The sequence below is a fragment of the Calonectris borealis genome, chromosome 1 (assembly GCF_964195595.1).
Source record: "Calonectris borealis chromosome 1, bCalBor7.hap1.2, whole genome shotgun sequence".
In the NCBI taxonomy this organism is placed as follows: Eukaryota; Metazoa; Chordata; class Aves; order Procellariiformes; family Procellariidae; genus Calonectris; species Calonectris borealis.
Genome location: NC_134312.1, coordinates 7,743,807 through 7,964,387, shown reverse-complemented (window position 1 = coordinate 7,964,387; position 220,581 = coordinate 7,743,807). Strand labels below are relative to the sequence as shown.

At 45.2% G+C, this 220,581-nt stretch overlaps 5 protein-coding genes and 1 long non-coding RNA gene across 24 annotated transcripts; 5 read left to right on the top strand and 1 right to left on the bottom strand.

Annotated features, from left to right (window-relative positions):
* Positions 1-17,691: 17,691 nt before the first annotated feature.
* FRMD4A (FERM domain containing 4A) lies at positions 17,692-75,377 on the top strand. Its single transcript, XM_075143932.1, has 15 exons — positions 17,692-17,743; positions 19,538-19,624; positions 34,889-34,965; positions 39,040-39,178; positions 44,580-44,721; positions 53,277-53,410; positions 56,784-56,906; positions 60,070-60,298; positions 61,514-61,570; positions 62,056-62,293; positions 62,720-62,884; positions 64,695-65,554; positions 68,051-68,147; positions 69,522-69,593; positions 71,668-75,377. The coding sequence occupies exons 4-14, from the start codon at positions 39,131-39,133 to the stop codon at positions 69,589-69,591; spliced, it is 2,163 nt and encodes a 720-aa protein (XP_075000033.1). The 5' UTR covers positions 17,692-17,743; positions 19,538-19,624; positions 34,889-34,965; positions 39,040-39,130; the 3' UTR covers positions 69,592-69,593; positions 71,668-75,377.
* A 3,439-nt stretch (positions 75,378-78,816) lies between these two features.
* PRPF18 (pre-mRNA processing factor 18) lies at positions 78,817-97,231 on the bottom strand. Of its 7 annotated transcripts, XM_075143981.1 has the most exons (11): positions 97,098-97,170; positions 95,947-96,024; positions 95,797-95,874; positions 92,772-92,876; positions 90,112-90,225; positions 88,256-88,402; positions 86,480-86,548; positions 85,241-85,381; positions 84,673-84,744; positions 82,137-82,292; positions 78,817-79,785 (listed from the first exon to the last, which is right to left on the bottom strand). In XM_075143981.1, the coding sequence occupies exons 4-11, from the start codon at positions 92,790-92,792 to the stop codon at positions 79,705-79,707; spliced, it is 801 nt and encodes a 266-aa protein (XP_075000082.1). In that variant the 5' UTR covers positions 92,793-92,876; positions 95,797-95,874; positions 95,947-96,024; positions 97,098-97,170; the 3' UTR covers positions 78,817-79,704. The 7 variants fall into 7 exon arrangements, with proteins under 7 accessions (XP_075000082.1, XP_075000045.1, XP_075000090.1 ...); XM_075143944.1 differs by lacking the exon at positions 95,947-96,024 and having other exon boundaries at positions 97,098-97,231; XM_075143989.1 differs by lacking the exon at positions 95,947-96,024 and having other exon boundaries at positions 95,797-95,890; positions 97,098-97,201.
* A 4,216-nt stretch (positions 97,232-101,447) lies between these two features.
* LOC142079546 (uncharacterized) lies at positions 101,448-103,116 on the top strand. Its single transcript, XR_012672712.1, has 3 exons — positions 101,448-101,525; positions 101,633-101,777; positions 102,994-103,116. It is a non-coding gene; the product is annotated as an uncharacterized LOC142079546 (long non-coding RNA).
* A 6,070-nt stretch (positions 103,117-109,186) lies between these two features.
* BEND7 (BEN domain containing 7) lies at positions 109,187-156,039 on the top strand. 11 transcript variants are annotated; one of them, XM_075143893.1, is made up of 10 exons: positions 109,260-109,593; positions 112,959-113,016; positions 113,418-113,501; positions 123,069-123,368; positions 129,305-129,427; positions 131,775-132,040; positions 136,221-136,446; positions 141,488-141,607; positions 149,224-149,274; positions 154,078-156,039. In XM_075143893.1, the coding sequence occupies exons 4-10, from the start codon at positions 123,107-123,109 to the stop codon at positions 154,137-154,139; spliced, it is 1,110 nt and encodes a 369-aa protein (XP_074999994.1). In that variant the 5' UTR covers positions 109,260-109,593; positions 112,959-113,016; positions 113,418-113,501; positions 123,069-123,106; the 3' UTR covers positions 154,140-156,039. The 11 variants fall into 11 exon arrangements, with proteins under 11 accessions (XP_074999925.1, XP_074999962.1, XP_074999943.1 ...); XM_075143878.1 differs by having other exon boundaries at positions 112,920-113,016; XM_075143884.1 differs by having other exon boundaries at positions 112,920-113,041.
* A 14,219-nt stretch (positions 156,040-170,258) lies between these two features.
* On the top strand, positions 170,259-195,666 carry SEPHS1 (selenophosphate synthetase 1). Of its 3 annotated transcripts, none has more exons than XM_075143792.1 (9): positions 170,259-170,375; positions 173,465-173,726; positions 176,961-177,064; positions 181,825-181,932; positions 182,816-182,970; positions 183,785-183,875; positions 187,228-187,327; positions 188,849-189,061; positions 194,352-195,666. In XM_075143792.1, exons 2-9 carry the CDS (start codon positions 173,534-173,536, stop codon positions 194,564-194,566), a joined length of 1,179 nt encoding a protein of 392 aa, XP_074999893.1. In that variant the 5' UTR covers positions 170,259-170,375; positions 173,465-173,533; the 3' UTR covers positions 194,567-195,666. The 3 variants fall into 3 exon arrangements, with proteins under 3 accessions (XP_074999893.1, XP_074999911.1, XP_074999904.1); XM_075143803.1 differs by lacking the exon at positions 170,259-170,375 and adding an exon at positions 170,728-171,268; XM_075143810.1 differs by lacking the exons at positions 182,816-182,970; positions 183,785-183,875 and having other exon boundaries at positions 170,312-170,375; positions 194,352-194,650.
* An 8,713-nt stretch (positions 195,667-204,379) lies between these two features.
* On the top strand, positions 204,380-216,533 carry LOC142079491 (phytanoyl-CoA dioxygenase, peroxisomal-like). The gene is made up of 9 exons (XM_075143779.1): positions 204,380-204,573; positions 208,450-208,505; positions 209,078-209,188; positions 209,300-209,465; positions 210,147-210,228; positions 212,022-212,203; positions 212,972-213,121; positions 214,536-214,667; positions 216,024-216,533. The coding sequence occupies exons 1-9, from the start codon at positions 204,481-204,483 to the stop codon at positions 216,075-216,077; spliced, it is 1,026 nt and encodes a 341-aa protein (XP_074999880.1). The 5' UTR covers positions 204,380-204,480; the 3' UTR covers positions 216,078-216,533.
* Positions 216,534-220,581: the final 4,048 nt, after the last annotated feature.

Below are 220,581 nucleotides of genomic sequence, written 5' to 3'. Positions count from 1 at the left end.
GAGGAGATGCATGTTCTTCTTGCAGGAGCTCAAACTGACTCAAGTCTCTTTTTCTTTCTTGTTTTCTTCACCTTTCAAGGAACTCATTGAGGTTGACAGTGAAGTGGTGTTTGAACTGGCTGCATACATCTTGCAGGTAAGCACCCGCCTTCTCTCGCTTTGTGCTTCCTCGTGTTGCATTAAATCTCTTGACTTGCCAAATCCAAAATAGCTGTACAGAAGTGCAGGGGTTCACCCACTTGCAGGAGAAAGATGTCTTTACACAGTTTTCATCATTTATACCAAAGCCAAATAGATATAGAAGGCTCTCAAACAAGACCTCTTCACGCATGGAGCGGATTCGACTGCAACATTTTGCACACATAAATGCATATTATGTTTGGACCCACACAGCTCTCCAAGACCCTGGGGTATGATGTAAAGCCAGAGAAAATCTAAGTGATGAATGCAATTTCCTAGGTGAAATCCATATATACTGGGTTCTTCTCCAGTGACTTTACTTGCATTTGTTTTCCCAATGGAGCTTGGCCCTCTGATGATCTCCATAAGCTTCTGTATATGCAAGTGTCTGTATTCTCCAAGGTGGGCAGAAAGGCTTAAAGACTTCCAAAAAACCTTTCCAGAAAAAAAATTGTCTTTTAAAGTTCTGCTCCTCAGGAAGAGGGAAAGGGTCAGAGAGCAAATTACCAGCAGTGTTTGGTAAATCTCTGGTTCTCAAAGAGGAACCTTTTCAGGGTAGTAGAGGTGTTTTTTGTGAAAAATCTCTTTTTAGCAGCATGACTGCGGGAGCAGATCAGAGATAATTGTCAAATGATTCTTGTTCACCTTTCGTACAGTGTAGTCTTCATTTTTTTTCCCCATCAGCCATGAAGCTATGAGGAGCCATGTGAGCGGAGAAGCCATCTCATTGGACTGCCCTAATAAATAACAATGCATTGCACTTTATAGCACTTTCCCTGTTAAAGAAGCAATTAATGCGTAGGGATTTGAATCTTCATTAAACTCGTTTTATGTAACAAAAATGGAGCGACAGAGTGAGGATGGGGGACTCAATTAAAAGCACATTATAGAAATTGCATATTGGCTGTTGGGGGAATACACATCAAACAACAGGCTCATTCTGAGAAGCAGCAACAGGGTTATGAATCTATTGTCTGCTCATCCTAATGAATAACTTGAGCACTTAGTAATTGTACAGCCAGATCCAGATCTGCCACTCTAACCCTCGTTGCTGTGGTTGTTTCTCATCACAGACAAACACAGGATGTTACGTGCATTCCTGTAGTAGTTTGATGTGTAAATTAATGAAAACAGTCAAAACAAGCCACACCTCTGGTGTCTGTAACCAGAAATTACTACAACCCATGTTTGTGACAGGATCCAAGCAAAACAAGAGGGATCATACTGCATTTTGTTTTACTTTTCACTGCAACATGCAGGTCAAAGAACTGAAGTATGGAGAATCTACCCTACAAAATTGTTTTTTAAATTCAGTATGCTCATCCCATATGCTTTGGGTTTTGCTTTGTGTTGAACTATAATCATGATATGCTCTAGGCCTCCTTCCTGTGAACCAGAGGAGAGCTTGTCTGCCCTTCAGTTCATCCAGAGGGATGAAGTCCCAGAGGAAGATAGTCAGAACTCCAATGATTTAGTCTGCAGCCATATTTCAAATTGTTGTGTTACCAGAACAAATTAAAGTACCACCAAAGCTCTGAACTTTACCCCAGCCTCAGGACTGAAGCACCACTGGACGTGGGCTGACAGGTTTTGCGGGTGGATGGACGGATGTAAAGACAAAAGACCTGAATGCAAAACCCGGTCCTCTTGGCAGCGGAAATTCCCTCACTGCACAAATTACATTATTGCACTGTGCTTTCTGTGTAGCTGACGGCAAATGAGGTGCGTTAGCATGCATCATATGAAATGCATATTGCCTATGGAAAATGCAAAATGCGTATTACATCTACTGAGGAGGGGACTCGCCAGATTTTGAGGGTTCACCAGATATGCAGTTAGACTCAGGTACTAATCTAACTACTGGAGTGGAACGTTTCCCAGCCCTTTAACATCAGGCTGTGATGGTAATAAATAGAAATATCTAGATATCTAAGTAAGGGAGCTAAATACTCCCACAAACACCCAGCAAGGAGTTAGAGAAGCCTGTGTCTTGCACCCCCTTGAAAGCTGACAGTGAGCTAGTTTTTGAAAGTCTAGTTACCAGGAAATAACGAGAATACTTGTAAAAAGTGTCAGGAGAGTTGCAGTCTCAGAGGCTACTCAAAGTCACTGAGACTTCAGAGATCTTCTAGTAATGTAGCATCCACATTGACCCAAAAAATTACTTATTTACTAGCATTATTTCTTGCAGCTTCTTGGGTATCCACTAGCAGAATGAGGAATCATCTGGCCCTTTTGCCAGATGGCAAACCTTTTGTTTGTTACTCTGCCCAGCTCACTGCATGTATCATGGCACTTGACATTAGATACTGGTTCCAAAAAAAACATGAGGAATCAATTACAACAGGAAATTGCTGCTAAATGAATTTTGCAAATGGAAAACCTTGAACAGTTGTTTTCTTAATTTTTTTTCTATTTCTAATGATATATTTTTAATTTTTCTCCCTCATTTTACAGGAGGCAAAGGGAGATTTTTCAAGGTAGGTGATCTTAAAAGTTTTTGTCATTGTGTGCTGTGAGAATGAATCTGGTAAAATCACTGTGTGAGCGGTGTGACTCACTCGTAGCTGTGTAGCAACAGAAATGCACTGCTAACATAGATATCGTGTCTCCTGAAATCATTTCTTCACAAAACACAGCCTTTGACCAGAGCATGCCTTGCAAACAGCGTTATTTGTGACTTTGTTGTTGACAAAGTCTTTTTATGTGCCCATGAAGTTCAGGAAATAGACTAGTCTTCGGAAGGAAATTACTAAGGAAGTGACTCTACTATCACTGTTATATCACAGATCCAGCCAGAGGCAACATTGAAATTCCATCACTAATTGATATTTCAGCTTGAATTTGGAACAGAGTTCTCAAAATCACGATTTAGATAATTGGTTTTGTTGAACTTCCGCTATCCCTTGAGCCAAATCTTCAGACATGCTGTAAGAAATTCAAAGACGTGACTGTGCTTGGTGTTTCAGAAGACTGTTAATGAAATGCCCAAGAATTTTCATTTTCTTCTGTCAGTTACACATTAGTAGCAACGAAAAGTCAGATGGATGTTTGATGCCTCATATGAGAAACATGAAAGTTCTTCATCTGAAGCTCAGGAGATCTGTCTATGCTAAAAAATTCACATACTCCATGTATTACTTTTACTGAGTTCAGCTGGAGGACCACAATATTCATTGAAGTTAGTTTCAGAGAAGAAAACAAGGTGTGAATGGGCAGTGAGGTTGAATTGCCAGATGAGCCTAAAGAGGTGTCTTAATTTTGTCAGCATTGAGATACACTGAGAGAAGACTGTAATGATACTCTGTGCACCCATAGGAGGCTGTGAATAACAGGCAGGTTCCGCCTTCTGGTGGACTGGGACTTCTAGCCAACTAAAATTGAGACAAATCAGTGAAAAGGAACAATACTTTGCAAATATTGCCTGCCCGTCGTGGAATCTGAGATGACATAAGGTAACCCTTGCTAAAAGGAAGTTTAAGTTCTGCCTTATCATTTCTCAAAACCTTAATCAACTTGCAAAATCCTGACATGCATCTGACCACAGAAACACAAGCCCAGTCTTGCTTCATTTTTCAGTTCCACCCGATTTGGAGTAACTCAGCTATCAGCAGTTTCTTTAGAGAGTACCGGAGTGCATGTGGCTCTTTCACTTTTCAGTCTGGTTTTCAGTGCACTAAGTGCTTAGCCCAGAAGAGCTGGACCAAGCAGAGTTTTGCTATTCAAACCTGTGATAAACCACATCTTCCACTGGTTTTGCTATGAAGAACAATATTTAATGTTTCTCAGAATATCCTGGACATGACAAAAACACACCCAGAAAGTGTACATTCAGACTATGAAACACAGAATAGAAAGGAATCAGATGGCTCGGGGTAATAGGACTGAAAGCATTTTATCTTCAAGTATCTGTTTCCAGACCAGAAGTGGAAACAGCCGGTGGAAAGCATCCATCTGCTAAAAGCTGTTTGATGTCCCTTGTAAAAGGAATGGTTGAGTTTATCACAGTGCATTTCTCTAGGCCACAGAGAAATGAGGAATCTACTCTGAGAGCACAGAAGATACCTCAACACATGGTATTAACTGCTTCCTCCACATCGGTGTGGCAGTCATCACCATCCCCATTAACACAGTTAGCTCTTAGTCCTTTCCACCTGTGGATCACAATGATTTGAAGTGGAAGGGGGAATCCTTACATCCAAGTCAGGCAGAGAAGTGGTGTCATAATAACAACTTGCTGACACTGCCAGGGATCTTAATTTATAAATGAGCTTTGGTGGCAAAGCAATCTGCCATATTAGTGGAGTTTAAAGCCTATTCTTGGAGGAAGGTAGAAGAATCCTACCCTGACCCTCTATGGTCTAGGAGAAGACTTCGCATCTCCAGGGATGTCAGTCCAGCGGCTCCCCTCTAATGCGCACTGACATGGGTCTATGTGCTGGGTGGGATCCAGGTGCTACTGAAATCATTGTGGTCAAGATTTTGCCTGCTGAGATTTGTGGGTTTTTGTATCAGCAGTGTAAAATCTGGGAGGCAAACCAAGCCTGGGGCCAGCCAGAGGAACTGCAGATGGAGACAAATGTTCTGACTTCTCTTAGGGCTGAAGTGAGCTTCAGTGTTTGAAGTTAGTTGATGTTGAAATGCTGTTTAAAATAGAAGTGGCTACTCTTTGAAACAGAGAAGCTCTGCAGTTGTGAATGTCTTGCTGCTGAGATTTAAAGATAATATGTTGTGCATGACAGCATACATTGTATGAAGGCTGAACTCTTGAACTCCTGCTTTGTTTTTGAAGAAAAAAAGTTAATTCTAAAGGGTTGCATGCTTGGAACGCAGACTGCAGATTTCCCACACCTGTCCTGTCTACTGCCACCATCAGATTTATAGCCTGTGAGGCTACAAGTTTCTCTTTGGCTCTGATCCAGAAAAGTGCATAAGCACTGGCTCATTTGTAGCAATGGGAGAATAGCTGTTCCCCATGGGAGCCTTCCTATGAGTCACCTCAGGTGCAGGGATAGCCAATGTCAAATTGTCGCAATTTCAGCTGTGAGTTGGCACCAGCCCATGGTGGCCAGAGCGTGATTACCTCCAAAGCCTACTGCACCCAGGTGGTGGATCACAAGGGGCTGGTTCAGGACTCCTGAATGCAGTTGCAAGTCTGCTTTTTGAGCCTCATGGGAGCTCAAAACACAGAACTGATCTCATAAACTCTAGCAGTCAGTTTTCTACCTCTGTGAACTGCTGCATATACAATGACAGCAGCTCTCACTGCTGCTTTTGAGGCAATAATCCTATGCCTCAGAATAATAACTGTGCTCATAGTACTACTCTTTCCTTTCCCCAAAAGGGGCTTATGTGCCGTTTCAAGCACATGTCCTACGTCCTTTGGTAGGGCATCATCATGTATGAGTCTCTTAACGCTGATTCTTGCCACCTTGGAGTACTGCCTAACTCAGGCATCGCAGTGACTGCCCAGTGTTTGGTAAGCCTGGAGAGCACATAGTCTGAGTCACCCTCATCTGTCTTGAACTAAGATGCCACAATAGCCCTGACAGATCAGTTTGGCATCTATAGCGAACAATTTGACTAAGGCCTTTTCCATTTCTAACGTGTGTTTCATTTCAAAAACAAGCCCATCAGAAACCCTGAGCTCCTGAACCCATTTAGATCAACTAAGAAAAGCATTTCTCAGTGTTTGCTCTAAGTGGCCTGGTCCAACAAGTGTTTTGCAAGCAGAGTTGTACAAAGGGCACATCTCTTAGCTGATACAGATCCAGGCAGAGCGAGGTTTAAAATAAAAAGTTATTCTCCTTAAGAAGTTCCTAGTCGTCTGCATTAAAGTAGCATGGTTTTCACGTTATCTAAAAGAATCCCCAAATGCTTCAGCTGACAAGACTGAAAAAAGTTTGCATTTAGGCTGGGACATACCACTGAATTTAGGACAATTGAGTATCCCTGTTCAGCTGATTCTCAGGTTGAATAGGACACTTAAGATTTGATCTGTGCTTTTTCATATTAGTTACAAAAGTTTTGACTTCAAAGGCACAGAATCATATGTATAAAGCTCCTAAACCAGTGTCCTGCAAATGGAGGTAAAGGTTATTAACTTAAGCTAATCTTGTTACTAGTGGGGAGCTGAGTCACACGTGGTTGGCAGAGCGTGGGCAGGACAAATTTCAATTCCTTAGATGAACACAAGACCCTCTTTAGGCCTACATAGAGGAAGGAACCAGGGTGCCCTGACTAATTTTGGGGGGAGCATCACATAATGTTAAAATAGTTGAGATTTTCCCTGTAAATTAATCCTACTGGATTTAGAGTCCAGTCTGACGTTGACCAAAATCTTTGGGAAACTCACACCGACTTCGGTTTTAAATGTTCAGAATCCATCTCTTCAAAATCAAACAGCATCTGTGTCAGCTGGAAATAACATATACTGATCATTTGTCCCTCAGTTTGGGGAGGGGAAAGAAAAAACCCTAAGGAAAACAAAATCCTGAACCGTTGCAGCTAGTCCCTCAGACAGGCTCATTGCTAGATTTCTTCCAGTTAAGCAATATGAGACATTTCGAGTGAACTCCAAGTATCTCCCAGCAACATATGAAAGAATAACAAGGGAGGAAAGCAAAAGGCCAGTTTCCTGTTAAGCAGAATTTCACAATAATTTCAACGTTTGCGCAGATGGTAATCTAACATAGTTTCAGGCTTACTTTTCTTTCTGTGTAACCAAGTGACATTTAACCAATTAGAATTTATTAAGGGGTTACAAAACACAGGCTGCATTCTTGCAACCTTATGGAGGAGATGGTAAGCACTGTATTTCAAACAGTACCGTTTAATCCGAGAATCTCAGACTCTGCGTTTCCTTTTGTATTCGACAGAATGAATTACCATGCTGAGGAGTTGATAACTTTTATGAGCAGTTTAGTTTTGTTACTGATCATTGTTATTACACATGCTGGAAAATGTATGGACTTCCTGAGACAACTGCATATGTAACCTTGCTCAAAATTATTGCAGCCAGTTTGCAAAAACTTGTTTTTCACAAAATGCTTATGAAGTGGCTAGGTAGGCCTTTTACCCCCATGTATAGACAGAAATACTGAGATGTGGTGACTACTCTATTTGGCCAAGACTCATTAAACAGGCAGTACCAGAACGAAGACCAGAACTCAGGAGTTCTGTTTTCTAGGTCCATTCTCCAGTCAGTCGACTCTATTTCTGGTTATCTAACCAGCTCTCAGGATCACACATAAATGGCTTTTCCAGTTCAGTTTTCATATCGTTATTCAGTCTTTTAAATATTATCATTTCCACCATAGTGCAGGAATGAAGTGGTCTGGAGGACACAGAGAAAGTATGGAGCCTTCCCCCTGTATATTAATAAATCTATACCAAAAGCATCCTTCCATATATTACAAGCCTGCAGGTTGGACACTTTTGAATATAAAATAAATGCAGCACAAGTGACCAGATTAAACAAACACTTTCTAAACACAGTAATAAAATAAACACACTGACATATTTCACTAGAAAGAGTAGGAAAGGCAGTAAGTACAAAACCACTTGTGATCGTGTTGGAAACATTTTAAAAATTAAGGGGTTTGGTGTTTTAACAGGAGCCAAGAGGAAAGTGACCTCATGGCCACTAGTTCAAATGCAACCCGAGTTGTTATTTTTTTCCTTTTTCTTGATCTGATATCCTTTTGGGAGTCTAAATTCATTTGTCTTGAGACGAGTCTTGCCAGAAGACTTAGTGAATATATGGACCATGGAATGAAATACCTTTTAGTTCCTGGAAGTGATTACCTGAAATACACTTGGCGCTTTGAAGCTGTGAGGCACTACCTTTACGGTATTTTCTAGGTACTGAGCAGAAATGCTAATCCCATCCAACAACATCACTAAGAATGTCTTTTTCTCTGATTCTTAAGAAACTTTTTATCACAGTGCAAGCAAGCTTTGCTCCTTACCGACAGAAAAGATGGAGCTGACTGGTGTTAGTCCTTTCTTTTATGGGAGCCATTACTGGTTCAGGCTTTTTCCCAGACTCTCAAAGATAGTTAGTCACCACTAATCTTGCCCTATTCAACAATTTTCTGGGCTCAGAAAGTCCCTGTTTGGAAATTACTCCCTGTCTTCCCAGAAAAGTTTTGGAAATTTCTCAACTTCCTTCTATGAGCAGCCAGCCTCAAAAAATCTTCACTTGAGGGCAGTGACTGCTGCTTGTGCTCCGATTGTGCTGGGTTCTATTTTTTTTTCCCCAGTTTCTTTCAAAATGTCAAAAAAATCAGTAAGAGCTGAGTATGCACATGCTGTGGAGGAGACATCTCTGGGCAGATCCAGTAAACTCTGTAAACAGCAACAGTTTTCTAGGCTGTCAGTCATAGAGCAGAGCGGCCAGATCAGCAGATAATACAGAACAGAGCAGCTTCTTGTTCAGACTTGTGCAGATATTTACCTGCTATGGAAGGAAACATGTGAATTGTTTCTGAGCATTTGCACTCACAAAGGAGGATCTATCTGATGGTCAAATGTCCACGAGATTTAGGCAGGAGTGGGCGTTCAAACACTGTTTGTCAAGAGTCATTTGACTTGGCCTATGAGGTGCTACTGAGTGGTTTTCTATGTGCTTACCATGGAAGTGGAAGTGCCTTAGTCATTTCTTGTAAGTGCTGTTCTACACATCTTCACTCTGCAACATTGGAACCTAACTGAGACTTGGGCATCTCTCTCACAGATTTGTCTTTACTAGAAGTTGTGGTCCTGTTTTAAAACTATTTAATTGATTGTCAGGGAACTACCATGATAATAAATGCCTGTAGACATACCCAAAATGCCTGCTCCAGGATTTATGTTAGTGGTTTACCCTATGGCCCAACCTAGCAATTAACCTGCAAACTCCAATTAAGACAAACCCACCTAGGTCTCAGGAAGAGCCTGCTGCTGGGATGTGCAAATGGAGAAATGCTGTGGGAAGATTTTTACAACAACTGAAGCAGTACCAGTCTACTCTACAGACTGTCCCAGAGACAAGAACAAAGCTCAGGGTGACCTGGCATGTCCAAGGGCTCCTTGGGCCTTCAGCAGATGTTAGGATGGCTGGTCTACAGCTGGGGACGTCAAGACAACCTGTCTGCCTGGTTAATGGCCCTGGTGCCCTACAGGAGAAGCCAGCGGGCTGGGAAATCTGCAGCTCTGGAAGAGGTATCTCTCTCCACAGCTCCAGGACAGCCACACTTTTTGGCAGGATAAAGGGCAGGGTACAAGAAGGCAGAAAAAGCCTGCTATTACGAAGTAAGCCAATAAACATTAATTCTCTGGCACTCCTCAGTGTCCTGTCTGGCCCTCTTGACTGTGTATTTCTACGATTTTAAAAGTAACAGCAACACTGTATTCCTTCCCAAGCCTTTGAGGGATTTTTTTTCATGTGCACACAATTTCTTGTGTGTTTAAAAGCAGAAAGGGAGACATTTTGGCTTTGTAGGAGAAAATCCCGTGGTATCACTTCATCTGCAAGAATTTGTCTCCCGTTTCATGAGCTCTCCTTGCTCTCTGGTGTGCAGTGATGCTGCACCAGCTGGCCAGTGTGGCCACTAGAGGTTGCAGGGAGGAGAATGTTAGCGAAGTGGTTGGGCCTGGTCCCACGGAGAGTTTTGTGCAGCAGGACATAAATTCAAGCTGGAGTCTTATCAGTAAAGATGTTGTGCAAAGGCCAGGTCACTGGGGCAAGAGGCTAAGAACAACCTGTGATGCTAAGAAAGCAAATCATTGGTTTTTGCAGCAGGTTGTAAGGTGTTAAATAAAGGTTCTTTATTGCAGCTGAAAGCATCACTTTTTCTTCTCTTCCCCTTGTTTTTCTCTCTGTATGAACATGTCCATGGGACCCTGCTCAATGAAATGTGACATGGTGGTTTTTGTCTCCAGTCACTGGTAGGAAGTGCTTCAACATAACCATCTGGGAGAGCTTCTCTCCAATTTTGATAATAGAGGGAAAAGTTAACTGAGCTGCCATAAAACAAATAAAGAGAGAAGAAAAAGGAAACCCCAGTGCCTTTTGTTAAGGAGGAACAGATGTAGAGCTGTAGCAGCCTGCCAGCTAGGTCAGGTCATATCAAATATTGTGGTTGTTTTCTTGTAGCCTGATCCTCCTTTTGAACTCTCTTTCAGCAATGAAGTTGTAAGGAATGAATTAAAGAAGTTGCCAGCCCTTCCAACACCAGCGCTGAAGGAGCATCCTTCCCTCGCTTACTGGTAACGTATCATTCTGCTGAGCAGCTTTGCAGTGTCTTATGCGGGACCCGGCTCTGGCAATAAGTGATCTGAGAATGGAACTGGGATGCAGGGATTCCTGCCTTCCAGCTCTGGGTCTGCCACTGGCTCATTGCATGATCCAATGCAAGTAGAGCAAGTAGAGCTACCACCCTAGGCCTCAGTTTCCCCATCTGCCAAATGGCTGCAGCAATATCTGGCCAGAAAATTTACTGTAAATGTGCAAGTGTCCTGATGAAATCAAGATGCCTAATGTTCCATTTCCTTTCCCAGCACTTTGCATCTGTGCAAAGAGTTTTCCCAGTTTGAAATGTCAATGTTTTGCACTGCTGTGTGTTATTTTTGAGTGATTGAGCTTCATCTTGCAAGTCCTCTTTGTATGGCTTAGCTGAACTAAAAGGGACGTATTTCTCCTTTTATACAAACTAGGTGATGTTCGGAGGTGGAAGATTGTGAGCTCTGTCTTTATTGCACTGAAAATTAAATCCAGGGTAGGAGCAGGGTCACAATTAAATTTTCTATGCCCCACACATAGATTCTTTGTGCCACCCTGCCTATCCCTTTTATCTGTGCAAATAGGAAAGAATTTGGGGAAAGATTGTTCATTAATGAGGAGATGCTTTCACTTGATTTTCTGTTTGTTCCTCTTTCATGTTTGCCTTTAAAGCATTAGGCTATAAGCCTGGGTGTGGGAGTGAACTTATTTATCTGCTACTCTCTTAATTTCAGCATCTTCGTAATCTGAGGATGGCAGGGGGAAACAAATCAGTTTGTAGTTTATGAACTCAGTTCTTCCCTTTGCCAGGAAGGCAATCCACTTTTCCTAGCATGGCTACAATACCAGAATTAGCTGTACCTAGTGTCAAGCCATTGGCAAGCTAGTCTGTGAGTCCTAAGCACTTTCTGAGCACATCAGGCGAGACTCGGAGTCCCTGGCTGAGGTTAGGAACACTGACAAAAGCTGTGGATCATCAGAGTCTCCTGGTGCTTCTGTCTAGGAAGCAAACCAAATCTTTATGAAAAATTGATAAATGTAGGCTGCCATTTCACTGGAAGCAGCATGGTCTCCCTCTTTGGAGCATCTCTTTCCTTTTTCCACAAACTAATCCACACATTAAAAAGCAGTGCATTTCCAGCCGTGCCAGTGGCCTGGTCTGACTGACAGACTGATAGCTCAAGCTAAAAGCCACCACAAGAGAAGCGGTGGGAACAAGTAGCCATGGACAGGGAAGGCAAATCTGACCCTTCAGCAGGGACTGAGGTCTTATTAAAGTGCCCACATAGCCTTTGCTTCAGTTGCCTGTGATGGTATCCGTACGCAGGAAAGCAGTGACAACCCAGGCTGCCTGTCAGGCCCTGTCTGCCCATCAGGATCTGTCTGCCCCCACTGTCGACAAGTGTTGGTCAACACAGCTATGTTAAGGACTTCTGCTGGGAAATCTCAATGAGGTCTGGGACTTCCCTCTGTCCGTAAGACACTCTCCTTGGTTTTGGGCTATGTTGAGTCACCTGAAACAAGAAGAGCCATGTAAAAACCTCACGCTCAGAATACGAGTATTTACAGTTATACACAAGGTACAGCACTTCTTCCAGCTGTACTTAATTTTGCAGGAGTTCTGATGTGACTGAGAACAGGTCACAGGTTGGAAATCTGGTTGTTTCCAATGGGGTGATAAAAACAGTGGCTACAGTCCTGTGACTCCCTTGTGATTTCACTTCAATAACCAGGTCTCAGAGACTTCTTATACATCAGTAGTTCATTATTTTTTAATGGTGGCTTTTTCATAAACACCCTCTGAAACGCTGAATGCTCTCAAGAAGAGGCTGCTGGTGAATCGAGCGAAAAGCCTCTGAAGTACAGATCAAACTTCAGGGATCTAAGAGGGCAGATTTTTAAAACTGTGTTTTCTGACACTTCTGCATCTCATGCAGATTACACACTGGATACAAATGCCATCCTGCTCTTTTCTGTGTGCAATCAGTTTTATGCTGCAGTTCTTCAGCATTAGCACAAAGCAGTAACAAGTGAATTTCCAACTCCGGAAAGAAACATTTAAAATATTAGGGGTGGGATGGGTAATTGCTCTAGTTAGTTTAAAACAAACAAATATAGCTGTGCTATATTTGTATCAGCTGAAATGGACTAAGAGGTGATAAAATGGATAATCAAGTAAATACTATGACAGCAAGACACTATGATAGATCTGCATGAAATAATACAAGATTTCCATCACACACCATAAAAAAGCATGACCTGTTGCTCCTATCAAACATAGTAAGACCAGTGGGATGACTTCTGGATTCTTAGATGCAGCAAGGGCTGAATCAGCACAGTTTGGTGCCTCCAGCTCTACTTTCATGGAGCCTCCTGGTTGCATACCCTTGCTGCAGGCCTTTCCCTTCACTGTAACCTCTTCTTGGAGGTCTGTACACATCACAACAAAGTTGAAGGTTGTAATTTTTATATCATCAAGTTGCTGTTTCCAGCTCTCTACAGATTAAGAAGAATCAGTTGCACATCTTGTTCTCAAACATCTCTTAGCGTCACTGATTACTGGTGAAGCAAGAAGGGGCTTTTTGGTGGTGTTTTTTTTTTTTCTTTTAAATGAAAGCTGAGTTTCTGGTCCTCCCACACAGTCCAGGAGCTGAGGCCCTGAGTTTTTATTTCTCTTGCCCATGCACGGAAACAACTGACAGTATTTATTATTTTAGATGCAAAACTAATCACAGAGACTGGAGAGAACTTTAGAAAATGTGTTAATTCACAGTGCTCCTTTCCAGCCACTGTCATTGCATTTTATCTCAATTCAGGTCCTCCCCAGCAAGTCAGCCCAGTACTAGGTTGCCAGTAAGAAGGCAAAGAGGAGATGCAACAGCACAAAAGTGGGTGCTAGATGGGATTTTCTACAGACCAGGGGGAAGATAGACTTCTCCCAGGTTCCAACAAACTTTGAATGCACACTTGTTTTTAGCAACCTAAAGCATCAGCATTGTCAGAAAATCCGCCTCTGAAAATATCAGCTGAAAATCACTATTTAGTTTCTCAAATACAACACAGACCTGAAGCTCTGATCCTGCTCTTGGTCCCTTTGGCCCAAAAGATACTCTGCTGGCTTCAGTGAGACAGTGTATGACTGCAAATAAAGACGTTATTAAGTTTGAGAATATAATCAAAATGGACAAATCAGGTTAGAAACAGAACAACAGTGAGGAACAGCAATGAGTGGACAGCTATTTAAAACAGTTCAGTGTGCTGGGAAGAGAGAGGGGAAACAATTACCTTGAAAATCTGGATCTCATGATGAGAAACTGGCCCTGCATTTCCTTGCAAGTTGTCTGTCGTCCAGTTCTGTAAGCTGCTGGGACAAGAGGGATTTCTTGGTAGTTCTAAAGATCTTTATCAGAGTTGTCTGCTGCAGGATATCATCCATGTACTAATTTTTGCAGCTTTGGGGGAATGTTTTATGAGCTGGCAAACAGACAGTAGTGCTTCATCAGCCTCTGTGTCTCCACATTAGTTAAGCGTCCTCTGTCAGCCTGCGTTATGAATGAGTTTCTGTGTCACTGACACAGCAACAAGCCAGAGCAGGGGGAGAGGAGATGTCAGCTGGTGGTCCAGGCACCCTCCCAGCTGTCAATAGCAGTATGGCAGCCGCTCGGAGATGAACAGCTGAAATGATAGGGGAGAATGTTTATAAGCTCTGCTAATGCTCCTTCTGACCCGTGAATGATTTTGCTTGTTTCCCTGGCACATGCTGCGCTTACCACTGTCCCAGAGGTGGAGGCAGAAAGTGACCTCTGTGTTGGATGATCCTTCTTGCACAGGGAATGAAAAGCAAGTTCAAAGAACTGTTAGAGGAGCGACTGTCATGCAGCTGGGGTGGGATTCATCTGACCATGAACACTTCTTCAGTGTAGACCTCTTCATCTGACCTAGGTGCCCTCAGCTCCCTTCGCTGTCAGGGTGAATTGTGCTCTGGAGTATCTCTTTCTTTCCCCAAAATGTGACTAGCTCAGTGTTGTAGAAAGGTGAAAGGCAGCAAATCCCACTCTTAAATTTTCATGGTTCAATTGATAATTCAGGCTTTATTTTTTTTGTCCAAAAGTAGAAACAAGGATGATACTTATCTGGCACTTAACATCTGTAGACATCAAAATATTGTACAATGGAAAGGAAGATCGTCAGTATCCTAACGAGGCAATGGACGTATAGAGAGTGTTGCCTGCATTTGTTTAGGAGAACTGGGTAGAGCCTGGACTATCCCACATCTTTTAGCGTGGGTTGAGAACATAACTTTATTCATCCCACTGTTCAGGAAGGCTCCCTGACATCTAATCTGTCCTTTTGAAGGAAATGGGCCATTGATTGGCTTCCCTACCAAGGGATATAGTCTGGGAACATATCCATTATTTTATAATACTCATTTGTAAGAAAGCAAAGCACATCCAGAATCACATTAGATAATCATCCTGTAGGTACATCTATCCTTTCCTTGAATGGCATCAATATGAAAGCTTGATCTGTACAATGAACTGCACGGAGCGGAAACCAAAGCTAAGAGCGTTTTCCACAGGAGAAACTCCATTGTTTTCTGGGAAGTCACTCCTGGTTTGTTCTTGTCTGAGACAGAGAGGAATTGCATCCACATGTAATCGTGGTTTTAAGAGGTAATTTCAAAGGGCTGTAAGCCCTCTCTGTCTATCTTTTTTATTAAGAATGATGGTTTTTGGAGATCTTCCAGTACTGAACACTCATGTAATTCAGTTATTGCTCCAAAAGTAATCCTGTTTATGATAATTATGGCAGGAGACCCAGGCTCTGCCTTCATGTGCACGCCCATAACATCTGTGGTACTTGCTTGAATCAGTGGGCTGAATATGGTTTCATAACTGTTGAATTTACAGCTTACAGATCATTTTCTAAGCATTAGAAGTATTCTAAGGGATTTGATGGGAAAGCTGGACCATTCCTTTACCCATGTAATTTGTCACTGACTCAGTCAGCACCCTGTACCCGCTGTGGCGTGCTGGTGGGACATTGCCTCACCTTGCCCCAAAAAGTGCCCTTTGATTTTTGCAGGATGAGTGGGGGAAGTCACTTGGTGAGTGAGTAAGGAAAGCAGTTACTCTCAGACAAATGACAGGCTTAGGGGGGAACAGCTGGCCCTGCTGACAATCTCACAGACCGTCTACTTTGAGTTTCTCTGTGCTGTCTACACTGGTGTTTCTGGTCCTCTCCCTTCCTCCCTGCATTACCCTGCATTAATGCATTACCCTGCATTAAAAGTCCCCGTGGGCATCTCTGAGCAGTTGCGGTGAGGTCATCTACCAGACCATCCCACACTGCTGCGATCCTTCACACAGTCTACCAACAAAATAGCTTCAGTCCTGCCTGGGGAAGGATTACCGCATGGTGGACTGCCTTTAAAGGCCCCATTAGAGGCCCCAGCTGGACCTAGGAAATGCAGGGAGGGAGGAATGCCAGTTCATTTATTGGCCTAAACCGCACGCAGCGTGATGGTGTTAGACAGACGCTTGGTACTACTGGAAGCTTATGCAGTGCCAGGTGGGGAGGGCACAAATGTGGTATAAAAGTGGTTCAGGTTTCCCTCCTCTTGGACTGGCAAGGTCTGTACAGTATCTCGAGGGGACTCAACAGATTCCTTATCCTTGGTGTCACAACACAGAGAGCGAGAGAATGGGTTTAAACCTGAGGACTTGAGTATTCTGTAATGCCAATGTAACAGAGCTGGTCCTGTGGGCATTACATTGCTGGAAGTTAGAGAAGAACCAAAGTCAGACCAGTCTGAAAGTACCAGGCTTGGAGGCTGTGATGACTTGCATGGCCATAGATTGAGAGGAATGCTGTTGAAATCAAAGGAGAGCGCCGTGAACCTTCGAAAGGAGATCATTGGCTTATACTTTGCCATGCTGCGACCTTGCTAGCACAGCTGATTGTATACATCAAATAGCTCTGGTTCTGTGCTCTCCTGCTACCCATTCACTGGAGAAGAAGGAATGAGATTCTTTAAAAGTGAACTTACAGATGTCTCTCAGTCTGTCGTTTGGGTCATACTGATCTGCTCTTGGATGCTACATCTCTACCGTGTATAGGTGAATGTCTCAACATGCATTTATCAAACACGCCCAGAACTGTTCTGTGACACAGAGGCCCACTGGTATGGAATCCATCGATACCATGAAACTGTCTTAGTCTCCAAAGCAGTTTTGGGAATGGGCCCTGGCCCATGCCAACTCCCAGTGCATAGCCAGAAGTTGCCTGGGGGAATGCAAGCTAGTATAACCCAAAAGTATGCGAAGGCACATCAGTACTTCAACAGTAAAGGGACCCAAGTTTGAGTGCCTTGGAAACATTCCCTGCCACTGTTTAACCTGCTGTATAGACATTGCCTCTGTGTACACTAGGAATTTAACTAACTCCTTTCTGAGAGAGATTTCTCCAGAGTACTTCCAGTAGTGCTCCTGTACATGGTTTTGTGCAGTTGCAGTGAGGATTAATCTGTGAGGCTTAGGGCTATTACTGGCCACCAATTTCTGAAAGCTTTGCTAGCTTTCAGAGAACTTGGTGGGCTTGGAAAGAAGTTGCACCAGCTAGGGCAAAGCAGAGCTTGAGCAGCTCCAACAGACATCTGTTTGCCACACAATGTAATATCATGGGCATCATTTGTAGATAAGGAAAGTAATGCAGAGAGAGAAAAGTCTGTACACGTAGATCCCGTGTTTGTGAGTAAAAAAGGTTCTTCCAGAAAGCCAACCATTTTTATCCTGTCTGTGAGTCCCCTTTTTTACCCTGGTCTGCATCAAATCCCCTCATCTAACACTTTTGCTTGGCATCTTTTGATTCCCTCAGTCGGTAGCTGTGTTAACAGAAGTATCTTTTGGCAAGACTCTTAGTCATGGTACTGCCATTATATAAAACATCTCATTTCTTCCTTTCCAGTGAGGATCGAGTCATTGAACATTACAAGAAACTAAATGGTCAGACAAGAGGTCAAGCAATTGTGAAGTAAGTGAAATAAGAGTGATTTCTTGTGACCTTTGTTTTATCAGGAAATATTTATGCTGTAAATACAATATGTAACTATGTCTCCCATCTCATCTAATGCTTTTTTTAAAGTATTTCTGTACTTAATTATTTATTTATTTAAGCATTTTTTCCTCAGATCATCCTCTCAGCTTCTCAGACATGTTATTCTCTTATGTGTTCTTTTGCAGTTACATGAGCATTGTAGAATCCCTCCCAACATATGGAGTGCATTATTACGCAGTAAAGGTACGTGCGACAAAAAAGGGTCATTTATTGAATTAAACTGTTGTTGGAGAGGGAGGGAGAGAGGTACAAATAACCATCCTGCTTTCAGAATACAATACACTGCTACTGAAGTCTTGTTTCACTTCCTGTGTTAGGATAAACTTATTTTAACTGTGTAGTGAATGTTTGGTAAATACAGCTCCAAAGAGGAAAATCCTGTTCTTGGAGATAAAACTCTTGGAGTCCTATTGTGCTGGAGACCTTCAGCCCACAAGCAGCAGCAAGCTCTGGTGATGCCAGTGAACCAGCACCAAAGGGACAAGCCAGCCACATCGCTGGCAGATGCTTCACTCTTTTTTGTAGTTCCAGGAAGTCAGACTTTTCCCAGCTGGCAGATCCATGAGCAGCTAACTAGGGCCAGCCATGACCTGCAGACTGCAGCTCCCTCCGCTTGAGATATAGGTAGATGGATACAGATATAGTACATCTTTTTAATGCCAAATCATTGTCCCATATCCTAGAGATAACACATCCCCTCCCCAAACAGCTCTCCGCTTCTAAATACGTGGATTTCATTCAGGTATTCATGAAATCCCTCATTTCTTTTGTCTAATGATTTATCACCAGATCTTCCAGTCTCATATTATTATTATTACTTCCCTGCCTGACCAGCTGTGTAGGGTTGGTTTTTTTTTAAGTAAAGAAATCAATAAACATATAAAGAAAGCTAGATCCGCACTCCCCAGAGCATATTCCCTCATTTATCACCCTTGAAGTTTTGATGTGTTTCATCATTATCTCTCTGCACAGATCATATGGTTTTTCATACATCTGTAATGTCTTGCACACATGGGGTACCATAAAAACACAAATATCTGACTGTACCTGTCTCAGGGAGATGTGTTTCTAGTCTATTCCTGCTAATGTGCATGGCATTTTGCAAAAAGCATTAGCCTCATCTTTTGCCAGAGGGCAGGATCCCTCCAGCACCCTTTGCATCCAGATCTCTTGGACTACTCTAGACCAAAAAAGACCTGGTGGATTGGGGCTGGGTGTTCAAGCCTGCAAACACTTGAGAGCTATTCCAGGGAACTCCCCATGATCAGTAAGTACCAGTGAGCAGCAGTGAGGCAGCAAACATTGCACATAATAGGTTTTGCTTCTGCCTGATGTGGGGGTTTTGGTTTTGCTGCGTTTTACCCTGCCATTCTCTATCACATTAACAGAACAGATGTAATTTCACTGAGGACTCCAGTTCAGTAAATTGCAAAGAGGCTGGTATCAGATATCAGCCATTACTCCATAAGGCCATTTTATTGCACACTCAGACACAAAGCAGTTGGGTCCGAGCCTGTCAGACCTTATCACTTGGTAGCTCTCAGATCCCATTACTGCTGCATTTTCAAGATTAATGCTAAAATCCCTCCACATAATTCAAGTCAGCTGGGTGATTCGCTTTCCTCCCTCTCCAATCTCTGAGTGCTCAGACTGAATAATTTGCAGGGAAGAGAAAGAGGATGCACTACTGCAAAAGGGACCCATGTCAAACCTCCCCACCTCACCTGGCAGCATTTTGAGTAACTTGATCACAGGTGATGCATTTTAAACGGTTTTATATGTCATAGCTAAAAGTGAAACAGATCTCTCCTAAATACCATGTGGCTTTGTGACTTGAGGAAATTCAGCAGGGGTACATTTAAGCACCCACGACATTTAAAGATATTGCTTAGAAACAAATCTTCACCTTGAATAACAAGCTAGGAAATCTTCAGCATTTCCCCATCCCATTCAATATAACTCTCTTTTTTCTTCCAGGACAAGCAGGGAATTCCTTGGTGGTTAGGACTTAGCTACAAGGGGATTTTTCAATATGACTACCATGACAAAGTGAAACCAAGAAAGGTAAGTGTTTACTTTTCTATCAAGGTCTGGGCTTGCAACACATGTTATAGCTTGATTTGAGGGTGTGATGTATGCCAAATGCTGGCATTGATTCATGTGATTTTGAAGGATGTTGTTTCTCCCAAACTTGTCTGAATGTCTGCAAAGAATTAATGGACAAAAGTAGCTCTGAAGTTATTTAATGTTGTGGTATGGGGCGGAAATAAGTGTCACTTAATCTTGCAGCTTACGCTTCTTTTTTGTGTGGTAAGTGGGAACTGAAGGGCTGATCTTCTCATGTGCTGGAGACCTTCCATCCCCACTGGCTATGGCGGGATTGAGGGTGCTCAGCCAATCCTTGATAGTGTATTGTCAAGCCATAAATGATCCGAGAGGAAGAGGGAAGACGGGATAGGAAAGCTTCTTCCATTTATTACAAAAAGAAAAAATTGCATGGTTTTCCCAGGAGCAGCATTACTTTTGATAAGCAGCAATTTTACTAACTGAAGAGTTAATGTCAAGCTAACAAGAAAAGATTTTCATTGCATGCCTTAAAAAAAAAAAGGCATTAAAAATTTTGTGCCCAGTATCTGATTTGCTAAGGAACTTTACTTTGAAACAGTTCACAAATCAAGGCATGGCATGCATAGATCTGATCACAAAACTAGAGCTTGGTCAGTGGTGACTAGCCATTCTGGTCTCTTTATCACTATTTTTAGTGATGTTTTCAGTGCATCTGAAAATCAGGATTTGTCTCAGTCCTTCCAAATTGCCTTTGAGAAATCCAGCTAAGGAACATCCTGTTCACTTGGGAGGAGGAAGGTTCTGATCCCCTGAGCTCATCCTACTAGGCAGACCCATGTGTTCTGATCTTCGTACCTAGGATGCCATCTAATACAAAAAAGCTCATCTCTGAGCACATGCCCTGCAGGTGAGCATGCACAGTCTGTTAGCAACAGTATTTGTTCTCCTGCAAACCCATGGAGACATCAGGAGGCAAGGTTTCAGACTTGCTTGCAGGAGGCTGCAGAACTGGATGATTTGGAGCAACTAGACAGCTCTTCTATGGATTCAAATGCTTCCACGCTGCATTAACGTACTACATTTCTCTTTGCATTTTCTCTTTCTGATTTTGTTTCTGTGCCAAGGTCCCCCCTCCCTTCCTTTCACCTCCTTTGATCACATTCAAGTTGGACGCTGTCTGGTGCTCACAGATAGCATCTTCTATTAAAATAAACTAGAATCAAGGTTTTGGTAGAAAACAGAACTGATAAGGAAGCAGCAGGAGATAATAGGTGCATCGATTAGCCTTTTATTCACTGAAGGCTATTAAAGGGGCTTTTTATTCATTAAAGAAAAGGGTGAGGGGTGTAAGTGGGTCTTCACAGAGCATCTGTGCTCTAAAAGACCTATCTGTTTGGGATCAATCATTACCCGCAAGGCAAGCCATACTCACACGTGATAGTTTAAAACATGCCTAGGCTAGGTGTTTGCACCCACATACCTCCATTAGTGCCAACCCCCCAGGGAAGACATGTCCTTAAAACATGCCTTCAGAGTCAACGTTAGTGATAGAAACATTTCTTTGGAGGAAAACAGAGCCCTGCCATGACAAGGACTCAGTCATTCACAAGCTGTAGCAATTTTTATCAACCCTGATGGGATAAGAGTGTTGGTGGAGAGCATCAGAAGAAATAAAAAAAGAGGTCAGGTACTCTGACTGCATGAGAGGAAACAGCCGTTTCCACTAGAAGAGTCAAGCCTCCTTTCCTAGCTTCTCTACTTTCTCTTCTTCTCAGCCACTCAGGGTGATCCGGTCTGTAGCATTCGTTTTAGAGCTTGATAACGTCTTGGCCAGCTTCTCTGTGTCCCCACTAATCTACCTCTAGCTCTCATGTTGCCCCTAGAATCAGCGACTGTAGGCATATTCTGCCCTTTTTCTGCAAGTGTAACCCTAAAAAATAGGGTGCCAGTTTTCTCTTTATTGGGAATTACTTTTTTTTTTTCTCTCAGCAAATTACGTACAAAATCCAGGAGACCCAAAACAATGGTGCTGCCTTATGTATAAACCATTGAGGACTTCTGTGGCTTAGCAGAAGTGGTCATAAATCTGGGAGGGAAGGTTGGGTGGGAAGGGAGAGCAGGAATTTCCGGGCTAGAATTTGTCCATTGCCGTAATCCAGAGACCACAGCAGTGAAAAGAAGCCTAGATGAGCATTTCTCTGTTACATGATGCTTGCAAACCCCATCTGTTGGCAGGGCTCTTCCAAAATGCACAACCTAAATCAGGGATAGGACTTGGATAGAGTGGCTGAGGCTTCATTATTTCACCATTGTGTGCTTTCACCCTCTGTAGAGCAAGTAAAAAGACTTCTTACCCTACACAGGTGGTAAAACCCCTCTGGCAAGAGCAGCCCAACTCCCTCAGCGAGGTGCAATGTTTAATCCTCTGCTAATTAGATTGTAAAATTGCACTTGATAACCCTGGTAGCTGGGAGCTTACCATAGTATCTGATTCATTTCATTATACCAGCATGGGCTGGTTCAAGTCTTTGCTGTGCAAAGGGAAGGGGTAAACCTTACTGAACTTTCTGCAAGGTAAAATTAGGGGAGGAAGGGGAAAGAGATTATGTCTTTTCTGATCTTCATTATTTTGTTCCTGCACATTACCAAAGCCAGAAACAAATTGAAAAATTACAATGGAAAAATAAATCTCCCTGGAAGAAACACAAGCAGAAAATTGTAGCAAGAAAGCAGTTGAAACCAAGACATTTATATCAAATGCATATAAAAACCTTGCTTGTCTTATAAGGGAGATTGTAATGTTTTCCTATTATGTCATCCTAGATAGATTTCCATGCTTATTGTGTTTGCAAGTAAAACTGTAACCCACACTATGCAGCTGAGCCTATCTTAGGCAATCCCATTAGCAGTCAGTCAAAACCACGTTTTTATTAAATTGCTGGAGTAAATCAGCCATGTGTCTCTAGAAAACTAACTAGGTTTGTCAGCAAGTTAGATGAGTCCGGAGAGGAGAATTGAGGCTGACGCAGGGCCAGAACTTGATCTTGCTTGCGCTATTCTCACTCAGGCATAAGTCCTCCAGCATTACTGGGGATGCAGCTGAGATGGGTATCTGGCACCTTGTCCGAGGTGGTTCAGGCGGGAATGCAGGGCTATTAAACTGGAATGCAGCTTGCGCTGGGCTGCAGAGCCTAATGTGACTCTGTGCTTCTATTTTATGTTCCCTCCTGCCTATGCTTGAATTCTGTGGAAGCCCTGAAGCTACCCAAAGCCATCACTTTGAGGCTTATCATTCTCCCTTCTGCTTTTCTCCTATATGTTCAGGGGCTAGCTCACAGACTCAGCAAGCCCTGCCAAAGGCTTCCTCTTGAATGTTGCCTGTTCGAACCCAGATTTGATCCGTGTCAGTTATGATCTGAAAGCCGTTCATTCTTAGGTATTAAATACATGCAAAAGTTTTGGTATGCTTCACAAAATCCATCACTGCAACTGAACAAGAAGAAGGGAGTATCAAGTGTGGAAAGATGGCTGCTGTCCTGCTAACCGTATGCTGAGGCATTCTGGAAGTTTAGTAGTGGCTTGCAGAACCAGTGTCATTTTTGTAGCAGCAGTGCACAGCATCCAGGATAGGCAGAATTCATCTTCCTCTATGTTAGTTAAGACTTAGCTTCTACAAACTCTTCTCTGTGAAGCGAAAAGGCCTTTCAAGGCTCAGTGTGCCTTGAAAAATCACATCAAAAAGGAGTCACTGTCCTGCTGGGCTCTACCCATTCATGATAAACCACAGCAAATTCTTTGGAGCCAGGTCTTCAGATAGGACGTGCCAGTACCACTCTCCCACAAGCCGCGGAGGCTGTACTGACCAAAACCACATTAGGGTTTTTTTTCTTGCATTGCAGAGCAATTGGAAAGAAAGAGCAAGGCACTGCAGCCCCCCTATGTGACTGTATTGTCTGAGAGTGGTGTTTGTTCATTTTAACCAGCAGGTAGGGATGTAACTCCACTCCAACCCAAGAGACCCGTGCATGAAGCAGAAGCGGCGTAGCCTGCAGCTGTGAGACCTGCATGCTCAGGCAGTTGTAGTAGCACTAGGCATGTCTCTGGTGGTCTAGTGAGATATTCCCACTGATTTAAGAGCCCAAAGGCATCTTTTAGTGCACACAGCTTAACAGTTAGTAAACAATTAACTCCAAGCTGAAGAGTGAATGATTAACAAAGTCAGCCAAAGGACTTCCATATGGCCAATAAACAGACAGAGAAATTGTTTAACTTATCACCAAAAATAAAATGACCTTAAAGGAGAGTCTGGTAGTGTTTGGTTGCTTTGCAAGAAATACCTTTATACAGTGTTACACCATTTTCTTCCACAGAAGGCTAGTGGCAATGAAACTTAAGATGAGCCTTTTTTCTCAGATTCATAAACATTATCAGTGTTTGCATTCTCTGGTTGACTGAAGAGAACCCAAGGGGAATAAAGAGTTTTGGAAACAAGATAAAATGTGAGGCATCCCAAAATTCAGCTGTGAACATAGCTTGACAAAGATTTTCCCTGTGACAGCCAAACATCAGCTTCTGCCATTTCTTCCCAGTGCTAGCCTTTTTCTGAGATGAAATGAAGCATGCTATGAAAATATTCTGTCCCTTGCCATAAGGTCTCCACAACGCTCTATGGATTCTCATTACAGAAGAATTTAATTTGTAGTACTGTTGTAAATCCAAAGCATCAGTAGCGGATTGACTTCCCATTTAAACATGTAAAAACAAGAGCTGAGTTGGACCCACCCTACCAAGCAATACAAAGCACAAGTAACATCAGTAGCTTTAAGTGTCTGATCAGAGAGAAATCACCTGCTTGTCGACAGCATGAGCAAAGTAATCAGCACATTAATTGTGTCCAGAAAGTGAAAGATTGTTGTGTGATGTCACTTGGCCTTTTCCAAACAGCAAGAGATAGAGTGAACTTTCCCAATTCCAGAGGCAGTATGAGATATTTACACAGGAGAAGCAATAGCCTAATTAAGGGCTGCTTTATTGCAGAACAAATAGAGATCCTCTCTGCTTTAGGGCATAATGAAGCATTGTCAAGTCAGTAATTGCATTGATGGAGTGGTTAAACTTGTGCTTCCTGTGGTGAAGGAATGACAGACCAGTAACTTAAAAAAAACATAAAGTAGGGATTGATGTAAAATGTACAGAAACTAGTAAACAATGGGGAGGAGGAAGCTGACAAATTGGTCTCTATCCTGACTGATCATAAAACGTCAGGACAGTCAAAAGGCAAAAGAAACATTAAATTCAGATCAGCTAAAGGGAGTCTGATTCACTTGCGTAACTCCTTGCTGCATGATACAATAGAGGTCAAGAGCTTAGAAGGATTTAAGATAGGACTAAAAGTGTGTACGGGTGACCCCTCCATCCGGAGTTATAACATTGAATTGGTTGTTTTCGAACAGGATTTTGAGACGGGTTACAAACCCTCATGTTTGAGGAAGGTGTTTGATTTGGCAGCAAGTTGGTTTCTCCTGTCAGAGGTATGGAGCATATGTAACGCTCCTCTCACTAGCATGCCACTGAGCCACAGGGTGTATTCAGAAAGGGCTGGCCCTTCTCTAGAGCATCCTGAATCAAGTGGGATCAGAGACATTGTATTGGACTCGTGTTGAATGGGGCTCTTCTTGGAACGGCATCATTTCCTAAGACCTTTGCAAACATCTTTGCATTGCAGACAGGGATAAAAGATTTCAAATTTACAAATCATACAAGAGGAGCAGAAAACATTTCCAGGAAATACTGGTTTAAAAGCTAGTGGAGACTCAGTGGCATTGCTATAATAAATTATTCACTGTGATTAGCTGACTGTTAAGGACTACCTGCTGACTCCTTCTGCTCAGTGCTTTTATTTCTCTTCCCGTTGCTGATCCTTCATGCTTTTTGGATTATGGACTTGGCTGTAAACTGAACCAGTCTTCAGGTCATGGCGGGTTCAACTCGTTTTATAGTGCAGTAATTCAGTCTTGATTTAGTATTTGGAAATGTGGAACACTGGAGGAGGGAGACATATACAAAGTGAGGTTCCTGACCGTGCTGTTTCTTCTCATGGAGAGAGGTTGCTCACCCCATTTCCTTCCATATCAAAATGTAAGACCCAGACCTGTGACTGTTGAAAAGCAGCCATAGTTTAAGACCTTCCCCTGCTGAAATGTCTTATTCCATCCCTGTTACACAGGAGACCATGTTCTCACTAGCACCTTTTTTGCTGCTGCTTGCCCTTGATTTGGGTTGTCTACCATCCAGCACCAGGCTCTTCCCCTTTCAACACCCACTACTCCATGCCTTACCACTGCACTTCATTGTGCCAAAAAGCTGCCAAGAGCACTGGGAGATGAATTAATCAGATCAGAGCACATTGGGCTGTAAAGCAGGATTTTATCCCTGACACTGAGGATTTCCACAGGATTTGGCCGGACATGCCACTGGGCTGTCATTCAGTGAACATTTCTTTTGGCAGCTGTACCAGCTGGAGTGGCCTTCACCACCCTCCTCCCCCATCGCAATCCTGCCACCGCCGCTCATTTCCTCCCCCGGGCCCCTTCCTCAGTCATGCTGGTATAATTGTGTGGCCGGGAAGGAAACTGCTCCAGCAAAGGGATCAGAGCTCAGCACAACCCAGCCAAAAAAAGTGGTCACTTTTAACCTTCACCAGTTCCCAATCCCATTCACTACCTGGCCCACAATCAGTATCCTACAGCACAGCTGCAGCAGCTGGGTATGGGTGCAGGCTGCATAAATCACGGCAGCCAGAGAAAGAAACTGCCATTAACCTACAAGATAACTTTGTGGAGTGAGACAAGGGCTCCACAGTTTGGCACAAGATGGAAGAAGTTTGGCTGTATGGACTTTGCCATGGTTGAACGAGGATGAATTAACAGTTAGGTATGGATCATCATCACCACTTTTTCTCCGATAAGCTGGTAAAAGTTTGCTTCAGTGTCTCTCCCAAACAGGGCTGATCTCAGACCACTAAGTAGATTGTCTAGGTAAAGCAACTTCTTAAAATCATAGAACAGTCATGCTCAGTTTCCATCATCTAGGTAAACAAGTAGCTTGATCAACTATAATGCTTGTAAACACTAATACATAGTCTAAGGCACTGCTGTTTTAGAAGGAAACCAGCACTGTTTTGGTGGTTTAGTGTATGTGTACTGTGGTGGTACTGTCAGGCATACAGTCCCCAGGGTTTTCTGTAAGAATTTACATTCACAAAGGCTACAGCATGACGTCCCATCCCCTGATCCAGCCAAGTCAAGCCCATGGCTACCATTAAACATAGGAGTAGTCCCATCAAAGTAAAACTCCCTTGCTCTAAGTGCTTTGTCATATTCAGGTCTTAAAGGGTAATTCTCTATAAAAGCAGCAGCCAAGTCTTAAATAATTCTGCAGCGCACAGCAGGAACTTCAACAAGATGCAAAGACAAATCACTCCAACAGCACAAAGTGAAACAAATTGGACCTCAGCGCCCTGGAGTTAGGGTGGAGATCTGGAGCAAGATTGAAACCTCCTCAAGCACTTGTGCTTGGCTCTGAAGTGGTAGCAGGCTCCTCGCATGGCCCCACCCTTCTCAAATGCTGTCTCTTAGTTCACCGGGACTCACTACTCCAAAGGCCTGGGCATTTTTATCACCAGATGAAGCCAGGCAGGGGCCCAGTTATTCAGTGGCTATGAACATGAGGCATCTTTAAGTCAGTAGCCTGGGCAGGAGGCTCAGAAGGTCAGGCATTGCTGCCCATTACCATGTACGTGGGATTGCTGCTGCTGTGGCACCCCATATGCAGACACCCTGCATCACAGGAATATTCGTAGTCACACAACCTAATATGTATATGCATCATCATAGCAGTGTGGGATGGGGATGGCGGTTCCTGTATTTTGGTTCCAAGATAGATGTACTTTAGTCATGCCACTATAGAAGACAAAAGGATCCTTAGGAAAGAGTGTAGCAGGAATGGTTTGTGGGTGGCATAAATCATTCTGGGGTGCCACAGCTGATTCATAGGCTATAGGCTGGGCATCCTTTATCTAACACATAGTATATTATGTCAGAAAGGAGAGATCTTCAATGCAGGAAGTTCTAGTCACTTTGATTTGCCTGCAGAGGATAAAAGGGAGAAAATTTAACTTAGAAGAATCAGGAAAAAAAAGTTCTCTGTAGACGTATTGATTTAGACACACCCAGCATGGTGACAGCAATGCAATATCTAACAGCATCTACCGGATATATATGTGCAGCGAAGGTGGATTTGGTTGTATATAAAGTCAAAGTCTGATCTCCCAGTCTGTATACAGTTATAGACAAAAATATCAAGTTGCATTATGCAAATAATGCTTTGTCCAAATAGCGGCTCTTCCCTTTGTGATCTGATGCTTCGCTGTCTCTCTGAGCCAATAAACCACTTTGAAATTTAATAGGGAATTGTCTCTCCATAATGGAAATGAATGCAGAGTGGTGATTATATAGATTTAGATGCAATTTCTGTTTGGTCAAGCCAGAAATGTTTGTTGGGGTGGTGTGGTCCCATGAGAACAGCACACAGCAAAAAGGATCTCAAATTGGACCAGAAATTGTTTGTCTGTTTGGCAAAAAAAGAGTCCTGAAGCCTGAGGGGAAGAAGTAATTAGATAGTGAGCTGGGATTGCTGACAGACCACTGAAAGTTCCACTTAGCCAAGCCACGCTCTTATTCCGTGGGGGAAGGGACGATGGCAAGCCTCTGGGAAGATCATTGGTGGGGTTGTTTCCCACATCAAATCACACAGGAAACCTTTTATTTTTTTGTTTTGGGAAGTGAAAGAAAAAAAATTACCCCAAACTAATAGAAATACAGGAATGAATGAAAGTGTGGCAGGATGGAGGGATAAGTTATGGTTGCAGCAGCATCCCCATCTCATGACGGGGGGCACCCTCAGCAGTGGGTCACACTAATTCACAGGTGACAGCCCACGGAAATCTCTTGGTAAACCTGCCCCAGAAACAAGAGTCCATTTGTTTGAGTTGAGATGGTGCTGTTCTGCCTGGACCAAATCCTTCCTTATTCACCCTAACTAGCTTGACAGAGGTATGATTGATGAGAGCAGGGTTGGCTTGACGCAGAACACAAATCCATGCCCGGAAACCACGGCCCCACCGAAATCACTGGGACAAAACTGCCATTGACTTCGCTGGAGCTGTGATTTTCATAGAGTTTTAGGCCAAAAAGGGACCGCTCATAACCTCCACCCTGACCTCCTGCATAACTCAACCCCTAGAGTTTTGCTCGCTGGTTTGTTCAGTGTAGGGAATTACAGTTCCAAGGAGGAATTTTTTTGTTATGTTTATTTTGTCTTTAAACTGCAAAACAAAAGACTTGGGAGTTTGTAGCTGCACTCATGCAAGCTGTGTGAAAATACTGTCATTGTTTAGTTCCATTGTTTAGTGCCAGTTTTAGTATCGGGATGTCATCCAGGGTTAGCTCTTGCCCATAGCATAAGCGAGGGAAGGGGTTGCATGTGGGCTGTTAGAAATGTGCCATGTTATTTCCCTGCCTTTCCTAGAAGCCTCTCAGAGCATCCAGTCTGGGTGGTAGTGCATGCACTTGGAGGGATGATTGTTCCTTCTGTATAGTATGACTTAACAAGGCATTAATCATCTAAGAAGCTGCAAGACTTGAAGGACTGGGAGATGCCATATAGGTCAGTAAGTCCAACAGCAATTACAGTTGGTCATTCATTAGATGCTTAGAATCAAAGGAAAATATAGGTCAAAAAGGCCTCTGGAGGTCTCTAGCCCAACCTCTGCTCAAAGGCCGGCCAACTTCAGAGTTCGATCAGGTTACTCACAGCCCTATTGTCTGACCACCTTCACTGATTGTTTTGGTTTGGGGTTTTTTTTAATATATCTAGTCAGAATTTCCCTTGCTGCAGCCCTGCAACCTGTGTCCATTGCCTCTTCTACTTTCCCTGGGCACCTCTGAGAAAAGTCTGTCTCCATCTCCTTTGTAAATCCCCTTTAGGTCACCAAAGAGAGCAGACAAACAGCGGGTAGATCCTCTGTAGACTTCTGCAAACAGTTTGATTCTGAAGAGCCACCAAACGTGATATCTGAAACCCCTGAGAGCATATGCACCACTGAGTAACCCCATTCTGCCTGTGCCCTATCTCAGGTGCTTCAGGGGAAGACATACACACAGAAAAGGGTAAGAAAACAAGGCACCAAATACCTGGGCATTTATATCTGGTTCTTAATTGACCCAATGCAACAGTTCACACTGTGTCCCCACAGGGTCATCCAGCCACAGTGCACACTGCCCAGTTCGGTGCCAGGTCCAGCTCTTCTGGGCACAGCAGGCAGAAGACACTATCAGGGACCCACTAGCCCAACTCCAGGATAGAGAAGCCTGAGAATTGCTCCAAATGGTACTATTTGGGCATGTTTCTCTAGAAACCATAATACAGAGAGCACTGTGCACCAACCACCAGTGCTGCCCTTCAGCAACCTTTTCTGTCCTGTCCCTGAGCTGCACACCAACACAGGAGCCAGAAACAGCCTCGTTACTGCCAGGGGTTCCCAAATGTATGGCATGGTCCCTCTGCTGGGTGCTCAGACCAGGCTTCCCGAGCACAAAGGTACAGAGTGCCTAGCATAGATTAACTCAGCTCCCCACAGCTCAGCGAAGTCCAGGTCAGCCAGGACAGGAGTGACCAAGCCAGAAACACTCCTCTGTGTTTCATTCACAAAACACCCTCCCTTCTTTATCAGGAACCTCCAGCATTTTTCAAATGCTCTCACGCTGACCCTACCTCCTGCTGTGTGCAAACTCCACGGCACTGGCCCCACGCTCAATAAAAATGGTAAAAACCTTCTTCAGGCTCACATGGCTGAAATGGATGCAGATCCCTGGGCCTCCTCTCCTCCAGGCTCAGCTTAATTAGGGAGCAGCCAGCAAACCACAAGTGTGCTCACAAAAGAAGTTTGCGTTTGAAGGGCTTTGACTGCAGCTCTTTGTAACTAGTCACAAACATCTGGTGCCTGGCAAGCTTGCCTGCCTCTTGGAAGGGGTTTCCAATGAGAAAATTCCTGTAGCTTGCACCTGAATTCTCCACAGCATACCATGCAGCACTCGGATCTCCCCCCTGGCTCCTCTTCTACGCTGCCAGCTTTGCAGAAAAGCCATTTCTGGCACTGGCTTCCCCACCATACCTTCCCCACCCACCCCAACGCATTTGAAACAGTACACATGGTCCGATAGGGAACAATTATTCCCTTGAACGTTTATGGGTTGATAAGCAGTTTTGCAGATTCAAGTGATAGTGTTGGTTCCAGTTTTATTGGCACGATGAAACAGAGCCCACGATGGCAACAGTCCCCCCAGAGGAGGAAGGAATAAGGGTAATTCTTTTCTCCTCCTTTAGTAGCCCCTTTTCCTTTCACGTGCATGCGTGAGTGTGCAGTTGTGCTCAGAAGCCAGTCTCGGAGAGACTTCCTTAAGTATCTATTGAAGATTAAATGATCTCGTGTGCAGCCTGTAATGATGGCCACTACCAAAAATTGTTCCCGTCTGAAAGCTGCCCAGTGCTGCATGATCTGAAATGGACTGCTGACCTCAGAAGAGATCCCAGCAGGCAAACCACCACATCACAGAAACATCAGCCCACCACAAGCACCACTAATTGTCCCCTTGTCTGCGGGCTCCGAGTGAAGGCAGCTACTAAAGGGCAGGGGAACTGTGCTCTCAGCTTGTATTACCAAGTGACTTTCTCCTAAGACTCATTTCCAGCGTGTTTGGGGAGATGCTGTCCCAGTCCCTGCTGTGAGGTACCTTTTGTCTGGCAAAAGTCATTACGCCCCTAACATAACTCCAGAAAAAGCCAATACGAATTGTCCCACCCACAAGGGCAGGCATTGGATTCAGCCCTGGAAATCAACCAAAGACAATCATAAGCCAAATAACCCAAAACCAGACCGAGACTCGGTGTAGGAAGAGGCAAACCTGCCATGTACATGGATGCTTTGACTCAAACTAGCCCCAAAACCAGCACGCATCTGTTGTCGCTGCATTTCTGCAAGACTGTTGAAATTACGACCAGCTCCCTGCTGTGGCTCATATTCCCCAGCGAAGGTTGCAAGCACCAGCGTGGTAAAAGGATCTTGATGGGTAAAAATTATGCTTCCATTTAAGAAGACCCACTAATGACACCTTGTGCATCTGTCACTGAATTAACAACATCAATTTGAAACTGTACATAAGCTGGGCAACTGGTGAAGGGAACAGCTTGCTTACATTAGGAGGTCTGGCTGAAGGGAGACCTTAGGCTTTGTTTCTCCTGAGGGGTTTTGATCGGCTAACAGGAAAGCGGATACTTTCTTGTGGGTATTCACATTTTTGCAGATTGGATTCCGTATGTATAGGAAGGGTGAGACCTCTCAGATCAATGTGGGCAAAAGGAATGGGAGGCTGCAGAATAATATTTGGGGAGCAAAGGGAGAGCAGTTACAGCAACAGTAAAACTCATATGTATGTTCTGGAGAGCAGGGCTATGGAAAAAAAGACACAAACTCAGGTTGTGGGGTCACTTTCACCCCCTCCCTCCCAAGAGTCTGGATTTGCCTCCTTCCACACCCTGCCAAGAAAAACAAAGAAACTAAATATAAAAACGCAGCGATCTGGGGAGCTGCTCGGGTGCCCAAAACGTAGGTGTCTAATGTCATTTTAGGCACTGCTGGGGATCCAAGACATCTGTGTGGGACTGGCAGATATGGCACCGGGCCTACGGCAGGCTCCCTCCCTCCTGGGGCAGCAGCCGGGGGCCAGGCAGGGTACCCCGGGGCATGGAAAATGGCACTTGACGCCTACGTTTGGGCGTCTGAACAGCTCCCCCAGAGCCCTGTGTGTTTGGACAGTTGGAGTTAATCATCGAAGGGAAACGTAGCTGCAGTTAACGAACTGAGCACTGTGAGGTTTGGTAGCAGAGAGGATGAAATAGGAAAGGATTGGAGTGCAGGGGACAGTCCGGCAGAGTCGGGAGGAGGAGGATGGGGAGGAGAGTGTCCAAGGAGAGCAGCTGCCAACAGCTCGGAAAAGGGTTTCAAATTCCTTCTGCGCCATGCTGAAGTTGAGTCATAAATGACAACGGGGGACCCGGGGACAGAGGGATATTTTCTGAAGGGTGTGATCTGCTGGTTTTTTAGACTCTTATGTGTTCCACATGTCTGAGCGCCTCCCAAACACGTCCTCTGCACATGCCGTGCAGCACGGCCACGTTATCCTCCCCGCCTTGTGGACGGGCATCTGGAAGCATGGAGGGATGTTTTCGGCAGCCCACATGGCAGTCTCAGGCTTGACCCCGGTTGTTGTCAGTGGGAGTTTAGGCCCCAAACTTCCTTTTCATGCCTTTGAAACTTGGCTGCAGTGCTGGGCGCTTGCAGGGGAGAGAGACTTCATGTTCAGACCTCAGCTCCTTGCTTAACCCTTTCACCCCTCATCTGTCCTCCCTTGGTGGGTAAAATAATGGGTATTACTTTTATGCAGCAATTAATTTTTCCAGTGGAGGAATAAAATAATCCTCTAAGGACAGTGTAACCCAGCCCTTCAAGCTTCCCATCCCTCCTGGCCCCCTTCCTCCCCTAGCCTCCTGCGATGCGGACAGCCCCAGAGTACGGGGCAGCTCAGTGTCCTCCTTACCCCACCCTTGCTTGCAAATACCCTGTTACAGAAAGAAAAAAAGAAAAGGAAAAAAAAAAAACCCCACAACTCTTGGTTGGAAACTTTTACAAACACAGATATTTTCAATTTTGCTGCCCCTGAAGTATTAGTGAGGAGAAAATGTTTGGGTCCTCACTGTGGCTTGTTCTATTTGCTAGATTTCACCTCCACCAGCAGCTTAATCAGTGCAAATCAAATTACACCTCCTGTTTACTTATCTCCAGAGCGCTGACACTGGCAAGCGGCTTATCTCGGTGTGGCAGGAGCCAGCGCCTTCCTTGGGGGTAGGACAGGAACTACACAGGAGCTGCTTGTAGTGGGAGAGGGAGTATAAATCAGGGAAAGCTCTGCTGGCTCTGCTCCCCAGCAGTGAGGTTACTTGCTAGGGGCAGCGCGGGGAAGCCGAAGTGCGAGATGCCCAGGGGGTGGCGGCTGCCTCCTCCCTGTGGATTAGCAGCCTGCAAGCCGGGGTTTGGATTTTGGCTTACTCATTTGTAAAGAGGAGGCGGTGGTGGACCTGTCTGCGGCGGTGACGGTGCGGTGGTTTGCAGAGCTGACACGGTGTTCTGCAGTCACCGCGTCCTTCGCGCTGCTTCTGCGGTCAGTCCTCCCCCCTGCCTGGGAGACGGGGCTTCCTTCACGGCAGAGGTGTGGGTACAGGGACCCCGCGTGAGCGCGTCCCACCGCCCAGGAGCACCTACACTCAGCAGGCAGGCAGAGACCCCCTGGCCCGTGCTGACTGAGGGGCGGGGGCACGCAGCCAGCACCCGGGAGACCTGCATTTTACTCCCATGCTTCATGCCTCAGTTTCCCCCCTTGGTGATAGCGTTGGCTTTGTCTGTGTGCTGCTTTGAGATCTGCCCCAGTGGGGCAGGCTGTAAAACGGAGACAGGAATGACTTGCTTATCGCTGCCTTTCGCACCGCCGGGAGCACGCTGGAGCCCTGGGCATCGCCAACACGCCAGCACCTGGGATAGATAAGCTGACTCCGCTCGGCTTATGCTCATGCGAGTTTCACGTTGGTTCCGGGGGTAAAAGCAGAGCTGGGTATCGCCGCTCAGCGGGGCGGTGCAAGTCGCCTCCGTGGGGGTCCCACCTACCCCGCCAGGCCACCTCCGCCCCTCCGAGGACTGCGCTGCACGCCTTGCCCGAGGGAAAGGCTGTTGTGCCAGGGGCCAACACAAGCCAGCTGCCCGCCCGCGAAGGAAAAAGTAGCCGAATCCCGGTTTTCCCGTGGCTGGCGTGTTTAAACCCTATTTCGCCCTGCAAAGTGAAACCGGCTCCCTTCCCCGCCTCCCCCCAGCACCGAGCCCGCCGCAGGCAGCGGCGGCCGGGCGGGAGGGCGCCGCCCGCCCCCGGGGCTGCCCCGAGGCTCCTGGGCGGGGGGCGCGGGCGGGACGCGGGGCCGAGCCGGGGCGGAGCGGAGCGGGGCAGCCCCGGCGCAGCGCCGGGAGGAAGCGGCGCGGCGGGAAGGGCTGGGTGAGGGTTTGCGCGGAGGCGCCTCACCCCCTTCTTCTCCTCGCAGATCTTCCAATGGAGGCAGCTGGAGAACCTCTATTTCCGCGAGAAGAAGTTCTCAGTGGAGGTGCACGACCCGCGCAGGTGAGAGTCGAGCCGAGCCGCGCTTTGCAGCGCCAAGCCGGGTCGCGGCGAGCCGCGCTCCCGCCGCCGCCGTGCGGAGCTTGCTGCGCTTGGTAACTGGGAAGCACATAAGCAAGGGGCAGCGGGTACCGCGTCGGGGGCTGCTGCTTCCTTCCAGCGGGAGATGTTGGGTTCGGGTGGGTGTTTTTGAGGATGTCTTTCCCCTCGGCTCCTAGCGGTATTTTTTTTTCCTTCCCTCTGTTTTGCCACCTTCTGACCCCGGGGCTGTGCAGCTCCGGTGCCCCAGCTGCGGTGCCGGCAACCCCCGTGCGTGGAAGGGGGGTTGCCTTGTCCCCGTCTTGCACTTGGAGCCTGGAGATGGGCGCCAGATTTTGTACTCACATGCTTCCTTGTAAATAAATATTCAGTAGTGCAACTGAAAGGAATGGCACGGTACCAGAGGTTTACCGGCAGTCTGGATGAAAGCCCATCAGTCTTTTTGGCACGGGAGTCTTTTTTTCTTACTTTAGAGACCTAACGTGGGAGGGAGTGAGTTCAGGTGACCGTGCTGCATCTAATCCGTGCGTTCTGCACCCCTTGCTCGTTTGCATTAGTGGATGGTTACTGCAGACAGTGACCAGTGTGTATATTGCCCTGTAAGTTGTTCTCGCTAAAAGCAGTGTCCCGCTTGCAAAGTAAGTATGAATACGGCTGATGGAAGCCAGCTCTCTTCCCAGACTGATTTGACGTGCTGCTGGTAGTAGCGTGTTTTGCTGATCGCCTCAGCTGTGATCCTGTTTCACCTGTTCCTGTGCCTATCTGTGTACTAATAGATGTATTTTTATTAGGGGAATTTTGCATGCAGTTTCTGGGCTTATTTGCCCTGATATGAACATGGTCACACCAATACAATGGTGCCTGTCTCCATAGGTGCATTTTGTTAGAGCAAAAACTGAGTAGAGCGGCTCGTACCATTCTGCAGCTCCAGGTCAGCAGAGCCTTGAAGCATCTGCTTAATATTAAGCATGTAAATAGTCGCATGAAATCTAGCAGACCAAATTCCCAAAGTTGCGAATACGCTGGGACATCTTCCAGCAGCGGGAGCTGGGGGTGGTGTACTCCTTCCCTCACTGAGCCTCCAGCAGGGTGTGAGGCGTCAGAAACGCGTGCTGCAAGCGACCAGCAGCAAGAAGCCCCTAAATGCCCAGGCTGGCCGTCTCCTGTAAGCAGCGAATGCAAGGAAAAGAAAGGAAATAGCTCTGGGACGTTAAAATCATGATGATATTTGCTATTCGATGTCGTGCATAAAATGTAAACACGCAGAGGAACCTCTTCTGTCTCATTTGTATTTAGATGATAGGAATTACTGACACAGAAGAGCTTCCGTTTTTTGTTCCATTGCGCTGTTTCTCTGAATCAACACCAGGAGGACAAAACCCTGTCCCAGGTTGTCAGCCTGGTACTTTCTCACTACAGGGGAATTCAGCTGGTTGATTTTCATATCCAGAGGGTACCACCGTCCAGGTCAAAATGGTATGCTGGCTGTAAAGCAGCAAGGCATGTTGCAGTGGTGTGGTGGGAACACAGCTCTGGTTGTAGCCTCCCAGCCAAGTGGGATGGACTCCTGCGAGGAGTTGTTCGGTGTGTGGAGGCGGAGGAGTAGCCAACACAGTGCTCTCTCCGCATTCCTCACCGTGTAGCCAAACCAGAGCCTGAGTCAGCAAAGCCACACTCGCAGGAGATCAAGCACGGCTCCCTGGTTGTGGCCAGGGCTGGGCAGCACAATATATGTTTTTAAGCCCTGCCTCTGCCCGTGGCTTCCTGTCCCGAAGAAGCCATTTAACCTCTCTTCATCGTGGCTACTTATCCCATAAAGGAGGGAAACGATACGTTTTAGGGGGTATTGACAGGGTTAATTCCATTGCGCATGTGGCATGCATGGAGGGAAGTCATAGAAAAAACACCCATGGGTATCTTTCACAGGTCCCCAAAAGACAGCTGTGAAAAGCAAGTCCACAGCTCTGACTAGCTAAGTCTGCAGACTTTCTAATGGGGTCTGCAATTTTGATGGGAAACATGTACAAATCCCAAAAAGAAAAAGATGAGAAGATGAATGGCTTGCAGAGTATGTTTCTGAGAGTTCAAAACAAGTAACTGCGTTTGAACTGAATAGGATGAAACCAGAATTAAGGCTTTAACCCATGTTTGAGTGCCTTAGAGCCTTATATGCCAATGTGCTGCAGTGGCTTGTGTCCCTTAAACCAACATAAAGTGTCCAGAGTTGGATCCACCCCCAACTTCAAGAGCACCTCCCAGCACAGCCTTCATTCCCTGTCCAGTGACAGGGATGAGGCAGCCCAGCACCCATCCTCATTAGGACCACCAGCCACCGTCCTGTTGCATCCGTGGGGAGTTTTCTCACAAGAACGATACTCGTAATAGGACAAGGTCTTCTGCTGTAGTCGCATGGAAAGGACTCAGCACAGGGTAACGCTGAAACACAAGATCCCAGTTGCCTCAGACCTTGTTTTCATTGGCTGCGGCTGTTTTCTCAGAGAAATTTCACTCCGATTTGTAGCGTCGCATTTTGACTTTAAAACATTTTGCAGCACTGAAAAGGCCCTGACACAAGAGCTGTCAGCCGTCTCCCAAGCTGAACCTGGCCAGCAGTTCCCATTTCACTGCAGAGTTTTGCTTTTCTTTCATTCTTGGCTCTATCACAACTTTCTTTGACCATGTGCCTCTCCTCCCCACGTTCACCTCCAGTTTTGGACAGGGCGGTAGCCCACAGGCACCAGAGGAGAGGTGGCCAGTGCAGATGCAGGAGGGGAACCACAGCCTCAGCAGGCTTGAGGACTTCTGAGTGCTGGGAAAAGAGTCGACCATCCCTTGCACGGCACACTAGAGCTCCTAGGCTGTCCTGCAGTGTCACTTCCACATCTGCCTCGCACAGAGTGCCTGCTGGCTATGGACTGTGGCAGCCCCTCTGTAGCACACCCTGCTCCCGAGGCTGTCTCTTGCACCGGCCCCTCTTCACCATCCATGTCGCTACGTGAAAGGCTGTAACAAAAGTGTCTTGTTTCTGAGCTAGCCTGTGTACCAGTGCTCACATTCATTTCATAATCGGACTCCACCACAAGACTCTTCTTAACAGATGGGAAAGGAGGACCTCATTTATTTGGGGCTCTGTAGATCAGTGGCTTGGTTTACTCTAGCCAGTGCTGCATCCCTGCAGTGGGAGGGGTTCTGCAGACCAGGAGATTGCGAGCCTGTGTGTGCTGGTGTGCCAGTGTCGGGGGCTCTGCTGGTGGGGTTAGAGTTGAGGGGTGGGGAGGAATAATCAAGCAGTTTTCTACAGCTGTGAAAGCATGGGGAAACCTAACCTGTGTTTTTTGCTAATATTTGAGGACAATTGGGAGTCCCAGAGAGGAAACATTTAGCTCTTATTTTTCCTGTTTTTATATTCACTCAGCTAATCGCTGAGTAACATTCTTCTCTCCGGGGCACTAGGCAGCCCTCTCCGAACCTCACAGCTCCCCTTTCCCGTACCATGTGGTAAGTCCTACTGCATCTGTTTACAAGTGAGGCAATCAAGAAGAGGAAGAGTTTCTCCCACATTTTCTAAAGCAGCCATTGATCCTGTGGATCTTTAGTTGTTACCTGGGTCCTAATATTTGAAAGCCACCATCCAAAGCCAGAGGTAGTGGAGGGTGTGAGGCCTTGGCCTCGGGTGTCCCAGCATGTGATGAGACACAGAGGATTCACACACGCTTTGGCATTAGTGACTGCCCTGGGACACGTAGCAGGTCAGCATCAGCTCAGCCAAACCCAGAAATACAGTTTGAACTGGACAAACTGGATGATCTTTACTGTTAGTCCTCTGGAGCTTGCTCACTGAGGAGTTATTTAAAGTAAATGCTCTCCTGGCTTGAGTAGCTATTTATTGCTGTTCTCTAAGCATTTTTTCCCATTAGCACAAGTGTGTGCGCAGTCAAGACAGCAGCTTTTACTATGAGGTGTGTGATAGGTTCTGCCACAGAAAACTACCTGAGGAAACCTTGATGTAACCCCAGTTCATTCTTTTCTCCTCTCCAGGGCATCTGTGACCAGGAGGACTTTTGGGCATAGTGGCATCGCTGTGCATACGTGGTACGCCTGTCCAGCACTAATAAAGTCTATCTGGGCTATGGCCATTAGTCAACATCAGTTCTACCTGGACAGAAAGCAAAGCAAGGTAAGCATGTTGGAGGTGGGAAGTGCATGTTGCGGTGGGTGAGTCCTTCTCACTCCCCACGGTCCCAGCATAGCTCTCTCTGTTTTGCTCTCAACAAAAACAACTCAGCAAACAAACAGAAGTTTATTTTTTTTTACTTTTAGCCAGATGGATTTGCTGATCTAGCTGCAAGGTATTTAGGTCACAAGCAACCAACTAACAAAAGGAGATTCCCTCCTCCTCCCATTTCTTTGGTAAGAAACTGGGTCTCTTAAATGCCCAGGACTTCCCTTCAGTGACTTCTTTTGTTGTTGGCAGATTGTGTTTCAATCTGATCTCCCCTCTCTCACACTCCTACAGACAGCACCACCCACCAGCCCTCATTTGTCAGCCTGTCACGTCTGTGACCATGTCAGTGTGCTTTGTCACAATAATCCCGGTAGTCATGCTGAGGCTTTGAAGTTAAGGCATACAAATATTTTTGTCCCATTCTCTTAAGGGAGCTGGTATTTTAGTCTGTTTTCCTAGTCTTTGACGTGACGCTGTCAAGATTGATAGATCCATCAACTTTAATTGATCTGTTCAATTCATCCTGCTGGTCACTTCAGGACACTGTACCCATGTGCGCTTTGCTTTTGAAAACCAGTAAAACATACTCCACAGTGGGGTGATGTGAAATGCCTTCGTTTCAGCTCTCAAGGGCTTAGACAAACATTTATTTGAGTTTCAGGTCGCATGGGTTCGCATCCCCTTAAATCTGAGTCCCCACTTCAGTTGAATCCCCAACTTCAAAGCAAAATTTAGATATTCCCTCCTTTCATGTTCAAACTTGGCATTTCATATCGTTTTGACAAAAGAAAGAAAAATAAAAACAAAGTGAGAAGAAAAAGCCTGCTGGAGCTCACTGCAACTGAGCCTTCACTCCAGTGGTGTAAATAAGATGGCAGGAGATATGACATAGTGATAAAGCAAGCTTGAACCCCGTGCTCCTCACATAACTGGGCACCAGTTGGATCTGGACCTTCTGCACAACTCCACTGGAATAGCCCCTTCACTTGATTTTGAAAAGAAATAAAATCAGCTTTGCCTGGATTTTGACCCTTTTGCAAGGAAGTGAGGTCCCAGCCTTCTTTGTGGCCTCACTCTGCGTTGAACTCCTGCCAGCTCGCCGAGTTCCCAGCATCTCACTCCCCACTGATCTGTCTCTCTCTCCCTGCAATCGAAGCGTAACGTGAAGACTGAAAAGATCGCCAGCTTTCCAAGTGAACATGTCAGTATGCAGAACTCCTGTCAGCTTCCCTTTTTTTCAGGAGACAGATGCAGCAGGACTTCAAGGCATGTCTTTGCTCTGTTGACTGCACCGAGTCAATCAAATGTTTGGCCTAGAAGCCTTGAGAAGTCTCTTTTTGTGGGAATTCCCAACAGCACTTTCCTCCAAGCGCAAGGCTTTTTGGATGAATGAACCGGTAGAAAATAGGCCAAGGATTTCAAAAAATCACCTGCAGCAAAGCCCCGTCACTGCAAGCAAGAGGCATAAATTCATCCCTAGTGTCCATCTACTCTTGCATTTCACTGATGGATTTTTCTTCACCCTCTGACCCTGTCAGAACAACACTGGGGATCAGTTTGGCCCCATGCGTTGAAATGACTCATGAATGAGCCAGTCTCCCTCCATGTAAATGAGACTTGGCAGGTCTGCGCTAAGTGCTTTAAAATTTTTGAGCCTGGAGGGACTGCAGGGCCCAAGGGAGCGCTAATGGGATGTAATCTAGCTTTCCACTATTGTGCTGTCAGTACAAAGTCTAGCCCAGGCCTCACGCTGGCTCCTGCTCAGTGGCCTGTATGAAATGAGCTGTTGGTCTGATTCCTGCTGCTGGTGAGTGGCTGTCCAAAGCACAAGACCACCCGACGCTGATTGGCATTGCTGTAGGCAGCAGAGGCAGCAGGGATTGAGCAGCATGGAAAATTAACCCCATTCCTTTCAGGAGATGCTCCATCCCAACTGTTTAGTGCAGGGCACCATTAGCACAACTGCGGTCGGATCTAAAACCTTCACCACCAGCTTCAGCAGGTTTGGATTGCACCCTCTGTGGAGGAAGATGGCTCTGCCCTGCTGATCCCCTATCTGCTCTCTTCTGGTTTGCTTTTCCTCTCTTCTGGTTCCAGGGATGCCAGGCTTCGGTCTCACACTATTTGCCCTATGTAGGGCACGCTTCCAGCTGCTGCTGGCTTGGCGTGCTGGCCGGGACCACAGCCTCCAGTTGCATTGCCTTCACTCAGCGTTTTAGTTAGTGCCTAGTCAAACAGGTAGGGCCAGAGTGTGTTCTAATTTGCAGTCTGAATATGAGTGGAAATAAACTACAGGGCTTCTCGCTGTAACTATCGTACAAATACAGGAAAACCACTGCCTCACAGAGCGGGAGGGCGGGATCTGTCTGTGCAGACTTGGGGTTTGTACCTTTCCTAGACATCTGCTGCAAGGACTCAGTGTGTTGGGTTAGCCAGATACTGGTTTTGATCAGTATGGCTGTTCTTGGGGTTATACAAGGTATACATAACCTTACATATATGTAGGGTCATACAGCGTGTATGCACCTGCAGCGAATAAATCACCAGGGTAGCATCAGCGTGAAGACTTGTTACCTCCAAAGATCTGTCATTGCAGCAAGACAGCAGTTTGTGCTCAGGCTCCTTATCGAAACTCAAGTAGCAGGAAATCTCGTTAGATAAAAGCAGGGACCTTCCTCTTCACCTAGAACTAACCTTCCAGAGCTATTTGGAGAACATCTTTCACAAACCTTGTTTCTGACCTGGAACCTCAGATCCAAGAAGTTAAAAGAGTGCTATCCTTCTGCCGGAGCTGAGTTTGGGGAGGAGCTGCTGGAAATGAGGGGTGTCTAACGGGTTGTATCATTAGTTTAAGAGGGTCAGTACTAGTTGCCTGATCTGCTCTGACATTTGGCAGGTAGTTCAGCCTCTGCACTCAAATAAGTGAGTGCACACGCCCTGTTCTTGGGGTTGTTGTGGAAATAAGCTTGTGAGGCGTTTGGGTACCTCTGAATGGTAATGATAGAGGCTATAAATACCCAAGAATATTGAATTATGATAATACTTCTGAGAGTGTTTTCAGTATGAAGCTCTCCCAGTGCTGTCTTCATTTGAAGTCTTAAATTAATCTTAAAAATATAGTGTGCAACAGGGAGACATTTTACTTCCCTTATTATTTCATTGATGTGCAAACAGGCAGGGGATCACTAAGATTTAACCTTAAGTGTCTTACCCAGAGCCCCACAGCAAATCAGTAACAGAGCTAAGAGTGAAGCTCAGTGTGGTGAGCACTCAGCCATCAGTTCAGCCTTAGTTCTTGTTAAAACGATTTCTGCTTCCTGAGGATGTGAAATAACACTGAAAATCCCATCATGGCAAGCGTTCCTTGTAATCCCATCTCGTGTTGGTTCCAGTGGGAACAGATCACACCCTGGTACGTGGGCGTCAATCAGCTTCTGATTTGTTAGCACTCTAATGATGTGCCTGTCTCCTGAACGGTATGACTGGGGCTGAGATTCTCTTCTGGCCTTGAGGAGGTGCAGAGGTGAATGCTCAGGTGAACTGGGGCTTCACCATCCTGTTGAACAAAAGCCTTTGTGCAGCTGGAGAGCCTCGGCACAATGTCCCAACAACTTTCTGGGTTCTGGGAAATAGAAATTGCAGGTCAGTGGCCTTGCGAGGCCTGGCTAATAGAAGCTCAGCAGCACAGGACTTGCGAGATTTGGGCGATGGGCTGAGCTCCAAGCTCCCTTCATCCATGACTGAGGAGCTCACATGAGGGTCAGTGAGCAAGAAGCTGATTTCCAGGTCGGAGATGAAACAGCAGTCATCTTTGTGTGCCATGTTACAGACAGCGAGCTTCTTCCTGGTTGTCAGTTTCCTCCCTGTTAGCATGGCTTGTTACCTGAAGTGAATTCGACAACCAATACATTAAACAGAGCTCAGAGCGTAAGCATTAGTTCAGAAGAGGCAGGAGGAAATTTTCCACGTGGACAGATTATTCCACAACGGCTTAATGAAAAGTTTCCATATATTTTTTTCTGAAGTGCTTGGAGATGTCCCCAGTCAGAAATGAGATAGAGGACTAGAGAGGCTTTGGGGTTGTTCTGATGTGGCAGTTGCTATTTTAAGGTGATCGTAAGGCTGTACTGGTCACAAAAGGACTGAAAAATTCTTGTGGCTACCCAAGACACCCTTATATGTAGGGTTCTTCTTCCCGGTAGTGCTTAGGGATATAACTGAAGGGCCATCCCCAGCAACTTTGATCAATGTTCTTGATCCTTTTGTTCATGTTAAGCCCCTGCTAGAGGCTGCCAGGAGAATGGACTGGAGATAGACGGTGAGCTACTAACAGTGGGGTTTGTATTGCAGAGGCAGGGCAGCCACTAGGACTGAGTGAGCCCAACCCTGCAAGCAGCTACCATGCTCATTTCATTGCACAGTGCCGCTAACCCTCTTGCCCTGAACGTTTTCTGCCTTTGTTGGCTCTGTGGGCATAACCACAACTGAGCTCACTGCTCAATGAAGAGAGAGTTCCAGAGTTGTCTCACCTGAACTTTCTGGGCATTTTGTTGTCTCAAGTCCTTCCATAACCAATGGAGAAAGGATGACATCTTAGGAAGTCAATTCATTCCCTCCTGAGATTGGAAGAGGACTGGATGATCGTTGGAGGTCCCTTCCAACTGAAATATAATACAATATTCTATTCTATTCTGTTCTGTTCTGTTCTGTTCTGTTCTATAGGTTTATGCAATATGCATGTTTACTTTCCCCTGGAGGTGCCTAGATTGTTAACATTTGGTAGTGGCCAGTTACTAAGCTGGGGCCGGCTGTTGTTTCTTACTGGAGTAATGTTAACGCTTTGAAGAGGTCCCTCACAGTAGGGGCATTGCATGCAGCTTGTTAGTCTGGACCATAACCTGAACGTGTTTCCCTGCCAGTATTTTCTTCCAGCTTGTGATGACAGCCCATTTAAGCCATGTCCTCACTGTGTCTTGGTCCAAAGCTCATTGCAGATTTGGAAAGGCCCCTCCTGGCTTCCTTTAGATGCTAGAGATGGTCTTTAGCCTTGCATTTCTGAAGGTTTCTTATTGTATGTGGTAACACAGTGACTCCATACGTAGTTTGTTTAAGAGGGAAAAATGTGCATGGCAAAGCAGAGAAAATAACAAACAACAGGAAGCAATGCCAGAATTGTACCCGCTTAAGAATGTAAAAAGTGCAGCAATGAATACCGTGCCAGATTGCTTCTATTCTTGTAAAATAATCCAAGTTTGCTGTGGAGGTCTGCTTCCTGCCACAGCAAAAGGACTTTTTCCTTCTGTGAACTTTAAAGAAGCACTAGATCATTACTAACTCCTGTGTTCATGTCCAGTCCAAGATTCATGCTGCAAGAAGCCTGAGTGAGATTGCGATTGACCTGACCGAAACTGGAACGCTCAAGACCTCAAAGCTGGCCAACATGGGGAGTAAAGGCAAAATTATCAGCGGCAGCAGCGGGAGTCTTCTGTCATCAGGTAGGTGCTTTATCCTGTAACTGGAGAGAATATGGTGGGAAGGGCCATGGCCGTGGTATAATGGGGAGCGGCCAGAAGCTGCACTGCAGAAATGAAAGTCACTTCCCTTTAGCCTTTCGGTCTGTCCAGGTGTCAGTCCGTCTCTCAGCACATTGCCCCACAAACAGCTCAGGCAGCAGCCTCCCCCTCTCTCATTACCGCTGCTTGTTTCCTCTTTGGCCCCAGGATGCCATCTCCAACCTCTCACTTTCCAGCTGAGACCTGGTCTCTCTTCACAGTTTCTACCATAATCACCCCTTGGCACCCAGCTCATCCCTAGGCAGATGCGTTTGTGAAGGAGCCCTCAGCCAGCAGTGAGGAAGCAGTCACTAGGGAACCTGAGGCTGGGAATTGGTGACGTCCTTCAGCAGTGTTGAGGCAGGGTGGCTTTTTCACAGAGTGCACATCTGCTTTGCCTCTCTGTTGCTGGAATTTGCCTGGTGTCTCAGGCTTTGAAGAGCTATTGCCTAGCACTTTCCACCATACTAGTATGGGGACCTAGAGGTTTCTTTTTGTGGCTTAGAGTCCCTTCCTGTTATGAGGAAGACATAATCTGTGAAAGAAATCCAAGAGAAGTTGATACGGAGGAGAGCTAGAGCATCAGAGGAGAAGGACCAGGGAAGAGGAGTCAGGAACTGTCTGTATTTCTTTGAAACTCTTCCGTCAGTCTGAATGGGGCAAGCTGTGTGTATAACAGTGCTAAATGTCACTCCAGGAGTGAAGCGAGGATTAATAGTTTGTGAGGAGCTTGAAGCTGCTCAGGTAAGAAGCTCTTCAGGAGGGCAAAGTTGCTGGTATCACTACAATTAACAGTTCCAGTCAATTAAATGCCCTCTGTTAACTGTCATGTGATCGAAATCCATTGTTTTGAGATGTGTCACACCAGAGAATAACCTTCTCCTGCTTGACAAGGGAAGAGTCCACCTAAGAACAACATGCTTTAAAACAGAACCTACACTGGTGTAATAGACCAGCTTTGCATCACTGTATCCTTCATGTCTCTTAAAAGCCACCCTCTCCTGCCTGGAAAATGTCCAGCGAGGGGTTAAAATGTGCAGTGCTTACAGAGCTCCAGAGCAGCCTGCTGTGCAGTTCCTTGCCTTTCCTGCAAACAGAGATGCCTTTCTGCTCCTTAGATCCTCCTGAGGAAGTATACAATCCACCATCTGTGCTTGCCATCGCTTAGGGAGTTGCAGTAGCTGAGCAGCTCCCGGACTGGTGTCGGGTTGTTGGAGCTCTTTGGCATTTTTTCCAGCTCTCCTGTTGGAAAGTAAATAACATTAAGTACCCCAAGGAAGTTCTTAAGGTCTTTCCAAGATCTTGGCCTCCTGGGCACCATTCCCAAGTTTGTGAGAGCTACTTGGTAGTAATCCTGTCTTCATGTTAATACGCTGACTTTTTCCCTTCCTGGAAAAAAACATGGGGGGTCTGCTTCTGCTGTCACACTGGGAGAGCGGTAGCCAGGTGAAAGCCAGCAGGAAATCAGGCCCAGAAAAGCTCCTGTAGGACCAGCACCTATCAGGGTTATGTGAATGGAAATACCAAACTGGGAGCTGCTCATGCTTTTATTTCTGTATTTTTTTTCGCTCCCTGCTCAAGTTCCTTCTGGCTGAGCATGGGGTTTGCAGACTCAGCAGAATTGCATAGTGACTAGACCCATGCAAAATTCATTGACAAGGTGAGTCATTTCTTCAGGCCAGGGTAGGTGGATCGGTCTACCTGGATGCCTAAGGAGGACTGTGTGAACCTCTGTTTCAGTCGAGGTGCTGCTGGTGGGCCAGGCGAGCATGGCTCCCTCCAGGTTCCTGTGTTCAGAGCTGCCTGTGTTCAGATGCCTACCAGCTGTGAGGACAGGGCCCTCCCCAAAATGTTAAAGCAAGCTGTGGGGTTTGCTGCTGCTGTGTGCCTTCCAGCAGCTACGAGCAGCTGCAAGGAACTATAGAGTGAAGATGTCTGGCAGAGGAGGACACATACCAGGGAACTGGAGACCCTGGATTGCTTCCACGCAGTCACCAAGACCCCTCTGCTCCAAGAGCCCCTTCTCTCGAGCCCGGCTGGCAGAGGTGACCCAGCCCTGTCCCACTGGACGGGAGGGGGCATTCGCTGCCTGTCCCGCCGGGCACAGTCACCGGCTCCATCCCAGCCTTTGCGTTTCCTCCCATTGTGCCGAAGATCGGCCCACAATCACAACAATGATGGGTTATCGCGGTACACCCTGCGCGCTGCAGAGAATAAGTGCAAATGATTAAGTGGCCACAGTAGATTTCCAGGCTATAAATACCCCGAGTGACTCGAAATCACAAGGGCAGGACTGAATCTCTGTTTGCCCCCGCTCCCCCGCTCTTCTTAGACCTTTTTTCCTGGAAACTACTTGTAGCCACTTCCTCTCTCCATCTCACTCCTCCTCACTGAAGGGGCTGTCAGTGCCACGAGGAGCACGCTGAAGCTGGCATGTCTCCCCTGGGATTGCAGCAAGGCTGCAAGGAAATATTTGTTGTTGCTTTCAACAGCTGTCTGGCCAAGATCCTGCTGTGCAGTGCGAGACAATCGCTGCCCCCCATCACTTACGGTCTCAAGACACAGGAGAGGGGAGATGGAGTCTTATACTGGGGCAGTGACTTCCCCATGGTCACAGCAATTCAGGGCCAAAGCCTAAGCTCCTCTGTGCTTCCCAGGCCCTCAATCTCAGTCTGTGTCCACTGCAGAGTTGTAAGTTTGATACTTGATGCTCCCAAGTCCGTTTCCGATAAGCTCGCTCTTTTAACTTTTGTCCTCATTTTGGCTCTGAAGGGGGCCCCCAAAACAGTGGGTTGCTGGCCCTTCTGGCTCTTCTGCTCAGGATCTCTGGGCCATCCCTGGACATCTGGGGCAAGATTTGCCCAGGAGTAAAAGCTCTGCTTTCACACTGGCATGAACCCTAATCAAAGCCAGCAGAGATAATTACCGGAGTGAAATCAGGTTAGGTCTAAGGTGGATTTTTTCTTCAGTCTGTGCCCTAAGAGCGCTGCAGGGCTCCTAGCTAGTGAGGAGCCCTGTTATTGCTGGGTTATTGTTGGACTGAACCCCAGACCGCCTTCTTCATCTCAGTGGGTAGAGGAGGGACCACAGAGGAGCACCTCTGCTTTAGCTTCACTGACATGTTCGAGGAGCCTCCGGCCCCCTGAGCCCCGTTCCTTCATCAGCGGTGGAGGTTTCCTGTGCAGGGGCCTGTTTACGTTTGAAAATGCCACGAGAGAGCCCAGCCAGCCGGTTCCCCGGCCCCCGCCGCTCCATCTGGCGGGGCCGCCTCCCAGCTGGACCGCCCCGGCAGGCGATGGAGCGGATAAACAGCACCCGCGCGGCCTCCGGCACGGCCCGCGAGCGCGGGGGCTCGCGAAGACAGGTCGCCCACAGGATGTCTGAGCGCATCCTGCGTGGAGCAGCTCCAGCTGGGCTCCCGCGCGCCACGGAGGATATCCTATTTGTCTGGCAGAGACAAGAGATAGCGGCTGTCTGAGGTTGCTGGCTGCTGTGCGCTGACATCCTGGTGCAGTGAGTCAGCCCGGGCTCTGGCACGGAGCGAGCGTGGGGGGACCTCCCCTCCCTGCTTGGGGGACAGCCTTCCACGGGGACCTCAACCAAACGCCAGCGAGCTGGAGCCAGCAGCCGGATGTAGCATGAAGGGTTTGCCATATTTAGATGTGTTTTTCCTGGAGCAAGAGACTCACAAAATGAGAAAGAGGAGAGATGCCTGGGTGCTCTTGCCTCACCAGCTGCCTTGTTGCATCTCCTTTCCCCTCTCAGATGCTAGCACTAAGCCTTGGCTCCCTCTGCTCTTCAGCATCCCATCTATCCTCCCTGCTTATTTTCGTCTTTCTCATTTAGCCCTTTTCCAAGCTGACTCCACTCTGCTAAATAGGTGGAGGAAATGGGGACAAACAGTGAGTCACTGGTAGGGCTTTCCTTTTCAAAACAGTGGCTCACATTGCTGGTGTCGTCTCTTTGACAAGCTTTAAAACAAAGCCTGGTAGCCAGGAGCCCCTGCAGATCTGCACAGGCACAGCACATTGCCTTGTTCAGATCCTTTGGGGGTGTGACTCACTTGCTTCATGTCCCCATCAACATGACCAAGACTGTCCTGACATCACCGGTGTTGGAGCGATCAGAAATGAGCCTGTTAGCACTGGTGAAGAAGCTCAGCCATGAATTCTGCTGGAGGAGTGAGTTGGGCAGGGAGGACCATGTTTTCCCCCCGTTTCACAGCTCGTGTTCTCGTGAATGTCAGTGGATGGAGAAATTGCCCAGAGAGGCCAAGTAGGTATCAGAAGATGAGTAGCGTATCCACACGATAATAGGGTATTAAGTGGATGTTCAGATCACCAGGACCTGCGTCCCATCCTGTATGCTAAGGAGGAAAGGGCATGTACGATTGCCTTGGTTTTGAAATTAAAGCAGCAGCAGCAGCTATAAAAACAGGCCCCAATTCAGCAGGTTCCTGGTGCCCACCAAAGAGATGGCCCTGTGCTTGCTACCCCGTCTGTTTTCACAACCTTTTTTCTTTTAGGGACATCAAATGGTTCTGCAGAAGTGTGTGTTAAAATGCAGAGTTTGGTAAATCTTTGCACAGAAAATGGGAAGGAGGCTGAATAATAATTTTCACAGAAAGGTTCAAAAGCTATACAGGGAAATTACATATTTCAGCAACATTTCTCTGGTTTACTGCATTAGGAATTAGCCCTAATTGTGGGGGATAAAATACCTGAGAAAGCCTCCCAGTCAACCATTTCTGTTGCAGTAGGAGTCTCTCATGTTAGGACTGATCTTTCAGGACTGATTTTTCTCTGTTGATGATCCCCTTTGGAAGACACTGGGCAGCCGTGACTCAGTGAGCATCATATTTAATAAGGCTGATTTAAGGTAGTATCTGCTTGATTGATTGGGTTTGTGCTGGTCTTTGATCATTTCTTTGGTTGTTTTTGTGGTCTTTTGATTTGTTCTGACATTTTTGGGTCAATTGCCACTGGGTTTAGAAGTGGGTCTGTGGTCACAGCCTTGCTCGAGGCTGGATTAATACATATATGTAAATAAAGAGTCTCCAATGGAAGCTATAGGCACCCCAGCAATACAAAGCACTGTTCTCTGCTCCTTTACAAGCATCTCACACAGGTGTAATTCTCTTGACTGATCAACTTTCCATTTGCTTTTCACCTGTGAGAACAAGCAGAGAATCCAACCCATAAAAATCTAATAATACACTCCAAAATAGTTCAGCTTTTAAATTAAAAAAAAACAAACAAAACCAAACCAGCTAGAACAGAACAGTTTCTGAAGGAGAAATTTCAGGAAGATCTGAAGAAATAAGTAAGTCCTGCAGTATGCCCAAGTCAGGTATGGTCAAACTAAAAAGATTCAGCATCACAAGCCATGAACTGAGTACCCTGTCCCCTGGCCTTTGAACCCTCGCTGTGCTAGAAGAGTTTGTTATACGAAGACACGCTGGGAAAAAGTTAATTTGAACTCGTTCATTAGTGCCGAGGAGTAGTTGACTTTGGTTTCAGCAGTAATCCCATTGCTTAACTCAGATGTGAAAATGCTCTTCCAGATCTCCCCCAATTCCTTTGCTTTCTGGGAAGGGTGAAAAAGATGGCAAAATGTGCATTCAGTGGACATTGCCACCGACCGCGTCAGGGTTGAGACAGCATGGTTCTCACACAGGGTGAGCACAGCTGGAGCAAATGCTGTGAACTGTCTGTGCTTGATTTGGGTCCGTACCAGCTCAGCCAGAAGCCGTTCGTTTCCTTCTTGTCGGCACACCCGGAATCTGCTCAGGCGTCTGGCCAGGGTTTAGGCTATTCGTATGCTTTTAAATGTTTCGGCATCTATGTAGCTGCTGTGGCAACCTGCAGTGCAAAAATGAATAGCTTTTAAAAATAACTCTGAGGCTGGTGTGGAGGTAGGGAGCAGAGGGAGGAAGGAAAGGGGAAGAGCAATTGAAAGGAAAACATAGGTCATTAAAGTTGTCCTAAAAGAAAAAAAAAAAGAGTTGAAATATCTGCTAGAATCATGAGCAACTTTTTACCGAGACTCAGCAGTTTGTTGGCAATTCAGTGAAGAAATTCAGCAATTCAGTTTTTGCTAGTAACTGCTCACCAGGGTTACTATTAAGAATTAGAAAATTCTAGAGAGGGCTTTCCCTGCCAGTGCAAATACAAGGCTCCTCTAGAAGATCCCGTCAAGTTCCTGCAGCACAGATGTGTTTGCAGAATTGAGTTTTGTTGCTCTGTGAGGGCAAATCCAAATGAAATGAGGATGACTACACACACACATCTTACCATGAGGTTGTCCTCCTTTATCTGATGATGCTCAACCTGGCTGACTTTTAGAGAGCCCTTTTTCCACCTCCCGCACTCCAGGACAGCCCAATAAAAGATGTAACAAAGCGGGGTGGTGCTTCACAGAATAAATGCCAGCTGTCTTCCTGTATGAAAACTCCAGAAAATAGTGGAGGAAGAGATCTGTGAGGTTCTCTGCTCCCCCTGGGCCAATGCAGAACTGTTTCGTGGCATGGGTTGCCTCAATCCTCTTTCAGTTTAGCTTTAATGGTCTGCTGCAATAGTAGCAATGAAAGATGAAGCTGAAAGCACAAATTCCACTCTGTTTTGCTGCCAAAACAAAGAGTTGTTCCCAGGTTCCTTTCAGAGCTCTGTGAAAGGGCAGCAACATTTTCAATGGGCTGAGTGTCTTCACTGTACACTTGGAGGCCGAGGTGCAAATGTATCTAGAAGCCCCCTCTCACCCCCATCCTACAGGTGCACAGAAAACTCCATGTAGTATCCTGTTGTATCTGACTCCTGCAGATAATAAAGGTCTGCTTTCTCTGTGCCGTTGCTCTAGAGGGGTGGGGGAGCCCCCCAGAGTCACCGTGGGACAGCGGGTGCTGAGACCACTGAGGAACCACTGAGAACTAGGAGGAACCCCCTTGAAAGCATTGCTGAGTCAAAGGCTTTTCTGCAGGCATAAACCTACAGTACCCCACAAGAAGTCCCTACAAAGCACTGGGCACAATCCAGCTGTCTAAATGTAGGTGTCTGGTGCCATTTTAGGTGGGTAGAGTATACCACTACCGATCCAAAAGAGTGTGGGTCTCACGGGGTCCTGGATCCTATCTGCCACCCCATGGAAGACATCTCGGATACTTAGATCACCTAGACACTTCTGTTGAGGCAACAGCAACCCCTTAGCCACAGCAGCCCTGTTTGTTCAGCCTGGCTTAAGACCCGCTATGGAGTTTACTAAAAAGGGATCAGATGTAGACTTAGGCTGAGCTCCAGAGCTGTGTGTGGGCAGAGCTTTAGAGTGTGTGGAGCTGTAGCTGTCCGTGTTGTCTGTGGACAAACATGGGACGCTCCTGCTGAATCCACCACAGATACCAGAACTCAGCTTTCCGTAAACCTAAGGTGGATGCTTTGAACTACAGCTGTAGCTAAACAGCAGCCAGTAATATGAGTGAAAAGCGTGTGGAGATGGCATTTACCCCTTCCTGAGCTTGCTTTTCTTCTCACAGTATGGCCATAACCTTTGTGTCCTTACTCTGTGATGAAAGGATGCACTCGGCTTATGCAAACAAGGGGTTCGGTGGGAAGTGGTGACTTCACTATAAACTCATCCCTGAGCCCAGACATGCATTAAAGAGGGTGAAAGCTAAGCACATCCTGAAAAATGAGCTGCTCAAGTTGGGGACCCAAAAATGGATGCAATATTGCCCCTTCTTTGACATGCTAGATCTTGGATAGCAATTGATGCACATCCGAAACCAAAATAAAACCAGAAACCCCATCAATAAGTTCCCCTAAAGAGCTGAAGTTACAAATGCTGTCACGACATCTGAGCAACTTAATGCATGGACTTACTTCAGTGGAAGTTGCTGGGTAATTGCCACTTGAAAAGTCAAGCCATTTGGACATGCAGTTTAAATATCTTGACCTACATCTTCACAAGAAACAGCTACTATCCCAGAAGGACCTATGGGTTATTGTTGTTTTGGTGTGTTTTGCAGGAATCTTGCTAGGTAATTTTGTTCCATTACATTTTTTCATAAAATAGGCACTGTAAGTGGATTGAATTAAATGTTGGCTACTAGGATAATTGCAGTTCTTAAGAAGTAGGCTGTATCGTCAAATGGTTTCTCCTAGGCTTAATTTCACAAAAATGCATCTCCAGGGCTTTGTAAAATGTACTGTTATTTGCCATTGGGAACTTTCATGGGAACGGTATGTCTGTTTTTTTCTAGGATCTTTACATGAATAATTTTGTTGCTTTTATTTTTCTGGATGATGTGTGCCCCACTATCCGATCTCTGTCTGTTAGCTTAAACATTAAGAATTTGCTGTAAACAAACATGACTGGGTAACACCTGCTTCATGTCATAGTCTGATTTCTTTTTGGAAGGACTGCATCCAGGCTTTGGTAAAATTACAAGCACTCCAGATGTGTATTCTTCTGTCAGCTGGCCTAGTGAAATCATTGTTTATTGATAGGTTCCCAAGAGTCAGATAGTTCTCAGTCTGCCAAGAAAGACATGCTGGCTGCACTGAAATCCAGGCAAGAAGCTTTGGAAGAGACACTGCGCCAACGCTTGGAAGAGCTAAAGAAACTGTGTCTCCGAGAAGCGGTAGGCAATGGACATTTTGAAACGTTAACATGTTGTTGCTTGCATTGTTATAAGCATGCTCGTTGTTTGGAGGTGGTGTGGAGTCAGGAGAAGAGATTCCTTCCATAGTCGCCTCTTGCAAAGCCCATTGTACAAAGGCCTCAGGAACGTCTAGCTGTTTCAGCTCCAGATTGCAATATCACAGGACATTTCCCCCCCAGAGAAGGGCACCCCGTGTCAGCTGGGTACCCGGTTGGCTTGGGACTAGGAGGCTGCTCAGCATCCATGTCTGCTGTTTGAAATTGTGTTTAAGATGCATTCAGCCAGGCTTCTTATTGACTTTGGTGGGAATATGCAGCTACCTAAATGGCATAGGAAGACTGTCCTGTGTACTGGTAATCACTTCTCAAATGCTTTTGACTTCATTAGCAAAAAAAAACCCCAGCTGATAGACTTTCTTCTTGGAGCAGGCCTGACCTTATGTGCTTTTCTTCTCCCAGCGTATTCTTACGTACAGCGCACAAGGTTTCATCTGCTCCATGTAGACTCCCTTCATCCAATAAGCTCTGGCACTGCTGGAGAGGAATGGCAGTGTGGTGGCAGACCTTGCGAAGAGGAATCACTGTGGTCATCCCAGGACATTCAGGACAGCTCAGGAACTTACCTTCCCACTCCCCTGCCTGTTCATTCTTGGAGTACACAGGAGGCCAGTTTAGAGATCAGTTTAATGTTTGGGGAAATCACAACCCCCCTGCAGATGTGTGTGGAGGTTAGCAGCAGCGTACACTTGGGTCATTCAGCAATCCTCCTTTGTTTACCAGGCCCGAAAATCTGAACTTAACAACAAATCATAATGTGTAACACAACAGGAAGCTGGCTGCAGACAGCGGGAGATCTTCCAATTGTTGCGTAATATTTGATGTGTGTCTCGCCTTTGACAAAAATGGGGGAAATAGGTCACTGATTCACCCCTCATTGTGCTGTTTCAATTAGTCTATAGTTTTAACGCCAACAGGAGTAAGTTGTGGAAAATACCTCTCAACAAAGAAAGTCAGCAGAAATCTCTGCTGCCCCAGTTCCTGTCCTTTACTCCACACAAGCAGTCCTTTCCTACCTGAGAAGTACTGGTTGACTTCAGCAAAAAACTTGTGCTGGTAAAGGTCGCAGGACCACATCCAGTCTCGTAAGTCCGTCGAGTACAGAGCTAAGATCTCCGCAGGAAGCAGTCACATGCTCTTCAGGGCTGATGGGACAAGGTCTGGAGGGCTCTACTTGCCTTGGAGGAATTTACCACGCTAAGCTGACACTGCCTGACTGCTGAGGGCTAATGCTTTGCAGCAGCACACATGCAGGGGAAGATGTGCCTGTGCCACAGTTGCAGGAGCTCACAGCCCAGTGCCTTTGCTTTAAATCCAGCCCCATCTGCGGTGCAGCCTCAGGCACTTTGCGAGTAACCTGGATGCAGGCAAAAGCTCCTGCTGAGGCACGGAGCCAGTAGTAAGGAGCAATATCTCCTTAATGTGCTGCAGCGAGGCTGGCCAGAGCCCATCTGTCAGCACCTTAAGACGTGGTAGAAAGTGTTCATGCTTTCTGTACATGATCCGAGAGAGGCAGTTGATGGACACTTGGAATCTGACCCTGTCTTGCAACCCTACAGCTCATCCATCAGCAGCCTCCAGTTGGAAGTATTTCCTCTCAGGCGGCCCTTCGTCCTTTCTGCTTTGGTATGGGAATGGCCAAAACAGAGGGAGAAGGCGGCAAACCGGGAGATAAAAAAGGGTTAAAAGTGGGGGCATAATCAAATAAGCATGGCCAGAGCCATTCTGTAACAGTGGCATCAGGTTACTTCGGGCCATCACTACTCCAGTTACTTATTAATTTAGATTACATTTCAGGACCGTGCCTGTGAATACTTTTCAGTTTATGGAGGCAGCATGGTAGCCCACATTAATTTTGTTCTGCTCCAATCTTGGGCATTTTACAGAAGATATTAACTCTTTCCCCACTGCCCTGCTTCATATTAAGTTAAGGATTATAAAGAAAATATCCTAGTTTACCTCAGGAAAGGATATAGGAGTCTGTGTCTTGATGCAGTGCTTAGAGCCACATCACACTAGAAAGAACGCGTTACAGAAGAAAAGCTGAAATAACCCCACGGGGCTGGAGGGGCAACACGGAATGGGACTCATGAGATACTGCAACAGTGCCTCTCGCAAAAGGGCGTTGTGCACGTCGGCACAGAGCTGCAAACCCATTTTTCTGGGAGCTGCTTAAAGAAAGGATTTGAAAAGGCCAAGTCCTTGTTTCCTACTGACCTGAAAAGAGTAGAAAGAAAAACCCCATTAGGGAGCGGGGGAGAGGCCAGGGCAGGCAGGGGCCTGAACTGCACACTCGCATTAAGGTCAGCTGCTGTTCTTTGGGATTCAGATGATTTAGGTTACTCTGCCAGCTGGATCCTCTCAAGGCTGATGCTAAGGAGCACAAAAGCCTTTTGTCCTTCATGGGGAGACTTTTGAGTACAAGGAGTCTGGGCTGTGCTCGCAGTGAGGCTCCTGCCTTTTTCTGTAGGCATTTGAATGCCTTCAATTCAGATATGTGTGGCTGCATTGTGTAGTCCAGGGAGAAAAAAAAAACCCACAGCATTAACATCAATATTGGCGCTTGCTGCTTCCTGTGTTCCAGATATTCCTCAGTTCTGTGGGGTTTGCTTCAGATTTTGAACAAATCTTTGCAAATGACCCCATCGCTCTGACAAAGCATCATCTACTATTGCTCCAAACCTGCCATGACATCACCGGGGTTTGGAAGGGGCTCTGATACATGAAGTGTTATCAGACAGGTAATGAGGTACCAGGCACCGCTTTTAGTGACCATTTTCACTGCATTCCTCTCAGACACATCATGAATCAGGTGGGAATGTTTTTCTGTGCGGGTCATAACCTGCACGGCTGTTGCCAGTGGGGCTTTCTGACTCAGCAGACCTGCATCCTGCGTGAAGGCTCTTGGATCTGCTCACCCCCTTCTGAGAAGTAGCTCAGCAGATAGAAGCTCTTCTTTCCTGCTCACCCTGCAGCAGAGATGAAAGCGTGTGTGCTGCAGCCTGTTCAGCCTTAGGCTCCAACGCCCTAGGGATGGGCAACACCTATAGACCTGCCCTGGGCAGGCCACAAAATTCTGTATTCATGCACAGGTTAAAGAACAGTTCCCCACCCTCAATGTCAGGTCCTGGGACGAGTTTGCAGGGCTGGGTGCTCACCTGTATGTTTATCAGCTGGCTGAACTGGAGATGTCGTTAATGAACGCCTGTCATTTTACAGCCACAGTTCAAGAGCGGTGGTGTGCTTTGCTCTGCTGCAGGATTTCCCAGATCACTAACAGCATTTTCTGCTTACAGGAGCTCACAGGAAAGCTGCCACGAGAATACCCCCTAGATCCTGGGGAGGAGCCGCCTATTGTAAGGAGAAGAATAGGAACTGCCTTTAAACTGGATGAGCAGAAAATCTTGCCTAAGGGAGAGGTGAGGCTGTGCCCTTCCCTTCCAGCCCCGTGTCCCCACTTCGGGTCTCTAAGACGTCCAGCATGCATCATGTAGGAACCATCAGTCTTACAGTCATTTTTCTTTTAAATAACTGTAATTGGTCATGGTGCCTTTTTTTTTCTAATATCCATCAGAACAGGGAAACAATGAGAGAGTTGGTGCCCTTAGTTCAGACTCGGCGTAAAGGTTAAACCCTCAAAGTTCAGCCCTGGCTTTGCTAGAGGTAACAAAAGTAGCTTGGGTGACCAACTGGACCATGACAGTCCAAGCGCTCCGGTGACCAAGTGCAGTGACTCGTCTGAGTAGGGAGCGCATCAGGAGCGCCTTGAGCCATCTGAGCCCTGCTGCTGCCCGGTGTTGTTACTGCAAACAGCCACTTGCTTTCTGCTTCAGTAGCAATCCGAATTCAGATCTCCTCTAACGGGGAGAAAAGCATCACAATTATCCATCTTAGCCCTGCAATAGCAAGATGAAAGCGTTTTGCTCCCCAGTCCTTAAACAAAAGAGCCTTCGTCCCTACCTATGGGGAGTTGGAATTATGTTTTTCTAAGTTTGCCAGGGAGTGTTTGTTCTCTTCCCTTGCTCCCACAATGTGCTGGGTCAGTGCCCTGAACCGTGGCTGTGAAAACAGGCCTGCAGCAGCTGTAAGGCGGGACCGGATTCACAGAAAAGCTATTGTCTGCAGAGACGCATTTGTCTCAAGACACTTGTGTATATTCCAATCTTGAGTTTCTTTTTTATTTTTGTAAGAGGAGAGACTGAAGCTGGTGTGACTGTGCGGTATAAGGCTCCATTCAGCCAGGGAATTAACTGTTTGTCGTTTTGTTGGCATTTTCCTCCTGCTGAAAAAATAAACAGCTGGAGCTCTTTAGTTTTGTTCTCAATGGAGCCTGGGAGAGGAATTCCACCGAAGTCAAATATTCATGAACTAGCACATTTAATTAAGCTTTTCAAAGGGAAGCACGGCTTAGCTGAGTTACTCCTAAAACCCCTGCAGTCTGTTGGCTGCTCAGTTATAACCTGATCTCCAGCTTTCCAGATCTCACTGCTACAAGGCAGCTTTTGGGGCCAGCGGGTGAGGAATCTCCTTACTCCAGTGGCAGGCTTAGGTGGGGAGAGCATGAAAGTAAAGCAGCTCCTCCCCATCGCAGGGACTCTGCCTTTTGGCATCAGCAATCCAAACATGATGACTCAGCTTTTCTCCACCTCCCTTTTCACATGTCAAACTTTAAGACTGTGTTGAAAACCATAAATTTCTGTTCTTGAAGAATGATATTGAGCTGTGTTTATTTGGCTGCCAGTTTGAGAGCATTTAGAGAGGCCAGCAATGATTTTCATGCGCTTTTCAGCAAGTGCAAGCACTAGAAACTCAATTTAAAACAAAAGGTGAAATACTCCCAGTCACGTAAATCCATGACTGATATTACCAATTGTGACAAGGACCTGAAGCAAGGCACTTCCATCTGAAGACAGATGATAGTCCTCATTTTCTGAGGCTTTATTTATTGTGTCCTCGCTGGAAGAAAATAGACAATTATGGCCAGAAGGAAAATTAGTATGTTTTTTCTAAGATGTACTGAATTATTTAGAACTGAATCTGTGAAGGTCTGAAATGACAGCTCACATCAAACTCTCCGTACCTTTAGTAAGAGCTTTGTCAGAGCAAGATTTGCAGGGAAGAGTCCTATTGTATTTTTTGGTAATCACCTCTACCTGGTCTGTAATTCCTGACTCTGGGAAGGATTTTGCCAGAAGGTGGTAACCAGGTTCCAGGCCTTAAAAACTCCATGGTGTCAAATTCACTTTTAATAAGTTTGGCGCTGATAGAGCTTATACTCTTCAAAGCAAAAAGGGATCTGTTAAAAAGATGGGGGGTGGGTTCAGTCTTCAGTAAAATGAGGGAAATGATAATTACAGATTTAAGGCAATGCGGACTCACCACTGACAGCAAAGGGATTTTTTTTAAGTCAGAAGCCCAGAATAAAAACTTCAGAGAACGACTTCAGTCTGATTAATTCCCACAGCATCAGCTCTTGCAGCATACGCCGCCGCTAAACAAAGAGAAAGGATTTGAATTTGCGTAACGGGGATCTCCATGCATATATGGCTGTCAGTGCTTGCGATCTGAACTCCCACCATTCACTAGAAGTAAAAAAGTTTGTCATTTTTTCCCTAATTTGCAGCGTAATGTGTTCTCTTTCTAGCAGACTAACACCAAAAACTCCATCGAGCTGGGGAAGGTAGCCAGATCCATTGCAGATTAGCAAGTACCTCACAGCTTGGGGTCCCAGTGCAGACCAGGAAGCTCTATATCAGCTTCTGCATAAATTGGCCTAAATCCCTTGACTTTGGAGGATAACTAAAAATCAGTAGGTAGCTTCCAGGGTACACCTGGTTGCATTTAAAAACTCAGCTGAGACCCTGCAAAGGCTAATGTTCGAGACACTAGTCCTTTTTGGCATACAGAAAGCTTGCTGTTAACACTGCTCGCTCTGAAATCACCCTCCTGGCTTGTAACTCAAGGAGATAATTTTGTGGTGCAATCATCAGTTGCAGCAGCCCATAATTACTTCAGCACATACTCTCCCCTGGATTTTGGCCACCCTACACCAAGGAGGAATTAGCCCATCTTTGGCTTTTTTACCCCAAAGAGTTTGGTGGGTGCCAAGCAAACCTGTCAAGAGGGTTAAAGCCGTAGCTTGGCATCAATACGTAGCACTGATATCAAATGGGGCTCAAATACGGAGATGGGAAACAGGGAGAAGGAGCGGGTGGGAGGCAGGTGTCACCCATAAGACGGTGTAAAAGGATGAATGTGTCAGCAGTAGGGCACTGTTGAACTAGGCCATATTGAACTGCATGAAAAGCTAAACAGCACAGCAGGTTTAGGGCTGGAGCACACATGTCCTCCTTGTGTGGGTCATCCCTTCCACCAGTTGTGCTCCCAGGCACTTGTGTGAGCAGATGAAGGTGAGATGGGTATGCTCAGGGAGGCCCTGAGATGGGGGGGAGCGTCGTGATCGTGGATGCTTTGCTGGTGGAGGGCCTTGGTTGGAGGCCACTGGCCAGGTTCAGGGGGAGCTTCCCCATAGCTGGGCCAGGAGGGTTTGGTGGTAGCCAGAATCCACTTGCCTTTCCTCAGGAGGCAGAGCTGGAGCGCCTGGAGAGGGAGTTTGCCATTCAGTCCCAGATCACGGAGGCTGCCCGGCGCTTGGCGAGCGACCCGAACGTCAGCAAAAAGCTGAAGAAACAAAGGAAGACATCCTACCTGAACGCCCTGAAGAAACTGCAGGAAATCGAAAACGCCATCAATGAGTATCGCATCAAATCTGGAAAGAAGCCAACCCAGAGAGCCTCCCTGATCATAGAGGGTAAGCGGGGCTCAGTGCCCACGGCATTGCTGAAGGGTCTGTGGAGGGCAGGGAGAAAAATTCTTGCCTTGGACTCATGGCTTGAGGCACAGATTTCTCCTCCCTCCTCTTCCTGCTCCTGACTCCAGGGGTGCTGGCAGTTGGGTTGTCCTCTCCCGTACCAGCGTGCTGTCAGATGGGTGTCTGGGCTGCGTGCCATGCATTAGGGATGTGCTGATTCACAGCACAAGAAGCAGTGTCAGGCTGTAGATTATAAGTGTGTCAGGAAAGCAGACTGTGACTCCTTTGTTCACCTATAAAATCGCTCTGTTAATGTCTCCTCCAGAGTGGTGCTGTACAAATGTAATTAATGTTAGCAGATTGGGGTGAGCTCTCTAGCTGAAAGGCATCTGTAAAATCAAAGTAGCAGCAGTGCCATTGCTGTGTTCAAATGCTTTTTTTCTTTTTCTTTTTTTTACAATGTAATTCTCAGGGCACTTACGGTTTACTGGGTTGTTGATTGGTTTTTCATGAAATCCATTAACTTTCTGCTGTGGTTCTTTCTCCCTTGCTGATTTTGCCCTTTCCCTTTGGCTTGCAGAGCTTTTCTCTGTGCCTTTGTAGCAGGAACTGAGATTAGAGCTGCTGTATTTGTGACCTGGGTACCAAGTTGCACCACAGTCAGGGATAACAGACAGCCGTGAGGACGTGGGATGGGGGAGGCAGCTCAGACTTGTGCACGCCAAGGACGTGAGAGCTTCTCCTGATGCTACAGAGGATGCTCAGAAAGCATTTCCCTGAATTACACAAAACTGGTACCTAGTGTGGGCCTTTAGTTAGCAATAGGATGATCATTTTAAGAAGGCAGAGATCAACCCAGAGTCCTTAAGGCCCAAGAAATAAATCTCACTAATGGCACCATGCCATTTTGCATCCTCTGAGGATCTCAGCTCTCTGTTGTGACCCAGTCGTAATCCCCGTTAAATGAAAAGAGTTAGGAACTCCTTGAGAGGCAGCCTGCTAGTGAGAGACCTGGCCTGCAGCTCTGCCCTCAGAGGCTGAGAGTGGGCTGAGTCAGTTGTTTATAGGAATCTTGCCTCTCGGCTATGTGAGGAGGAAGACGTGGGTGACTGCTTAACGGTAAGATTCGGTGGATGAAGATCACGGTGCACTTCAGCACTCAGTCACTGTGATTCTCAGGACCATCTGACCACATTTCCATTTTCTTCCCCTCAGAAGGAAACATTGCCAGTGAAGACAGCTCCCTCTCAGATGCCCTTGTTCTCGAGGATGGTATGTTGGCTGCTATATGTTCTAGAGGGCAGGAAGGAAACGGGGAAGGATGTGTGAACTCCTGATTGACACAGGAACTGTTCTGTGTAATAACCCACCCAAAATTCCCAGTACCAAAAACGCTCTGGACTGAGAGCGGTTTCCTCTGACTCTGACTTGTAGTCAGACATCAGGCCAGGAGCAGTGAGTATTGCCATGGTTACTGCTCTGAATTCTTTCAAAAGACAGTCCCAGAATGCCCCCTTATTTTCTCTTAAGGTTTCAGTTGTTTTAATGCATCACAGGCTCTTGCTGGCCATTCCCTCCCAAAATGGGAATGTCAGCCAGTGCACTTCTGAAAGTCGGGTCTTCAGGTTGCTCCTGAACGCAACCAGGGGAAGCGGGGTAAGGAAGCAGGCTCTGGAGGTGTGATGGTGTCCCCCGGGGTTGTGCTGCCATTGGAGGTACCACACAGCCATCACCTCTCTCCCTTCTTCTCTTCACAGAGGATTCTCAGGTCACCAGCACAATATCCCCTCTCCAGTCCCCACACAAAGGACTCCCTCCCCGGCCACCCTTGCACAACAGGCCTCCTCCTCCGCAGTCACTGGAAGGCCTCCGCCAAATGCATTACCACCGCAATGACTATGACAAGTCCCCCATCAAACCCAAGATGTGGAGCGAGTCATCCTTGGATGAACCCTACGAGAAGGTCAAGAAACGCTCCTCACACAGTCATTCCAGGTGAGCCAGCTATCTTGAAGCTCCATCACACAGGTATCTCCTGCTTTCAGGAGGGACAGGTGTGAGCCCTTCCAAAATTTACAAAGCTGTCCCTTATCAAAAGGAGACTTTTGGGTGTTTTGGCCAATAGGCATGTCATAAAAATAGGCTGCAGCCACATGACTGCTGCTTGGTATCTCAATATTATTTTAAAAAACATTTAGAAAGGAAGGATGGTGGATCATCTGAGGGCTTTGACAGGGCTTGGCCTTGACCTCTGGCTACTGCAGAAGCACAAGCTCTGGGACGCAGCTCAGAGCAGCAGCTGACCCAACTCCCACTCACCCCCATGAGATCACAGGCACATGCCTGAGATCTGGAAAGAGGCATGGGAGCCCCTTCCCCAAATGCGCGCTGGGGAACTGAAGCGGGGTGTTTGCTCTGCAGCAGTCACAAGCGGTTCCCCAGCACCGGGAGCTGTGCCGAGGCGGGAGGGAGCAGCTCGCTGCAGAACAGCCCCATTCGGAGCCTTCCCCACTGGAACTCCCAGTCCAGCATGCCATCGACGCCAGATCTACGGGTACGCAGTCCACACTACGTCCACTCCACGCGGTAAGTGTTGCCGGCTCCGGTTTCACCTTGCTTACCCTGAAATAAATATTCTTTGCTTTATCCTTCCCCCAGGATATTGATTAGTTCCCAGTTCAGAAGATGATACAAACCAGTCCTGTTCACGTCAGAGGCTCAAGTACTGTTGCCAGTAGGGACTCTCTCCTGAACTGAAATCCTGATAAATATCTTTCAGATAAATGTGATCCTGCCCCTCATCTCATTCTCAAAGTAATCAAGCTTTTCTTCCACTGGGACCTTTCATCTCAGGGACCGCTTATAGGTGCTACAAACCCCACGCCGCTTTTAAAAGGGATGTGGTGCCACTACTAAATTCTGCAGTAAATTCCTCTATGGATCCAGCTGGAGATAACATGTTGTTTCCTGTCTGATACAAAATGTTGGGTAGTGTTGATTCTTTCTCATAGATAAAATGTTTGCACATGTGTGATCTTACGTGGAGAGAGAGCCTGTATAAAGCAATCCACCCGAGGATCCAGGTGGCAGTGGAATAAGCCCAGGGTTGACAGAGGAAAGAGCTGAAGCGTGTAAGGGAAGTGATTTGATGTGGCCCAATCTGACTCCAATTTTCAGCAGGATTTCTACAAACTGTTCAGCTTCACTGCTATTTTGCTCTCGTGGCAAACTCCATGGACACTGCGGGAAGCAGAGCTGAGCCAAAGCTGTGTGCTGTTAGGTATCCTGCCCTAAGGGGTAGTGCTAACATCATTTAGCTCGGCATAAATCAAAGAGTCATGCCAACACATCAGTCTCAGGCAGAGACGATACAAGGCGTTAAGGCCCTGGGTTAAATTTGTTACAAGTTTTTGGCTGAGAGCACCTTTAAAGAGTGCAATGTTTGTTACACTGGAGCCAAGCTGCGTGAGAAATGAGCCTGGCACAGGGCTTGAGAAGTGGCCTTGACCGCGTAAGGGCCATTTGGGTGTCTGAAACAACCGTTGCTCAGTCTGTGGCTCATTCATGAGCTGCATGCCCTGGCCTTGGCCATCCGTCACGCGGGTGTGTGACTCGTTGCGGGGCGTTCCTGCTCCTTGAACGGATGGCTGAAGCTCTCCAAACAACCGGGGTGAATAGAGACCACCCAGACTTGGCTGTAAATTGAGCTTTGAAAACTTGCGATTCGGGGTGGTTGCCTGAAGGGCTGTCACCTGCTGACAGTCCTACGCGTGCTACCCACGGCTGGGCCCTGCTAAAACCTAGCTGCTTGACAGAGGTGACTTTTTCAAAGGCCAGTGAAGAAATCACTACATTCTGGGCTAAGTATGGGCAGTCTGTCTGTCTGTCTGACACCAGGTGGATTGTACCTGTGCAGGGCATTCATAGGCCACTTGCAAGGGGATCCCACCACCTTTGAGGTTAAGGTCTCGGGAGCTGCAGATCTGGAGTGAGGTGAACGTGGTAGCAGAGGGATGGTGCTGATTCAAACAGCTCTGCCACAGGGCTGCAACCAGCAAAGCCGGGGCTTGAGGTCTCCAGACCCAGACTGGGTCTTTCCCAGGGTGGGCAGCCACAGAGGAACCGGGCTGGGCAAGGGTTTATGTCCCACGTGGTGGCTGAATGCCACCATCAGGGAGACTGGAGAGGAACAGGAGTAGGACCTAATCATCCCGAATCCTGCAGCGGGGAAGCAGGTTGCTTTGCAGCCAGCAGCCCCACGGAGTGCTGGAGGGGTCCAGGTTTTCAGTGCCCTCATAGTCCCTTGCCTGTGAAGCTGGCCTTGTGTGCAGAAGGGGATGGGGAGTGCTTCGTCCTGTTGATTTACCAGCCTGAATTTTTTTCCTGGTACCTGCAGGTCAGTAGACATCAGCCCGACCAGACTGCACAGCTTAGCTCAGCACTTTAGACACCGGAGCTCCAGTTTGGAGTCACAAGGCAAGCTCCTCGGCTCAGAAAATGAGACAGGGAGCCCCGATTTCTACACCCCAAGGACTCGTAGCAGTAACGGCTCTGACCCCATGGACGACTGCTCTTCCTGCACCAGCCATTCCAGCTCTGAGCACTACTACCCCGCTCAGATGAACCCCAACTACTCCACCCTGGCAGAGGACTCCCCGTCGAAAGCCAGAGAGCGGCAGAGGCAAAGGCACAAATCGGCGGGCAACCTGGTCTCTTCCAATTCAGGGAGTATGCCCAACCTGGCTGCGAGGAACGGGACGGGGCACCACCGCGTCTACCTGCACAGCCAGAGCCAACCCTCCTCCCAGTACAGGATCAAAGAGTATCCCCTGTACATCGAGGGCAGCTCCACACCCGTGGTGGTGCGGAGCCTGGAGAACGACCAGGAGGGACACTACAGCGTGAAAGCACAATTCAAAACCTCCAACTCCTACACGGCGGGGGGGATGTTTAAGGAGAACTGGCACGGGGACGAAGTGGACTCCGTCAGGCTCACCCCCTCCCGCTCCCAAATCATAAGGACTCCATCGCTGGGCAGGGAGGGCCACGAGAAAGGCTCGGGTAGGACTGCCGTGTCGGACGAGCTGCGGCTCTGGTACCAGCGGTCCACGGCCTCCCACAAGGAGCACAGCCGCCTCTCGCACACGAGCTCCACTTCCTCGGACAGCAGCTCCCAGTACAGCACATCTTCGCAAAGCACCTTTGTGGCGCACAGCCGGGTCACGAGAATGCCTCAGATGTGTAAAGCAACGTCAGGTGAGAGACGGTCCCGGGCAAAGGGTCGGGAGGGACGGGGGCCTCACGCAGCCCGGATTCGTGCCAGGCGTTGCACCCCAGCTGGAGAGCAATGCCAGACCGTAGCACGTTATCTGGCCTTCACGTGCTGCTCGCCAAGCCTGTAGGCATAACACCGGGGGGCAAGCCTTGTCCCAGACACTCATCGGGTGAGAATTTTTTTCCATAGAAATCATCACTTTGCAATGATGGGTTCAAAAGACAAGGAGGGACCAAAGCCCTGTTGTTGCCAGGTCTTTCCTCAGAGTGCAGTTGGGTTTTGGGTGACGGCACTGGGGGCCAAACGTGGAGAAACCGCAGGGGGGGTCACTCTTAGTAATCACAGCAGGGGAAGTGATGAAGCAAGCGGGGGCTCAGCACAGACTAGGAGAATGCGTGTCCTCAGTGACACACCAAAAGCATGAGAAAGGTTAAATGGGGAGCATCCCAGCCCCTCCACCCCCCGTGAAAATGTTTGAGCGATGACATCTTTGTGCACTGCTGAGACTTGGTTTTCCCATGCAGCTCCAGTAGCTGTGCTGATAATTCCCTGAAATTCAGAGCACTTAAGTTTGTGCAGTATTATGCCTCTCTGTCATGTACAGAGCTTTGCACTCCTCTGTGCTGTTAATATTAAATGGTAAGAAAACAGCCAAATTCATTAAACTGAGGAGGCCACTATGTTATGAAACAGTCCAAGGTTAAATATTTACTGGCCATCAGTCACCGCTGGACAAGCCAGTTTGGATAGATCAAGGACTTGCTAAAAACCTGAATCCAGCCCCACGTGGACGGGATTGCTGGTTAATCAGAGTTTGCACCGTGCCCATCCCCACCCTTCCACGTGCCTCAGGCTTGGCACGGTAGACACCATTGCTCCGGCCTCACTTGCCACAGGTCCTCGCAGCCTCCCTGAGCAGACCATGCTGGCTGTTGGCCTTCTGACATCCCAGCATTGCGCCCGGTCCTCAATGACCACCACGCTGACACCAGTGGGGCTTTGTATTCACTCCTGACCAGCGTGGAGTCAGAGAGGTAGTTTGACACCAGGCTCCTCATGGGCCACCAACAGCTGCCCGAGAAGAGGCCGATTTATGTGTGATGCCAACACTCGCAGGAGGCCCAGATGTGGACCAAGACACAATCAAGTAGCTGCTGGAACCGTCCTGTGTTCCCCGCTTTGATTAAGCAGCATTTCTGTTCCACCCAGCAACACAAAATGCTTGAACACTGGAAAGCTTTGCCTTGCTTAGCTTTGGAAACCACACCAGTTCAGTGAGGTAATCTAGAAAGGAAAATGGTGGGGTTGGGGGAGAGCACGTAAAAACTGCTGTCAATCAGTCCGGTCCCCCACCCAGCTGGGTCTTTACATCTACATGTGATATCTGGGCAGCACAGTGGCGAGTGTGCTCAGCAATCACAGCTTGTCGTGACCAGTTGGCAGTGTAGATTGGTTTTACTTTCAGAGTCAGCTCCCAATTACAGCTGGAGGATACCGACCTCAGGGGCTGTCGGCTCCAAGGAGCAGATTAAAATTCGTTTCTCTCTTGAAGTGTCATTTGGCAGCAGCTAAAGCATTTAACAGCACAGAAGGGGATACCACGTAGAAACATCCATCATTTTAGCTGATTAGCCCTAGCTGATAGGTCTACTGGACTTCACGTTGTCCTCCAAAGAGGATCATACTTCTAGGCATATATTAAATTCAGAGGGTCAACACTGTACGGACTTGAGGAGTCAGGTGTATTTCTTAGCTAGACTCTCACCGGGGAAACTACCCCGAGAACCACTGCCAATGGTACATTTTTAGTTCAGCTTGCTTCTGTCTTCATTGAAGTAAGATAAGCCTTCCTCTGGTCCCACAGTAGTAGCGTCAGCAAAGCCCAACTTCAGTTTATTACAGATGCACAGTGAAAGGTAGTTGTAGCTTTTGAAATCTTCAGAGCTGTCTTCCTCCTTTGCACCTGAAGCAGTGTACTTGTCCAGACTCTCGCCAGTGCCAGCTCTGGCTCCTAGGGACACAGAGCATCTCCCACCACCCCTGGAAGCAGGAGGCTGAGCCTGACGGGCTGGGCTCCTCCAGGTCCCATGGAGATGCCCAGCCAGGCCATGGCAGTCCAGGCAGCAGCAAAACCGATTAGCTGTCATGATGGGAGAGGTGCGGTGTTTCCTAGGCAGGGCTCAGGAGAGTCCGGGTTGTTGTATTCAGCTGGAGGCCGGGCTGAAACAAAGCATTCCTGCAGAACTGAGGACGGATCCAGCCCGTGACACGCAGCAGTGTCAGCACCAGGCTGGCTGCTCCCGTGCTGCGTTCGGGCACAGCCATCCAGGAACAGGATGAGGTCTGACTCCCAGGCTGTGTTTACTCACAGCAGGACACGTTTCTGCTGGTCTGACCAGCTGATGCTTCTGAACCACCCTGACCCTTGTGCCCTCGCCTCACCGGTTATTTTTCTCCGCCCTTTGGTTATTTTTCAGCTGCCTTACCTCACAGCCAGAGGAGTTCAACACCGTCGAGTGAACTAGCAGCCACGCCGCCGGGCAGTCCCCATCACATTCTCGCATGGCAGACTGGGTGAGTGTCTGTGGGAGCGGGTTAGAGAATTCACCTCGCTCAGTGCCAGTGAGAAAAACCTCCCTGCACACAAGCAAAGGGAGAGCACAGGTACAGGGAACATTTTCCAGGTGCTCAACAGCCTCCACCATTTCCAGCCTCCCACCCGTGCTCTCGTAGCGGTGGAGCTCTAGTTCAGGCTGACCAAGACGTGGCAGTGCCACCCGCACCCAGCAGCACTGCTCCGAGCAGTGCCGGATCCACAGGGAAAGAAGCCTTGCAGGTTCTTCCTGCTTGGACAGTCTCCTTCCTCCAATTTTCCATATGTCAAAATAGCTGATCTTTTTTTTAGCAACCCTCACACTGGCTGTCCAGACCGAGGAGATCTTTGTTGTAAAGGCAAGGTTAGATGTCTACCATATTTGTGTGTGCAGCAACCGCATTTTTCTGCTAGGTTTTCCCTAGCAATGTGTCTTAATGACTATTAAGTGCATCTTTTTTCAGCTACCACTAACTTAATGTGCTTCGCCAAAGCGTGAGTGAGTCATTACATGCAGGTAGCCATTACTCATGTAAATATAGTAATTGGGTTCCTTGGCACCTCTTTGTGAGGCAGGGAGTTCCAGGAGTAAACAGAAAGCCTTTTGCAAGCTCCCATGGGTATTGTCTAGCAATCTCCTGTAATTCTGTCCTGCCTCATGAAATAAAGATCATTTCCAGATCCCATCTAACTCAGCATGTCCTAGATTTTTGCGTCTAAATTGAGTTTGGTGAGATCAGCTAGAAAGTTTCAGACTATAGTCCTCAAAATACCTTAGGCCCTAGAGTAGGAAAACAGATATGATCCCCTGAGTTGTGAATTGGGACCAGGAACTTTGCAAACATTTCACTGTGCAGCCACTGGAAAATCTCATGCTCTTTAATTTCTTCTGGTCCAATTTTTCTTATTTTTCCATTCAAGAAAACTCCTGCACCCTGTCTCTCATAGCAAAAATGTATCAAGCCAAATTCTCAGCTGGTGAAAGTGAAGTTATCTAGATTTATAGCTTAGGCCCTGCACCAACCGCCAGTGCAAAAAGAATTGGAGACAAATCAGCACTTAGTTCATGCCTGAGCATAACACCCGAGGCGTATGTATAAATACAGTAGGAGCAGACAGAGTTTGCCATTAGATGCACAACACAAACTCCCCCACTGCAGGAGCAGCCCTCCCAGCACGACTCAAAAGACTGACAGTTCTCCCCAACATGTTCTTGTGTCACTAACTTTTTCTAAAGATGATTCATCAACTTGTTTCCCCACTGGATTAATAAGCTCGTAACAATGTCTGTGTCACTTCTTTTCTTTAACATTTCCTCTCTCCTCTTTCCTCCTTTTTTGCTCTCCTTTGTTCAGAGAAGCAACAGACAACTCACCCACTATGGATGAGTCTCAGTCTCCAACCCACCAAAGTACTGATGAATAGAGGTATAGTAAGGGAACGTTTTGTTCTTTCATCCTTCTGCCTTGTAGTCCGTGAACACAGTGTGAATAACCGGCATCCCGCTGTCCCAGAGGAGCGGCCCTTTTAATTGTGTGCCTGTTTGTCTGGCAACAAGACTTCCTTCAGCTCTTGGAAGAACAACTTGAAAGCATCTCGAAGGCCTCTCTGTGCCTTTTCAGCAAGTTTGCGGCTGTGGCGCTTTCCCCTGTGAAAGAGGACTTCGGGCCAGCCCGCTCTGCATTTGTGCAGAGGTTGAACGGGCACAGAGAGCAGGCGGTAGCGACAAATTTGTGGCTGGGGGCATCTCAAAGCAGCGTGGGCAGAGTGCTGCGGGGACAGTCTGGGAGCAGCGTGGCGGGGAGACGAGCTCGGGTAAATGGGGGCTTCAGGGGACCTGGGCGGAGCTCCCGGCAGTGCTCCAGCCGTGGCACCAGCACCCCTTTCTCCTCCTTCCCTACCGCAGAGCAGAGCTGTGAAGCAGAGGCTGTTAGCAGCAGCGAGGTTTCGTGGAACGGGGAGCAACCCTGGCCCTGTTCCTGTGGGAAGACAGAGGGGGAAGGGTGGAGGGAACAAAAAAACCCTTGGAGTATTTCTATTTTAATTAAACTGCCGTCGCTGTCTGACACTCTCATTTGAATCTACAACCATTCACAGCTGGCATCTGTCAAGTATTTCAAGCCCAGCTTTCTAGAAATAACCCATAAACCTCCATACTCCAGCACAGAGCTGGGAAACAAAAGGCTTTTTAACATGCAGATGGTGATGCCCTTGCTCAGGTTCCTCCCAGACACCGGTCCCAGGGAAACCAGATGGAAAACAGGACAAAGGAAGCAGGAACTGCTGGACTGCATCAGATGTGAGATCAGTCCTGCAAGGCAGGGAGGGAGCTGAGGAAGGAGTGAGAATCCCACGATAAACAGATAGAAAATGCATCTCCCACTTCTGGCCTCAAAACAATCTCTAGTTTGGAAGTGGGGTAAAATCAAAGTGTGAGGGAGAGACATCAGTTCTGACTATGACTACGTAGAGTCACTCTTCAAAATATCAACAAGGTTTTGATCTGGCAAGGAGCTCCGCAGACTAAGCCAGGAGCCTGATCGGAACTTTAAGATAAAAGCAAAGAAAATTCTTATAAGCTATCATCTCATCTGCTCTGTGCAAGCAAACAAAAAGCCATGCAGCAGAAGAAGCAATAGCTTGTCAAGAGAGGTGCCACAAGATGAGGACTATGCTACCTATGACAAAACACGCTACCTATGACAAAACACATGTCCTTTCCACATTGGCCCTGGCACCCTCTCACTAGCCACCTCCTAGCTCATCCCTGGAAAGCCACGTAACTCTGGGATTGCCAGGTGACACACGAGCCTCTGCCCAGAGCAGCAGTGCTACAGGAAAGCACCACCACCCTCCTCCTTCCGTGTTCCCACTAGGTACAGTCTATGGCCAGGAGGGCGGCTCTGCCGTCTTGCTCCCTGGAGAGCATCCTGCTAAAAGTCTCTTTACCGCAGCTTACTGCCGGGTAGGAAAGCAAGACAGAGCGCTTTAGGCAAGGCAGAGCGCTGCTGCTGTACCCCGGAGGGAAGAGGCCACGTACGGAGAAAGCGGAGGCAGGTGTGGTACCATGGGTGGTGGGATGGACACAGCTGGTGGGGTCGGCCACAAGCTCTCGCCCTCCAGCAGCCGCTCTGCTCTCTTGTAGCGCATCGCCTTCACGAAGCCCCTGCCACTGGCCAGCAGCGGGCTGAAAACACAACAGCTCTGCCTGTTGCCATTCAGGCATCATCCAAAACTCTGGAGAGGCTGCCGGAGCTCGGCTTTCTCCTGCCTCCTTGCAGCAGGCGGGTTGCTGGGGGGAATGGGACTGATGGGCAAGAGCAAACTGGGTCAAGGCAGGGCCCTGCATGCTGAGCCCACCCCAAACGTCAGCTCTGGGGGTACCTGCGGAGTGCAAATGTGAATATCCTGCATTCCTCCCCACCCGTAATACATTTTATGCCCATGGCTGAACCTCCCAGGAGCCCTCGTTGTCCTAATGAAGTTTCCTTTCTCCTGCAGGAGCTACAACGATAGCTGTTTCCTGGATTCTCCCCTCTATCCAGAATTAGCAGATGTCCAGTGGTATGGGCAGGAAAAAGCCAAGCCTGGGACTCTAGTGTGAACCCCTGACCTCAAGTTAATCACATCAACGCCATTCTGAGATCACCTCACTGCCTCTCATTTGCCTTACCCAGATGCACTGTCACCCAGCACCAGCTTCAACTCTAAGCACTTTTCTCACGATGCAATTCAAGACGACACTTACAGAACACTGGCCCTGAGACATCCACCACGACAGCGACGGACCGCAGCGCGTCCCATTGCCAGGCTGCTGCACGTCCCTCCCGCGGCCCGCAGGGCAGCGGGTGCAGATGAGCAGCCATCTTGATAGTCAGTCGGCAATTTAAAAATTGATTTTCCTTTGAAACGATGGAAGCCTTTCAAAGCTTACATCAAATCATATTGTTCTGCGGCATGTAACAGCAGTAAGATTTCCATGACCTGCGACCTGAAGCCAACAGAGCATTAGTTTAAAGGGGAGGAGGGGGGGGAAATGGGACAGAGGCTGAGAAATGGGTATCATAGTCCTCAAAGTGCATCTATTATGAAACAGTAAAATCCCGTCACTTCAAAGATGTGCCAGAGTCTCGCAATCAGATCTGCACTGCCAAAGATCGCCACACCAACACGGGCAGGATGAGTTTGCTCAGCAAGTTCTTGTGACAAGAACATCCCTCTCATTTAACTCAATGGCAGACACAACCACCTCCTCTAAAACGGCATTTCCTTCTTCGCTTTGAGCCCACCTACGTGCAAGTACAATAACCCAACGTGCTGAAGACACACTGGAGGTCTGGGCTGGCATCACAGCATCACTGTCTACAAGCGACTACGAAACTGGACAAACGAGGTTTACAAAGGCATTATCTGAAGCAGAGGCAAGTACTGCTACTCGCAGCATCTCTGTGGCTGGCACAGGCTGCACACCAATACAGGGAGAGGTTGGGGTTGTGCTGGTTTGGTTTCTTTTAATACTCTGATGAAGATAAAAATTGCCAAAAAACCTTTCTACAAACAGACACAGCCAATAAATTCTAATCTATTTCTGCACAAAGCGTTAACGTGAAATCAAAAGGGAAAGCACATCGCAATCTAATTGACACGGTAAAGCTGCATTAACATATCTGTTCCACTCATCTTCCCTTCGTTAGCACCAGTGTAGCAAAGGGCTCGTCACCCGGTGTAGTGCTGTGTGGGAGAACCGGTCTGTCGGGAAACGGAAAGGCTCCGCAGCGGGGTTAACAACCAGCAGAGTAGGCAAATTTTCCCATTGCGAGAAGCGACCGCAAGAAAGAGAAGCAACTAAATTAGGTGTTGGGCACAAGCGAGAGCTGCCTACTGATACCAAAAGGAATCGTACGAGCGCGTCATGGAAGGAGCTGCAAGTTTACACATACTTTTGAGCAATGCTTTATACATGTCAAGCCATGGAACTTTAAAAGGCCTCAAAGACACTTTTGTAACGAACAAGTGCACAATCTAGGTGGATGTTGAAGCTGGCACATCTAGTCTTCACTGCGGTGCTATGCTGTTTTTATTGCCACTAGATGGGGGGAGGCACCCCGCCTTCCCCCGTTTGTGCGTGCAAACGATGATTTCCTATGGGAAAGGCATTAAAAGAAACGGCTGGAGGGGGTTACTTTGTGAAAAGCAGAAACTGAAGTTAGCTTTAGTTTAAGGAAAAAAGAAAAAAAAAGTGCAAGCGTGTGTGCGTGTGTGTGTTCCAAGAATAACAATAGCGTCTACCAGACAAAGTAGGGCGAAACGTTGAAAATTAAACACCACGACTTGGGGGGCTGCCACACCTTTTGGTATTAAGATTGCTGGAAAACTGCATTCCGGGCTTTAAAAGAGAATGGGTTCTTCGTAATTAGGCTTGGAAAGATGATGGGGTTTCTAAAATTTAATGCAAGCGGCTCATGTGAATACCTTTCTGCAATACATACTAGAAATGTTTGCTTCGGGCCTCTGCGCTTGCCTGCCGTGCCGCTGTCTCGCATCACTGGTAAGGCAGGGGAGGCGGCCTTGCAGGGATGAGGACAGCGACGGGCAGCCAAGACTGTTTCTTGTCCAGGGAAATCCACGGCAGGGCCAGGAAGGAAACTCTTTCGTGTTCACACATGAAGCATAAATGAATTATCTCTCTGGAAAAAAAAAAAAAAGAGCATACTTTTTTATACTGGCAAGGGGCTTTTAAAGCTAGCCATGCAAGCCTCGTGCTTCTGGACCCCCGCGAAGAATCACCGCAGGAGCACGACCCCCTTCGACAATAATTGAAGCCTCGTAACCGCTTGCTGGAAGAACAAACAGCGGTGAGATTGCACCCTTTATCTGGACGTGCAAAATGCTGTTTTCACCATCTCTCTGTGCTTTGGGGTCTTTAACATGGGAATTATTTCAAGCTTCTAATTGGATTTTTAGCTGGATAAGAGAGAGTACCAATTAGTGACATTTACTGATAAGATTCGGTAGCTAAAGTGAAAGGATTAAATAAGGACCAAATTAAGCAGCAGCAAGTAATTTAGCCCACGGAATTTTAGGGGCTCTGAGCAACTGTCTGTTTTCTTTTTAATTTCCTTGATAAGTGGTTTTGGGTTGTTTTTTTTTTTTTTCTGTGTACCTTCTTTTAATTAAAAAGAATTCAACAACAGCGGCACTATGAGGCCTCTGGGCACTACAGGAAGAAACATTAATTCCTCCAAGACCAGATCTGCAGTTTTGCAGCAAAGGTTAAAAGGTGGCAGCCCTGAAATTAGGAAAAAAAAAAATGGTTAGCCTGAATTGCAAACAGGCTCGAGTAGAGAAAAAGCTTTCTAGAAACGGATTGAGTTTTGCTTTGTGTTCTGCTTTTCTGTTTTGCAATCAAGGCACACGTGAGCAGCCAGTCTGGTAGTAAAGACAGATTAAGTAAAACAGGTTTTACTGTTTAGCTCAATTCAATTAAACACAAATGTACATAAAATGTTAATCATATGAGATTAACATATTTAAGTATAACACGGAGGGGTATATACATAGCTATTATATACAAGCACTTGACTACCAACTTAACCCCTCCTTTACTTTTTTATTTTTCAAGGCTCCATCTGACATAAAGCCACAATTGCGTTCTTAGTCTACATGTCTGACGCTCCCTCTGTTTAGCCGGGAGCCGGGTGTACGCTCCACGCACCGGGCCGCGCTGGGAGGCAGGGTTTATTTTTAAATGATATTATATGCAGTCGAGTGTTGAAAATGTTGAAACAGTCCAATTTGTTTTCACTCTGTATTAGTTTTAGTTTCAGGCATAGCCGATCCCCATTCAGGTGCTATCAGATGACCAGTTACTGCTTAGTTAACTAGATGTAAAGTTTTACATATATATTAATGTCAATAGTTTTATTACAAGTTGTGTAAAATGGACTCTCTAGTTTAAAAAAAGAAAAAAAAAAAAGAAGAAAAAAATTAGGTCTCTCCTGAAATTGACTTTAGAGCATGGAAAATGATTTTACTGGATTCTGTTCAACTGTAATCAAGGAAAAAATATGTATGTTGTAGAAAAAGTTGCAGAATTAAAAAAGATCTGCTTTTAATTTATTCTTTTTGTATTAAGAATTTGTATAGTTACCTTTACATTTTGCAAAACGGTGTTGTCAACACTTCCTTATTAAAGCATTTTCAAAATGAAACCTTGCAGTGATCTTTTCAGGAGGGCACAGTGCCTGGGGAATCCTCACCCTGGCGACCGCACCGCCGCCTCTGCGGAATGCTGGGTCCAGATGTGCGCACAGCTGGCCCGCGTTTCCGGGAGGGACCCACTCGTTTGCTGTCAGGGGGCCCGACTGCAGGAAACGCTGGGCATTCCCCCTGAAAAGCCCGTCCTTCAGAGATCCCTTGGGACTCAGCGCGTGCCGTCAGCAGACCCCTGCCCGCTCCGTCGCGTGTTCTCTCGAGCACTGGTCTCGGGGCGCTCAGGAGGTGACTTGGGCAGTAAGAAGCCGCGTGACTGACGTCCCACCACAGTAGGAAACAAAGTCGTGAAAATAATACTTGCTTGTAACACACCTAACTTGAAATAACTAAAATTAACATTCGCTTATACAAATGGGGTGCTAAGGAGCAGCCATGCCACGGTCCGTCGGACGCTCACCCACCGCCTGCTCCTTGGGTTAACCTCCTGAAGAAACGCCTGGTTTAATCTCTGCTGCCGAGGCAGCAGCATCGAGAACCCACCCGACAGATCCTGCTCTCGCCCAGGAGGGGCTTGCCCGGCCCCTGCACGGGGCTCGGGGTGCCGCTAGACACCAGTTTTCCCCTCCGTGGGCAGCGGTGACCCCTGCGGCCGCCCAGCACCCCTTCCGAAATGGGCCGCAATTTCAAACAGCCACAGGCTCTCCACACGGGACCCGTCCGCACCCAGCGCCCAGCGCAGTTGCTTCCCATTCTTTCCATTTATTCCCACTGTCCGGGGAGCTCCTTTCCACCCAAGCATCTCTTCTGTCATCCACCCGATCCACCCCCACGCCACAGGGAGCCACCAGTGGCACCAACCCCGAGCCAGGAGGCCACCCCGACCATCACCTGGCATCGCCGCGTGGGGCACAATCTTGCGTAGTAAATCCCCAAAGGGGATGGGATGGGACAAAATGGCAATGACAAAATTTTTCAGACACCCCCCTAACTCTGGGACTTAGCTCAGACTTATTGCCAGCGGCTCCGATGCTGCTGCAGGCACCCCTTCAAGCCCTACAGCGCATCAGGAGCGGCCTTCCCGACAGCCTGCTCCAGATCGGATACCTCTTGGAGGGCACCGCGCCGTGTACTCATCCCCCGGGTCCGGGAGCCAGCACGCTCTCCTCCCCCCGAGAAGAGAAGCCATTTACATCTCAGCCAGGTCCATTCTTTGGGCAAGACCGGATCTATCATGGAGATCATATGGCAGCCAGGCGGAGAGGAACCCAGTTCCTCAATCAAAATAAATTGATCCCGCAAACACCTACCCCAAGAGCCTTTCCAGCAACACAGACAGACAGCAAGCAAGGAATTAAAGGCATTTAACTACCATGGGGCATGACAACACCGATATAAGCAGGTATCGTGTACTGTGAGAGCGCGGGGTATCGCACCACCTCGCGCAGCCCCTTCCGCCGGGCTAGGGAAGGGGTGGGGGGCTGCAACAACCAACCAGGGGCACTAAAGGCCGAAAAACACTCCAGACATCGCTACGGTGAATGCATGACTTCATGCTAAGGCTACGAGTCTTTGGATTTAGAGCAGTTATTTCCGCCTAATGCAAGAATTATCAGAAATAAACATCTGGAGAAGCCCAGAGGGAAAAGTCGAAATCGCTAAACTGAAACATACCCTCCCCACAAAAACTGTCAAGCAGTGTGACAGCTGCGCCACACCCACTCATCCCTAAACTAGACTTGGGTGGGTTTTGGATTTTTTTTGGCTAAAAGGCATTATTAACTATTTGATCATGGTCTGGTAGCTGTAATTTGGGGCCATCCAGCTGCAAAGAGCCTCCAACCGATGATGAAAAGCAGCTGCCGTAACAGTGTCCCCCCCGTGCGATCCCCCGAGGACCGAAGCTGGCTCTCACGTGCAGGACAGCTGGAAACTCTTACATAGATATGCCGTGAGAAAGTACTTCTCAGTTCCTCGGTTCCCCGTGCAGCGCCATTCCACGAATTGCAAGGGGATAAAGTTCTTCCGTCATGGGATTCATTCAAGCAAGGCGGCTGTATTTCAGGGACTGTCAGCAAGGAGACACATTGCTTAAATTACATTCTTTAAAACCTGATCAGACTAAAACATTCCAACCCCAAATTCACATCCCTACAGGAGGCGCATCCCCGTTCAAACTGGTGCTCAGGTACCATTAAAACTCTCCTCAATAATTAGCCCTAAAGCAGGAGGGAAAAATCTGTCTATTACTATTACAGATGCCCTAGGGAATCCAGTTCCCTCTAAAGCAGACGCTACAGTGCTCCTTAAACCATCCCGTCACTACTCACTTGCTGCACTTGCCAGGGAAATGACAGCTCTTCTAATGAGGGACAATAATGTCCCTCAATTACTTGAAAAGTTCAAGACTAAGGTCAGGACGAAGATTTAGGAAATCATCTGGGTGGGGAGAGGGATAAAGTTGTGGTGTTATAAATGTTTCCTGTTGTAATAACGCCTCCAAAGAGCACTGCAAAAAAATCACCAGACACCACTGTTAATGAAACTCTTCCACGCTCTTGACATCTGCCCAGCTTCTCCCCACAAATCCCCGTCTATTCCCTGAAGGCCCCTCCCCAAGCGCCAGTTAGGTCTCGTCAGCCTCATTTTTATTACTTCTAAACTGTTTAAGCTCTTGACATTTTCTCCGGGGTCAGACACTCCAGGCTGAAAAACTCCTGTGTCCAAAGAGGCACTTCAGAATACAGGGAGTCTCCAGAAGAACCTCAAGTTCCTCAAGATACTCCTCCAAACTCACTGCCAGCACAAATCCCCCAGCATCACGTCTCACAGTGCCACGGGACACTGTAAATACCCACGAGAGACAGGTAACTCCTGCAGAATAGGGCACCGGTTCCTGCCCCACGCTTCCAGTCGAGGTGAGGACCCAGACAAACCAATACACTGAATACTAACACGTTTCTTCAGGAACTGGTTCTGCCCACATTGCGCCAGGCCTACCGCTGCGGCAGCAAAACCCTTACAAGTCCACAGCCCACGAGTGCCAGACGTACCAGAAAACCTGCTGCCGCACAGCAGGGGTAGCAGGATACCAGATGCAAATACCTGCCTGAATCCAACCCTGGGCAGCCAGGACCAGAGCCTCCCCTCTCCACCGACAAGGCTTCTCCAGCGGCAGAGGAGTGGGCTCTGTACGGGCAATACTGGATCTGCGGGGCCAGGCAGATGTGAGGTCTGGGTTCTCTCAAACGTGGGCAGTGGCAGTTATTAGCAGCCACTGCAATGATCAACCATTTGTTTGGAGCTTCACTGCAGGTCCTAGAAAGGCCTCCTTAAAAGAAGGACACGTTAATACTGCTGCAGAGGTACTGCTATTCTTGTAATTAAAAAAAGCACATGATTTCAGCCTAAGATTTTAAACCAGCACCACTAAAAAAGTTTCAATATTTCACTGTTTATGCAGAATTAGACATCATCATTTCTGTGAGTTTCTTCGCCATTCCCAGTCAAGATGCACAATGGTAAAGATTTGTGGCTGCTAGAAATACTGTACGTGGTCATGGGAGGTCCTAATTATTTTCTCTGCAATGCCCAGCAGACTGAAATTTTCTCCAGATGTATAAAAATGGGATTTGAAAGCCTCAAGAGCCGTAAGATTACTTCCCCCAAGCCCAGAAGGTTTATATTAAAAATGTCGTTACCAAAAAAAAAAAAAGCCAAATCCGATGTATTCAAGATCAAAAACTCTTTGCACCAAGACTGGCTGTATTTTTCAGCTGAGAAATATATAAACTTTTTCTTTTTTTTTCTCCTGATAAATACCACATGAAAGATTAGCCATTAAAGTCTTCATATTTACAGAAATAACCAAGATTCAGATTTGACTGCTTCACTCTAATCATCTCCCCACATCAGTCTCCAAAGGGAAAGCAGCCAAAAAACTCCACATATGCTCCTTGCAGGGCTGAGTCTTACCTAAAGCTCTAAGATATGGGAAACAGTTCCGTCTGGTTCCCTGAATAACAAATTGAAATAAAAACAAGGATCATGTTCATTGTCCCCTGGTCATTGTCCTGGTCATACACCCTCCAAAAAAACGCCCTTCTTCTGTATATTGGATGTGTTACCGTAAAAGCATAGATTTAAAAAGAAATCTAAATAAATGGGGCTCGTAAAAAGGAAGCTGTAGAGAAATTCGCTGCTTTATGCTTTTTCGCAAAGCCCACCCTAGGTTCCTGGTGGTGTTAAAGCACAAACTCTGTCTCTTCAATCCTCTCTGGGTCTCGGAGATCAAAATATGAGTCACGCCTTGGACACCGCAGAGCCTCATAAAGCATTGTACTCCACACATTTCGATGGGTCTGTTGGGAAGTGCTTCTGGCAAATGGTCATGAGCCTCTTCAGCCCCTAGGAATTAACAAAACAAGGACAATTCTGTAATAAAACTGCAGCTGTCAAACAAACTTAACAGTCTATAGTACTTTTAAGCTTAACAAAAAGAATTCAAAACAAACTGCTGCTATTTTGGGGTTGTTTTTTTTTATTTGGTTGTTTTTCCAGTTTTTAAGTTTTATGAACCTTTCTGCCTGCAAACTGCCAAGTTATCTCCAACGTTAGAGGAGTCTGTGGCATAACCGAAGAGACTACAGATTCAGTCCCTCGTGACAGATTCATAGTGAAGGATCACAGTAATGCTTTAATCCCTCTTCCCCACCAAGGGAGAAAACAATACTATCACAATAAAAGATATTTAAAAGAAACCTGAATATTAAAAGTAATTCTACAGAGACAAAAACAATTTCTGACACCAAAACAAGCTGCACAACTACGAAAAGAACCGCACAATTTCTCTGGAGGAGAGGTGTCATTCCTTCCCATAGCGGCACCACACCTGACCTACACCGTGGAGGCAAACTGAAGAAGTAATCAAGAAGAAAGGCAGAATGTCAACTTTTCTCTTCAGTTCTCTCAAGGCACTGATTGCCAAAAACCAACGTGACAGAAACCCTGTGATTATTTTCTTTCAAGACACGCATAAAAGTCTAACAAACAAGAAAGAAAACTGCTGTGGCAGTAACGTAGTTTAGCAGTGACATTGCATTCCAAGATGGCCAAATCATGTGCCTGTCATTAGACACTCACGACAGAAGATGGCTCCTCACTGAAGTGAAAAATGATTCAACAGAGGATGCTTTGGCCTTTTCAATGCAGGCAAGTCTGGAAAACACGTCCTACCACCATAACGACTCCTTGTTTGGGATGTTATGATCCCAGGTTCGTTGTAAATCCGAAACACGTTAGCTTCATGTAACTGCTGGAAGCACAGATAATATTCCACGCTCCAGTTTGAACCAGACTAGCTAAAACAAGACCTGGTATTTAAAACCAACACGGAGAACGTAAATGTTTAAAGCCAACTCTGTCTTGGCGCTTCAGTAAGTTGTGTAATTGAGAAGCACAGATATGAAATCCACAGAGGGAAGACGAACACGAAGATTTCCTTGACCAACAGATGTAACCCCAAAAGCAGATAAAGGACAAACTGAGGAATTCATATACATTGTATCTTCCACAGGGCACGCTAAGAGAGACCAAGCAACACTACGGAGTAGAGATCTTTCCGCTGGAAGAGTGGCAGATGGACACAGATGGCCAATTATTCACCAAAGTTGGAGAAGAAGCATTATGGCCATGTTCAGGCCCGCAACAATCTTCCATCAGAGTCCAAACTCCTTTTTTAACACAGACTAACAACAAAACTGTTTGGTTTAACATAAGCTGTTTCATCCATTAAATACTTCCAAGCAAGTATTACACTGGAGCCTGTCTCTGAAGATGTGTAATCCACATGCCCATTTTCACCTTACAAAAGAATTGGTCAAATTTAATTTGTTGGCTCTGTAAGTGTCTGGAGCTTCCTCTGACTTCACAATGATATTTTCACAGGTTATGATATTAAAAACTACAGTTGAAGAGAAACCAAAGGTTACACTTGTAGCCCCAATACAAAGAGACTCTAGGCAGGAGAAGTTGCATTTTACAAGCAATTCACTTGCAGACATCTGCAGAAGTTGAAAAGCAATGGGAGTCCTTCTGCTGCAGCAGGCAGAAGCTCTGAGCTCCACGATGCTGCTCTGGAGGCTTCAGAGTTAAGCCAGAAGGTCTTTATCTCAATGAAACTGAAACTGGCAAGAGGCAAATACATTTAACAATACAAGGAGAGAAGACTTCTTTCCTCAGATCCGTCCACCCATTACACTGAAACATCAGAGAAGAAAAACACCACTGCTATTAATTCGACAAACAACGGAAGCTCATTACATGAGTATGAATATGCATAGGAGGAATTGAACCTGGAATTTTGAGCCCATGCTGTTAAAGAAACATGTTTGAAAAATGAATGCGTTTATCTAGTTGCAGAAATAGTCAGAAGGACTGTATTCCACCGTATTAAATTCCACACATGATGTTAAAACCATGACTTAAGCAGTGAAGGAACTCAGGAGAATAAAGCATGTCTTCACAGCTACTTTGGTACAGGATGACAATAGTTAAGACTTAGAAGAATCCATTAGCCCAGCACTAAGAGCCTTCAGGATGAGCTACCTGTTAAATGGATGTTATGCTTGACCCAAACTAAGGCAACTGTCCATTTCTAGGACCTTTTTACCACATCACCTGTCACTATGAAACCAGTGTTTCTCAAAGATCCCCTAACTTCAAAAGCAGATCTGTTCGATTTCCAAAGCTAACGTTACCTGAATATACTTCCTTTGAGTTTCATCGTTGAGAACGTGGGCTACATGCTTGGAGAAAATCTTTTCACGACCCGTTCGAGCATGGATGCCAACCATAGTGACACCAATAGGCCAGGGAGCATTTCCAATAGCCATCTGAAGATAGGCATCGTTTGCCTGAAGGAATACAGTGCATGCACACTTAGCAAAAGGACATTTGCATTGCCAGATACAACACCACCACATATTCCAGTCTCTCTGAATCAGGTTTCATTGCACAGTATTAACCAATTTTACAACACACCTTCCTAGCACAATTCATGTTTATGCTGAACTCTGAGGGAAACAAGGACTATGGACTTCACCTATAGAGCGATGAAAGAAAGCACTGGATAAGGCAGTCTAATATTGATTAAAACTAAAGTTTACTGGGACTATTTTCAGCTCAGCCTTCTCAGGTTCCCACGAGCTTTTCTGCTGTAATCACCTTTACAACCCTTGCCGTTTCGGTTGCAGACTGGACCAGGGAGCCTGGCTGTAAGCGCAACCCACTGCAGGCGCACGTTGCGTACGCAGAACTGAGGTCACCCGGTACGCAGGAGCGCACTGGGGCCTGACAGCTCTCGGGGAGAGAAGCAAGCTTCCAATGAGGCTGAGAACCAGCTCTCTACAAAACTGGGTTAAATAAGCACATTTGTAACAATGTTTATGAACAGAGCAGTAGCAGCAGTAAATGAACATGAAATTTCCCAATCAAGATAGCAGCTCCTGTTTCTTAACATAAAGCTGTAGCAAACAACATCCCTGGGGAAGAACAGTGACAAAACTTGAAGGGAAAATGAATAGAAAGAAAGAGAGAAAGGAAGAGAAGTACAGAGCTTAAAAAAACCACGACAGCTGAGAACCAGGAAGTGAGAGGGACAGACACATATATGCAATTACAGAAACAGAGCTTCAAGAAGGACTTGGAGCAGGACATTCCTCCACTGTTAGTGAGCAGCTACAAGACTCACTGATAAAGAGTTCATTTATCACCTCCCATTTAGTGGCTAATCAACAAGAAGTAGCCATCATGACCCGTGGGTGCAGTTTCTTCCCATTTGGCAGTGAGCAAACTGGGAGGTGAATAATGAACAAGGCAGGGGGTTGCAGACAGAGCTGAAAGTAAACCTGAAGAAAGGACATGACTTCACCTACATGAGGCAGGATCTGACCCACTACTTACTGTCTTAAATATGGTTTTGTGATGAAACATAGTATGTGAGCATGCAATTAAAGACCCTTCCAGGACTGTCACAACAGGATTAATTAAGATTGAGCAGACAACTTCCATTCTGGCATTTGCCTACTGTCACATGTTGATTTCAAAATTTAAATCTTTCAAGCATTTCATCTAACAAACAGTAAGAATTTGTGGCTGACAATATTCACTAGGCTGCACAAACCAAAAAAGCACAGAAGACAACAGCAGGCAAGAAGAGAAAAGTCTCTTAGGAAGCAAAATGGAAAAGGATACGAGTACCTTTAAAGGTACAAGGCTCATTAGCCTAATTAAAAAAAAACAAACAGAATTTCCAAATGTGTACTCAACTCCTCCAAAATCAGTCTGTGAAGTTTACATAAAGCCAAGCACCTCCAGGAGAGAGGAGTACAGGGGATTAACCCACAATATAGACCACATTCCCGCATACTCACTACTTTGAGAAGGTATTGGAAAGGGAATTTCAACATAATGATGACAATCAAAAGAAAAAAAAATACCCCAAAACAAAACCCCACTACCATACATCCCACACTTTCAGTTCTACTTTCAAATTATTTGGATTAAACTTGCCCTAGGCCATCTAAAGTTTTTTCAATAACAAAAGCAGGTTTGCTTGCTTATTTGACAAATTATTCCAAGTCCTCACAAGAATAATAAGAAATACTAGAAATTTAAAGGCAAAACATGGCTCAATTTCCTCTGCATACACAAGCTGCTTAAGCAAATGCTATTGGTATTTGAGTTCCACTTCTGCAGGCAGCTATAAACAAAACCTAACACTGCCTTTGATCTTGTGTGCCAAAGTACTACTGTCTGCTCCAGCAAGCACACTTTGTCCAAAAAACTTTTCATTAACTTACCTCAACCTTACCAGGCCAGCTAATGTAAGCATAGCCAAAGAAAGGGACAGTGTCTCATATTCAATAACTCGGTTAATCTCAATTAATTCCTAATTAATTAGTCAACACCCTATTCATTTAACCTTACAATATCAGGTTTCCCATACAGGATTCCTCTGCAACTTAATATAGCCATCTCTGAGAAAAATTGTATTCGTGCTCGCAAAGCTCTGCAGTTTCACCAGCCTCAAAAGATCTTCTGACAGGCTGTGGATCAAACACTGCCTGGAGCCTAACCTTTAATAGCCATTTTTCATTTTGTTTGAATATATGTTGTGTGTATTTCCAGCTATGTATCTTCAAAATGCAGAAAAATGGGAAATGTTGAAGTAATAAACTCAATCTATTAGAATCAGACAGCCCGAACATGCCGGAAGAGTACAAACAAACATACCTTCACATATTCTCTTTGCAACATGAATTTAATAATATCTGTTATTGATTCTTTGATGTCTGCAGGAAGTGTCTACAGGAGAAGAAGAAAAGAAAAAAAAAAAAAAAGACATCTTTACTTCATAATAGCAGCTTAGGAATATCACCCTACTCAGCATTTATACAAAGTCTAGCACCTACCCTAGCTTGAGGACTTTAACAAAGGAAAACATCTTCATTATTTAGATAAAAGATCTGAAGCAAGAGAGGTTAAGTGGTTACACCTAGTAGCTTGCAGCAAAGTGCAAAACACATCCCAATTCTCTATCACGTTTGCAACCCAATGAACAGGTGATACATAAAGCAACACCTGGAAAAGCAGTGGGCAGGCAGAAGAATTCACTGATCAAGATAAAAAGGTCAGAACTGGGAGTCAAGGGCTCTAGACACAGAAACCCTGACCAACTCATTCATCCTCTCTTCTTCAGTGAAGACAACATTACCTTAGGAAAGGGCACTAACCACTGGGTACTCTGAAAGCAGAAGTTAAAGTAAGTCTTACAGGATAGCGACATTTAAAAGTGATTCACCCTTTTCCGAAGTTTTCTGAACAGCGGCCTCAGGTACGATTCTGTCTGCTTTTGAGTGGCACTGTTCAGCTTCCCCTGTACTCCCCGTTTCACGTAGTCTTCTCTGGCATTCAGCTCCTTAGCCCAAACTCCAAGAAGAAACTGTATGAGGAACAAGCAAATTTATGTCATAGTGCCACCTAGTGACCTCCTCGGCAAAAAAGGTGGGAACAGTGGTTTAAGCCACCATGGTAAAATGAGTTTTTTTGTAGAAATCTGAATTAAAAAGGCAAGAAGCCTCTTTCAGAAGCATAGGCAAAGAGGGATAGGAGCAACCCTTCTAACATAAAAACATGTGGGTGAGGGCAGAGCATGTATAAAAAGGCATGTACAAAAAAAACCCAGGAAACAACAGTGTAGGTATCAGTGCTGGGGGGGAGGAGGAGTACATAAAAAGAGCAGAAATCTAAGTAGAAGACGCTGATGTTTCAGGGCAATTCATGAAGGAGCCTAAGGAATGGTGAAGAACAGTGAAAATTCAACACACCAGAAGGCAAATATGTCAAATGTACCTTCTCTCCACCTGGAAAACAATATTTGAGTTTTCTTTGTCTGACTGCCCAGCCCAAACTATATTAAAATCCCGATTTATCTTATATACACAAATAAAAGCTTCGGCTCTTGCTGTGACTTCTGATCATCACAACAGTTACACAGGGACCGGCTGACTCAAATGAAAGGCAATACAGGCTTCTTGCCAGGAAACAAGGAAACAATTTTCTCTTATCCACTTGAACCTGTTTCCTTAACAAAGCCAGTGGACTTCCTTCAAAATTCTCTTATTTCACATAACAGTATCAGGTGACATTTCATTTCAGCTTGCACTGTTCCTGGGGAAGAGAGGCAGGGACTCCTCGGAAGTTTTTAATGCCACAGTAGTACACAGAAGCAACTACATACTACTGCCTCAATTATCATACGGAAATCAAAACCATATTTATTTTGTCTCGAAAAATAGGACCAGATTTTGAAGAATGCTGCTCTCCCAACAGCTCTTTCCCAGGTCTAGCAGAAGTCACTACTGTGACTAACCAAGGCTGTGGAGTGCCAAGCATTTAAAAAAACCCACACCTTAAGCACAATATGTGAGTTTTTCCCTCCAAGCAGCTGAAACCGTCCCTTCTATTCACAAAATGTATCTGCATCATAGTAAAAAATATGACACAGCTACAGAATAATTAATCTATTAGAGTTTGTTACCTTCAAGAACTTCGTTATGATGTCCATATCATAGTGATCATCACCTCGTCCTAAGGATTCTCCCAAAGCCTAGAACAGGAGAAAAAAGGCAATTATTTTCACATTGTCTAGAAGTTTGCCACCACCACCACCACAGCAGAGCATGATTCACTGCATCGTCAACTGTAATAAACTCCACCAGTAATCCAAAACACTAGTTAGGAAACAGAATAAAACAGCTATATATGCTACTGCAATTCATTAATCTATTAAAAACATTTAAGTCAAAAAGCCAGTATGATTATTTCTGAAAAGTCAATGCAACAGTAATTTTTCATTCATTAACTACTAAATTATTGGCATAATTAGCTGCTGACTGACAGCACTGTATTAAGGGAAACTGTGGGTGCACTGCATTTTTTGAGATCCCCAGAGCCATCAATTAACCCAATTATTTTGTTAAGCTATTTCAATTCTCTGATGTACTGGGGCTTTTTACCATTTCATTTAATAACTGTGAAACTGAGGGAACAAATCTTAAAAAAAAAAAAACAAACACCAAAAAAACCCAGTAGTACGCTCCAATACTCTAGCTTCCTGCCAAAACCTCGAAACTGTTAATACTAACAGCAATTTTTAGAAATATTTTCCAGTAGGTATAGTTGGATTTGTAACGTATTTCCATTGTCCTCACAGTTCCAAAGTGAGTTTTACTTAAAAAATTTCCTAGTTTTGGAACCTAATTCAGTGTAAGCCTTTACGCTCAAGGGAATGCAGCTAAAATAGCATAAAATTAAGACTGCAGTGTTTTCAAACTTTTCAGAAAAAGATTACTTTCATGGCTCAAACCAGGCCTGCCCTACTACCCCAAAAAGGAGGTATTTTGAGAACTAACAGATCGATAAAATGCAGCCCCATTACAACTGGTGTCCATTCTCGTACTACAGTTATTTTAAACCAGAACCCCAGTAGCCTAACAAAAAAGCCAAAGACTATCTCCTAATAATAATGTATTCGTCTAAGCTTTCAGTTATAAATCAGATTATTTCTTAAACATGCTTGTGGAGGGAGGTTACAAAGATTAACTCCTGCAAAAAGTTTTGAAGATTAAGGGTAAAAGTCTTCAGCTCAAGTTAATGTGCTTTTCAAAACATTAGCCTAAAATACCAGAGGCTGAATGCATTTCACGGCACTCATTCTCTGCTCGCTTACACAAATACCATGGTATTCTTTCAGAACATAGTAACCATTTGCACTGAAGTTTCTGGGACACATCGTCTCTGCACTTCTCATATTTTCTGTGATCTGCCTACTTCTGATGTCCACTTCTTTTTTTGTCCTGGATGTTTTTATATCAAACATTCTTTCTGTATGTCTGTTTTTCAGAGTCCGTCTTCCTCGTATAGGGAAAATTCACCAGTACTAAGCTTATTACCCTCTCAAATACTCATTGGAAAGGCTTTGGAATCTATGACCAGGCAATGTATTTTTATTAAATTCTTTACTTCCAAACTCCCTGCACAGGGAATCTGTATCATTCTCCTTGCAGGCAACTCCCACCCCCTTTCTGATGAGGTGTTGTAAACAAAGACCACTTGAGTTTTCACGTCTACTGTACCTGTGGTGCAACTCAAGGCGTAGAAACCTGAATTTCCTAACACAGCACATTTAAGGATACTTCAGAACGCCTAAGCTAGATGTTGAAAACAAGATAACTTTGTCTAAACAATCCTGAAGCTTTCTCACAACAATATACTACATCTAAAATCCCCTAATTAAAATCTACCCATCACGTACTTCTAGTTCTTCAATAGTAGTATTCTCCTCATGGACTTTCAAGTCATTCTGTGAGTCATCGTCTCCTGCTTCTTGGCCGCCTACAATTTCGTTCAGATACTGCTGGTCAATCTTATCCAAAGCAGCCTTCAGGTCATTTCTCAGGCCCTGGAGAAGATAAGAAATGACTAATTTACAAAAAAAAATCAAGTAAATAAAGGCAGTTCAGTACTGTTACTGTGAACATCCAACTTCTGTTTAAGAAAAGCCAAATTCTGTAAAAACATGATTAATGGTTTAGTTTTGTTGTCCAAATTTAAACTGAATTCAAAGAACAGTTTCTGGATTGCTTCAGCACTTAACAAAAAACAGGTGCCTGAACTTCTGCAATGTTCATATCTATGAAAAAGACTTTTTACCCTATTTTCACCAGAAAAGCATGGAGGACTGAATCAACTTCTAGGATTTTCTTGAAGACATTTTCTCCAAGGAATGCCCTCAATCACCCCAAAACAAACAGAAAACAGACCATAACCATCATCAGCTCTACAAGTCTTCATATCTCCCCTGACAAAAGCTGTAAATAAGGTAACACTCCTTCAGTACTATCACATAGAACATTTATGTAGTTTCCCTTTATTACCAATGATTTAAACATAGCAGAATGTTTTATATAAAGTGTTTAAAATCCCCTATTTTAGAATAGGTGATTAAAAAAAATTAGAATCGGTTTGAAACTATATATATCAAGTTAAGAGCTGCCTTTAAGTAGAACAAGAAACTCGGCTTAGTCATAGTTAGAGGACTTGCATTCTTACCCTAAGACATAAAACATAAAGCTCTACACAGGAGTATGACAATTCCTACCCTAAGATAAATTCAGCCACTCCACTGGGAATAGATATGCAGAGCTAGTTCCCCTCTTCCATCATCATACTTGACTGTCTGGAGCGTTTCTATTAATCATTTAGTAGTCTAAAAATGTCTGAACCACAAACTGGTTATAGTGACTATCTACACAACACGTAGCAACAGGAGTGACTGAAAAATGTAACACAAAAATCCAACACAATCCTATTTATGAGCTCGCTATTTCCTAATACTCCTACTACTGTCATTGATGTCACTGGAGGGGAAGCTTTCATTAGCAGAATTTTTTTTGTTTTAAGTGTTTAGATCTGTTTATCTTTTTTTAAAAAACTTGAACAGAAAAAGGCTTTCGTTTTTTGGGCAGCCCCAGCAAAGACATTCCAAAAAATTCAGTTTGCCACAAATTAGGAAAGAAAATCCAAATCTGCATTCCATCTTCTCACTTAACTGATCAATTCTTAAGACAAAAGGAATAAATCAATAAACTACGGTTTTAGTCTTTTAGTCATTTTTTGAATCAATGGCTACTTTAAAGGTAAGGGGGGAAAATCAAGCTTCCCTAATAAGTTATAACTCTGGAATCAAATTATTTGAAAAATCATTTACATACCAGAAAGGATGCAATCCTCCTCTCTCTTACCCATACCTTCTCAGAGATGCATATAATTGCAAACACAGGATAGTTTTAACAGTAAAATAACTGTCTTCTCTGCTGGTTAAAAAGCAGGTAACAGCACAGGCTGGAGGCCCCTTTTCCAACTGAAAAGGCCTAGAAGGTTTCTAGGGTTGAGCTGTCTAACATAAGGAATTGTAACGTGCACAAAACTATGGCATTTAACATATTCTCTCAGGCAATAAATGAGACGGAGCAGATCTTCCTCACTGCTCTGTACTTCCCCTCCCTCCTAAAAATTAACAGTTACTGAAATTGATTTTCTGTGACTTTTATAGGGTTCCTCACTGGTTATCCCACTACAAATAAGTAACTAGTAACTATCCAGTCTTACCTTGTTCACTTCAGGTGCAAGAATTTCTATCTTCCTCAAACGTTGAAACGCATCATAATCTGTTTCTCCAAACAGCCTGATCGGCTCACCTCTCTCTCGTAACCTCCTGATAACCTGAAAAGAATTAAAGCATTCCCTTATGCAAACTCGTAAAGGAAGCAAAATAAAATCCAGAACGACAGATTTATTTACTTTGCTTAGAATAACAAGCTGAGCTGGACTGGAGAGGAAATGGCAATATTTTAAGCAGTAGAAAAATGTTCCAGACACTTTACAATCTAAATATAAAATTCCCACGGTATTTCAGTGAAAGGTCATTCCAAATATTACCAATCTAAATTTTGCATAAAACCCCAAGCCGCTTGGTACAGCCTAACTTTTTCCTGCTCTGACTTGTTTAAACAAATACACAAAAATCATCCCTCTGGCAGAGCTTAAAAACTATTCTCAAAATCACAAAGGAACTTGACGATAATCTCGCTCACCTACTTGTCCAGGGCAATAAAAATACGCCATAACTAGGCTGCAGGTTGTCCCAGCACATCTGCAAGACTGATTTCCTGAAAACTGTCATCCTTCAGCATTTGGCAAATATTAAGTCCCATAATCTAATGCGATAGTTACTTTAAAACTAGATATAAGAGAGGTATAACGTCCTCCCTCGGCTGATTTGCAAAGCCATGTGCAGAGCCAAAAACTGAACTTTATTATCCCGATTCCTTATCTCATGCATTGCTTCTAAATCTCTCTATACTTACCATTGTTCACTTAGTGTATCAAGCAATAGGCTTACTGACGTATGAATCACCACGCAATACTTTGGTGATCAGGAGAAGGGCTTACACTTCATTTCAGGCCACCACTTCATTATACCAATAGACTGGTTGGACAACAAGGAACTAAATGAATTGAGACATTAATTCGTTTATTCAGTTCAAGTGTCTTGCTGTATGTTGGCAAGCATTTGACTTGCAAATGTATCACAAAACCAGGGGTGGATAGAATGCTGGCACAGTCACACCTAAGCCTCGACCAAAACATGCACCCAAGTAGATCAATAGCTGTGAGACACTGCGCAATACAGAGGACGTACAGACCAAACCTCAAATCAAACATGAAACCAAAGCCCACATTACAAGTCCTCTGACATACTCCTGTAAAAAACAGTATGTATCTTGCAAATTAAGGGGACATGTGACATCCTTGGATGATCTTAGCTGTGAATTTAGAATTTATTCTGTACTTCTGAACCTCCTGTTTCTCTTTTGCTTTAGGGTATAGATCTGTTGGTGAACTCACATTCACATAGGTATTTTTATGCTTAGAAAGGACAAAGAACACACCAGCTGCTCTGGCTTCAGGACTTTTTCTTCTAGAAATCAAGGTGAACATCCAAAACTTCGTTTCTAAATTTGGGTTCAGACCAATGAGCTACAAAGAAAAGAAGCTGGGAGAAAAATCTTGGAAAAAGTCAGCCTGCCATCTTCAGTATTATCCAAGGATAATACTGATATTCAGGGTACTATTCTAGAAGTCATCTGAAAGAGCTGGAAAATGCTGAAAATCTGCTCGAGGGTAGGAAGGCTCTGCAGAGGGACCTGGACAGCCTGGATCGATGGGCTGAGGCCAACTGTATGAGGTTCAACAAGGCCAAGTGCTGGGTCCTCCACTTGGGTCACAACAACCCCAGGCAACGCTACAGGCTTGGGGAAGAGTGGCTGGAAAGCTGCCCAGAGGAAAAGGACCTGGGGGTGCTGGTTGACAGCCAGCTGAACATGAGCAGGCAGCGTGCCCAGGTGGCCAAGAAGGCCAATGGCATCCTGGCCTGTATCAGAAATAGTGTGGCCAGCAGGAGCAGGGAGGTGATCATGCCCCTGTACTCGGCACTGGTGAGGCCGCACCTCGAATCCTGTGTTCAGTTTTGGGCCCCTCACTACAAGAAGGACATGGAGGTGCTGGAGCGTGTCCAGAGGAGGGCAACGAAGCTGGTGAAGGGCCTGGAGCACAAGTCTGATGAGGAGCGGCTGAGGGAACTGGGGTTGTTTAGCCTGGAGAAGAGGAGGCTGAGGGGAGACCTCATCGCGCTCTACAACTACCTGAAAGGAGGTTGTAGCGAGGTGGTGTTGGTCTCTTCTCCCAAGTAACCAGCGATAGGACGAGAGGAAATGGCCTCAAGTTGCGCCAAGGGAGGTTTAGACTGGGCATTAGGAGAAATTTCTTTACTGAAAGAGTGGTCAGGCCTTGGAACAGGCTGCCCAGGGAAGTGGTGGAGTCACCATCCCTGGAAGTATTTAAAAGACGTGTAGATGAGGCGCTTAGGGACATGGTGTAGTGGGCATGGTGGTGTTGGGTTGACGGTTGGACTCGATGATCTTAGAGGTCTTTCCAACCTTAATGGTTCTATGATTCTATAGCACATCTGTGCAAACACATATGACAAAGAAGCTCTACCCATCTGTACCTCCCTACACATTCAACTGGACAGCAGATCCTTGATGAGCGAAGATGATCATTAATTGTTGACTGTAAAAATGGAGGCTTATTATTTCATACAAACTGCTATAAAAAGTACAGCTCACTAGAAAAAAACAGCCCTTACAAGAAATTTCAGATGCATTTGCTGTAAACTCAGGTAGTCTGTTTATGATGATTGATTTTACCTCCTGTCTGGAAAGGGTCATCGGTAACTTTTCTTCTGCCAGTTCGAGTTCCAGGACTGGATTTGATGAAGTCAGTGGTTTCTCTTCCTCTTCCTCCTGCTGTACCTACATTCAACAGACAGTTACTAATGTGCCAATGGAAATAACCCCATATATTGACAGAAATGTGAAGATACAGAACTCTGGAACACAGATTTTAATATGACAATATAAACCTTCAGTTTCATAGTTTTTATTGTCTATAATTGAATGTCACAGAACAATAAAAGCTTTTAAAAGTATCAGTAATTAACTGACACTTCTGCAGGTTGCAGGAAGCAGTCTCTATAGCAAATGGAAAGGACAATTGCTAAAGTTTGGCAAACACTTTAGCAGGCAGACGTCAGCACTGGTGCCAAAAATAGCAAATCCAACCTCTGCCTGTTGATTCCTGCCCCTGCTCTATCCTCCTTACCCATGCAAAAGCATTTGCATCGCTATGTGATGAACCAGATGGGGGAAATGATTCAAACAGAAAATAATCTGGCAAACACAAAGAAAGGTACCCTTCCCAGCCCACTTAACCTCCTCATCCAGCTCACCAGGCGTAGCACATGCATGGACACAAGGGCAGAAATGAAAACCCAAGGGCAGGGAGAGAGTGGGGCTGCTTCTTTCGGTGGCAGTGTCAGCTTAAAATGTGTATTACCTACGGTATCAGTGAGCTGAGTACAATTAGCAGTGATCCACGGTTTCTACTGGGTTTTGAGAGGTGCTTGTTTAAGGTAACACATCTTTCTCAAAAGCTTGCCATAGTTTCTTGCAGGTTGAAAAAAACCTAGAAAAACCTACAACTCCTTATAGGGATAGGATCTCATTAACAACTCATCTTAATCTAAAAAAGGTCCCTGAACCAAATAGAGCTTTCCTTCTTCATTACCTAATATTTTAATAATGCACAACAACTCTTTGATCAAAGTAACTTTGAGACAGCAGTCATGTAACTACAGTTCCCTTTATAAGCTCAAATTTGACACTTCTGACAGCATGAGCAGATTGCTGTTGGTAATACTCCTCTAATAAGGAAATATTTCCAGTACTTACTCACATCTTGTTTTGTCCTAGATTCCTTATTAGAATTTATTTCCTTTCCATTCTTGCTAAAAGGGAAATGCTCCACTTAATCCTACAGCACCCTGTAGTATTCTCTGTGTGGGGGCAGTACATTGTCATTTCCAGTCTGTATTTGGATTGATCAGTTTGATGACTGTACTAGACAGATTTTTTTAAAGAAGCTTTTCTATTCTTTCAGGCCAATGTGCCAGTCTTGCACTCCGGTGTCAGTATGACTCCATGTGGATGTAAGGATCCACCCCTGTGGCTCCAGCCACAAATCTATATTCAATGCTATACAAGCAAACACAGAAATCAATCCTATAACCACAGGTGTTTGGAACGAGCAAGGGAAGGACAATCAAATCAATGCTTAACACATAAAGGGAGGGGAAAAATAAAACTTCCATCAATGCAGGAAAGGGAGAATTGACAGGGGACAGAAAAAATGGAAGAACTGCGCAAAAATATATATATATGAAGAAATACACTCCCATGGCAGAAGGATACGTACAAATTTTAACTTACAAACATTCTTGAAATCATAAAGAGACAGCAGCATTGGGGGAAAAGATTTGATCCGTTCTGTCAGCTGGACTCCAAGTTACAAGCAATATCTTTACCACAGTTATTTTGGTTTCAGTGCTTTCTTTTTCAAGCAAGTCAAATTATTACAACTTATTAAGTCTAAGCAAAGCAAAAACGCACCTGAATTTAAAAAGAAATCAGTCTATATTCTACATCTTATTAATGTAGCAAAGATCAAATGCAGAAATCTGGGAGGCTCTAAGAAGGTACTAAATGTAAAGAAGCAACTTATTTTAAAACCGTTTTCAGGGTTACATTTCAAATCAAAACCAGTGCCGTAGCAGCACAGATAATGTCACTTTAACAGCCATGTAAGGTTCTGAAGAATTCAAGCTAATGCTCAAAAAGCATCACGTAGTCATTTCCACTTGGAAGAGCGACCGGATTCACAGAACACTTTCTCATGACTTTATGCTGCATGTGCCGAGAATCGTTTTGGCATTGATGTTCAAATATTCTACAAATAGATCAAGAGGTTCAGAGGTTTCAGAATAAGTCACTAACTGGGTAAAGTTCAATTGAAAACAAAGCTCCTATTTGTGCCCAGTAACAGCAAACAAGATTACGAGCCTCTGTCTTCCACAAGGGAATGCACACCCCCTCCCATACACGTACCATCAGGCAGGCAGGCAGACGCACACACTTGTAAAAGAAAACAACATTCTTTCCATTTCAGTAAACTATTTCCCTGACACCGTTACAAGGCAGATAAAGCCCTCCAGATCACTCATTTGTTTCAAAATGCGCCCTAGGTTACCAATTGTTTTCTAATATTTTGCCAGCAAGAAAACACATGCTGTTGTTGCACTCTTTCAGTGCTGGATGGCTGATGGCCAAAAACCCAATACAAATACATAGAGTATGAAAGTGGGCAGATCTTTTTAATATGCGCCCACGCTATACTGATTTCTTTTGGGCATTTTGACAAGACCGTGAAAGTTATCCGAATGGATGAAGTTATCCGAATGTATCCATTTTTTTCCAATAAGGGAGGGGTCTATACCAGATCCAGTGTTCATGCCTAACAGCACAATTTAAAAAGAAAGGAAGACAAGCTTTGATCCCAAGCCACTTCATGCTTTCCACAAAAAAATAAATAAAATAAACAAAAGCCAAATCATAACACAAACTTAAGTAGCTGTATATCATGCATATCTTTTCCTGCATTGAAAATGGTTTTGGAAACTCATACCTCTCCAGGTGGCTTCTCATTTACAGGCTAATGTATAACATTAACAGATTGAACAAAGAACAACAATTATCATTAACAACGTTTATACTGTTGATAAATAAAATGTAGACTTCAAAGTAAACATACAAATTCCTGGAAGAACAACTACCATACCTTGTAGCCACATCTCTGAAAGTAGGCCTCCTCTTCTTTTTTAGCTAACTCACTGCGTTTGAAATATTTCTTATTTCCCTAAAAGAGAGGAAAACTGTTAACAGTTTACAGTTTCGCATACTTGGGCAAAAATGGCTCAAACTTCCTTACTTGATTTGGTGAATTCAGCTACATCCTTTCATGGAGATGGCTACACTGTCATGCAAAGGGGACAAGTTGGAAGCACCTCTGAAAATCAGCAATATAGAGTGACTTCACAGCACGTATGTATAAGCAGGCTTGAAAGTACAATGTGTTCACCAGCACTTAAAAAAAAACACGTTCTTTGTCATGTAAGGCCGTGGTACTCGCTAGCGTAAAGCTTCACTTCAGAAGTGCACAACAAGGCCCAAGTTGGAGTACAGGAAAGTCGTTTACATAAACCATACAAAACATGTCATTTCACACTAAATCAAGGAGGTGGGAGAAAGCACCTTTGTACAGAGTATTTTGTAAGCTTGTTTGGGACACCTATGTGGAACTGTGTTTGATAAGACCTTCCAGACACACATCAGCTGGCAACTGTGATCACCCTGAAGCATTTCCCTTGATTAATATGAAATATTACTTCTTTCTTCATACTTTGTCTGCCTGACTTACCACAGTCCCCGATCACAGCTCCCTACTTCAACCACTAACGCTGAAACCTCAACTCAGACATCCACAAAAGCGCTCTGCCTTACTGTGGGCGTCGTTAAGCTAACACACTCGGCACACACGCACACCTCTGCGACCCCACTATTGCTATGAAGGTTCTGCAGCAGTGGTGAGGAAAGGGATCCACACATCGTTTACCGAAGGTGGCACAAATTTTTCTCATCTCTCAGTGCCTGAAAAAAACAACTAAACCAGCTCCAAAAGGCAAAGGCACACGGCGAGGCCCTGAAGCCAGGCTGCTTCTGCGCCCCCAATTCTCCGGTGCCACCAACCCTAAACACCTCCTCACTCCTTCCCCTGATCCCATCCGCGGCCACTCCTGCTCCTCTTCCCCAACCCCCGAATCCCTCCCGGGCCGCACGTCGCCCTCCCAAACCTCATCCTGGGCCGCCCCCGACACTCCCAAACCCCACCCTGCGCAGCTCCGGCCCCCCTCACCCCAGTCCCTCTCCCGGGCCGCTTCCTCTCCCCTTCCCCGGCCCCGGCCCCAGCCCGGGCCGCTCCCGCCTCACCCCCACCCGAACCTCCACCTTAGGCCGTTCCCGCCGCCCTCCCCCGATCCCCCACCCCGGGGGGCTCCCGGGCCCCGTCCCGACCGCCCTCACCCCCACGAGCTCCTTCTCCTCCAGCTGCTGCCGCTTCCGGCTGATCTCCCGCTTCAGGATGTCCATGGCGACCCCGACCGCCGCCGCCCCCTCCGCCGCCGCCGGAAGTGGCGGAGCAAAACAACACCGTCACTTCCGGACGGCCGCGCCGGGAGACGGGCCGCAAGGCGGCGCACACGCACAGCTCCCCCTGGTGGCTGGGAGGAGCGCTGGGGGAGTGGTGACAGCGTGTGATAGTGCGCGACAGTGCGACAGTGCGACCGTGCACAGGGGCAGCTGTGAGGGCTCAGCTGCCCCGGGGAGGGCGTGGGGCTGGTCGCTGGGCCCAGGGATGGCACGGTGGGGTCGGTCTCTTCTGCCAAGTGACAAGCGATAGGACGAGAGGAAATGGCCTCAGGTTGTGCCAGGGGAGGTTTAGGTTGGGTATTAGGAAAATTTTTCTTCACCGGAAGGGTTGCCAGGCCTTGGCGCAGGCTGCCCAGGGAAGTGGTGGGAGCTCCCATCCCGGGAGGTATTTACAGACGTGTAGATGTGGCCCTCAGGGACGTGGTTTAGTGGTGGGGTTGGCAGTGCTAGGTTAATGGTTGGACTCGATGATCTTAAGAGTCTTTTCCAACCTTCATGATTCTGTGATTCTGTGAGGCTGGTCACTGGCCCCAAGAAGCACAGGCAGGGCCGGCCATGCACGGGTGCGGCTGCCGCGCAGGAGGGCGGGATGCCGTCGTGGCTGCTCCCGGCACGGGTGTGCCCCTGCCACCCGCCAGCTCGCTGCGGGAGGCTTAACAACACCCCAAGGGAAATCAACTGTTTCACTGACTCCGGGGTGCCCTCAGGTGAAACTACAGCGTAGGGTTTAATTGCAGGGCGCTAGCTCCTTCCCCAGGTGCTGGCATTAAAAATCACCCAAGAGATGGGAACGGTTTGTGCTCCCTGTCCCCTGTGCTGTCTGTGCACCTGAGACAGCGTGCTGGGGTTTAAGTGTGATGCCTTGTTGCTTCTTTCTTCAGGCCTAGAGGACTGAGGTAGCTGCTAGGGACTGAGCTCCAAAGTGTGGGCTTAATGCATGTAGTCTGGAAGTAAAAACTAGTGCCTTCGTCAGCTTGATGTCACCGGGCCCACAGCATTTGCGACACAGATTAACACAAAGAGAGGCTGAACTCTGAATTTCATCTCTTGTTTTGTTTATTTACCTGCTTTTTTCCAGCAATTTCTATCCTGTGGCTTGTAAAGTCCAAGAGGTCCAGAAAAAGCTTTCAAGACTGGGTAAGAACAGCCAATTCTCACTATGCTTAAATTCATCAGGGCTACACCTTCACTGGAAATGAAGGCCACCAAACAGTGAAGGGTGGAAGTCACTGTAACTTTAACTCCTCTGTTTTGCTTAGAAGCAGCATGGCTGGTGGCAGCACCTCTGTCTCCTCCAGCCTCATGCTATGGCACGTGGCAGCTTCTGCCTCCCGAGCTCTGCCAGGCTTTTTTCACCTTTAGGTCCTCCCAGATTTTTTCTTTGCCTTTCCCCATTGTAAGCTCCATTGCTGTGGTAGCTATTTTGGAGGGCTGTAACAGCAACCGGCTTTTCACCTAGGTTAGATAATCTGAGCCGTGCGCCATCGCTCTTTCTTGCAGAAAATAACCCATGAGTGTTGTTTAAACCCAGGCTGGAGGGATATGGATTTGGAAATCATGCCCTGCTTTACCTCAGGCTTGAAAGCAATTGCTTTGCAATGAGGAAGCAGGAACAGTCCTCCTACGCTTTTTCTTCTAAAAGGAAATTATTTCACATCTGACGGTGAAAGGATCCAAGAAGGTCTCAGTAGAGGGGGCTGGGGGGATGTGCCCACACTTGGATAAGAGCGTAAATCGGGAGGTTGTAGAAATACTCTGTAGTGGACTTTATGGCAAATGAATCCGGATGTTCGTGTCTGAGTGCCAGCTGCCCCCCTCAATTAACTGTAGCGTAGACATAACCTTAGACTTTGCTTCATTTCCTGCTCTGGTTTGACATTATATCTCAATTAGAAACAGTACAAAATGAAGGAGGAAAGCCAACTCACACACAGTGTTCACAAGAATGATGCAGTTACTGTGAGGTGGCACCTAGACCAAAGATCTCCCGGTTTATAAAAATCAAAACAAACCAACAAGGTGGCAGGGAGGGGTATAATGGACAAGGAAAGCAGCTGAACACTTTACGTTGGTAAAACAACTTTGGCTAGGTTTGAAATTAATGCTGTACCTCTAAAAGGTGTCTAAAAATTCACTAACGATGACACAACCTTTCACGATTTATTTGGTCCCGTTCTTTCAGTAGTCCTGGTTCTGTGCTTTCTTGCCTCCAAATCAAAGCATCCTTTAATATAAATACCCTCTGTGATCAAGACAGTTGTCCTGTGGAAAAGAAGTGGCAATCTACGAAGTACAGTATCTCCCCAAAGAGTTGCTGTATGTGTGCAAATATGTGTATATGTTGGCTCTGTTTTTCTCAGGGCATTCAGGGCATATCTCCCTGAAGAAGGAAAGGGGGGAAGAAATATTTGGTGTCATCCATCTCCTCAAGATTTCTCTTTTTGAGAGATTAGAAAATCTTCTGATGTATAAGAAGTTGTGGTACCTTCTTTTTCTTTCACTGACAACTCATGAGGAGATTACTCCGGCTTGCTGTCCGATTTCCAGGATGGCAAATCTGTTTGACTGCTTCGGCTCAGGGCAACATTTTCTGAGGGACGTGAATTGTTGAGATGGTTGGGTTACATCTCAGCTGGACTCTGTTCTTCAGAAGCTTCTCTGTTCTTCAGAACGTATTCCCAAGGGTGCATCTATGCTGGCAATTTGTTATTGTCCCTGCCTGCTTCGTTATGGATCTCTGGTCCTTTGACTGTCTCCATTCACACATGCTGGTTGGTTGTAGGGAGAATATCTGGAGCACCCCTTGCCAGACAAACTCATGGTGCACGTGAAAGCTCACACCGTGAGCTCTGCTCCTTGCCCCATGCAATGGAAACTGTTCCTCCGCACCGCAGGAGGGTTTCTCCGAATCTCCCTTGCTCCGAGGAGCCCTTAGACTGTGGAAACTGCTTAGCAGTGTGTTATAAAAGCAGACAATTCCTTCCCTGTGCCGGTCCCTCATCCATGCAATGATCCTTTTGATGACTTCAGTGCATAAGATATTTTTAACATGTGAAATGAGTGCTTTTCTAAGCTGTATTTCAAACTATCTATTTATTATATATGGCATTACTTTACTCATTAGAGTCAATTAGATCACTGCTATAAATCCTTAGCTTGACTATTTGTTTTCTACTGCTCCTGTTTTGCTTTTCAGGGCAATACTGCTGGTTCGGTACCATGATGGCTGCGTATTTCTGTCTCACATGTGATTAATAAGTGTTATTTTTGCTGTCAGGGCTCTAGCCAGGCCGTTAAGCTCTCCCAAAACCACTTGCAGAGTCTTGAGAGCTCACTGAAACTGAGCTTGGGTCTGGAAGCAATAGTGTTACCCGTGTTTTTCCTAGATCCAGGTTTCCGCAGACCTCTGGAACAACCCCACAGAGTTAACCGCAAAGCTACTTTGAAGTAATTCGCTTCATAACATTCCATATGAAGTCAAGACTGAAAAGGGAAATCTAGAAGTTACTCAAAATCTTCGAACATTCATAAGAGCCTTGTAAGTAATAGAAATACAAGCTTAAAACATACACGAGGTGTTTCATTCCAATTTCTTGATGATTAAGTGATTGCTCAGCTTTAGCTGCTGCAAGCCAACTGTCAACTTACAGGAAGATTATTGAAGGCAGCTCAGAAATACATCGTTTCACTCAAACAACCCAGATGTCATCTATTTGCCGGAGTGGTAAAGCTGATCAGAATGATTTTGGTTGCACTCAAGTTGTTTTATTCAGTTTATATTTAGCTGTTTTCAGGTTGTATTCAATACTTCATGAGTATCCAGTTTCACTTTTCTATTTGATATTAAAACAGGGGAAAACCCCAGCTCAGCCAGTGTATGCTTTCACTTGCACACAGGAGGCAGAACTGATGCCTTACAGCTGACCGAGATTGCAGAAGAACTCATTTCAAGTAACACAGGGCAGAGATCACTCTTGGAAACCTTTTTCAGATAGGTACACGGTTCCTTTTATTCATCTTCAAAATACTTTACCAAAAAAGACATTTGATAAAATTGCCTTTATACCATGACTAAATATGTCCACTTCTGGCAAAGGGAGCTCCACATCCAGTCTCACTCTTTTCTTCATGTATTAAAGCAGTCCTTAACTTTTTGGAAGGGATTAACCCACCCAGTTTCCCATTCTCTGCCCCCATGTTTACTTACTTTGTTTACAGGTATCTTCAGCTTGTCACATCCACAGGTCACCTCTGTATGCGTGACAGTTTGTACTAAGCAGCCCTGGTAGCACCTCCGCTAAGGTTTGCAAATTGCCCTTCCCTACAATTCTTGCATTGGGGTGCATCCCCTCCATTTAATGAATTTAAGCCACTTATACTAGGCTTGCTATTTCTTATTTACCTTCCAGAACTGTCTAAACAGTAGCGCACAATCTCCAGGAGGTCACAGACTGAGAAACACTCAGCCAGAAGGAAGATCGAGGAAGAAGTTGGGGGGTAGCGCTCCACCACGGGTGTCCAAAAGCCACTGGCAAAGACAAGAAAAGCTCACAGGTGAGGCAATAGCAGAAAAAAGTTCCCGGCATTTCTAACATACAGAAGTCTTCAAAAGAGTATGACATCCCTGCATTGTTAGAGGTAAAAGAAGCAGGTGGTATTTTAATTCGGTTTGTTTTGCTTTTTAAAGTATCACTTGATTAGTTCTCGTGGTAAGTCAACCCCTACAGTTCCTGTCTGCCAGGACAGACCTCTGTAATGCACTGTTAAAATGCTTAGGAAAGCAGTGGCTCCATATGGATGTTACTGGTTACTAGGGCTAGTGTGGCTTTTAGAAACATGCTTCAAATAACTGTTTGAATGATAATTATCCTCTGGTTTTGATAAAGGAATATTTAGGTGAATTATGCAGGTTGTGTAAAGGATGCGTAGGTCAATTCCTATCCCAGCAGCTTTATGATCTATAAAATTGAGGTGGTGTAAAAACTCATTATTGTTTCTAAAAAGCTTTACATTTAAGAACAGCTAATTATTGCCAAACTGGCTGGTACGGGAGATATCTGAGGAAAATTTTGTTGTTTTGGGAAACAGTATTGGTAATTCAGCTTATGGCCCTGTGTCATCAGAGCCCCTAATGAATCAGTCCTAAGATGTCACTAGGGAGACGGTGCTCTTTTGACAGCAGTGGCCATTTGTGAGTGTTAAAGAATTCAGAACACCTTGCAGGAAAACGATCATGCCTTTGTTGTTGTTGTTGTTGATATTTCTGTAGATGTTCTTTCTAGCACTTCAGCAGTAGGGGTAAACCACGTTAAGCGGGAAACATACTTACTCTCAGCATCAGTCTGCACTACAGATATCCAAGCAGCAAACTCTTCCAGGAAAGATGCAGTAACAGGACTAATCCCTGCAAATGCAGACTGGTTTGTCAAATTCCATGCACTGAGTTTTAGATCCATACAATTGTCTCTCTCCTCAACCTTCCCCAAAGCAATGTCTATACTTCACAACCCTCATTTTTGAGACATTTTAGCTGTATTTAAATTGTAGGTGAATAAACATAACAGAGACCCTCCCAAACGCCAAATAGATCTTGCTGGATGGTAGAAAAGCTCATAAAAACATCTATTTTCCTCTGGTTTTATGTGTACAGAAGATAAGTGGTTGAGCGTAAAGTATTGTACTTCTAAGTATGAGCTCATGAGCTTCTACGCAACCCAGGCAAGAAATGTCTCAAAGTTGTTACTAAATGATCATACTTCTGTGTGGTCAGTTTGATCCCTGCAGGATGTGTCCATCTCAGAGAAAATACCCATTCAGGTGCACTGGCTGCCTCAGCAGAGAGGTCAAGGATTGAACGGGTGATGGAGTCTTCAATATCTACACATCTCTGAAGGTAAATCCGGGGAGGGCCGCATTAATGAAAATGCTGCTGCATATTCTTACTGCTGAATAAAAGCATCATTTTCAGATATTGTCAGTCTCCAGCCTGACACAGATATCAAATTCACATAATCTGTCTTTAAAAAGTGCATGTGTGAGTAGATTTTGAACCGCATTGTACTTTGCAATGAAATTTCATTTTTTAGAACTGAAAAGCAGGCAGGTGGTTATGAACGCGTCTTAAGCTATTTCTCCAGTCTGAAATGTAAGTACTGTTTGGAAACATTTAGGGAAATAGAACATCTTAGTAGGAGCTGCAGCAACTTTTCATGAATTTATTTTAGCTTGCATCAGTATTCTGAGCTATAAGGACTGTAATTTATTAGAGAGACTCATTGGGAGAGGGGATTGAAGGCGCCGAGGCAGCAGCCCTGTGAGTTGACAGGGATTCTAATACAGCCACAGCAGAAGTTTAGAGAGCAGATCAGAGCAGCTGGGTGGGCTGATAGAGAGGATCAGGGCAGCCCAGAGGAGCAGTAAGAGGATCCAAATAAGTGGATTAGTAGCATACCAAAGCATACATTACTTTTAGTTTTCAAACTCCCATTGATTTTCGTGCAAGTGCATTTACTAATGTGTGGCAGGAGGAACGGAAGAGGATCAAGGCAGAATCGAGACACAGAGAGCGGCTCCCTGTGGCAAGCTGGAAACGGTGAGAAGGCGGGGCTGGGGAGGCAGAGCATAATGTCCCCACATCAGTCTCCGTCAGGACTTAAAGGAGGATGGCTGTTGTCTGGGCTTCTTCATCCTGCAGCCTCAAGGAGCTGTGTAACGTTGCTAAATGGCATTGTTCCTGCAGCTGATTCTGCATTCATTTTCCATCCGTAGCTCCAGTGATTGACTCTTTCCATGGCTGCACTCTCACATCTGCCCTCAGCTGCTGTGACTGAGGCAAACCGGCACAAAAATGTAGGTATGATTAGTAGCATAACCCTCTTCGAACTCTTCCTAGCAGGGGACTCGCGGGGCTGCTGGACCCTGAGCTGAGCTTGCTGCAATTTGTGCCTGTAGTGTTCATCAGAAATGGGACTACTTACCCTAGCTGTGCTCAGGCTACCACGATTAACATCGACTCCTGAACTACCCAAACCTCAAACATGCCCTTTCCTAGAATGCCAGCCTGGCTTTACACTTCGTCTTGTTAGATAGAGGTGGTAGTGATGTAAAGACCCATCCAGACTAAGATTTCTAAGGACTATTACTCTTTATATAGCACAAAAAACAGAGTTCTAGGCAAAATAACGTTCCCTACTCACATTGCCCACAGTTCCCTTGAAGCATCTTGGGTTGTAAGTGGGAGGCAGGACAAAATTTGCGCAGCTCATAATTTCTCCATGTTGCAGAGAAGCACAGGACTTGCATGTATGTAGGCAGACTTTTTTGTACTCCTCCACATTAGCTTTCATAAAAGCATTGTTGGGACCTTTTCTTCTTTATCCTCCAACCACATCTGTTGCTTAGACACCTCGGTCTCCCCACCCACTCCTCCCAATTCAAATCTGAAAACTGGTTTGTCCTAGGGAAGAGATAATACCTTAACATCCAATTATCCTGCAAGTATTCGATCAGAGTGGATAACCATCAAACTTTGACTTTTAGACTATACTGCCCTTTCTTGCAGTTTTCGTCCAAGCTACACATAAAATGACAGGAGGGAGGAAAAGCCCAGCCTTACAGTCAAAATTGTTTTGTGTTCTGATACAGAAATATACACAGGGTTTGTAACCGCACACACAAAGAACACTTTGTACATAGACTCAGTTATATTCTTTATTGTTGAAACAGTTCTGGAATGTTTTGGTCTCCCTGAGCTGGCAAACAGATGAAAACATTGGTCCGTCATATAGTTTTTTCTTTTAAATTTATATGAGAAAGATTAACAAGCAGCAGAACGGACAAGAAGCCATTTCAAAATAGTGTCCCAAAGTAAGAAGAGAATAAGGATAGACGTCAAGTACTGTGACTAAAATGATACAGGAAGAACTTAAGGTGGAATCAGAAAACAAGTTAAACTGCACTCCTATGCTTCGGAATTCTTCAGGACATCCAGAAACCGACCTCTGTAATGACCCGGTTCTCAGATATGCCAACATGAAAGCCCCCTGAAAGGGAAGGTTTGTAGTAAGACAGCACGGCATCAACGTGACCTACTGTCAAGTTGGGAGCTGATCAAAAGTACTGCCTACATATTTTGTATGACCACAAAAACATCACTGGAAACCCGCAAGGGAAAAAACGCTTCCACAGTTTATAAAATTCTCAACGACATTCACTACACATAACTAACCAAAATAGCTAACCTATTAACCTGTCATCTGCACAGCTCCTGATCTTCAATTTACCTCTTCACCCTTCTCCTGCTTCCTAATACCACACCGAACTTCTTCAGGCTCCAAGACGAGTAGTAATCATGGCGCTATTAATGACAGTCGGCAGCCTCTTCCTACTTCAGCCGGCCTCACATGGATTCCTTGACATTAGGCTTAAAGCCTCAGATCAAATCATCGAGTTTGTGAGACTTTTTCCAGTAAAATTTTTCCAACTGAAAAGCTGAAGGAGCTCTTAGTACACCCATATAATTCTCCTCAGGTCTAGGATTCTTCAGTCTTCTTTGTCCTACACCATCCTACTTTCTGAATAATAATCAAAATACTGTAATTAACTGGACACATCTGTGAGCCTGGAAGCAAAGAGAAAGTCTGGGACATCCTGATGTGAAGAGCACTGCTGCTGTTAATACTGAAGTATTACTAGATTAATTATATTTAATTGATTAGCTCATGACCTAGCATCCGAAATGAAAGAAACATTTTACACACCAGAAAATTGTTGGGAAAATTAGTATCAGTTAGAATGGGGAGGGGATGTTTTGAAAGTAAATTGCAGCATTATAAAATGGTAACTAGGAAGTGGTCAGGGATGATCATACTGACTCTGAAAATGTTGCAAGATAAAGCCCTTATTTAGTTGGCTAATTTCATGGCATTTTGAAAAACACATTACTCAATTAATGGTTCGATTGAGGAAATACTTTGTGACTATTCATGAATATATACAAAATGCTCTAAATTGTTCATGTTTTCACCAGAAAAAAGGAACTATGGGTTCTTAATGTGTAATAATAACAATCCCATACTGAGACATTAACTGAAATAAATAAAAGATGAAATTAAAAGCTGACTGCCCCTCGGAGCCAGTGCACGTTATCCTAACGCACTTGGCTGCCACAGCGATGCAGCCGGCGACTATCTAGGGTGACACAAGGCAGCCATTCTAATGGAATAAAGACGACTTTCAGCTCCGGGTTTCTCCAGCTAGAATAATGCGATGGTGGCCCGTGACAAATGAGCAGATAGTCCGAGTCCAGTTGTAGGATGCCCACCCCAAAATGCCCCACAACGGACTCACAACTTACTGTACACGGGAGCCTTTGAGTCCTTGAAGTATTTTTTTCTAAGTCATGGCTGAGAAACATTAGCAGTACAGGGCAGAAAACTTGGTTTTCAGCTACCGGATCTGCGTACATGTTGTGTGGATAACTAGAAGACTTTGACCTAAAGTCACCTTGTCCTAGTTTCTAATTCACTTTTATGCAGATGAAATGACAACATATCCGAACTTTCATAAATGAAAATCGCAAGGTTTACTCAACTGAGTAACCATAATTAGGTTTGCTTGCAGGATCAGCTTATTTTGCATGTAGAAAAGAGTGAAACAAGAAGCAAAATGAGAAATACTAATAAAAAGGGGATGTGCTAACTCTCATAAAACATTACTTGAAACTGCAGCGTGCAGCGTTCAGACTGAAATGTCATTTCGAATCCTGAGCGTCCCTTTAAAAAAAAAAAATCCAAAACAGAGAAGGAAGAACTAAAAGGAGCAAATGAGCAGCTGATAAAACATTGCCATTACTTTTTCATAAATTATATCCCAAAATGTTTCACAAAATTGAATAACGGAGGAAAACAGAAAAGACCTTTTTATTTCTGTAGCACATTCCTTTGGCAAATGCAGGATAAAGCCTATCATGTGAGTTGAACAGTAAATAAAGGCCTTATGCTTTATAAAAGTTCTCCTATTGTCCCATGAAGGATGAGAGTCAAACACAACAGTTTCAGCAGCGCTCTAAGTCTTGTGAATAAAGTTAGCAGACAGGAATCTGCAGACTGGGGAGGGAAAAAAAAAGCGAAAATACTCTTTTTGTACACAAAATTTAGGCACGCTGCTGCTGCATTTCAGACCTGACTTCACTGCGCTGGACCAGAGATTAATTGGACCCACACAATTTAGCAAACAGCATATGACATCCATCTACCTTTGCTGCTTCAGCATCCTCCCAAAAATATATAATGCAGGATTTTAAATAGTACGTTAGCCCAGTTTCCTTTCACAAAGTCTTACAGCGAAGTTTAGGAAAATTCCAAAAGTAGCATATTGATTGCCTCTGGGATTTTCCACTTAGCAATTTAATAGAAAATTACACCCTTACCCAATCTGTGAGGTTTCCATAACCTCCCTCATGAATTTAATTTTCCAGAGTCTAATAAATTTTACCATTAGGCATATTTTCTGATATTGCTTCACCATTAAGCCTATTTCCTGATTTTGCTTTTTTGGAACCGGGTATACTGTCTGCACAATGTTTGGACAGCACCTTGCATGAAAGAATTCAGCTCTGACTTTGTCTACGCTCACAGTTAGGATACAAATCACTATTGTTAATATTCAATTTGCTTTCCTCTTACTAATTTTATTTCATTATTCCAAGGGATAGGGTCAGTCAGTATTACTGGAACCAATGGGGTTCTCCCGGGTACTCTGACGAGACCAAGGGAAGATGCGCATTTGCATCTGTTCGAGTAGGCGTATGTAAGTATCACATACTCTTCTCCTTGTCATAACACAGCCTGACTACACTTAAAACACAAGATGATGATCGGGAGCTGTGTTTTCAGTTATCGGTAGTCATAACTGTAAAAGCCTGCGTCCTTCCTCTACAGGCAATAGGCAAAAGCACTCTTGACTGTAAAAAAAGGTACACAAACTAATTTTGGCAAAAGCACTCTTGACTGTAAAAAAAACTCGCTACACCAGAAATGAATTTAGCACAGTAAGTGAACTGGAAGTATGGCTGAAGGCGTCAAGTGGTGACTAAAAGCACTAATTTCAGCTGCGTTCGGGCCATCTGCATGGCTACGGTGACCTCCTGGTGACCATCGGAGGGTTGCCACACGCGCTCAACCTCACTCCTCCGGAGGACCCAGACTCTTCCTCTTGCTACGGCGATCCACGTTCAACGGAGGCGGCTGAAACTCAGCGTCCTCCGGCCCGGCCGGCGGTTCAGCGCGCTCCTCCAGGCCGTGGTCCACGACGCAAGCGGGCACATCGTTGCGGTAATTACCGTGAAACACGGTCATAAGCAGCTGTTCGCGTCAGCCAAGCCCCCTTTCTGGGTTTTGCCTACTTTCCGCACGCCGCGGCCCCACCAGCGCCAAGTTCAACCCCATCCCCGCCGGACCTTGGCCCGGGGACGTCGCCCGTCCCGCTAAACACGACGAGTTCCCCCCCCAGCCCCTCAGGGAGCCCACCGCCGCCGACGGGGCCCGCGGGCAGCGGAGCGGCCCCGAGCGCCCGGCGGCGGCGCAAGGCCGCGCCGAGAGGCCGCCGCTCCCTGACGGCCGGGCACCCCCTGCCCGCCGGAGAGCCGCGGGGCCGCAGCGCCTTCCCGGGGGCGGGAAGGGGAGGCTGTGGCGGCGGCGGCGGGGCACGGCAGGGGGAGCACGCAAGTGCCCGTGAGGGGGGGGAGCGGAGGCGGCGGGAGGGGGGACACAAAATGGCGCTGCCCTCCCAGCCCCTCTCCCTCCAGCCCCCCTCTCCGCCGCCCCCGCGGCGGGGCCCGGCGGCGCCGGCCGCCTTCCCCGGCGTGTCGTGTGGCGACGGGCCGGCCTCGGGGTGGCGGCTTACGGCCGGGGCTGGCGGAACCGCCGCGGGGCGCGCCGGGCTGCGCGCCGCCTTCCCCCAGCAGGTGGCACCGGGGTCCCGGAGCCGGCGGCGAGCCATTGCGGGCCGCCCTTCGCCGCCGGGCCGCGGCCGCGCAGCCGGCGGGGGGGAAGGCGGCGGCGGCGCTGCCCGGCATCGCCCCCGCGGGCTCCCCCCGCCGCACCCCGCTTTCCCTCAAAGTTTGGGGCGGGAGGTACGGGGAGGGGGGGGGGAAGACCGGAGCCAACTTGTCCCGGATCCCTTTATTCACCGCCGGAGCCGCCGTCTCCCAACCCCCGCGTGTTTTGCTGATTAAAGAGACGGACCTTGGTCCTGCCACCACCACCGGCGGGTGGCCGCCCGGCCGCCCCGCTCCTTCCTGCCCGCACCATGGAGTTCACCCAGAGGAAGAGAAGCAGGAAATCCCAAAGCTTTAAACTGATCAACGAAGGTAAGGCGGCGGCGGCCGGGGGCGGCGGGGGCGGCCCGGGCTTTGTTCCCTCGCCGGGGGCAGCCCGGACTTTTGCACCGGCGGGGCCGGGGGGAGCGGGGCGTTACGAAACGCCTGTGCTCCCGCTCCCCGAAACGCCTCTCCCTCCCCGCGCCTGTTATTTAACTCCGCAATCCTGTGGTTGAACTCCCCGAAACCATTGCACGCTTTTTTTTTTTTTTTAAACCCCCCTTTCCTCTTTTTGTTATTTTTTTTTTTTTTTGCATGTGTGTTACGTGTTGTTTCCAAAACAAACCCCCCCCCCAAACCACCCCAGAAAGGTGGACGTGGTTTTTTTTACCAGGCAGATCTTGCACAAAATAAAGTTGGATCGTGTTTCGTGGTAAATCCTGCTTTGGGGGGGGGAGAAAAGGTAAAATCGGGAAGCGAGCAAAAAATAATGACACTTGAGCAGCAACGGACCTTCTTAGTATTCAACTCCTGTGGATTTATTGTGTTTTGGGTGGTTTTTTTCCTCCCCTTAACTGCGTACATCCACGTATTTCAAAGAAAAGCCGAATAGAGGTTGCTTTATTAAAAATCCACGTAGCTAATTAATTGTACGTGGACAGGGGAGAGCCGCTGGCGTGTAACTTGTTCGCTCGGGGTGTGTTTGCTTTTGGATAAGAGGGTATTTTAAAAGAGATCGTGGGGGGAAATATTTGGATTCATGTCGGGGAAGAAGCACAGCTCTGTGTTTCAGTCTTGTTGTTTTTTTTTAATAATCAGTAATAAAAAGATGCAGGCGCTGGTAGGCGTTTTAACAGGTGGACTTCCCAGCCCTAGGGATTTATTTTGGTTGGGGCTTTATCCCTTCCCCGGCCGATGAGATCTTTTTGCCCTGATGGATTTGACTTGAGATCTTTTTTCCCTTTGTGTTTCCAAGTATTGCACGGGAATATCTCCATGAAACGCCGTGTGTGTGTCCTGCATGCCAAGTTCAAGGCAGGTGACTGCTTGGGTGTAATGTCACACTTGGGAACGGGGGGACACACACGCGAGTATCAAGACTTGCTGGCTGAAGAGCGATGTCTTTGCAGGCGCTCGGCAAAATCACATTTGATGCGAAGAAATTTAAAGATGGAAATAAACTGTCTTGGCAGGAATAGTAAATAATGACTGCTGTAGTGTCGTAGGGGGGTCTGGAGCCCCACACATACTCCCTGTTAAAAACTAGAGGAGCAGTGACCCATCAGACTTGTCTGAAACGTATTGGAGGTCTGTATGCATTAGCAAGCCTATCGAGGGGTTTAATTTCTATGGAGAACAGGTTTGGTTGGTGGGGTTTTGGTATCGAACATGCTCCCGACTCGGAGGCAGAGTTAGTGCAGGAGTGGGCTGGAGCTTGGGGGGGTGAAAGTGAAACGTGGAAAAGCAAAACTGAAATTGAAGACTCGGTTTTATTTCTGTCCTAATGGAGCCGTAAAAAGAATATGTGTGCTATCAGAAATAGATTACTATTTTGCAAATTCTCAGTTGCCACTCGTTACAGGTTTAGATACGCCTCAGTGTATAAGACGGTCTATTTAACCTTGTTTTAATAGGTAAATTCAGTTATGATGGTACATTGTTAGCAATTCTTATTTTATCTGGGGTCTCTTTTTGGACATAGAAAGTCAAATAGAAAGCTGTACTAAAAACACATCCTAGAGAGAAAATAATGTCTTTGTACTTTGAGAATGGAGGAGATAAAAATCACATTTTGCATGTGAGTCTGCACTCGCATAGTCTTTTTCTATCACAGTTGATTAGAAAGATAATTATGTATAAATAGTTGTCTCTTGTAATTGGCCTTTGCCTCTTGCTGGAGTCATTCTGTAATGTCACAGTTTAGTGTTTACTGTTGTGAAATTGATATGGATTTCGCAGCGCCCGGACTGTGACATCCGAGGCAGAAGGAGGAAACCAAAGAGAAAAGGGTATGCTGTGTCGATTCGTTGGTAACACACCATCTGTTAACGATGTGTGCCTGGAGACTGCTTATTCTGTCCCAAAAAAAACTTCAGAGCACCTTATCGAGATGATCAATAATGACCAGATCGAGAGGAAATCCATTCCTGCACTGAAATGCAGCCGCCTCTGGGGTGAAATGTGGTGACTTTAAGGCAGCAGCTGTAGATCAGAAGAATATTGTGACCAGCTGGATGTACGGAGGGAAGTGCTAGAGAAGAAACCACGTGTAATCTATATATCTAAGGACCGTGAGTCTGTAAGTCGTTTAATTCCTAGTTTCCACGTACTCACTCCTAGCAGATCTTGGACACCCTTGAGAGGATGAAGGTGCAGAGTGTGGTGGGTTGACCTTGGCTGGCCACCAGGTGCCCGCCAGGCCGCTCCATCACTCCCCCTCCTCAACAGGACAGCTAATGACCATGGAAGGCAGTCAGCATAAATCCCATAGTTTTAGCCTTATGAAAGGAGCCTTTACTTCCTTGACATCGTATCTCAAACTTCACCTTTACCCGTTTCATTCGCTGGGCGTGCTCGATAGGCAGAGGAACCTTTTGCATAGCACCTCGTTGCTGACCTCTCCAACTCCCTGTTTTGTTCTTTTTCCCCTCATTTGCTTTCCAGGCCCTTTTCTTTCTTTTGCATCGCTGTGTTGGGCTCGATTCTAGTTTACTTATTGGGTTGTTCCTCCTCTTGTGCCCTCAAGACAGTTGTGCTGTACAAATAAACAGCACATAACAAAAAAGTTTGGCTTCTAGGAGACCTTTCCGATCCTGTCGCTGTTTTGTCAGAGGTGCAGGTGTGCTGCTCGTGGGAGGAGGAGCTGCTTATGCCGCCCTCCGTTTCTGTTGTGCCTTTTAAGTGAATCCCCCAAAGTGCTCTTCCATGAGTTAATCTCTACCTTGTTTTTTGTGAAGCAGGTAAACAGAAAAATTAGTTTACGGAGTGAGTAGCTGAGATCGTGGGGAACTGGGAGGGTGTTAAAGGCGTTAGGTGGGGAGGTGGCTGTTTCAAGACACTGATTATATTGTTCAGTCTAGAGCGATTTGCCGAAGGACAAAGTGTGTGCCAGTAGCAGAGTCAGAAATAGCATCCAGGAGAGCTGCCTTTAGACATTTTTTTTTTCTTGGACTTACTATTCCCTCTGTACACATGTAAACAAAGCTCTGGTTTTACTGAACACCTGCCTGGGATTACAGCAGAGACCTTCACAGCAAAATGTTCTTTTATTTAAAGTAGAAATTCAATGGTGATTTTTTTTTTTTATCCTGTAACATCTCTGAATATGAGATGCTAATGTTTATTCTTAGGATCATCACAGACATTCGTTTCTATAGGTGAATATCCTAAGGCGTCCCTGATCCTCCTTTCTCCAGGATTCAGAGGCCAGTGACACCAAGATGAGTCAGTATAGCTGAACATTGCAGCCCTAATGTATGTTCCTGATTTTCTGATCGAGGTGAAGTTTGAAAGTTTCACTTGGTCTCTGGGAAGGTGAAGTTTACGTTATAAATCTGCTTTCCATCTGTAAAACAAGAAGCCAGATAATTGGCATCTGGTGGGATAATTTGCTGTGAAAATGAACACAGTAATTTAGGGCAGGCGTAGCTATTCCCTAAAATCTGTGAAATATTTGAGCTGAGTCTCTCCAGTGTGAGCAAAGTTTTTTTTAGGAGGTGCTGATACAGAGCACATTTTCTGTGGTTAATTTGATGTACATGAAATAAACTGCAGATATATTGATAAATTATGTAGTAAAACTGTAGCAATGTGTTCAGTGTTCATTTTTTCCAGATCACTTGAGTTCTAATTTTTTTTATCGTTTTTCATTCCAGATTACCATCATGAGATATATAAGATCTCTGACTACAGCAATGATGTTAATGGGGAGACCAAAGAAACACAACCAGTTTTTTTAGGTATGTGCTTGTGTTGATTAATTTCCGAGCAACATAGCGTGGCCATTTGCAATTAGGGAGGAAAAAAATCTCTGTGCAAGCACAGGAAGCGCCTGCCATTGTTTAATATGACATTCTTTTCAAGACCCTTTTATTCCACGAATTGCCAATATATCCTTTATTAACACTGCTAAAAGTTGTAATTTCAGACATAAATGTTTATTAGTGTCTACACACAGTGCTAATTATCACTCACTCAGAGAGCCAGATGCTGACTCTGCAGTTTTGCAGCTCTGTGCTCACCCCATTTACATTGCATATTTGCTGGCATGCTTCACTGGCAATAGTTTGTGTAATTGGGGTATTACATCTTTGACATCTGGATAACAGAAATTCAATTTCCAGGAAGCTGCTATTTGTTTGGTTTTGCTTCTGCCTTGGGTGGGATAGAGGATTAATGTGCTGTCTTAATGTAATGTCCTTTCACCTCTGTAGCCTGCCTGCTAATCCTGCCACGGCAAAATTAAATTAAATCAACAGTTAAAAATGTGTAAAGAAAACAGAGAAGTAATATAGAGTCTGCAGCATGATATATACTACAGCATGATAGGACTGGTTATCAGCGAACCTTTATCTTTCCTGTCTGTGCTTTTTGTCCCATATAACTCCTCAGCTGCAGAGTGCTTCTTCCTTTCCTGCTTCCTCCCGTCGTATCTAGGACCTCACCTCTTGGCAAAAATTTGGCCGGCCAAATTCAGAGGAGTAAGGGCCAGATTTTTGAGCTACAATAATGACTCTTGCTGTATAAAGCAAGCTCTTGGACACCTTGCTCAGGCTTTAGAGAAAGCAGGTGCCTCTGCAGCAACATATTTGGAGGTGTCTGCCTCTTCTTAACTGCACCAGGAGCCTAAACATTTTTGTAGGGTGATTTAAGGTTTCCGTAGTCTGTGTGTGTTGCCCCCTCGAGCCAGCAAGAAGCATTGGTCCCGAGTGTGTGAATCGGCACCTGAAGTCAATCTGCACGCAAAATGCCTTTGTTTCCTTAGTTCATAGTGCCACTCCTCTTCTAGAGGTCAGCAGCAAATGGGAGAGAAAAGGAGGACCTCTCAGGCAGTGTGGAATCTTCTGATGGTTGGAATATTTACACGGGGGTGAGAGCTGTGTTAAATTCCCTTCTCAGCTTCTCGCCATGAGGATTTTGAGCAAATATTTCTTCCCTACACCCATTTCCAGGGAGAAGCGAAGGTGGCTGCTGTGCTTTGTATTTGGATTTTGTGTTCTGTAAGCACTTTTGGTGAATTCTGATAAACCTGATGGAATGAGCTCCACCAGAGGTTTACTTTGAATGCTTTCTCTTCCAACCCCAAATCATGATAAAGCTTTGGCAGGAGTTAGGCATCTAGTTGCTTAAGCCAGGATGCTTCTAAGAACGTGCAGGAGTCTGTGCTTTGACATCTGTGCTGTGAGTCAGACCAATTGATTTGATTTTAGTTTGGCTGTGTTGTCTTTGGGTTTGTTTTGGGAGGCTTTTTGAGTATGCCCAGCTTTTCATTGTGACTGAATGTGCTCTGGCGTTTAAGTGCCTAAAGTTCACCTCTTTCAAGAGCCGGTCAGAATTTAATCTTTAAGAATGTGAGCCCTATCAAGGATCTTCCTTATCAGGTACTGAAGCACAGAGTGGCAGTCCTGGGAGCCCACCTTCAGATGCTATGAAAAGAAAAAGGTGCTATTTCCTTGTGATGTCCTGTGTGTCCAACTTTCAGATTTCCTCAGAGCGTGTTGGTTTTGACAAGAGTGAATGACCTATGACCATGCAAGATTTGTAGACGAGGCTTTTTTTTTTCCCTTGGGGGTTGGGTTCAGTTCAGGAAGTTACTCAGAGCTCACATAACCTTCTCCACTTTATTTTCAATAGGTTACTTTGGTGTCCGCTTCTATACAGATTCCTAGTGACAAAGGCACTGATCTGAGATGTAGGGAAAGCAGTGTCAGGGACTGAACTCAACTGAAAGCACTCGAAATCTGAGCTCCCACCTTTTGGCAGGGATCTGGGACGAGTGGCATTTGGTATTCCAGCTTTCCTTTAAAAATTTCACATTGCTTGGAGTAATTTTTCGTTGTGCTTCAGGGATGGTGGGATCACACCACTTTCCCCAGCTCGGTGTCTTGTCCACTCATAAGGAGTCTCAGGGTATAATTGCTGCTTCACTCGATTTCACCGTTTTATGCCAAAATTCATCCCAGAAGGATGTTCACTCCAACTTGTTGGTTTAGAGTTATGTTTGTTCTCCAGTTCAGGTGTTTCAAGTGATCCATGGGACCAGCGGTTGAACCTCAATGTGATGCAGCCTTTAGTATGTGAATGGATGCTAAGATACATTATTGAAACTATTACCTTTAGAAAAGGTGAAATGTTAATGCCATTTTATGAACAAGTGACGCTTTGTCTGGAATGGCGTATGTTTTGGTTGCACAGTTGAGAACGATGAACTCAAACTGAAGAGATGCACTGTCGAGAAGAGGCGAGCTTCTAGGGTAAATGAGTAAATCAGAAGAATAGTTTGTTTAACAAGCAGATGAATTAAGGATCAAATGTCTGGAAAGAGCTGTTGAACCTAGATGGTCTTTTTTGCACAGATAGGCAAAACGTGGCTTTGTGTAAATGCAGGCTGCAAATTGGAGGAAGCTTCAGCACAATTAGAGGAACATGGTACTGGACGTGACCTCTGATGGTTGCGATGGTATAAAGACCAACTGCTTTTTGAACCGATCTTGGTAAGCTTAGGAAGAAGGTTGTTTATGTGATGCAGTGGGGGAGTTTGCAAAATTCGGGGGGGAAATATCGCTGCTGAATTTTGCAGGTAAGGACTGGCATCTCTTTTGTTTTGAAGGAAAGGGCTTAGTTATCTGATCCCTTAGAGACTGCTCGACCTGGAAAGGAGGAGGCAGCCCGAAGTGAAGTGCTTAAACCTTGAATATGGACAAGATTTAAGACAGACGTGACTTCAGCTTTTACCAGTTATCAGCATAGACCTTCTGTCACAGGGCTTTTAGCCCAGACTTGGACAAGCCCATGAGGGGACTGTACAACCATATCTTGTGGATAACGCTGGTTAAACCTAGCTTGTCTATAAAAAAAATCTTTTGCATACATCACATTGGTTTTTTTCAGTCTTAATATTTTATTATCATCACAAAAAAGCAGAAATATAATATACCTCCAGACTGAGTGTTTTTACAATGCTTTCAACTTGAAATTCAGCTCTATGTTTGAAAGGTTAATGTAGAAAACTAATTATATTATCCTGGTAACCAAATGTGTGATGAGACATTTGTCTGTGTAATTAACAGTGAAGAACTTTTATAGTTTCATAAAATCGAATGCTATGCACAGTGTGCTTGGAGCATTTGTTTTGAAGAGATGTCCAAAACAGAGATGTTTATGACTGATATAAAGTGGAACTGAAATGTACTGTAATGCAGGTGTCTGTGCATTTTACAGCATTTCGCATTGTTGAAATGGAAGGCAGCAGATTAATAACTTCACTATGTCATGGCAAAAATAAATAACGTGTTCTTGGAGCAGGGGAGCGATGCATAAGTTACTCACTAATTTCAAGAATTTATTCTGTCCCAGAAATAATATCCTTTGCAATTTATTCACAGAGGAAAAGTTGACTTAACACAAGTCTGTGAAGTTACTTGTTACTTTTAATAGAATTATATTGATTGTTGGAATAGTAGCTTCTATTATTTAGACTGCATAAAAGTTTATTTTATATATTTGTGTTCTCCAACAATCTGACTTCGTAAAGCATTTCCCTTTGGGGCTGAAGCATGATCTTGACCTGGGATATTTCCAAGAATGGGGGGAAGTTGCTACATATCTATTATTTTTTTAATAATATGACCCCATTAATATATGCATTTATTGAACAGTTGCTCACTTGTCCTTTTCTGAGTGATTTAGCTGTTGCAGTGTGGCATGAAAGTGTGTAACTTGCGCTTCTGTACCTGCTCCTGTTGGGTGTTTTGAAACTGTTTCACCAAGCTCTTCAAAAGAGTTATTTTGTGGTGGTTGTGGCTGGGCTACCTAGGCTGATCCAGCTTCCAGAGGAATAACCCCCCAAATCCTGAATCGTCCCAGGGTCTGATGCTGGTTTTGATTCTGCAAATTGCTTTGCTTACATTAGTGTTTGTGATGCTTATTAACTTTCTGTGGCTCATCATAGGCAGGGGTGTCAATCAACCCATGTACTTCCGTGCTTGGTTTGGGAGTAGGGGGTCTAATTTGAGGGCGTTCCAGTTTTCCTGCAGGTATAATCTTAGTCCTTTGTGTGGTGACATGAAGATAGGTAAGTGCTTTTAAATGACGTTTTAGAGCACTGCTAAGGTGCCTCAACTAAGACAGCTTAAATGTCCCTTTATGTTAGCTTAGGGTAGTCAAAGTCCCCGGCTCATAACTCATGTTGCGTGCGTGACCCTCTGACATTGTTCGTGACCACTGCTCTCCCTGCTGACTTGGGGTTTAGGTTTTTAATTTGCAAAGCGTGTTGTTGCCTGTGTTACTTGTTCAATATAGGTTCTGATATGCCAGCAAAGACTGGGGATCACTTACTTGAGAAATGCGTGCTTACCCCATCAATTTAGCTACACAGATGCCCCATTCAAATTATCCGGAGAGCAGTCACAACAACTTTCCATGTGATTTAGGAAACCTTTGATCCGATAAGGAATCATGCAGATGGGTCCTTTATTTTCCCCATGCTGACCTTCACAATTTTCTATTTCGGGACCATTTGCGGTACAAGATGACAGTGGCAAAAATACCTTGAGTTTTGAAAGTTACGGTTTGATGTGGGTATAGTTTTTGCTGAGAAGGGATGCTTACCTCCCTTCTAGGATAACTGTCCTTTAAGGAAATACTTGAATACCATGTAACATTCAAAAAGGTGTTTTGGTGAGTTCAGCCTGGCTGTGCGCTGGAAACATGTGCCGCGCATGCTTGTGCCTCCCAATTCCTTGAGCTGCTCTGAATTCACCCTTGCAAAATCTTCAAACACGGCAGCCGAGTTTTGCTGGCCCTCTTCCAGGAAGGGCAGCATTCAAGTGGTGTCTAATAAACTGGCATTTAATATGTTTGATTATATAACCTGTTGCAATTATTTATTATTATTGAGCTTTCAAGCTGTATGCATTGACTTCCACTTTTTCTCACCTCTGAAGACTTGTTTCCTTACAAACCAGGCTAATGTTGTCAGCTCACATGTGCTTGTCTAGCTGTCTATCGCTGCCATTCCTGCCCTCTCGAAAGCTTCTGAACTCATCCACCAATTTCAGCCTAGTTTGACACAAAGGTGGAAATCTGTGAGATACAAAATACCTTCAGCAGGCAGCCTGATGGAGGAAAAAGCCCTATTTGTATAGCCAAGAAAGGAAAGGTTTCTGTAGGAGTTTAATCTGCCAAGACACAACACAACATAAAATTAAACACTAATTCATAGAAAATCAAACTGTATTAAAAAAGTCAACTACTCATGAATATTTCCCAAAGCATACGAGAAACATAAATATTAAAAATAAAGAAATTAATTGCAAAATACTCAGCCAAGAGAACATTATGGTTATTTGTTTGTATAGGTCGAAGGAAGAAAACATCAAATACAGACGATTGTCCAACATTTATTCGCTCATTTATACACTTTAAAAAACATACATTAATTACAGATGTGGTTACCACTTCTCTAAATCTAGAATAAAATTAATATTTTAACATACAGGTTTGGTGGCATATCATTTTATCATTCTTTGTAGCACTGTGATAGTATTTGACAAATTATTCAGAAAAGTGTACTAACTTGTTTGTAGGCAGTGTGCTATATTTATGTTAAGTTTAATAAGCATAATAGTGAAGAGATGGTCAGGCATATGGGGCAAAGAATGGAATTAATGAATTATCAATAATGTTTTGTTAACTGGAGTTGTTTACAGGTCTGTTGCTTCAGACAGGTGCCCACTTAGCATGTGGATGCTACTTCATCCTAGGACAGTTCTGGTTTACGTTTGTGCATTTGTAAGTTTTAACAGTTTTACAAGTTTCAAAGTAGGAGGTTTTTATACTGTGCACACTTTCAGTAAGGAAAGGTTGAAATGACTTTGCGGGAAATTACTTTTTATGAATATTTGATGTAGTATTTATGAAAGGGCTTTGTTTTGCCTTTTTTTGTTTTATAAGATTACAGTCAGGCCATATGGAAAAAATAGGTTCTATATAAGGGGCCATCATAGAAACAACTATAATAGTAATTCTAAAAAATTGTTAATAAGTTTTTGTTATGACTATTATCATCTTTCCGTATAAGTTCCTAAACAGCACTGTAATTTGCCATGCTTATCTATTTTGAGTAGTGTTTTGTAAGCATTTTAGTGTTTTGCAAGTAAATTAATTGGTTTCAGATAAAACCAAAGGGATTACATGAGGAATCCAAATGGCAAAACCTGTAGCCTGCCGGTTGGGGGCATCCCCATCTCCTCAGGAGAGGTGGGGACTGCTGGTACGTGTACGGGGTACAGGGAGAGGCTGAGATACGCACCACTCCTCTCAGGCCTCAACACCGATCTCAGGAGGCTTTTCACAGATAGGTAATGCAGATTTTTATGTAATAAACTATTTTTTTTCGGTGCTTGATTATCCCATTCAGCATTTAAAAAGGAAGGCTGGCTCTTCCATAGGACATAGTAGCTTGAGCTGTTTGGTTTTCTGTCTGTGCCCCATCTTCCTTTTTTTTTTTTTTTTTTCATTTTTAAATTACGTGGTTATTATCTGTGAAAATCATCAGCAGTGGAATAGCCAATAACAAAACACTATCATTGGCTCTAGAGCTAATAGCCAAATGTGATAACCAGGGAGCAAGAAGTTAAATCTCTTACTGTTCCTGCGCCTGCCTGCAGATTCAGACGGTGTAACATCAGCTACTCTCTGCTTGTGTCAGGAGGGATGCTGCTGTCACTGGCCAGTTACAAATTAAAAGCTGTAAAAAGTCGTAATTGGGAGAGAGGGATGTAAACTTGCACTGAAGACTAAGTCAAGCTTATAGCCTGTATGTTTTTAATGCCATTTCTTACAAAACAGAGGACATATTTTGAAAACAAAACAACACAAAAAACCCCCAAAGAAAAACCCAACAACAACAAAAAACCCAAATAACCCCCCTGCTAAAACCCAAAAAAATCCCCCAACAAACAAGTTCACAAAGGGGGAATCTCCCACTTTTAAATAGGGAGCTACCTAAACGCAAAGACATCCCTTATGTAGGATGCAAGTTCAGGGTTTGCTGTAACATAAATACAGGTTTTTTTTCTGTTTGGAGGTAAGTGTGCTCATGTCACTGTATAGGAAGGCCTTTATATGAAGGAACAAGGGACCAGAATCAAGGCTGAATAAGCTCAATTAACATTAATATTTTATGTAGTTGGGTAAGGGAAATTTAATCTTTCCAACAATGTGTCACCTGACAAGCATGCAGTCACTACACCCAACAGGAGGAGGTGGGTGGGAAGCTTTTTTTTGATATTCAGATACATTTTGCTATTGAATACAAATCCAAATTGCCAACATAAAACCCTTGAGAGCCCAGTGTACTGCTAAACGGTACGACGGTAAGGGATTGTTTCATGCTCCGGTGTCGTGGGAGCGTTTGGAGCTTGGATATGGGCAGATAGAGCCACGTACAGGAGAAAGGCAATCTTCAGTGTACGGGTCTGAGTGTCTCGATAATTGGAGCCCAGTGGTACTCTGCGGCCTCTCGAGGTTGGGAACTGCAAACAGTCAACCCCTGGTTGGGTTGGGGCCAAAAAGTCATTTTAAAGGAATTGGTGCTGTGATTTGTTAATTAAATCACACCCACACGCATAAATCCGCAGGCGAACCAACAAAATAAATACAAAGCAAAACTTCCTTGCAAAGGGCTTTTCTCGCCGCGTTAGCTGGAGTGGAAACGGTGCTGGAGTATTGCTGTACGGGGTTGACAAATATTTTTCTAAGTTTGGACTAGGAGCTTTCTTGCAAACCGCCCACTCTCCTCGCTGGATCGGGGTGGGCTGGAGCCAGCTGGCGCCGGCCCAGGGAACCGGTGCACCAGGTCAAGCGGGAGATGCTCTGATTCAGCAGAGGCTGGAGCAGATCGTACAGCTCGTCTCCCCTTCTGCTTATTCACCTCCTGGAGCAAAAACTCCCTCTTTCGGGTACCACGCGTCCCCGGGTATGCCGGGCTTGCAGCGTGTCCCAGCCACGTTGAGCTTGGCCCGTGTTGGGGAGGGGGTTGCTGCTCTCCTAGCTCTCTGGTTTAGCCAGCTATCTAAGCATGCGCCTAAGTTTAGGCGACTGAATAGTGCTGTTGAGTTGATAAAATTGTTCACACGCCTGGCACTAGCACATTTTCAAATACCTTGTTGAACCAGAGATGATGCACATTGCATCTTGGGTTTTGGAGCGTTGTTTTTTTTTCTTCTGAAGTTTCCTTCACTTTGGCACTATCATTTTGCCAAAAACAGGTTTCTTCTGGGATTATTATTTGGTTTATTATTCAATTATAAAATGAATAGAGGATACGAAGTATTACTGTATTAAGTATACTATAAAGGAAGGTTGATTCATCAATTTCTTGATCTTCGTTACTCCATTTGCTTAGGATGTTTGATTTTTCTATTACTTCTTATTTCAGAAGAGGCTATGAACACTTCCTTATTACTAGTGAAATGTAATGTATGCTTTAACGAGCAAAATAGCTACTATCTGCCCAAAACACATATATTCATTGTGCAATCAGCAGTTTCATACGTAAATTTAATACTTAAATGGTGCCAGGAGTATTAAAGTATGTAATTGTTGTTATTTAAATGCCTTGAATTTATTTGGAACAGTCACATTTTTCTTGTATATATTTTCATTTTGTTTTCATAATCTACATTTTTAAGACATCCAGCAGTTACACGATATACGGTTACACACATATTAGCTGCTTTTTAATTTATTCCAGTATAATCCAGTATTATTAAATTCTGTGGTCTAAGGAACTGATCCTGTTCATTAAAATCAATAGATTCAGTGTTGCTCTGTGTGTGTGTGGTGTGGTGCTTTTTGTGGTTTATTTTTTGTTTGTAGGCTCTATCCTTCAGCATATAGCAACTGATATATAAAGGGTCTGATCCTTTAGGCTTTACTTGGGGAAAATATCCACTGATATCAATGCCTAAATAGGATCAGTCTCTTTAAAGGATAGTTTATTTGAAACTGCTGTAGCTATTATTATTTCCTCCTGGAGAAAAATAATCTTACTCATCAAAGCTTTAGAAACGGCATCAAGAAAGCCAAGTTCAGCAGGTCTTTCAACCATGAGAGATGTCAACCATCGCTGTGTTAAAGCGTAGCCCGGCACATACCAGCGACTGCTCAACCATCTCTTTTCTTTCTTGTCTTTATTTATTTATTTTTGTATTCCAACTCTTATTGGCATCTAAAATCACTAATCTCTACCCATTACCGTTTTTGCTAATTTACAGTGATAACTGTGGCTCTGTTTTCATTAGGAGATGAAAGCCGGGAAATTAAAAAACAAATTACAGGGATGAGAAGATTACTGAATGACAGCACTGGAAGAATCTATCAACGAGTTGGCAAAGAAGGAGAAAAACTGAAGGAGGAGCCTCAAGATTTAGACTTAACCTGGGCCCAGCGCCTGAATGCCCCTGCAGAGTCCCAGGCGAGCCTTCATCCTTCACAGAGCGGTGCATGGAATGAATTATCACCCCAAGCTAGCCATTTTTCAGGGCAATATGGAACTCGATCCAAAACGTTCCAAAATCAAACGCGAACCGTGGCATCCAATGGTATGATTTGCATTAGATACTTAGAATAGTACTTTTTATTTTTCTCTCCTTGTACTGTACTAAATTTCAGCCTTTGTTGTGATGATTTATTGTACCGCTGCACTGAAATCAGTTATAGTTCAGAGTCTACAAAATGAGCACATAGTTATCACTTTGAAAAGGTGCAAAAGTGGGCATGGTGCATTCTGCTACCATCTGTCTTAGCTTTTCAAATGGATTCCTGGTGATAGGACAGACTTACTCAATGCTGTTAGGGGCTTAATTTCTATACAGTACTTATTGAAACAGCTTTTGCCATTGTTATTAAATTCATAGCTAATTAAATGTCAACCTCTACCACTCCTCTTTGCAATGAGTAATGTAGCACTGTTGTGACACCACTTGCGGAGCAGGATTCTACTGACTTTCATAAGGGGATGGCATCAGCCTTATAACTGGCTGCTGAACTTCAGGTACAAAATCCCAACACAGCCTTAGGCTTTTATTCCGATGGGACCATTGGAGGAAAGAGATGATGGAGTCTACCTATGAACAGCATGTACTAGACCGTGGTCCATCTTGTACTGGCAGAGAATTCTGCCCTAAAGTAGATGGCAGTGTGCCCTTAAAATGCTTTTCTCTTGTTTTAAGTCCCAGGGAATGGAGGTTTTACTGCCAGATTCCTGAAGGTCGTCTTTAATGATCTAAATTCGATTTAGAAAGTTTTTCTCCTGACATTCAACCCTAAATTTAGAGGGGGGGGTTATATTAAAGGGGTACCTCAGTTCTAAATTCTGGAAAATAAAAAATTGTGAGACCGCATCTGAAAACATTATCAGTTTCCAGTTGATTCTGAAGGTGTTCATACTTCCTAATAGGAGCATCTACTGTGTATCCTTCTCTAAAAGCATACAAGTTCTTATTGCTTGTAACAGTTAAAAGAAAAATACTATTATTATTCTCAGTACTGTCCTTTAGGAAGTACTGTCACTGCACTAAAAAACAGTGGTTTCACCAGATTGACTGTTTCTCTGTAGAGACAATGATTCACACAGAGGTACTGGTTGACCTGGAGAAAGGTGTTGCAGTAAGTCATGCTAGTTTTATTTATTTTATAATACAAAAAAAAAAAAAAGTTGTGTTTTTTTTAAAGGTGCAGATCCAGTGGGCAGGGGAAAACACTTGATGGGGTTTAGCATCCGACTCTAAAACTCTGCTCTCAAAATCCAACCATAACAACCTTCTAAATGTGGAAGGACCCAAAATTCATCACACATCTCCCTCTTTGCCCTGAGAGTCCCTGGGCACAGGGATAGTTCTCTGCATGCACAGAAGTGCCCAAGCCTGCAGAGCTTAGGTGCCTAGTTCCTGGATCCGGCAAGTAGGTGGAGCAGCACCTCTGTCCCCTCAGGGGCCTGAGTCAGCATGTGAGCTGAAATGTGTTGACAGGATTTGGCCCCATATGCAAGAAAATGTCAGCGTTTTAATTTTTCATGCGAGGAGGAAGGGTTCAGCTGATTTATGATCTCCTACAGGTTAGAACGGTCTGTGAGACAGTAGAAGGGTTGGGTTGAGCGACCTCTGGGCTGGTCAGGAGGAATGTCCGAGCTCCCAGCTCTCGGGGAAGTGCACCAGGAGGCACCTTCCACCCCTCCCTCTGCAGCTATCCTGCTGCAGAAAGGAATGCAATCTTTTAGGTTATTACGTAAAGATGGGTGTGGGCCCTCTCCTCTGGCCACCTTTGAAAAGACGACATGCGTAGCTCTTTGAGAGCAAGATTTCAGGTGTCTACCTCCAGTGGGGTGTTGTGATCCTGCCGGGCAGTTTTGCTGCTTTGGCTCTGAAGCCCGGTCTCTAGGAAAGGAAAACTTTTGATGCATTTTTGGGCTGTGAGCAAGCTCTGAAACTGCTCCTCACCCAGCACACAGCTCTTCTGGGCGCTGTCCTAACGTGTCCAGTTCCCTCCATCCCTTGCATTCGGAGCCTGAGTATCTAACTCAGTAACTTAGATGTTATTTGGAGGATGGACAAAGTCCTTAAAAGCTGGGTGTAGAAATGCAATCAAATATCAAAAGAGATACTACTTGGTACTTACCATGGTGTTTAAATTCATCTGAGTAAAACTGTTCAGGTAGATCATAAGCTTATTACCTGGGGCTGGCAGGCCTAGGTCATTACTGGGGAGATGTCCAGCATCTATAGCAGGCGGTCTGAGTCCAGAAACTCTTTCTGTCCATTGGGTAGGTTTTGTATAGGAAGCCAAAATATATGTTGTAGGCTGTGTGAATTACTCAAATTTGACTGTAATAGGGATCCAAGTCCATCTAACTAGCGTAGTCATCTACTCGCATGGTAAAGGTGGTTCAAGGAAAAGCTGGAATGGATGTTTAATAGGTGCTGGGATAGAAGGCAGTCGTGAAAAAGGTATTTGCAAAAATAGATGAAGAGAGAAAAGGAGGAATGGGGGGAGCCTAGGCATCGCTGCAACAGAGGGAAGAGTAGGAACATTCTTGAAAGCAAAGTGATTTATTCCAAACCAGATTTAAGGTGACAGTTCCACAAGTCAGGGTGTTAGGTAGATGTCTGTGACCCACTGCGTTTAGTGGAAGCCCCTTGGGGCTACAAACAGCGAGTAGCATGTCTGTCTATTAGAGACAACAAACTCATAGAGTCCGTCTAAAACATTTTAGTTTCGTTTCTTGTGTTGTGTAGCAAATCCGGCAGTGATGCAGCAGCTGAATTGCTTTTCGGTTATGTCAAGATAGTTTTCAATGGATTGCACTTGCATGCTTTTCAAATACCAAGTTGTGGTAGCATCGTTACACCAGGTGAATTCACTCTCAGCACATCCAGCTGCAAGAACCACTGGCCTGGGCTACTTGCTGCTCACATGGGGGAAGCAACTAATGTATTTGTGTCATCTCCTTCTCTCAATCATACAAGCCGGTATCAAATTTGCCTGCTGGCTAGCTTCCAAAAGAAAGGGAGATGGCTCTTTAAAGACTCCTTCATAAAAATAAAAAGTCTGTTCTCCTTTTAAAATTAAAAATTGATTTATAACAAGTTGAAAAGGGTTGCTTTTGTCCTCTAAAAATGATAAAGATAGTGCTTGGAACAATGACTGAGAACACTCTACAAGATGTTTCTTACAACACAGTAACTGATCAGAGGAGGGAGGATAGAAAGAAAATAAAAAACCCTCATGAATATGTATGAAGTCAGTAGAACCCTGCTTTGATTTGAAATATTGGTGGTCTCTTTTCCCATTTCCAGTACCTATGGTAGATTTACATGGGTAATTTCTATCAATGCTAATGGGGATTATAATGTAAATTCCCCATGCCTTAATGGGAAAATAGACCCTTTGGTTTTCCATCAGGAGCTTGCGTGCCTGCGTGCTTTCATTAGGAACGTGTTCTATTGCAACAGGAAAGATGTACAGGTATTTACTGATACAGTTTGTCCAAGTTTTCACATGCAATTCACCACCATGTAGAGTCTTTGTTAAGAAGGAAACAGAAGCCGCCAGCCCTGTCTCCCACCGTAGTCCTTCAGATACTATTTCCAGAGGCCCACTAGAATATTGGATCAAGAGAGAGGATGGGCCTTTTCCCGAGGAGCTTATTAGTCTAAAACAACTGAGAAAGCACTGGAGGAAGGATATTCTTACTATGTATTTGTCTTTTATTAATAAAACTCTCCTAATTTCCTGGGACTCCATTTCTGGGGTACCTGCTTGTCTTACTGAAAGGTACGAGTTATGCTGATGCTATTCAGTTATAAGCAGCCTTGAACCTCATCTACTTAAAAGTCTACCTTTAACAAATAGTTAAAAGGGTATTGGTGGAACCAGGTTGAGGGATTCTGAGTAATCTGCTGCAAAGCTAAAGATAACATTTTTTTTTTTTCCCTTCTGTACCTGTAACAATGGGCTAAACAATTTATGGACCATTGAAAAGATAAAATCCCATCCATGCCCCAAGGAACTTTCAGTCTGAATAGACAGCGTACAAAGGAAGGGTGAGATCAAACTAGGCAGAGTCCTGCTGAGTCAGTAACCTGTTTTTTGTTTTAATTTGAGACACTAAGCCTGTTTTTCAGATCGCTTTTGACTTTTAAAAAGTTGTTGTAGTTACAGCTGAAGAAGCCAATGGAACGATCGCATTCATATTTGCTAGATTTGCAGAGATTCTTAAATTACTCCATTTATCTTAATGCAGTATTACCAGTTTCTGTCCATGGATGATATTTTAAAATACCAACATTTGTGATTGCAGTAGTGTGGACAGTCTAAATATCTGAGGAAAGGAGGAGAGCGACACCCAGAAGATGTCAGCAATCTTTAAGTGACACATGAGTTTAGTTTCAGAAGTAACTCACTGCTGGGAGAACGACCACCAGTTTGCTCAAGTCTGATAGATGTTACATCAGAGCTGAAGGACTCAATGGAAGGAGGTAGAGAACAAGTACCTGGGAAGGGAGATTTGAGGATGGAGGGACACACTGGAAGCACTAGGAAAGGGTGGGAGTGATCTAGCGCTGGCCAGATTTTCAGCCATTGCAAATGAGGATTGAAGTCAGGGGATCTGTGTGGGTCTGACAGCAGGGGAGCTCTGATGAAAGAACCTAAAAAGGTATTAATAAACTGGTTTGGCTTCAGAGGAAAGCAAAAGTAATAATGAAAAATGGGAGGATTTATGAGCGAAGATTAAATGAGTTGCTTATGTTCACTTTAGCTAGGTAATGATTAAAGGGCACCTGATAACTGTCAGGCTATGGAAGAAAAAGGGAAATATACTCTCTGAAGTCCACCACATGTGACACCAAGCGAGGTGATTTTTGTTAGATCCATTTGTACCTATCTTCATAAAATGATCATCCCTCCTCTTGCATGCTTTGATGAGCAGTAAAATAGCCATCAATTTAAATGACTGTAAGCGCATTTTGAAATGAAGGGGGGTGCATCCCATCTGGCCTCAGTTTCAAGCAGATACTGGTAGGTGTTTTGTTGAATTTTGGAATTTTTATTTGTAGTGTTAAAGCATTTTAAACTAAAGCGCAGGATACAACTATTCAGGTAAAGCTTGAAATCTCTGAACTGTTAACAGCCTGTCCTAATTCCGGACCTACGATGCAAAACTTCTGGAAAGCAAGGCAGTAATAAAAGCACTGCTAAGGGCTAGAACTAGAAGTGTGTAAATTCAGTTAGAGACTGGTAAGAATTACTAGAAAAGAAGAGTCTGTTGAACTACTGTATTAATTTTCAAAGGGAAACTATGGAAAGCCCATCTCGTAGATCACAGTGCTGGAAAAAATGCCATAGAAAACAATCGCACCCTAACAAACAGAAGAGCAGATTTGAAAGCTTTCCTTGCTGGTGGTTCTTTTCCATCCTGTTTGTTTTTTTTTTTTCCACTGAATAGGGGATTTTATTTTCATTCTCAATTCTTCACATGGTAAAGAATCACATGTAACATTCAAGCAGTTTAAAAATTCTTAGGCCCTCATTTAATGTGCAGTGTAAACCTTTATTATGCAGACTGTCTTCATTCTTTGTAAGCTGTTCCGGGAGATGGGCTTTTTTTTTGTGTGTGTGATAAAGTGAGTATGTTTATAATGAGGTTTGGTGCTATTGTTATTCAAGGTGAACTAGCCTGACAACAGAGAGCCCTGCTGTTGAAGAGTGCATTGTATTCACGCTCTGAGCAGTCTTCTCCAGCCCATGTAACATTGCATCCCCTACTTATATAATTGCACATACTAGTAATTGGATAAAACCTAGTGGCCCCTTCCTCTTAAAAGGGACCATGTTGAAAATTATTCACTTTTTTGTTTTGGATCTGATTTCACAATCGGGTATATTGATAATAGTTTCAAACACCTGCTGGTAATTGTTATTTGGGTGGTTTTGTGTGGGTTACATCGTCTCTCCCCCATTTTGTTCCTCTCTCTTTCAGGAGAAATCCCAATGGTGAATTCATCAGTTGGACCAAACTGCTGTACATGTAATTGCCAGTCAACCCTACAGGCTATTCTTCAAGAGCTCAAGACCATGCGAAAATTGATGCAGATTCAAGCAGGTACAATGACCGGTCCCATACATGCGTACCCATGATGAGCATCTTCTTGTTAGGAGGAATGGTCTAGTAAGAGAGAAATCTATCTGGAGACTCAGGAAAACCTGGACTGTTTCCTGCTCACTTGACACGTCGTTCATGTCAAATTTTCACAGGCTTCTTCGAAATGTAATTTTTACTTCTCAGATCCTTACCTGTAACATGGGATGTTATCTTGTAGGAATCTTTTAAGGCTAAATTAAAAAAAAATCTGATGTGTTTAGATACTCTAGTAATGGGAGCTGAGTGGGTAGGTCAATATGCCATAACCACTTTGTTTTCATGGTGTATTCATTCAGAGGTGCAAAATGCTACTTTTCCTGTTACCTGTTTACCAGTTCACTAATCTTAGGAGGCAAAAAAAATTGGAAGGCCACTTAAAGTTATTGTATAACACTTCATTCAAAGATCTTTCAAGTTACAGCTCCGTGGTAGCCGCTGCATGTTGTGGTCTCCACCTTTCTTCAGGCTGGTTTACCAGTTCTTTCTACTGGCTGAACCAGCAATAATCTGTTCATTGGGGAAAACTACTGAGTGCAGTTTTCTGCTAGGTTAGGAGCTGAAACACAGCAGCGCAGAGCCAGAAGAGCACTAGAGCCAGCAAGATAACGAGACCGTGGCAGCTAGGAGTTAGGTAGGTCATCGTAGGTGCTGTGAAGCTGCGGCCCCTGTGCTTCCTAAGAATTAGTGTTAATACTAATGAGGAGTTGGAGGCATTTTGTCGGTTGAGTTGCCTATCCATTGTGAGTGATGGAGAGTGGAGCCATGGAGGTTTTTCTCTTACAGAAGCTGGATAAGACCTCTGTAAGAAAAGGGAGTGTTGAGTAATTAACCGAAATATGGGTGGAGTGAAGGGCTGACTAAACTCCTTGTCTCCATGGCGTATAATGCTTGAGTGAGGACAGGAAGGATCAGACAGGTTTTGTAATATCAGTTCATACACATAAAAATGCTTTTCAAAAAGTCGTGGATTTATAAAGAAGCACGTGAAGGCCCAGTTTTACAATCTTTACTGGGGCAGGGAATTCTTTACGCAGTTGCACCGATTTCATTGAAATTACATGCATGATTAAAAATGGCTTGTGGGTGAGAGGTACAGAACTGGGGTTTATGCCAGAAGAACTGGCTGCTCAATAGCAGGAATATTTCCTATTTATTATGTATCTACGGTATAAGTACCTTGTTAATTAGCAAATCTCTTCATGAAAAGGCCTGGGAATAGTTCATATTTTCTGGTAGTCATGAAATGATGGTTTTGCAGAGAAAAAAAAAATCATTTGGCATTTTTGCTGCTAAAAGAAAAAAACCTAAAATGCAAACATATAAGTGAAAGTGTAATAACTTATCTTAGTATTCAAACACCCTTCTGTCTAAATGATAAACTACAAATTACAGTCTTGTAAACCCTTGCCAGGAAAGAAATATCCCAGAAATCTTTTAATAAACGGTATTCCGAGGTTCGTTTTTTTCCTCAAGCTTTGTAGATGAGGACTATTTGTAGTTCCCTCATAGCTCAAATGAGTTTGATTTGCATGTGTAGCACTTTTGGCTTTTTTTGTTTTGACCTTGATCTTACTGATTCATCCAGACATATAATTGTATCTGCATAGCATTCTACTGGAGGACTCACTCACATTGATACAGGTTCAGGATTGGTGCCTTAATTTATACAAATGATTGTGGATACTGGAAAATGCAAAATATTGATAAATATAAAATATGGTCTCTTAGATTTCAGAGGTAACACATGAACTGTCAGTTCTGTGTATGAGCAAAACAAACTGATGCAACTTCGGGTTACTTTTTTCCCAGAAATTAAACTATTGGATAGTGTTTTCACTCATTCTTGACATAATAGTACTTGAAATGTTCTTGCTGAGCTAATTAACTTGGTGACTACATTCATAAAAATAACTGTAATTGCACTAGCACTTATTTTATCTTACTTTATCAGGAAAAGATGCTCAAAGACAATGAGATTCTCAGTCATTCAAGAGGGTATACAAATTAATCATTGCTTAAGTCCTTCGTGTCAGTGGTCACTAGGAAAAAGAACCACATATTCCTAATTTTCCTAAAATGCTTTTCATCAGCGTGTCTTGCAAAACCTCATATTGGAGCTCAGTGTCATTATCCCCATTGTACAGATTGGAAAATTATGCGAAGGTGATAAAACGTAACTGTTTCACATGCACAAACAGCCCTGAAATCCGGAAGATAAGTTCAGTATGTGAGTAGTTTAATGGTGCGTCTGTGTGGTTATACATGTGCTTTTTTCTGTAAGTTTAATTCATTACTTTCTTTTATTCAGTTGGGACTCAAAACAGACAACAGCCTCCTGTTCCTCTGATTTGCACGCAAAAGTCAACAATATCAAGAAAGAGAAACAAAAAGAAAAAACTGCCCCTCAAAACTGTTGAACCAATTACCATGAATAAGAAACCCAATGCTGCAGAGAACGAAAAGAAGCTATCAGCCAACTCAGAACGATCGAGTCTGCAAGCAGTTGAACCCCCCCTAAAACCAGAAACCCCTGTTTCAGGATTTGGAATTATCCTTGAATCGGCTTCATCAGATGTAAGTTAATATTTTAATACACGGGCTCACAGGATTTTAAAGCACTAACTAGTTCAGGAGTTCAATACTCAAGTCAGCTTGAGTGTGTTCCCTCTTCTTGTCGGAATAAACAAGCAAATCTTGGGTAGGGTTGAATGGAGACAGTAGGATTAGACATGGGGAGTGCTGATTACAAAGTTTTGGGGTTTTTTTTTGCAACTTTCATGAGCATGTAGTTCTCCCTTGAGTTCAAGGCTGCCTGTTGTTTGAGCTTGCAGTGGAAACTTGTTCTTCATCTCTCCTGTTGCCAAGAGCCACCGTGAGATTAGGAGCCGTGAAAAGTGTTGCGTGTACAAACCATTCACAACCCTCATTTGCTGATGAGCGCACGTAATCCACACGTACGCCCTTATCCTGCCAAGATGTATTTATGTGCGGTGTTTCATGCCTGGCTGGTCCCACTGGCTTGAGGGGACTCCCCACCTCTATAAAGTTCATACCTCAGTCTTTGCTGAATTGGGTCATTCAGTCTTCATCACTGTGGTTGCTGGTTGAGGGCCTTGATGCTGTTGATGATGTCAGTGTGACTAAAGGGGCCAAAATTTGCCATACTAAAAATACGTACTTTTCACATGTGAAATTGCAATAAGCGTATTTTCTTGATTCATGTAACACGTACGCATTGATAGAAATTTCATGTATCTGGTGGCTGATTGGCTTTGTTTAATGACCAAATAGATGTCATCTGAACCAGTTCACTGATGAGTAAACTGATCATTAATTTCTCTAATATATTTTTAATTTTGAGCAGGCAGTTTCCAATTTCCTAAGTACCATGAGCTAGAAAAACATAATTAAATTCAGTATCAATAAGCGTAAATGAAAACAATGCAGCAGATAATATTCTACCTTTCTGGAAGTGGGAACTAGTAATAAAAAAGAGCAGTCATGATAATTCAGTTATATAGATGCAAGCGACACCACTAATTAGATTGCAGTCTCATGCCACAGAGTTGGTATAGTGATACAGAGTAACTAGTTTGATGCTTTTTCAAAGGTTTTCCTTTTGTAGTATTATGCTTAATAATGTTTGAGGGAATGGTTTGGAGAAGGACTGGTAATTTATCTCCAGTACGCAATTTGTGCTTATAATTTTTCTTTGCTTGTGGCACTCTTTTCAGCTTGAAACACGGTTTTGAAGACAGTTTTGTACTTGCAATGGAATTTAATTTGGCTTTATGAATGTGTTCCATCGCTGGACACAATTCTTTGTAGGTGCCAATTTGACCTAAGAAAAAAAAGCAGAGAAAACATGTGGCTTATAAATCAGGTCCTCGTCCGCCCTCCGATGCTGTGGCCCCTGCTTGCCACAGTAGTTGTTTGACTAAATTTACAGAGCCAGAATCCCAAGACAAACAAATTGATTTTGTTTTGTCTTTGGAAAGAAACCAGCTGAGTTCTGAAAATAGGTATATTTAACAGTGAAAATAAAATGTGACCTTAAACATTTTGAGAAGGCTAAAGAAAGTCACTTCTTTCAGCATGAATGGCAGTATTACCTTTTTCTATTTACTCACAAGCATCTCTAGTATGCTCACGACCAGCATGTCTGAGTGCCTGAAAAAACTGAAAGACATTTTACGCAGCACCATAAATAAATGCTCCGTTGAGAATATTGCACGGCTTGTCTATAGTGTGTGCTGTGTCATACGCCAGGACTGCCGCCGCTATTATTTTGCCAACATTTATTGAACTTCAAGAAAAATCTCAGTTTAATGTGTATAAAATTGGGGCTACCAAAACCAGTGCAATTAGTTCAGATTTGCTGAGATGAAATACTGCTACTTATGGAGGTGGAAAAAGTCTTTTTGAGACCAACTCTTAATCTGGCCCATGAATCAGAGAACCTGCTTTTTAAATGTAATGATCTGTTACTCTTAGTTAAACTTTCTTGTGTTTGTTTTGCTGTTATAATATTTCATTTATAATCTAATCATTTCTAATCTACGTAGTACAACCTACTAAAATTTCTAGGATTAAATCTAATTCTCTGCCTGTTAATTTTAGCACAGCAAAAGCCTTTGGCATTCAGGTCTTACTTATTTTATTGTACACAAATAGTTTACCCACCAGTTCCTTATGCCATGATCATTATCTACTAACAAATGCTTTTCCTTTTGAGAAATCACATTCAAAGTGATCATAAAGTTCAATTAGGTACTGATTGTCTTTGATTGAAGAATAGTTTACTACTAAAGGAAAGCAAGAATAAATCAGCGTTTTGCCTTCAAATTATTTCGCTGATACACAAATTGATTCCTATATTAAGAATAAAATAGCCAAAACTAAAATAATATTGACTCCTCCATGCTGGTGCGCTGGTAAGCTTTGAAATGTATTTTACAGCTGTATTAGTGAAGATGATTTGTCTGCCCTAGCTGTCTTGTGTCATTGAGGTCATCTTAGATTGCTATCATAAGGCCCAAGACCCAAGTAACAAAATACGACAGGATACCTTCATCACCATGACAACTACATTCTGATTTTTGATTAACATGAAGTAGAATTTTTCCCAAGTTGTAAACTTGGCCCACGTTTATTTACTCTTGAAAATCTTTTCTGTCACCAGAAAGTTTAGAAGTAACATATTAAAATCCCACCTACATCAGAAGATTGTCAAATGTCAAATAGAGTAACTCTGACTGTTTTGCTGGATCCAGCATTTTGAAAGTTCTCAAGGTAAAAAACAACTTTTCATCCAGAACAAGCTGAGAAACTTATGTGCTTTTTAGATTTTTTTTTTTTTTTATTACTCTCTGCATATTTTAAGATTTTTCATCCTGGCTTCCCAAAGCATTGTAATCCTCAGTTTTATCGCACAATACACATGCATATCCAATGATAGTATATGCTTTGAAAATATTCTGCTTGCTGCTCTCTTGATACTGATTTTTAAAAATCCATAGGAAAAGAGTTACACAGCCAAATCCTTCTGAGATTGGCAGCCCTTCCTTCTGTCTAGACTCAAGACGTTTACAGGTGATTTGATGGGAGATGGCACTTGCTCTTGCTCTGTAAACGTCTTTGAAAACGCACCATCACTGGTGGATATATTTTCATGTAGGGGAAAAAAAGAGCAAGTTATTAGGAGCAAGGCTGTAACGTTAGCTTATTTTCTCACATCAGGACCACTGATTTTTACCCCCCTTGCCAACTTCCAGATAATATCTTAAAAATTTTAGTTTATTCATGATGTATCTTCATTCTAGATATATAATTATTCCGTACAGACGTCTTGTGTAAGCACTGTGGTAGTCACAGAAGAAAATACTGCAAATATTGTGCGTGTAATTTCTGATATGTACAGACAGGGGCAGCAAAAAGACTCTTAGTTAAGGGAACTTCCTTGAAGGCCTTTGACTGCTTTGGCCCAGAATGCACTTGAGATGAAATAGTTGTGAAATACAGGATGATTTTGTTTCCTGTTCTTCCCTTCCATCTCACTTTCTACCAGTCGCGTAAATCCCTGTGATTTACCACTGAGGTTTTTTGTGCTGAAATAAGCTGTCTATCTAACATCATCCTGTTCTAAGGATGCATTTTGGGAATATGAAAAGGAGGGAGAAACGGATGATCAGCAAGTGCTGGCTCCAAGGACAACCTTAAACTCATCATCTACTTGTACTCACACGGGCTGTATCTGCGCTGGAAGCCTTCTTGGGAAAACCACGTGGAACGGGCAGGTAGCCCTGCAGTTGTCCTTCTTGGAAATGCCTGGCTGCCCCACAGCCCGCTTGTTCACATCATTTGGCAGTGAAACGAGTCCATAAAACGGTTAGATAAATGTCCAAAAAGCTTCGCATAGGAGTATTGCTCTGGGATGATCCTCTGGTTTGTCATTATTATCCAATATTGAAAGGTACTTCTTTTCTTTTTGTTAGCTGTACGTCTAGAAATAATGTCGGTAATTGTTAACTATTACAGCAGCTAGACATGAGTATGATTATTTGATTTGCCTTTTAAGGTGCTTATTCACTGATGGGGTTTGATTTCAATGAAGTAGGCTGCTGTGGTACTGTATAGCTGGGAAAAGATTTCGTGGTTTGATTAAGTGATTGTAAAGTCTCACCAGATGCATGATTGAAGTAAAATAATGTATTTGAATGCTCTTTTAATGAAAACATTTGTATTCTTTTGGTAGCCAGAAGTGCAACTTGCAGAAGGCTTTGACGTCTTCATGCCGAAATCTCAGCTGGACTCTATATTATCAAACTATACTCGCTCAGGAAGTCTGCTCTTTAGGAAGCTGGTCTGTGCATTTTTTGATGACAAGACTTTGGCTAACTCTTTACCAAATGGCAAAAGGAAAAGAGGGCTCAATGACAACCGGAAAGGACTAGACCAAAATATTGTGGGTGCAATAAAAGGTATGTTTTTTGCTTTCTTTCATATGTGTAATTAGAACATATTCTCAGCTAAGGAGAGTGTAAGGGGATTAGAATTTCTGACGTCTGTTAGGTCTATTAAAATATGCAGTCTTATTTTTATTCCCTTTCATTCACTTGTTAAAAATAGCTTCTACGGGGACAGCTTGTGTTAATTTTAAGCCAATGATCCCGGTTTCTGAAGTCAGGCTCTAAGGTTAGAATCTCAATGTTCGTGTAAGATAATTATTTTTTTTTCTGGATATCAGAGATGCAAAGAAATCTTGAAAACATAATGACAGTGTAACTGATCCTCTTCAGTCAAAATTCTGAGGCTTGCACTGCATCTGACTGTGTCTGCTCTGTAAATAGTTTGGTAGCTGGATTGGGGAGAGATGGAAGAAGATAGTACTGGGACTGAGATGAGTTTGATGTTCATAAGAACTGTGGTGGTCCTCCTCTTGTGGGAGCAATTTCTCAGTCGGGGTGAAGATCCTGTGCTAGGTGTTTTTTCTTAGCAATCACTGCTTTCTTGCTTCCAGAAGAACATGTGTACCTTCAAACTCTGTGATCATGACATATAAAGAGCTAATATTAGGCCAGAGATTCTGAACGGGATTCTATTATTTTGAAATTTGATATAGTAGGGGAAATACCCAGGTTACCAAAAGACAGGCTCTAAGCAAAGTAGAGCTTATTTTAGAGGCTGTGACTCATCCTGAGGTATAGATTGCTAACCTAGGAGACATAAGGCAATGAGAAGAACTTCTATAAGTACATTGGCAGCAGAAGGAGGCAGGGGAACCTTTTGCAACCACCTCTGTGTCCACTTTTGGCCCCCTCTCCCCATGCAAGAAAGACATTGACATACTGGAGTGAGTCAGGTGTAGGGCCACCAAGACTCGTGGTACTGAAGCAGGTAAGTGGTGAAGTACGTATGTGAAGTGACATATGAGGAGAGGCTGAGAGAACTGGAGAGAAGATGATTCAGGAGAAACCTTATTGCTGTCCACAACTACCTAATGGGATGGTGTAGAGAAGATGGAGTCAGACTCTTCTCAGAGGCCCAAGAGGCATTGGAAACATGGAAAATTTCAACGTGATATAAGGAAAAGCTTTTTCAACATAAGGGTGGTTGAACGGTGGAATAGGGGCTCAGAGGGGCAGCAGGATCTCCATCCCTGGAAATATTCAAAACTTGACTGGTCGCAGTCCAGCGCATCATGATCTAGTTGGCCATGCTTTTAGCAGCAGGCTGGACATGGAGACCTCCAGAGGACCCTTTCAACCTGTGTGATTCTGCGATAAAATATACGTTGTGGCTATGTCATAGTCCTAATACATCTTACAGAGTTTCTGGCAGACTTTCTTACAGTTATGCTTATAATTAGGTTTCAATAACAAACACTTTTTTATACCTTTGTTTCCTGAGCTCAATAATCTGCAAAAATCCAAAGTTGAATTCACTCCATCTGTATCTCATTCTTCTTTAAAAGCTTTAATAAACAAGTTAAATGGAAGAAAAAAGGAGTTCAAAATGACTTTTTTTTAAAAAAACCCTCTAATCTGAGCAGCAGTGTGATAAAAGAAATGTTTTTCAGTAGATGCAGGAGCGCTATTAAAATAGCAATCGTTACCCACTGCAGAGAGCAATGTTTCTCAGTAGCTAAGCTCATAGTACTGGAGCAAATTCTGAAGCTTGGTTTAACCTCTTCCCTTGAGCCCGGGGGGAAGAAAGGAAGGACTTGTAGTTCCAACAGATAAATTTAATCCTTACTAGGTACCGCTGAAATAACAATGATCTTTTTTGGCATTTACAGTATTGCCCAAATGCTAGTGCCTGATTCCTGATAGGGGAGCCCATCCCTAAGAGCTGTGATGGAATAAGATGCCAAGGGCTGACGTCCTGTGGATCTTCACTCAGCCTGGCTCCAATAGCACCCTTCTTCCCTCCAAAGAGCTGGGCTATCGGGCACTGTGGTTCCATTTATTCCGAGAAATAACTGAGCCAGTATGAAATCTCCACAAGAACAACATCATGTTGTTTGCGTTATTATCGTTAGGACATTCCTCTACCACGTGCCCAGATATCCTTTAGTGGCACTTTTAGTCCTTTTCCATGACAGAGATACAAAAGTGGAGAAAAGGCTACATTCATGACAAAAAAGAGCAGAGAACTTAAAGGAGGGACTGTTTGCTTGAAAATCACTCTTCCTGTCTGAAAACATTTTAACGCCGTCCTTACAAGTAATTTAATGCTTCTGCAACAGGATGATTAGCCGGGGAGAAATTCTCTCTCTTGACTTTGGGTATTCAGTGGCACTTGTTGAATCAATTGCAGTGTTTCTCCTGGGCAGTCAGTTTCCCTTATGAATCGCATCAATCTTTCACTCAGAACTGGGGGAAAAAAGAAAAAAAGAGATCAGAAGTGGTTATTTTTCCTTTATGTCGTTGACTAGAAATCCAGCCAGAGAAGTCCTTCCCTGCAGAAGGCAATGACCTGTATTCAGATGTATGTGTGATGTGTCCCTCAAAGGTCCGTACTGGGACCAATGCTATTTGAAATCTTCATTAATGACATAGTGGGATCGAGTGCACCCTCAACAAATTTGTGGATGACACCAAGCTGAGTGGTGCAGTTGATTCACTAGAGGGAAGGGATGCCATCCAGGGGGACCTTGACAGGCTTGAGAAGTGGGCCCATGTGAACCTCATGAGGTTCAACAAGGCCAAGTGCAAGGACCTGCACCTGGGTCGGGGCAATCTTCAATATCAATGCAGACTGGGGGATGAAGGGACTGAGAGCAGCCCTGCCAAGAAGGACTTGGGGGTACTGGTGGATGAAAAGCTGGACATGAGCCGGCAATGTGTGCTTGCAGCCCAGAAGGCCAACCATATCCTGGGCTGCATCACAAGAAGCGTGGCCAGCAGGTCAAGGGAGGTGATTCTGCCCCTCTGCTCCGCTCTGGTGAGACCCCACCTGCAGTCCTGCGTCCAGCTCTGGGCCCCCTCGGCACAAGAAAGACATGGACCTGTTGGAGCAGGCCCCTGTTAGAGGGCCGTGAAAGTGGTCAGGGGCTGGAACACCTCTCCTGTGAAGAAAGGCTGAGAGAGTTGGGATTGTTCAGCCTGGAGAAGGGAAAGCTCTGGGGAGATCTTATTTCGGCTTTTCAAAACTTAAAGGGGTTTTATAAGAAAGATGGAGAGAGACTTTTTACCAGGGCCTGTAGTGACAGGACAAGGGGCAACGGTTTTAAACTGAAATAGGGTAGATTTAGATTGGACATAAGGAAGACTTTTTTTCACAATGAGCGTGGTGAGACACTGGAACAAGTTGTCCAGAGGACCCGTGGATGCCCTGTCACTGGAAGAGTTCAAGGTCAGGTTGGATGGGGCTTTGAGCAACCTGACCTAGTTGAAGATGTCCCTGCCCATGCTAGGGGAGTTAGACTAGATGATCCTCAAAGGTCCCTTCCAACCAAACCATTCTGTGATTCTATGATACAGGGGGTTGTTAGCACCGTACAGCTCAGGCGGACCAGAAAGGGGAGGTCTCACTTCTCCTGCCTCCTTCCTATTGCATTCCCATTCTTTTTTGCCCATGTTGGTGTTTCCCTAACCACACATTGAGCGATCAAAGCTATTTTGACTATCATCCAAGAGAAGAACAAGAAAGTTAGAGAAGAGAAGCAAGTTAACGTATTGACTCTCCAAGGCTGCCGGACTCTGGCTTGCTGTGCAGGCAACAGCGGGCAGTAGTCGTAATTCCCACCGTAGGCGCCTGCGGTGGGTGGGCTGGGTACAGCCTGGTGTCACAGATTGTCCCCATGTCCTGGTCACAAGCAGGAACTGCAGTTTGTGTTTGAAGTAAGCAGCAGTCTTACGTCATTGATCAGGTTCCCGTTGTGTCAGGTACTGTAAGGATTCAGAAGGGAAAGATTATTTCTGCCTTCAGAGAGACCGGAATTGTTGCAAATCGGACACTGGCAATGTGTGGGGCTGTATTGACTTCTCTGGGAAGCCCTCAGAGTTGGTCTGACGTCCTTGCTGATCAGACAGCAGAGGAAAGTACTGCTAATGCCCTTCATGCGATGCTTTTGTGAAGTTGTTAACATGGAAAGAGTTTGGAGGGTGTGATTACTTTCGGTCCCTTTATACTTATCAGCTAGCGCTGTTTCAAAAGCGTGTGTATAAAAATGCTGAGATCGTCATTATTTGTTGCATGCTTCCCCATCCTGTTCATATGACATTTACTCTCAAGGATTACAAATTCCTTGAGCTGGGACCAGTTTTCTTTCTTTGTTTGCCGGTCATAATTGGACGCAGAGCTCTCAGACCTCTGACCAAGACTACAATAGCAATACTAACAGTAATAATATTTTTTCTATTTCTGCTCTTGTTTATTTTTTGCACTCCTCTCAGTTGCGTGATAAAAATCAGTTTCACTCCATTTATAATTTTGTATTTTTGGTATAACATTGCTAGGTTTGCTGTAAATATGGTACCATTTTTATAAAATTTAAAATTGGACCTGTAGGATACTTCTTTTTTCTGGTTTGGCAGTATGAGAACTGTAGAGATTTCCGCAGTGGTAGGACTTCTGTCTTTCATCAGTTTGCCTGCAGCCTTAGGAACCTGACCAAGAGGCCACCAAATGACCAGATCTTCAGCTCTCTACTTGTACCATAAGGAAGGCAGCATTTAGGAGTGCCTGCCACATTTGGAGACTCAAAGTACACTATTATTTTTCTGTGATGTTTTTGTGTGAAATTAATGAATGGAAGACATCAGGTGTAGGCCGTTTCTGTGGGATAGGCTTTTATAAGTAGTATGATATTACTGTGATATTTATACACACGAATGACTTCTGAATGATAAACTTGTGAAACGCTGAGTTGGACTCTGTTCTCACAATTTTAGATTTGGCCATTTAAATGCTTTTTGATAAGTGGATAATTTGATATATTTTGTTTATAATCCTCTCCAGTCTCCTTTTCTCCATTCTGGTGGCACATTTCAAAAAGACGGTATCTTTTTATTTCAGTCTTTACAGAAAAATACTGCACTGCTAACCATGTGGATAAACTTCCTGGTCCTAGGGACTGGGTCCAGATTCTTCAGGATCAAATTAAACTTGCAAGACGACGGTTAAAAAGAGGCTCAGGTATGTATAAAAATACAAGGAACAACACGTGAGTGTAAGATTAAAAGCTTAGAGCCTTTGTATCCACAGAAGTGTTTTTCCTGTTGACTATGGAGTTGTACATGTTCACTCTATGAAAATTAGACCTCTAAGATTTTAGCAGGTTTCTGTGTAAAATACAGTGTTTCCTTATGTTTGGTAAGGTAGCAAGTTTAGGAGCTGTCTTTGCAGCCAAGTTAACTTTGAGTCTTTCTCAAATGTTGTCTCTAACGCCTTTCCATTAGCAGCCAAACTCTTCTTCCCAGTGTTTGATGAAATCTGAGTCCTAAACTAGCTGATCCATCCAGGGTTGCAGGTAGAAGTTTTTTAATTCTGTGTTATTTGGTCTGACAAGCCACTCACTGTACTGTTAAGACATAACCCAAATGACCTTTCTCTCTAAACTGTATGTGTCTGGAAGAATAGTTTTCTCACATTCCTTGTGAAAGAATCAGCATCACCATAGCAAAAAACACCACCCACCCTGGTTGTGCCAGCAAGGTTCTGCAGTGCATGGGAGAGAGCTTGCCAGCAGTGGGTGACAGCTAGTCTAGGTAGGGTTTTGCAGCAAAGCTGCTCAACTTGGGCTGGGATAACCTGCATGCCTGGGGCTGGGACCAGCCTGCGGTGAAGGCTCAGCGCTAAGCTTTCACCCCGACAGCACGCAGCTGGTGAGCTTTCCAGCTCTCTCCAGCAACGAACCACAACGCGCAGTCTCGAAATCCCCGGTAGAATTCATGGGAAAGCAATATGACTGATTAAGAGACGTGTAATTACTTTATAAACCTTAACTAGTGTCCTTCCCATCTTCATGCCTGCTATCCTACAAGGGGCTTTCTTCATACAAGGCTTCACTTTTCCTCATCCTCGTGTTTTCTTAAGGCTCTCTCGTGGTCGTATTTCTTGCCCATCTCTCCCTCGGAGCATCTGACACCGTTGTCCGAGGCACATCACTTGTGCCAAGGTCCTTAAACACGGTCATTCACTGTTACCGTATTTAGCTGCCTGCCCTTTCCCCTCTTCCCTTCTGCCCATCACCACAATTAAGCGCCTGTTTGCGCCCACGGGTTGACGGGATGGGAAACCTGATGGCTCCGCAGGGGATGCTGGTGGTCCCGTGGCTCCGGGGGGGTGAGCGAGACCACAGGAAAAGTCCTCTCCAGCTCCATCTCGGAGACCCAGCGTTTTCTGTCCAAAACTGTGTCTCTGAAACACACACTTAGACTGGCATCTGAAATCATTCTCCACAACGTTATTAATGCCAGGAGGGAAAAGTGTAAGACTGAGGAAAATGAGAAACACCCAGAGACAGAAATAACACGGGAGAAAAAAAGTGCAGATTATTCAGTAGCATAAGCTTCCCTGAGTAGAGAAGCAAACCAGCACTAGCCTTAAAAAGGGTTTCTTGTGCGTGTTGGGGGAGGGAGGAGAGAGGGATACAAGATAATCTTGTTAAAGACAGTGTCAGATTACTGGTGTCGTACAACAGGACTGCTTTCTGCCCCTTCCAAGGCTGCCTGTCCCCCCAGGACAGGAGGGTGGAAGCGGGATGCAAGGCTTCAATAAGGTGAAGAGTGCAGTGTGGGATGTGGGGAGCGGAGGGTCCTTGGGCTCTGTGCAGAAGATCCCTCGGGAAAGAGGATTGACCTAATTTTGTTTTGATTTTTATTTTCTTTCATCCTTTCTTATTTGCTTTTATTCGTGCCTCTGCAGGATATTAATTAAAATGACAATGACGTTCAGTTTTTGCCTTTCAAATGGGGCCACCTCCATCTCTGGTCCTTTCTCAGGATGGGAGAATCTAAGCAGAGGATATTGTCTCTAAGCTAGCAAGACTATGAAGAAAAATAAATGAAGCTGAGTATAGCGTGACTGAATAAGATAGGCTCCAGTATCTATCTCTGCCTGCAGAGGGAAGGTAACTGGTTAACCGGTATGTGGATGAGTAGTGAGCAGCAATGTACCTAGCAGCCCCTCAGGTTTATTTGCTGAAAAAAATTACACAGTACCTAGATTGGTAGAAAAGCTCTTTTTTGTGTTGTTTAGTTTACTGGTCATTCCCTGGGGTACACTGGTTTCTCTCTGACATGAGACCACGGGCAGACATGCTCTTTTCGATCTAGCAGGAGTGATTGAACACACCACCGTGGCCATCTGCACCTTACCATCCACTACCATCTTCACTGGTGGCTTAAGCTAACCCAACCTGACCTTCCACTGAAGCAAATGAGAGGTTTCCACAGCCTTTGTGACAGCAAAACAGTAGATAGATGCAGAGAGGTGGGAGCAGACGGCCGGTCGCATTATCATCTTCATCTTGTTGAAACGAGATTTGTTAGTACTTGTGCATTACAACTGCGAGCTTCTGATACGAGAGATATAGAGCTGATCAGGCGACAGATCCTTTCGTCCCGTATTTTGTTTCCAACGATGGACAGATGCCTGGGAAGGTCTATAGGACCAAGGGAAGGTTGTTGCGATGCTTGCTAGCATAGTCTCACAGCCCTCAGCAGCTTTATCCTGATATAAAACTGGTGGTGTGGGAACTGTGCACATTTTAACTATTCATTGTGAAGCCATACCAAAATTGTTAAAGCTGTGTGTAACTTACAGAGACCAAAACAGGAGGGGAGGGCAGGCATGGAGGGAGGTTTGATCTGCTATGGGGGGAAGGTGTCCCAGAACTCCATGTTGCAAAACTTAGCTTTTAAGAATCTGAAAACTACGGGGGTCGCAGCCACTGAGACATGGGACTCATCACTCTGCCAGCTGAGCTCTTGGGCTCTTCCAGTCCATGTGTGGCCGGTGGAGCAGAGGCTGAGCCCTCCCGAGCGAGTGTCCTCATGTCCATACTCCCAGGTCATTCTCTTTTGGTTTTGTCTCCGCTTGCTCACTGAAACATGCTGGCTAAGTTTGTGGGTATAGACTAAGGTGCCCAAAGAACAAAACTGAGCCAGCGTTAAGTTAAATTCACCCGAGACTTTCCGAGAAAATGCGTCTCCCTTCTGCCTGATCTCACTGATTTATCTACATCGGTTTCTCGTTTGTGTAATGTACAGGCTTTATATGGAAAAAGCTTAAGACAACGTTTTAGTCACCACTGAGTTCAGCTAATTTTTAACAGCAGAAGTATTTAAGAGAGGAGGGGCAGGCTTTCCATCCTGCTTGCCTTCCCCTGAGCCATTTAGTACACCTCTGATTAGTTTTTCACTTCAAGCCAGGCAGTAAGACACTGCATTCACGAGCAGCCCTGTCTGCTTTATTCTGTGAAACATTATTTCAGTCTGATAACGTAAATCCTGCTCTAGCTGTCAATGATACTAATAATGTCAGAGAATTCTAGCAAATGAGTGGGGTGGATCTGCTTTTCGTACCTCTTTCTATAGGGCGTACTCTCCTGAGTGTTCCCAAATTAAATGAAATTGTGATCACTGGATCATAGATGCTGCCCAGCTTCAACTTTATTTATCACGTTTGGCTCATCTCCTAGAATTAAGGACAGAAAAACTCCCTACTTGGAAAGCTAATCAAAAAAACACTTAAAAATTCTGCTTTCTAGAAAATAGTTCCCCTGTGTAGATTTTGAAAGGTTGTTATCCTAAGCCAAATAAAAATACATTTAAGTTCTGAATCAGTGACAATATTTTTCATAGCTGGAAATACTCTTTTTTTAATTTATTTATTTTGCTTTGGCTTTTTCTTACTTTTTTTAGAGTGTTGCCTGAGATCTGAGACTTGGGTAGGGTTTTTTTTATTTGTTAGATCTGAGAATAAAGCTGTCACTACCATTAAATTTTTATTGGCCTTGTTCAGTCTTTTCAAAATTTCACAAGTCGGCTGTCACAAAGGGGAGAAAAGACTGCGAGGTTAATGTTACAAACAGATGTTATAACTAAAATTAAAGAGTATGATAATATTCTTCAGCCTTGACTACTGGTCCCATTTCATGCCAACAGCACAGCGTACTGGGGCATGGCTTCATAGTGCCAGATCTGTCTTCTCCCAGCAGAGAAGCTGAACCTTTTTGGCTACTGGGATGGCATGCAAAGTGGCCCTGGAAGGGAAGAAGTGAAAGGAAAAGGCATGTGCATGGGTTTCCTCTCTTAAAGCAGCGTGAATTACAATGCAAATTGCCTTGTAATTTACAGCGGCGGGTTTCCCACAGCGTGGTCTTTTCACCGTGCGAAAGAGAATATGGGTAGGTGGCTGGTGGCCTTGCCACTGGCAGCACAGAGGGAACCAGTCGACCATTAGCATAGAGATCTTAAAACGCGTAAAATCAGAAGGAACTGACTCGCTGTTCGTGTCACCTCTGTGCCAGACATAGCATCCAAGCCTTTTGATTACTAAACTCTCCATCCATTCATAAGCAGTAGGTCAGGGGCCACACATCTCTCGCAGTAAGTTCTTCCTCCCTTTTTATGTTTTGAAGAGCCTGTGAGCCATTATTCTGTAGCGGCTGTCCATTGCATAGACAGGAAAGCTGATACCGTATGAGTAATACTCCCGAAGTACACAGAGTAAGAGCTGTTCATGCAAACTGATTACCTTGTGCGTAACCTGGAAGCTTTTGGTTGCCCTACTCCATAAAGGAAAATACGGCAATGTTAGAAAACATGCTGAAATTTTTCAGGCAGGATTAATTTAAATAGATACATGCCATGACGCTTCGTCCTTGAATTGTTGTTTTAAATTAACATCACCTTGTTGCAGTGTAAAATAGTGGGAACGAAGGAAGAAAAAATGCGTACCTTTTTTCTGGAAATACACCTTTTCTCCCACATCCTTGTTCAAACTGCTGTTTCCATTGTTTTGTTTCATACGAGGTTTTTTTTTTGCTTTCTATTTCTCTTCATCCTTCTCATTTCCCTGGTTTGTGTTTTTGATACAACATCTACGTGTTGCAAGAGATAAGGTTGATTTTTTGCTTAGCAATACGCACAGGGCCAGAAAGGATGTAGGATGCAAGTCCGACATGTGGTACGGTGCTTTTGTGGCCAGTATCTTAGATAAAGACGACAATATTGAAATGAGTAACTGCTGCATTCATCTTCCCAGCCCTGAGCATACGTGTACTTCTGCCAAGGAACAAACCAGCAGGTGTACACTTAACAGACAAACATGTACATCAGAAGCTAAACAATTTTTTTGAGGGAAAAAAAAATTCTAAGGAAACGACTACCAGGATTGTTTTGCAAGAGCTACTGAGCTCTATTTAAGCAAAAGACAGAAAAGAGGCTCCAAATTCCCACAGTAGGATCTATTCCTGCTTGCCTTGTCTTGCAAGCTGGCTCAAGACAAGTCAAGTTTGGCTGACGGTCTCTGGGTGCGGTTGTCAAAGGCAAACCTTCTTTCCTGCTTGGAATGACGTGTGGTTTATGTATATGTTAGGAGGTCGAGGTGTTTGTCATGCCTTGGTGTCGTACTTCACCTGGAGCTGCGGTTATGCATCCAGTTTCATAAAACAAATTCAAGCAGCTACTGATAAGGGTGAGTAGGCTCTCCGGGCATCTGCCGTGCTCCCACTCCCTTTCTGGCACCGGCACAAGCATTCGTGTGGTGATGTTGTCAGTTTTTAACTAGATCTGATCTTGGTGACCGTATAAACGTTTGTGCTGGCATGAGGAACGGGACTGGAAGAATTGGTGGAGAGCTGGACTTCATCTATCAGTCTTGTGCCAGATTAAAATGGCCAAGTAACTTTGTTACCAACAAAGCTGGTTCTGCAAAGTTGGAGACTCAAGTCCTTATCTTCTGAAAGCGAGGTACTTCCTAGCTTCCATTTGTTTCTTTCTGTATTACTGCCTTTCTCTGAGTTTTAGCCAGGTATAGAAGAGCAATTAGGCAGAAAGGGAACCACATCTCCTGAGCTACTTCAAGAGTTGCTGCTGAGATTTCCAGAAAACCTGTGACTTGAGTGGACAGCCTAGTTGGCACCAACCTTGGTACTGCTAGAGGGAAGACTTTCCAGCCTATTGCCAGCACTCATGTCTGGCTTCCCCCATTTTCACAGATCTGTGAAATGAGTAACTGCTGCATTCATCTTCCCAGCCCTGAGCATACGTGTACTTCTGCCAAGGAACAAACCAGCAGGTGTACACTTAACAGACAAACGTGTACATCAGAAGCTAAACAATTTTTTTGAGGGAAAAAAAAATTCTAAGGAAACGACTACCTTAGTAGTCACTAAGTAGAAACTCACACTTGCAGATCTGTGCCGTGTACTTGTCAGGGCTCTCCATTTAAACCTTTCATGGGAGGAAAGCTGCTTAGTACTAGGGCTTTTCATTTGTTTCTGTTTTCTTTAGCTCAATTAATTTTGCAGAACTGAGTAGAGAGCGTATAGCTAAAAACTAATCTGACATCCATGCACGTGGGGGAGAGAGCAACCTCTTGGTCCAGGGTTGGGTAGCCAGGTGTTGCTGGAGGAAGGAAACTAATGTAGATCAGCAGCTGGGTTAGTTCTTCTTAGGATATCCTCATAAAGGCAGCAACTCAACATCCTCATTTGTAGAGCTATGACCAGGACAGTTAGCTTAGTTTCAAGTGGGAGCTGAACTAAGTTGCTCAATGCGTCTGTAGCCTTGGTCAGATTTGATCCCTATGGGTATCGTGCAATGAATGGGTGTGAGTAGACGTATATCCACCACACTGACCATGTACAATGTAATGGGCTGGGCCTTTAGGACCACACCTAGTTTGCTTAAGCGCTCTGAAAGATCTCGTTGTGTTTTAAAGGCCTTAAATATCACGCTGAAGTGCCAAAAGACAAAGGCAACAGGATTTTGAATAGGGCTTGTGTAGGTTAGGCACCGATTTCCTGTTACACGCCTGTAACTTACTCGAGGTTCACATGCACACTCCAGGGTACTACAGTCTAACAAGTCACTGCACATCTGCTGAGCCAAATTAACTATCTTTATGCATACCCTTGGCCTGTGGCAAATACGAGATGAACAAATTAGGCTTTTAGCCTTCCTTCACCGTGGGCTAAATTAAGTCAAATGATCTTGCATAAGCTGTGGGTTGAAAGCACGTGTGTATACACACACGGTAATTGCCTGCGTACCTGCGTGGTTACGTGCTTTTTTAATTATGCCGGGTGCCTACCTGCATCTTTGAAGACATTTTGCCTTAGTCAATCTGTCCCCCACAAAATGAGCTTGCCTGTGGTTACGGGAAGTTTGGGTGCAGAAATGGGGGGTATTCACCCTTTCCCCGAAGGCGTCTGATGATGGCAGCTCTCAGAGGGTGGAGTACCAGCCTGAGAGGCTTTTCCTCCAAGGACCGCTGGGGACTTTTCTTATGTGATTTTATCAAATGATTGCAACTCCTTTTATCATCTGGATATCCTGAAACCTTAAAAAGAGCAAGTGTTCCATTGCGGGCGCAACTGCTTCTTAAGACCCAAGTCCTAAGTTTGCATTTTTATTATATGACCTTTTCCTCCAAGCAGTGAGTTTTTAACTGAGCAATAGCAAGTTGCAGCTGAGGAAAGTAGATAGAAAATGCAAAATCACTCTACAGTATGTAGCTTTTTAATCGCATTCCCGTATTCAGTAAAAGTAATGAGATTTCTTGTTTATATTTGTAATCAGCAGAGGCAACTGACTGTGATGAGAAGCCGGACATTTCTCTTCTACAAACAGGTAAAATGCATTAAAATTTTTATCAGCTTCCAATGTGTGTGTTTGTTTATTTATGGCACAGAAGCAGTTTTCAATAATCCTGGCGTGCCATATGCAGTCGGGTAATTGCACACAGGACCCAGCTATCTTAAGTTTTGAATGGCCTGTATTAAAAAATAAATGCATCGGAATCTTACCATTTCTCCCTCTATTTCATATTCATAAAACCTCAAGGTTCATGGTAGCAGCTAAGCTAATAAGGCCAGTAAGTTACCCTTCTTATGCCGGATAGGGACTTGCGCTCATCCCTGGTATTTCTGGGAGTTTTTTTGAATTCTTAACGGAGTTATTGGTAGGGATAAACACAATAATTTGTATTGTAGCATCTGTTCAGTTGTCCAAGGTATTAGCAATAATATCTTGGGTTCACAGAAGGATTGCAAAGATATTTATACGCTCGTTAAGTGTTGATTTACTTTTTCTTGAAGTGCAGCCACCCTGCCTTAAAAGCCTGACAGTTGCTAAACAGCAGCTTAGCTATGCAGCTGTGTGGACTAGGAAATAAGATTTTTGCACGCTGTTGCATATGGTGTTGAAATGAAGACAGGCTGAGGCTGAAATTTGAAGCACCTTCTCGATAAGAGTCAGTCCATCAATAGGTGCCCTGATGGTAGGAGCTGAGCTACCATCCTCTAAAAATCCAGCGGGGCCAGAGTCTGAGGAGATGGTCATTTCCCTGCGTTACAGAGTCATTTCCCTATAATTTCACCAAGATGCTGCCTGTCATCCCGAAAGCCAAATTAAAAGGAGGGAGGATCTTGGGCAGACAAATAGGGTCATGGATTATGATGCGTTTTTATCATATTCCTAAGGTGTAACAACAAAGGGTGGCTGGGGATCAGCGATGCTATTGCTGTGAAGAACAGGACAGCGGTGATACTGGGTTGCTGAGCACATGGCACGGTACCTGGAGGCTATGGGGTGGACGGGAGAGTAGTAGTACCATCACAGCATCTGTCTCTTGTGCAAAGGCTTCCTAATCTCTCTTGCATAAGGGCTGGAGAAGGAGCTTTCACAGACCCGTTGCTGTGTGCCGGAGCAGCAGCTGCCAGCTGTGGAGCGCTGTCGGTTGAAATCCCACTGTCGGAGCACGTGCAGTTACTAAGGAATAGGACCAGCGGAGCAGTTGGGAGGACAAGCAGCTATAGTCTTGTTCTGGCATGGACCCAGTGGGGGCTGGGAGCACGCGCTGACTGTGAGCCGCCGTGCTGCTTTCTTGGCCAGCCGCTGAATATTTCAGGGTACGGTTGTGATAATAGATGCAGGAAGCTCTGGTTTGAAAGGTCCCTTCCAAGTGACATCCTGTTCGTTTCTTTTATCAGGGAGGGAAGCAATTCCGTTGCAAGAGGACCCTCATAAAGCTTGCTAATGTGATGTAGTGTTATCTTTTCATTGCTCTGGTAATCACATTAAGGACCAGAATTATCGGATTGCTGTGCTTTTCTTTGAGCGCAGTTTCTGTAGTTACTACTTGCGTCGTACGTCATTGATGGAAATGAGTGTGCTGAGATGGTTGTGGTAGAGAAGACGACTCCCTTTCCACTCCACAGCAGATCACCATTGCAGTCTGCTTCCTCCTACACCTTTGAGCATCCACGCGTGCAGTTTTTGAGCTGAAATGTTTCCTTTGCGATGTATACCTCTCCGCACTATCAGTGGAAGGACGCCTAAATAAACCACGCTGCAATTTGCATCGGTGGGGGAGATGATGCTCAGAGGCTGTAAGCCAAGCGTTTGACACACCCATTATTATATGTGTGCAAGTGCCTCTTTATAGTATGTATCCATGTAATATCATACTGTTCTTGGAAGCAAATGATTTAAAGTGATATACAGACAGTATAATGACAGTAATTATAATAGAGAGCCAATAGATGCTTTCTATCATGGAGTGTAGCAAAAGAGGTGGAGTATAACTTCTAGAGGTCTTTCCCTGTCTTAGTACAGCTGGTTTTATAAAGGGGTGTTACTGACAGGTTCTTTAAAGAGAGCCTTCATGCAATTTATTCAGCTGTCTTTTCTGTTTAGCTTGAAAAATCTTTGGGGAAGAGTCTCCCTGACTGTGTGTTTATACAGTGCCTGGCGCAATGGGCGTTAGTTGCAGATGACAGCTAATATCAGATAAATCACGGCCTGAAGTTGTGCCGGGCAAGGTTTAGATATTAGGAAAAATTTCTTCACCAAGAGGGTTATCAGGCACCGGAACAGGCTGCCCAGGGAAGTGGTTGGGTCACCATCCCTGGAGGTGTTTAAAAGACGTGTAGACGTGGTGCTTAGGGACATGGTTTAGTGGTGGAGTTGGCAGTGCTAGGTTTGTGGTTGGACTCGATGATCTTAAGGGTCTTTTCCAACGTAAATGATTCTGTGGTTCTATGACCAGTGGTTAACCTGGTGTGTTGGTAGAATAAAATCAGACTGAATTGGATTGCTTGAGGGGGGTCTTGCTGGAGACTGGATGGGGAGAAAAGGTGGTGTAGGGAAGCTGTTTATGACAGACATCAGGTGGTTGCTCTCCTGGTCTTCAAGAATTGAACAAACTTGTGAAGCAAAAGCAACCAGAGTAAATTATTTGAATCAGCAGTAAGCGTTGGTGCAAAAAAAAGGGAAAACTCAGATGCCTTTAATCTGCCTTTTCTGCTCAGTCAGTCCTGCCTGTGATACCGGCAACATTATGAACAAGATCTGGGTATATATGGACTATCAATGCTGAAATGCCTCAACCTACGCATTTTCGGATCACAGCCTATGGCTGACACTTCATTTGAGACACCTCGGTTAGAAGTGTGGTTGCTCTCAGCTCTCTTCATCGTTGGTGGGAAGAGGGCTGCTTCCAGAGAGAAGGTCAGATCAGCTAAGGTCGTGTTTGGAGGTGTCTCTCCTTTGGTGCCGGCAGGACTGGGCTCTGAGTGCAGTTAATTGGTGTAGGTGCCTACAGCCGGGTTTGAACCTGCTCCCTCTGTGTGCACCATTAGCAAAGTCCTGGACTTTGAGGAGAGCGGGTGTTTTGTTTTCAAAACCCTCTTTTGGAACTCAAAAGCCTTGTAAAAAAATGGAGCTGGTACATCTTCATAAAAGTAAGGAAGACATTTTTGCCCAATTATATTTTAACACTTTTGAGCAGAAATCATGTTCCCATTTTAAAATCACCCTCAACGCTAAGGGGGCCTTTGCTTTAAAAGCTGTTGATTGAAGGGTGTTTAAAGTAAATTGGAAGAACTGTGGCAGTTAAACTTGCTGGGAACTTTGGTGCATTGACAGATACATGTCAAGAAAATACTAGAAGAATTGTCTCTAAGAAATGTTATCAAAGCTCAGGTCTTCCACAGTTCCAGCTTTTGCACCTACCAAAAGCTGAAGGCTGTGTCCAGACCTGAGCTGAGACAGATCAGACAGCTCCAGAGGTAATTACCGTGGACTAAGTAGAAAGACTGATTAGTTTCTCGGTGATACAGGAACCTGGAAGGTGTGAGATAGATTTTTATCAGGATGAAGATGTGGCAGCTTTTAGAGTCTTTCTGCATGAGCTGGTATTGCAAAAAGGCTCGTCTTATTTTGATCTACAATTTACACAAAGCATCTGGATTTTGTGTTTTAAAAAAAAGAAAAAAAAGGAAGGCATACCCCATAAGTTCTGCACGTGGAAACAAATGTAAGCCAGCTGCAACACCCTTTTCTTGAATCCTCATCTTGAAAATTGCATTTGAAAGATATATGCAGCCCAGGACCATGAGAGAGCCCTCCTTATAGCTGTGCTTTGGACCACAGCTGTGCTGAGAGTTTGTACAGTTTCTCCACACTGGGGTTAACTTCAAGGTGAGAAAGATTTCTGATATCCCTAAAAGAAGCCGAAGCACTAACGTCCCAATCCTCAGGTCCAGGGGTGATAGAGCTTTGTGAAAAGATGAGAGCAATCTCGTGGTAAAGAAACAGATTATAAGAAAACAGCAATGATCCAATTCTATATAAGTTGTCTCCTTTTCTCTTGAAATACAATATCAAGAAAACGAAACTTCAAAAAAAAAAAAACCTTTTCGAAACCTTAAATATAAATCCTTTATTGTAATATAGATCTTTATCCTTTCAGTGCATGGTTGTATGAGTCTTCCCTTTTCATTGGGTTGTATTTGCCTCTCAGGCTGATTGATGTCTGTCTCCTATTTGCCCTGTGTTCTTAGCGCTCTAGTTGCAATTTTTCTGTCCATCTTTCATTGTTCTGTTTAGAAAAAGCACGTTCTTAAAGTACTTTAAAAAAGATGGGATATAATCATACCGTGCACCTTTTTTTTTTTTATATGTATATTCTCCCATATGCATTTAGACTGCTGTGGAGTGGTGAGGGTTTTTTTCCAAAGAAGATCCCAAAGTACGTACTCTAGGTTTAAAATTCATGTGGTGCTTTTTGCGCTTCTTCAGAACCGTAACTTCAAAGGGGGTGAGTATCGCAGCACACTTTGTGCCGAAGTCTAATGCAGCGCTTTACATCTGAAGTGGGGTGCATATATGTTGTGTGAAAAACTTTGCTGGCAAATTCTGTATTCAGAAAAAGCTATTTAATTTGCTTTCTTTAGCCAGTTGAGCTCTACTCTAAATGGAATTCAGCAACCACTGCCTGTGTACACACCAGCAGTTCAGTCCCATCACAAATTAAAGTTAGAACTCAAATATGTAATTCCCATCATTTTAAGTTTTTTTTTTTTTTGCAAATTACTGATTTCTTAATTTTTTTTTTTTTAACTGATTTCTTCAAACTCTCTCTTCCTTCAGGTAACCTTTTTGACACCACAACAGATCATCTGATAGACGCAAACCCAGATTTTTCAGCTTGAATTTCACATCCTGCATCAGTGTTCTTAGCGGATAGAAACATCCTCTCCTTTGAATAATGTTCCCGCAAGATCGGCGCGAGAACTTCAGCGTACCGCAAGACGTGGACATCCATACCGTTTTCCCTTCAAGTTTGTGTTGTTTCATGCATTTTCCGTGTAACCTCAAATAACGAAACCGCCAGATTGCTTCACTGTTCTTCATCTTAATTAAAGATGATTTCCCTCTGTATCCAATGCATTATTTAATTAGCGGGGTATCCACTCTGAAGACATTCTCTTGCCTTTGTTTTTCCTCCACGATTGTATTTTTCCACGTGATTGTATGCTTGCCAGCAGTGTTTCGTCTTAAGCCACGCAGAGGTGAATACACACAGTCGGGTGACTCTTCCCGTCCCCGGGGACCAGGGTGGCATCTCTCTCCATCACGAACCCCGGGGCTCGATGAGCATCTGACTCGGCAAAGCTCGTTGCTTCTGCAGACCCACTTTTCCTTTCCTGGCTGCTGTGGTACCAATGACCAGACGCGCGCAGCTGTGATTAAAATGTCCTCGCTGGATTTAGCAGGAAATAAAGCAGGATTCCTCCCAGCAGTGCCCGGTTTCCTAATTATAGCAAGGAGAAGCTATTCCTCAAACAATTTCCCCTACGTGGTCCTAGGGGGATGGCTCTCGAGCATCTTTGTAGTGCAGATCGCTGGAGGTGGTTGTTCTCCCCTCACTTTCCCCCCCAGCTTGCCCTACCACCTCAATCTCAAAACGTATTAGTTTGCCGATTTCCAGGAAGAGGGTCTGCACACTGTGATTTTTCAACCACTGCCCTTGGCGACAATATTCACCTATTTTTAAAAATAAAAGTCACCTTTTGACTGGCGCTCTATTGATATCTCAGCAGTTGAGTGAATCGATCAAGAAATTGCACTACCCTCGTAGACACTGAAAGGGTCGGTCCTTTCAGGTCAGGGCTAAGGTAAAATCGTACGCGGCCCTCCATGCAAACCTTCACTTCTGCACCTTTCATCAGCACTAAATTCACTTTAAAAATGTCGGGAAAAAGTCTAGAAGGTCTTACCTGCAACATCTATCGATCACCAGGCAGTTTGAGCGTGTTTCCTGCAATTGGAGGGAGAGCTTGCTAGAGCCTTTACCGTTGTGTTTCCTTTCCCTGTGTATGTGTTAGGTGCATCTTTTGTTTTCTTTGGAAACTATTTGGCCTTTGAGTGTCTCAACAGAAGTGCTATTACAGAGTGGGATGGTTTTCAAAATATTTAATCTCTTTTTTTAACAATCCTAAAGCCTGTTTTCTCAGACGTCGCCGAATGCCCAGAATTAAGGCTGAAGCCAATGGGGAGCGGTTTGTTCTCTCGGCACCTGAGAAACCAGGCTCCCAGCCCTTCCCCACGGACCTACCGTGGACTTTTAGGAATGACCGTGTTCTCTCTGAAACTGTGGAATAGATCGAATGTGCACTGCAAACCTTAAAATTTGAGTCTTTCCTTCCTTCGTGGCTTGGAGTTGCCTGCATTGGGCAGGGGGCACCGGTCCGTCGTGTCCGTATCGTAACCCTTCAGCAATGGAATCAGCGTTTTGTAAATTTGGAAGATTGCATTTGTGTTTACTTACTGTGACTACTGTTCAGACTTTCTTCAGAAATCTTTTTATAGGGTTTATTAGAGAGAAGAAAAAAAAATCATTCCATATTTAGGTAAAAATGTCTCAATCTTCTGTATATATGTTTTATTAATATGTAAATATTTAGATATTTTTAAATTACTATGTTCTTAATAAAGCGACAAGGGACTAGTTGTGAAATGGTGTATAACATTGTGTCGTGTTACCGATCTCTGGGAAACCCTCTTTGTCAGTCCAGAAAAGAAAACCTACAATAAATAACTTCAATTGCACGTGCGTTCCTGTGTTCTGTGCTGGATTCCCATATTTCAGAGGAATTACCTAGCAATTAGTGGACTACATAGGGAAATGTATAGGAAAACCCTAAAAGTTACCACCACAATACTATTTTGCCAGCTGGCTCAGACGGAAACCATGCTGCCTGCCAATCACAACGACATCTATATCCAATCGCGTAATAACTCTTGAGTATTAAGTGCTTGAAGTCTAATTTTAATTGAATTAGGTGCCTTTATAATCTGCACTTAAAAGGTTAAGCTCTGCTTCTATGGAAACAACACATAGGAAGGACAAACCAATACTCATAATTTGGAGTAGCTGCAAAGATGTATGCTTGGTAATTTATTATCACACCCTCATCAAATGTTTAGCCTTAGAAAATACTTCCTGCAAAAACATGTTCCTGGTAATCTTCCATCAATTACGAGGAGCCAGTGAAGTGAAAGAGTGGCTCGCCACACCTTTTCTGCTTTATATAAGGAGCGCTAGGGGTAACTTGCTGGTAAAAAGTCTAGCGAGAGTTTCCCTTACACGTCGGTGGCTGCACGGATGGGCTGAAGCCTGGTGCACGTCTTGCACCCGTGTGACGTGGTGTCAGTCAGCTCGGTCCCGCTCCGTTGGGGAGCACTGGAAGAGCAAGTAAATTGTAGAATCACAGAATGGTTTGGGTAGGAAGGGATCTCTCAAGATCATCTAGTCCAACCCCTTGCTGTGGGCAGGGACATCTTGCACTAGACCAGGTTGCTCAGAGCCCCGTTTAACCTGACCTTGAACACTTCCAAGGATGGGGCATCCACAGCTTCTCTGGGCAACCTGTTCCTGTGTCCCACCAGCCTTGTCGTAAAGAATTTCTTCCTTATATCCAAACTAAACCTACCCTCTTTCAGTTTAAAACCATTGCTCCTTGTCCTGTCACTACAGGCCCTGGTAAAAAGTCTGTCCCCATCTTTCTTATAAGCCCCCTTTAAGTACTGAAAGGCTGCAATAAGGTCTCCCTGGAGCCTTTTCTTCTCCAGGCTGAACAACCCCAACTCTCTCAGCCTTTCCTCATAGCAGAGGTGTTCCATCCCCCCGATCATGTTCATGGCCCTCCTCTGGACCCGCTCCAACAGGTCCATGTCTTTCTTGTGCCGAGGGCTCCAGAGCTGGACGCAGGACTGCAGGTGGGGTCTCACCAGAGCAGAGCCGAGGGGCAGAATCACCTCCCTCGACCTGCTGGCCACGCTTCTTGGGATGCAGCCCAGGATATGGTTGGTCTTCTGGGCTGCGAGCGCACATTGCTGGCTCATGTCCAACTTTTCATCCACCAGCACCCCCAAGTCCTTCTCGGCAGGGCTGCTCTCAGTCCCTTCATCCCCCAGCCTGTATTGATACCAGGGGTTGCCCTGACCCAGGTGCAGGACCCTGCACTTGCCCTTGTTGAACCTCATGAAGTTCACACGGGCCCGCTCCTTCAGCCTGCCAAGGTCATCAGCAATTGCGGGCGCCCTCCACGTGTCCACAAATTGGCTTCAGATCTGAATGCAACTCATCATTCACACAATTAGGGATCTTCCAGCTTGATGGAACAAATCCATCCTTCGCTAAACAAGAAGGATTTTCACTCACCTGCTCTGCCCTGCAAGTCATCCCCAAAAGCGTGGCTTGGTTTTTTTTAAACAGGGGGCAGGTTAATACGCCGTTATTTGTAACGTTAAGTGGAATGCCCATCTTTAAGATACAATTAGGAGCGAGAAATGCTGCTGCGCGCCAGGATCCGCAAAGCGCTAAAGCTCATCTGTGCTGCAAAGCCACCGGCAAGTTCTGCTGCAAGGCTGCGGTTTCACCTGTTGAAATGGCTTCGGGGTGGAGTAAGTGCCGTTGCCAGCATCCATGCGTGGGTTCCAGCCGAGCTCCAGCATCCTCGCTGGGCCGTCCTGTGTACAGGACACTAGAGATTAATACTTTGGGTGAAAAAAATCCTTCTGAAGCTTAAGAGGAAAAAGGATATCCTCCTGGTAACATGAAAGGAAACTGGAGCCTGGGCTTTATAAAAAATGCATTAATTGCGAGATAAGAAGAAAGTCATCTCAAGTGCCTGTGACATGTTGGTTTAGAAATGGCTGGCTGAGTCTTTCAGGGGAAACACACGCCATCACATTGGAGTGGTTTGGGGATGGGTGGTCCTGACGTGGCCAACCTTCTTGGAGAGAAATGTTCTCCCCCAAATACCTACCTCTGCTGAGGTTGCGATGCCTCGCTGGGAAACGCATCTGTCCTTCATTGGGGAAGAGAGGGGGCACGCTCCCAGGAAAAACCCACGATGCCGACACCAGACAGCTCCGCTGCTGCCTCGTCCTCCTAGAGAGACAGACGTAGCCAGGATTTTGCAAGACTTTGCAAAAATAAACCCCTGGTGCACGTTCTCCCCCAAATCTAAAGTAGCAAAATGCCTTGTAGGAGGTGCCGAGACATCCCTTCTCTCTCCACTGGCTCTCCCGCTGCTCGAGCATCCCCACAGCCGGGCTGGGGTGAGCGCCTTCACCCCTTCCCACCACACTGCCATCGCGGAGAGGTGCGAGAGGGGTTTGTACAAGTAGGTCAGGTATGATTTCTCATCCACTGAATGCTAATAAAAGCCACCGATGTGAAACCTATAACATTATGTGTATAAATAATTTAGCTCCGGTGTGTAAGCATTGATTCTGGGCTTTAAAAAAAGTGAAATAATTCCATCAGGTTTTTGCCCTCCATGCATATGTCGTTACGCCTGACTGCTAACAGGGGCAGAAAATAGCTAATACTTGGGGAATTTGGAAATTGGGGAGACACACCCCTTGTGTTTCTGTGCTGGCTCCTTCTTCCACCCAGATCCTCAGAGGTATAGAGGAATCAGGATGAGTAAGGCAGCTAATTAGAAACGAAGATGTAATTCTGGCTTGTAATTGCAATTAATCGTTGACCAGAGGGATGGTGGTAAGAGGAGAAGAGGCTGCGTTTCATGACCCACGTTCTCCCCTTCGCTCCTCTCGCTCCCTCGGGCGGATGCAGGCACCGGGTTCTCCCCATGAAGCATCCGTCTGACCTTTCTAGTAGCTGCCTTCAGATGAGCCTTGAACACTCGCAGTGATGGGACATCCACAGCTTCTCTGGGCAACCTGCTCCAGTGTCCCACCAGCCTCATCGTAAAAAATTCCTTCCTTATTCCAATCTGAACCTGCTCTATTTCAGTTTAAAACCATTAGCCCTTGTCTTGTCACAACAAACCCTGGTAAAAAGACCCTCTCCATCTTTCTTGTAAGCCCTGTTTCAGTACTGATAGGCTGCAATAAGGTCTCTCCAAGTGTTCTCTTCTCCAGGCTGAACAACCCCAACTCTCTCAGCCTTTCCTTATAGGAGAAGAAAGAGCAGCTCTTCTGGACCCGCTCCAGCAGGTCCATGTCTTGTCTGGTGTTGAGGGCTCCAGAGCTGGATGCAGGACTGCAGGTGGGGTCTCACCAGAGCAGAGCCGAGGGGCAGAATCACCTCCCTCGACCTGCTGGCCACGCTTCGTGTGATGCAGCCCAGGATACGGTTGGCCTTCTGGGCTGCAAGCGCACATTGTCGGCTCATGTCCAGCTTTTCGCCCACCAGTACCCCCTCCTCCGTAGGGCTGCTCTGAATCCATTCATCCCCCAGTCTGCATTGATACTGGGGATTCCCCCGGCTCAGGTGCAGGACCTTGTATTTGGCCTTGTTGAACTTCATGAGGTTCACATGGCTCCGCTCCTTCAGCCTGCCTCTGGAGGGCATCCCTTCCCTCTAGCATCCCTTCCCTCTGACACCACTCAGCTTGGTGTCATCTGCAAACTTGCTGAGGGTGCACTAGAAACCACTGCCTATGACATTGATGAAGATATTAAATAGTACTGGTCCCAGTAGAAACCCTTGAGGGACACCACTCATTACTGGTTTCCACTTGGACATTGAGAAGTTGACTGCAACTCTTTGGACGCAGCCATCCAGCCAATTTCTTATCCATCTAACAGTCCAACCATCAAACGTATCTCTCCAACTTAGAGGCAGGAGTGTTGTGGGGGACCTTACAGAATCCCTGAACTCCATTGCTGCAGTTTGTAGGTCATATAGGATCTAACACTGAAGAGTAATGGGGTGGCAGCCTGTCTTGCCCAAGGTCTTAGCCTTGTCATAGAGTCAGGGACGCGCCCATCCACTGTAACCCCCTCTGTGTTGGGTCTAGGGGTGCTGTGGGGCTGAGACCTCTTCGCCTGACCCTGCAAATCAGGTGTTAGCAGATGCATGCAGGATGTTGGCACAGCGACGCGCCCGGCTGCCACCCTCCCGTCAGGCTCAGACCCAGGAAAACCCAACCTTTGTCCCCACAGCCAGGACGCAGAAGCTCCAACTCCGGGCGTGCAAACCGCCTGTGTTTCACGCTGCAAGTTTTGCTCTGCGAAACCGGGAGGCAGGACACTGCTGGGCCGACCTTGAGCAACTCTCGCATCATCTCCGTCCTCCTCCACCCCTGTCTCCGGGGGTGGGGGGGGAGATGAACCCACCCACCCTGCGCACAAACGGCTTTGCTTTCACCCGACGCAAACCCCTCTGCAAGGGTGGAGGTTAATGCCCAGGCAGCGCCGTGCCCTTCGAGAGAGGGTTTGCTGGAGAACCCCAGATCTCTTCCTCCAGAAACAAATTGCTCTTCAACTATTGCCATCTTGTGGCGTCTGTGACCTGTTACTTGTTCCTTTTATCTGCTAATGGTGTTGGTGAGAATCAGAAATGTACACAGGCAATTTTAAAATGAAATGTAAATGAATCAGAAATGCCTACGGAGGAGCCATTAGCATAAATCCAATCAAAGGGCTTTGTTTAACTTGTTAAATATGACTAAATATTTAGTGAGTGTGGGTGGGCGAGGTGATTCTTGCTCAGACTTGGGAAGTTTTAGAAGCAAAACTAACGCTGATATCTTAAACGGCTGAACTTAAAAGCAATTTTCTACCCTGAACTCTGCCTCCTTGCTCTATAACTCATTGGAATATCGTTGCTTGTTCAAGGAGATCACCTCTAAAATATTGCCTTTGCTTCTAAAAGTGGTCAACTCACTCAACAAGGATATTTGGACTCTATGTTGTGAGCATTGCAGGGGTCTCCTGGCAGTGGGGAGTCCCTTGGAGCAAACCCTGCCCATCCCAGTCATGCCAATGGTCCCCCCAGGTGGGATGCTGGGGGTGCAACGCAAGACGACACCACCAGCTGGACAGGACCACCCTGACCTGCCCGTGTTATGCACCACCAAGATCACCTTGGGCATGATAGACTAGATATAAGGAAGAAATTCTTTATGATGAGAGTGGTGAAACACTGGCACAGGTTGCCCAGAGAGGTGGTAGATGCCCCATCCCTGGAAACATTCAAGGTCAGGTTGGACGGGGCAACCTGATCTAGTTGAAGATGTCCCTGCTTATTGCAGGGGAGTTGGACTAGATGGCCTTCAAATGTCCTTTCCAACCCAAACCATTTTACAATTCTATGAGCAAGAGCCATTCCAGTGCCTACAGTCTTTGTCCAAACTGGTGAGACTGGGTTGGGTTCAGTGCTCTGTCCCTGGAGCTATCTGCTGAGTGTCAGGAGGTGCACGTGAGGCTGATGTTTGTGGCACAAGTGGCACAAGCAGACCTGCCAGCAGCCCCCTGTGTTTCTCCGCTGCAGTCCACCCATCCCACGTCCGCTCCTCACCCTCCGACGTTCACAGCAGCTTTTGCAGAGCCACCCGGATTAAACCAACCCCCCCAAAAAGGGGAGAAAACCCATTTTTTTGGAGCCCACATCTATTCCCTGACCCATCAGCTACACTGTAGACATATGGATAGTGCTAAGAATATTAGTCATAGCAAGGTTTGGCTCTACAGCTTGGATTAAATCAAATAACTGAGCTAAAAACAACGCTCAGACTTGGCTCTGCAGTGAGTCCTTGGACTCCACAGGCATCACTCGAGCAAGCGGCGGACGGGGCTCGGGGCAACGCTTTGCATTTGGGAACAGCGGTTCTTTCCTGCTGGTTCACTCTCCGGCACGGAGTTGCATCAGGGCGGGTGTTAATTGCATTTCTGGAAATCAAAGCAGCCGGCGCTGGAGCTGTTTGCTGATTTTCACTTTGCTGCTTTCCCCCAAGCACTGCCCGTCAGCTGGCTTTGCTTTCCCATCTGCATGGGAAAAATACTTCACCCGGGGGGATGTCTCTCCTCAGGGACCCCCAAGCTGCCCAGAGTATTCGCCCCTTTCCATGGGCTTATCCCACTGTCCGAGCGTGAGGGCCTGCAAAGGCAGATGCTCCTGTGGAGAGTTTACTTAATGCCAATCCTGGGCACAAATCCTGGGAAAATACATTCGGAATTGGCTGCAGCGGGGGGGGGGGAGGGGGGGAGTAGCAGGATGCAGGGAATGGGAGAGAAATGGAGAAATGGGAAGATTTAACAGCGTGTTCATTGCTCTCCCTGTGTGTTTTGGTGGTTTTTTTTCTTTTAAACACTGGAAAAAAGCCCTTTAGGAGGGCACAGACCACCATGTTGCAGCACTTCCCACCAGCACCGGGCATGCCTGCTGAGTGCAGGGCTGCATTTGGGGGTGCAGAGGCTGCGGGGAGCCCTGACACCCTCCTCCATCCACCCCCACATCCCGGCATGGTGGGAAGTCCAGCCTCACCGGAGGGATCTCACCTCCTGGCAGCTCCACCAATCGTCCCTATGAAACAGCCTTTGTGTCTCTCACTGCGTGTAAATCAGGGGCTTTCCAGGAGTTTCTCGGGGGAGTCGCTACCTGCAGGCTCGGCTCAGCAAACCTCGCTTCCCCCCAGCTAGCTGGACTGGATGCAAGAGAGATGTTTAGGTTCCTCCTCTGCTGTGAGACTGTTATGGCAACACGCTCACATTCAGCCCCTCAAGGAGAGCAAACCACCAAACCCCTGCTTAGGGGTTTGGGTTTGGTTTATTTTTGCTTTTCCGAAGGGAAAAATACGCCATTGCAGAGCGGCGATCCCTGCGGAGACAAGCAGTTGCATTGAGCACACGTGGCCTGGGAGCGCTTTGCTGACGTTACACCTATTTCCCAGCCGAGGAATTGGGTGTATAAACCGCTTTTTCCCATTGCTTACGTTTTGGGTGCCCGGTTGGCGTGATCCCAGGGTGGGATTCAGCTCTGCTTCGGTGGCCAACATTTCAGGTGTGTTTAATGGATCCTAATTAGATGCTCATCTAATGGATACTGCTGGGGCAGAAGAAGGAGCAGAGGCAGGGACAGACCTGGAAGGCTGTGTGTCACTCTACGGAGGAGAAAGGGGAGCTGAGGGCAGCAGAACCCACAACCACCACCACCACCTGGTTTCCAGCAGGCAAAGCAGGCAGGGCTGCTGATGTCATTTTGCTCCTCGCAACAGCCGCCTGTTTGCCCTGGGAGCTGCTTGCTTCTTTGCTTGTGCATCCGACTAGCCTCGGTTCAGCATCGACAAGTGCCTGGCACCTCAAAAACTGATGCACCCAAAGCAAGACAGAGTCCAAGCTGAGGCCATTCAAGCTGTCGGTGGCGGAGGAGAGGAGCACGTCCCACCTCCATCTTGATGGGACTTGGGCAAACTCCTCTGGATGAAGCCCCAGCCCCTCTGCATCAGTCCTGCTGGGAAGTCTGAGAGGTCTTTTAAGCTGAAAGAGGGTAGATTTAGATTGGACATAAGGAAAAAGTTTTTTAGGATGAGGGTGGTGGGACACTGGAACAGGTTGCCCAGAGAAGTTGTGGCTGCCCCATCATTGGAAGTGTTCAAGGCCAGGTTGGACAGGGCTCTGAGCAACCTGGTCTAGTGCAAGATGTCCCTGCCCATGGCAGGGGGGTTGGACTAGATGAACTTTAAAGGTCCCTTCCAACCCAAACCAGTCTGTGATTATATGGTTTAAACGGTACATTTGCCTTCCGGCAGCAGGACGGCATTTCCCCCACGGATCCATCTAAACTCCCACCCATCTGTACCAACACCCCCCAGCTACTGGGTAGGGCTGGCAGTGGTGGGAGGCAGAAAAATCCTGGATGGAGAGTAAGTAAGAAGTCTCCTTGCCAAAGAAATTATCTGAAGCAGGTGGTTCCAGCTCAGAGGAACTCAATTTATATTCCCAAACGACGTGCCGGGAGCTGCTCACAGCTCCATCAACAAGCACGACGCAGGCGAGGCAGATGTTTCAGCGAGTGCCAGCAACTGGAATAGGATCGCTGGCTCAGCTCGGCTGCACCCATCACTCCAGACGGTAATTCGGGAAGTCGGTGTTGGAGGCTCATCCCAAGGGAGCCTGTATCGGGTGGCTGCAGGTCTGGCTGGCAGGATCGCACAGCCCTTTCTGAAACAAAGCGGGGTAGTGGTGCGCGAAGCCGGGCGGGAGGCGAGGCTCCTGGATTATTTATAGGCTCAAGCCTTGGAAAGGATCTCGGCGCAGAAAAGCCCAGGGTGTGTGGGCTGTGCATGGGGCTGAAGCAGCCCCGTGATGGTGATAACGGGGTCGTGCCGGTGCCATCCACGCTGCAGGAGCAGCTCTCCCCAGGGTACGTCCCTGCCAAAGCTTTTTTGGCATGGGGGAATGGCTAATTTTGGGGGATCCTCAGGCTCAGTGTGGTGGGACATGGCTTGGGGAAACGAAGCCCTGCAAAGGGTGAAGCCACAAGGAGCGTGCTAGCAGGCAACGCAAGGCACGAGGCTCGCCCACCAAAGCAGACATCGTTGGCATGGGTGAACTTTCGGGGCCGGAGGGGGAAGGAGGTGGCTCATGTTGGGCAGCAGCAGTGCAGGGAGCGTGGCAGAGGCTGCTGCATCGCCCAGCCCCATGCGCTTGTTTTATTTTCCATGTGGTGACCAAATGGCCAATAACGAAGAGCAGCTCTGCGGCGTCTGCTGGCCCAGCCTCGCAGAAGTAGGGGGGCTTGATGAAATGTTCTCCGGATGTGACACAGGTCGAGACAGCAAAGGCAGGGGTGGGAATACCCACATCTCTCCAAAATTGCAATAGATTTGGTAGGCCAAGGGGGATTCAGCAGAAGCCACCCCTAACGCTGCAAGCGGCTCTTGCAAGAGGCCGTGGGAGAGCACACAGGCACGTCTCAGCCGCAAAGTGCCACCTTCCCAAATTGCCCCCGAGACTTTCTGGAGCCAGGCACGCTTCCACCCGAGTTGCAACTCAGCCCGCGCGCCCGGGGGACAGCCCTCACCACGCCAGCCCAGGGCTGATGGCTGTTCATACAAGCCACATAGATACCCAGGCAAATAAATCGGTAGAAATCGGGAGGTGGACTTTCCCTCGGGGCTTTTGGGGTGGCCGAGTGCAGAGGCAAGGTAAGAAATCTGCAAAAGGGATGAGGAAGAGATGGGCGTTGCGAGGGTGCCTCTTTATAGGAAGGGTTAGAGCAGCTTTAAAGCACAATAGCGTTTAACTGCTGGTGCAAAAGCAGCCAGCGGCCCCTGGCCGGGCACACAGCAGGAGGAGAGCGAGCACCGCGACCCCAGCAGCATTCGTGTACACGCTGCCCGCCCCATCTCGCATCAGCAGTCGTTGGAAAATGAGGCCCAGGCGAGACTAGCCAGACCCCATCGACCGTTTGTAGGCAGCATCACCCCGTTTGACCGGTACGCGGTGGAGGTTGGTTAGGGGCTGGGGCTGGAGCAGCACCTAGGACTGCAGAGCCCCGGTCGGGACCCCCGCCCATGGGTGCTCCCTCCATGGCGGGTGCTCACCTGGGTGCAGGGGCAGGGGGGCTCAGCCCAGCCTGAGCCCACCGGGGCTGGGGAGGGGGCAGCTGGGCGAAGGGAGCACCAGATAAATACAGCCTGCAAAAACACAGAGGAAACGGCACTTCATTAAACTGCTGTAAAAAACGATGGAAACATTTAATAAAAGCTGCTAGGCAGGTATCATTTATTTAGCTTTTGCCAAGGCTTCTGATAAAATCTCACGTCAAAGACTATTAAAGCACCTTATCAAAGGTTAAAGGGAAAAAGTTCCCGTTTGGCGGCAGAAAACAGACAGGGAACATCTGCTCCTCGAAGCAAAAAGGAGCAAACACCGAGGCACAGCAGAGGCCACTACTGGCATCATTATTATTTAATACCGCTTGTGTATTAACGAGACGCAGGAAGAAGAGAAAAAGAAGGCAAGGAAAGCCGACAATAGCACAAACTTACTTTCCTTTGTCAAAACAGAGAGAGGCGGGGGAAAAGATATGCTGTGAGATGTGTTTTACAACACAAGAAATTAAATTATCACACGAAAGTTCAAGTTTTCCTATCAAAAGCATATGACCAGCCCCACATGCCAGTGGAAGTAGTTTCAGTGCATTAAACCTAGTATTCAGCACAAGTGGGGCTGAACCAGCTGGTCCCATTTTACCAGCCACTTCATTGTGAATTCTGCAATGAGAAAAAAAAAAAAAAAAATTCACTTTCGCTGTCATTTCTTACCCTGGTTTTAATCAGCAATATTTTCTCATGCTCTTGTGATGCCGCAGTTTCTTGGTTACAAACATCGCAGGAGGAGGCTGCATTGTTTTATTTAAAAAAAAAGTTTCTGCTGACATTTAAGAAAAACAACAGGGAGAGTTCAAACGCTGATCACTTTGTAAAAGCCAAAGATGCAGAACCAAGTCAGAAGCCTACATGGATCAGAAATATTGCTTAGATTTAACCTGGATGTATACGCAACAAAGCACTTTGGCCAAAGAAATCTGAGCTGCTAATAATCCATGCTCCGAGTCATCCGAGGAAAAGAGACTGGAGAAATGCAGGCCCTGCACCTGTAAAGGTTAAGGACATCTGTCACGTCCTCACGTTGGCACAGGAGGCAGCCGGCTTTGATGTGACTGAGCGATCGGGCAGCACCCAGCGGCCGCAGCACGGAGGGCTCTATCTTTTTTTCTTTTTCCTTTTTGCACTTCCTAAGGTGCGCAGAGCAGACCGTTCTCGTGGCATCGGACCAAATTGCTCCAGATCATGGAATTTCTGCTGGAGATTTTGCATGCAGACGGCAAAAAAGCCTTGCGGAGGGAGGGGGAAGCCATTTGATAATTTTTTAACTCTAGAAAACCATTATTTAACTCTAGGAAAATGTTACATGAAGCAGGTGGTTCCAGCAGTGCGGGCTCTCCCCAGGGCTGCTGGATCCATCACTACTCTTTTAGGGTTTTGCTTACGATCCTGCACCAAAAGGATGTTCCCCTGGATGCACAGGATTCCCTTTTGGATCCCCACGACCTCCAGCAGCAGTTTCAACCGTGGGGCCACAGCAGAAGTATGGGGTACATGCCTGCTGGGTGCAGCAACAGCGACCTGAAGCTGCAGCGGAGATGTGGCTCGCTGCTCCCTCTTGGCTTGTTTTGCTGGCAAAGCCGCTTCCCTGCCCGCTGCTTGCCCACGCAAAGACTCACCCCAGCGCAGGCAGGAGGAACCGGTGCACATGTCCACTGGGACACGTGCAGATCCACCGGAGGGTGCTCCACCATCGCCCATGCCAAGAAGCATGCTTTTAATTAATCGGTGCAGTCAATTATGCACAGTGCCCGCCTCCGTACCCTGGTCCTGTTTACTTTCAGCTCTAGAGGGTCACATCCGTACAGTACTGAAGGGGTGCATGGATACCCCTGCATGCGTTTTCCTTCCTGGGGACCCTTTCCCACATCTCTGTCTTCAGATGTGACCATCCCATCCCCAGAAACCATGGGAAGGGACAGGGGCAGCCCCTGGCACGGCACCCGCGAGGCAGGTACCTCTCTTCCACTCCTGCACGTAACATAGGGCACAAGGCAGCGTCACCAGACCTCACCACTTCAGCATGAATTTCCATGTATTTGGGTTTTCTTTCGGTCATGCTACCGCCTGGAAATCTCAATTTGTTATTTTTTTCCCCTGTATTAAAGAAATAAGTGTCTAGCCCTCATGGATGTGGAAAAAAAAGGTGAAAATATGACTCAGTTCCTTCTCCCTTCCAAAAAAATCAGAAAGGAAAAAACTGTAAGTCAGGGCTTAAAAATCAGCAACATTCATTTTTTCTTTTATCTCATGGTTTTCCTTATGTTTCATGATTATTTTTTTTTTAAATGAGGTGCTGGTGGTAGATGCGATGGCTAAATGCTGGAGAAATGTTAGATCAGAGCATCCGATTACCACCTCTCAAGACACTTACGGGGCTTTTTTCAGATTGAAGTCATCTATCAGGGAGCACGCAGACATGATACGAAGCCAATGCTCAGCAAATCAGCTCGGATCGATGGCAATCAGAAGATCCCGAGATCTTCTGCCCCTCTGAGAGGAGGGAGAGGCACCGAAGAAGAGTTCAAATTCCAGGTCAGGACTGTGGGTGCTGCATCCTTGATTCATGTCTACTGTCAAAACCATCAGTCAAACGCCCCACGGCTTCTCACGGAGAAACAACTTCTGTGTGTCGAGCTTGAAATGCTTTAGGAGAGCAACACGGAGGAGCCTGAAAATCAATTAATTATACAAATATTAGTGGCTTCCTAAAGGTGCTCGGTGCCGGGAGCTCCCGTGCACCTCTGGTCCTCTGCACCGCAGTCCAGGGGCGCTACGTTCTCTTGGAGATAAAAAGTGTAATTAAAATCAGGCAAGAAAAGCGACATTTTAATTTCTTCTCTTTCTGCTTGTTTTTAAGCAGGACTTTTTCAAAGACGGTTGCACAAAAGGCAGTCTTTGAATTAACAGGCAATTACTTGATTAGGTACTTAATTGCAAATTACAAGAAGCGAAGTGCCTTTTTTATCTATTTAGCAATGTAAAACTGGGTCCTATGCTATCCGTAACACCGAAATCCCCTCCCTTCTGCGGAAAACTTGTCTCGCGTGTAAAGCAAGATGAGTTTTAAGTGAGAATCATTTGACTTTCGGCTTTAATCGGTTGGGAAAAGGGTCTTCAGAAGCATGCAAACCACTTTCAGGTAGAAAAATTAACAGAGAAGACGCTAGAAATCAGATTTGTCAAAGATATGTCAGATTCCAGGGATTTACATATTAAATGCGTAAGAAAAAATGGGATGCTTTGCAAATCAGTGATGGAAAAGGTTTGACTTAGGCAAATACTCTCGGACAAGAAGGGATGTCCTGGCTGTACGGGTACTTAAACACAGCGCGCAGCTTTCTAGGGTTGTCCTGAATTAATCACCACCCGCTTCAAAACAAGATTACGTTTTTTCTGAAGCAAGCTCCAACCCGGATTTTGGGTAAAAAAAGTCACCAGCTGACGCACCCCGCCAGGTTGCGGCACTCCTGCTGTGGCAACTGCAGCCCTCCATGGGCCACACACCGATGGAGACCCTTGGAGATGACACCTGAGGGCTCCTCGCCTCCCCGGGCCCACGGTCTTGGCTCTGCATCCAGAAAAATTTAATGTTGGCCAAATTTTGCCCATTGTCAAGTCCACCTGACCTCCCCGCTTTCCTTCTTGCCCAGCTTTTGGGTGCAACATGGATCAAGTGTGACTTTTTGTCCAGTTTCTGGGCAAAATTCAGCACAGGTGGAGGACAGTGAGGAACGCAGGGTCTTTTCAGCTCCGCCTAAATTTCCCACCCGAAATGCTCCCAAACCCAACATTTTTGTTATTCAAGAACAACATCCCGGAGCAATGAATTTCACAGAGAGACTTGCGCTTTACAGAGGAAATATTAAAATTTGGGCAGCGGGGTTTCTCCACCCCAGCAGCTAACGCCGCACACCTGCCGGGTGGGATGCAAGAAGGGCTCGAGGAAACGAACCCCTTCATCCGTCCTCGCCCCCACCGCACCAAGACTGCTTCTGAACCCCGCTTAAAAACCCGCTCTGCACCTCGGTGTTGCGCCTCCTCCCGCGGGCGAGCCCCCGCAAGCAGGATGCGTCCCTCCCCTCCCGTGCCCAGCCACACACGCCCGCGGCGCGGTGCAACACTTGCAACCCCGGGGGTTGCGTGGCCCCACCGGGGTGCAATGCAACCTGCCCCTGCAGCCCACGCGTGCACGGCCACGGAGTGGGGGGGGGGGGGGGGGGGCAGTTGCAACAAGTCGCGCGCCACCGCCGCGCGCGCGGGAACGCGCGGGGGGGGGGGGAGGGGGAGAGCGCTGCGCGCGCGCGGCCGCCGAGGGGGAGGGGGGCGGGGAGCGAAGCGCGGAGCGGGGAGGCGGGAGGGGGGGGAGGTTTAACCCCCCCGTGCCCGGCGGCGGCCGCGGCGGTGGCATTTCTATTCAGGCGGCGCTGAGGGAGCCCGGCGCGCCCGGTGCATTGTGGGACTGGGCTGGGAGTCCCGTTCGCGGGAGGAGGCGGAGGGCGAGGAGGCGAGCCGGTAAGAGGGAGACCTGAGGAGGGAGGGAGGAGGAGGGGGGGGGGTGGGGGTGCAAGGCGGGGAGATTTAAAGGGGAATTCGCCTCCGCCGTTACGCCGGGCCGGGCGCGGGGGGCGGCGCGGCGCTGCCGGGGTGCGGGCTGCCCGCCTGGCCCCGGGCCCCGCCGCCCTCCCTCAGCCCGGCCCCGGGGGAAGGGCGGGGGAGGGGGGGGTGCGCCTCACCGCGCCGCCGCCGCGGTCGCTTTAAAAAAATCCGGCGGCGGCAACGGACGGGTTAAATTTTTCGCCCGCCGACATTTTTTTTTTTTTTCCCTTTTTCCCTCCTTCCCCCCCTCCCCTCCCCTCCCCCTCACGGAGCGGCGGTGGCGGGGGGGGGGCGCGCGCCCAACGTTCTACCGGCCGCCCCGCGCGCGCGCGCGCCCTGTGGCTGGCGGCTCGTGCAAACCCTGCCTCCGCCAGCAAGGGGTTAACCCCGCCCCGCTGACATCTTACCTGCACGCACGTGCGCCCCGGACCCGCGCGGGTGCGGGGGGGGGGGGGGGGGGGGGTCGCTTACCCGTGGGCTAAGCCGCCCCCCGCCGGGTTCGCCCCCTCCGGAGTGAGGGAAGGGGGTGGCTGCGTGCGCGGCTCCTCTCTGCGCGCAGCGAGCCCGGCTGCTCTTCCTCCCCCCCCGCCTCCTCCGCCTCCTCTTCCTCTTCTCCGGCTGCACAAAGAGCAACAGTGAAGGCCCTGGCTTGCCTTTAAAGGCAGCGGCTGGAAATTTAAGGTGTCCCAGAGCCATGTCTCTCCGCAGCGCTCCTCGCCGCCCTCCGTGGATAAATGGTTGTTGCAGTTCCTCACCTTGTTGGTCTCAGGCGGTTGGGGCGCCGTTAATTGCTCTTGGGTTTATTTTGGGTAGGTACCTGGCTCTAGTTCTTCCTCGCTCTCCCCTTTTGCTCCTGTGCTCTCCTCTCTCTGCTTTTTAGGGAGGCAAGGGTTAAACTTTAGTTTTTAATATTTATTATGCCGTTCTTTTAAAGTAAGAAACATCTGGGTTACGAGGTGTTTTCTTCTGCTGGGGAGGGATGCTTAGCGCTCAGATTGCATGCCTGCATAGACTGCCAGCAGTCACAAGAAACTTGGTCTTGCAAGGAAGGTTGCGCCCATGGCAGTCTGCGAAATACATAGTTGCATGTAGCTTTATTGAGATCGTCATTAAAAAGTTATTGTGTTCTTGCACTGTGGATGTTTTCCATTAAATAAAATCGTCTTGTTTGTTTCAGTATTTGTTTTCAAACCAGGGAACATCATTTACTGTGTCTTGCAGTCCTCAAGACTGCAAAAAGTTCCTGGTAGGCTGTGTGGCCTCTGAATCCTTTCCTGTAAAAGTAGGCAGGGGGTGCTAAGCATATTGCAATTTCTAGTTAGATGAAGGAAAATGTTTCCCTTGTGGGGCAAGCTGCTTTTTATAAATTTCTGGAATTAATTAGAATGAAGTGTTAAAAAAGAATGAAGAAAAAAAAAACCCTCCTTGAAAAGCTTTTGTCTCCCATTTCTGTTGACAGGTTGTTTTCCAGACACTATCTTTTTTTTTTTTTTTTTTTTTTTTGATTGCAAGTGCTTAGTGTCTTGCATTGGAAGACAACAGCTACGGACTGAATTCATTGCTCATCCAAGACACGTTCTTGTAACTAGAGTTTGGATTACTGCCCGAGCCTGGGCTTTGGAAGATTTGTTTTAAGTAAGTGCCACGCCTCCCAGAGAAGGAGGGAAAGCACTGTAAAGGGGAGTTGGGCTCCACATCAGAAGTTCTCAGGGAGCTTAAAACTTCAATTCCAAAGTATATTCAGTAAATTAGTAGACTTAAAGGTTTATGGAACAGACGCACTTATTAACAAGTGCTGTATAGGGGAAATCAGTTGCACGGTCTGCAGATTTACTTTTCTTACATTTAGCGCTGCCGAACTTGGCGAATACCAGTCACTTGCATTCATTTTTTTGCTTTTCAGCTTGACCTCATAACGGCGTGACCATCAGTATCAGATTTTGTCAGCGATGCTGCTGAACTCCGTTCTTGTTGTTGTTAGGCAGGATCCTTGCTTTCTAAGAAACTACCGCAGACAGGTCGTTTTTAGTAATTCCTGAAAACTTCTTCTCTGAGAAAGATGAATTGCATTTTATCACAGCCGGTCCTGTTTAGAAGTCAGTGTCTCGGTTAGGCCTCTTACTAGTTTTGGAGTGTGGTGTATGTGAGTCAGAGTGGAAAAACGTTCTAAAATTAGATGTGCATTGTTAAGAATTTTATTAAATGAGTTGCATCAGTGTCTTTTTACATTACCATTTTAATGGGCAATTCTCTGTATTCTCAGTATCATTAGTTGACTAAAAAAGGGCTTGTGAGGCAAGAAACTTTTCTTTTCAACATTTTTATGCCTGCAAACATACTAAAAGGTAAACTGGCATGTTTGTAGGTAAATCAGTCTGCTTAAATACAGCCTCTTTGTTCTTCTGTTACCTGTATTAACAGAACACCGGGCTTGCGTTTTCCCCCAAGGAGAACAGGTGTATTATGGAGTTTTGGCTTACATCAGAACTGAAGCGGAGCCATTATTTGAAAAGCATCTTATTTTTGACATTAATATGTTAATGGCTAAAATTATGACCCCGCAGTGAGTCAAGTACAAACAGATGTGTCTTCTGAGCGTGTTGCAGGATCAGGGCCCAGACTGCCTTTTGGAAATGGGCCTCAGTGCTCTGCGAACTATTATTTCTTTCATTACCTCTGTGTTAAATGAGGTCGGTAAGTGTGTTAGGTTCTTCTTTTTTTAATGAAAAACTTATGCAGCATGTCTGGAAAAGAAATTCTCTGATTTGCCTGGCATAGTTATAGTTTTAAATGTTGGAAGGTAGGAAGAGGAGTCATTCGTTTGCAGTCTTAGAGAAATGGGTCATGTGGGGTGTGCCCACCTGTCTTAACAAGTGAAAGACGATGTTGAGTGCTTTCTCTTTCTTTTTAACTTGCTGTATGTGGAAAACCTGTTGTCTTACATGTCCTAGGATTTTCTAATGTTCCCCCCTCTTTTTTTTTTTAAAAAAAAAAAAAAAAATTAGACTGATCAGCAGAGAAACTGATACCGTTGCTCTGGGGTGGGAAAGGACAGCAGTCTGTGCGAGAGAACCATGTCTGTTCGGGAGTCGTTTAACCCAGAAAGTTATGAACTGGACGAGAGTTTCCGTCTGACCCGATTCACTGAACTGAAAGGCACAGGCTGCAAAGTGCCTCAGGATGTCTTGCAGAAACTGCTTGAATCTCTACAAGAAAACCATTTTCAGGAAGATGAACAGTTCCTGGGGGCAGTTATGCCCAGGTTGGGTAAGTAGTTGCTCCTCTAGACACATGTGATCCTTCTGTTTGTCTGCTTAGTGACGCGATCTCATTTGCATTTTGTTCAATCAGTTTGAAAATTGTATGTTGTATAATGCATGCACAGCATCCAGAAATCTGAGTAATGAATCTCGCGTTGTCATTTTTTGGCATCTGGGGTACAAGAATATTATTTTAATTATTTAACATCCTGCAGTGCGCTCAACTACAAAGAAAAAATGGTCAGAAATGGCCATTGTGATAGGCAAATGCTTAGGAGTTAGTCTCCTCCTCCCTTTCCCCAGTAGGTGCTTTGCAAACTGAAGTCGTATCAATTAACTTCTGGACTTTTATATTAATACATTGCATTCATTGCATAAATTTCCAAAGACAATGAATTTTATGCAGTTAGATGACTCACAGGTGAAGTTCCCCTCTCTCTCCCCTCCCCTCTGTTCCTGGGTCAGAGAAAGTGAGCAAGAGAAAACCTTCTCGCTTCGGCTGAGGCTGGGAGCGGATTGTGTCACAGTTGTCGTTTTTCCTTTCAGTCCTTTCGTTGTTCCCCACTCTAACTTTTTTGCTCACCTGTAGAAGCTGCCTGGGAAAGGCTGTCTTTCCAAGACCTCTGTGTTCTTGCCAGCTTCACTTTCTCTTTGGTATTTGCACAATGATGCAAGCAGTAAGGGAAAACCACCTGCACAAGCCACCTACATGGGGAACAGGGCGAACGTAGGTATTTTGATACCAGCTACTCTACCTAATATTGATATAGATAAATGAATGTAGATAATGTGTTTAATGACACTTTTAATTCTGTTTGTCTATTTACTCAGCCCTGCATATTCAATCTCTACTTTGCAGCACAGAATGATTTTTTTTTTTTCCCCTCAACTTAGGGATATCAACATAGTATTTATTCTGAAGTTATTTAATTATCAATTTAGTGTCCAATAACCTTATTTAAAATTATTTTAGCATTGCTAATCATCTATTAGCAGGCTAACAGGTTGCAACCCCTTATTCTGGTAGAGATTGAATTCAGAGAGAGATTAGTAAGGAGCCCGTGTTCTTGCTTAAACAATGACGATCTTTGTGTGAAATATCTAAGCAGCAATTGTGTGTGGAGCTGGGGTGGCACTATAATTTAATATTCCCTAATGAAGGACACTTCCAGCTTCTTTTATCCCTAAATTGCTATTTATATGGTTTTTTTCTAAATTAAATAAGTTATTCACAACAGCAGTTCTATTTGGCAAATTTCTAAAATCAGTAATAGTTTGGTTTAGATTTAACTATTTAGCTGTTGTGGTTTGGTTTTTTTCTCTTCTAAACTTCAGGCTCTAAACAGTAATGGAACTGCTAATAGATTTTTCTTCTCCAGCTATATGAAAAGGTAAAAAAGTAGACTAATGCCATCAATACGTAGGTGTGATATTATGTAACGGGAAATCTATTAGTAATAGAAGGTGGAGAGTTCAGGTCTCTTAAAAATACGCTTTTGTGGTGAGTATCCCTTTGATAAATGTGTCTTCGGATAAGTTTGGTGTTACTTGCCTCTGACGCCTTGCCCTTAAAAGGGATAGACAGGTAACTTTACAGCGTGTGCATATGCACCATGCTTTTGAGATGCAGTCAAGAGGGAAATTGCCAATAGCAGGCTCACCCTCACTCCTTTTTAGTTCTGCAAGCGGTGTTACCCAGAGCAATCTTAAATATGGCTGTGAGTATATCTGTGGGTAAGAAACTGCAAGTTTGATATTAATTCTTAGAGCTGTTACGGACCTTGAAATCACTGTTTTCAGTCACCTCTCTGAAGAGATTCACTTATTTAGTCAGTCCTTTTTTGGTGGAACAGAAACGTAGCCTCAGAAGGACCGTCATGGCCCCTTAGCCTGTCTGTCAAGCAGCACTTTTGCTGAAGCTGTGGAAAACTGCACAAATGAAATCAGTCTTGCAGCATTATGGCATGAATAGGTGAACTGAGGGGAAAACAGCTCCTATACATGAGCCACTTCTCTGTAACTGCTTATACGCACTTCCCTGGAGACACTGGACATCATGCAAACTAGCCTGGTAGCTTCTGCAGAGGGTGAGCAACCCTAAATTATTGCTCATGAGCTTCTGTCAGTATCCCTTCTCTTCCGAGGCAAGATCCGCCTCCGTAGGCAGGAGAGGCAAGATCCTCTCCACTTACATACCTACTGCCTGGCAGACCTTCTGCTCTGTGTCCTCGGTAGGACCTCAGATGACAGCAGTTCGCTCCATCCCTGTACAGAACACTGCCAAATACTGGCTTGTAGCACTTGCTAGGTAGTGTGTTTCGTTAGTACATGGAGAAAAGTCGCAATGTGGCATCTGCTCCCTGAAAACTGGTTGTTTGAAAACTCTTGCCCTTTGGAGGTATGCGAAGTAATTCTAGGCAGCTTGCTGCCAGCCCAGGAAGGAGGTGAGCTACCTGCTGTTGCCACAAGGCATGAGGATATTGACAGGGAGCGCGGCTCAGCTAGCATGTTGTGATTTGTCACCTGCCGCTTTTGTGCAGGCTCTTGCATCGCAGCAAATGCCTGGAGGTTTTAATATTGCGTATTCTGTTTGAAATACCCACCGTCAGGGAAAATGCTGCGCTTGGTATTGTGGTTTTCTCAAAGGAGTTTCCCTGTCTAGCAGGTCGTCTTGCTGCCTTTCAGCCTCACAGAAGTAAGGTGAGGTTAATACAGTTGCAGAAGCTCCAAGTGGGTGAATCATCTTTCACCAAGGGCCTAGGCTGTTACTTGTGGTGTCTTTTTGTTCCTCCTGAAGTGAGAAAATGCCCTTTATGAGAGGCTATGTCCTTTTAAAACTGTCATTATGTTTTTGTGGAGATGGTAGTGACAGGAAAACCTATTTGCTTTTGACAATATCAATTCACGTAGTTCCTCTTCACTTTGAATGTACATACATACAAGCACAGATGTTCTTAAAAGCAATGCACTATTATTATGCTGCAACAAACTACAACATTGTAGTTTAGTTCTTGCTTTCAACCATTTACACTTCTGTTCTGCTCTAGTCAGGAGTTCTCATTCTTTGCTTGGTTTTCCTCTTTATTTGTGCTACATACTTCCTCTAAGGAAGCAATTTGCCATGTCTGTTTAGGCAGTATTGTGAGTTGTATTTCACAGACATGTTTTATAAGTTCTCTTGTTAAGAGCAACAGATAATTAAGGGCAAAGTTACCTCACTGATGGATTTCTGTCTTTGCAGGAATTGGGATGGACACTTGTGTTATTCCATTAAGGCATGGAGGTTTGTCGTTGGTCCAGACAACAGATTATATTTATCCTATTGTGGATGATCCTTATATGATGGTAAGTCGGCTAAACTTAATTGTTAGCTATATTGCTGATTTGATTTGTGCTTCTCACTTACCAATCTCATGGCGATTTTGGCTGTTTCTTCTAGATGTGCAGTGCTAATTGTTTGATTGACTGCATTCAAAGTCGTTCCTAAATACACGTGAAGAGGGAAAGGCATAGTTTCATCCTGTAATCTTTTCCATGTCGGCCAGGAATGCTGCAGTACTGCTTTCTATAGGTGAAAGTTGGGAGAACTGCCACCTTTAGTTCAAATTTCCCTCCATCTGTTGTTCTGTGGGATTTGGCTTGAAAAGCCCAAAAGCAGGGAAAAAGAGCTGTCTGTGAAGCAGCAGACAGTAAACTCCACTTATGAGCAGAACCACATTGTAATTGGCCTTTTTTGAGGTTCTGAAATAACCAGGTAACATGTTGGAACTGGAAATGCCTAAATGACAGTAGTTGGCAATAGCACCTGGCAACTTCAGAGTGCTTTGTCAACACCAGTTTTCCCGTCGTACTACCTCCACTTGCAGATGAGTAAGTTGAAATGACTTGTTGGAAGTTGCGTGCGCTTTGACTTCGGCTCCTTCTGTGTCCGTATTTCATTTAGTCTGTCTCGGTAGAGATTCCTCTGTGATGTTAGGTGCGGCGGTGATCAGTATTGACTTGAACAGAAGGTCATGGGGAAACAAATTAACTTCAAAAAAGGACTTAGTAAAGCTGTAAGGAATTCTACGGGAGGTGTTCATTAAATGAAAGTTAAGAAATGCTAGAATTCATGTTTCCTGTGATTTGAATGTAACTCCTTTGCTTTTACTGCTGTACATATGATTGCATGCTTTATTTGCTGGTTCTGGTTCGTTGTTTGTTTGGTGAGACCTGTCAGGTAGGTTTTGGACATGCAGTTTGAGATTGGGACCGACTCCTTTTTTTTTTTTTTTGTAGCATGTTTGACCAGGTGTTGTGCATATATGTAAGCCTAGCTCCTTTGATTTCTGTTCCAGAAGAGCTCTCTTTCTGCAAACTGAGCAGCCAAGATCTCAGGCTGGCCTCTGGAGTACAGAGTTGCTGAGCTCTCCTGAGAAATTTGATTCAAGTGGCTTGCTTTAACAGCATGTGGGAACTCGTCAGGGACTGGGATAAAAAAAAAAATTTAAAAAACAATCAATGTTGTTGGAGAGCTGTGTAGAACTTCATCAGCTGAGAAACTCTCTTGTCTCACCTTGTAACAAAAACTTGTGAGGGACAGCGTGAGAAGGCTGTGGTGAAGGAGGAGGGTTGTTTTGTTTGGAGATAGAAAGGGTTTGAGATGCCGCAGGAGTGGATAGATGAGCCTGTGCCCAGATGAGGTTTAGGCCAGTGTGGTAGGAATGGAATGTAAATTTGGCCTTAGTCCAGCTTCAGTGGTTGCATCCTAGTTACAGTCTATACTGTGCTCCACATGCACCAGCAGCTGTAACTTTGGTGTTTTCTAACTCTCGAGTCCTCCACTTTTCATTCTCGTCAACATTCATTTTAATGCGGTGGCTTGCCACTTCCTAATCTGTTTACAAATATGTATTTCTTCTTAAAAGCTAACTGAGAACAGGGATTCTGTCACAAGCCTTCTTGATGATACCTGCAGTGAGGATCCAGCAGGGTTGGCCTCTTCTCTTGGGGACTAGAGTACCTGGGGGCAGTATAGATTGCCATTTTCTTGTGTGGACTAACATCAGTTGGAGGACAGTCAAATACAATTTGCCATGGGGTTTATGGACGGTTGTTAAGAGCAGAGGAATGGTGAGACTTAGGAATTGTGTCCAGGCTCTGTAAAGGAGTGCGTTCTGGACTCCTCTGTTCAAGACAGACTGCTGCTGCCCTGTTTCTCCAATGGTTTTTTTCCCTGTTTTTAGTCTAGACTCCCCCTGACCCATGCCTGTCGTTACCAGTCTCTGTTTTCATTATCACTTACATGCAGTGCACTCTCTGCTTCTTGCTCTTCTGCTGTATCTCCTTACCTAGTCAATTCTAGCCTGGTTTTGGGTGGATGTTCCCTGATTTAGAGTCTCTTTGTTTCTCTGCACAGTGTCTACCGGCAGCTCCTTATCTGATCTCTCTTCCTAGTTGGGGCGAGAGAAAGCAAGGAGGGAAAGCCAAAAGTGCAAATGGACTCCAAGCTGGGTGCTGTCACAGGAGGGATTAGAAAACAGCTGAGGAAGGCAAAACTGCGTGTGGACTCAGCTGAACTTTAGATTTTTGCTTCAGAAAACAGCTTTCACTCTGTCATTGCCTATTTTAAAACCAAGTTCTGCAGTTATATGCAAAAAACCCTCTTCCTTCTTTTCCCCTTTCCCCTCCTCTTCGGCTTCGTTCTTGAAAACGCTCAATCCATGTTGTCTGAAGTATCCCTAAGATGTACACCTGTAAAATCTATATCTAGCATAGGACTTTTCAACTTAAATGGTTTGATATTAGAAAAGTTACAAGCAATTGAAAATAGATTTCATAAGTATCAAGCCACCAGTAATAGGACTGGTACTGGCCTCTGTGGCCCTGTGGAGACATCTTTTTGAGCAGGAAACTGGCTGGTTTGAGAGTGGATTTCCTTCCCCTTCCATTCCAGCGACCTTTTTTGTGCCCTTTCAAGAAGAACCTTCACTCAAGACTGGGGCAGGGGTCTGATACTCCATCCTTTGCCCTTATAAGTAGCTCTTAGTATTGCACATAGACACTAGTGTTTCGGGGGACTAAGCAAGCAGTCAGGTAGCATGTGGGACCCAGGTAGGTTGACCCCTGTTTGTGAATCCTGTCGTGCTTATTGGTGTTCACAAGCCATGTATTGTTCCCTTTGCTACTTCAGACTTGCACTCTCTGAATTTGTTTCCGTAGTGGTTTTGCCAGTTGGCAAAAGCGGTGTTAGACTGACCTCTGACTACTAGAATAGAGAGCTGTTGTGAGCGTGGTTTTAAAAACTTATCTGTCATTCCTAAGAGGGCATAAACCAGCAGTTTGCTTGGTAAATACTGAAGATAGTGGAGAATGGTTTGATAGTCCCCTTCCAGAAAAGGAAAGTGGCAGGCTTTAGTGTTCTTAAACATCTAGAAATTTAACAGCCAATATCCATCAAACCATGCAGTACACAGCTCACTTTTCTCTTAATAGTTTTAAGATTTAAATGATCAAAACATATTCCAGTTCCAAGTGTAAGGGATTCCCCTGATGCCACTGGAAGCTATTAAATTTATGAAAAACTGGATTATATTTAATTGTGATTTGGAGGTGTTATTTCGTGTCATCAGCAAGTAAGGTAACTGCCTGAAAATAATAATTTTTGCAAAAATCCTGGATGTGTGATTAGACTCTAAGCTTTTAGAGATGGTGGAAATGTATTTAGATTCCTCCCCCCCTGCCCCCCGCCAAATTTGTCTTCCAGCTAAAGCATTTTTCTGTAGTCCAAATTGTGTCAAATAAGCATGTTGTTTTTATCATGGTGGTGTTGCCTCTGAACTTCATGAAAAGCACAGATTTACAATCATAAAACCAGATGTTGGTTACAGTTCTGCAGCTGTAAACCTAGAACAATTTTAATAAAATGCATGCAGTCTTCCAGAGTAACACAACAGAATTTGTCCTGTATTTTAAAATTATCTGGCCATCCCGTAGGGCACATCCTGTATCAAAGTTCTGCATCTTCATCAGGAAACTCGATGTCTCATCTGTGCGGGGTCCACATCCCAACAAACCCTCACTCGGATCCATTAATTCAGCCAGAGTAGCTAAGCTCATATGACCCAAGTGATCCCTTCTTAGGCCTGTCAGCTTCTAGAGTTCTTAGAGGAATCTTCAACAGAAGACTAGGTCTCATGGACAAATTTTTGTTAGTGGAGATGTTCACACACACAAAAGTCAATTAAAATGTATGCGGTGTAGGAAAATTCAGCCTTATCTTGTCATTTGAGCAAGTGATAGAGTAGGAACACATCCCTCACCATACAAGTGGTGGGGACAGACATCTCCCCTCAGTAGCTGTGTGTGCTCCTAAGCAGTGACAAGGCCAGCTTCTGGATGCCCTGAGCTCCTTAATCCCCGGCACATGCTGTCTTCTGCAGACATCTTCTTACTGACTTCCTGACAGAAGAAGCACCCCAGTGTGGCTGTGTGCTGGCAGCACAACTGTATCCTCTGGGAAGAAGAGTAGTCTCCTAAAAACTTAGGAGTGTAGACGTGGCTTCCAGGGTAGAGGAGAGGAACAAACTGCTTTCTCATCAAGGTCCTTGTCTCCTACGTATTCCGATGCAGAAGAGGTACAGCAATATACACTTTTCGGATTAGCTTCCTCGCAGTTGTGAATTACATACAATGGTTGTCTTCATCAGTGTGTACAGTTTTGTGCTGGAATAAAGAGGATCATATCAGATTAAGTAAACTGAGCCTGTTATCAAAGCTAGACTTTGTCGAGCTTAACTGCAGCCTCTAAAATGAGGCGTCCAGTCTAAACTTAGTGTGGGATTCCTGTGTAGTCAGTGAGAGAGTATGACCAAGTGACCAAGACAGCTGGGATGAATTCTCTCCTTACCTGTAAAGGGAACAGATATCTGCACTTCTAGATGTGCCCGTTGCACAAAATGGATCATACCACATCTTTGGCTGGGTTTCTTAATGCAGGAGCCTGTGAAATAAGCAGCAGTCTCAGAGTGCAAACTCATGCTGGAAGTTTTGTTCATGGCAGGTGTTTGTCTGAACAGCCGCAAACAGTCCTGCAGATTTTTTTTTTGTCTATCTTTCTTTTTCAGGGACGGATAGCGTGTGCCAATGTCCTAAGTGACCTTTATGCCATGGGGGTCACGGAATGCGACAACATGTTGATGCTCCTTGGAATCAGCAATAAAATGACAGATAGGGTAAGATTTTTGGTACTTGCTTTTGAAGGAAGACCCAAACAGTTAAACATGCTTAGAATGTGTTTATCTTTAGTATATTTTCCCCTCAAAGTTTGAACCGTTTTAAAGAAGAGATGGTTTTATTGAATATCTCAGTTCATAGTATGGGTCTTGCCTTGTAAACATTCTGAGGACACTTGCTAAAAGGTCAGGTTTTTGTGGCATTGTAATCTTCTGCTGCTAATACCTTCATCTCCACCAAAATGGGGTCCCTGCTTCTGTCAATTCAGGACAATATTGCTCCAAGGCAGCATTTGGTTACCAATTCATTTATCAAGCTGGATAGATGCTACTGGTTTGCTTATGCCAGTTTTGTAACATCTCTCTGAAGCAGAAGAAACTGAAAGAGATTGCTTTTCTTTTTCTTCTTCTTTTTTTTTTTGTGGAAGTGACCAGCATGTATGTTTGTGTGCTGTAGCAAAAAAAGGCATGTTTATTCTTAGAAGGAAGTAAGTTGAAACTTTGCAGATTAGTGGAGGCCAAGTGCAGCTTGATTTAACTTTGTCGTATTGCACTACACTGCTGTGGCTGTACCTGATTACAACAGCAGGATAGTTGTTCTGAGTTTCCAGAACTCTCATTTCTTTACTTTTATATGACCTTTTGAAGAATGTTTCTTCAGCATAAAAATGTCTCTTCACCTCTTTTACACAGATCTGTAAAACCATAGCTCTGTGGGATAACATGCAATTTTCAGGAAGTTAACCTCTTCCTAAGGCTGGCTTTTCTGTCATGAACTATTTGCCGTGAGGGCATTTGGCTTGAGTGGTTAAAAGCCCTGGACCAGTCTTGAAATGACTAGCTCTGCTGTGTATGGAACTCTGACTTCTGTTTTGATCTCTAGGAAAGAGACAAAGTGATGCCTCTAATTATCCAGGGTTTCAAAGATGCAGCAGAAGAGGCAGGAACATCTGTTACTGGTGGCCAAACAGTGTTAAATCCCTGGATTGTTTTAGGAGGAGTGGCCACGACAGTCTGTCAGCCTAATGAATTTATAATGTAAGTTAAATCGCTAAACAATTAAAGGCACTGGTCTGAAGGGATACAGTAAAAAATCCTTTAAATACCATGTTGTGATCTTGTGATCTGTCTCCTGATGAATAAAGCAGTACCTTCTCCTGCTTGCATTTGTCCTTAGCACTCAACAGATGCCACATCTCTTTTGTACATACTTGCTTTTTTAAACAGGATGTCCTTTTACTTCTCCCCACCCCCCAGTATCTTTTAATCCTCTTCTCCTTTTGACAGGAGAGTTAAGCTTCTAACCTTTAAAGGTATTGTAGATTGTTTTGGGACATAAATTTCTGTCATATTTATACATAACATTTTAAACCATCTCCCAATTACTCTATTAACAGCTGTAGACAACTACAGAATTGCTGCGTTTACAGCATTCTGTCCGTTTGACAGCTGATTTTGAATGTCCCACTGTGGCATGTTACACTATACAAATGAATTTGTTCATGATCCTAGTGATGGTTATCTTATGCCCTGAAGTAACAAAGGTGAATTTTTTTCCCTATCCTATCTTATGTCTCCAGTAAATTGAAAGAAAAGATGTAATTTTGTGTGTGTCTGACTGCAAGCATTGTTATATTCCAAGAAAGAAGGATTAGCACTTTTAAATAAGTTTGCAGCTTTTTGCTCAATAATATCCCATGGCAATGGATCCCAAAGGGTGGTTCTGCAATTAGTCAGTTCTTAACTGTGCAACAAGATACATGGGTCTGTGAAAACGTAATTATCAGCACTTTTTCCTAATAACGTGTGTGAATCTCGCTATGTAATTAATATATGAATTCTTTGTTTTCAGGCCAGACAATGCAGTGCCAGGAGATGTGCTTGTATTAACTAAACCCTTGGGAACACAAGTGGCTGTAGCTGTCCACCAGTGGCTAGATATTGTGAGTACACTGCAAAAAAAGAAATAGGGAAGAGGGGTGTGAGTTAAAGGTAACCTTCCTCATTCCCTCAAAACCTCAAAATGATGAAGTTCAGTAGTGTAATAAGTACACTGAGGGCTCAGTTGGGAATGATCTACCACCTCTCTCTCCTCCTTCCTCCTTGGTGTGTCAGCCTTACCTGCTTATGTGCAAAACTCTTTTGGAATTGAGATAGTTTGCTATTTTGTGCTTAGTGAGCCCATCTTAATTGCGTCTAATTCTTAGTTAGTTCTTGGGCACTGCTGTAATAAACAAAATTGTTTACTAACAAAACAACAGACTAGCACCCTGGGTAAAATTGTGCCCTACTCCACCTGCCAAAGTAATTGGCAAAAGCTTATTGATGGTAATTAGGCCAAGATTGTTGTCTGTGTTCATGGGCTTTCTGCTTGTGTACATGGAATATATCTACGTTTCACATGTATTACCCTGTGCATTCAATAAGAATATTTCCAGCAGCATTATGTGTGTAGACATACTTCCATCTGTTACTTCAGGCAAAAATGTAACTACTGAACTGAAAAGTGAGTGCAAAATTGGCATCTGCTTATGTTGTCTGGCTCCCAGTATGTGTCTTCAGAATTATAACTGCTCAGTTTACACTTTAAAAAGATGCATCTTTTCTACTTTTGGGACTACCGAGCCAATAGATTGGCAGAGGAGTGAGCTGGAGTCTACTTTGTCTTGGCTGTTGGCCACTACATTGTCAGATGAATTCTAATTAGAAAGCCTGTGTTAGCAAAAGTGGGAGAGAACCAGCTTAAACCTTCATTGGAGTGTGAAGCATGAGCAACAAGAAAAAAATTTTTTTCTCCTTCTTCATAGGGTCTGGCCTAGCAATTTTGACCTCTGCAGAATCCTGCGTTTTCCCATCAGATATAAGGATCAGGGCCTCAGATAATCTTGATATGAAAATGAAGTGAAACAACAAGACACCAATTTTATAGTATGTTTTCTGGCCATAATCTTGCTTCTTAACATATCTATTATTGTACTGACAAACAGACTTGCAAATTAAGGATATTCTGAATTACCACATATTTCAAGTACTTCTAATTTCCTTGACTGTCAACCAGAAACACCTTCTGGTCTGAAAAATGAGGACGGCAAGGAAATCAATCCTCCTGTTACATGTAAACAGCATATATCTTTGATTGTGGTAGGAAAATTTCTGAGTAGCTGTGCTGCCTTTTCTTCAGCTTTGTTTTGTGAAAGAATGGGGAAAGTGAAACTAGAATTACCCATCACAAATCCACCCATAAATCAAATTTCGGTAGGGAATTTGACTTTGTATTGAAAAGTATGTGGGAGAAGGTACGTAAGTACAGCATAGGCGGGAAAGGAAAACTGGAGTGTAGAGATATGTGGCTGCAAAACAAATTAAAAAAAAAAAAAAAACAACAACCTAAAAGCTGAGGTATTTAAACAGAGCTGTAGCAAATGAGTTCCTGGTGATACGTGAAAGGAAGATCCAAATGGAGGCAAAATTTGTCCTCCTTGCTTGGTTGCTGCCAGCATTGTTGCAGCCAAGCCCCAGCTGTGTTGCTGGCAGCAGCTGCCATAGGGTGCAAAGGAAGAGACTGCAAAGAGTCCGCAGGGAACTGGGCCCCATCGGGGCCCCAGGGGACCAGGTCAGGGATGTGCTGGGGGTGATGAAGCTGTTTGCTGTGGCTTTGGCTGCCAGGCTGATGATGTGGACTGATTAGGTTGGTCCACAGCTGGGAACTGGCATCCCTTTGCCTTTTCCTCTTTCAGCTGAAAAGCATGAAAGGGGTTGCTGTGATGTGCCCCTTCAGAAGGGGTTTTCTAGCCCTTGCTGTTGTCTGCAGACCCTTCCCATTTGGAAATCTAAGCTTGCTTTTAAACGTTGTTTGGGGATTTTTGTGAACTTTTCTGCCTTTGTTTCTTCTCTACTAACCCCAGTATCGGATTGCTGTAGTGGAGAGGAATTTGCATCTAATTTGTATCCTACCTGTGTTTGTGACTCTTCTAGCCTCAGCCTTGGCTTCTGCTTCCACCTCATTTGTGATTTCCATTCCCATCATCTGACTGGTTTTCATCCCACGATCAGCCTCAGAACCGTGTTTTTGAAAACTAAGGCAGAATGACTGCTCAGGTTTTTCAGTCATACCCGCAGCAAGAATAATCACTATTCTGTCCCCTCTCTAATAGCCTTTTTTTCTTTTGTTTTTTTTTTTTTACTTGCTCTCTTACTTAATTGGTCAGCCCCTGTTCAACCTAATTTCAGAAGCTCTGATCTTATTGCTATACTTCCTTGCTCTTTAACAAATGATTTGTTTTGGCTGACCAGTCTCTTTCCCCCTCTTGCCATTTCTGGATTCTCTCTTATACCCCTCAAAGTCAATGCTCATTTGTTAAGGATAAGAGCCTCTTTGACAAGGTCCTTCCCCAGTGCAGCATCTTATACCAATTCTTAGTAGTTTTTTCACTTTTGATTTAGTAAGAAGTTTGTTCTATGCATTTACTCTGTGGAATGGCAGTGTAGGCATTGTGGCATCAAAAATCCTATTTTTGTTTACTTTCAGTTCTCTGTAATTTTATTTCCATTGCAAAAAAAGAAGAAAATTAAACCAGTTTGTAGTGTTGCTCTTAACAGCTAAATAGTTGCTTTGTTTCATTCTGGATCTGGAATTACTTCAGCTTTGAATGAAACAATTGCCCTTTATAAAGGTACCATTTCCTAAATTGTTCTGAGAGCCTTTTGGGATGAAAAGCATTGCTTAGTATGTGATGGAGGCATGAGTCCATATAAGACACTGGAGAATGGGTGGAAGGAGATGCTTATGAAACTGCCTTAATCCTAACTCACTACGGTGATTACATCCTGCCTTAGCATACATTCCTCAGACCTGAACTTGTGGCTATCAGTGGCCTTTCTTGATCAAAAGTGTCCAGATGTGAAATCAAGAATTTTCGTTTAAAAAAACCAAGAAGCCAGAGATTACAAATCTCAACATCCAGCAACAAAGTTCTTTTCATTTGGCTGTGGAGCTCAAGCCAGAGAGTTGCCTTGAAGGAGTTCTTTGCCCTAGGGTAGGTTATTCCACTCCACTCTGCTGCTGAAAGCAAGATTTGAGGTGCTTAGTGCCTAACAGATCTTTAAATGCACTTTGCTCAGGTACAGTAGAGTAAGGCACGCACCTCTGACTGTTGAACCTTTTGCCCGTCTTTAATTGAGTCTTAAAAAAAAAAAAAGTACATTTTGGATGAGGAATTTTTTTAAAGTGGTTAGGGTGTCCTTTAAAATTTACAGCTGAAAATCTAAAAGAATCATCTTTATTTCATCTATTAGCCAGAAAAGTGGAATAAAATCAAACTAGTGGTAACGCAAGAAGATGTAGAACTAGCATACCAGGAAGCTATGATGAATATGGCACGACTGAACAGAACAGGTAAGAAGACGTGTGTTGGGGGGCCGAGGGGAGGTTGTGGGTTTTTCTAATTCCATACTTAATTTCATTTCACTGCCGTGCGGAAATGTGAGACAGTTGCTGTATCCCTTCCTTCTGCCCCATCTTTCTGCTGTTCAGTGTTTGTGAAGCAAGCAAATTAAAATCAAACGCCCCCTTTTAATTATACAGCAAAAACACAAATGCTGCTGGAGATGATTATGACTCATGTGAGTGCTGCGAGTAGCATCCCAGTGAGTTAGAGGATGTTTTAAAGGGAAATATATTGGATTTGTTCCTCCTGTGCCTAGAGAACTTGTGAGGGCCTGATTATAATAAGGTTAAAAGAAATCGAAATAGAATAAAAAATGAAAATCTCTTTATTTTTCTACGCTTCAATTTAATTTTTTTTTTTTAAATTTTGTCATGTTATGTGCCTCCCAAAGTGTGGAATATGTAGCACATTTTCTGGGTTTTTTTCCTGGTTTTGTGGTGGGTTGTTGTTTTTTTTTTTTTTTTTCTTTTAATTTTGGTAGGGGAAGGTTCTGCTTTTACGCTAGAAATTTTAATCCAGGATTTCCCTTCTTTGTTCAAAGTATCTTTGGAGAAGCAGAGAATTGAATTATGTGTTTCCTTACTTCTCAGTTGAAGGAACAGGGATAGTTAAATATCTCTTCTCCCATTTATTCAGTTTTCATTTGGTATTTGTTATGTCATCCCACTGGATTTCATTCTTTCACAAAGTCTTCCAGGAAAAATAAATGACCAGGATTGTCTTATGGAAAAGAACTCGGGTCCTGCTCATGTATTGGGAAGCACCAAAGAAGGGCAAAGCATTCTTGGTTTTGTTTTTCTCCACTCACTCTTGTCAGGCACCTTTAACAACACTTAAATATTCTTAACTGGAGCTATTGTCCTGCATGCAGGGGTGCCCTTCTCCCATCCAGGGCTCTGTAGTTGCAAATGCCCAAGAATTTCGTGAGTGCATAGGTGGGGAGGCTGGGGCCCTTCCCCCACAACCTGCAGGCTTTGCTCTTAAGCTCTTAAACTTTAAGTTCTGATGTGATAGTTTTACGGAGTGGCAGGGAAAGAGATGTGAGAAAACTGACCCAGGATGAGTCTGGTCCTTGCCATTGATGAAGCAAAGCTGAGCTCAGAACCTCTCTGGCCCTCAACTTTGGGAAGTTTGAATCTGGAGCAAACCCCTGTTCCTTAAACTGCTGATATAAATTAGTAGCACGTGTCTAATAGAACATGCTCATAAGTACAACTTCGGTGCTGGATTTTCAGCATGATTTAATACCTTAAATACAAGTTGAATTTTTTAACAGTTACATGCAGTAGTGGTGAATTCCAGTTCCTTCAAGCATTTTTTTAAATTAATTTAAACAGTAACCCAACCTGGTTCAAATTAAAGGTATGCAACTTCATTCAAACTGTGCACAATATTGATTGTTGAAGCATTGCTTTTCCTGATAGGTTTTTTTTTCTGATTTGTTGGTTTTTTCTCTCCCTCTCTTGTAGCTGCTGGACTCATGCACACTTTCAATGCACATGCAGCTACAGACATCACAGGATTTGGAATCCTGGGGCATGCACAAAACCTTGCCAAGCAGCAGCGAAATGAGGTGTCCTTTGTTATTCACAACCTTCCTGTTCTTGCTAAGATGGCTGCTGTCAGTAAGGCTTGTGGCAATATGTTTGGCCTCATGCACGGGACTTGTCCGGAGACTTCAGGTAGGTGACAGTTGTACCACCCTCTTCCTTCCTTGCACCTCCATGTTAAAATTTATTAACATTTCAAATGTATAAATCATGTGCTTTGCATTCAAAATCAGAGTTGGTTTGGCGTATATCCAAGCTACTGAGCATTAGCCACACAACTGTTCACAATTAACTTCTTCAGCCTAACTTCCAAACCACCATTCTATTCTGAATGCCTTTTACTTCGTTATGAAACACTATTATAGAAACTCTTGCTGTATCTAGAACATTTTGCAGCTAGAAGTTAGTGATGATTCTGAATTCTTTTGAAACCTATTTTTCTCGTAGCTGTTAACTCCAGAACAGTGAATATCTGAAAATCCCAGCACAGCTGACACAGTTTTCTCAAAGGTAAAGCCACCTGCAGTGGGTTTGCCAGTCAGATGAGTGGTGTTTGGTTTCTCATTATGAATATGTGTGAAGTTTAGTGCTGAACGGGCTAGTCTCGGCAACTGAGGCCGCCTCTGTCCACAGCATACAGACATCCAAGAATATGGATTTTCTCCCTTACATATATTTGGAATCTTAAGGGACTGTGACTAGCAGGAAAAAAAAATGTTCATGGTGTACCAAGTTCTCTAACAAAGTTGCCACTTGCGGTGACAATGAATACAACAGATATGTACTGAGAATCAGGCTATGGACCAAAGTTCGTTTCAGATAAGCATTTAAACAGTCATCAGGTGATAAGAACTTCTGATGTTTGAAAGTTACCTTATTATAAGGTGTAGCCCACTTTGCTGACTAGCATGATCACTGTCTTCTGCTGGAAGTCTCTATACTTCATTTTCCCCTTGAATCTTCTGTCCTGTTCCATCTTGTTTTTCTTTTTTAATCTGACTTTTCTTTCTCTTTGGGAAATGCAGAAGATGTAGCAACAAATCTGTCTTTTCTCTTATCTCATTTCTCCACCCTCTTCCTGCTCTCGAAAAGTACTATCCAAGTTCTCTGCACTTCACAACAGAGGGGGCCCCTTGAAGCAAAACAGTCCGAAGATCTGGAAAGAAGCACCACAGTGAGAGCCATAAACTTTTCCCCTAGCGAATACACAACTTAACCATGATCTGCTGAATTGTTCCTTAGCCATCTGTGTTTAAACAGACGCTCTGTCCTACAGAGACTGTATGGCTCAGATGATGTGTAACAGGATATGGGACGTGAACCCTTTCAAGAGTTCAAATCCAGCGTCAGTCAGCAGAGACCAGAAATATCTGGTGGCAGTTTGGCAAGCTGTGTCCATAAGGTTGGTAGCACCAGACAGATTCTTCCTACCCAGGAGTCCACATAACTAGAGTGCTAGTAGCATTTGTTATCAGTTGCAAAGAGGCCAAAAAATAGCGTGGAGACAGAGCTGGAACTGCAGGATGCTCTTTCAGGTGAGTGGCTGTGGCAGAGGTTTGTATAGCAGTTGGCATGGGAATGGTTTAGCTGCAAACCGAGTGCTTGAGTCTTCAGAGCTGCCCATCCTGCACCCTGGGGATATCCAATTCTGTCTCCTCACTGAAGGAATGTAAGACGGTGCGGATGTACGCACTGCTGTGAGAGTACTTGGAAGCAGAAAACAGTCGACTTCAGAATCTCTTTTGGGACTGAGAGCAAGAGGTGTCTTTGAAACGCTGAACGGCTTATGTTTCAACATAGACAGATGATGATGGAAAAACCAGCAAGACATATCTGGTTATTTGTGAACTTTGGGTGCCTCAAAACATGTATATTTTATTTCATCACAGCGTTGCATTTCTCACATTAGAGGTGGCTATAGGGATTTGTTAGAGGGCAGTGTCTGCCAAATATTAGAAACATCCATAGCCACGTGGACATAATAGCTCTGGTCTGAAAGCTATATAACTGCAGTCCTGTAGGCTTACGCTAGATAGCCTGACACATTGCAGCAGTGTGTGTTAGCTCGGGCATGGTGTGCTGGGACGGCTCATTAGCATTCAGACCCACGACATTTGCGCGCTTCATGTCCTGGGGTTGATTTACGTGAAGGCAAGCGTCTGTCTTGCTGCGCCTGTATGTCCAGTTGTGAGGATGCCTTTTGGGGGGTTGCTCAGGGCTGTTCATACTGTAATATAGATATGCTCTTTCTCTGTTGCCTTAAACTTCCAGAAATATTCTGTCTGTAGCTTCTTCATTTGTGAACAGATGTTTTTCAGCAGAGTGGGCAGGCAATGAGAAATTCACTGGAAAACGATTTGAATGGATTTTAAGACTGTTGTGTTTTTTCCAGTGCGCATTTGCTGGGCACCTGTTGACAAAAGTCAGTGTTGGAAAGATCTATTATGTCATCTGTTCCATCCTCCAGGCACTCTTACTTATGGTGTATTTTCTTAAAATTGCAGTTTCACATGATTTTGCTCTCTCTTTTAGGTAGCTCTCTGGTAAAGGTTAAAGTTGCAATCAGGCATTTCGTCTCAAAAAACTAATTCTGTTTATTAGACTGGCTGTTTGCAGAAATAAGTTACAGAGTTACTCTATATGGGCTATTCATGCATGTCTGTATTTTTGTCAGTCCTCCTCTAATAAACCATTGACTGGTGTCAGCCAACTTTTTTAGTGTAGTAGAGGTATCTCAACAACACGGTGTTTCTGCAAATTTTGTGGAAATAGGCAGATGGGTAGAAGAGAGGGGCTGTGTTAGTGCCTGACGAGGCAAGGCTCATGATCTCATCCTTTTGTTAGTCATTGTGGGAGAAAGCCATTAGCAGGAGCAAGGACACTTGGTTTCGATTCATGAGCTGTTTGTATCTCCGCTCTTAATTGTAAAGCTTTGTGTAGTCTGCTTTTGAAGTTTTCTGTCCAGTTTCCTGCTTGCACTAGAACAATTAAAGCCAACAATGTTCAAAACCCCCTACCAAAAAAAACGTTGGATTTTTAGAAAGGTAAGCCAGGACAGATAACAAGTATCTGTGTCCTTTCAACCCCCAAAAGAAGCGTGCAGCGAGCTCTCAAACCACCACGGCCATTTGTTCATTCCTTCTGCAGCCCATTTGCTTTGTCTTCAGCAGTGGCTGATGCAGACCTCGGAAACTTGGTACACCATGAAATGCTGCTTGCTTCAGTGCAGAGTGGCACCGCTGCTTCGTTTTCCACAGGCACGTTGCAACAACTTAAACTCCTGGTGACTGTGACCTTGCACAGGTGAAGACTTCTTGTAGTTGTCCATGGGACAAAAACCAGAGCAGCTGGGAACGCCAGCAACATAGAAGAGACTAGAGTAGAATAGAATACATAGTGGAAAGCCTTAAGGACTTGCCCAAAAGGTTAAAGAGACTGGTCAATCTACCAGGGAAATAATTACAATCCCTGCAGACAGGAATCCTACTACTGATCAGGAGTAGCCTATAGCCTCTATTAAGGGTTATTGATCAAACTGGGATGCAGCCAGAAGTGATTTTTTGCTTGGAAACTGGGATTTTGTACATTTTTCTGATCTTGGCAAAGAATGTTAACAGGGTATGTGTACAAGTGATACAAAATTGCAGAAAGAGAGTGTGTGGGGGGGAAAAGATAGTTGAGTGAAGATTATTCTTGTGCTCTTCCTTACTTCCTTTTTCACCATGCTTCTACTCCTCCCTTCTGGCTAGTTAGCATGTTCTTTGCACTACCACTTGTAAACCTCTTCCCTGACTTGCTTGCACCATGACATAAGTTTCTCTTCAATTTGATTTAGCGTGTTTCATGGGAATGGCTTGTAATTCCTTTGCAATTGATTCGTCTGTTACATCTGGAGTAGCTTAAACACTGTCTTTCAAGTTTCTGGTATTTTTTTGTTGTTTTTGATGGAAGTACCTGGATGTTATGTTCTGAAATGTCTGAGAGAGGTAGGCGTTTTTCCGGATGGCACATTCATTTGCTTCATATAGAATCTAAAAAATAACTTTCACACTTCCACGTATTCTTATAAATAATTCCTTATGTTCAGTAGCTACTTCTTCCTCATGGCTTTAAATTAAGTGTCTTTAGTCACCACTGAGAGGACTGTTTGCTTGGAAAAGCAAATATAAAGGTCCCCAAGGTGCTAAGAAGCTGTCCAAAGGCCACAGAGGAGGAGGCGGCACCAAGCCCAGGGTGGCCCTTCACCCCCGGGGCTGGCTCAGAGCTGGTGGTACGACTTGTGCTGCTGGCTGATGCCCTTCGCCCAGACGAGAAGGCTTTGGGTCAAGTAACTCTCTAAGAGTAAGCAAGCCTCAGCATGTGCCCAAATTCCTGTTTGCGTGAATATACTCTCTTGCCTATGTTCTCCAAACATTTTCCAATGGGAGATGATATTTCAACATCCCTTACAAGAGGCTGCTGCGTGTCAGAATAAGCACAGTGTACAGACTTGCTGCGCAAACTGCATGTAGCATACAATGCTGTCAGGTTTAATTAGGCATCTGCAGATGAGTTTGCTGCTCTGTGTTGCAGTGCTTCACACGTTTGCAACGTAGCACAAATGTAGAAGAGGTAAGGGATATAGAAAAGCTGAATACTCTAGTAATAAAGGGTAGCACCAAACCATTTAATGATTTGGTGAGAGCCCCCTGGAAATTTGTGCCAGAGCTGACAATTCACTTGCCAAGCCACCTTTTTTAGTGCTTTGGGATTCTTATAATGGAAGTGTTCTTAGGTTTAATAACTGAATGGCAAGCTTGCTAACTAGTTATTGTGCTGCTTCTGAAAAGAATTCATTAGTAAATAAAATATTTTTGAGTTGTCTCTGAGAAAAAAATCTTACGGGAAAGGCTAAAAAAGGTTAGAAAATTCCCTAACAAAGGGGTCAAAAGGACTGTCACAGGGAGCACTGGATCAAGCCTATGTTTAATTTTCTGCCTCTTGCATTCTCTGGTAATAGCTCCTACTTTGATGAATGATTTCATTGCAGGCAATGGGATTACTTGCAGAATCAGCTGCTACCAATATGTGGTTATAGGTGTCTGAATATGACCTTTATCCAAAATGTTTCTGTGTAGAGGCACTTTGCAGTCCTCTGTTGGAAGTTTACAATGCTGGTGGTGTTTCAGTATGTCATTTATTGGCATCGGTGAGATGTCCTTTTGCCAACGTCTTTTGTGTGTATTTGGCTTCATTTACATACGCACTAAACACTGAATTCAGGCACAAACTTAGTTCTGTAAAGCAAGAGCTCAGACTTCCACCATGTCTCCTCTTGGAGTCCTTGGAGTTTGACAGAAGTCACTAAGTGCTTGTCTAAATAGGGATTGGGCAGATCCCTTTGCAATCAGATGTTTTAATGCTCTGCTTTTTTTCTTTGCAGGAGGCCTCCTCATCTGTTTACCACGAGAACAGGCAGCACGTTTCTGTGCCGAGATCAAGTCTCCAAAATACGGCGAAGGTCACCAAGCATGGATTATCGGCATTGTAGAGAAGGGCAACCGCACGGCCAGAATTATAGACAAACCACGAATCATTGAAGTCGCACCACAGGTGGCCACTCAGAACGTGAACCCGACGCCTGGTGCCACCTCTTAATATAGATGAAATAGCTGTTTGTTTTTAAATAGATCTATTCCTTTATCATCCTACAATTTAAAGAACTGTAAAAAGAAAAGAAAACTTGTTGTGTCTGCACATCTGGTGGCCTTAGGTCAGTTTATGAGTGGATACAATTAATAAAATAAAATCCATTGCCTTTTTTTCCTGTTACATTAACTGAAGATGCACCTAATCTTGAGGCAGCTTCTGAGTTGAGAATTATATTGTTATCCAATACTGTTGATTCATTTTGAATCTTTAGACACTTATCTCTTGCCGCATAGGCTCTTTTTAAAGGTGCTTTCACGTAGCACAGACATTACCAGTAGTAGTGTCGAATAGCAGTTTGTGTCCTTTCATTATATGTATATTTATCATAAGTCTAATTTTGATGCCTTGAGTGATATTCCAGAAAGGCAATAAATTGATAAGCGACACAGTGGGTATACCCAGTAGTAAGAGGGTTGCATGATTACATTCAATCTTTGATTTTTTTTTTTTTTAAATTTTTTTTTTTGTAAGGTTTAGTCTTATCAAGAGCATCTACGACCCTGGACATTGCTTGGTGGTGCACTCTGTTTAAACGAGCAAGTGCTGACTTTGCATGGAAAGCGCTTCAGAGTCGAAGGAGTCATTTTTAATTTCATTATTTGTAGACCTGACAATATTTACTGTATTATCAATGATTGTTTTCTTTATTGATAGTAAGGAAAAATAATTCATTTTTTGCAATGTGATTGGATGTGCTATAGTGCAACAAAGGTTTTGCAGACCAAAAGGAGGTTACTGTATAATATTCATTTACAATTCACTATATAAATAACTACACAAATAATTTTTAAATATAATCAAACTAAAATAAACCTCTGTTCTGTGGATGGTAGTGTTTAATACATTTTATATTTTGTATAGTGATTACAAGCCTTTTTTGTTTCCTTAAAATCAGCAGCTGTTTAGTATAATTCTTAGTATTATTTTGTTCTTCGCTCAAATACATTTTTGTGCACGCTTTTGTGATCTGTGTTTAAAATCTACGTTGCCAACATTGCAGCTTGAACTTAAGCTTGTTATTCAAAATAAATATTTAATTTTTTTTATTGCTCTTGTATAAGTGCATGAACTTTTTTGATTCCTAGCTGAATTACAAACTGGAAAGAGGAGAAATCCTCCTTTTTTTTATTTTATTGCAAGTGTTGTTATTACTCCTTTGATCAATTCTGCAAGCTGTGATGTCCAGTGGTAATCTAGAATATCTCGGCCTGCATGCCAAAGCTGGGGGCCAGCAGGTTATCTCCAAGTATATTACCCACTTGATTTTGTTTATTTTACTTATCAGCACAAAGTATGCAACGGTTTTGTATTGTTTCCTCTGCAAGTCCTCCCGGCTGTGCCTGCTGTAAGCTAGAGGAGGGTTGGTGAGCAGCCCTGTAAGTGGAACGGATGCTGAAGCCCATCTTTTCCCAGAGGGCACAGTAAGCTGCCCCTTGCCGCAGGCTCGCCGCTGACTGCTCTGCCCGGCTCTGCTCTGCCCAGACGCACCATGCGGTTCTTCTGCTGAACGGGACTGAGTGCGCTTCGCTGAACCAGCTCTTTTTAGGCCTTTCCCAGATTGTGGAATTCGCTCCTTGATATTCAAACCAGGAAGAAGAAAATCTTGGATAATTGTTACTGCTACCAGCACGAATTACAAGGGCTTCCGTCTATGAAAAATGAGTCACTAGAGATGAACCAGTCCTGCGCATCATGCAAGGTTTAAATTTCCTTGCTCCTTGCGAAGACTCTGGCAAAACGTGGCTCATCTTTCCACTCAGTAGTGTTCTCAACAGACACTTTTTGCAAAGCTAGAATTTTTTTTCTTTTTTTTCCCTGCTTGTGAGTAGCCTAAACCACGCGGAACCTCAGGCTCCTTTTCCTGCAGAAGTTGTCTGCAAGTTGTGTGTTAACCACAAAACCTCAAAGCAGTAACCGAGTTTTTTACTTTGCTTTGGGGGGAAAAAAAAATTGTTAGGTTTTTCACAGCAGTTCTGAAAACAAAGCATTAAAAACCAGTTGTCTGTGCAAAAAATACTGATTTAATTCCTTTTTTTTTCCCTGCCATTTTGTGAAGTTTGTTCTGTATCCTGATATAAAACTGTGGAGCTGGCTTATGTTCATTTTCTTTATGGTCATGGACAAGACTGTCACTACATAGGTTGTTTTATTAGATTAAAAAAACCCTCTTAACTAGATCAAATGCATGCAAAACAGTTGAGTACTTCTGCGTGAAAGTACTTGTTACAAAGATCTGTTGTATTTTAAACTGGCGCTAGAGCTGTGTAAGCTCACCCTGAGCAGAAAAACGTACTAGCTGGTAGATATTGGGGTTTTTTTCACTTATGTTGATTAGTTCATCAGCCAGGTGTGAAACCAAGAGTTCTCCTTCCCTAGACGTGCCTTGGATGGTAGAAGGTTCATCTTCAAGGGGAAGGGTGTGTGGAGGAAGGTTGCCTTGCCAGCAAGGTGAGTGAAAATTCACAACCCTCTTGCAAACCTTTCCTGGCAAGAACCTTTTGGATTTTCAGAGGAGGACTTCCCTTTGCAGCTGCTGAAGCCAGCCACAAGCACAACCCCTCTGGGTTGAACTGATGGTGGAAGCCTCTCCTGATGTTTCCTGATGGCTGGAATTTACATCCCAAAGCGCTTCCTGGCTGGGCTGGCTGAAGTGTGCCGCTGAGTGGGTGATGATTGAGTTGGGAAGTCCTCTGTTAGCATCACCTAATCAGTTAAGGAGTGCAGTGATTTGTATAAGATGTCTTATGATTTGTTTTGCTAAATAAGAGATTGCAGATCAAGCATAAGCTGTAGGAGGGTATATTGCACTGGGCTAGCAAGTCCAAAGACATGCAGCTTTAAGAAAGACACTTAAAAGATCTCCTTTAAATGAAGTTTTTTTGAGATGCTGGCATCAAAAAGCAGCAGCAAACGGTGGTTTTTATTAGCTATATCCAGTCGTTTGTACAAATGTAATGTGCTTTTGTTTGCATACACAGGTACCTCTGCATGCAGCAACTTCCATCCCGCAGTCTGTATGAGAAGGCTGCTTGTAAAACTCCCATCAAGGTTGTAAGAAAGAATTTAATAATTGGAATATTCACTAGCCTAATCAATATATTTGATAAGTAGCATATATTCTTGGAAAGCTAGTATCTGCTATCTCTCTTTAATATGTTGGTTTCCTTACCCTTTTGCTTTTGCCCCTGCATCAGGAAAAATAACTCTTAAAATTATCTGTGGCAGTATATAAAGTCAGAATAGTTTTGTCCTTTTTTTTAGGTATTATTTTGATTTCATGTTTTGCTAGAAATTCAGGACTGACCCTTTTCTACTTAGGAGATACAAAAATTAGTGTGAATGCTGCGGTAAGCAGCAAACCTGAGTGACTGTGGGGGGAACGGATGGGCACAGTGGCCAATACTTACTGGTTTAGTGCTTTTTTTTTCACTGAACGTCTGGCAGACAGTTGGGAAGAGTCACCTTCTGGGGGCACATCTGCATTCTGACCACCAGATGCGATTGGCAGCCTCTGTGGTTGTTGCTTGAAGAGGGGGAAGGTAATAAAATATCCTCCTATTCAGCCTTTACATAGGTGTTTTTCCCAGGCTGGGTGGTCGTGAGAGAGAAGGGGATCCCGTTGGGAAGCTGTAGGACCTCAATAGGAGCAACATCTCTGAGGGAGACTTCTGCGTGTCAGCTCGCTGACTGCTGAGGTCAGCTGGCCTTGCAAGAGCCAGCCGTGCAGGAAGAGCTTGGGATTTTTTAAGCTCTTAGTGCCCAGAGCTGGTTATGATGGATCCAGCTGTCTCTGGTACTTCTGAAGGCATCTGTGTCTTCAGGGGTGGGTGGGCACCCACAGCTCAGAAGTTAAGGACAGCTGTAGTCCTGAGACCTTGTTCTTCACGCCGGAGAGAGAAGCCAGGCTGCAGAGCCTCAGTAGGTGGGTAGAGGTTGCCCAAAGCTTGAAATTCAGCAGAGGCCAGGAACTAGAGACAGGACTTTGCTTTTGTGGAAGGCAATGCTGTTCAACTTGGTGGCAGCCTGTCTCTTGACAAACCAGAATTGCACCACAACCATGTGTGCATGGAGGACTTCCTCCACGTGTGTCTAAACTAGCTTTAATTTGGCTTGCTGTGCTTCCAGCAGCAGCAGTTTAGACTTCAGCACTTCAGCACAGGCTTTGCTGCTCCAGACTCTGATTCCAGGTATGTGCCTCCTTGCTTGCCCCGTCTCCAGACCACGACACTAACGTCTTTCCTTCTGTCACCCAAGATATATCTAAGCTAATGCTGATATTCCAACCAGTGCTGTTCTGTGCTTTTGCTTGCCATGCTGACATATTTTCTGTTGTATTTTTTAAGGCATGAAAAAGCTGTTGCCCTACATCTCCAACCTTCAGAGAGGGGGAAATAGTAACACCAGAAAAATGGTCCTGATATTCCTAAGGTAAAAATAGATTTGTGTTCAGATGCACATTCCTTATTGTAGTAGGTCAGTTGAGGGATGCTCCTACCACCATAGCTGGACTCTTAGAATAATTTGGAACAGATGTCTTGCGGTCTCCTGGTCCAAAGCAGGGACAACCCTGAGGTCACATTAGGTTGCTCAGGCCTGTGTGCAGTCAGGTTTTTAATATCTCCAGGGACAGAAATTTCACAATCTCTCTGCGCCCTGTTTTGGTGTTTGACCATCCCCATTGTGCAGAATTTTCTCTTTACGTCTAACAGGAATTTTTCTTGCTGCAGTTTGTGCCTATTGTTTACAGCCATTTTGCTGTAAACCTTCAAGAAGAGTTTGGCTGTCTTCTCTATCCCTCCCCATTAGGTACTTGCAGACAGCTGTAGGATCTCCCTGGAGCCTTCTCTTCTTCAAGCTGAGCTATTTTCTCAGCCTGTCCTTGTGCATCATGTGCTTCAGCCCCCTCATTTTTGTGGCTCTCCACTGAACTTGCTCCAGGATGTCAATGTCCATCCTGGGGAGCCCAAAACCAGACACAGTGTCCAGATGTAATCTCACAAACTGCCTCATAGAGGGGAAGAACCACTTCCCTTGGCCCTCTGGCTGCACTCTTGCCAATGCAGCCCAGCATGCGGTCAGCCCTTTTCGTTGCAAGCACACACCGCTTGCTTATACCCAACTCGTCCATCAAGTCCTTTCCTGCAAAGCAGCTTTGCAGGCAGGCAGGACCCAGCTTGTCCCGCAGCACGGGGTTACTGCATGCCACGTATGGCACTCTGCCTTCGCTGAACTTCCAGGGGGTCCTGCCAACCTGCCTGCCGAGGTCCCTCCGAGTGCTAGGGAATTAGGAACTGCTTCCCCAGCTTGGTGTCCTCAGCCAGCTTCCTGAGGATTAATTCTTGTCCAGGTCAGTAGTAGATAAACCAGCATCGGTTCTGCTACTGAATGCTGAGGGATGCCACCAGTAACCAACTGCACTTCGTGCTGCCGATCACTGAGCCCAGCAGTTCAGCCCATTTTCCACCCACGTTATAGTCCGCCTGTCCCAAGAAGCCAAAAGCCTTCCTGAGGTAGAGGTGCATGTTGCCTGTTGCCCTACCCTAGTCCGCAGAGCCATTCCCTCGCAGAAGGCAAGGAGGTTGGCCAGGCTCAATTTGCCTTTGGTAAATCTGTGCTGGCTGTTCCCAATCATCTTGTCCGTGGTGTATGTGGACATGGCAAATCCAGGAGGACTTACTCCATAACTTTTTTGGAGGCTGAGGTCCCCAGATCCTTTTTCTTGCCCTTTGTGAAGGCAGCTACGACATTTGCCTTTTTCCAGACATCAGGAACCTCCCCTGGCACAGGAGAAGAGCAGCTTTGCAGTCATGTTGGCTCCTACAGATACATCCCACATGGTCCCATGGACTTGAAAATGCCCAGTTTGCTTCAGTGGTCTCCAACTCAGTCTTTTGCAGTACGGGTGAGGCTCCATGGCCCGAGACTCTGCTGCTTGGTACATGGAGGCCAAGAACAGACCATGCCAGCAGAGCCCAAGGCAGAGAAGATATCGAGTCCATTGACCTTTTCCATGTCCTTTGTCACTAGGTCCCCCTATTTTGTTCTCCATTGGGTCCACATTTTCCTTTGCCTCCCTTTCGCTGCTAACGTATCTGTAGAAGCCCTTCTTGAATCTTCTGGTGATGAGAAATGAACCTCTGTGTCGGTGGTGGATTTTGTTGTTGTTCTTGTTATTGTCTCATCTACATCTGTTTTCCCTGGCATCTAAGTTAAAAAAGCTAATTTTGTTGAGTTGCAGCAGCTGCCACTTCCCACCACAGTAAATTAAGCTTTCAGAGGACCTCATCTTTGGAATTACAGTTCTGATCATAATGTGGATTTTAATAGTCAATTGAGATGCTTATTAAATTATAACACTGTGCATTAGGACCATTCCTGTACTGCTGGAGAAATCTCAATCGTTTAGTTTTTATTAGTTTTGTGATTTAATGAACAGAAAACATTAAAACTAAAAGCCAAATACAAAGCGGCTGTATAAAAATGTTCTATAAAATTCAGGAAACTGACAGACATAGCTGTAAAAATACTTTGCAAAGACACATCCCCTCTTAAATGCCATTAATTTTAATAAAAAGATGAATGCCACCAGCAGTTTTCTTAAGGAAGAAGATCTCTCCCTTGTTTCTTTTCCTAGGTTCATGAGATTCAGTCTGTATTTTAGTGAAGCTTATCAACAGATTTGAAAATTATTCACTCTGGAGTGTTTTGGGTTTGGGGATTTTTTTTAATAAAAATCAGAGTAAGGTGCAAAGGACAGGGTTTTTCATATGCGTCCACACGCTTCTCCTGTTTTTAGAGAGCGTGGCCACACCACAACCAGCAGTCGTGCCACTGATGTCACTGCGTGGTTCTCTGCGCTGCAGCCCAGAGCGGTGCCAGCAATGCCCGAGATCAATCTTTTGCTGTATTAAAGTTTGATCGTGGACTGTATTAGCGTGAGGGTACAAATAAAGGGCAGTCACCTGAACTGCATCCTCCATGCCAAGGTGGATGAGGTATCCTGAGTCATTTTGGGTTGCGATATAACAGGGTGGTCTAGTGACGTGGGAATTACTTCACAAGCCAGTATTACTGGGTATTATCAAGATTACCAGAGAAGCAGTAAGTAAAAAGGAATAATTGTATTGAATGCACAGAGAGATTAGTTTTTTGAGGCTCTTCTTGTTTAAAAATGCATATATATATGGATGTAAACGTGTATTATGTATGTATAAAAGCATCTTAGTTCTCAAACTCGTAAATCAGTACAGCAAAATCACTAACTAAATATTCTTTTTGTTTATTTTTTTTCAGCTATGAAAGACACCTTTGCATAAGATGCTGTCAAACACATACAGAGGAAGAAATATCTACATTGCAAACAGGTCTTTGTCAGAATTGGCATGTGTAGTATTGTTCCGCTTTATCTTTTCAATGGGACTCTTACCTGAATTTTGAAACAGATGAAGATTTATTGAGGTTCCTGTTTCAGTTTGGGTTGTGAAGGCAATTGCAGCATATATCTGAATTATAAATAGACTGTTCAGTGCAGTTATAATTAGGACTTCAGTAATAAAACTGTTACTCTAGTTGCTTTTTTTTTTTCCTTTCCCTTCCCCCTCACTTGAATTTGATTTGAAGGACTTTTATTAACTTTCTGTTTACCTATGACTAAGAGTTTTCCTATAGCTCAAGAGGCAAAGGTCTGATTTTGTTGGCAATAAAGTGTTGGGTGCTGTCACTGCTGCTGCTAGTTGTCCCTTCACGGTGCCTCTGACTACACAAAATATTTTTGTCGTATAAGAGGGGTTTTGGGGTTCCTAATCTTCTTTGTCCCATTTTTGTGAACAGCCTATGTTTTGTTGTAGCCCCGAAGGGAGTGACTAACTGCACGGAGCATACGTGGAGCCACTGACCATGAGAACCGCAAACAGGAATGCACCCCATTCCAGGCAGCTGCCACAAATGGAGTATGTAAAACCTGCTCTGGTACATCTTTACTTTAATCATTGGGAGTTTTGCCACTGAGTTTTAAAGGGAAACAGCTTTTAGGATACAGGTTAAGTTCAGAAGCACTTGGCTTCTGTTTATCTGTAGCACTAACATGAAGCTTAGTATATTGACAGCTGAGGTTTTGATCCATCAACCAATGTCACCTCGGATTCCAGCAAAACCTGTTGCAAAATGGAGTTAAGCTTCATGAAGTAGCTGTGATGCAGAGTTTTGGTGCACACCCTATCATCATGAGACTGCCTGGAGCAACCAGGGGACTTACTCTTGATGGTGCATCTTTGGAAGCAGGGTCTGGCTGGATTGCTCATGCAGAAGGGGTTTATGAACAAACTGGGTAGGTGTGAAGATCTATTTGCATAAGTTGGGTTGGCAAAATAATGCAAATTCTTAGCATAATTCCCTTCCCATCCTGATGCTGCTATCCAGCTTATATTATTACAGTGCATTTGTTACTGGGTTTGCTGCCCTCAGTTTACCACTCCTCTCTACTCTCCCTGCTCTCTCATCCGGATCTCCAACTTCTCCATCTCCTGGGAGAGTAGGTGGGAGAGCAGCCTGCAAGACTGGACCTGGAGCAGGCAGCACACTGCCTTCCTCCCACCTGCATCCTCCTCAGAGCTCCTACTTCTGCCCCACCTCCCTGCAGTGCTTCGCTCCATCCTGGTCAGCGATGAATCCCCCTGCCCCAGGGAAAGGGGAAAGATGAAGGATGGCAAATTCCAGCAGGAGAAACCCCACCTTTCAGCAGCATCTGCTTGACAGCATAGGGCTTGAAGGATGAACTGACTGTGACACCAATGGCACGAGCTAGTCTGAACCGTGGCTGAAGTCCACTTTGCAGGAGTGGTGAGGCTCTACAGTGCGGTGGCAACAGGGGACATGTACAGAGATGACAAAAATCGCCTTCTGAGCTGTGCTGCAGGTCTTCCTTACAGGGCTGTTTTCAGTCCCTTAATAGTCTTCTCCTCGAACGTGTCAGTTGATGCACTCACAGAGTTAATTAAGGCAGATGGGAGTGTGCTAAGAACAGTATATATTGAATATGCCACTTGTAAGCATACCCCAGCTTCAGAGGAATACCAAGCCCTTGACAGCTTATTTTTTGCAACCTCTATTTGCAGCTGCCCATTTTTTACACTTCTCCCCCCTCTCCCTACCCCAGGTTTTCCCCTCCGGGCTTTTTTTTTTTTTTCCTCCCTCCCCAGCTCCCCAGGTGCTGCACTGCTCCTTTTGCTCCTTCCCCTCTTTTCTTTCTCAAAAGCACCAGAGCTGTCCCAGCAGGCTGGACAGAAAGGCCGCCCAGCACAACAACAGCCTGGGGTGCGGATTTGATGCAGTCTGCAGACTTCCCAGATCTCTATCAGTGCAAATGAGGTACTTGGGAAACACACTCTGCCACCACCCCCGGGTGACAGTGGGGCCAAAAAAATCCCTCCAAATTCATGGAGGATGAGGCAAGCTCTGACAGTCTCCTTCGAGACAGGAGATAAAGAAAATATCCGTGCCGGCCTCGGCCGTGGTCTGTACCCGAAAGGGCCAAGCGTTGCTCCCTGCACAGGGCTGATGAAATCCTTGCAGCTCAGTAACTGCTGGCAGAGAAGGGGAAAAAATACGGGAAGGGGGAGAACGTGCAAAAGCATGCCCTGAGCCTTCCCCACGCATGTCCCAGCTGCAGGCAGTCCCTCCCATTTGCAAACCCTGCCAGCCCTTGGCTCCCGGCAGGGTTTCTGTGGTCTTTCTGAGCATGCACGGCTGCTGGCGCATGTGCAGCCGAGGCAAAGGCAGCAGCCGCCAACGGGGCCCTGCTCCTCCCTGGCTGTGTTTATAGGGTCAGGCTGGGGACCAAGCGCTCCGGTTGCCCGGGCAAGATGGAGCAACTCGGGAAGCGGTCGGGGCCGGCGGCTCGGCTAGACGCTATCCTCCGGCACCTCTCCCCGCGGCTGGGAGCAGCCCCTGCTCCTGTATCCTTTCTGATGTGGGGTGGGAAGGGGCAGGGGAGCAGGATAGTTGGTCCCCTTGGGGGGTCAGGGCTCTGCTTCCCCCGCCCCAGCGAGCTTTGCACATCGCTCCCCACGCCCTGCGTACTTGCGTGTGCATGGGCACCGAGGTGGGGTTCGGTGGTGGTTTGCCCTACAAGGACACCCTGCCCGGGAAGGACACGTGGGCAATGTCCCAGCCCTGTGCCCTGGTTACGGGGTGGTGACGTGCAGGGGGGCTGTGCCCCATGCAGCCCCTCGGTGAGCTTCCCCTGGCAGCCCTGACTGGTGTTTTGGGGGTCAGCACCCCTCCTGCCCCAAAAACCTCTTGCTGCCTGGTGTTTTCTCCCTGAGCTTCAGCCTTGCAACCTGTCAGGCGTGGGGATGTGCATCTGATGGGCCAGCTGCCTCTTGGCAGCCCCCCCGGCACATCTCCCCCAGCACGCTCAGTGGGGTTACCTGCAGAGCATTTTCCTCCTAGAGATTCCTGGATTTGGGGGAGATGATAAACTCTGCAAGGCTTAGCAACTGCACAGCGAGTCTTGGACTTTGTTGAGAGGTACAGGCTTGACTGGTAGACCAGCAACAGGAAAAACATCGAGCTTTGGTTTGTGAGTGGGGAATGAGGTGGAAATGTTGGAGGCTGCCAGCTTCTCAATAGATCAGAGAAAGGAAACCGGGGCAGAAAGAAGTTTTCACGTTGGTCTGTCCCACGTTTCTAAAATTTAAATGCAGACCGCCTGCTGTGATAGTATTTTTAAAGCTGCTGCCATAAATCTTGCTTTTTTTTAAAAAAAAAAAAAAAGATTTTTAAATGTTGCTGATTCTCGGTGAGAGCTGAATGCTGACAAGTTACCTCTGAATTATAATAAATTGGCGAAGAGGATGTGATCAAACATGTAGAAGTCTTCAAATGTATTAAAAATATGAAGATAGATGGATAGTAGTTGACTCAGATTGCCATAAGACAAAGGTGCAAGTAGGAACACAAAATTGGAAATAAATCCTAGGAAAAGCACCCTGGTTGTAAGGAGAGAGTAAGTAAGTAAGGAGAGGCGCTGCACAAGCTCTTTTCTTTTTAAATCGAGCTACAATGGTCCTGATGCAAAGAGCTTTGGACAAAAAGATGACTAAATTGGGCTGGAACAAGAAAGGTGTCTGGATAAAGTAAATGATAGACTCTAGTAAGAATAGATGTATTTGAGATATGTTATCTCAGGGCAGTGGTTTTGTTGTAATCTCTGGCTTGGTGAATTGGGCAGGACAGTCAATTCTCCTTCCAGAAAACGCCTCTCCTTTTATGAAGGGAGAAATGTCTTAATAGAAATGTCTTGATGGAGACATAAAATGTAAAAACCACCTGAAGCCCGCGGGGTCTCTGCACTGCCCAGCTGGGGTGCAGATGTGCGCACCCACTTCTCTCTGCATAGTGAGCCTTGCAGCAGGGGTTAGCTGCCTTCTGCCGGCTCAACCCAGGCTCTAACCTTCCCAGCCCGGAGAAGAGAGCATCCTGATCCTCTCTGTTGATTTAAAGTTAAACCTGCATAATAGAGAGTTTAATACCATCTTGTACGTACCTAGTTTCCTCCTAGTTGCTTTTAGGGATCGGTATATTAGAGATTGGTGTATGTTGGTTGTTCTTGTTTATTGGAAGATGAGTTATTTCTACACAACAGTGGAAAAACTCTGCCTTCGCAGAGTCCTCCCATGTGGCCTCAGGAAGGAGAGGAAGCAGCAGAAGGTGAGATACGGCAGGGTTTTCTTGGGAGCGTGGTGTAGGAGCCAGAGGGGATTGCTGCGTTGGTAACACCAGCACTTATCTCCTTACAGGAAGGCAGCTGAGAAAAAGCCACATCCACCAGTGCTTGTAGAAGACCTCCATTCCTACAGCTGTGAATTCAGCTTGGGTGCTGCCTGGTTTGGGACACTGGAAAAAAACCAGCACACCAACTGTAGAAGTGAAGGTTTCTTCAAAATGCAGGCAAACAGGGGAGATTCAGAAAGCAACTGCTCCGCTTGAGTGATTTGGGTGGTTGGCTGCTTCTGGTCAAACCCTGATGGTGCTGGCAGAGCGGTGGCTGTCAGGCCAGGACCATCTCACCAGGTGTCTGTGAAATGGTTTCTAAAAAAACTACACAATTTTATTGTGCGTGTCTTAAATATGCAGGAGTTGGTACCATCCCTTGAGAGTCTGCAGGGAGATGCTTTGGAAAAGCTGCTTGATCCTTGATCTTGCTTCCGTCTCTGCAAAAGTATTATGTTGCCTGCTCGGTTGGTAATGTCTGTGAATACCTTATTCCCAAAAGGGTATGTGTGAGGGGAAGGGGAAGGTTTAAATATTCCATGTCTTCACCAAAATGAGCAGCTGGAGGTGGCAGCTCCTTCCCAATCTGGGTGCCTCTTGTTTTCAGTTGTCCAAGCAACCCAAACTTGTCCTTTGGGCATTGCAAGGTGGCAAGAGCAAAACCAGTGAGAGGAAGAGGCACTGCAAAGCCCAGGAGGAAGGTGTTAAAACGGAGTCCAGTGCTTGGTAGACTTGTCCACTGTCCCCCCCATTCTGGGAGGTGGAGGTGTGCTGAGGAGGGCACCACAGCTGGGGTTCAACCAGTGCCTGTGTCTCCATCAGCTGTCTCTGGACATTTAGGAGCCCAAATGGCCAGAAGTCCCATTGTCACTGAAAATGGACCTGAAATGTGGTGTGTGGAGCAGTAGTGCCCTCGGTTGTGGAATCCCTTGCTCTGGGACCTGCTGTGGTGGTTTCCACCTGGTCTCCCCATGTCCTCTTCCTTCCCACTCTCTTCCGTCCAGTTCTCAGCACCTTTTCTTCCCTCTGGCTCGTAAGTTTTGCTACACCCCTGTCCATGTGTTGTGTTTCTTCTCCCACCGTATGTGACTCTTGACCAGCTAACGTTTAAGCTTCCTGGTGTAGGGACTATAGACACAACTGTTCTGATGAAACCTATTTCTTATTCCAGAAGCACGCATGCTTTTATGGCACATTTAAAAGGTAGTGGTGAGCAGTAGAGGAAAGTCTTCGGTTTACATAAAACCCCGAAGCACAGGGGTCTCCAAACATGCATGTGCAGACTGAGATCTGCATGAAAATGTTCTTTTTTTTTGTCCTTGCCCCTGGGTGAGCTTCAATACCATGCACAAAGTTCTTGGGAGGCTTCATTAGCAAGCGGGGTTTAATTGTTCTGTGGATGAGAATGCCTCTCTCTGCGTAGGAGAACACGACTGTGTTTATTTAACCCTGTTGAAATGAGTTGAGGTGGAGGACAAGCCCATAGCTCTCCTCTCTTCGTGCTCTCCCTGTCAAGTTTGGGAGGGACCTAATCTCTGCAGTAACTGGAGAGAAGGTGAGGGTTTGCACCACCGCATGGGAACATGAAGTCGCAGGTTCACCCCATATGACTTCTGGCTCTGAATGTGGTGCACCGATGTTAGGAGGGGAGAGATGGAGGCAACACCGGTTTTGGGTAGGTTTGGCTGCTCTCTGGAACATAGGGAGGGAAATTGGGCAAGTAAACATCTCCACTGAGCATCTCATTGAGTGTCTTTATGTTCTGGGAGATGAATCAAGGCCCATGGACCACTCTGGAGTCTCAGGCATTTTATACTGACTTTTCTATATCTGTGGACAAGGCTGTACCATGCTGTAATTTTATACTTCTCTGCCAGACGTGCTACTCCGAAGGTGCGAAAGATATTTTTAGAAGCAAAATAAACAAGAACATGATTGAATATCCAGCACAGCACTTACCTTTAAGATGAACCGCATTGTAGGATTCAGGACGCATGTGTATACATGTTCTTCTACTCTATTGTGCTTTAGTGTATATTCCTTAACTTCCATCCCAGACAAGCGTTCCTACTTCAGCCCAAGTTAGTGCTGTTCCTCAACCAGGGAGGTTTCGGTAAGCTGTATCTTCCTTTGTAGAGATAAAAAAAAAAGAAACCTGCAGAACTCGATTCTTTTTTCCACCCTAGCACACGTGCTGATCACCAGCCATTGTGTAGCCTTTCATTTTGCAAGGGTATATTTTCCTTTGTTTAACTGTAGTTTAATAAAGAAGCTTAACCATGCATCTTGAAAATGTCTGAGTGGATAATCTGACTGCAGAGACTATTCTCGTGTGCTTCAGTATCTCTGTCGAGAATAAAGCTGCTGAGGACCGATCCCAGCTTTCCTGCTCGCTTCTCCACTTCGGGAGGGCACGAGGGGGATGCTTTGAATTCTGCCGCAGAAGTAGTGGGTGGCTGTGGGCAGAGATGCTGCACGGCGTCGGACACACCGTGCTGGCTCTGCTGGGGCGTGGGAAACACTGGACGCCTGCAGAGCCGAGGTGGACATGCAAGTGGGGAGGGTTTCTCACTGATTCTCCCCTGCATGGTCCCCTGCACGTCACCACCTTCCTGCCGGGTCTCACTGACGGTGCTCCCGTTGTTCTGCCCGGTCCTACTGACGTGTTTCTCCCCTGTGTCTCAGCTATACCCTGGACAACGATGTCCTCACCACAGAGCAAAGGCAGTTCTACGAAGACAATGGGTATCTGCTCGTTAAGAAGCTCGTTTCTGACGAAGACATTGAACGCTTCAGGTACAGGGCACTTGCCTAAGGTGCTGGGGGGTCCTGTGTGCTCCCGAGGGAGCTCTGGGAAGCTGGGTGAAGCTGGACTCTCCCAACATGGATGTTCCCTCTGCTTTGCAGGAAGGAGTTTGTGAGGATCTGTAAAAAAGAGGTGAATCCACTGGGAGCTATGATTATGAAAAACGAGTCCCTGAAATCCCAGTATGGTCAGTCTGAAGAAGTAGTTAATAAAGTGCAGGACTTCCAGGAAGACAAAGAGTTGTTCAGATACTGTACTCTGCCAGAGGTAAAATAAAAAAAAAAACAGCAAAAAGGGGGATGATGGTGGAAAAGCTTATATGAATGTATCTATGTTTTAGTGCCTATGTGAAGAAGCTTTTTTTGGTTCCGCTAAAGCTATATCCTTTGTCCCTTAGAGCCCCTGTGTGTCACTCCCATAAGTATATATGTGAGGAAGGAATATCGAGCTATCTTTTAAGAGTGTCCTGCATGAACACGGGATGGACGGTGGTCAGGGTAGAAGACTTAAAGCAGTGCTCCTCTGCTCCTGTGGTGGGTGAGCCAGTCAGGAATGTGACTAGCCCAAACGGTGTCGGGCTAGTAGGACAGGTCAGCAACATTTTCTGAATGTCTTTTATCCAGGCAAAGCATCTGCTCTCTGGGCAGGTCCAGCTTTGTAGCCAATATTCACGTTGTGGTGGAAAGCCATAGCTTTGTGGAAGTGACCCTCCCCATCTTTTCACTCAGCAGCCTCCTGCACCGTCTTCTGTCTTGGCCTCCTACCACCATGCCCGTTGGTGTGCCATGCCGGATCCTGCCTCCTGTCCTGCATCCCTCCATCCCAACCTCCTCCTCCTCTGCCCTAGTCCTCAGCCAAACGTCCAGGTCCCAGTGCTTCCTCAGCAGTCTTACCTCTTGTCTTTCATGTTTCTAATATTTTTTTTTCCTAATGTTTTCTTCCCTGTAGGTCCTCAAATATGTTGAGTGCTTCACAGGGCCAAACATTATGGCAATGCACACCATGTTGATAAATAAACTTCCAGATTCTGGTAAGGAAAACTTGGATAAGAAGAAAATAGAGAAATAGTTGTGTGTATGCTGTCTATTCGGCCAAAATTGAACTTAGTGTTTTAGAAAAACTGTTTGAAAAAAAATGAGACAAATTAAAACCAAATAACTTTGAAAATTTACGAGGCCACTTTGGTAATAGTTTGTTTTCTTTTAACCTTGGCTTGATGAGATAACGTTTCTTGTCGTTCAACGTTCAGTGGATGTTTGTTTGCTAAAGACGGCCGCACCACTGACGTGTCCAAGTGGGCAAGCGAGCTCCCTATTCAGCCAGCTGCACTTGCATAAAGGGCCAGGGCTTAAAACATGACGTGCGTTTTAAGCTCGACTTTTCCAATGTGTCGAAAATGAGTGCTTCCGTGGACCTCGGTAAAAGGCAATAAATACAGACATCATCCTTTGCTTGGAGTTTACACGCTCCTGACCTCGCTGACGGTTGTTGCACACTCAGCGCTTTGATATGGAGATACTTGAATAGTTGCCAAAAGAAGGATTTTGAAGCCTGGCTTTGGCTCCTGCTGCTGGAAATTGAGATCATAATTTATACAAGGGTGATGGGCAGGGAGAGAGGAAGAGAACCGGACTAACCATATTACGGTTTTTCAAAGTAGCTTTGGCTCTGCATAAGCTGTTTCAGTTTAGCGAAGTGGAGACCTGAGCTATGTTTCTTATTCTTAGGTGTGCAGCTTCTGAGCAGATACATAGTACACCGAGTTATTAAAATACTGAGTTTGTTCAAGTCATCTCCACTTGTCATCTTAAATACTCCACAGAAAGCTGTGTCATTTTGGTTTGGAAATTCAACAGGAGACCATACATTTTTAAAGTAAAACGAAAACAATAACGGACAAGAAATGGGAAGCTGCTTCATATTTGCAAGGTCTCCATTCAATATCTTTGAGGAGTATTTTAGGAGCGGTGCAGATCTTAGGAGAGTTTTCGAGGCTGCCCAAAGTCTAAATAATATGGCAGATGAGGCAAGTGGAAACATCCTAACTATATCTATTTGAGGAACAAACTCAATGGCAAAATAAATACATAAATAATACATAAAAGGCTGTTTTGGTGTGGATGATCTGTTTCCATTTCCATAGTGGGAAAAGAATTAACAAACAAAACTTCAGAAATATTTATTTTTGTTTAGACTTCATGGAAAAAAGCCTCCAGGGCAAAGGCTAATAGAGTGCTGGGTAGGCTGTCTGGGGAGGCTGCAGTCCACAACTTGAGGTTTGGTTTTTTTTTTCTTTTTTTAAGAAGGCGGCTAAATAAACATGTGTTGGGTGCAGCACAGACAGGGTTGATTCTGCTTGCCAACACAGTGATAGATCAAGTGAGTACAGACAGCACGGCTGTTTGAAAGTCTTTGTGCTGGGGAAGGTTTGTGCACCACCGTGCTGGTTAAAGTTCACACAACTGGAGAGCAGCCAAAGGGAATGGTGAAAACTTGGCAGGGGGTTGTTGGTGGTGAAGGACAGCAAAAGGAGTCTGCTGAGGGACTGCACAGCCAGGCAGCCTCCTGGCACTCACTGTATCCCCGTGCCATTGCTGAACCCGTGCCACCACTGTGCTCTTGGTCCATCTTGGGATGGGGTGTAAGGTAACCCATTTGGCTTTCAAGTCAGTGGTGGGCTGGAGCAGACACCGAGTACACGAAGTCTCTCCAGTGGCAAGCAGTAGCTTCTTAGGACACGTTACAACAAGTGCAATGGTTTAACGGGAAGGAAAAGGCTGTGTCACGTTTGATGAGGTTGAAGGTTCTGAACCTGTGTTGCAGATAAACAGACTTTTCTCCACCCCATGCATCAGGACTTGCACTATTTCCCCTTCCGGCCTGCGGCCCGCATCGTGTGCTCCTGGACCGCCATGGAAAAGGCCAACCAGGACAACGGCTGCCTGGTCGTGCAGCCGGGGACACACAAGGAGCCCCTGAAACCTCACAGCTATCCCCAGTGGGAGGTAGAGCATCATGGGGGGCTTGGGAAGGGCGTGCATGAGGGGACCACATTTTGGCTGGGGAGAGCTCACCGCGGAGGGATGATGCGCAGGTCAAAGCTGAGGTTTTCAGTGATAGTTTTTCTGTTTGTGCAAGCACTGACTTGTTGCTTGGTTGACCTCACTCCATGTCACCTGGGTAGATTTGCCTCTATTCCCACTTTCACCTAGAAATTGTCCAGCACGTCGTGGCATAAACGGCATAAACACATGGAACCATTTTCCATGGCCCTTGCCAAGTCTGAGGACTCTTTCTCCTTCTGTAAATTTGTTCCTGTCTGGTGAGCATGTGTACTGCCCCGAAGAGGAGAAATTGGATAGTAAACAGCTGGATGCAATTATATATCAAGCAGTATCTTTCTCTTAAGAACAGATGTTTCCTGACCTGGCCTGGCGTTGGTGATGGTTATACTGGGAGCAGAAGGCTGGACCCCAGCGGTGGCATCAGGCCACACTTGTGGGATTCCCTGATGCTCCTCTCTGTTCTCTCCAGCCAAGAAAAGTTCTTAATTGTCTGAATCCAGCTTCAGAAAATAGAAAAAGTATTATTTTGCTGTACCTCAGGCTTGAAGTAGGAAGACTTGTAGGCAAGTGGGCAGGCTCTTAGTTGGGCGTACCGAATACACTGCCCAGAGGAAAGCAGATCAGAAGCTGTCCCTGCTGTCCCTCGCACTGAGAATTGGCACTTGCTCTAATTTTAACCAAGTCATTCAACTCAGCCTTTTTTTCTAGGGTAAAGCCAACAAACTTTTCCATGGGCTGCTTGATGAGGATGAGAAGACTCCCAGGGTTCACCTTGTCATGGAGAAGGGAGACACAGTGTTCTTCCATCCCCTGCTCATTCATGGCTCTGGGATAAACAAGACATCAGGTTTCCGAAAGGTAAGAAACCATCTCTTGATACAGCTTTTGACATTTTTGATTTTTTAAAACTGATCCAACTATCCCCTCCCTTTCCAAGCTCATGAATATGTGGATAAACTTTTTAATGAGTTTTTAGCTTCCTTAATATACTTTTACACTCTCTTTTTTAGTTTTTATTTTTAAACATCTCTGTCTTTTTGGAGAAGAGTATGCTGTGGGGCTGCTTGAGAAAAACAGAGCAGGAGTAGAAATTAGATGTTGAATCTGTGTTTGAAGCCTGGCCGGTTGTACTTGCTTTTGCAATAGCTCCCTTGCAGCTGTCCCAATATCAGGAGCTTCTCTACCTTTCTTCCCCCTGCTTTCTTGGCATCTCATCTCTGGATAGCAGGAACCTTCATCATCCAATAAATAATATTTATTTATATGATAACACAACCCATTTTTCTATTAAAGATTTGATTACACATCATATATTGGTTTTGCATCATGATTATTTAACTGAAACAGGCAAAAGTGCCCTCCTTTGGAGGCCTGATCCTTTCTCAGAAGTGGATTCATCGAGGCACATAAGGGAACTGTACCCTCTAATGTAGCCGCTAGTAGCAATGCAGGTATTTCCCCACATGCACTGCAACGCGGGCTGCTCTATGTTTATTTTGTTTTGCCTGCATCGACTACTACATGGCCCGTTCTTTCAGCCCCAGTCGCAGTTTACTGGTGTGGAATTCCTTCCTCCTGCAATCCTGAAAGCAGAGAGGACATCAGGTACTGAAAGTCTCATCTGCTGGCTCTTTCCTGGCTAGTGGAGCAATAGTCCTGTTTAGCATCCTGCAGAAACACCAGAGCTTCCTCATACTGTGCCAAATCCCAACATTTGTCTGCCTTTGGGGTAAATCAGTGAGTACCTGGAGCTCTCTGAGCCGGCTTATGGTCCAGCACCCTTTGACATCTGGCATGATCTTGCTTGCAGCTGGCATAGTTCGTGTAATGAGAGAACAGCTTTTTCTGGTGGGGCATTTCTATTTATTTCCTCTAGACTCTGCTTAAGCAAGAACTGATTACAAAATGAGTGGGTTGATGTGACTGTCTGGGTGCAGAAAGTAAGAACCCTTACTGAACACACAGGTCTGCTCCAGCTCTGCTTCCCCTATTCCCGCTCTAGTTGCTGATATTCTGAGATCAAGTAGTACAGTTCATGCTGGGGGAGCGTTTGGGAGAGGAGGGAAGGAAGAAGAGCACATCAGCAAGCAAGAGTATTTCTCCAAGGGGACACTCTCAGGAGAGCAGGAGTGCTCGGAAAAGAGGAATGAATTTGCTGACATGATCTGTAAGGAAGGGGTGGGATGCCTACGATCTGGGATGTGCGAGAGTTTTTTCCACCATTGATTTGTAATCAGTGTGGTAGTGAGTGGTGCCCGATTTCCTCACGCAGAGTATAAGCTGTCACTTCGCCAGCTCAGAGTGCTACTACATTGACGTCAAGAACACGATCCAAGAGGACCTGGAGAAAGAACTGGTAGAAATGGTTCACAAGAAATACAACACGACTTCCGTGGAACTCAGGGTAAGACTTGTCTGTATGCCCTTTGTTACAATCCAGGTCAGTTCCCTTTCCTAAGTCTCTCGTGATACAGATTTGTGCTTTTTGCTATGCCCAGTTTGGCAGATCAAGCTGTGCCAAGCAGAGGTGCTTGGCAGAATAAAAGACCTGATGTTCAGAGGATGACTGCCAGGCTTTTTTGGGGCCTTTTTGCTCATAAGGCTGCTTCTTGCTATACTGGAGAAGTGGCCTTGCTCTCTGAGCAGCCTCTTCACATCCCTTGAGCTCTAGAAGTTCCTCCTCCAGCTCTGCTTGTCAAAATAGTTTTGTGAGCACGCCTTGATCCCTTCCAGGGCCGCCTGAGTTGGTGGAGATGAGATCAGCACTTCTTTATGCGACTGTGACTGATGTTGTAGCATAAGTGAGGAGGAGCCACGGACTCTGCTGTCGTGATGGCTCAGCTCTGAGGCTGCTCGCACGCACTTCGCACACCATTCGAGGGGGTCTAGGCTTCACCCCGCTGGGTAGGAGTGGGGAGGGCTAACGTGGCAGGGCAGGAATGGGGTGAAGTCGATGCAAGCTTTGCCCTTCACTGCATCTCCTGGTTCATGGTTTGTTGTGTGGAGTGTGTGTGAACCAGAGCTTTTTGCGGTTGTGCTTGGACTGCACGACGTAAATAGGACGATGTGGTCATCTCTTGACCTGAATTCGCAAGTATAAGAAGGTGCAATAAATGCAGTGCTCGTCCACGGTTTGTATGTCCACAGTTCTTACAGTTTCCCCTCCTAATGGCAGGTGAATTTTCCTTTTAAAACAAGTAGCCACATCTGATTGCAATAGTAGACTGAATTTTTTTGGTTAAATATAATCCCACATCAATTGTTTAGACTTGAGGCTACAGCGGGTATGTCAGCAGCAATATACATCTGCCTCAAAAAAAAAAGGAGGTAATGCTCATGGGCAGCAGTCTGCAAGGTGTAGCCAGCTGGTGAGTTTTTTCATCACCCAAAGGCGCACAAGGGAGGCCCTGTGTGCACAAGCAGGCGAGGGCGACTTCTGCAAGGGTAATGTTCTCTGTGCTGCCCTTGTTTCCTCTTCTGCCGCCTTCCAGAATTGAACCATGGGCATCTTGCAGTCTGTGTCACACCTGCAAACTACCTGTCTCCTGGGGGTGGAGGTTGCACCTCTTTCTTAGTGCTGCATTTTGGTTCTTGATATTTAGGGTTTGAAAGGATATTCAGTAAGTGTTTTGGTATGTTTTTATGGGTACGTAGCTAAGCTGAGAGTGCTGTATCTATTTCCATCTCTGTAAAGTGGAATCCTGGTTACTGTTTTTGCTGGCCCTTAAGGATTTTCCTTTGTCTCATTTTTGTTTTGAAGGATATTTGGAACTTCCGAGCACGGCTTGTGCAAGGGGAAAGAATTAACCTGTAGACAACCTCTGAAGAGCAGGATGGAAAACACGTGCCTGAGAATGAGCTTCTCCGATCGGAGAGTGCAGGCTCTGCCTCAGCAGGCAGAATGGTGTGTGCTTTGTGGAACTCTGTATTGGTAACTTAGCCAAACGCTGCACTGCAAAATCATTTTATGCTAATACAAAATAATTGCACTGAGGCTGAACAGCTGATGTACATCAAAGAAAAGCTAACCTAGAAAAACAGAGATTTGCTGTGGTTACCTTAGACAATCAAAGAATTAAGGTCTTGAAAGAACACCTTGATTTTCTTGATGTTTTCATTCTTGTTTTTTAAAAGTTTCTCATATGACATAAGTTTGGAATGATGCTATACTAACGTAAGATTTTATGCGAGAATTTATGCAAGGGTATAAATGTTATACATTTCCAACTTCCTTTTCTATGCAAACGAAATAAAATGAATCAGAGTTTCATGCAAGCCCTCAGTATAGCTCACATGGGAAATCATTAGTACAGCTGATGAAGATGAGGATATTGGTACCAGCAGAATCAACAGCGTAAGGAACTGGATAAAGCGGAAGCAGCAACCACTCGCATAAAAAAACGGGATCGATGGGTTGGCATATGATCGCTGGTAGAGTTCCTTAAACATGACCTGGTGTGGCATCATATCTTACCGAGCAGCGCTGGCCCAAGTGAAATACGTGGCTGACAGGGTTGGGAGCTACTGGGCCAGCAAACCAGCCTCCCATCGGCCTTGCACAACGGATCCAAGGCGGTGTGAAACGAGGGAATCCTCCTTTGAGTCTGGTGGGTCTGGGAAAAGGTGCCTTTTGGTGCTGCCAGGTCAGGGAGGCGGTGGGATGCTCCTCAGGATGCACCGCTGGCGGGGTGGAGCGACATGCACTGAAATGATCCTCTCGCCTTTCACAATATTTTTCCTTGCTTTCTGAAAGATTCTTTTGCTTTCAGAATCTATTTTTTGAAATATAGATTAAATCAGAGCAAAACTCTGTTTGAGGGCTGTGTTTTATTATTTCTGCTGCTCAGGCGGTGGGTATGTCATACCCCAGTGCAAACCCGTGATCTTCAGCTCTTTTCCACCTGAAGAAGGTGCCAAAACAGCACGAAAGGCTACACTGATGGACTCTTGTGGCTGCTTCTGCTCTGTTATCTTGCGGCTCGGGAGGTCACTCAGGCGAGACTGGAGATGAGGTACAGTCCTGTCCTCGACCCACAAGGCTCAACGGTGGACTGCCTAGACAAGTGGCTGCAAGTCGAAGCTGTTGCAGTCATTTCATCCATGACAACGTAATGCAGAAGAGGGGTTTGTGCTTCTTGCTTTTCCTGCAGCATCTATGGGTTTTCTTGTTTGTTTGTATGCTTTTTAAATGAGGCAAGGTTTGAGCACAGTTATTGCATTGGTCCTAAACCCTTGGTGGTGTGGTGAGGTGTCTGGGCTCTGCTTCCCACCTAGAGACAGACACACCCTCTCGGTAGCCTCTGGTTTGACCACAACGCCAAGAAATCTGACCAGGGGGGGACTTTAGGATAGACCCCCGGCCCTGCTCAGTGAGTGATTTTGAGTATCCTGGTTCCTGCACCTCTTCCCTTGCCCTCTATATAACCCTGGCACTGATCCTGCTCTTGGGAAGACGTGCCATGATGCCTCTCCAGACTTGGACCTTCTCAGCCTGGTCTCTGCTTGCTGCATGGGCCCACGTGAATGATTTCCAGTGCGTTGGAGGATCCTCTGTTGACTTTGCTGAGCTCTGGCTCACAGCCTAGCTGGTGCTCTCCTTGGGATTTTTGTGAGTATCCCGTCTGGCTCACGACAGGATTCGTGGAGAGACTTCACTCTCTGGCGTTACTGTAGTTGAGTTGACTGCAGAGGGAGCTGTGACCACAGAGAAGAGCTACAGGTGTCCCTCAGATTCCCAGGGTTTCCAGACTCTCAATTTCTCTTACTACAGCTGGGAGAGAGAAGGAAAGGAAGAACTTTGGCTTTGTTTTTAAAAATTTGTGCATCTCTGCCTATGGATTTAGACTTAAATTTCCTCTTTCAGAAGAACAAACCCATCAAAGACCTCGCAGATCATCTAAACTCAGCAGTTTTCCCACCTGATGAGAGACTCATGTCCTCACTCCTTCCTACAACAACAGGTCGAGGATACTCTAGAGCCTGGGGAGGACTAAGCTTAGGCAAGCTGCCCTCGGCTGTGTGCAGGGCCAGCTCAGCTGCATCCTAGTAATGCCAAGGAGTCTGATCCTTGCCCCCTGAAATGACCCTGGGCAGAGCCAGATCCAACAGGGCTTTTTGGCTCCTTCTGAGCAGAGCGACATGCTCATGGGTGCAGGACCATGTGCCTGGGAGAGTAAGGATCTACAAGCACTTCCTCACAGGCTATTTGAGCAAGGGCTGGATGCTTCATCCGTTCATGTAAATGCGACCTCCTGTGCGAGGGATCTACCTGGTAACTGCTTTCTTGTTCCTGTTCCCACCCATCCCAGCCAGCAGAGATTCTGCAATCACAGGTTTCCAAAGCACATGCCCCACCAGTGGAAATTCAGCACCAGAAATTCACCTCACTCTCCAAAACTGCGCTTTTTGGAGGAAAAAAACAAAAGCACAACAACCATATATTTCTTAGGGTTTGGTTTCCCGGCAGTACAGTGCAGCTGATTTGGGCATGTCAGGCAGGTGACTGCAGAGGGAGCTGCGGCCACAGGAGAGCTGCAAGGTCTTATCAGCCTTCAGGTCCAATAATTAACCAAGTCACTCGCTGCACTAAGCTAATTTTTTTCCAGGAGGAAACCTGCCAGGGTGCCGTGGCTCCATGAAGAACAAGTGCAGGAACCCGAGTGCTGTTCCCAAACACACTGCCCACCGCTCAATGATTTTTGCAATCCCAAAGTATCGAGCTATTTCCATCAGAAAGGAGGTTTTCTTTCGTTAACCTGTGAAAAGCTCATGTGAAAAAAAGGAAGAGCCCTGCCAAAAGAAGGACCAAGTTCAGCCTGTGGCCTCCACCTTTTTTGGAGTCAGAAGAGACTGAAGGAAAGCTGACCCCCATTCGTAATGAGGACATGCTGCATTCAATCCACTCTCGGTCATTGCAGCAAGAGCCATACCTCCACCTTCCCTCCTGCAGCAAGTGTCTTGACCCGCGGGCTGTGATGTCGGCCCAGGGAGAGGGGAAAGATGAAGGGACAGCAAATTCCAGCAGGACAAACCCCACCTTTCAGCAGCGTCTGCTTCACGACGTAGAGCTTGAGGGAAAAGTGAGGATGAACTGACTGTCACACCAATGGCACAAGCTAGTCTGAACTGTGACATTGTGGGGCTGAAGTCCACTTTGCGGGAGCGGTGAGGCTCTACAGCGCGGTGGCAACAGGGGACATATGCAAAGATGTCAAAAATAATCTTCTGAACTGTGCTGCAGGTCTGTTATGGATCTATATTCAATCCCAATATTTATCTCCTCTCAAATATCACTCACGGAGATAATGCAGGCGGATGAGAGTGACTAAGCGCACTGCTAAGGACAGTGTACATTGAATATATAATTTTTAAGCATGTCCCAACTTGAGAGGAATACAAGGCCTTTGCAACCTCTGTTTGCAGCTCCCCATTTTTAAGCTAGCTTCACTTTTCCTTCTCTCCCTACTCCAGGATTTCCCCCCCAGGCTTTTTCTTTCCCAGCAGGGCACTCTTAGAGGACGGGAGCCATCATGCTGTTTAACTTGGCAAGGCCCCTGTGCCAGCACAGATGTGGTGTGGGACTGAGCGCACCAGGCGCTGGGTTCTGCACGCTTGTTGGCTCTGTCCTCGCAGCCATCATGGCAGCTGCTGGCAGCTGTGAATGAGCAGCGTACAGGAAAGGGAGCATGTAGAAGCATGCTTGAACTTTCCCCAGCTCCTTCCCAGCCTCTAGCAACAAGCCCGCCTGTTCCCAAACCTTCCCGTGCCTTCACTCCTGCCCCTTGCCGAGCCAGGGTGGTGAGATCCATGGCTTCTTGAGAGGCTGCTGGGCATGCACAGGCACCAGCCCATGTGCAGGGGAGGTGAAGAGGAGCAAACCGCACCCAGGGACTGTCATCTCGATGCTGCACGTGCTGCGGTTGAGCTCCTCCCTGAGGGCTGTGCAGACCTTATAAGTGCTGGGCGGCAAGCTGGGCTCTTGGTGCTGTCTCCTCACTGTTAAGTCATCATGGAAAAGCCAAACCCAACTGCTCGGCTGGACGCCGTCCTTCGGCACTTATCCCCACGGCTGGGATACACTGCTCCTGTATCCTTTCTGATCTGGGGCTGGGGTGGGAAGGGAGGAGGGGGGGCAAGTGGAAAGCAACAGTGGTCTCCACATCGACCATGTTGTGAGCTGGATAGCGCAAGGCATGGTCGTCTTCCACAGCATGAAACGGGGCATGGAGGATTCCAGAGATGTTTCTTGGATGCTTGATGTAAGAAAGCAGAGTGTGCTGCACTCGGTACCCCCAGCCTCCTCTCTCACCAACTGAAAG

Coding starts and splice junctions, on each gene's coding strand:
- LOC142079491 (XM_075143779.1), top strand. CDS start 204,481: ATGGAGCAACTCGGGAAGCGGTCGGGGCCGGCGGCTCGGCTAGACGCT. Junction 209,466..210,146: donor GATACTGTACTCTGCCAGAG/GTAAAATAAAAA, acceptor TCTTCCCTGTAG/GTCCTCAAATATGTTGAGTG. Junction 213,122..214,535: donor AGACATCAGGTTTCCGAAAG/GTAAGAAACCAT, acceptor TTCCTCACGCAG/AGTATAAGCTGTCACTTCGC.
- BEND7 (XM_075143824.1), top strand. CDS start 109,533: ATGGAGTTCACCCAGAGGAAGAGAAGCAGGAAATCCCAAAGCTTTAAA. Junction 113,502..123,068: donor AACACAACCAGTTTTTTTAG/GTATGTGCTTGT, acceptor TGTTTTCATTAG/GAGATGAAAGCCGGGAAATT. Junction 136,447..141,487: donor TATTGTGGGTGCAATAAAAG/GTATGTTTTTTG, acceptor TTTTTATTTCAG/TCTTTACAGAAAAATACTGC.
- FRMD4A (XM_075143932.1), top strand. CDS start 39,131: ATGGCCATTAGTCAACATCAGTTCTACCTGGACAGAAAGCAAAGCAAG. Junction 60,299..61,513: donor AGCCTCCCTGATCATAGAGG/GTAAGCGGGGCT, acceptor TCTTCCCCTCAG/AAGGAAACATTGCCAGTGAA. Junction 68,148..69,521: donor ATTCTCGCATGGCAGACTGG/GTGAGTGTCTGT, acceptor TCCTTTGTTCAG/AGAAGCAACAGACAACTCAC.
- SEPHS1 (XM_075143792.1), top strand. CDS start 173,534: ATGTCTGTTCGGGAGTCGTTTAACCCAGAAAGTTATGAACTGGACGAG. Junction 181,933..182,815: donor GCAATAAAATGACAGATAGG/GTAAGATTTTTG, acceptor TTTGATCTCTAG/GAAAGAGACAAAGTGATGCC. Junction 189,062..194,351: donor GACTTGTCCGGAGACTTCAG/GTAGGTGACAGT, acceptor TTTTCTTTGCAG/GAGGCCTCCTCATCTGTTTA.
- PRPF18 (XM_075143944.1), bottom strand. CDS start 97,163: ATGGACATCCTGAAGCGGGAGATCAGCCGGAAGCGGCAGCAGCTGGAG. Junction 84,745..85,240: donor TCAGAAAACTTCGGAAAAGG/GTGAATCACTTT, acceptor CTTCTCCTGTAG/ACACTTCCTGCAGACATCAA. Junction 82,293..84,672: donor TGCAAAGAGAATATGTGAAG/GTATGTTTGTTT, acceptor GTATTCCTTCAG/GCAAACGATGCCTATCTTCA.